The sequence below is a fragment of the Balaenoptera musculus genome, chromosome X, assembly GCF_009873245.2.
Source record: "Balaenoptera musculus isolate JJ_BM4_2016_0621 chromosome X, mBalMus1.pri.v3, whole genome shotgun sequence".
In the NCBI taxonomy this organism is placed as follows: Eukaryota; Metazoa; Chordata; class Mammalia; order Artiodactyla; family Balaenopteridae; genus Balaenoptera; species Balaenoptera musculus.
Window position 1 is genome coordinate 89,101,257 of NC_045806.1, and position 288,358 is coordinate 89,389,614.

The 288,358-nt window shown below is 37.0% G+C and overlaps 3 protein-coding genes across 4 annotated transcripts in view; 2 read left to right on the forward strand and 1 right to left on the reverse strand.

The window, feature by feature from the left end:
* Positions 1-6,180, forward strand: part of IL1RAPL2 (interleukin 1 receptor accessory protein like 2) — a 520,520-nt gene extending 514,340 nt beyond the window's left edge. Inside the window, exon 9 of the mRNA XM_036839304.1 lies at positions 5,483-6,180. Within this exon, the coding sequence (XP_036695199.1) occupies positions 5,483-6,180 (698 nt within the window). The remainder of the gene's footprint in view (positions 1-5,482) is intronic.
* Positions 6,181-76,449: 70,269 nt separating this feature from the next.
* Positions 76,450-219,513, forward strand: NRK (Nik related kinase). Of its 2 annotated transcripts, none has more exons than XM_036839057.1 (28): positions 76,450-76,758; positions 83,768-83,833; positions 138,667-138,723; positions 140,045-140,116; positions 148,603-148,728; positions 151,809-151,919; positions 153,419-153,509; positions 156,152-156,282; positions 158,278-158,332; positions 162,466-162,544; positions 163,616-163,791; positions 171,348-171,411; positions 171,826-172,993; positions 175,105-175,212; positions 187,355-187,422; positions 189,218-189,312; positions 191,762-191,859; positions 192,922-193,286; positions 194,828-195,164; positions 197,871-198,057; positions 198,503-198,658; positions 200,821-200,964; positions 202,868-203,026; positions 206,605-206,705; positions 208,775-208,924; positions 211,720-211,855; positions 214,567-214,706; positions 216,426-219,513. In XM_036839057.1, exons 1-28 carry the CDS (start codon positions 76,702-76,704, stop codon positions 216,519-216,521), a joined length of 4,593 nt encoding a protein of 1,530 aa, XP_036694952.1. In that variant the 5' UTR covers positions 76,450-76,701; the 3' UTR covers positions 216,522-219,513. The 2 variants fall into 2 exon arrangements, with proteins under 2 accessions (XP_036694952.1, XP_036694951.1); XM_036839056.1 differs by having other exon boundaries at positions 193,048-193,286.
* A 40,176-nt stretch (positions 219,514-259,689) lies between these two features.
* On the reverse strand, positions 259,690-264,944 carry SERPINA7 (serpin family A member 7). The gene is made up of 5 exons (XM_036839054.1): positions 264,901-264,944; positions 262,705-263,340; positions 261,363-261,636; positions 260,512-260,659; positions 259,690-259,966 (listed from the first exon to the last, which is right to left on the reverse strand). Exons 2-5 carry the CDS (start codon positions 263,321-263,323, stop codon positions 259,769-259,771), a joined length of 1,239 nt encoding a protein of 412 aa, XP_036694949.1. The 5' UTR covers positions 263,324-263,340; positions 264,901-264,944; the 3' UTR covers positions 259,690-259,768.
* Positions 264,945-288,358: the final 23,414 nt, after the last annotated feature.

Here is a 288,358-nt window from a genome sequence, read left to right on the forward strand (position 1 = left end):
TTGATCAACTTTTTAATCAGAATCAGTTAGAACATTTACACTAGTCAATAGAAAACAAAAATCCTGCCAAAAAATTTAGCCCAGTGAACTATGAATTATCAAGCCAAGGACTTGGAGGAGGGGCCAGGGAAGGTTTTTGTAGGGCAAGTAATATCACACACTGTTTAGAAAGCCCCCTACTCCCCTCACACACACCTGGCTAAATAAAAAATTTTGTACCCTCAATCTCTGTGGCAGACAACACAGATTCTTACATCTGCCAGAGACAGAAGCAAGGCCCAAAAGCTTTAGCAACATTGGCCAAGACAAAGAGTGAGGTTGTCAACCTGTATCTCTTTCAATAGGTTAGTATTAAGTGTCATTATTTTAAATGCAGGTAGTATTTTCAGTAAGACTACATTATAAAGTACCTCACTGTATGCCTCTATCTATACCAGAGGTCTAATAATTTTTTACCAAATATTTAGTGCAGAGTAATACACTTTTTTTGATACATGTGAAATCTGTATTATTTTTGCTGGTTTTTCCTCACCAGTCGTAGGAGTGGATCAATCTCAATCACTGTCAGAAATTGTCTTGATTTTAAGTATTGATATATTAATCCATAGGTTTAATAAATATCACCATTGATAGCTATCAATTAACTAATATTCACTAAAATTGGTGGGGTATTATCAGTTTTGATGCATCCTATCTCACCCTAATGATTTGTCTGTTTAACTGATATTGGTTGTACATAGCTGTGAATATAAGCCTACCAAGATTCTATTATTTGAACCTGGCAAAGTAATAAGTTACGCTTTTGTTTACAGACTATTTGTCTTTTAATTTTTAATATGCTATCTGCACCTGATAATGATCCTGACATAAGTGGAAGTGTCAACACAAAGATAATTTATAAGTAGCTAATTGATTAGTTTGATAAATCAGATGGTTAGTAGGCAGTAGCAAGACCACATAGAAATTCATGAATGAGAGTGTTCTCCCCTTGTCCTTCTGCCTACGTCTGCAGTAGATTCAAAGCCTGACATTTAAGAGTACTGAGTTCTTTGGGAAAGAACATACACCCCATTAGAAGCAATTTCTTGGGGCTGCCATTATATTCTTTCTGCTTCTATTTTGTCCTTTTATTTCTTCCTTCAGCTTACATTTTGCTTTGTTAATGTGTCCTGTTTTCAAGTCACTTTTGTAGATTGAATTCTATTTTTCTAAATACACTGGAATTTTGGTTTATACAACTGTCCGTTTTGTTTGTTTGTTTGTTTGTTTTACAAAATTGTGAAGATCACAAATAGGTTAAGTGTAATAGCTTTGTTTCATGGCTGATAATCTAGCGTGGTTTCATAGCCTTGTTTAGAGAAGCAGAATGCTGTCAGACACAACCCTCTTTAGTTTTTTCTGTCATCATAAGTTACTTCAAACCAAAATCTGCAAAGAAATAATGACCTTTCATTTAAGTGATACTTTATATTTTTATGTGGAAAAAAAGAGTCTTTTAAGGGATTCCTGCTACTCAGTTGCTAAATTTGCCTGAACAAGTCAGGGCAAGATTTAGCGAGTATTCTTATATGCTGTGGATTTAGGGATTTTTTTTTTTTTGAAAAACATTTCTTTATTATCTCTTCGTGGTAAGAAACCTTTTAAAACGGTTTCTGAAGTTTTCTAACATGTCTCCCACAAAACCACAGCCCTACCATGACAAACACCACTGCCTGTCATGGACTACACTAGCTATGGACCAGCAATGCCTTAACTTGATGCCTGTTTCTGCTTAGTTTATTTGGAACTTTTCCAAACCTAAACATCCTGATTGGTCTCTAATTCAGGGGTGGCAACCTTTCTCTGTAAAGGTCCAGAGAATAAATATTTTAGGCTTTGTAGGTTATATATGGTCTCTGTTGCATCATATTCTTTATTTCTTTTACAACCCTTTAAAAATGTTTTAAAAAATCATTCTTAGCTCACAGGCCATACAAAAACAGGACATGGTCCTAATGGATCAGGCTCCAATTCACAGTCATTGGATACAGACATGCAACCCCAGGGTAAGGGGAAAATTATTTTGGGCACTTGCTGTGTAGGAGCCAGCAACGACTGCCTGGCTAAAGATTAGCAAGTAAAAAATATTAACTCTACCTGTTGGGTCCCTTGCTAATTTATTTATACTTTTTAGGTCCTTGTTTTTTCCCAAAGATAAAGAGACAGAAAGAAAAGATTTAGGAAGGGAGGGAGAAAGGGGGCAAAGGGAGATAGGCAAAAGAGGAAGGGAGAGTAAAACAGGGGAAGGGAGAAAAAAGTGAGAAAGAAAGCAAAGAGGGAGGTAAAAGGACAAGAGAGACAGCACAGGAAAAGAAAAAAAAAAAGAAATGGAGAAAGAAAGAGGAGCAAAGAGGGTGAGAATGAGAAAAAAAGCATAGAAAAACAGAGAGAACAAGCCAGAATATGGAAGCTAGGGCACAGTCTCGCCTTCTTTTCCTTAGAGCCAGGCAGCTCTTAGCGGCACCTCCCCAGCTGCTTTCAAACATTGAGGTTGCTGCCCAGCCACTGATCACCATCCCAAGAAGTGAAATGTGGGCTTCACATCTGAAAACTTCCACTTGGTTTTTCACCAAGTGAAATGGAACACGAAATTCAGGGCCCAAGAAAATGGCTCATGTTTTCTTTGGGACACTTGGGCTGTGTCTACCCAGGGAAAATTTAGATGTACTGACTGACTGACTCCAGTGCATATGATTAATGTATATATAGGGCAAACCAGGATAATTCAGACCTTTTTTTCTTCCAGAGCAGGTTTTCAGCCGGAATTATCTGGATGGTTGCCTCAACTCTCCACTAGGCTTTGCCAGGATAAGCACAGCCAGCGTAGTATGCAGGAGACAGGGACCACTCCCTCTCTCCAAGGTTCCCTTCAACACCCACACCCTGTGCAGCTGAGTGTAGTGGGATCCGTCCTGACAGGCATTCCTTCTGGGGGCAAGTGAAAATTCTGTTTAATGAATCTCTAAGAAGCCCCCCAAACCCTAAATTTTGCATTCTGCTTAGCTGTCAAATGGCAAAGTGTAATAGACTGGTGAAGGCGGAGAACAATATTAATGGGGGAAAATGTTGTACCCTGTTCCCTTCCCCAATCGAGAAAGAGGATAATAAAGCCAAAGTGTATGACATCCCAGTCAAATTCATTAGTGTGTATGTGTATAGTTTCTCTTATGACTGAACACTTGAGTTGTAATTTTCTTGAGGTGGATAGAGATATGTATAGCTTATACCTTTTGTTTTTAAAAGTATAGTTTAAAAATAAACTACATCCCAACACATAGAAACAATGTTGTTCATAGAGGTATAGTTTCTGTGACAAATGTGCTCCTGCCAAGGTTTGTACAGATCAATTTTTAAAAATTAAATGTAAAGCTACAATTAATGAGGGAAGAATGCTACTTGGAATAATTCCTCGGTAAATCATTTGGTAAGGAATTCTTCTGTAAAAATAACAATTAACTCATACATAACCTGGTAAAATTGTGTTTTCATGGACTCCTGCACTTATACCATGTATAAGTTTGGGGTTTGGTTTTGTTTCGTTTTGTTTGGAGGAAAGGTGAAAAGAATAATGGGAAAGATGCATGATAGTTTATTTTACTGTATCTTACAGATCCAACTTCTAATGATGAAGCTTCCCACATAACTTCTTTCTTTTTGGGAGCAGAAAGAAAGGAAGAAAATGAAGAGTCAGAGCTGTTGATACATTGGGATAATATTTTTCCACTCTATTGAAACTTTCTACCTTTCCTTCCATTCTGTTTCACCAGTTCTCTAAATGACAATTACAGAGTGATAACTTCCCCATTGCTACTTGTGTGGTATTTTTGTTTGTTTTTTTTTGTTTTCATTTTTATTTTTTGCAGATTTCAATGCTGACTTTTTTTCCTTGAAAACGTGATCTCTAAAAGAAAATGCATAAAATTCTTAATGGGTTCCCTCCCCACTTAGAAGTTGCCTTATTCCCTCAGATACAGTCTCTGTAACTACTGCATGAGAAAGTCCTGAAATGTATTAAGTAAAAACCAAAACAGCAATAACAACAAATTGTTAAATGGGCAATTCTCTGTGTATCTCTCAAAAAGTTTTTTGTTTATCTGTAGGGTGTATAGAAAATTTGCTCTTTTTCACTTGTGAAAGTGTTCTTGCTGCCAAATGGTAGAAATAAAATCCTGGAAAAGAGAGATCATCTGTAAAATATGCATCTGTAAAATAAGTTTCTCTTTTCAAATGGCTTGTACTGGGCTGTTTGGTGGCCCCTCACTGTGTACTGGACGTGACTCCTTGAAAGCAGTCTGTAACCTTGGGCAGATTTGCAGTGACAAATGTTGCTATGCTTCTGTAAGCACTGCTTCTGCTAGAGGGCACTGTACATTAGACAAGGCCTTGTGCTCTGCTTAGTAAAGACAGCTCTCTGTTGCAGCACCTGTGTCCAAGTCTCCATTTGTTAACACATGTGTGTGTTTCCCTTTTTGGCGGATAAGACTTTGGGAAGCACGGTTGCAAAAGGATTATTCCATGGGATAAACAAATCTAGAGTTCGTTGAGTGTTTTTCTACTAGGAAAAGGACATAACTTATTCACCTCACTTTCAGAATTGTTCCACAAAGTAGAGCAAAGACTTCTCAGTTGATAGACTCCTCCCCCTTTACTGTTCACTCCACACCATCCCCCACCTCCGACTCCACCCCTCACTCCTCCTCTGAACAAAGAGCAGCTGGTTCAAATTAAAGTCATGGGCACACACACACCACTTCCCTATCTCCGGGTTTGAAGGGCAAAATGGAGAACGTAAGGTTGCAAAGAACAGAAGGTATTCTGAGAAACAAGCTAGGATTGTAGAAGAGATTTTCCACCATCTCTATCAATCACATTATCTTTGAAGTATTTATATATTTATATATATAATATAACTAATATATATATATTATATATATATAATATATATATATATAATATATATATTATATATATATATATTATATATACATAGACCCTCTACTTGTTTAGTAGTTGGAAACTGGGGGAAAAGCAAACCAAACCCATAAATACAGTGACCTTCATTAAAAGGTACCATTTCTCTTTTCATCAACCCGCTGATTGCTTGTTCACTTAGAGTACTAGCCTGGAAGCCTGCCTTGAATTAAATGATTAAGTAAATAAAAATAACTGAACTACACCTAAGCTCTGAAGAAGTTAGAGTTTATATAGCTAACAGAACACTGTAAGTAATGATGAGGGGAAAGAAAAGTATTAGAAGCTTGTTTTTTTTTTTTTTCATTTTTATTTTTAAGGCAATGAGCTTTCTGAGTGTGCAATACAAGAAAAGAAAATGTGATGTACCTTAGTGAAAGACTGGATCTTTGCTATACTAGGGTGCAAACCTAATGCTTTAAAGACTGGAAATGTCTTTGTTTTACTCTTTCTCTCTTTCTGTGATTTGTAGCCTACATTGAAGATCTCACAAGATGTGTTGAGCAAAGCAGAAGACTTATTATCGTGCTAACTCCAGACTATATTCTCAGACGAGGATGGAGTGTTTTCGAATTGGAAAGCAGACTCCATAACATGCTAGTCAGTGGAGAAATCAAAGTGATTTTGATTGAATGTACAGAATTAAAGGGGAAGGTGAATTGCCAGGAAGTGGAGTCACTAAAGCGCAGCATCAAACTTCTGTCCTTGATCAAGTGGAAGGGACCCAAGAGCAGCAAATTAAATTCTAAGTTTTGGAAGCACTTAGTATATGAAATGCCCATCAGGAAAAAAGAAATGCTTTCTCAGTGTCATGTTCTGGACTCCGCAGAACAAGGACTTTTTGGAGAACTCCAGCCTATACCATCTATTGCCATGACCAGTACCTCAGCCTCTCTGGTGTCATCTCAAGCTGATCTCCCAGATTTCCACCATTCAGATTCGATGCAAATGAGGCACTGTTGCAGAGGTTATAAACACGAGATGCCAACCACCACTTTGCCAGTACCTTCCTTAGGCAACCACCACACTTATTGTAACCTGCCTCCGACACTACTCAATGGACAGCTACCCCTTAATAATGCCCTGAAAGATACCCAGGAATTTCATAGGAACAGTTCCCTGCTACCTTTATCATCCAAAGAGCTTAGCTTCACCAGTGATATTTGGTAGCGGAAAATCTGAAGTCCTCTGAACAGCTATGTGAGCATACAAAATTTCTGCTATACCAAGCAAAAAGTACACCTAATAACACTGAGGTGCTGAAAAGGTGTTCAAAGAAAAAGGCACAGAAATCACTTTTGTATCTAATTTTTTTGTTTACATTTCCAGAATAGTGGGGGGATAGAAGGACCTGCTTTTGTAGTATAGTACCTTGTTCCAATGTACAGTTTTGATTTCTTCCTTAAAAGAAAACAATATTAAATTCTATTCTATAGAGTAGGTTTTATGATACCACTTAGACTGCAAGTTTGGTAGGTAAGTTAATATTTATGAATATTTCAGTACTTACATGTTATTTGAAAGCAGGAAATTTAAAGACTTTAACTGAATTTGAAATTTCTGAACTAAGTTTTAAGGGGAAAAGAGAACTTCTATAGAGTAACCGAAAATCAGGAATTATCAAGAAAGAAGTGTTGAGGCATCCCAAGTGGAAGATTGTTTGTAGAGGAAGATCAGTTAAGAAAAAATGTGATTGAAACGTTTAGAACTTCTTCAACATAATGGACAATTTCTGTGTACTAAATCAACAGCTCATAATGAGAGCCTTTAGTTTTATTAAGCAAGCACATCTGCTGTAGGCAAACTGGTAGGTAGATAAACAATGTGCATTTCTTAAGCAAATGAATAGATAGGCTGTTCTTTTAGGATGGTGTTAAACAAACCTTATGGCATTTTAGCCTATTAACAAAGTTTTACAAATTTGAAAACACATTTTAAGTTATGCATTTTATTGTTTGCTAACAATCAGATTTGGATTTTTTTCCAAATGATCTCTTGACCTGCTATAAGCTTTATATGAAGATGCTCACATCTTCCTACTTTTATTTCAACATCGTTGGAGTTTGAATTTAAATAAATATTGACTGCAAGCGTCAGCAGTAGAAAAGAAGTGAGACAACAATATTCACAGATGAAGTGCTAAATGATTCAAGTTTACTAGTGGTAGAGCAGCAATTGCAGTGATTCTCATCTGAAATGTAGTTGTGAAACAGACTATTCTGTACATACACAATATCTGCTTGGCCATGTGTGCAAGGCTCCTTCAGAAGTATCTCTATTCCTGGTGCTTCAATGAGTATATTTTATAGGCTAAACTTCTCTACCCTCACATTGTGACTGTGACTGTACCATATCAGAAAATCCCTGTGAATAATCTAAAATATTGTGAATTTGCTGTAAGGAATGTGCCCCTATTCTAGTATTTATTGTGAATTACTAATTTATGTTCTTCGAATTAATTTGGGTGTGCTCTCCACAAAGATTCCTGTGGGGGTCAATTGTTAATTGAGTTTCATTCTGGCATTTTGTATATGGTTCTTAAATCATGTTTTGGGGCAAATATAAACAAGTACAAATGTACACAGTGTGTAAAAATTAAGAATTTTCCCAGTCCTTGTAATTGTGAAACTCAAATGTGTAAGAGAACATTAGGTAACATGTTTTATTTCTTTCAACCTCTTTACATGAGTGATTCCCTATAATCCATGGGTTTTGTTCAAAGTACTTGTTTTTCTGCTGCTTTTCCATATCCAGCTGCTCAGAAAATGCATTATGCACCAACAGTATGTGAAACCTTAGCAGTGATACATGTTCATTTCACAGTGGGACAATTAGTTACTCCTTTAAAAAGTACTGTTCAACACATAGGTGTTTCATAGATGTATTTTTTTTTTCCACTGAAAAAAGTGATTTTGCTTCTGTAGAAACTTTAGGTATTTCAAAATGGAAATTTATCGATTCAGAACTGTTTTCCAAGTGTTACAAAGTTGTATTTACTCTCATTGTTCTTTAATGATATGTGTAATTACTAAGTTAATAACCTGCATGAAATGAGTAGTACATGTTTAAGTGACCAATTGTACTTTTTATTAGTTTGTTTTTCACAGAAGTCTAGATTAATTCAAATAGAATGTTCAGTGGTATTTTTAAACTAATAGTTCTGTATTGAGCATGCCAGTTCTGAAAATATAACATGGGTCTCTCTGCTTCCTTTATTTACAATGATTAAACGTGGGTAGCAATTTGAGTTGGCTGGCCACAATGTGTCCTTTCACTACTAGTAGGTAGTCAAAAACAGAGCATTCACACTTGTGTTGGGGAACTTGACAAGAAACCTTTTCTACCATTTTCAGGAACCAATGTGTACACTATCTATAAAAATTTATTTCTAGATGGCAATTCAAAATTCAATTTTCATCTGAGATTTTTTTAAAAGATATAGCCCATATGGGCATAATAAGTATTTAGTCTAGAACATGATGCATTCTTCCAGGTGCTTTCACAGTGGGAAAAATTTTTCTTCTCAGTTTTTCACTGAAATGGATTTTGGAAATTTAGAAAAATACTGATGCAACTAGTTCCCATACATTCATAACAACTTTATATAGCTCATCCACCAACAGTATGCTTACTTTTTAAAACTGAGGCTATTTTAAGGTGAAAAATTCTGAAAATGTCAGAAATAATTATGAGACAAGTGAGAAATGCACAAAAGCAATAGATACATAGGAAATGAAAACTGCATTAAAAATAATGCTCAGGGAGATGAACAACACATACATGGTTTTAATTCGACAAAGTGTGAAATCCAGCAGGTTTGGCAATCTATGGGCTCCAATCTAACTATGGAGACTCTGAAAGGTAGCTGGATGGTTCTTGAAAAGACGTAAGAAGGTATCTCTCCTCATCCCCTCTAAGTCTTAATTGAATTAGATCCAAATGTGTTCTGCTTTCAATCAATCACTCTCATTTAAAAATGGGTAAAATGACACTTGAGGGCTTCTGATAAGACGAACCCAACTTTTCATCATGTGAAAAGTTGATATTTTGTTGAAGATCTGTGGCTGTTTAAAAGTAGGAAATAGGCTTCAGTGAGAGGAGAAACAGTTCCGTTATGAAAGAAATTTATAGAAATTTATACAGGATTTTCAAGAGAACACGGAAATGAGTAGTACCCTGTGGATTACCTCTGTAACAAGTTGGAAAATGGCTGGTGTGAGAAAGAAGGAAATTATGGCAAGTAAAAGAAGGAGACTCCCTGACGCACTTGGTGGTTGAAGGGCTTACAAGTATATAGAACAACTGGTTTCAAGAATTTACTGCCCTTTGGCTTTTTATTTTTAAATAAATTAGTTGGTTTTCACCAAGCGTTTTCTAGAAAATTAAATAATGACCAAGGGAAATGTCCTGAAAATTGCACATATAAATCTTTACGCTCCTTGTATTCATTTCCCAAGGTGAGGTAGTGATCTGATAAAACCAGAGTGCAGTTAAGACAGAAAATAGTTCCATAGTGTCCAGTTAAGTTTGAACACTTGCAAACATTGTTGCTCTTTTCTGGGAGAGAATTTAATGTTGAAAATTGTCTGGCTCAAATTTCTCTATGACTCATGCATTTTTGTTATAAGATGTTTGATAGGAGGTCACAGTGTTGAACATCAAGGCACTCTGATGAATATATGGGGCTGTTTGATAAACAATAATTCACTTCAAACTCTTTCATATCAAATTTGTCTTTTTTAGAACTAAAATCAGCCATAGGCAATTTAAGAAGGTTATTCAGCACTCTAATTACTGTGAAATCAGAACTTGTAAAATCACCTACACCCATCAAAGCTTGTCTTCCCAAATGCTCACTGCTAGTTAATCAAACACATTTCTCCAGATATTACCAAAGTCAATTGTGAATATTAGATGCCCACTGTGTACTGTCCACTACAAAAAGTATGATAGAAATATGTTTAAAAAATTGAAGTCCCTGTTCTCAAGTATTTTACACATCAAATGCAAGAAGAAAGAGGTATTTGAAAAACACAGTCCAGTGTAGAAAAATTAATATTGTACACACAGAGCTGATAAGTGAGGTGGGGTGATTCAGTCCTGAATTGGGCAAGACTTAAGTTTGGAACAGAGGGAACAAGTAGTGAAAAAAAGGCAATTTCCCAAATGTGGAGAATAGCACATGTAAAAACTGAGGGGGAAATAAGTAAGTCCTATTTAGCTGATGAGCAAATTTGGCTAGCAAGGGCAGAAATCTGTGTGAGCACATAATAAAAACTAAGGCCAGGAGAATCTCTGGAACATGCACCTGGTAAGAAGAATTAGATGGAGGGAAACAATTGTGTCAGGGAGGCCAGTCAGGGGGCTGTTGTCATAGTCCACATGTGAGGTGATAAGAGATGGAGGGTGGTGGCCTGGATATTCTCAGAAAAAAGGCAAATTTGAGGATGAAGAGGAATAGGCAGGATGTGGGATGTGAAAAATGGAAAATGAAGAAAAAACACAGTCAATAAAGACTCCAAAGATCAGAAAACTTAGTTGTATCAAAGGAATTATTTTAGAGTATTTAACTTACCTTCTTAACTGAGCACCCTCACACTGTAAAGACAAGGATAGAGACAACATAACAATAGGTGTATTTGCTACTGGAGCAAACCTGAAGTGTTTGCAGGAGAATATTTGTCAGGAAAGGCAAAGTGCTTCAGCAAATCTGATTTAGAAACAAATAATTAATTTACTCCACTGAGTATAATCACAAAATCTTAAACAAGGAATTGATGGAATTTGATCATTTATATCTCATCTTCTGATTCTATTCAAATTCTTCACCTCACTCTGGAGTAAAGAATTATGATCTTAAAGACACTGAAATTATTCAATCAGAGGAAACTCTAGGAGGCAGAGATTGGGGGTGTTTGCCATGAGTTTTAAAACAGAAAAAGCAACAATATCTTTGATGAATATAGACACAAAATCCCCAACAAAATATTAGCAAACCAAACTCAACAACACATAAAAAGGATCATACACCATGATCAAGTTGGATCCATTCCAGGGTCACAAGAATGGTTCAACATATGCAAATCAATGTGATATTACACATCAATAAAAGCCAAAAACCACATAAATTCAGAAAAAGCATTTGATAAACTTCAACATCAGTTCATAATAAAAATTCTTGCCAAAGTTGGTATAGAGGGAACATATCTCAACATAATGAAAGCCATTTATGACAAACCCACAGCCAACATAATACTAAATGGTGAAAAACTGAAAGCCTTCTCACTAAATTCTGGAATAAGACAAGGATGCACACTCTCACCAGTTCTATTCAACATAGTATTGGAAGTTCCAGCCACAGCAATCAAACAAGAAAAAGAAATAAAAGGTAACCAAACAGGAAGGGAAGAGTAAACTTGTCATTATATGCTGCTGATGATATGATACTCTATATAGAAAACCCTAAAGACTCCACACAAAAACTATTAGAACTGATAAGTGAATTCAGCAAGGTAGCAGGATACAAGATTAATATACAGAAATCTGTTGCACTTCTTTACACTAACAGCGAAATATAAGGAGAAAGTTTTTAAAAAAATCCCACTTAAAATCACCTCAAAAAAATAAAATACCTAGGAATAAACCTAACCAAGGAGATGAAAGACTTATAGCCTGAGAACTATAAAACACTGGTAAAAGAAATTGAAGATGATTCAAGGAAATGAAAATGTATGCCATGCTCTTGTATTGGAAGAATTAATATAGTTAAAATGGCCATACTACCCAAAGCAACCTACAGATTTAATGCAATCCCTATCAAATTACCCATGACATATTTTTTTACAGAACTAGAATAATCCTAATGTTTATATGGAACTGCAAAAGACCCAGAATTGCCAAAGCAATCCTGAGGGAAATGAGCAAAGCTGGAGGCATAACCCTTCCAGACTTCAGACAATACTACAAAGCTATAGTAATCAAAACAGTGTGGTACTGGCACAAAAACAGAAAAACAGACATATAGATCAGAATAGAACAGAATAAGAGCCCAGAAATAAACTAAAAATGGCTTAAAGACTTAAATATGAGGCATGACACCATAAAACTCCTAGAAGAGAACATAGGCAAAACTTTCTCTGACATAAATCGTACCAATGTTTTCTTAGGTCAGTTTCCCAAGGCAATAGAAATAAAAGCAAAAATAAACAAATGGGACCCAGTCAAACTTATAAGCTTTTGCACAGCAAAGGAAACCATAAACAAAAAGACAACCTACAGACTGGGAGAAAGTATTTGCAAACATTGCAACTGACCAGGGCTTAATTTCCAAAATACACAAACTGCTCATACAACTCAATACAAAAAAACAAACAACCCGGTCGAAAAATGGGCAGAAGACCTAAATAGACATTTCTCCAAAGAAGACAGACGGCCAACAGGCACATGAAAAGATGCTCAACATTGCTAATTATTAGAGAAATGCAAATCAAAACTACAATGAGGTATCATCTCACATGGGTCAGAATGGCTGTCATCAAAATGTCTACAAATAATAAATGCTGGAGAGGATGTGGAGAAAAGGGACCCTTTTACACTGTTGGTGGGAATGTAAATTAGCATAGCCACTATGGAAAACAGTATGGAGGTTCCTTAAAAAACTAAAAATAGAATTACCACGTGATCTAGCATTCCCATTCCTGGGCATATATCCAGAAAAGTCAAAAGCACTAATCAGAAATGATACATGCACGCCAATGTTCATAGTGGCACTATTTACAACAGGCAAGACATGGAAGCAACCTAAATGCCCATCGACAGATGAATGGATAAAGAAACTGTGGTATGTATATATATATATATATATACACACACATACATACATACACACACACACATACATACACGCAATGGAATATTACTCAGCCATAAAAAAGAATGAAATAATGCCATTTGCAGCAACATGGATGGACCTAGAGATTATCATACTAAGCAAAGTAAGTCAGACAAAGACAAATATTATATGATACTTATATGTGGAATCTAAAAAATAGTACAAATGAACTTATTTACAAAACAGATTCACAGAAATACAAAACAAACTTATGGTCACCAAAGGAGAAGGTGGGGGGGGGAGAATAAATTGGGAGTATGGGACTGACAGATGCATGGTACCATGTATAAAATAGATAAACAAGAAGGATCTACTGTATAGCACAGGGAACTATATTCAGTATCCCATGATAAACCATATTGGAAAAGAATATGAAAAAGGATATATATATATATATATAATTGAGTCACTATGCTGTATACCTGAAACTAACACAATATTGTAAATCAACTACACTTAAATTAAAAAGGTAATAAAAGAAGAAAAACAGAGAAAGTGGACAATGTTCACAAAGATAAAAAAGGGACATGTTGAAGTGTGTTGGAGTGGTGGGAGGAGGTGCAGAGAGTGGACTGGTGACGAACAATAAAGAATGAATAACCACATAAGTATTGAACACAAGGAACCAAAGTTTCACCAAAATTGAAGGCAGAATGATTACCATCTTTTAAAGTATGAAGAAATTTTATAAGGGACATCGTATTAGTAAGAATAGATAACTGTTGTTAAGGTCAATAACCCAAATCCTGCAAGTACTGTTTTCTCAAATCAGTCCAGTGAAGATTAGATGGGGTTATGAGGAGAGGCTCTGCTTCAAAGTCAGAGATAGGGTTTTTCCATTTTGTTTCTCTGATATCCTCTAGGTCCAAGGAATACTCACCATTCAGCCAGTAGATTGGTAAAGAAAGAGGGCATGGAAGCTGGTACTAAATGGCGCATAAAAACCACTCATATACCAAGAGGGGGGAGAGGGGGAGAGAGTTTAGGGGGTAGGAAATGTAGTCTAGCATTGCCCAGAAGGAAAAGGAAATGTAGCTTAATGAACATAGTCTCCATTAGTAAGATGCTGAGCAATTCTTTTCCATAATGCTAGAAGATGAAACAAAAAATAGGCAGGAAAGGGACTTCCCTGGTGACACAGTGGTTAAGAATCTGCCTGCCAATGCAGGGGACACAGGTTCGAGCCCTGGTCCGGGAAGATCCCACATGCCACGGAACAACTAAGCCCGTGCGCCACAACTATTGAGCCTGCGTTCTAGAGCCTGTGAGCCACAACTACTGAGCCTGCGTGCCACAACTACTGAAGCCCGTGCGCCTAGAGCCTGTGCTCTGCAACAGGAGAAGCCACCGCAATGAGAAGCCCGTGCACCGCAATGAAGAGTCACCGCCGCTTGCCGCAACTAGAGAAAGCCGGCGCACAGCAACGAAGACCCAATGCAGCCAAAAATTAATTAATTAATTAATTAATTTTTAAAAAATAGGCAGGAAAGTTATAGGAAGGAGAGCCTTTACTTTCCAAAGCAGAAAACACCAGACTAGATGAAGAGTTTCTGAAGATCAATGGTCATGTTTTATTCCTTGTTATAATCGAAGCACACGTAACAGTGCTGGTCACAGAGTAGGCGCTCACATCACATTTCTTGATAAATGGACAAATAAATTTGAGAGCATCTGTGAACTTCTAATTCCTGGAGTCCTTAAAAATATAAGAGGAATTTTTTTTCTTTTGCTTCTTTCAACAAGTAATTTATTGTTTACAATTTTAAAAAAAGAAAAACAGATTATCTCTTTACGTCCTGTCTAGGTCTAGAATTTTAGGATTCTAAGTCAATTTGTGGTTGGAGATCAAAGGTTCTTAAGCATTTTGCCAGTCAAAGAAATCATTCTTCCTCAGAACATTCAGACAATTTAGTTCTATGAGGCCACCCAATGTAGTTCATTGCTCCTAGCCACATAGTCCTGTTTCTTAAATATATACTTTATATACTGACTTATTGCCAACAAAAACATTGTCTTTCTTTTTTGCAAAGGGTACTTTTATGCCGATAATTATCATATTGGGTGGAAGAATAGGAATTAGATTAACCTCCTTTACTGGGCAACTGGCGTGCCACAGTAGCAGGTCCACCAATTAATTCACTATGCAAAAATATCCAAGTTTCTCTCCTTTTTTGACATATTTTCTAGACAGTCATTACATTGTGACCTGACCTTCTTGACAGAGGGAATGTGGGAAAATGAACAGAAAAATGAGAATGCCATCCATTTTCATCTTGGGCAAATTACTTAACTTTCTGTGCCCCTATTTCCTCACCTGTAAAATGAGAATAATAATAATACAAACAGGGTTGCTGTGAACATTGTGATTTAATGTTCTTAGCACGTAAAGTGCTAAGAACAGTGTTTGACACAAAATAAACACTATATAAGAGTTAATATTATAATAATTATAATTGTTTTCATACAAAAATGGCACCACTGACCCACCATCCATAAGAAACGCATTTTTATTTTACTTTCCAATTGGTAGAGATCAGCTATTCAGTTTCTTGCATGACTGCCTGTAGGACCAAGGACACTCATTTTCCAGACAGCTGGCTGAGGCTAGAGGTGCATTCTGTGGTCATGGAACAAATCAGAGCTAACTGGCCCATACAAGGAACAAACCTACAGTAACTTTGACCTCATTAGTAATGTGTTCTGAGCTAGACAAAAAACAGGACTCTCAGAACATGGATTATTCAGATTTGCTGTCCATGTTAATCAAAGTCCCCAGATGATTGCTTGATATTCTCCTTCACTTTAGCTAGGTTTACATAAGACCAAAACATCTGGATGAGAAGTGAAAAAATGCAGATGCTTAAGCCACATGATGGGAAACATCCAGATGTCTCAGATTTTGGATTTGTCATTTTGTTCTTTGTTTTAAAAGAAAAAGAAGCCAGAAGAAAAAAAAATTCCACCATGGTTTGTCTATTTCCTTAACCTGGGCAAAATTGAACTACTTTCTTGTCATAGAAATTTAAAATGTACCAAAGCTTATTAGGAATCTTGTTGATAATATCACTAGATGAGCTGTTTTCAAGAGGAGTTTTTTTTTTTTAACTTAAAAAAGACATCTGATTCATGAGTAGCATTTGTGAGAAGTGATGCTTTTCAGAGTGAGACAATATTTTGGAAGAGTTGATCATAATGAACTATCTGGGAAAGTGTGGCTGGGATGATACCAACAGTAAAGGACAGTTTGCTAAAGAAACTTCAGAAATATTGTTTATTTCCCTAAGAGGATCTGAACTCAACTAAATAAGGAGTTAAGTCCAAAAGAATACATATAAATCTTTTCTTCTGGTTATGAAATGACTGGATATTTGCTACCTGAAAACCAACAAAAGGAGTTGACTATAAACAAAATAGGTAGCCATTTATGGAATGTGATTTTAAGGAAATCAAAAACCATGAGGAAGTCCCTGAAATGCCTATCACTGGTGTTCTAAAATAATTTTAACTAGATTAAATCATAACATTCCCAGGGAGTTGCCACAATCTGGCCTTTATGATTCTACCAAACTCTTCTATCAGGAAGTAAAGCACATTTATTAGATACCACATTAAACACAGGTATTGACTCATACAATTTTAGAGCTGAACAGGGGCCTTCAAGGTCATCTATTTCAACCCCTTTATTTTACTTATGGGAAAACTGAGGCCCAGAAACTAAGTGACTTGCTTAAGTGACATGGAATACAAAAGCCTATAATTATGAGGCAATTAATGTATACATTTTCATAAAGGTGGAAGGAGACAGAGACAGAAAATCGAAAGGATTCTGGAATTCGTGAAAACACTGGGTACACAGGAAATGCTGGGATTATGCTGAAGATAGGAGTAAGACTTGGGTGGATACCAAGCAGAGGACCCAACATGAATATGCTTCACCTATGAATAATTTTGTCAATATAAACAACACTACTTAACACAAATAGCAGCCTTTGCTCCATCTTCCACAGTGGTTAAAAACCATTGAGCATAATGTTGTTTGGGGCTTGGATCAGCTCATTTGACAGACGAAGATGTAAAGGTTTAAGCTTTCCCCCAAAGACTCAAATAAGGCATCAAAGGACTAAGCTCAAATTTAGGGAGTTGGTTTTGATTATCAGGTAGTGCTCAATTTCATAAGCACATGGCAAAAAAACATAAAAACAAAAATAAATCTTGCTTCAGATCAAAATGTATCTTTCCAAGGTCTCTAGCACTGTCTTTGGCAATATGTGTGGAGAAAATACAAATCAACTGTTCTCAAATGCTTTGAAAGTCACAGATAAAAAAAATGTACAAAAATATTCTGCACACCTGTGTTTCCCCAAGTAGAAAAAACAAAAAGGAATTTTCTCTTCAGTGTTCCCTGGTCTTCTTGAAAGTACTCCCATATAATGAAAAAAAAAAAAAAGCCTAAATTAGGATGTAACCTCAAGTATTAGGACCAAAATATATATAATTGTTCACTGATTACAATTATCACATGATGGCCATTTTGTCTAACACAGTTGAAACCTACCAGGGAATTAAAATGTATTCATTAAATAGAAATATAGAATATCAGTATAGAATTCAGAGTTCTACCATTGCACCATACCCGACCATTTATCATTTCAATTTAAAAACAGTAATGCTGCCAGTGGAAACAGAAAACAAGTTGTCAGCATTTTTCCTTGAGCACGATGGAACCACAAAGCCGTAGACTAGGCAGTAAAATTTGTTTAAAAAGCTCAACGTTTCAAGACAAGCCAGATTATTATGGGAGATATACTGTAAACTACTCATCTAATTTGTTTTGCACTGATGCCAATTCAAACGAAATTAGCTTTATTAGGGTGAAATATTTGTTTTTTCCTTCCCTTCCCTTTACTTTCTTTTAATGTGAGCAAACCCAGTTCTGAGCCACATTGTGGAGGATGAGGGTCATTGATCTCCTTTGTTTTTCAGTTCCAATTACAACCCAGGATGATTAAAACTGGTGAGGCCAAGGCTAGGTTTTATTTCTCCATTCATGGCAGTTCTTTAAACAGTTTTTCTACTTCTCTACCATTGGTTTCCTTTAATCTTTTAAAACATGGAATGTTAGGATTGGAAGAGTCCTGAGAGATCATCTAATGCTCTTATTTTAAAGAGGGGGAAACTGAGACTCAGAAAGGTTAAGTGACTTATCCAAGGCCAGAGAGCTAATTAGTGACAGAGGCAAAAGTAGAATCCAATATTTCTATTTGACCTCTTTTTCCACTATTCCAGTCATGCTCTCAGCAATTCATAAACTGGATCCTTAAGATATTTATCCATCCATCCACCTTTTCAGGTGGAGGGCAGCCAATGTCTTGCCAATTCATATAACTTTAAATCTTTTCAAACATCTTTATGTCATGTGGATTCATCTGTGAGATTTTTAAATGTTTAATCAAATATACTACATGCACAAAGGGACCAGAATCAATTGCGAAACTTCCTCCCCAACAACCACCACCACCACTTGCAGGAGAGAAGATATATTAGTCTGGAGTATAGAAACTTAACTTACTTAAATTTGGTCTTCTTAGCCCAAGCAAGTTGGGGACATTTTCTAGATACTGTAAATCATTATTTGGATTTTGCTATTCTGATTGAAACGAGTGATTGTATATGAGAAATACTATGAGCACCAACTCTGGACCCAGACTATCTGGATTCAAATTCCATATTTGAAATTACTGGCTTTGCAGAAGTTACTTAAATTCTCAGTACCTCAGTTTTCTCAGCTGTAAAATAGAGATGAGGAAGTGATTATAACAATAGTGCTCACATTATGGAATCACTGAGAAGTTCAAATGAACATGTAAAGTGCTTAGAAGACAGCCTCACATATAGTAGTTGCCATAAAAGTGTTAGCTATTACTTGTATTTTTCTCTCCGCTGTATAGGGAAAAAATGTTGGCTCATCAAATTAATGTCCAACATTGAGCATTACAGGGACTATTTTAAAGAATTTTAAACATGAAATATGTGTAAGGTAGGGTACTGTTAATTACTAGTCATGCCTGTTATTCAAAGATGACTAACACGTCCTTTCCTTGAAAATATCAAAGCCTTTATTCCAATTACTACTGTTATTTCAAACATCATTTTTTTCACATTAGAAAGTGATTCAGACTTTTCACTGATTCAGTAGATAGATCTTCCAACTACTCTTGAATTACTGAGTTGTAACTATACCTCAACACTCCCTTCTCCCCCCAAATAACAACAAACCTAGACATTTTTAAGAAAGAAGTAGTTTTTCAACCTGCTTAGTCCCCTGGATTTTCTACTCACAAGATATCAACAGGTTTGAAAGGCCAAAATAGTAAAGAGGAAGTTCACCAGGTCAACAAGCCATTACATAGTTGTGGCTTTTAGGCAATCAGAAGTTGAAATGAGTCAATAGTGTGATGTAGCTTCTTAGAAAGCAAATGCAGTGTTAGAAGACAACAATACAAAGAGAATGCCCAGTTCAAAGGAGGAACTCAGCACTAGTCAGACCACATCTGGTAGGCTGTGTTCATTTCTGGGCACCCACATTCTAATGGGAAGTCTATCAGTCTAAAGACATTTCAGAATAAGATAGTCCAGATGGTGAAGTTTCTAAAATCATGCCAAGGAGGGATGATTGAAGAAACTGGAAATGTTTTTTTCCTGAAAAAGGGAAAATTTAGCCAGAATATGATGTGGAAACAAAATTAGACATATTCAGTGCAGTCCCAAGGGGAGAACCAAGATAATGAGTAGAAGTCATGAGGAGGCAAATTTAGGCTTAGGATCAGAAAACTCTAAGGATACAAAATACCCATAAACGGAATGGGCTGCCTTGCAAAACAGTAAACTCTGTCGCTGCAAACTGTCAGAGACTGGGAGAATGCAGAAAGGATTTCTACCTTAAGTGTGAGGTTAAAGTACTCGATATCTAAGAATACTTTCAACTGGGATCTATGATTATAGTGCCATGGCTATATGCTCAGATAGTGAAACACCCATCTAGCTTATCTCTCTTCTAATCCACCTTGAACACTACTATTACTACACTCTTGTCAGACTAATCTTTTCACTCAATTTTTATTTACTACCTTCCACCCCCCCTTCTATTTCACACACATGCATGTAATTGTTTAGACATAGATGGAGTTCACTGTGTGCCAGGCACTGTTCTATGCACTATATGTACACACACAAACACACTTTATACATGACTGATTCTTATCTCCTGAATTGGGTCCAAGTCTCTTTTCTGACACTTTGCACCTCCTACTACATGAGCTTCTCCCTCTTGGCAACTTTATCCCTCCCTCTTCTCCAAAATATATTCTCAACTATTGAAGACATCCTACCTAAGTCAAACTCATATTTTATTCCATGCCTTTGTATGTACTGTATTTCTTCCTGAAATTCTTTTAATCCTTCCATCCACAAAATTAACTGACATTCATCTTTCACGGCCAAGTTCTAGTCCATATTTTGCCTGACACTTTCTTTGGATATTACAAGTCCACTGTGTCTCTTGTTTCTCTGAATTTGTAAATATAGCACTGTCTTATTTTCAATCTCTAATTTTATGTAATCCACAATTTTCCAAATAAGGAAATGATAATGCCCCCAAATAAAGTGACGTGTCCAAGGTATCCCAGCATATTAGTAGCAGAGCCATAAAGAGAACTTAAACATCTGTTTTTGGTCTGGGTGCTTTAGCATGTAATTGTTTTTCGGTGTTGGTTTTTTTTGTTTGTTTGTTTGTTTTTTAACATCTTTATTGGAGTATAAATGCATTACAATGGTGTGTTAGTTTCTGCTTTATAACAAAGTGAATCAGCTATACATATACATATGTCCCCATATCTCTTCCCTCTTGCGTCTCTGTAATTGTTTTTATATCTGCTTATTTAATCTTCTCAGGTGGATTCTAAATTTGTGGAGGATAAGGAGTGCTTCATATTTAAAATTTTCTTCGTATCTTCAAAGAAATTACTACTTTGTTAGGCATATAATTACTGCTCACTAAGCTCTTGTTAATTGAATCTACTTGGAAAGTTTTATTGAGCACTCTCTCTGCCAGGCACTGTTCTAGTCACTAGGTCACTAAAGTGAACAAAACAAATACAAATGCCTGTCCCCATAGCACTTACATTTTGATGGATGGCCAATAAGCTCCCAGAAAAGAAGGGTTTGTTGAAACAATAGTTCATCTGACTGGCCCTTCTGTAAAACTTCCTTGCTCATCGCCAAATTGACTTGAACTAAACAACACAGATCTTACCGTGTGGAACAATTTTGGAAACTGGATTCTTTTCCCTGTATTTTAATACACCTATTAGAAGGGTCATCTGTCATGCTTGTGTGAATGAAAGTAAGTCCTGGAAGCTTCCAGTCTTGTCCAGTCTAACTAGTTATATCCAATCTAACTAGATCCAAACCAAGTTGACCACCAGTAAGAAAAGAATGCCTGTATTTGGTGATCTCTGTTCTCTGGTTTTGTACCTTTAAATGAAAGTCCAACCACCATATCTCTAGTACTCAGAGATATCATTTTAAATCACTAAAGGTCAGAAATTACTAGTCAACATGAAAATTGAAATCAATCAGTAGATATTATTATATGCTGAACATTGTGCATGTAAAGTTTATATCATGGTCCCTGCTTTTATGATGCTAGACAAGAAATGTACCAAGTATGAAATATAAGCACTTCATATGTAACCTTCCCCCATCTCACCAAGGCAAGCATATGCATAGCGTATAGTATTGGGGAAGGGGATGATTTAAGGGCAGAAATTAGAGCTCCAAGTTGACAGAACCTGAAAGTGTCCTACATCTGATATTGTGCCTCAATGGATGAAACTGTTTCTGAGAGTGTAGCCTAAGAAGTTGAAGAAACTTTTTCTCCCCACTTTTTACTTCCCCCACAGACCAATGCAGACTATGGAATGTAAGTCCACAAACCGCCACATCTCCACTCTTTACCTTGTGAGGAGGCCAAAAATGTTTAGCTATGTCAGTGGGTCCAATAGCCAAACCTCATATTTTTATGCATAAATAATTGGGAGTATGTGTAACACTCTGTCCTCAGGGTATTCAGGGACTGGGAGGGTGTAAATCATCTTAGAGTGCTGAATAAATGCAGATTGATAAAGAAATGTACACAGGTTTACACATATAAATTCACAGATATTAATATGCTGGAACATTTTCCCCAGCAACCTACAAATAACAACTGGACCTCAAATATTTGAAAAAGATTTATAAGTCCAGCAACAGTTCCTTTGCTGTTTCTCCTTTAGGAGCTACAACTGGTGATTTTTATGTGATTTCTAACAGCTCAGCTAGTAGTCTGTAAGTTCCAGCAGCTTGAACAAGGAGACTCAATCTCTAGGTGTGAGGGTGTAATTCCAAAACCAGTTTTTTACAATCCAGAAAGTTCTAGTCTCATTTCATGAGAACTCCCCAAAGAAAAAGAAAGCTCCTCTTGAGAAGAAACTCCTTTTCAGGCCAGAGACACTTTATTTTCTGAAGAAGTCTCTTAAGGCAGATTTGTCTAGGTTTGTATACAGTGATAGTTCTGAACATATTTTTGGCTCATGGACCATGTTGAGAATCTGGCGAAATTTATGGATTCGATTCCTCAAAAAATGCACACATATACGAATATACATAAGTTTGCTCAGCTCACAAATCTGAGAGGCTTCATGTATTTCCAGAAGCCCATCTATGTGTGCCATTAAGGGCCAGTGGTCCCTTATTAAGAGTGCCTCCTCTAGAAGTTGAAAATTAAATATGGGAAGGATGGGATGCATAATAAGAGAAAACATAGGGAGTATAGCATAACACTTTCAAGTAAAACAAAAATGCAAACGATACAAGCAATCTAGAATTAGAGCTGTGATAGTCCCATCCCAGGAACAAAACAAAACAAAAAAGAATGCAAGGAGTTGTTACAAAAATGAGCTTTTTTACTTTACAAAAATAAAAGCAGAATATGCTTAAATATATTCTTACAGAATGTAGAAACTGTGACCCTTGGCTGCTATCATTTTTTTCTATTTTTCTTGCCAAACAAATGTTATGAAAGAATATCTCCAGGCATTCACTCTACCCTGAGGGTTAAAAACATGTACAGGATGGAAACTGGCAGAGTGCTGGGGTTGGCGGACTCATCTGCCTCGCTAAAGCTTCTAGAGACCTTCAAGGGCTCTAGGGATGAGGGAGTTGTCTTTTTTAGAGAAAATCAGGTCACAAAAGAAGTGTCCAAGTCTTCAGAACAATTGAGCCATGGCAGCAGATACAAGTAGAAAAAAAGTTCTTCGGTGTAGATCCCATGATCTCAGAATGCTGTATTTTACATTAAGAGCATCTACAGGAAATACTCTTGCCAGCACAAATAATCAGGAACCTTTCTGAACTGGAGAAGCTGGGAACAAAACAGCAGAGACATTATATCTTGGGAGGAGATAGATGATTAAGGCTTTGAGACAGGATTCCTTGAAGCTAAAATTCTCAAAAAGAATTCTATGGCAGCTGAGATCACTCTCAGATATTACTAGATTTCCAAGGGTGTTTTCATTATTTTCCTGCCTCCAAGAAAACCAACATCATAATGTCTTTTGCATAATTAAATGACTTAACATACATTTATGAATTCCTCTTATAGATCCTGCAATTTCCCAGGCAGAAAAAACATAGCAGAGAGCATAGTGGATAAGGTTCCTGTTCTTAAGGAACTCAGTCTAGTGCAGAAGTTAGAAATTCAAGCATGCAATTATAATTACCTGCCCTAAGTGGACTAATAGAAGTATGTACAAGATATTAGTTTTTCCTTCTGCTATTCTACCTAAGTCTTCTTGAGGAGGTGATACTTTGACTTAGGTCTCAAAAGAAGAGTAAAAGTGTGCTAGGTGACCAAGGAGAAGAAGAACATTCCAAAGAAAATGTACAGAAAATACAAAGAGAGCAAGAAATGAAATAAAATTCATATCTGGAGATGTGCAAACAGGATATTGTTGCTGGAGAATAACATGCGACAAGTTAAACAGAAGAAAGTTAGTGTTTCAGTTAGACTCATTGATTTTCAATAGCCATGATCTATGGCACCCAAGAGAGTTATAATTAGGGATTAGGTTGACCCAGATGACTTTAAGAGCCTTTTAACTGGACATTGGGGCTCTCAACTGGCTAATACTGTTTTTTAAAAATATATACCTTTACCTCAAAGAGGTCTTTTTCTGTATCTTCTGCCCTCTAAAACCCAATTCATTTCAGAGTGCAAAATGTGAACCTCACTGCTATAGCACACATTTCCACAAAAGCAACATGAATGTGACAGCCTACTGAAGAAGCCAGTAGAGTTCCTTGATAAACCAATAAGATAAAAATTTTTAAAACATTTTTGAGGTTAAATTCATGTAACATAAAATTAACCATTTAAAGTGTACAATTAAGTAGCATTTAGTACATTTAGAATGTTGTGTGTGTGACCAATACCTCTATCTAGTTCCAAAACATTTTCGTCACACCAAAAGAAAACTCCATATCCATTAAGCAATCACTACTACTTCCCTCCTCCCCCCAGCCCTTGGCAACCACCAATCTGCTTCCTGGCTCTATGTATTTGCCTATTCTGGATATTTAATATAAATGGAATCATTCAATATGTGACTTTTTGTGTCTGGCATAATTTAGTTAGCATCACATATTCGATGTTCATCAATATTGTAGCATGTATTAGTACTTCACCCCTTTTTATGGCTGAATAATATTCTGTTATATGGATATACCACATTTTGCTTATCTCCTCATAAGCTGATGGACACTTGAGTTGGGTTGTTTCCACCTTTTGGTTATTGTGAATAGTACTGCTATGTACATTCATGTATAGGCTTTTTTCTTAAACACCCATTTTCAATTATTTTGGGTATATACCTATGAGTGGAGTGGAATTGCTGGGTTCTATGTTAATTCTATGATTAACTTTTTGAGGAACCGCTAAACTGTTTTCCTGCAGCTGCATCACTTTATATTCCTACCAGCAATGTATGAGGGTTCCAATTTCACCACATCCTCACCAACGCTTACTGTTTTCAGTTTTTTTTTTTTTTTTAAGTTATGGCCATCCAAGTGGGTGTGAATAAGGTAGGATATATGCCACAATACAAGACAGGGAGAGAAAATAGACTCCAAGTACACTCTGGCGGGCAATCACATCAACTAGTGGAAAATTTCATTGGTCTCTGGCCTAGAGCATTAAAATCTGCGGACATTTAGCACCACTGGTTAAAAACTATGAATATCAATAAGTCACAAGTATCACGCTTTCTAAAAAAAAAAAGTCTGTTTACTTCATTCTGGAGATAAGGAGATGTATATATATATATATATATATATATATATATATATATATATATATATATATATATATATATATATATATATATACACACATACACACACACACACACACACACACACACACACACTCAACCCAAATCCTCAAAAGGAGAGTAAAGTGTATAACCATATCTAGCTACACAGCCAGAAAAAGAAAGAAAACCACACTGAAATCTCATGATGACAAGTTAGAACATCTTTATCTTCTATGAAGAATGTACTTCTTCATTAACATTAAAGCCTATAGATGCTATTTGCTCTGTCAAAAGCTCATTTTTATAAAATATCTGATCCTGTTAAACCCTGGGGCCAGCTCAGGATTTCTTTATCATCAATTAGAGCTACAATAATTTTCCAGTGATTTCAATTCTGAGCACACTCCTGAGGGAACTAAGCTGCTTGAGCGGGGTGGAGAGCACAGAGCTTTGTATGAAAATTTTAGTATTGAGGAGTCTCTGGCAAGCCAAAGCAGCTGGATGAGCAGCATAGAGAAATTCATAAGAACCTGGGACCAGATTAATGACAATCTCTTATTTCCAGAAAACCAGGCCAGCAAATATTTGCCAAAATTAATTATCCCACAGATGAGCCCCACAGCCAAAAGCACATAAAATCCAGAGAGACCAAAATTTGAGCTCCATTTTGTCCTTAAATATATACATTGTATAAGTTGTAAATGATATCAAAGGTCAGCTAGTGAAGAAACTTCTACGTATTTAGGTCTTTCTATGAGTCCAGGTATACAAATCAAGACCTAAGCAAGAGCTTCTTGAAGAGCTAAGGGACAGGAAAACATAATGGAATACTGAATAAAGGTGAGGTAGGGTGGATAAAGTTTCCACCTGTGAAGTTCTTCAAAAAAAAAAAAAAGGTAATCATCTGTTGTTATTGGGCCTGCCATAGACATAAGAATAGATGGTGCCTTCCTTCATGGAGAAGAATTTGATGGATGTTTGGGAAAGTTCACCCCCTGACCAAAAACAAAACAAAACAAAAAAATCCACCCTATTAGTCTGCCTTAGTACCTGAGTATTTCAACATCAGACTCATTCTTTCAGGTTTAAGCATTGTCTCCAGAGGACCTCAGAGTCGATATATTAATTTTAAAAAGTCCAAGATCAACTCAAAAATTTTGCCCTAGAGAAATGTATTTATAATAACACTTTAAATAACATGATACTTGAATTTATATAGTATTTACTTGTGTGGAGTACTATGATAAATATTTTAGGTGCATTATCTCATTTAGTCTACACTATGAGGAGGGTAATATTATTTTTGTCTTGCCAATGGGGAGTCTGAGGCTCCGAGATGGTAAGGAACTTGGGTAAATTAATACAATTTGCCAGTGATAAAACCAGAACTCATTATATATGTAAAGATTCTTAGTTAAGTAAGAAGAAAAATATAGAAAGCTCCATTTTTTTAACCAATGGATAGAATTAAGGGTGAATATTGCTATCACAAAATAAATTTTTCCCATTACAAAAAAGATTCAGCATTCTTTAGAGAATCTGGCATATTTAAATGTTAAGAGGGAAAGACTTCTGGGAATGGAGTATAGTGAGAAAAATTTAGCTAAACCATTAAAACAATTTTGAAGTTAGACTGTATGTTCCTGAAAGACAAGAACTTCACCACAATGTATATTGTATTCATTCTTCCATGACTCTTGGGGTAGAAAGAAAACTAGAATTTCTTTTTCTAAATTATTGAGGTATAATTGACATATAACATTTTATTAGCTTCAAGTGTACAACATGATTTGATATTTGTTTATGCTCCGAAATGATCACCACAATAAGTCTAGTAAACATCCATCACCATACATAGTTTCATTGTTTTTCTTATGATGAGAACTTTTAGAATCTACTCTCTTAACAACTTTAATATATGCAATACAGTGTTATTAACTATAGTCACCATGATGTACATTAAATTCACATGACTTACTTATTTTTAACTGGAAATTTGTACCTTTTGACCCCCTTTATCCATTTAACCCACGCCTCACACCAGGCCTCTGGCAACCACCAATATGTTCTCTGTATCTTTAAGTTTTTTTTCTTTTTAGGTTCCACATATAAGTGAGATTATATGGTATTTGTCTTTCTCTGACTTATTTTGCATAGCATAATGCCCTCAAGGTCCATCCATGTTGATACAAATGGCAAGACTTCATTCTTTTTATGGCTGAATAATATTCCATTGTGTATGTGTGTAACATTTTCATTATCTATTCATCTATCCATGACATTTAAGTTATTTTCATATCTTTATTATTGTAAATAATTCTGCAATGAACATGAGGGTGAAAATATCTTCTGAGTTAATGTTTTTATTTTCTCCTGATAAATACCCAGAAGTGGAATTTCTGGATCATATGATAGTTCTATTTTTAAATTTTTTGAGGAATATCCATACTGTTTTCCATAATGGCTGCACCAGTTTACGTTCCCATCTTCAGTGCACAAGAGTTGACTTTTCGGAACCCTCTTGCACTGTTGGTGGGAATGTAAATTGATACAGCCACTATGGAGAACAGTATGGAGGTTCCTAAAAAAAACTAAAAATAGAACTACCACATGACCCAGCAATCCCACTACTGGGCATATACCCTGAGAAAACTATAATTCAAAAAGAGTCATGGGCTTTCCTTGTGGCGCAGTGGTTGAGAATCTGCCTGCCAATGCAGGGGACACGGGTTCGAGCCCTGGTCTGGGCAGATCCCACATGCCACGGAGCAACTGGGCCCGTGAGCCACAATTACTGAGCCTGCGCGTCTGGAGCCTGTGCTCTACAACAAGAGAGGCCGTGATGGTGAGAGGCCCGCGCACCGCGATGAAGAGTGGTCCCCACTTGCCACAACTAGAGAAAGCCCTCGCACAGAAACGAAGACCCAATACAGTCATAAATAAATAAATAAATAAAAAGAACGTGAATTTCTTTAAAAAAAAAAGAGTCATGTAAAAAAAAAAAGAGTCATGTACCACAATGTTCATTGCAGCACTATTTACAATAGCCAGGACATGGAAGCAACCTAAGTGTCCATCAACAGATGAATGGATAAAGAAGATGTGGCACATATATACAGTGGAATATTACTCAGCCATAAAAAGAAATGAAATTGAGTTATTTGTAACTGAGTTATTTGTAGAGTCTCTCATACAGAATGAAGTCAGAAAGAGAAAAACAAATACCGTATGCTAACACATATATATGGAATCTAAAAAAAAATAAAAAATGGTTCTGAAGCACCTAGGGGCAGGACAGGAATAAAGACTCAGATGTAGAGAATGGACTTGAGGACACGGGGAGGGGGAAGGGTAAGCTGGGACGAAGTGAGAGAGTGGCATGGACATATATACCCTACCAAATGTAAAATCGATAGCTAGTGGGAAGTAGCCACATAGCACAGGGAGATCAGCTTGGTGCTTTGTGACCACCTAGAGGGGTGGGATAGGGAGGGTGGGAGGGAGATGCAAGAGGGAGGGCATATGGGGATATATGTATATATATATATAGCTGATTCATTTTGTTATACAGCAGAAACTAACACACCATTGTAAAGCAATTATACTCCAATAAAGATGTTTAAAAACATAAAAAATAAAAAAAGAGCTCCATTTTCTCCACATCATTGCCAACACTTGTTATTTGTTGTCTTTGTGATGATAGCCATTGTGACAGGTGTGAGGTGATATCTCGTGGTTTTGATTCAAATTTCTCTGATGAGTGATGTTGAGCATATTTTCATGTACCTGTTGACCATCTGAAAGTCTTCTTTGGTAAGATGTTTATTCAGATCCTCTGCCCATTTTAAAATCAGATTTTTTGAGTTTTTGCTATTGAGTTGTATGAGTTCTTTATATATTTTGGATATTAACCCCTTATCAGATTTATGAATTGCAAATATTTTCTCCCATTTAATAGGTTGCCTTTTTTGTTGATTATTCGTTTGCTGTGCAAAAGCTTTTTAGTTTGATGTAGTCCTACCCATTTATTTTTGCTTTTGTTCCCTTTGCTTTTGTTGTCAGTTCCAAAAAATCATCACCAAGGCTGATGTCAAGGAGCTTACTGCCTGTGTTTTCTTCTAGGAGTTTAATAGTGTAAGGTCTTACATTCAAGTCTTCAATCCATTTCGAGTTAACTTTTCTATATGGTGCTAGGTAGTTGTCCAGTTTTATTCTTTTGCATACAACTCTCCAGTTTTCCCAACTCCATTTGATTAAGAGACTGTCCTTTTCCCATTGTATATTCCTGGCTTCTTTATCATAAATTGACCATATATATGTGGGGTTTTTTTCTTAGCTCTCTATTCTGTCCCACGGATCTATGAGTCTGTTTTTATGCCAAACCCATACTGTTTTAATTACTATAGCTTTGTAGTATAGTTTGAAATCAGGGCGTGTGTGTCTCTAGCTCTGTTCTTCTTTCTTAAGATTGCTTTAGCTATTTGGGTCCTTCTGTGGTTCCATACAAATTTTAGAATTGTTTTTTTCCATTTCTGTGAAAAATGCCATTGGGATTTTGATAGGAATTGCACTGAATCGGTAGATCACTTTGGGTAGTATAGATATTTTAACATTATTAATTCTTCCAATCCATGAGCATGGAATATATTTCCATTTATTTGTGTCTTCTTAAACTTCGTTCATTAATGTCTTATAATTTTAAGTGGAGAAGTCTTTTGCCTCATTGGTTAAATATGTTCCTAGGTATTTTATTCTTTTTGATGCAAAGAAAGAAAACTAGTATTTATTAAATATTTATCAGGTGTTAAGAGTAGTATCAGACACCCCTATTAGTTAGGACTAGATTTGTCTTCAAGTGACAGGAGACCCAAGAATAAAATCAAAATAAACAAAATAAAATAAACAAAAAGTTGATATTTTTCTCTCTGTTGTTTAGATAGGTACAGATGATCTAGAGCAGTATTTTACATAATAATTTCAGGAATCCAGTTCCCTGTTTACTTGTTGCTCTGCTCTGTTCTCACTTCACTGTTCAAAATAGCTGCTATAGTTCCAGTCATTGTATACTTCTTCCAGCTATCAAGACAAAGGAGTTGAAGAAGGGCACACTCTCTCTCCTTAAGGACACTTTCTGGAATTCACATATTCCACTCATAATTTATCCCTGTCCCAATTTCCTACTGCTGCATTATACGTTATCCCAACATCTAGCAATTTAAAACGACTCAGTTCTGTGGGTCAAGAATCTGGGCATGGCTTAGTTGCAACTTCTGTCTCACATTCTCTCACAAGGTTACAATCGAGGTGTTGGCTGAGGCTGTGTTTCATGTGAAGGTTTGACTGGGGACAAATCTGATTCCAAGCTAACTCATAGTTGGCAGGATTCAGTTCTTTCCTGGCAGTTGGCTGGAGGTTGCTCCCTGTTCCTTGTCAGTTCCTTCTTCTCCAACCTAATTGCTTTGGTCAGAACTTAGTCACATGGCCACACCCAGATTCAAAAGAGACTGGGAGATGAAGTCTTTATTCTAGATGGGCATGTGGCAAAATAAAATTACCCATTCTGCTATTAAGAAAGAAGGATAGTGCAGAATTGGGGGAAACAATTCATGGTTTCTACCACAGACAATTTATGTATTTTTATCCCATCGATTCTCATAATTACCCTGTAAGGTAAATAATATTACTCCCATTATACAGATGAGGACTTTAACGCTCAGTCTCTGTTAAGTAACTTTTTTTTTAATTAATTAATTTATTTATTTATTTATGGCTGTGTTGGGTCTTCGTTTCTGTGCGAGGGCTTTCTCTAGTTGCGGCAAGCGGGGGCCACTCTTCATCGCGGTGCGCGGGCCTCTCACTGTCGTGGCCTCTCTCGTTGTGGAGCACAGGCTCCAGACGCGCAGGCTCAGCAATTGTGGCTCACGGGCCTAGTCGCTCTGCGGCATGTGGGATCTTCCCAGATCAGGGCTTGAACCCGTGTCCCCTGCATTGGCAGGCAGATTCTCAACCACTGCGGCACCAGGGAAGCCCTGTTAAGTAACTTTTGAAGAGTTACAAAACCACTTAGGTTGGGTGGAAAAAAGAAAAAAGACAGTAAATGGTACAACCCTGCTTGAAGAGTGTCAATCAACCTAATCTTTTGATCTGTATGAGGTCAAGTACCTCCTATTTTCCATATATTTCACAACCTCTTACTTAATAGGAATCAAGCTTCCATGCAGATGAGTGTGAAATCCTGCTCAAATGTCAGCCATTTTTTTTTTTTTTTTTGGTCCTAAGCTGTTTTTTTTTTATTTTTTTTTATTTTATTTTATTTTTTTTGGTTGTGTTGGGTCTTCGGTTCATGTGAGGGCTTTCTCTAGTTGAGGCAAGTGGGGGCCACTCTTCATCGCGGTGCGGGGACCGCTCTTCATCGCGGTGCGCGGGCCTTTCACTATCGCGGCCCCTCCCGTTGCGGGGCACAGGCTCCAGACGCGCAGGCTCAGTAGCTGTGGCTCACGGGCCCAGCTGCTCCGTGGCATGTGGGATCTTCCCAGACCAGGGCTCGAACCCGTGTCCCCTGCATTAGCAGGCAGACTCTCAACCACTGCACCACCAGGGAAGCCCTCAGCCATTTTTAAGCACTGTGATTTTGGCATATTATTATGGTATAATCTAGCCAATAAGAACTGAGATATCAAGGGGATTCTACAAGCTGCTAAACTACTGGGAGAAAACCAGCTGGATTGTAAATTTCTTGAGGGTAGCATATATGACTCTTTTTTCTTTCCAAAGGTACAGTAATGGTAACCACCCCAATTTTCTTTGAGTGCAATGGGGTTTATCCTCTTTAAGCTGATCAAGATGTTGTAATTGACACACTGATAATCTGCATAGCTAAGCACAATACAAAAGGAAATAAATGTCTAACAGTGAAAACTATGACCTTGATTATACAAATGGCTGCTTCAATAAACTCAGCTGAGTGGATACCAGAAATGTGAAAAGAAAATGATTTTAATGGGTGAGTCCAATCCTGTATAAAAATCTGAGCTCAGATTCCCAGAACCTTCCCTAAGCTAACTAACCTCTTGCCAGCTAGACCCTTAAGACCACTCTGGTATCTTGGAGTTTCTGGTTCCAACTTTCATTTTCTTTTGCTGCACAAAACCCAATGCAACACCCTGCTTAGTTTTATCTTGACATTTTCTCCATTTTTGCCTTCTTGGTTCCCCCCCACTTTCCCCTTGCTTTATCTCTCTCCCACTCTTTTTTTCCCTCTACATGACCCTCCTATGAGAGTGGGGAACAAACATGTCTGTGTGATAGAAGGAAAGGAAAATGAACAAAACCTGTTCACATTCCTTTTACCCCCATATCAATTCCAGTCTCAACCTAGAATATGTCCATGGTTGTATCCACTGAGCTGGGGTCCAAATAATTCCTTGGGTTTGGTTAAACTTGACAGGATCCTTTTTAGGGATTAAGAGTCTCTGAATTCCTTGGGATATTTAAGGGAAAATATTCAAAAGACCCCATAATCAATCTTTCTGTATACTTCTGCATGTTAAGTTTGCCACCTCCACTTAGTTGCTTTGCAGAAGCCCTTGGATCTATGTTTAAAAGGTGGATAGACATGTAAGTCACTAATGTTTATATGCATCACAGAAAAATGTTTATAACTGGGGCTGCAATGTAGGAAGGCTCAGCTTTGGCCATAACATCTATGATATGTTCTTTACCCTTGCCCTACATCAGTAATTAAACCATGCTTGTAATAGAACTTTGACAGCCTCTTAATTCTGGCAGAGCTTCCATGAGTGTCTTAAAAGACAAAGGAAATCTAGAGCATATGGGATACTTGGAATATAATGCCTAGTTTGAAAGTCAAGAATATCATTGAGACATGAAAGCCTCATTTTTTAATTATAATGACAGATGAGGTTGATATCAGTAAATTTATGTGCCTGTCAAGCATTCTGAAAGCAAATCTTGGAAGATAATTCATATATTAAGGTCCACATATGGAAACCACCAGGCTCTGTTGTAGCTAAGTCCTACTTTGCTAGGAAATGGCCTATCAACTTTGCCTAAACATATTAAAACATTAAGGACTATTCAAAGGCAACAGAAACATCAACACACAGAGAAAAGGTTATCAGAGGTGCCAATGCATATATTTGGAGCCTTTTCATAGGAGTGCAGCTGCTCCTGTAACCTTAACCAAAGAACATATTCTTCTCTCTGTGAAGGTTAGCTTCTTCCAACAAGTGTGGGTCTCTCATGGAACTGCACAAGGAGGACTGAGCAATGCTGTAGACTGATCATTCCAGATTTCACTGCAAACCTGCCTCGGTAATCATCATCTTAACCAAACCACAAATCCAGAAGAAGGTATTTAGGGGATCTTGCCATTTTGAAAAGGTGGGATTCAACAAGTAAGACAAAATAGAGGCTCTACTTTGACAAAGTTTTTCTTCATGCTTTTAATGGTTACCTACAATGGTACCAGTGGGATGGGACCTACAATGTATTAAGTACTTACTGTGTTCCAAGCACTGTGCATGCATTTTTCATATCATCATATTTAATCCTCTCAATACTTATGTTAGGTAGATATTATCTTTGTTTTATAGAAGAAGAAATCAAGGCCCATAGAAGTTAAGTGACTCGTCCAATGATAACACAGCTAGAAAGTGATGGAAAATAGAACAAAGATAGCCTGATTCTAGGACTAATGCTCATTCAGAGATTCTCAGCCAAAGGAAAGAGAACCATAAAGGGTTTTTCTGGCTTTTTTTGAGGCTGGCAGTTTGACTTTCAGAATTACATTTCTGTGATTACAAAATGCTTTCACATACATTATCTCCTTTAATTCCCACAATAACCCCACAAGGCAGGTATTAGTATTCCCAACAATAAACTCAAGTCTAAATATAAAATCCTTTATAAGATATTTCTGGAATGTATATATATATATATATATATATATATATATATATATACACAACTGATTCACTTTATTGTACACCTGAAACTAACACAACATTGTAAACCAACTCTATGTACTCCAATAAAAAAAATTTTTTTAAAGCACCACCCAAAAAGCTTTGGAAGCTAAAAGGTGAGAAATTGGAAACTACAATGTAAGCCTGATTATTGTGAGTTCTGTTGATTGGAGGAAAGATGTTAACCTTGGAGCAGAGATAGTTAATATCTCCTGTAGCTTTCACTTCAGTAAATTAAAAAGGATAGCAGACAGAATGTCCCTTGTTTGGAAGTAAAAGAGAAAATTAAGAAAATTCACTGTTAGTCCTTGAATGCTTTAAAAATTGCAAAAAAGGTGGTTTAAAAAAAAACAGAATAAAGTAATTTTATCAGTTTTTATCTGAATGCCTTAACCTATCAGTAAACAAGTTCCAACCTCATGTCTCTATTCAGTTAGAAATCATTTAGAAAGAAGATGAATTTAACAGATTTAAATGGCCTTCAAAAGAGAATTCAAATGAGTCTTTGAAAAGGAGAGAGACTAAAAAGGAAAGACAGACCTCCAACATGGTTTGCAAGGCGGGAAAAAGGGGGAAAAAGACGGTAAATAAGAACAAACAACAACAGCAACAATAACAATGTGGAAACCATTGAGATAGGCAATGTTAATGCAATATACTGCTATGCAGGTAGGGTTAGGCCACTTGATGTACCTTTAATTGGGATCAACAGGCAAAACTGTTGATTTAATCCAACCTGGCTACCCAATTTCCAGAAATATTCAAAATATTTTCTCCCCCATTTCTTCCTATTTAAACTTCCTTATCCTGTGTCGTATTCCTTTAGCAGCCTGTTTTCTGCTAGATATAATCTTGTAAATTCATATAAGCTAAGGAATTAAAGGCTCAGGGCGATTTATTAACTCCCATGTATCTATATATTTTAGCAGGAGACTTCGACAAAGACTTGGTCCAAGGGATGAAAGGATACTCTAAGTTGGGAACTTCAGGCACTGGCACAGGCTGACTACAGAGACAATGGGGAGCAAGGAGGGATTTCAACATCTTTCAACTTATACCATGGAATCTATACATAGTGAAATACAAATTGCTGAGAAACAGGGCCATTTTAAAGTTGATAAACTACATTAGACAACAAATACAACAATAATAATATGATTAAAAGTATTGCCTTAAGCAATAACATAAATTCAATACTAATCACATCTTGGGGGGCAATGTATCTCTCAATAACATACATTTCCCACCTGCCGTCCACAACACCATACATAAGCAACACATTTTTTTGGCACTTGCAGAGAAAGAAGAGCAAAAGGAGTGTCCAGGAGGGTGGAAGTATTAGTAGGTAGCTTCCAGGTCAAAGAGCAGACCTAATGTCACCAAACACAGGAATAATGTTCTTCCTGCTCTACTCTTGTCAACCTATACTCACTCCAACCTTTGCAAGTACTGAACTCCCTATCACTTAAAAAATACAGCATGAGTTTCTTGCTTAAAAATACAAAAAATAATGGCATTTCTTCATAATAGGGCAAGATATTGAATCAAGCATGAATCAATCAGGAAGACCTGAGAATTAAGGCAACTCTTTTGCTCAAAAGGAGAAGAGTGTTAAACAGAATGTAGCAAACACATAATAACCATTTACATAAAGCTACTCATCCTTAAATGGGTGTCCCCAGTGATACCAAATACAGAGCTAAGCCTCTCATTTCACCTTCTAAGGCCATCTAACTAACAACATGCCAGTACCCATATGGTGGGGGTTAGCAGGACCCTTCCTTTCCTCATAAAAATGCTGTCATCACACTGTTAACAGCCAAGTGATCCAATAGTTCATATAGAAATTGACACTGGCAGCAAAAAAAAAGTTAAATAAAATGAAGATGTTAAAAATCTCTCAATTCAAGTTGAAAATAAAAACAAAGCAGAATGACATTTTTTTCCCATCAGAATTTCTGTAAACATTTAGACACCAGGGTGATGTATTCCAACTACGTGTTTAGAGAAAAACAAAGACATAATTAGGGAGCATATTCCTTTCACTGCAACCTAGTTTATCCTGATCCTATAACAATACATACATCCTGTAACAGTACAAACAGTAATATGTCAGAGTGAAACTGCATTAAATGAACCAGAAAGTACTTTTTTGTCCTTTAGAAATCAATAAAATATAGTGTTTGTGTTGATGAGCTTGAAGATTTCTTCTCACATCAAAGTGGTTTGTTTTAAAGACACTTTAAAAAATAATTAATATTACTTAAATTTAATTTTAATCTATAAATTTAAAATACTTAATACTTGAAGAATATTCATCCCAAACAAAAAAAGCTCTCATTAGTTGGGGTCCTCATTTGCATAAATGAGATTACATTCCAAGCCGAGGGCATAGACCCAAGGAAGCCAAATCCTAGCCCAGTAAGCCAAAAAATTTAAAATGTAATTTGGTAGCCAGACAAACCTATGGAAATACTGTTGAAAATTTCCCCAAAGGAAAATTCACTGTGTGAGTGTGTGTTTGTAAATGTAAACAGAAAACCTCTAATAACCAGTGTTACTTGAGAAATCATGTCATGATATTGTAAGACAGATTTGAGCATAGAGGCTAATATTGTGAGAAAAAAATTATATATATATATATATATATATATATATATATATATATATATCCTGAGAAACCCAGAAACATTGCTGAAAGTGCTACTTTGCACAAATTTAATGGGTGGTATTTTAAAATAAAGTACCAAGGAGTACCTTTTCCAGTGACTAAAAGATGGTGTGAGTGAGACTTGGGGATCAAGTTTGGCTAAGGGGATTAAGGGTACAACATGATTAACATACTAAGATCCTCTTCCAACTTGCCTCCTTCAATAGGAAATACTTGGAGGAAGGGAGAAACAGAACTTGTGAAATTTGGGGTGGGGCAGAATCCATTGAAATAAACTCAGAAGTTTGAGAGAAATAAAAGTTGTTAAAAATTACCATCTACTAAAGTAAGGCTATTAAATAGCATGCATATTAGCAACCTTTTTTCTGTTAGTAGATCCATGAAGATAAAAAGCCAGTTGTCTTTTCCCATTACTAATGCAAGACCAATATAATTTAAGATCCCCAAATTAATGGCTATACCACCCAACTCAGAATTCAATATATTCTTCTGGGAATTGCGACTATTTCATTCACCTGCAAACTGATCATGGCACGATGGTCAAAGCAGGTAGAACCCACAAGTCAAGAAGAGTAAACTTTAGTACACTTTTGGATTCTGTTGTACCAACTGAGCAATGTTTATTCACTTTCAAAGGGTGCTAACAAATCAAAGGTTAGTATCAAGTAGTATACAGATTTAAACCCCTTGGGACATATGCTAACAATTCTCTAGAGAAAAATTTCCTTTTCCCTTTTCTCCAAAAGGGTATGATTTAGTATTAGAACCAGCTTGCATTGTTCATGCATAGGATACAACAATAATATTTTCACCCATTCAGTAATGATATAGACTGAGAGACACTGGGCTTGGAAGAGCCGTTCTTCATCGTTATGAGTAGTGAGTGCATGAGCAGTGAGTGGAATAGGCAGCCTAATTCATGGTGTGATTATAGGGATATCATGAAGACACTTTCTGTCTTCTTCCCTGTTCCTCACTACCCCACAAATACCTCCCTCATCCAGTTTGCTGATACCTAAATTGCAGTTAGTGCTTTGTCTTTTTGGTTTAAAGCCAAAATACTGTAGTATTGGTTAAGAACATACACTTAAGATTCAGTCAGACTTATATTCCAATCATATCTGTACTACTTATTAGCTTGGTGGGCTTGGGAAAATTATTCAATCTCTCTGAGCCCATTTTCCCAAATTTATAAAATGAGGGTGGTGCTAATAATAACAATGCCTACCTTATTGGATTATCCAGATTAAACTTAATTAAATTTATTAAATTTAACATTTAGTACAGTGTCAGGAAGTTTTTAATATACATTAAATTATTAAAATTCAACCACCCTCCTTAGGAAGAGAAAATGTTTAGCTTTATCCATCATTTTCTGATGAATTTAGCAGCTCCCTTCCTCAGAGCAGTACATGAGGAGGTAAAAATGCAGAGAGGATACCAGGTTATAGAGGAGGCTATGTGTGATGGCGAGAGCACCGTCACTCTAGGTGAGGGGAGGGGATGCGTGAACAGCAATGCAGAACCTAAAATATACCTTCAACCTCACAAGTTTTCTAGGCTCCAGCCCCTCTCCCTTCTGCTTTGGATATTTTCCAGCTGCTTAGACAAATCAGGTTTGTGAGCATTGGTTTTCTGAGTAGAACAACAAAACATCTGTCTTCATAATAAAAATGTTCAAAAACATCTTTAAAAAAAGTAGTACTGTTGGTGGGAATGTAAATTGATACAGCCACTGTGGAGAACAGTATGGAGGTTCCTTAAAAAACTAAAAATAGAACTACCATACGACCCAGCAATCCCAGTACTGGGCATATACTCTGAGAAAACCATAATTCAAAAAGAGTCATGTACCACAAGGTTCATTGCAGCACTATTTACAACAGCCAGGACGTGGAAGCAACCTAAGTGTCCATCGACAGATGAATGGATAAAGAAGATGTGGCACATATATACAGTGGAATATTACTCAGCCATAAAAAGAAATGAAATGGAGTTATTTGTAGTGAGGTGGATGGACTTAGAGTCTGTCATACAGAGTGAAGTAAGTCAGAAAGAGAAAAACAAATACTGTATGCTAACACGTATATATGGAATCTAAAAAGAAACAAAAAATGGTCCTGATGAACCTAGGGGCAGGACAGGAATAAAGACGCAGACATAGAAAATGGACTTGAGGACACGGGGAGGGGGAAGGGTAAGCCGGGACGAAGTGAAAGAGTGGCATGGACATGTATACTCTACCAAATGTAAAATAGATGTCTGTCATACAGAGTGAAGTAAGTCAGAAAGAGAAAAACAAATACATTATGCTAACACATATATATGGAATCTAAGGAAAAAAAAAATGGTCATGAAGAACCTAGTGGAAAGGGGGGAATAAAGACACAGACCTACTAGAGAATGGACTTGAGGATATGGGGAGGGGGAAGGGTAAGCTGGGACAAAGTGAGAGAGTGTCATGGACATATATACAGTACCAAACGTAAAATAGATAGCTAGTGGGAAGCAACTGCATAGCACAGGGAGATCAGCTCTGTGCTTTGTGACCACCTAGAGGGGTGGGGTAGGGAGGGTGGGAGGGAGGGAGATGCAAGAGGGAAGAGATATGGGAACATATGTATATGTATAACTGATTCACTTTGTTATAAAGCAGAAACTAACACACCATTGTAAAGCAATTATACTCCAATAAAGATGTTAAAAAAATACAAAAAAAAAATAGATAGCTAGTGGGAAGCAGCCACATAGCACAGGGAGATCAGCTCGGTGCTTTGTGACCACCTAGAGGGGTGGGAAAGGGAGGGTGGGAGGGAGATGCAAGAGGGAGGAAATATGGGGATATATGTATACATATAGCTGATTCACTTTGTTATACAGCAGCAACTAACACAACATTGTAAAGCAATTATACTCCAATAAAGGTGTTTTTAAAAAAGTAGTAATGTATTGAAAACTATATTTAAAAGGAAGGGATGCTCACAGGCAGGCATTTTACTTCTGGCAGTAGGCTGAATTCACTCTCTTGCTGAGCCTCCCTTGTGACTTCTGGCTTTTTTTTTATTTCCTAAGGGAAATGGCATTTCTTTGGCAAAGGAAAGTACCAACAGTATCCCCTGTCTTATTCCGTTTGCTTTGCATTTGAAGAGTGATCTTGTTTTACTGCCTCACTTTGGTCCCAGAGAATCTGGACCTGGATGGAAGAAATGTGAGGACCCAACTGAACAGTTAGCATTTCCTTCAACCTGACTTTGAGACAAAGCCACTTTGGGAACATCAAACTGGCCCAGTCATAAGTCTAAAGCTTGACAAGCAGAGCACCTCCTGAAAAATTATCAGGTGGTGAAAGTGGGTATCTGTAATTGACTAGCTATGTGACTTGAGCAAGTTGCTTAAGTCTCCTAGGCCATGCTTGATTTCTTCATATATAGAATGTTAGTAGTTCCTGCAGGAACTAACTGTGGGTCAAGTGAAAGAATGTCCCTAAAGCTGTTAATGCAGTACCTCTCCCAGTATTGTAGCAATGAGGATTCTTGGTGAATTAACTCACACTGCTGGGTAGCATCATGGTATAATGCCAAGAACATGGATTTCAGAGGAAAAGCAATCTTAATTTTGAATCCTGGACTCCGATGTTATTTTGGGCAAGTTATTTTACCTTATTGAGTCTCAGTCTGTTCATCCACAAAATGGAAATAATAATGCAGACTGCCTGGACCTCTTTTAGGAAATAAATATAATGAAATAGTATATGTGAGGAGTCTGGTTGAGGGCAAATGCTCAATAAATGTCAGTTCTCTTCCTTTCTGCACAGAACCTAAAAACTTGCTCTCTAATGTCTACAGATTATTTTAGTGGGAAAAGTTCTCATATAGAAAATATTCTCAGGAATTCCCTGCCAGTCCAGTGTTTAGGACTCTGTGCTTTCACTGCAGAGGGTGCAGGTTTGATCCCTGGTCAGGGAACTAAGATCCCACAAGCCGCACAGCATGGCCAGAAAAAAAAAAAAAAAAAGAGAGATAGAAAATGTTTTCCCCAACCCAATAAAACTGTTGGTCTTACGGCAAAATGAGGCAGAAAACATATATAGCAGGTAGCATTCTCAGCTAAATGTCACCTTTTCAATGAGGCTTTAATTTTACTACCTTATATAAGGACAGTCCCGTTATTATTCTCCTATCCTTTTTATTATTTTCCTAGCAATTGTTAAAAGACAGGGTTTTTGTCTATTTCACACATAATAGGTACCCCATAAATATTCCTTAAATGAATGAATCCTACTTATTTCCAAGAAAGTCTAGTCAGGGCCTAGAGATATGGCAGATAGTTTCCCTATTTTGCACATTGAAATAATAATCTTCCATCACTCCCCACTTACTTTTGTTTCCCTTTGGACATCTTTTCTAGGGTGACAGACACTTCTGACCCACCACCACTAGTAAGACATAGGCTATGAACTTATTTAAAGGTAGTGGAGGGAGGTTTTGTATTGAGCTATTCACATACACACTCTGCCCATCTTATGATGAAAGCCATAAGTTACACCGTAGAATTGACAATGGTTAGTGTTGGGGTCTACAGTTCTGGAACACAGCAAAAACTAAAATGCCCACATGAAAACTATACCCACAATTTTGATCTTGTTAACCTTTTTTTCCTCACATTTATTCAGATAACAGAGCATACAAATAATAAAGCCAAGCCTACAGACACCAAGAATTAACTTCGCAATTCCCCTCGCCAGACAGTAACTCTGGCCCAAATGATGATCTTCAAGGTATAGAATAGGGAGTTCCCTGGCGGTCCAGTGGGTAGGACTCGGCACTTTCACTGCCACTGCCCCGGGTTCAATCCCTGGTCAGGGAACTATGATCCCGCAAGCTGCACGGCGCAGCCAAACAAAAAAAAGGTATAGAATAACTTGGGGGATTCTCCATCCCATCAGTCACCAGAAGTTGTGGAAGAGGAGGCAATATCATTCTAACGTAGTTTTCTGGCCTACCAGCAAATCCTCTGACAAATAAAAAGCCTTGAAAACGTCTCCTATTTTTCTTCCTCCCAAAGCTTTAGAATATCTCTGACCTGCCAGCATTTTGGGGACCAGTAAATCCTTTTGGAGAGACTAAACCTTATGCTGTATCTCAACAAAGTCATCAAAGCCCATGATCTGAGTGGTGTGGGAATTTTCCAGCTAACCTGGGACGCTTAATAATTCAGTCATTTAACAAGTGAGCACCTACAATGTGACGGGCACTGTGCTAGGCACTGGTGAGCAAGACATTTGCTGTCATTGATCTCATTATCTCTTGGTATTGAGGGATAAAGTGCAAAAGAGTAATGTTTAAAGGAATGAGGAAAGAAAAAAAGGCATTTCTTGGAATGGACTGCAATGTCTAAGAGCTTTTTAGTAATGCTGTCTATGTTGAAATCACTGACAATGGTATAATCCTTCAATCACTCTTAATACTTAAAAAGTTACATATTTGTTATTTTTATCAGAGTCATTAATTGCTGTGTAGAAGATGCCCCTAAGCTGTTGGAGGATGAATATGTTATAGAACAAATGTTGGCACAGTGGGCAAACATTTAGAATGGTATGTAAAATAAAGAAGAGCCAGTTTTTAAAAAATAAAAGAATCCAATAAATACAGGATTGTTCAGTGAATGCTAGAATATTTGAATAGATCCTTAGAAGAGGATTACTTTGTACCAGATAAAATCAGTACATATATGGTACTGAATAGACAAACATCTCCAAAAAGGCTTAGATGTGGGCATGAATGACTGACCCATATTGAGCTATTAAGAGAAAGTTAATGTCTGAAGAAGTCTTTCAATTTATGTGCTTGATAAGCTCTGCAACCTTTGAGATGCCATAGATTAGGGATCAGCAAACTATGGCCCCACAAGACAAATCTGAACCACCACCTGTTTTTGGATGACCCATGATCTAAGAATGTTTTTTACATTTTTAAATGGTTGAAAGAAAAAGGAAAACGGTATTTCATGACAAGTGAAAATTATGTGGCATTCAAATTTCAGTATTTGTAAATAAAGATTCAGTGGAACACAGCCATTCTCATTTGTTTATGTATTATCTATGGCTGCTTTCATGCAACAATGGTGGAGTGAATTAGTTGCAGAGACTGTATTGTCTGCAAAGCCAGAAATATTTACTATATGACCATTTATAGAAAAAGTTTGCTGACCTGCCATGGACCATAGTAGCTCTAAAGTTTCACAGAATTGGCTTTAAGTTCTCACTCTGCCTTGAGCAAATTACTTCTGTGAGCCTCAATTGTCTTATGCAAAAGTGGAGCTATTAATGTCATCCTCATAGAACTCATATGAGATGATTAATGTAAAACATTAGCACAGTGATTTTCATGATTTAAGCATTCAATAAATTGAAGGTATTATAAATAATTTTCTCTGGGTCTGAGACAAAATGCTGGGCTGTATGGGTCATGAAAGAGCCCTAGGTGGCAGTTCTGATGTTCTTACTGAGATATCTGACCAAGAAGCTCTAGGCTGCAATCTGGAAAACCAATATTTGCTATTCTTTTTCTTACCCCAAATAAAGCATCGGAACCTTCTTTTTAGGAAGTTGCTAATCTGCTAGATAATCTCCATAAAAGCATACTACTACAATGATAACTTAATTCCTCAGTGAAATGATGATTATTATGCTAGTCTGGCAAGGAGGTGTGCAAAAATATTGACTCTAAATTTTAGTTGGCACATTGGCAGTGTTAGTTGAACGTCTTCTCATCTACCAGATAGGCCAGACACCAAAGAACGAGCTAAGAATTCTGCAGTTAGATAAAATGAAATGAATGATAGGCCTCAATGTAATAATACTTTCTGCTATATTTAAACACTTTCCCCCACCACTATCACCCCCAGCCACAAACCCATACCCCTGAAAGAAAAAAATCAGTAGATTCAAGACCCTGTTCTGTATGTAAGGTGTTTGGAAATCACCACTCTAGCAAACAAGTAAAAAGCTGAACAGAGTGAAAAAAATCAACAAACATAAGAGAGGGGAGGACACAGGTCAAACCACTGTCCCCAAAATTGGAGAGACAGACAGGGGAATACAGAGATTTGCAGCTTATAAGAATGGCAACTCATGAGCAGAAACTGCTGTGGGAACCAATGCCTGGGTAGAAAAACCTGAACTGTAAATGAGGAATTGCTGGAGGCTCAGTGTGGACAAGTATGAGAGTTAAAACTCCAGAGGGACCCAGTCAGAGGGGCCCCAATGATATTGTGAAACTTACCTCCAGGAGTTGAATAGGTTCTCACAGTAAATACTGGAGAAAAATCCTCTTGTGCTTCCAGCAGGGGAAAAGGTAAAGGAACCATTCTGAAATATCACTACATCAGAGTACTCGGTTCTTCTTAATGCCCACCCTCATGGGAAACTTGTTAACCAGAACCTAACCTTCCAGGGTATAATCAGAGCTAAACTGACCTGGGTGAAGTGAAATATCCAACTCCAGCCCACTCTAACCATTCTATCCCAACTAAGAGGGAAGGAAAAAAAAACAAGCAAGAGAAGAAAAATCACATGAAAATATTAATAGAAAAAACACTGTATCTAAAAAGTCATAATTGACAAAATCCAACACCCGTTTGTGATAAAAACTCTCAGAAAGTAGAAATAAATGGGAACTTTTTCAGCTTGATAAAGAATAGCTACAACAAACCCCTACAGCTAACATACTTCATAATGAGAAACTAGAAGCTTTTCCACTAAGATCAGGAACAAGGCAAGGATGTCCTCTCTTACCACTCTGTTGGGCTGCAAGCCTTGTAGTCGCCCAGCCTTGAGACTGAGGAAAGAACCCAGAGGCAGCAACAGAGACATCAGTGGCTTACTGGACAGGGCATTTTACACGTCCAAAACAAACGTCCTGGAGTAACTCCCCACCACAGATGGCAGACGGTAGGCAGGACCTGACAGCCACCTTCGCTACTCAGGGGAGAAGGAGGCTACCATTTACGGGGAGGAATTGATGTAAGGTTGGCTCATCAGTTACCAGGGAAATCAGCAGCTGGGGCAAGGGGCAAGTATTCAATACCTAGGCATTACTAATTAAGCCCTATAATTAGGAAGATTAGATAGTTATGTGAGAGAAGCAGGTACTGGTCGAGCACAGGGATGTACAGAGAGCAAGAGAACAGCCATCTTGAGTGGCCTGATCATACACTCAACCCCTACACACTCTGCATAACCCTTACAGTCTTGGTCTGCCCTTCTTCCACGATATCCCTAGGGTCAGGTATGTAGAAGTGCACTGCAGCCAAATACCACAAGTGCAATAAAGACGGCAACTAAAGAGTATCAAGAGTCCTGGAGGTAGGCAAACTTTGGAGCCAGGTGCTTGTTGGGTCAGTTTTTCATCGAAGTCCAGAGGAGGACAACAATGGCATCTCACTGCAGACCCAGCAATCAAACTCATTTCACAGTGAGGCCACCATTTTTGCCCAGTCCATGAAGAGATTCCCTCCACTGAGACTAGGGACGAAAGTGAGATGTTCAACAGGCACAATACAGAGAATATCATGATCATTAAACAAAATACAAGCAGTAACAACATTCTGAGATAATACCACCCCTGCCTTTGGTCTTTGTCCTGGCCTGCAGTACCATACTACCGGTCCACCCTCAGTCTCCACAGCTGGTGCCAAATACTGAAGAGGCAGTATAACAACAGACCACATGGTTAATAGAGTGGTGCCTTCTCCAGTAGGGGATCTGGATAAATTACTTTAGTAGTCTTAGGTGGGGCCGGGTAGAACACAGGTGAAATCTGTAAGTCCCTTTCTAATCCTATTCCCCATGGGGTGGCAAACCCAAACCACCAGGGACTTACCTGCCAGTCCTAGGGCCATTTTATAATGTGTTCCCCTGGGGGTAGATCCTGTAGCAAGGGCAAAAGTAAGTTATTGTCCTGATCAATAGCTAGCAAAGGTCCTTCGGTGGTCAACAGTTGAAATTGATGGTGTTGACTAGTTGCTTCTGGGTTAACATAGCATAGGCACTGGGACGATTGCTCCTGGGATGTTCAGTTATAGTTCATAGGGCTTGAGTTAGCCTCTGGTCCACATGTTGAGAGCGGGTTTCCAGTCTCAACTGCTGTTTAAGTAGCCCATTTATCCCTCCAGTTAGCACGGCAGCAATGGAGTCATAGGGCAGGTGGAAATACCAGTGTATGTCATTTTTATTGGCCCATTCCTGAACTGCATGGCTCGTAAAGTGGATTCCTTGGTCTCTATCGATGTCCATGGGGGTCCTCTATGTCATGCACAGCTGTTCTAGACCCCCAATAGCGTTTTTCTGCAGTGCTCAATGACTTGGGTAGGCCTTTTGTAATGTCTTCCACCTGTTGTAATGCACTGTAGGCTGCATATAGCTATTGTTCCACTACACTGTATTGTTGCTCTGCCCCCTTCCATAGCTGGGACTAGAAGCCAAAGGGTACTCTTTTATTATTTTGCCATTGCCACAGGCCCCAACCAAACCCCTCCGGGTAATTGGCCATGTCCAATTCACAAGTCTGTCCCTGAGTTAATATCCCTAAATCCTGTGTCTGTTATTGTTTATGGGTAGCGTGTTGGGAGTATGCTTGTATTTTGTAGGTAATCCAGGTCCTTGTGTTTTGTCTGTATTCACCAGCCATTCACACGCAGTCAGAGGAACTATGAGCACAGGGCTGCAACTTTTAAACTGGAAAGAGACCCTGAGGTCAACAGAATATCATCAGTATAATGGAAGAGGAAGACATCTCTCATGGTAGTCAGCTGTCACAGGGACCCACATGCTAGTGGACAGCCACCTCAGGATTTCCTCCACAACTTTCCATTCCCTGTCCTTAATTCCCAACATCTCAGTGTTCACAGGAGCTTCCTTGGCCTCCTGGCTGCCTTGTCAATTGTTAAGCTACACCCCGTGGGCCCGCAAGCCTTGTAGTTGCCCAACCTTGAGACTGAAGAAAGAGCCCAGAGACAGTGACAGAGATATCAAGGGTTTATTGCACAGGGGATCTTACATGTCTGAAACAAAGGTCCTGGAGTGACACCCCACCATGGCCAGCAGACGGCAAGCAGAACATGGTAGCCATCTTCACTACTAGGATAAGAAGGAAGTTACCATTAATAGGAGAGAGTGATGTCAGGTTGACTCATCAATTAGCAGGGAAACCAGCAGCTGGGGCAGGGGGCAACTTCAAAGGCAGTTACTAATTAAGCCCTATAATTAAGAGGATTTGATAGTCATGTGAGAGAAGCACGGCTGGTCGAGCAAGGCGATGTACAGAGAGCAAGAGAACAGCCATCTTGAATGGCCTAACCATACACACTCCTTTTCAACATCGTCCTGGAAGTCCTAATTAATGCAATAAGACAAAAAAAGGAAATAAAAAGTATACAGATTGAGAAAGAAAAATTAAAACTGTATTTGTTTGCAGAAGACATGATTGCCTAAGTAGAAAATCTGAAAGAATCAACAGAGAAACTCCTGGAGCTAATAAACATTTATAGCTAGGATGGAGGACACAAGGTTAATATACAAAGTCAATCACTTTCCTATATACCAGCAATGAACAAGTGGAATTTGAAATTGAAAACACAATATCATTTACATTAGGACCCCCCAAAATGAAATACTGAGGTATAAATCTAAAAAAAAAAATGTATAAGATCTACATGAGAAAAACTGCATAAATCTGATAAATGAAATCAAAGAAGAACTAAATAAATGGAGAGATGCTCCATGTTCACTGACAGGAAGAAAATACTGTCAAGATGTCAGTTCTTCCCAACTTGATCTATAGATTCCATGCAATCCCAATCAAAATCCCAGCAAGTCATTTCGTGAATATTGACAAACTAACTCTAAAGTTTATATGGAGTGGCAAAAGACCCAGAATAACCAACACAACATTGAAGGAGAGAACAAAGTTGGAAGACTGACACTACCAGACTTCAAGACTTAATATAAAGCTACACTAATCAAGACAGTATGATATTAGTAAAACAACATACAAATAAATCAAGGAAACAGAACACAAAGCTAAAAAACAAAACTCACATAAATATAGTCAATGGATCTTTGACAAAGGAGCAAAGGCAATACATGGAGCAAAAATAGTATTTTCAACAAACGGTGTTAGAATAGTTGGACCTTGATATGTAAAAATAAATAAATAAAACAAAAAAGAATCTAGATACAGACCTTACACCTGCTATAAAAATTAATCAAAATAAGTCAGACCTAATTGTAAAATACCAAAACTATAAAACTCCTAGGAGATAACATAGGAGAATGCCTAGAAAAGCTTGGGTATGGAGGAACCAAGATGGCGGAGTAGAAGGACGTGCTCTCACTCCCTCTGGTGAGAACACCAGAATCACAACTAGCTGCTGGACAAACATCGACAGGAAGACACTGGAACTCACCAAAAAAGATACCCCTCATCCAAAGACAAAAGAGAAGCCACAATGAGACAGTAGGAGGGGCAAAATCACAGTAAAATCAAATCCTGTAACTGCTTGGTGAGTGACTCACAGACTGGAGAACACTTATACCACAGAAGTCCACCCACTGCAGTGAAGGTTTTGAGCCCCACGTCCGGCTTCCCAACCTGGGGGTCCGGCAACGGGAGGAGGAATTCCTAGAGAATCAGACTTTGAAGCCTAGTGGGATTTGATTGCAGGACTTCGACAGGACTGGGCGAAACAGAGACTCCACTCTTGAAGGGCACACACAAAGTATCGGGACCCAGGGGAAGGAGGAGTGACCCCAGGGGAGACTGAACCAGACCTACCTGCTAGTGTTGGAGGGTCTCCTGCAGAGGTGGGGGGTGGCTCTGGCTCACCGTGGGGACAAGGACACTGGCAGCAGAAGTTCTGGGAAGTACTCCTTGGCGTGAGCCCTCCCAGAGTCTGCCATTAGCCTCACCAAAGAGCCCAGGTAGGCTCCAGTGTTGGGTTGCCTCAGGCCAAACAACCAACAGGGAGGGAACCCAGCCCCACCCATCAACAGTCAAGCAAATTAAAGTTTTACTGAGTTCTGCCCACCAGAGCAACAGTCAGCTCTACCCATCACCAGTCCCTCCCATCAGGAAACTTACACAAGCCTCTTAGATAGCCTCATCCACCAGAGGGCAGACAGCAGAAGCAAGACGAATTACAATCCTGCAGCCTGTGGAAGAAAAACCACATTCACAGAAAGATAGACAAGATGAAAAGGCAGAGAGCTATGTACCAGATGAAGGAACAAGATAAAATCCCAGAAAAACAACTAAATGAAGTGGAGATAAGCAACCTTCCAGAAAAAGAATTCAGAATAAAGATAGTGAAGATGATCAAGGACCTCGGAAAAAGAATGGAGGCAAAGATTGAGAAGATGCAAGAAATGTTTAACAAAGACCTAGAAGAATTAAAGAACAAAAAAACAAAGATAAGCAATACAATAACTGAAATGAAAACCACACTAGAAGGAATCAATAGCAGAATAACTGAGGCAGAAGAACGGATAAGTGACCGGGAAGACAGAATGGTGGAATTCACTGCTGTGGAACAGAATAAAGAAAAAAGAATAAAAAGAAATGAAGACAGCATAAGAGACCTCTGGGACAACATTAAACACAACAACATTCATATTATAGGGGTCCCAGAAGGAGAAGAGAGAGAGAAGGGACCAGAGAAAATATTTGAAGAGATTATAGTCGAAAACTTTCCTAACATGGGAAAGGAAATAGCCACCAAAGTCCAGGAAGTGCAGCAAGTCCCATACAGGATAAACCCAAGGAGAAACACGCTGAGACACATAGTACTCAAATTGGCAAAAATTAAAGACAAAGAATAATTATTGAAAGCAGCAAGGGAAAAATGACAAATAACATACAAGGGAACTCCCATAAGGTTAACAGCTGATTTCTCAGCAGAAACTCTACAAGCCACAAGGGAGTGGCATGATATACTTAAAGTGATGAAAGGGAAGAACCTTCAGCCAAGATTACTCTACCCGGCAAGGACCTCATTCAGATTCGATGGAGAAATCAAAAGCTTTAAAGACAAGCAAAAGCTAAGAGAATACAGCACCACCAAACCAGCTCTACAACAAATGCTAAAGGAAATTCTCTAAGTGTGAAACACAAGAGAAAAAAAGGACCTACAAAAACAAACCCAAAACAATTAAGAAAATGGTCATAGGAACATACATATCGATAATTAACTTAAACATTAATGGATTAAAGGCTCCAACCAAAAGACACAGGCTTGCTGAATGGAGACAAAAACAAGACCCATATATATGCTGTCTACAAGAGACCCACTTCAGACCTAGGGACACATACAGACTGAAAGTGAGGGGATGGAAAAAGTTATTCCATGCAAATGGAAATCAAAAGAAAGCTGGAGTAGCAATACTCATATCAGATAAAATAGACTTTAAAATAAAGAATGTTACAAGAGACAAGGAAGGACACTACATAATGATCAAGGGATCAATCCAAGAAGAAGATATAACAATTATAAATATATATGCACCCAACATAGGAGCACCTCAATACATAAGGCAACTGCTAACAGCTATAAAAGAGGATACCTACAGTAACACAATAATAGTGGGGGATTTTAACACCTCACTTACACCAATGGAAAGATCATCCAAAATGAAAATAAATGAGGAAACAGAAGCTTTAAATGACACAATAGACCAGATAGATTTATTTGATATTTATAGGACATTCCATCCAAAACCAGCAGATTACACTTTCTTCTAAAGTGCACACGGAACATTCTCCAGGATAGATCACATCTTCGGTCACAAATCAAGCCTCAGTAAATTTTAGAAAATTAAAATCATACCCAGCATCTTTTCTGACCACAACACTATGAGATTACAGATGAATAACAGGGAGAAAAATGTAAAAAACACAAACACATGGAGGTTAAACAATACGTTACTAAATAACCAAGAGATCACTGAAGAAATCAAAGGGGAAATCAAAAAATACCTAGAGAAAAATGACAATGAAAACACGACGATCCAAAACCTATGGGATGCAGCAAAAGCAGTTCTAAGAGGGAAGTTTATAGCTATACAAGCCTACCTCAAGAAACAGGAAAAATCTCAAGTAAACAATCTAACCTTACACCTAAAGGAACTAGAGAAAGAAGAACAAACGAAACCCAAAGTTAGCAGAAGGAAAGAAATCATAAAGATCAGAGCAGAAATAAATGAAATAGAAACAAAGAAAACAATAGCAAAGATCAATAAAACTAAAAGCTGGTTCTTTGAGAAGACAAACAAAATTGATAAACCATTATCCAGACTCATCAAGAAAAAGAGTGAGAGGACTCAAATCGATAAAATTAGAAATGAAAAAGGAGAAGTTACAACAGACACGGCAGAAATACAAAGCATCCTAAGAGACTACTACAAGCAACTCTATGCCAATAAAATGGACAACCTGGAAGAAATACACAAATCCTTAGAAAGGTATAACCTGCCAAGACTGAACCAGGAAGAAATAGAAAATATGAACAGACCAATCACAAGTAATGAAATTGAAACTGTGATTAAAAATCTTTCAACAAACAAAAGTCCAGGACCAGATGGCTTCACAGGTGAATTCTATCAAACATTTAGAGAAGAGCTAACACCCATCCTTCTCAAACTCTTCCAAAAAATTGTAGAGGAAGGAACACTCCCAAACTCATTCTATGAGGCCACCATCACCCTGATACCAAAACCAGACAAAGACAGCACAAAAAAAGAAAATTACAGACCAATGTCACTGATGAATATAGATGCAAAAATCCTCAACAAAATACTAGCAAACAGAATCCAACAACACATTAAAAGGATCATACACCATGATCAAGTGGGATTTATCCCAGGGATGCAAGGATTCTTCAACATATGCGTCAATCAATGTGATACACTATATTAACAAATTGAAGAATAAAAACCATATGATCATCTCAATAGATGCAGAAAAAGCTTGACAAAATTCAAGACCCATTTATGATAAAAACTCTCCAGAAAGTGGGCATAGAGGGAACCTACCTCAACATAATAAAGGCCATATACGAGAAACCCACAGCAAACATCATTCTCAATGGTGAAAACCTGAAAGCATTTCCTCTAAGATCAGGAAGAAGACAAGGATGTCCATTCTCACCCGTATTATTCAATATAGTTTTGGAGGTCCTAGCCATGGCAATCAGAGAAGAAAAAGAAATAAAAGGAATACAAATTGGAAAAGAAGTAAAACTGTCACTGTTTGCAGATGACATGATACTATACATAGAGAATCCTAAAAATGCCACCAGAAAACTACTAGAGCTAATCAATGAATTTGGTAAAGTTGCAGGATACAAAATTAATGCCCAGAAATCTCTTGCATTCCTATACACTAATGATGAAAAGTCTGAAAGAGAAATTAAGGAAACACCCCCATTTACCATTGCAACAAAAATAATAAAATACCTAGGAATAAACCTACCTAGGGAGACAAAAGACCTGTATGCAGAAAACTATAAGGCACTGATGAAAGAAATTACAGATGATACCAACAGATGGAGAGATATACCATGTTCTTGGATTGGAAGAATCAATATTGTGAAAATGACTACACTACCCAAAGCAATCTACAGATTCAATGCAATACCTATGAAATTACCAATGGCATATTTTACAGAACTAGAACAAAAAATCTTAAAATTTGTATGGAGACACAAAAGATGCTGAATAGCCAAAGCAGTCTTGAGGGAAAAAAACGGAGCTGGAGGAATCAGACTTCCTGACTTCAGACCATAATACAAAGCTACAGTAATCAAGACAATACGGTACTGGCACAAAAACAGAAACATAGATCAATGGAACAAGATAGAAAGCCCAGAGATAAACACACGCACCTATGGCCAAGTAATCTATGACAAAGGAGGCAAAGATATACAATGGAGAAAAGACAGTCTCATCAATAAGTGGTGCTGGGAATACTGGACAGCTACATGTAAAAGAATGAAATCTGAACACTCCCTAACACCATACACAAAAATAAACTGAAAATGGATTCGAGACCTAAATGTAAGACCGGACACTATAAAATTCTTGGAAGAAAACATAGGAAGAACATTCTTTGACATAAATCACAGCAAGATCTTTTTTGATCCACCTCCTAGAGTCATGGAAATAAAAACAAAAATAAACAAATGGGACCTAATGAAACTTCAAAGCTTTTGCACAGCAAAGGAAACCATAAACAAGATGAAAAGAAAACCCACAGAATGGGAGAAATTATTCGCAAATGAATCAACGGACAAAGCATTAATCTCCAAAATATATAAACAGCTCATGCAGCTCAATATTAAAGAAACAAACAACCCAATCCAAAAATGGGCAGAAGACCTAAATAGACATTTCTCCAAAGAAGAAATACAGATGGCCAAGAAGCATATGAAAAGCTGCTCAACATCACTAATCATTAGAGAAATGCAAATCAAAACTACAATGAGGTATCACCTCACACCCGTTAGAATGGGCATCATCAGAAAATCTACAAACAACAAATGCTGGAGAGGGTGTGGAGAAAAGGGAACCCTCTTGCACTGTTGGTGGGAATGTAAGTTGATACAGCCACTATGGAGAACAGTATGGAAGTTCCTTAAAAAACTAAAAATAGAATGACCATATGATTCAGCAATCCCACTACTGGGCATATACCAAGAGAAAACCATAATTGAAAAAGACACATGCACCCCAATGTTCATTGCAGCACTATTTACAATAGCCAGGTCATGGAAGCAACCTAAATGCCCATCGACAGACGAATGGATAAAGAAGCTGTGGTACATGTATACAATGGAATATTACTCAGCCATAAAAAGGAACGAAATTGAGTCATTTGTAGGGACGTGGATGGACCTAGAGATTGTCATACAGAGTGAAGTAAGTCAGAAAGACAAAAACAAATATCGTATATTAACGCATGTATGTGGAACCTAGAAAAATGGTACAGATGAACCAGTTTGCAGGGCAGAAGTTGACACACAGATGTAGAGAACAAACATATGGACACCAAGGAGGAAAGCCACGGGGGGGTGGGGATGGTGGTGTGATGAATTGGGCGATTGGGATTGACAAGTATACACTGATGTGTATAAAATTGATGACTAATAAAAACCTGCTGTATAAAAAAATAAATAAAATAAAATTTAAAAATTAAAAAAAAAAACCTTGTGTGTGCTGATGACTTTATAGATACAATACCAAAGGCACACCCTATGAAAGAAATAATTGATAAGCTGGACTTCGTTAAAATTAAGAACTTCTGCTCTGTGAAAGACAATGTCAAGAGAGTAAAACAAGGCATAGAATGGGAGAAAATATTTACAAAAGACACATCTGATAAAAGCCTGGTTATATAAATATACAAAGAACTCCTAAAACTCCACTACAAGGAATCAAATCCAATTTAAAAATTGTCCAAAAATTTTAATGGAACTCTCACCAACAAAGAGATACTGATGGCACGTAAGCTTATGAAAAGATGCTCCACATTATATGTCATCAGGGAAATGCATATTAAAACAATAATGAGATACCACCACACATTTATTAGAATAGCCAAAGTACAGAACACTGGAAACACAATGCTGGCAAGGATATGGAGCAACAGAAACTCTCATTCATTACTGGAGAGAATGCAAAATGTTATAAACATTTTGGAAGATAGTTTGGTGGTTTCTTACATAACTGAACATACTCTTACCAAATAATTCAACAATCATTCTCCTTGGTATTTACCCAAGGGAATTAAAATCTTATATCCACACAAAAACTTGCCCACAGATGTTTATAGCAACTTTATTCATAATTGCTAAAATATGAAAGCAACTGAGATTTCCTTCAGTAAGTGAATGTGCAAATAAACTGTGGTACATCCAGACAATGGAACATTATGCAACACTAAAAAAAATGAGATACCAAGCTGTGAAAAGACATAGAGGAAACTTAAGTGCATATTACTAAGTGAAAAAGCCAATCTCAAAAGACTATATACTGGGGCTTCCCTGGTGGCACAGTGGTTGAGAATCTGCCTGCCAATGCAGGGGACACGGGTTCGAACCCTGGTCTGGGAAGATCCCACATGCCACGGAGCAACTGGGCCCGTGAGCCACAACTACTGAGCCTGTGCGTCTGGAGCCTGTGCTCCTCAACAAGAGAGGCCGCGATAGTGAGAGGCCCGCGCACCGCGATGAAGAGTGGCCCCCGCTCACCGCAACTAGAGAAAGCCCTCGCAAAGAAACGAAGACCCAACACAGCCAAAAATAAATAAATAAATTTATAAAAAAAAAAAAAAAAAAAAAAAAAGACTATATACTGTATAATTCCAGCTATATGACTTTACCTTTACTAGAAAAGGTAAAATTTTATAGACAGCAAGATCAGTGGTTGCCAGCAGTTGGGGAGGGAGGAATAAATAGGCGGAGCACAGAGGATTTTTAGGACAGTGAAAATACTCTGTATGACACCATGATGATACATACAGGTCATTATACATTTGTCCAAATCCATAGAATGTACAACACCAAGAGTGAACCCTAATATTAAACTATCGACTTTGGTCATTATGATGTGTCAGTGTAGGTCCATCAATTGTAACAAATATCCCACTCTTATGGGAGATGTTGATAATGGGGGAGACTATGCATGTGTGGTGGCAGGGGTATCTGGAAAAACTCTGTACCTTCCCCTCAATTTTGCTGTGAACCTAAAACTGCTCAAAAAATATAAAGTCTTAATTTTAAAAAATCAAGGTCCCACAAAATAATTTAGGCACACAGAGTCGAATAGCATATACCTTTTATTTTATATGAGGTATATGTATATGCATTATATTTCCTTAAAAATCAGAATAATTATTGATATGCATGAACATTTGTAGGCTTATATTTTGTCATGAACCAAGCAGCATGGAAAAACAATTTTTATTTTAAAATACAAAGAAAACCTAGAGTCTGTCATACAGAGTGAAGTAAGTCAGAAAGAGAAAAACAAACACCGTATGCTAACACATATATCTGGAATCTAAAAAAAAAAAAAATAGTTCTGAAGAACCTAGTGGCAGGACAGGAATGGAGATGCAGACATAGAGAATGGACTTGAGGACACAGGGAGGGGGAGGTGTAAGCTGGGATGAAGTGAGAGAGTGGCATGGACATGTATACACGACCAAATGTAAAATAGATAGCTAGTGAGAAGAAGCTGCATAGCACAGGGAGATCAGCTCGGTGCTTTCTGACCACCTAGACGGGTGGGATAGGGAGGATGGAAGCAAGACGCAAGAGGGAGGGGATATGGGGGTATATGTATATGTATAGCTGATTCACTTTGTTGTACAGCATAAACTAACACAACATTGTAAACAATTATACTCCAATAAAGATGTTTAAATAAATTAATTAAATTAAATACAAAGAAAAAGAAAAAATATTGGAATCATCTATTGGAGCAAATGTGTAGAAATATGAGAACCTTTGTAAACTGCTGGTAAGAATGTGTTTACCACCAAACATTTGGAAAGCAATGTGACGATATTATTAAAAATTTAAAATGCACATAACCTTTGAGACAGAAATTTCAGTTCTGAAAATCTGTAATAGATAATATAAGCAACAGTACATAAGGTATAACTATAAGGATATTTATTGAAGGATTATTTATAAGGGAGTAAAATCTGGAAACTACTTGAAAGTCCACCAATAGGTTGAATAAATTGTGATAGATCTAACCTATGGAATACTATGTAGCTATTTAAAACAATGGGCTGAGTCTTTGCACATTGACCAGGGAGATATCCATGAAAATTGTTAAATGAAAAAAGCAGGTTTCAAGGTAATATACTTAGGAGGTCACAATTTTATTTAATATAGCTTTTGTTGGTCCAGATCAAGATGCGGTGGTAGGAAGATCGTGAGCTCATCTCCTCCCATGGATGCACCAAAACTACCACTACTTATAGAACAACTATCTCCAAGAATGACCTGAAGACAAGCAGAACAGATTTTCTACAACAAAGGATACAAACAAAAGGCCACATCAAGATAGGTAAGAGAGGCAGAGAGGTAGTCTAGTCAGAATCCACTCTCCTAGTGCAGCAACCCCCAAGCAGGAGGAATATCAAAACTACAAAGGTCTGCTCTAAGTAGCAAGGGCTCTGAGTGCTATGTCAGACTCCCCAGCCCAGAGGACTGCATTGGGAAGTTAAGTCCCCATATTGTGTGGCTTTGAAACCAGCCAGGTTTATGTCCAGAAGAGCCAGAGGGCTGTGGGAAACAGAGACTGTACTCTTGAAGGGTTCATGTACATATTCATTTACTCTAAGGCCCAATTGCAGAGGCAGCAGCTTACAGAGTCCCTGTGTCATATGAGAAAGAGATAAATTGACTAATTTCAGAGCATGTGATAGAAGGGAATCTGGTGGAACTTTCTCTGGGTATAGAAGCACCAATAGGTGCCATTTTTTTAAAAAAAATCTTCCACCTAGCTGGCCTGACAGTTATGGGTGCCATTTCTGTCACTCTCCACCAACCTAGCTAACACCATGACCCCACCCCACAGGCCTTTCCAAAGCAGCTCTTCCCTGCCCCACCAAGTGGGCCACCTTGGCCAGCACCAGTGCCCCTCCAAAAGTGCCCTCACTCCAGGGGGCCAGCCCCATACACCAGCATGCCAACAGCAGTCATAGCCAGTCCTCATAGTCAGCAGGGCCAGAGACAATTCCCACCCATCAGGGTGTCCATAGCAGTCATGACCAACCCACAGAGCCAGCAATGCCGGGAGCCAGCCCCATACACCAGCATACCCACAGAAGTATCAGCCAAGCCTAACAGCCAGCCAGTCTGGGGACCATCCCTGCCCACCAGTGTACCCACAGCAACCACAGCCCAACCACAGCACACCTGGAAAAGCTGGCTTTGGTGACTGGAGAGATTGTACCACTGGGCCCCACAGGACATCTTCCATATAATGCCACTCTTTCAAGATAGGGAAACATAGTTGATATACCTAACACATAGAAACAAACACAGAGAGTTAGGTAAAATAAAGGAGACAAAGGAATACCTTCCAAACAAAAGAACAAGACAAAACCTCACTAAAGGAAAGGCAGATAAGCAGTTTACCAGGAAAAGAGTTCAAAGCAATAGTCAAAAACATGTCCACCAAACTCAGGAGAAGAATGGATGAACTCAGTGAGAACTTCAACAAAGAGATAGAAAATACAAAAAAAGAACCAAATGGATCTCAAGAATACAATAACTGAAATGAAAAATACAATAGAGGGAATCAACAGCAGATTAGAGTATGCAGAAGAATGGACCAGTGATCTGGAAGACAAGGTAGTGGAAATCACCCAATCAGAGCAGCAAAAAGAAAAAAGACTTAAAAATGAAGACAGTTTAAGGGACCTCTGGAACAAAATCAAGCATACTAACATTCACATGGTAAGGGTCCAGGAAGGAAAAGAGAGAGAGAAAACTACAGAAAACCTATCTGAAGAAATAACAGCTGAAAACTTCCCTAACCTGGTGAAGGAAACAGACATCTAAGTCCAGGAAGCACAGAGAGTCCCAAACAAGATAAACCCAAAGAGACCTACACCAAGAAAAATTATAATTAAAATGTCAAAAGTTAAATATAAAGATAGAATCTTAAAGCAGCAACAGAAAAACAACTAGTTACATATGAGGGAACCAATAGAAGACTGCCAGCTGATTTTTCAGCAGAAACTTTAGAGGCCAGAAGGGACTGGGATGATATATTCAAAGTGCTGAAAGAAAAAAAAAAACTTACAAACAAAAATACTCTACTCAGCAAAATTGTTCAGAAATGGGGAGATCAGGGGTTTCCCAGACAAGCAAAAGCTAAAGGAGTTCATTACAGGGACTTCTTTAAACAGAACATAACAGAAAAGAAAAGGCCATATTTAGAAACAAGAAAATCATGAAAGAAAAACTCTCACTGGTAAAGGCAAACATATAGTAAAAGTAGTGGGTCAATCACCTATAAAGCTAGTATGAAGGTTAAAAGACAAAATTAGTAAAATAATCTATATCTAAAATAATTAAACAATACACAATATTAAAATATGTAAAGTATGATGCCAAAAACATAAAATGAGAAAAGGAGAGTAAAAATGTAGTGCTTTTAAAATATGCTAGAACATAAGCAACCATTAAATTAAAGTAGACTGCTATAGACATAGGTTTTTTTTTAACATCTTTATTGGAGTATAATTGCTCTACAATGGTGTGTTAGTTTCTGCTTTAAAACAAAGTGAATCAGCTATACATATCCATATATCCCCATATCTCCTCCCTCTTGTGTCTCCCTCCCACCCTCCCTGTCCCACCCCTCTAGGTGGTCACAAAGCACCGAGCTGATCTCCCTGTGCTATGTGGCTGCTCCCCACTAGATATCGATTCTACATTTGGTAGTGTATATATGTCCATGCCACTCTCTCACTTCGTCCCAGCTTACCCTTCCCTCTCCCCGTGTCCTCAAGTCCATTCTCTACGTCTGCATCTTTATTCCTGTCCTGCCCCTAGGTTCTTCAGGACCATCTTTTTTTTTAGATTCCATATATATGTGTTAGCATACAGTACTTGTTTTTCTCTTTCTGACTTACTTCACTCTGTATGACAGACTATAGGTCCATCCACCTCACTACAAATAACTCAATTTCATTTCTTTTTATGGCTAATATTCCATTGTATGTATGTGCCACATCTTCTTTATCAATTCATCTGTCGATGGACACTTAGGTTGCTTCCATGTCCTGGTTATTGTAAATAGTGCTGCAGTGAACATTGGGGTACATGTGTGCTTTTGAATTATGATTTTCTCAGGGTATATGCCCAGTAGTGGAATTGCTGGGTCATATGGAAGTTCTATTTTTAGTTTTTTAAGGAACTTCCATACTGTTCTCCATAGTGTCTGTATCAATTTACATTCCCACCAACAGTGCAAGAGGGTTCCCTTTACTCCACACCCTCTCCAGCATTCATAGTTTGTAGATTTTTTGATGATGGCCATTCTGACCAGTGTGAGGTGATACCTCATTGTAGTTTTGACTTGCATTTCTCTAATGATTAGTGATGTTGAGCATCTTTCCATGTGTTTGTTGGCAATCTGTATATCTTCTTTGGAGAAATGTCTATTTAGGTCTTCTGCCCATTTATGGATTGGGTTTTTTGTTTTGTTGATATTGAGCTGCATGAGCTGCTTGTAAATTTTGGATATTAATTCTTTGTCAGTTGCTTCATATGCAAATATTTTCTCCAATTCTGAGGGTTTTCTTTTCATCTTGTTTATGGTTTCCTTTGCTGTGCAAAAGCGTTTAAGTTTCATTAGGTCCCATTTGTTTATTTTTGTTTTTATTTCCATTTCTCTAGGAGGTAGGTCAAAAAGGATCTTGCTGTGATTTATGTCATAGAGTGTTCGGCCTCTATTTTCCTTTAAGAGTTTTAAAGTGTCTGGCCTTAATTTAGGTCTTTAATCTATTTTGAGTTTATTTTTGTGTATGGTATTAGGGAGTGTTCTAATTTCATTCTTTTACATGTAGCTGTCCAGTTTTCCCAGCACCACTTATTGAAGAGACTGTGTTTTCTCCATTGTATATCCTTGCCTCCTTTATCAAAAATAAGGTGACCATATGTGTGTGGGTTTATCTCTGGGTTTTCTATCTTGTTCCATTGATCTATATTTCTGTTTTTGTGACAGTACCATACTGTATTGATTACTGTAGCTTTGTAGTATAGTCTGAAGTCTGGGGGCCTGATTCCTCCAGCTCCATTTTTCTTTCTCAAGGTTGCTTTGGGTATTCAGGGTATTTTCTGTTTCCATAGAAATTGTGAAATTTTTTGTTCTAGTTCTGTGAAAAATGCCAGTGGTAGTTTGATAGGGATTGTATTGAATCTGTAGATTGCTTTGGGTAGTATGGTCATTTTCACAAGGTTAATTCTTCCAATTCAAGAACATGGCATATCTCTCCATCTGTTTGTATCATCTTTAATTTCTTTCATCAGTGTCGTATAGTTTTTTGCATACAGGTCTTTTGTCTCCTTGGGTAGGTTGATTCCTAGGTGTTTTGTTCTTTTTGTTGCAATGGTAAATGGGAGTGTTTCCTTAATTTCTCTTTCAGATTTTTCATCATTAGTGTATAGGAATGCAAGAGATTTCTGTGCATTAATTCTGTATCCTGCAACTTTACCAGATTCATTGATTAGCTCTAGTAGTTTTCTGGTAGCATCTTTAGGATTCTCTATGTATACTATCATGTCTTCTTCAAACAGTGACAGTTTTACTTCTTCTTTTCCAATTTGTATTCCTTTTATTTCTTTTTCTTCTCTGATTGCCATGGCTAGGACTTCCAAAACTATGGTGAATAATAGTGGTGAGAGTGGACATCCTTGTCTTCTTCCTGATCTTAGAGGAAATGGTTTCAGTTTTTCTCCACTGAGAACAATGTTGGCTGTGAGTTTGTCATTTATTATGTTGAGGAAAGTTCCCTCTATTCCTACTTTCTGGAGGATTTTTATCATAAATGGGTGTTTAATTTTGTCAACAGCTTTTTCTGCATCTATTGAGATGATCATATGGTTTCTCTCCTTCAATATGTTAATATGGTGCATCATATTGATTGATTTGCATATATTGAAAAATCCTTGCATTCCTGGGATAAACCCCACTTGATCATAGTGTATGATCCTTTTAATGTGCTGTTGGATTCTGTTTGCTAGTATTTTGTTGAGGATTTTTGCATCTATGTTCATCAGTGATGTTGGCCTGTAGTTTTCTTACTTTATGACATCTTTGTCTGGTTTTGGTATCAGGGTGATGGTGGCCTCATAGAATGAGTTTGGGAGTGTTCCTCCCTCTGCTATATTTTGGAAGAGTTTGAGAAGGATGGGTGTTAGCTCTTCTCTAAATGTTTGATAGAATTCACCTGTGAAGCCATCTGGTCCTGGACTTTTGTTTATTGGAAGATTTTTAATCACAGTCTCAATTTTAGTGCTTGTGATTGGTCTGTTTATATTTTCTATTTCTTCCTGGTTCAGTCTTGGAAGGTTGTGCTTTTCTAAGAATTTTTCCATTTCTTACATAGAACCTTTTATACATGAACCTCATGGTAACCACAAATCAAAAACCTATAACAGATACACAAGAAACAAAAAGAAAGGAATACAAACAAAACACTAAAGAAAGTCATCAAATCACAGGGGGAAAATGAGAGAAGAAAGAAACAGAGAAGAACTACAAAAACAAAAAGAAATATAAAAACCACCAAGAAACAGTTAACAAGATGGCAATAAGTACATAGCTATCAATGATTACTTTAAATGTAAATGAACTAAATGTTCCAATTAAAAGACATAGGGTGGCTGAATGGATAAAAAACAAGATCCATATATATGCTGCCAACAAGTGGCTCACTTTAAGAGCTAAAGACACACACAAACTGAAAATGAGGGGATGGAGAAAGATATCCCATGCAAATGGAAACCAAAAATAGCTGGGGTAGCAATATGTATATAAGACAAAATAATCTTTAAAACAAAGACTGCAACAAGAGACAAAGCCATTATATAACGATAAAGGTATCAATCCCAAAGGAGGATATAACAGTTGTAAATATCTATGCACCCAACATAGAAGCACTGAAATACATAAAGCAAATACATAAAGAGAGAAATTGACAGTAATACAATAATATTAGGGTATTTTAACACCCTACGTTAAAAAATCAGTGGATAAATCATCCAGACCAAAAAATAAAAATTAATAAGGAAACATTGGTCTTAAATTATACATTAGAGCAGATAAACTTAGTAGATATATATAACACATTCCACCCAAAAATAGAAGAATACACATTTTTCTCAAGTGTACATGGAACATTCTCCAGGATAGATCACATGTGAGTTCACAAAACGTCTCAAATTTAAAAAGATTGAAATCATATCAAGCATTTTTTTCCAACCACAGTGGTGTAAGACTAGAAATTAATTACAAGAGAAAACTGCAAAAAACACAAACACCTGGAGTCTAAACACCATGCTACTAAATGACCAATGTGTCACTGAAGAAATCAAAGAGGAAATCAATAAATACCTATAGACAAATGAAAATGGAAACACAATGTTCCAAAAGCTATGGGACACAGCAAAAGCAGTTCTAAGAGGGAAGTTTACAGTGATACAGGCCTACCTCAGGAAAAATCTCAAATAATCTAAGTTTACATTTAAAGGAACTAGGAAAAGAAGAACAAACAAAGCCCAAAGTTAGTAGAAGGAAGGAAATGACAAAGATCATAGTGGAAATAAAATAGAGATTTAAAAAAAAACAGCAATAGAAAAGATCAATGAAACTCATGGCTGCTTCTTTGAAAAGATAAGCAAAATTGATAAAACTTTAGCTAGATTCATCAAGAGAAAAAGAGACAGGGTCCAAATAAATGAAATCAAAAATGAAAAAGGAGAAGTTCCAACATATACCACAGAAAAACCAAGTATCATAAGAGATAACTATGAACAACTATGCACCAAAAAATTAGACAACCAAGAATAAATGGATAAAGTCCTATAAACATAAAATCTTCCAAGACTGAATCAGGAAGAAGTAGAAAATATGAACAGACTGATTACTAGTAATGCAATTGAATCAGTAATAAAAAAACTCCCAACAAACAAAAGTCCAGGGCATCACAGGTGAATTCTATTAAATATTTAAAGAGTTAATACCTATCCTCAAATTATTTCAAAAAAAATAAATGGGAAGAAATGTTTCCAAATTTATTTTATGAGGCTAGCATTACCCTGAAACAAAGGCCAGATAAAGCCATTACAAAGAAGAAATTACAGGCCAATATTCCTGATGAACATAGATGCAAAAGTCCTCAACAAATTATTAACAAGCCAAATTCAACAATACATTAAAAGGATCATACACCATGTTCAAGTGGGATTTATTCCAGTGATACAAGGATGTTTCAATATCCATAAATCAGCAAACATGATACACTATGTTAACAATGTATAAAAATAATATGATCATCTCAATAGATGCAGAAAAAGCATTTGACAAAATTCAACATCCATTTATGTTAAAAACTTTCAACAAAATGGGTATAGAGGGAACATCCCTCAGCACAGTAAAAGCCATATATGACCAATCCACAGCTAACATAATACTCAACAATGACAAGCTGAAAATTTTTCCTCTAAAATCAGCAACAAGTCAAGGATTCACACTTTTGCCACTTTTATTCAACATAGTATTGGAAGCCCTAGCCACAGTAATCAGACCAAAAAAGAGATATAAAGCCATCCAAATTGGAAAGGAAGAAGTAAAACTGTCACTACTTGCACACAACATGACACTATATAAGAAAACTCTAAAGACTCCACCAAAAACTGTTATATCCTATAAATAAATTGAGTAAAGTTGTAGTTACAAAGTCAATAAACAGAATCATTTGCATTTCTATACACTAATAGCAAACTATCAGAAAGAGAAAGTAAGAAAACAATCCTATTTACAATTGCATCAAAAAGAATAAAATACCTAGGAATAAATTAATCTAGGAGGTGAAAGACCTGTACTCTGGAAACTATAAGGCATTGATGAAAGAAATAGAAGATAACAAACAAATGGAAATATACACTGTGCTCATGGATTTTAAGAATTAATATTGTTAAAACGTTCATACTATGCAAAGCAATCTACAGATTCAATGCAATCACTATCAAAATCCCAATGGCATTTTTTACAGAACTGGAACAATCTTAAAATTTGTATGGAACCACAAAAACAACCCCGAATAGCCAATGCAATCTTAAGAAGAAGAACAAAGCTGGAGGTTTTATGTTCCCTGATTTCAAACTTTACTACAAAGGTATAGTGATCAAAACTGTATGGTACTGACACCAGAACAAAAACAAATACACAGATCACTGGAACAGAAAAGAGAGCCCAGAAACAAACCTATGCTTACAAGGTCAATTAATTTACAACAAAGGGGCTATGAATATACAGTGGGGAAAAGACAGTCTCTTCAATAAATGGTGCTGGGAGAACTGGACAGCTACATGCAAAAGAATGAAAGTGGACCACTTTTTTGGGGGACCACTTTTTTATTCCCTAAACAAACAAACAAACACCACCCCAAAATGGATTAAAGATGTAAATATAATACCTGAAACTATAAAACTCCTTGAATAAAGCATAGGAAATATGCTCTTTGACATCCATCTTAGCAATAATTTTTTGGATCTGTTTCCTCAGGCAAGGGGAACAAAAGCAAAACTAAACAAATGAGATTATATAAAACTAAAAAGCTTTTGCACAGCAAAGTAAACAAACAACAAAATTTAAAGGCAACCTATGGAATGGGAGGAAACATTTGCAAATAACATATCTGATAAGGTGATAATATCAAAACATATAACAAGCTCATACAACTCAATGTCAAAATAAAAAGCAGTCTGATTAAAAATGGGCAGAAGATCTATATTTTTCCAAAGAAAACATACAGATGGCTAACACATACATGAAAAGATGCTGAACATCACAAATCATCAGGGAAATGCAAATCAAAACCACCATGAGATATCACCTCACACCTGTCAGAATGGCTACTATAAAAAAGGCTAGAACTAACATGTGTTGGTGAGGATGGGGGAACCCATGTGCACTGTTGGTAGGAATGAAAATTGGTGCAACCACTATGGAAAAGAGCATGAAGGTTCCTCATAAAATTAAAAATAGAACTACCATATGATCCAGAAATTCCACTTCTGGGCATTTATCAGAAGAAAATGAAAACACTAATTAGAATATATATATATATATATATATATACACACCCTTATGTTCATTCCAGCATTATTTACAATAACCAAGATGTGGAAGCAACCTAAGTGTCTATCAACAGATGAATGGATAAAGAAGATGTGATATGTGTATGTATATGTATGTATATATATACATATATATGTGTGTGTGTATATATACATAATGGAATATCATTCAGCCATAAAGAAGAATGAAATTGTGCCGTTTGCAACAACACGGATAGACTAAGGGGGTGTTATGCTAAATCAAATAAGTCAGTCAGAGAAAGAAAAATACCATATTACTTCACTTATATGTGGAATCTAATAAACAAAACAAATTAACAAAACAGAAACAGACCCATAGAAACAGAGGAAAAAACTGATGGTCTTCAGAGAGAAGGAGTTTGAGGGGTTGGGTGAAATAGATGAAAAGGATTAAGAAGTACAAACTTCCAGTTATAAAATAAATAAGTCACTGGGATGTAATGTACAGCATAGAGAATAGTCAATAATATTGTAATAACTTTGTGTGGTGACAGTTACTATACATTGTGGTGATCAATTCGTATTGTATATAAATGTCTAATCACTATGTCATACACCTGAAACTAAAATAATATTTTAAGTCAGCTATACTTCAATAAAAAAGTTAAAAAGAAAAAATAATGTAAAAGAATAGCCTTTGTTATGGGTTTGTTTAGGTTTGTAAGAGAATGGAGAATTGTGTGGTAAACAATAAATACTGTTAACTCACGGAAAGTGAGACTGCAAAGGTGAAGATGAGACTATTATGCTTTACTTTATATACTTTTATTTCATAGTTTTACTGTTACCCTTTTTTTACAATAAAGTTTTATTAGTTTCATAATTTTAATGAAATATGCTTTTTCTCTGGATTTAATTTTCCCTGACTACTATGAAGTAGAGCAAGTTTTTATATATTTATTTGTTACTTGTATTTCTTCTTCTGTGAATTGCCTATTCATAGCTTTTGCCCGTTTTTCCATTGGGGATATTTTTTTCTCTATCAATTTTTAATAGCTCCTTGCCTATTAGTGAGATTAAGAATTTGTTGGTCATATATATTGCAAATATTTTTCCAGGTCCATTGAATTATTTTAGTTTTTATGTGATCAAAGCTAACAGTCAGGCTTCCCTGGTGGTGCAGTGGTGAGAAGGTGCAGTGGTTGAGAATCTGCCTGCTAATGCAGGGCACACGGGTTCGAGCCCTGGTCTAGGAAGATTCCACATGCCGCGGAGCAACTAGGCCCATGAGCCACAGCTACTGAGCCTGCGCATCTGGAGCCTGTGCTCCGCAACAAGAGAGGCTGTGATCGTGAGAGGCCCGCGCACTGCGATGAAGAGTGGCCCCCGCTCGCCGCAACTAGAGAAAGCCCTCGCACAGAAACGAAGATCCAACACAGCCATAAATAAATAAATAAATAAATAAATAAATAAATAAATAAATAAATAAATAAAAAGCTAACAGTCTTTTCCTGAAGCTCTTAAAACAGTAAGTTAGATCTATATGCTTTGCTGTGTATAAAATATTAAGTGAAATAAAACAAGTTGCTGAGTGATATGTATAGTACAATCTTATCTTCTCATTTAAAAAATAGAGGAAAATATATTATGCTTGCATATTTTTATGAGAAAAGATAAAAGTATGGAAAGATGAAACCCAGACAATTAACACTGATTATCTCAATGATGTGAAATGGGAGAAGAAGCGATTATTAACTTTTTCTTTACACATCCATATATGACTTGACTTGTTACAGCAAGTATGTATGGTTATTGTAAATGGAAAAATATTAAAGAATACTATCACTGTGCTTTCAGTATCCTCCTTGGATGAGAATGCATATCATGTAGGGCATGTACCACTCTCACAGATTCTTCTTGGAAGCACTATAAGAGGAATAATTGATTGGATTTGTTCCCTAAATTATGGTTGGGAGAGTAGCATAGTCACACATTCCCAGAAGTAACACACTACCCCCCCCAACACACACACACATACACATACAAAAACCTGACCTTAAAGACCCTCTAACGTTTGAATACTGCAAAGAGAAAAACAGAAGAAATGGAAGTACATACTTGCAGATTGTGATTGAGAGTGCACTTTGTGTGGTAACGCCTAGGATCAGGAGGAGGCTAAAGGGAGAGGGAAGGAGGGGTGGCAATGTTTGCATTGCTTGGCACTTGCTACACATATAAAAATAGCTAGTTATGTCTTTGAATTCTAACCAAGTGTAGCATTTGTTCTGTGACTTTATATAAAATGTAGTTTCATGGGTGTGACTTAAGGATAGTACATGTCCCTAAGTTGGAAACAGAATAGCAATGTCTTCTGAGTGAATAGCCAGAGACCACAATACATAGGGGAAAAGAACAGTAGTTGCAGTTTCTCAGAATTGGAAAGGATTTAGAGTTGCTTTAGTTCAATCTACCTTCTAATCCATGAGTTCTTTGTACAAATCCAGGGCAGATGATCCAAGGTAGTCTCCTCTTGAAATATTTCCAGTTAGAGAGAGTTCTTTCCTTCATAAAGCAGCTAATTCTTTATAGTGACAACTATTAGAATGTTCTTTATATTGCTATATGTTTTACCTTCTTGGAACATCTATCCATTGATCCTTCTTTATTATGACTTCCCATTAAAAATATGTGAAGATAGCTACTCCATCTCCCTAAGCCTTCTCCTCAAAAGGCTGTACATCACCAGTCCCTCAACATTTCCAAATGTCATAATTTCTAAATTATTCACCATTATTCACTTTCCCTAGTTTGGAGACTATTTAATTTGTTTAAATATAATATTCTGAAATAATCAGCCCTCTTCTGGTGTCTTTACCGGGGTACAATTAAGAAAATTGTCCTTGATTTGGTTATCTTACTGGTCTTTCTGGTATCACTACAATACTAGATTAATGTTACCTTTTAAAGTTGTTTCTCCCCTTCTTGTTCTTATGGAATTGATTATTTGTTTTTCAAACCAAGATGCAAAAATTCACACTTATATCTGTAAAATGTCACCTGGTTGGTCTGGGCCAATATTTCTAGGTTCTTGCACAGTCCGATTCTCTACAGGATACCCCTGCTACTTTAATGCTCTAGTCCATGCCCAGAGGGAATGCAAAATGCCATAAGCAAAAACAACCAGAGGAACAAGACAGCCAAAAGCCAGCAGAACGGGCCTTCATTTGTGCTTATTCTTTGCTCCACTTCAGTTTGCCCCCTGCCTCCCTTTCCTAACCCCCTGCTCATTCATCATTCTAGCTTCCTGGCAGCTCCAGTCTCATCTCTAGTTTTATCTTCTCAGCTTGTCTGCTTCACTGCCTCCCAAACCTATGGCCAATTTATTGCTTGTCTTCTCTACCCTATTCTGACCTTGGGACCCTTTCCTTTGAATTAACCCTAAAGACTACCTTATGTCTCAGCCCAATCACTTCCTTAGCTCTACTTCCTTCTTGCTCGGCCTTGGAGTGGTCAACCTATATATTAATAATTCTTCACAGTTTGGGTTCATCAACAAAAGTTATATGCATGTCTTTCATGTTGTCACCTAAAACACTGATAAGTAAGTTGAAAACCAAGACAAGGACAGAAAATCTGTATCACATTCCTTTTAGAGTTTCTCTCCTTAGGATTCTATTTATTTTTCCACTAATTTTAACAAACCGTATTTCTTAAATCATAGAGAGCTGCACTGTCCAGTATAGTGGCCTCTAGCCATTGTATAATTTTAAATTATACACTGTATAAATTATGCACTGTATAAATAAATTTAAAGTTACCTCAATTAAAATTAAATAAAATTTAAAATTCAGTTCCTAAGTTGTAATAGTCACATTTCAAGTAATCAGCCACATGTTTCTAGAGGCTATCATACTTAATTAACAGTGCAGATATTGAACATTTTTACCACCACAGAAGTTCTACTGAACAGTGCTACTCCAGAATATATATTTCATTATGCTCAGCATACCCTTATATCAGTATCACAAATTCTCTTCAATTTGCTATTGATTCGTTAGTCAACTGTTTTGTTCATCTAATCATGCCCTTCTGTGCTTTTTCCATCCCACATTTGCCTATCTAGACTAAGAGGATATTATAAGATTCTTTACTGAAATAAAAATACATTGACTATAGTAGCATCCTGGTCTACTTGGTGAGCAACTCATTTGACTAGTTATTTATTGCTTTGTAACAATTCATCCCAAAATTAGTGGTGTAAAAATATCATCTTTTCTTATTTCTCATGTTTTCTATGGGTTAGGAATTTAGGAGTGGCTTAGTTCAGGGTCTGTCATGAAGTTGCAGTCAGATGTTACCTGTGAGTGCTATCATCTTAAGGCTTGAATGGGGCTGGGAAATTCACATCCAATGTAACTCATTACATAATTGGCAAGATGGTATTGGATGTTGTCCACAGGCCTCAGTTCTTCTCCATGTAGGTCTCACCACAGGGCTGCTTCAATGTCTTCAAACCCTGGCAAATGGCTTTCACCAGATCAAGCAATCTGAGACACCTAGGTAGAAGCTTCAATGTCTTTTATGACCTAGCTTTATAAGTCATACATTAGCACTTCATCCATATTCTATTGGCCACACAGGTCAGCCCTCATTAATTGTGGGAGGATACCACACAAGGTCATGTCATGAATGACAAGATGCCTGGTTCACTGGGGGGTACCTTGAAGGTTGATGTCACATCATTCAAAATAAAATATGAGCTGGTTTGTCATGGTACCTTATTAATGTATCCCTGCTTGCTCCTGGGAAGTACCTCTTAGGAGCCATCTATATAATATTCTGTGAGAATTCCCTTAGAACCAACATCAAGGTTACTGGTCTATAGTCCCTGGAATCTATCTTTTTGTTCTGTTTTGAAAATTGGAATTTTGCCTGTTTTCAAATTTGCAGCACTTCTATTATATTCCGAAGATCACCACAATCACATATGCAGGTTTTTTTTTTTAATTTTAAGTCTGTCATTTTTATGAGCTTAGAGATTTGCCCCTCAGCACAACAGCTGAGTACTCTCTATCAATTTTCTCTCTTCTCCAACACTATTGTGTAGTGTATCACAATATTTTTTTGTTGAAGTAATGTTCTCTCAGGACATTCTTGATTCTGTGTGTATTTGTGCGTGTATGTGTTGCTCTCTACAAGACAGAACCATGAACAAGAATCCTACTTCTTGAGATATAAATTTAAAAATAAGGGAACAAAAGAATAAGGAGAGAATGCCATGTGTGTGTGTTTTCCTAAAGTTTATTGTCATAGAGAATGGTGTACACCAAATTGTTAACAACTTGGGGGAGGGGGTTGTGGTGGTAGTATGTGATTGGATGGAGAAGGTAGAGACTGTTACCTTTTTCTGCATTCAACTTTGAGTTGTTTGACATTACAATGAGTTGATATTTTCTAATACAATAATATAAGACATTAAAAATATGCTCTCTATCATTATTACTTCCTCCCCCAGTGGCAGCGCTGTGACCTAGATTTAGGAAAGCATTGCCCATATATTTCCTTTCATCAGTCTATAGCACACTCTCATAACAATACCACTTCCATTTTCTCTTTCCTTTTAATCCTCAATCAAAAGGATATCCATCCTACTTATGTAATGTATTCCTTTCTACGTAAATGTTTAATTTCTTAAACTTCCATGCTATTTCTCTTTTCCTTCTTTTATTTTTCTCTCTTTTCAAAATACACACACTCTAGTTGTGGATTGCTAGTTGCAACTCACTTTTTTAAGTCTCAGTAATATTATGGAGATTAAACACACACACACACATACTTCAACTTTACTATGTTCTTTATACATTATGCATTCAGGGCCAAATCCCAGTTCTGTTGGATCTGAAGCTTTTATAATTTTGGGAGCCCACTTCAAAACAGAATATAAAATTGCCAATGCAGAATTACTAGTACCACTCCCAGGCCCTTAGAAGTGCAAGTGAGTTATCTTGAAGCATAAGCTTCATTACCATCCTGGTAGATGTGTTCCTATATGTGTTTGTGCTAAGGGAGGGAGGCTGGCTAGCCTGAAGTTCCTGGGTTGGGAATTCCAGGACTAGGATGGTATGGCCTTCAAAGAGGGAAAAGAGTGAGAAAAAAGGAAGCCCCATGGCTATCTTCAGAAATTCATCTGACTTTTGGTTTTAATCTCCCTGTTTTAGGTCTCTTTATAAAACAATTGTCTTTTTTTAGAGTAGCATTCCAGTTTTCAATAGCGACAAGACCCATGTTCAGCCAGGATCAGATTTCCAGGGCCCCATTTTAGAAACAAGCATAGCTCAAATCATGCCGAGCTTAAGAGCATTCCATGACAAGTGACAGAAGCTTTGCAAACTATGGTCAGAAGGCACATTTCATGACCTTTAGCCTGAGAAACATCAGGTGGTTTTTTTTTTGCTTTGTCCCCAGAAGATTGACACATAGGAAAAATCCAAAGAATCAGTGGCAAGAGTGTTGGGGACTGCGGCAGAAATCCTACAGTTTCAAAGTTGTCTCCAAAAAGAAGAATGAAAACCATAAGAAGGTCCTTTAGCCCAATGGTTCCCAAAGGAGGTTCCTCCCTCAAAGAGGAATCCTGAGGCTCTTAAAGATAGGCCGCCCCAGCCACTCACATGTATACTGGGAGATATTGGACCTTGAGTATTTACAATCACAAATGTGCAAAGTATCTTGTCAAGAAGATTGCTATGTAACCTAATTCTGCTATTCCCACGCAGGATCAGTAATGTAGGCGGCAAACTTGTCCTAACAGAAGTTTACAAGACACTCATTTTCATACCCAAGGTGTCAGAATGGAGGAAAAACAATAAATGGCAGACCATTTTGTGTGTTTAAATGCTTAACAGATGTGTAATAAAGCATTTTATGAGATTCATTTTTAGTGTCGATTAAGATATATATTGCCAGTTATAAATGTATAAATGAAAAAAGAAGAAAAAGCATCCTAGAATCTTTTGAATCTGTATTTTTCATAACACACACATGCTCTTACAGTATAATTTCTCCAGATTATGGCAATTAGCAATTTACATGAAAAAACAAATATGCAATTCTTTGTATACAAAGATGAAAGCATCGCTGGCTGGCCAGAGGTGAGGTGCTATCAAGGGCCAAAGAGTAGAGAGATGCACACTGGCCCTCTGGAGGATCAAACCCATACCCTTGGCACCATGTCTGCAGTACTCTTACCAACTGAGCTAACTGGCTGTAACCTTGCCATTTAGCGTCTCAGGTCTGCTAAGCACGATTGCTCACAAACACAGCCTCCTTCAAGTCTCCACTGAATAAGGTTTATTTTCAGCCAAAAAACTCTCTAGAAGCAATAGGAATGGATTTTAATATTTTCTAAGCATTGAAAATTGCTGGGTTTTTCCTCTGGAAGTTTCTTAAGCTTGAAATCCATGATTTTTCCCTGTGAGGTGATCCACTTGGTAATCTCTGCGCAGGCAGGTCACAGGCTACTCTTGGGCTAGAGCTGGGTTCCATTACTTCTTATAAAGCCCTTGTTATTTCTCTTAGGAGGGCTTGCAGGCTGAAAGCAGGGAAAGGGGAACTGGATATTCAGGGGCCTAGCTAATGTCATCTGATCTCACTTACCCTGAAGCTTTTTTGAATTTGGCTCCTCTTCACACAGTCTCAAAATATGCACCGGCCCTTCAACAGTCATTGACAAGTGGGTTCTGGAGTCAGGCTGCCTGAATTGGAAGCCAGGCTCCTCCAATTACTAGCTGTGAGGCTTTAGGAAAGTTACTTCATCTCTCTGTGCCTCAACTTCCTTGCCTATAAAACAGAGATAATTTAAAAGCTGGAAGAATTTTTGACAAAATTAAATGAGATAATTATATTCAAAACACTTCGTCCAGAACATATAGCAAGTACTCAATAAATTTTAGCTATTAAAAAAATAACAACAATCAAAAGTTACAAAGTGCACAGGGCCTTAAGATAACAGAATGGATTGGAGGAGAAAGGGATGGAATAAATATGGGACATAAAGTGTTGGCAAAGAAATTATTTCTGGGTAAAATACAATCTGACAAGTTCCTAGACTCTGGATTGACTAGGGTTATTTTCACGCAGTTTGAGGTCAGGAAATAAAGAGAGAAAAAAGAACACTTTGGAAGGGAGAAGGGGAAGTGATGGTTGTGGGGTGAGGGGAAAAGAAGTCCTGAAGTTGGAAAACAAGTGCCCTACTTCAGGGTTTGTCTCAGCCTCATGCTTGGGGGCCATCTATTTGCCTTCTGGTCAGCTAGCCGGGCTGACCTTCCCCAAGCTGGCCACAAAAATCCCCATAATGGCAGCTTACAAGGCAAAGTTTCCACGCTCTTCCATGACTCCTTTTTCCTTGAAAATAATAATAACTTTAAAAATGTGTAGGTTCTCTGTCAAGTTCTGATCAAACACCTAGCTTCCCCTCCCCCTACCAGGGGGGTTCCACCCGGCGATGCGGCTAATCCCCATGGAGTCAAGAAGCTGCTAGCCTCCCACGGAGCCTTGCAACTAGAGAGCCCAACGATCTAGCCTGGATTCTTTTGCCTGGTCTGGACTTGTCCCCTTAGACAGGCTAAAACACTCTCTGCCATCGGGGGCCACGGGGCATTTCCCCACACCCTACCGTCAGCAAACTGCATTGTTAAAAAAAAAAAAAGTCTCAACACTTGTTCCCTTTAGCAAAGATTCTCTTCAGATTTCCTTTAAATGTTGTATTTCTTGACTCTCTTGATTTCTAAAAACTAGATATGTATTAAAAAGTGTAACTTTCTATTAATTAGCTCACCTGCCCAGCTGTAGTTATGAAATGTTATTTTCAGATTAATATTTAACAAGATCTAGAAGAGTTTTTCTGATCATTCAGGAATGCTTAAACTGTGTTTTAAAAAGGCAAGATTTTGTGCGGTGGAGTTGTCAAGATTTGAATTCTTGGAAAATAAAATTTGCTTGGTTTACATCATATTTGAATTAACACGAAAATTCGATCCAGAACATCCGAGTTTCTTTTTGGGGGGAGGCGGTAGTTGGTTTTCCCGCACCCGTTCACAGAGAATTTTCTTTATTTAGCGAGACCGGGTTCCTCAGACTGTGGCGATTACAGAACTCACTGAGGCTCGGAGGTTAAGGAATGTAAAGGGGTCAAACTCGGAAGTTGAAACAGACACGAAATAAAAAAAATCCACCAATATAGAAAGAAAATAATAACAAAGTTAGAAGCCTGGGTCAGAAATGGTGAGCTCCAGGTCTGTGGGAAGAATTATTCCTGTAAATCTTCCTAGTGGAGGTAGAAATTTTTTACTTAAAAAAGAAAGAAACCGGAAACAAACCCCCCACATCGCGTTCTGACTCCGGAGTGCGGGTGCGCGAATGCAGTCGATGAGCTCAAGGGAAAGTAAGCAGCCTTGGGACGTTTTCTAAAGTGTTCTTTGCAGTGCAAGAGCTTAGAATGCGGTTAGTTGTACACACCGACTCCCTTTCCCATAAACTCTTCGAGAGGTGCCTTACCTCTCAAGGTTAAATCGCCTCTGTCAGATTCTTTTAAACCGTGTATCGGACCTCCTGCGCCTTGTGGGGAAACGGAGGCGAACAGCCTGGGCACCCGGAAATGTTCTGCAACAAAGGAGCGAATGAATGAAACCCGGCCCAAGAGCTGGAGACTGGGAAGGACGCAGGAACTTTCTCTGAGCTTTGCGAATGCGGCGCACTGCAAACTTAGGACCCGGGGTAACCAGGGCTTCTGAGACTCAGTCTCTCTTAACTCCCAGCACCTGTGAACAGGTGCGGTTCCGACTGGGCAGCCTGGGCCTAGTACCAACCAGCCCGGGGCTAGAAGAGATGTAGACCCCCTCGAGGGGACTTCGCAGCGGCCCTGTCCACGCTGCGCTGCCCTAGGCTAGTGGCTTCGAAGACCAAGCTGTGGTAGCCCTGCGGCGCACTTGGTGTTTTCTCCCCGCCCCGCCCGCACAGGGGCTCGCCTAGGTCTGATCCCTAACCCAGTGGTAAGTCATTTCCTTATCTATCTTGATGGGTCTTTGCAATAAATGGAGCAATAAAATTAGAGGAGCAGAAAGAGAAAATAGACAACTAGAAAAGTCACAAGTGTTTCGTGGAGAGGTGAGGGCGCGGGCTGTTTGGACTGCGGCAGAGCTGTGGGGCCCAGACTGGGAGCGGCGCGGAGCGGGACCGGTTTTCCGGGGCTGGCAGCTGCCTCGAAAAAGTTTCCTGTGGAACACTCGCCAGCGGGGGCGGGGGCGGCGGGCTCAGCGGTGGACGTGGGAGGGGGCGGGCGCCGGGGGCCGGCTCGCAAACCGTTATAGTCCTTCAGCACCTCTCTCGGCCAGTGGCCCCCTCGCCCGCCTCCCCGCCGCGGGGCTGCCCACCTGGCGACGTGACGCTGCACCAATCCCCTTCGAGCTGCTCCCGGGCCCCCTCCTTGCACCGCCCCCCTCCCCACCCTGAAAGAGGCGCACCCTGCCGGGACAGACGCTGCGCTCTCGCCCTCGGAGCACCCTTCTCACTCCTTGGTCTCCGGGACGGACGCTCAGACTCTTCTCTCGCCTTAGCCAGACTCGTTTTCCCGCCTCTCAAACTCCGGCTTCCCTCCACTCCTCGCTCTTTTCCCTCCACTTTCCCCTCCTCTTTCTCCCACGCCGCAAACCCTGGTCCCCGTTGCTTTCCCCGGCCCTTCCCCTTCCCTTCTCCTCCTTCGACTTCTGCCCGCTTTCACCTCAGACTCCCCGAGCGTGCCTAACTCAGTCGCCCGCTCCGGTTCCGCTCGAAGCCATGGCGGGACCTGGGGGTTGGAGGGACAAGGAGGTCACGGATCTGGGCCACTTGCCGGTGAGTAGAGGACGCCCGTCACCCCCGAAGTGCTCTCTTCTGCGAGTTCTGAGCATCGATGGAGGGGACAGACGTCCGAAAGCCTGGCTAGGCCAGGACTTCGATGAGACCGCGACTGCAGGAGGGGACCCCGGGAGTGGGCTTGCGGGAAAGGCGCCCCCTGGGCCCCCGGGTTGCTCCAAACTCACGGAAAGGCAAAGGGCCGGGGGAAGAGGGATGGTGGGAAGAGGTGGCAGTAGGTTGGTGCGGGCTACAAACAGCGGGATCTTTTCTAAATGTGGCCCGTTGGGTCTGGCGGCGCTCGGGTACTTGTCCTAGCGGGGCCCAAGGAGAGGCCAAAGAGCGCGACGACGCGTGGCTTCCTGAAAGCACGCCTCTCTGTCACCCCGCCGCCCCGTCGTTTGCTTCTTCTTTTGCCAGAAGAGATGCCCACTCTCAGCGTGACCTTTCCTTCTAGGTGACAGCCAGAAAATTAAAGCGTTGAAGTCTCACTTTCTAATAGCACTTTCTAACAGCTTCTTACTCTGCCAGGGCACTGGTCCCGATTTAGTATTGCCGGAGCTAAAGAACTCGACGCCGCTTGGGGGAGAAGTGAATTCTGCACACCCCAATTTTTTTTAAAAAAATGTATTGCGCTCACTTGCTAACCAGATTTAGCTTTTTCTCGTGGTTTTCGTTTGCGGATCCTCCTTTTCCCAAATGCCCAGCTTTCCTCCAGAGTTGTAATTGATTGGTGAGTTATTATCGCCGTCGTTATTAGTAGACTTATTATTTTAGCAGCACCGTTTATTTCATTGGCATCTGGTTTCTGGCAGATATTGGATCCCACCCAAATCCGTTTTTCAAGTTCCCTTTTTAGATTGGCATTTCACTCGCACCCTGTCTTGAATGCAAAGGGCCCCTGGACTCTCTAAAGGGAATAAGCATGCACCGTGCTGGAATGATCACCAGGCAACTGTAGTACAGGGCAGTGGCCTGCTTGCTTTGGGAAAAGCTAAATATTAACCTTGAGGTTATGGAACTATTCAAAGTAGCAGTGCCTTAATTTTATACATATTTACATTTAAATATTGTCTTCCTGATGACGGCAGACACCTGTCCCCCTCAAAAATGGGGCATTCCCCAAGCCTCACCTATATAATTTTACACTAAAACAATGTGGAGGAGGAGGTGATGCACATGGGTAACATTTTAGCAAATTGTTCTCAGCCTTTTTTTTAAAGGAGCCTCAATGTAAACGTGTTGAATTACAGATAATCAGCACTGTGGTTATTGATGCAGCTTCATAAAATAAAGTCACAGAATTTTTAAAAGTTAAATATTTTTCCACTCAGTGTATACATGAGATTTCTGGAATATGGAGGCCTCAATTGGTGGTTTCCTTTCTGAACAGCACTTTCATATTCTGACTAGATTTGCTCCCAAGTGTAAAACCAATGAATGAAATGTTACCCTCCTCCAACATTCTCTGTGTACGGTGGGGGAAAGAGGAAAAAACAAAACAAAAACTAGGGCAAATATGGAAACCACACGTAGGCAAACTGAAATAAACTCTTTTTTAAATTGACTGAAGGGAGGAATGGGAAAGACCTCCTAGAAATGATAGAACAAGGAATTCCAAAAGCAAGGAGAAAAGGTTTGATTGCTGCAAAAAAAAAAAATGGGGGGAAATGGCCCAGACTAACTGACCCGGTCATGGCCCTGGACATGAGAACTTGGTGAGAGCCAAGAAGATAAGGGGAAAGGCTACAATCTTTACATTGCAGTTCACTGAAATAGTTTTCTGGGGGTTGGTGGGGGTGTGGAGGGGAGAAAGATGAGGTTAGTTTTTAATATAAGGATAGGAAGAAGACAAAATTTCAGGGCAATGATGTTTGGCCTCATTTTACAGACTTCATGAAAGTCTCGTAAAGTCCTCAACGTCTAACAATTTCTAAATTTCTATTACATAGGAGATATTTTACATCATGGAGAGCTTCACCATGTGAGCAAATTATGCATAAGTTTCCCCTCTTCCTGAACATCCATCAGGGTCTAAACCCTAAGAAATCAAGTGGAAGAAGAGCACCCCCCCTTTAGAATTTTTTTTTTTTTACATCAAATTTTTAGAGATTCAAAACATTCACTGTTGTTTTGGTCACTGAGGTATAGATTAGTGATTTTGGATTTCTTTGCATTTGACTTATTTCCTAAGTTGCTGAAGAAATAAGAGTAAATGAAAAGGTCAAGAGATATCTAAGTTATCTGTTTGGAAGTTTGCATTTTGATGCAAAGTAGAGATGATAAAGCAAGCAAAGAAACCTGCATATGGTGAGATCCCTTGTGATAATTATCCTCAATAGGATACATATGAGGTCAGAAAGTTGGCATCTGTCAACACCAAGTATACCAACTTGGCAACAGCCAGATAATGAGGGGGGATTCAGACTTTGGAGTTTCACATTGAGCAAAAAAAGAATCTTGAAGAGTATAGAATGATTAAATACGAGTATAGTTTAAGATTGGTATATTATGTCCGTTCTAGGGCTGGCCAGCTAAATGACCACAAGACAAGGACCTTTAAGAGAGGCCAAGCTGGCTGTGCAAATTGCGATTTAAAGAAAGTAGTAGAAGGTTATTTGGCATTTTTGTTATTAGATAGATATCTTTTAAGACCTAAAATATTAAGCAATAGTGAAAGCTGGGGAAGCAGGGAGAGGGGAGAGAGAATTGTACTTTCTTTTTTGCATAACTCCCTAAAGTTAAAGACATAAAATAAAAGAGTAAACATAATAACCGGAGACTGACAGGTGGGTAAGCTACATTTTCTTTGTTAATTAATGGGTTACTGTCATTTTTCCATTTTTCCTGACTTACTATTTAATAAACATTTCCTATAGGTGACAAAACAGAAAAGAAAGTACAGAGATTCATGGTTTGTGCTTCCTTTTTGAAAAAGAGAACAGCAAAACCATATATATATATATATATATATATATATATATACATATATATATATATATATGTATATGTGTATATATATATATATATATGTATATATATATAAAATCTGTGTGTGTTGCACATTGTCTGCCAGCAGCAATACCTGGGGAGATATATATATATATATGTAAGTTTTTTTCCCTACTATGCATATGTCACTCAATCCTTGGGACTGGAAACTATTTCTTCATCTCCAAATCTGGCATGTCTTTCACTATGATAGTCCCCTTTGCCTTCTGTGCCCAGTATGGTAATGACATTCCTCACAACTCTGGCCTTGGTATTTGACACTGCCGTGTGTAGTCCTAATCTATATTGGGGTCAGGATTAGACAGGCCTGGAGGACAGTAGTGGCAGAGGTGATCTGAAATAGTACATGATCCAAAAAACTATATTTGAATTACATTAGGTTTATATTTAAATATAACTGCCAGCTCTCCCAGTCTTCCACCACCCAGACCAAGCCTGCTTTCCACACTCAGTCATGAGAAACTTTCACTTTCTCAAGTCCCTTAGCCCCCTATTTTGAATCAGTTTTACCTTCTAGTCCACAAGGATTGAAATATTCAGCATATCCTCCATTAGGTATTCTAGAGCATCACCTCAAAATGACATTGTACTTCAATCAGTTTTCTCAGTCTTTTTCCCCTCAATATCTAGAGCAGTGGGTTTTATGTTAATGCACCAGAACAGTGCCCAAGAATGATCTTGGATCTTGAGATCCATCCACAGAAATTCTGGTTTCATAATTCCATGGTTGGGACAAGGAATCTGTATTTTAAACAAGATTCTCCAGATGAGTCTCATGTAAGGAGAGTCTATGCAGTCCACAGTTTGAGAAACACTAGTCTAAAGGAAGAGATTGTCCTTTTTAAATTTTCTACTTGAATTGTGAAGCCCATTCCTCCAAATATCTCTGAAACTTACTCTGACACTTATTTTGTTTCATCTGCCATTTTCAGTTTCTCTCTCCATAAACTATTTTCATAAAATCACATTTTCTAATATTTAAAACAAAAGAACAGTAGCCTCTGCTATTTCTTCTAGGTACTGTGCAACCTCTTTTCTTCCTTTAGCTGTCTAACTACTGGAATGTGTTCTATGATTCTCTTTTACTGCCCTAAATCTGAAATGTATTGCTACCTATGATGACCATTTATCATTTCCACTTTGTTCTTAATTTCTGCTGTATTTGGTCCTGTAGATCAGCCTTTGCTTTTGCATCTCTTCCATGGCCAGCAAACACTGCCTTCTAGTGGTTCTTTTTCTTCCTGTTACCCCCAACCCCCTGCCTTAAATAAAATTACCCATCAAGGTTCCCATTTTCCCCCCTCTTCTTGAATTCCGAAGACAGAAACAACTCCCCAAATTCAGGATTTCAGGGGGCAGACTAGGACTTTTAAATTGCAAGAGTTAATTTAGATACATAGAAAAATATAACGAAGTATAGAGTATTTGCCCAACATTTTATGGTTCAAAAATGTTTTAAAACTTAGACTTTTAGTAATATCTTTTGAAAAAACTTTCACAAATTAAGGTTTCTTGTTAACTGACCATTCTTTTAACCAAATGGAACACCGGAACATACTGAACCACCAAATATTCTCTAAATTGATATAGCAGTCATAAATATACAAATCTTTCCTCTTCTGGTTTTCTTATCTCCGAGTAGCAGGGCAGAGGAGAGGACCAAGTAATCATAGAGACCCCCTTGGTGAGGACTTTAATTTCACAGTGACCGAAAAAAGTTGACTTCTCAATACTTCCTTCTTTGGGAGCCCAGAATAAGCTTTCTCTGACTATAATTCAGTGGAAAATCTGATACAAGAAATTGAGTAATATTACCCTAGTAATTAGCATAGTTCCCTTCCTCTTTTTGCCGAGTTTGACAATCATTTAGTCTTGAAAGAGATTAGTGTGGAGATGGGAACAAAAAAATACTGCATAAAACTAATGAAAAAAATAGTCTTAGATGAATACCAAAATGAGCTGCCTTTAAGAACAGAAAAAAAGTTTTTAAAACCTTTTATTATTAAATGTGAGCATGAGGAGAATTAAGATGTTTTGGTCATTTGTGAGCAGGAAAAATTTTCCAAACAACATGAATATAGATAAAATAAGGCCTCCAAGAATTCCACCGGCATTTTATTGTCCCGTTCGTTTCCTTGGTGTCTTTTTTAAGTATGTAAATACCTGGGTTCAAATATGAGTAAGGTACTTACATTATTGAGGGCTAGAAAAAGGATTACAGAAATTAAAGACCGTGCTCAAAGATTTGGAAATAAACTTGTTCAGATAATACAGTAATTCTCTGATGTATGGTATCGGGTTTGTTTGTTTGTTTGTTTTTAGCTAAAATGCAGCCTCAACTATAACAAAGAATGGTTTACTGATAGGAATCAGCTAACATATTTGATTCTTTTGACAGATGACCAGAGACTGTTTCTCCAGAATTAATAATGTCTCATATAAATTCCTCAAAGATCTCCTTTAAAGAAATATGCTAAATTGATAAACGCTTCAAGCCAAACCTTAGGAACTTCTTTGTTGGCTTTTTCCCATAAAATTTTCAATGAATTATAACAGCAATGATATGCTTGTTATCAAAGTTCACTATAACAATCTATTTTTAGTTTTCTTGAATCCTCAAAATTATCATTTAAAAAAATTTTTGTATTTTCATTGGGAGTATGTTCCCTGAACTATTTTCCTACAGTAATACTGTGCATATTGTGACATTGATTTTAATGCTAATTTTAAGAAAGTAGGCTGCTAACAATTGTCATATCAATGCATTGGAAACATCTGGATTTTAGAATGTCAGAATCTGATTTTTTCTAAAGAATTTTAGAGCTAGGAAATCACTTAACACAGCACCTTTATTTTATATATGTGAAAACTGAGTCCCAGAGAGAGTAAATAACTTACACAAAGTCATATAGTTAATTAATGGCAGAACTGGGGCTATAACTTCAGTCTCCTGACTCTGTCCAGTTGAATACTTGTTGACTGAAGTAATCCCAGAGCTGTGTCATTTTCCTATGACACTTTTGCTAGATTACACAAGTATCACACCAGTTTAAAGGAATCTATAATTTCAGTCATATACATTGCATTTGCTCAATAGTTTTTCTGTTTAGCTCACATTTGTCACAGTGATAAAAATATTTTTAAACAAGGTTATACAAAGTTTGTATATATAAAATGTGCTTTCTATAAGGCATGTGAATTTCCAAGAATTTGCCAATGCTCCTATTACTTTGTGTATAAATTGGCATCTACTCATACTTCATATCTGTTTTGCTAAAATAGCAAAATAAGCTGCTAGAGTAAGAGTTTAAATAGTGATAAAATTCAAGAAACCATGTTTTGTGGTGAACAAGAAATGAATATCCATATTTTAAGGTAAGGAAACAATGTTTAAGGATAAACATGGAAGCCTTAAGAATCTGCTGATAAACATGTTATATTGTCTAGTGTTTTTTAAAAAATGATGCTCTTTTAATGCCATGATCTTATTTTGTTATTCATATTTAGAGGCAATATTCTTTCTTAAGAATTACTATTATATAAACAATCTAGACTTTGTAGCCAGTACCTACTCATCATTACATATCTACTCAATATTACCATTGCTATATGGTAAACTTTCTGCCTGTCTGGTTAGCACTCAAAAGATGGACATCAAAAGAGTATTTCAATTGCAAGTAAATTAATTTATTTCTACTTTTAATAGCCTTTCTAATTAACTTACGAATATGCCTCAACTAGACATAATTGTATGCATTTTACAGTTTTATGATAATTATACAACTACTTAATGTTCACACCATTGCTTCTTTTTTTATAAATGACTACACTCAGTCCAGGGAGATTGTGACAGTGCTATTCTTTTGGTAAATAACACTTAGGTTCTTCCCATGGAAATTCTAAGGGAACAAGGCAGAATAGAAATACCACTCTAGATAATTTAATGCTTGGCTGTTTTTCCAAGAAAATTGAAAAGTTTTATCCTACATTTTTGCAGGATCCCACTGGAATATTCTCACTGGATAAAACCATTGGCCTTGGTACTTATGGCAGAATCTATTTGGTAAGTGGAGTTACATTAGGTATTCATTCTGCATTTTCTAATAACAACAGTGATTGCTAAGTTGAAACCCTACACTGCAAATCAAATAATGCCAAAATACATTTCACTTTGAGAGAACAATCAAATTAAGATAGCTCAGTGACAATTGTGAGAATTATTACAAAAAATGGATTGGAAAGCTATAGTGAACCAACCAACAAAACATAAGATCTAAACATTATTAGCAGAAAATTAATAAAATCACTAAAGGAAAAGAGAGCTAATTCAAATAATATGTACCCAAATAAAAATATCACTTGTTTGATATTAGATGTCCATACCATTCTAATTACTGACATTCAACTTTTAAGCTGAATGTTACAAAAAGTTTCCATAGCATTCTATATCATACTATGTATATGAATGTGCACATGTATATGATAGCTTCCAAAATAATCTAACAAGAAAATCTCTGCATTTGTTTAATGATATTTATTAAGCACAAAATATATGCCAGGCACTGTGATAGTCTTAAGTGGTGAACAAAACAGATATTCCCTACTCTTCCAGGGTTTATGGTCTAGAAATATGTAAGTGATTAAATGTGTGTATTTGTGTGTGGGTGCGTGGGGGCTTGGAGGAGGCAAATATATAAGTAAGCACATGAATAACTATATAATTGCAATTGTAATATATTTCTGTAAGAAAATTCCTAGTGATGTAAAAGTAAAGGACAGGGGGGCTTAATTTAGATTGAAAGGTCAGGCTCCCTGGGGGAATCACTGTTAAAATGACATCAGGAGGACAAATATGAGATAACCAAGCAAAGGTATGGTTGTAGAGGATGATGTTGATTCATTCTAGGTAGAGCAGGGGCAGTGGTAAGGGCTGGATTGGAGATGGGGTGGTGCTTTAGTGGCCCTATCACCTTGATAAGGTGCCCTTCCCCCGCTCTCTAATATGGTGAATAGACATATTCTCAATCTTGTATAATGTTATGTACAAATGCAGGGTTCCTCTTCCCCAGGAATGTCCCTCAAAAACCAGATCACTGTCCCTAGGCTGATCCTTACTGTCGACTGAGCACAGGTCCTCTACGTATGGGTTGTGTAGAAGTGTCTTGAAATGGGTCCAGTGGAAGGGGCTTCTTTCTAGTTCAGACAAAGGTGCCCTCTGCCTGCCAAGCCTTGTAACCTTAAGGCTGCATCTGCCCAGAAGTAGCTTCTTTTTAAAATTCATCTACCCAGGTAGGGTGGGGAGATCTTTAAAAGTTGTGCAAATGTGCCTAAAGCACAGACATTGAGTAGTAGAAATAGCATTGTGGAAGGATCCTAAAAGCAGAAAGAACCTTGGTGAGTATAAGGAACAGAGAGAGTGTCAATATTCATGACAAAAGTTTTTTCAAGCCATTTTGACCTGACCTATTAACAGAAACAATAAGCTATAGATGGAAAAGTGATACAGACACAAATATATTGTTTCTGTTACTTCAATTGCATTCCAGACTAAATGATTAGTTAACATTTGTGTGATCTAAGCAAATTTTGCCACTTTGTGCATAGATACCTACATCTTATACATAGAAGTTTCTCTTCTTTATGGCACATTTATAATCTCCATGGCTCCACGTACATTTTAATTCCTGAGGGGTGTGTATTTAAGTGTGTGTGTGCATGTGTGTGTGTGTGTGTGTGTGTGTGTATACTTGGCTTGATTTGAAGGTATAGAGCTCTCTCCACCATCAGATATTAGGAATAAAAACCTCAGTTATATAAGGCAAAAAGCAAAGGTAAGGCTAGATAACACAAAAAGATGGTTTCTCATCAGCAGTCATCAGAATTGTGATGCCATAAGAAGAAGAAAAGTCAAGAGGGTAAAAAGGTGAGTTGTGCATGATAATTCTCTTTTTTAAAAAACTAGGGCTTAGGGGACTTCCCTGGCAGTCCAGTGGTTAGGATTTCGCCTTCCAATGCAGGGGGTGTGGATTCGATCCCTGTTTGGGGAGCTAAGATCCCACATGCCTCGTGGCCAAAAACAACCAAAACAGAAAACAGAAGCAATATTGTAACAAATTCAATAAAGACTTTTAAAATGGTCCACATCAAAAAATTCTTTAAAAAAATAAATAAACTAGGGCTTATTTAGGTATAGTTTACACTTGGTAAATTCATCCTTTTAAGTGTAGAATTTTATGAGTTTGGACAAACATGTCCAGTCATGTAACTACCACCACAATCAAGATTTTTCAATATACATCTTAAATTACACAGTATACCTTCAAGTAATATTCTACCACTTCACTGTGTGGTGTCCTAGTTTGTGTACTATGCTTATGGTTGTTATACATTTTGCTCTTACGTATGATAGGAACCTACACTACTACTACTTTTTTCCCTCTACTCAATACTACTACTTTTTCTTTAGTCAGTTATCTTTTAGAGCAATTTAAAAAGAAGAAAAATTTATATTTATACTCATTTAAGCTATTTCTGGAATCTTCATTTTGTTGGGTAAATCCAAGTTTCTATCTGGGTATGATACTCTTTAAGCCTGAAGAACTTCCTCTAACATTTCTTATAGTGCAGGGCTTCTGGTAATGAAGTCTCTGCTTTTGTGTGAGAAGTCCTTATTTCTCCTTCATTTTTAAAAGATATTTACACTGGATATAGAATTTGGGGTTGACAGTTACTGTATTTTCTTTCAGCACTTTAAAGATAACACTCTATTGTCTTCTGGCTTGCATAGTTTCTGAAGTCTGCTGTCATCTTCGTTCCTCCTATCTTCTGGCTGCCTTTAAGATTTTTCTCCTTATCTTTGTTTTTCAGCAGTTTAAATATGAAATGTCTAGGGGTTTTGTTTTTATTGTGTGTGTGTGTGTGTGTGTGTGTGTGTGTGTGTGTGTGTGTGTGTGTGGTGGGGTATTTACCATCCTTGGGTTTCTCTGAGCTTCTGGGATATGAGCTTTAGTTCTTCCTTGTGCTTCTGTGCTTCAAAGATTCTCGCTCAATGCTCTCCTGCCTCCCCTAGTGGTATACTGCTATCGCTTCTTTAAGTGCTTGTTAGCCTGATGGTGTGGGGCAGGGAGGAGTTCTCTGTTTTCCTGATTCAACCCCGGTCTTAGGCAGATACTGTGCTTCTAGGTCATGAAAGTGAGACTTTCTTACTTACCCTGCCCCTCTATTAGTGGTAAGACATCCTAAATGTTTTGGACCCAGGACTAATTCCTGCGCTACCCCCAGAAATAGAGGAGTGAATTATTTTTTTTTTACATTTCCCCCAGCTATATCAGGTCTTCCTCTGCAACCTGCGGGGAATAGGGTTTGATGCCCTTCCCCTAAGGCTTAGGGCTTTTATTCCATGGGGGGTGGGGAGAGAAATTGCATATGGTTTCACGCTTTTCCTACTGCAAGGTCTTCTTCTCTCCATCAGGTCAGTACCATAAATCTGTGGAGAAAAGCTTATGACTGTGTATATATTCCTCTTGTATCTGTGGCTCATGAGAGTACTGTACTCTTATGCTAGCCCATACTTGGCCTTTAGCAGTTCATTAAAACTTCAGCAGAATTCTTTTTTTTAAATTTTTATTTTTTATTGAAACATAGTTGATCAACAATGTTGTGTTAGTCTCAGGTGTACAGCAAAGTGATTCAGTTATACATATACACGTAGCTATTCTTTTTAAAATTATTTTCCCATTTAGGTTACTTCAGAATATTGAACAGTGTTCCCTGTGCTATACAGTAGGTCCTTGTTGGTTATCTATTTTAAATATAGCAGTGTGTACATGTCAATCCCAAACTCCCAATCTGTCCCTCCCCTCCACACTTCCCCCACTGGTAACCATAAGTTCGTTCTCTATGTCTGTGAGTCTGTTTCTGTTTTGTAAATAAGTTCATTTGTATCATTTTCATAGATAAGTTCATTTGTATCATTTTTTTTAGATTCTGCATATAAGTGATATCATGTGATATTTGTCTTTCTCTGTCTGACTTACTTCACTTAGTATGATAATCTCCAGGTCCAACCATGTTCAGCAGAATTCTTTATACCAGCTTCTATGTGATCCTGTCTTCCCTCTGTAGCCACAGGTGAGCCAGTGCTCATGTCCCATCTCTCCCTGCAAGTGCTTGTCTTTTTTCAGACTTCAGGCTAGCTGGTTGCCTTGAGACTTCTCTCTGGGCTCAAGAAAATTAATGATTTCATAGGTTATTCACGTTTTGATTGTTGTTAGGGTGGAGGTGGCACTCCTTCCAGCTTTCCACATCTTCATCAGGAGCCAGAAGTCCATGTCAAACTGAATCTTCATGAAGCATCTACTATATGCTAGGTCCTGTACACATTTATAATTCCTAAGACTTTTATATGTACCTATTCACATCCAGAGATAGAGGACACTTTCTACCATCAGATCTTCAAACTAGAAACCTCTGTGTTACAGAAGGTGAATGATTACAGATGCTTTATTTACATTAGACAGATTTTCCTTTGTCACTCATTGATGTGACCTCTTTTTTCTACCTCAAATTTATTTCCTTCTGTAAAAATTTTGGGATGGTGGCACTTTATATAAATACCTCCTTCATGGAAAACAACCTTGAGTATGTAGTAAATGCTTTTAAAATGTTCATACTCTTTACACCAATAATTCTGCTTCTGGAAATCTATGATAAACACAAAAATGTAGAAAAAGCATAAAGATATTCATTTTAGCAGAAAGGTGGCATTTTGTGGTGAAAAGTGGACCTGCTTTGGAATGAGACAGACCTAATTCAGTGCTTACCTGGCCATTAATTAGCTATGACCTTGAGCAAGTCACTTAACCTCTGAGTATAAATTTCCTTATTATACCTACCTTGCAAGATTTTATAAAATTTAGAAACAATGCCTATAAAGCACTTGGCACATGATAGCTATCTTTAAAAGATAGCTACTGATATCATTATTACTGTTCCTATTACTTGTAGGAAGACAAATTCAGCAAAATACTAAATAGTAAAAAATAAGATGAAGTGAATTATCTTAACTCAGTTAATATATTATTTCTCTGAAAAGCAATGTTTATGAAGATATCTAGCAGCATAGAACTATATTTATGATGTTTAGTAAAGTATTGCATATTATTTGTATACTCTATTACAGTTCTGTTAAAACTTGCACGTGAAAAATGGTGAATTAAATGGTTAGAATAGTGAGATACTGGATGTACTTTTCTACTCTATATTTTTAATTGTATATTTCTAATGACTGTAATGTTATATGTTCTTTACCTAAATAATATATATGTATGTGTGTATGTATATTTTATATATATATGTATATATATATATATATATATATACATATATATATATACACATATATAATGCTGTATAGATACCCTGTACAACAAAATGGAAGCATGATACCATTCAAAATTAATGTCGGAGTGACTCATAGAGTCCTTTGCTTTTTCAGCTCTGCCAACCACATCCCCTGCTGGTGTTTGTTTTGGTTAAAGTCTCTCCAATGTCTTCCAGCTTGTTTCCAAGGCCTCGTTCTCTGGCAGGTTTCCAGCTATCTACTGAGGTCTGTGCACGTTGAAATGAAGGCTGAGTTGCACATTCCACATTGAAACCCTTTTCCTTTACTTCTTTTTCTTCTAATTAAATGCCTGTCTTTCTACCCTCTCCCACCTCCTGCCAGTACAAACCTCACTTAAAATTGTGGGTTTTATTTTTCTCTCTCTTTTTAGGAGAAAGTACTGCTCTTTCTTTTTTTTCCTCTAGTAGAGTTATAAAACGTAGTTTCCTCTTCACCTTTAGATGCTAGTCTCATAGCTTAAGAATTGTCATTTGAATTAGAATTTGCCCATGTGAGACCAAATAAACAAAAAGAAAATAGTTTGAAACTTGTTTTTTAATGTTACTATTAAAAAAATTAACAATTTCCCGAAGAGCGATATACACGGAGAGACCACAGTTATTTTATGAAATATTAAGAAAGAGACCAAGGCCCTTTAGGTTGGCTCAGTGGGTGGCAACCTGACTCTCCCATTAACTGACACAATACTTATAAATTGACTTTTCTGGGCCTGTTTCCTCAAGTATAAAATAAATGTGTTTCGCTAGATAATCTCCAGCGTTCTTCTGGCTCTTCAACTATACACCTAGCACAGTGCCTGGAACTCAGTAAAATGTAAACTATTCTTATTCTTACTGTCACCAGCATAATAATAACTAGCTTATAGTTCTTTCACCACCTTGCAAAACAGAAGTTGATTGTTGGCTATTAGGTGAAGTAGTTCCTCATTTCACCAAATAAAATGATTCTCATCATGTTTTTCCATTCTTTCCTCCACTTTACTACCTGATAGCAAGACCTAATATTTATCTCAGTAACTACTATGATGCCCAATGCAAAGGTAAAACTGTGTTACTGTTATCTAACAGCATTTTCTTATGCGGAATACTATTGGGGTAAGACAATGAACTGAATCGCCAGAGTGAACCAGTTTGCCTTGCCCTTCATGACGTCTTGACTGTACTTCTAACTTTAATCACCTATTCCCACGTTGCCATTTGCAGGTGGTGAAGGCAGAAAAAGAAGTGGGAAAAGGTTCAAGGCAACTGTTTCAAGCAAAGGAAAAATTCACCTGAAATAGGGTAAAACTTTACAGTTGGGTCTAGAGCTTAATTTTCACACGTCCCTGATGCCTAGTTGGAACTCAATTAGTGCTGGTGGAAGGAAGGGACTGGGCCAAATATATTATTGTTCTAAAACTTAAAAACATACCCTGGAAAAAACAAACAAACAAACAAACAAAAAACAAAAAACATACCCTGGGCATAAGTAACCATCTGTCCTTGAGATATATTAGAGATGTCATCTGCCCCTTGGCACTCAGCAGATTAAGTCAGATATAGAAGGTGTGTCATTACAATGATGAGCAAATTCCTGAATCTCTTGCTCTCTGGAAGTGTACTGTTGAATATGGTAATTTCTTTTTAAAACACTGTCCAATGCGTCCCTGTTAAATTTGATTTTTTTTTTAAATCACTGCTTGACACACTGCTTTTACTTGGAAATCTCACCAGACAGGTGAGATTTAGGTTTACTAGTTACGTTTTCTGGATTTGCTGTTAGGACAGGGAACGGGAACAGAAAGGCACGAAAGAAACGTCCTCAAACTTGATGACATACAATTTATGATATTTTAAATTAAGTTTCAGAAACATGGTGCTGACATTTGGATTGCCTAGCCACTAGGCCTATTGGATAGGGGTTTGAATATTTTTCCTTTTAGGCTGAAATTATACTGTTTATTTGCCTACCAAATGTCTAGCACTGTGAATGCTTTCTTTTTAGGTAGGAAAGTTTCCTCACATCCTTGCCATTTTGCAAATATATCTCAATTAAGTCAGCCAACAAATATTGCTTAAGCACCCATAAAGTGCATAACACTGTGCATTTCATTATACATTGCAAGCCTCAGAAGCAGGAACTGAAGCTGTAGCTGAGTTGAGGCCACAGGCTTACGAGGCTGTTGTGCCTTCCTGGTGCAGTACCATAAGACCAGATCCCTCTCTTGGTTCCTCCTTCTTCCTATGACATCACCCCCTTGTGATTATATGCCTCAAAAGTAGAGGTTGGTCTTTCTTAAGTAACCCTCTGGCTTCTCTAACATAGGAAACATCAATTTATCCATTAAATAAAAACATTGCTTTGAATGTTTAATTTTCCATAATACAATTAAAAAATATTTATTGAATGTTCACTGTGTCCCAAGCAATATGTTAAGTACTAGGTGCTAGTTAGAATTACCAGAAACCATTTCTTTGGGGGGGATGGTCATTTTTATTGATTTAGTTTTAGTAGACATAAAGAAGGAGGTTATTTTCCCTATGACTGTAGCTCTATATTGAGGAGGGAATGATGAGTAACAGAAAGGAAAGGGAGTGCTAGAGTGAGATTGGGCAAAAGGAGGGAGAAAATAGGGATGTCCTTTTTTTTTTTTTTTTTGGATGTGGAAAGTCTAATGACCCTTCTAACTCACCCTCCAGGAACAAGTTTTTCCTCAACAAGAGAACTGAGTTTGAATATTTGCAATGGGGGTGAAAGAACCAACATGCACTAAATAAATTGAGACTCAGGGGACCAAATTAGTGGAAAGTGCTGAGGCTTAGCAGCCTTGGAGAAAATGGAATATTTCTATCTTAGCCATGACATCTCTCCAACTGTGGAATATAACCCAGTCTCTGAGTTGTAGGCTTGTCTTTTTCTTTTTGTGTTATACCAAAATTTACTTCTGCCTCCTGATAAAACTTGAGGGAGGAAGAAGCAATAGCATGATAGAAATGAAAGGTGAAAGTAAAAGTCATATGTAGAATTTGTGCTCTCTAGAGGCCACAATTAAAAATTTTCACAACTACTCATCTATTTGATAAGTTCACAGATATATATGGGGAGAAATTGAAATTCTATATTTGGTGTGTTGGGGTAATACAAAAATCATGGTCTCCTGTCTTCATATACTTAATCCAGTTGATTTTACAAATGGGTTTTATGAGCAGAAAAGACAAATTTAAATGAATGGAGACAAATACATATTTCTAAACAAAAGCCAAGACTAATAAACTATAGCATGGTGGCTTTGTTCAATCAGAGAAAAGCATCCCAATTATAGATTTTTAATAAAATATAAATCTCTGTGTGTAAGAGGAAATAATACAGTTACTTAAAAATTGATGTACAATTAGGAGATTGGGATTGACATATATACACTATTGATACTATGCATAAAATTGATAATTAATGAGAACCTAGTGTATAGCACAGGGAACTCTACTCAGTGCTCTGTGGTGACCTAAATGGGAAGGAAATCCAGAAAAGAGGGGATATATGTATACGTATAGCTGATTCACTGTGCTGTACAGTAGAAACTAACACAATATTGTAAAGCAACTATACTCCAATAAAATTTTTTTTAAATAAATTTTTTAAAATTGATATACAAAATTGCAAAATTGATGCTTCGATTTTACACTTAAAGATGTTTTAAATATGTCAGTCCTAGGAAAATTTATGTGAAAAAGCCCATTTTAAAGAGTAGTGGGAGTACTGCTAAAAATACTAATGTGCTCTTTGTCTAATATATTGAAAATCAAGTTTTGTTTTATTTTGCATATATATGCATATATATTTATATATACTATATATGTACATTTATGTATAGGAATATACATATAAATGTATATATGTTTGTATATACATATATACACAAAATGCAAGTATATACATACTATATATTTATACTACATAGAATATTATATACGCATGTGTGTGTGTGTGTGTGTGTGTGTATATATATACATATATATATATATATATATATATGTATATATATGACACTGTGGTCAGATTCTCAGTAAATTCGGTGAAGGTGGTTGAAGTATCAAAAGTTCTTTCTTTCCTTGATCCTCTAATAGTTGACCACTAAAAATTTGTTGGCCAGGTCCTCACCACATTTCATGAAACAGACACTTTGGAAAATAGCATTTAGGCATTTCTAACTCTTGAAAATAACAATGAGCCCTAACTTGGTTTTAGGACTTTTCAACATTATACCATACTTGTGTATCTGTGTCTAAGGTAGTTTTGTGGATGATGCCAAAATAGCATTTAGAAATTAATGTGCCACTGTAGCTCTCTGGAGGTGCCAAAGCAAAAGTAGAAGCTCTTAAACTTTTATGTTGCTGGGGCTACATTAAAGGCAGGCTCTTATAAAGAGGCTATGAGTAAAATAATGCTAAAATATCAAAGAATGTCAGAATATTAAGCAGTTATTTAACCAGTACTCTTATTTTTCTCTGCTCAGCTACACTCAGTAATTTGTATTCCTCCTCTAGCAGAGCATGGAGAAAGAGAGGAACAATAAGGCATAAATTATGTGTCTTTTCAATTGGAGAAATAATAATATGGAGGTGGTTTATGTGTAATTCGTGCTGGAAAAATAATAAAGCTCCTTTTAGGTATGTCATTTATAGGCAGAGTTCCTTTATGACTAGGAAAAGGAGGTTGGATTATTCAGGTTCCCCTGAGGGAAAAGAAGATTGATTATATTCTAAGCACTGCCAGTAACATTTTGTATAAATCATTAACTCTGAAGAGAAACAAAACAAAACAAAAACACCACCATGATCAAAAAGGACAAGTCTGAGAGTCCTCAGAGAAGGACAGCTTTTCCTAACTCTGAGAAAAAAATTAAAATTAAATAAAATTATTTGGTACACAAATTGAGTGAGAAAAAAAGATGGAGAATGAAATGTTTGTCACTTTAGAAATAGTGAGCTCAGTGTCCTCAGAATTGGTAACATTAAAGAAAAAATGGGTAACATTCACTGAGTGCTTACATTGCGCCTAGTGCTTAATTTACACTGTATCATTTATATCTCATAAGAGTGTTTTGAGGTAGGTACCATTGTTATCATCTCCCCCATCTCATAAAAGAAGAAATTAAGGATCCAAAATTTGAGTTACTAAACAAAGCTATTAAGTTGCAAAGTCCGGAGTCAAACCAAAATTTGCCTGGCCACTAGGTCTGTGTTCTTAACTCTACTACATTATATTCAGATCAACAGATACAAGCCAGAGTCAAAAACCACTAAACTACATCAGCCAGTTGAAAAATATATCTGCCCAAATACAAAAATTTACAGGAAACTGGTGAGCTGAGGTCAGTGATGAAGATTATGATTTGTCCCTCTGGCATATTTGTTTCCTTCATGATGGGCACTAAGGCACACTCTAGTCTGAGGGACTTAGTAGAATTCCAGAAGTGGACTGGAGCAAGCAGATGGGCTTTATAGGACACTTGAAGCTCATGACTAAATCCCTACTCAAACCCTTAGAAGCCCTAGGAAGGCAAAGAAGTGCTTGCTAATGCTTTACTCTCTTCTAGTGAGCAGGGCCAGAGGTATTTTGCCTCACTTACTGCTCCTACTGGGAGCCCTAGGGAAGAGGGAGGCAACAAATGATCATTGAAAATTAGTGTCTCTCAAAGATGAAACAGAACCTCAGGATTTCCTTTGTGGATGATTGGTTTCTGATTGGTGGGTATTTTTAAAATTAACAAATTAAAAATAATCTGTGTATTATCTAAGAGATGCATTTCTAGGGATAATTGTTTGTTTCCTGCTTAAGAGCACAACTTCTCCCACAGTCTAGGCTGGGAATAAATTACATGTAGGGGCTAAGTGGCTATAGCTTGGAAGGTTAGAGGCTGGCAGACGAAGAGTTGAACAGGTAGATGGAGGCAGGTTTGGCATTGAGATGAGGAGGTGTATACCAGGTGTGCTGCTTAAGTAAAATTCTTCTTATAGTATTGCTTCAGATGGAGATGCAGGTTTTAGCAGAACTTGAGGCTTTCCTGGTGGTTAACCTCTACAAGAATTTTGCAGGCAGCCAAGTTCCTCCCACCTTGTCACAAAATAATGTGTTGCAATGACAGTAGAAAACCAGTTCCGGAGCTTGCAGTTGATGCCTAAGAATTCATTAGTCTTTAAAACTAGTTCACAATAAATAAATATATAAATAAAACTAGTTCACAAATTTCTTCAGAGGCAGAGACCAGGACATTTTCATTTTGGCTGTACTTCCAGAGCACCTCATAAAGTGCCTTGCACGTACTAGGCACAAAGAGCATCAGGAATGTATGCCAAGCAAAAAATTCAATGTAAATGTCTTAGTATGTTTTTTATTGCCTACATTCATTTTCTCATTTTATTATCACCGTTGTCATTCTACAAGTACGTGCGATGAAAAAATTAGGTGTGTCCAGAAAAATCTATCTGAATCACTTTTATAATCTCTTTGGGACTAGCAGAATACCTTCTACATGTGGGTGCTTAGCACAATTTCTTGTGGGACTAAAAAGATGTGTACAAAAATGACCCCCTCCCAAATGACATATTTTAATAGGGGCTGTCTGCAGATGTGCCTTGATGGAAAGGATTGACTAATGACACCCTGTTAAGCCAGTGCTGGAGACAGGTTGGCCTTTAAAAATTATGCCACCTAAGTAAATTTCTACTCTGACTATTAGAAAAAGGTGGCACTGTGTAGAGATAAATATTTCCAAAGGATGGAAATATTAGCCTTACTTTTTTTTTTATTACTTTCTGCTGAATGAGTCATTTAGGAAGCTTGAAAGAGTATATTTTTTCTTGGGGTACTGTAGTTTGCTGTAGTGTCTTTGGCACAGCCAAGTGTAAGGATGGTTTCAAGAGAGCCTCATACCTTCAGGAAGATGTCTAGAACATGTGCAAATATTTCCTGACTTGGAAGATTGGCAGCCATTAGAAAGAAAAACACATAAATAAGAGCCTTCAAATGCCTTTGCTTCTCTCAGCCTTCTACCCACGCTTGCCAGTTGCGGTAATGGGTTTTTAAACTACCTTAAATTTTAGTGAGTTTCAAAAAATTAAATGCCCCAAAATGTTAAACTCTAAAAGTTTTAGTAATGTGGATTTTGCAAGGCCCTACACTGATATATATATATATGTGTGTGTGTATATATGTACATATCTATGTATATATATATGTGTGTGTATATATATATATATATTTATATATATATATATATATATATACATATATATATACACCTTGGTTGTTGGGTTACATTTCTAGTCCCATGTCTTGGGAAACTCCCATCAGTTAGGGACACCATACATATATGCTTGATTTATGCCTTTTCATACTTGAGCAACATATTGTACTGAGTAAGAGGTAGTTGTATCCTCCCCCAACAGTACTCAGGGCAGAACTAACAGATGGGAGTAGAAAGGTGCAAAGTAGTTTAAGAGAAGTGAAAAACAGAGTGGTGATATTTGTAGGGAGCAGAGTCTATGTTTACCCCAGCCAGCACAATGTGAAAATTGGTTTGACTGATTTCTTCACCACCACCACCATCCCCTCCAAAAATAAACTGACAGAATTAATTGACTGATTATTTGACAGAAATTACCAAAATGTTTGTTGACATCTAGTACCCATAGCCTTACTAAAATGGAAAATGGATGTTTTACATTGTGTCCAAAATGGTTTTTAGGACGGACATGGATGTTTTACATTGTGTCCAAAATAGTTTTTAGAAGGGGCTTCTCAGACAGATCTTAATGCTTGGACATCAAGGGAGGGAGATTAGAGAAGCATAACGCACTGTCAACTTACCTCCCTGACGCCCTTCAGATGGGATGCTCCGGTATGAGGCCAGCACTTTTCAGATTAACCTCCCCCCATTCCCTTCACCTTTTTGGATCTGGCAGTGGCATGAGTGATAGGTGAGTTGGGTTGGGAGAGGGTTTACATAAATCAATTAGAATATGGCCAGTTAATTTATAAGGATAATTCATTTAAAGAAATAAATATCAAAGTAACTATTTACATGGCTCCATTGAAATTGAGTTGTAAAGCCTTCCTAACTCTCTACAAATCAGCAGAGTTTGTATTTTTTTAAAAAATAGGCAAATGATTGGCCTTTCTACAGTATTGGTAAATATAGTAATGTGGTATCAACTCCTTTATAAATACTTATCTCTTCTGAGTTCTGTTGGTGCTGCGAATTATCTTGCCATTTATTTGCATTTAATATATCATTATGTACTTGGTAGAGAATTGCAATGCAGTTTGAATGAGTTACAGCAACAGAGATTTAATGCCTATGGTTGTATCTCAGGTTTATATAGAAGCAAAAGTCACTTGAGCCTTTAAGGATGCAACTTGCCCTTTATTTGCATTAAAATCTGCAGAATGAAATGTGGCCCCAAGTAACTTCACTTGGCCCCAATCAAACTTTTCATTGTAAAAAGGCTATGAGGTCAGGGACTAGATACTATACATTGCTTCTTTAATATCCCCTGAAGTAGCACTGTGATGAATGAAATTTCATTGGTTAATTCTATATTTTGTGGTTTTCTTTATTCAAATCTTATATTCCAGGGCCCTGATGATCAGATGGGGGAGTGGGGGAAATGGAGAGGAAAAAATTAACATATACACACTACTATATATAAAATATACAATCAACAAGGACCTACTCCATAGTACAGGGAGCTCTACTCGATACTCTGTAATAACCTATGTGGGGAAAAGAATCTGAAAAAGAATAGATAAATGTATATGTATAACTGATTCACTTTGCTGTACACCTGAAACTAACACAACATTGTACATCAACTATACTCCAATATAAAATAAAAATTAAAAAAAAATAGAAGGGTAAGAGAGAACTTACAATAAAGGCTGCCAGATTTTACAAATAAAAATACAGGATGCCCAGTTAAATTTTAATTTTGATAAAGAACAAATTTTTTTTTTAGTGTCAGTGTGTCCCAATAGTATATACTTATGCTAAAAAATGTTTGTTTATTTGAAATTCAAATTTAACTGGGCCTGTCCTATAGTTTATCTGCCAGCCTTATCTAGAACAGCTTTCCCCAGGTCACAGATTTGCCATCCACCAACCCTGTGTTAAGAAGTAAGAGGGAGATTATCTCACCCACCTGCTGTGGTATGGTAGAGAATGCCAGTTCAGCCTACTAAGAAGCTGCCAATGTCTAGATAGGAGTGGTCTTCTGGTCCTAGAACAGCTGCTACTCCTCCCTGCTTCTTCTGGCAAATGTTTGGTGTGCTTTCAGGCTCCATAGCAAGGCTGCTTTGCTGGTAGCTGTAGGGCCCACCTAGTACAAGTGTGTAATTTTCTCTTTGCTGAGAGGCTGAGTAGAGGAAAGGAGAGTTTTCTCTTTGACATGCCAAGGAGAACATTTTGACTGCTCAGTCCCCTGGGCCGAAAAAGAGAATCAATATCACTTTTTTTTTCCTTCTCTAAAAGCGGAAGGGCACCGAGCTGATGACTTGATTAGTCACTCTCCAGTTTTATTGTACCTAATATGGACCCAAGCACCTAATGTGATTTCAGCCAATATCAGTCAGTGATGTTTGTTTGTTTGTTTTGTTTTTCGGTAAACAGTCTTCGTTATTCTGTTTCACAGGCCAAGATATCACTGGCTTCAATTTACAGAGTTGTTTCTTCATAGGAAGACCATTTGTGTTGTTTAGAGCCCCGCTGCATGTGGTTCATTTCTTTTTAAGAGTTGTGAGTTAAATCATTTTGCCTGTGATACTGGGAGTTTACCTTAAAGAAGGATACATAGGGCATGACTGATCTACAGTGCAGAATAGAGACATTGCCAGCAGAACTGTTTAAATCCAACCATCATCTCGCTCTGCTCCTAATTCCCTCAGGATGGCCCAGAGAATGTCCTCAAGGACAACTGATAATCACACAGGAAGAATGCTTCTGTAGATTTTAAGAAGATTCCAAAAGGGGCAGTGGTATACTGGAGGTCTCTACTTGTTGTGACATTGTTAGTTATGCCCTCTCTGGATTTGCTAAGAGTCCCCAGTAGAGAGAGAAATAGAGCCTGAAACAATGTCACCATCTCCCAGCTTTCTCAGTGACTTCACTTATTGGACCTTCTGCCATCATCAACTCTTTCTAGTGCTTCAGGAAAAAGTAGTTCCTAAATAATAAGTGGGGAAGGCCATGCACTGTAATGTATAGATACAAAGTAAATCAGTCTTGAACCCTAGCCCAAAACAATTCGTTACCATTAATTGCTTACTATATACCAGACACTATTCTATATTCTTTATAGACATTAACTGACTTGAGCCTCATAGAAATCCCATGAGGTAGATTTTATAAATCTTATTCTCATTTTGTATATGAAACTGAGGCATGGAGAAGTTAAATAACCCGTCTAAAGTCAGGCAGTAAGTGGCCAAGCCAGGTTTGAAACCAGATCTCTCTGGCCTTCAAAGCCCTCACTTTAACTATGCTATATAAAACCACAAGAGGATTGGTAAGTACAAAAAGTAACACCTTTGTATTGATACATGATATAGTTGGATCAATGAGAACCTAGAAGGTGGTTCCACCAAGCCCCAAAGGAGTGTTTAGGATAAGGCTCCAGTGTATATAATTCTCCCAGTTTCAAGCATTATTGTTTTCTTCCACTCAGTATCAGAGAGCCTTTCTAATGAAGACAGAGAGAATTAGAGAATTATCTTTTCAGTCAATTGACAAAGCCAAATTACATGGTATATTTTATGGGGAACATTAGAAGCTACATGAGAAATTAATTAGCCATTCATGAAGTGCCTATTCTGAATAGTAAATATTTAAGAAGGATTCAATTAAATTTTCTCACTGAGAACTGGCTTTTATTTTTAAAAATAAATTTTATGTAAAATCTTTCAACAGCAAAGTGTCTGGTGCACAATATAGGTTTTGGAACCAACCAGAACAGAAATAAATTAGACATGCTATCGATATTGTGCTATACAATTTCAAGAGGAAAAACTCTTCTCTCAAAAAACTAGACAGTAGACACATACTGTTTAAAAAACTAATCCCTTTGATGAGAGCCCTGGCCAGGAAGGTTTCAGTTTAGGTTCATAGTATAGATTCTAACTAGTCAGCTAAAAATTCATGTAGGGACTTATTTTGACACAAGTTTGAAGTATGCAGCTTCCATCCTTGGATAATCAAGTCTGTCTAGTCCCCTGCCATGCCACAGTGGGAGCATGTGTTTTGGTGTCACACAGATCTTAATTTAATCCATGAGGTGAGTGACCAGGAGGTGGGTCACTTAACATCTCTAAGCAGCAGTTTCACAAAAATAATGGGGATAATAAACCCATTATTCAGTGCATCTGTTATTATCCCCAGGAGAGAACATGCAAAAAGCCTTTCATCAAGACTGAAAGCATTATAAAAATGTTATTACCACTGAGTGCAGGAATTGATGGAGGGATGCCTTTCTTTAATATAAAAGTTATTTTAATATTCGCTAGTCAGAAAGCTGAGACAAGTGAGGAAGAATCAAACTTGACTGCAAGATAGAGCTGGAAGGACTCCCTAGAGGTCAGATTTTTTACAGATGATGAAACTCAAACCCTGAGAGGAGATGTGACTTGCTTAAGGTCAAATATCTAAAGGTGTAAAGCCTCACTTTGTTTTAGAAGGACCATGTTCCGATCCCTTGTTAACTCATACTCAGTTGTTCAAGGCTTCTTAGATATTAGCTAATGCTCTAATATCCAGATAGTCATCCCCTAAGTATGCTACTTCATCATAGGGAGCTGAGATGAAATATCTCATTTTCCCTCTCATACCAGATTATGACTAATTAAAACTGTAATAATTCAAGTTTATAGTTATAATTATTGTCTTATTATACCAGTGAAACTATAATTTTTGAAATCAGAATGATGATTCAAATGTACCTTCAGACTCTTCTGAGTGACGGCTAGGAATAAAGGATATTATTCAATTTACATTAAGGAGGCTTATTAGTATTTATCAAAAATACAAGGAGAAAAAGAAATTTCATAAATCAGGCTTCAGTTACTCCAGCCTCTGAAAAATGAATCCTCTATCTTCAACTCACATCAGCCCCACTTTACATCTCTTTGCCTTGACAAGTTCTTTTATTTTCGTTTTATATACCCCCTCATTTTTTTCTTTAGATACTGACAATTCTAAGTGTGGTAAGTGACCTTGACTGCTATAAGTCTCTTTAATTTTTTTGGACAAAATCTAGACAAATGTAAAAGTGACTTATTAGTTGACCTTCCAGAGTCACTTTGCACCATGCTTATCTCCATTTGCTTTGTATTATTATGTAAATTTTTGAGTAATTTGTCCCAGATACATTAGATGGCGATGAACACTTGAAAGCACTGAAATTAAGTGAAGTCCTGGCCTGCCTAATCTTAAAATGTCTCTCTGTATTGTTCCTTACGGCCCCGTAGCAGGTCAAATAACCACTGATAATCGATATGCAGGGGTGGGGTGAGAGGCAGTAAGGGAGAGAGAATGAATGAAAGAATATATACTCATGGATTTCAATGTTGCATTTTTTCCAGAGCAATTCATAATTTGACATGAACTGAGAAACTGTGTTTAAGCAGCATTTTGAGCAAAGGCAGTATCAGGCCTGGACTTGATGCCTTCTGATGGAGCAGAATGCCCTTACTTCTGTATTTCCATGGTTCTCAAGCAGGAGTGCATATCAAAATCCTCTGGAGGAATCATTTAAAAATGCAAATGTTCAAGACCCACAAAAAGAGATTCTGACTGGGAACCACTGCCTAGGTGAACTTGAGATTCTACGTGTAACCTAGAAATCTCAGAGAGGGTATATTACTTTTTTCATAAGTGGAAAAAATTAAGCATATGTGCTGGGAGGGCAGAGATTTGACTCAGTATGGTATGAGTTTCAGGAAAGATATCCCAGACCGAATATATATCCCAAAGACAAACCTACTGCATTCCTGAAAATTCCCATTATTAAAGAGTCATTTCTTTGGACTTCTCACCAGAAATCACCTATTTACATGCATATTATAAATTAAGTAATACATTAAACTACTAATTAACACTTTAGCACAGATGAGATTAGTTCTCACCCTAATCCCAAGGGAAATGAGGCACAAGGCAGGTAAATTATTTTTGGTGGCTATGAGAGAGGGGAGAGGGAGAGTTTTGTAACATGGGAGTTGTTCCCAAGGAAAGCAAAGCCAGATGTAGCACCTCTGTAAGAGAGAGCCTTAAGGGCGACATGGGAGGAGCCAGTGAAAGCGGGGCAGGAGATGAAGGCAAAATACACTTTGCCAGAGGTTATCCATTTGCCCTTGATGGAGGGAGCCTGTTTCTCTTACTCTCACAGGCTCAAGTCACTTTTGCTTAGAATGACCCTCCATTGACCCTGGTTCATTTAAATGCAAAACAACAAAAGGAGAAAGGCTGGAGGGACTTAACCCTACCATTTAGGTTACACAGTATTTAACAGCTGATTGATGTGGCCTATTCAGTGAAGAGAAACACACAGACACACACACGCATGCACACACGCAGGCACAAACACATATTCAAAGCAACTTTAAATTTATTTGTCAATTCAGGGAAATTAATTAAACTATGTCATATCATTTTGAAATGCCATTTTCTGTTTGCTCACGTGAACCTCAGCCAGAGTTGTGCATCCTACTACGTCCTCTGGCAGATAGGGGAACTGACTCTTAGGTGAAAGAAACCTTTCAGAAGACCTGTCAGAACCTTTCAATATGCTGAAAATGCAAGCACAGGGATCTTGGCTGAAGGCTGGTTAGAGGGGATGGGGAAAATGGTCATGTAGATTAGGCTGTTTTAAGTTAAATGAAAAATAGTGAAATATTGAAAGTTCTGGTTTGGTTAAAAAGAAGTTTGGGGACATTGGTAATCATGAATTCTACCATGACTTTTATCTTTCTTTCCAGATATCAATAAAGCCCATTTGTCCAGACGTCCTGAGCAGCATATAGTTAAGAGACTACGTTCCCTTAAAAAATGTGGTTTTAATTCATCTGCTCTTGGATTTTTTCGTTGCTCTTTGGTCAGATGACTTGAGTCTTGGACTTTTTATTATTTTTTTTCCTTTTTAGTATTTGGCCATGTAAAACAGGGATTAAAGCACATATCAAATCTAAGCAGCAGGATTTAAACCAAGCCAAGCACATGAACTCTTTTTTACTCCCCTGGCTCCCAAGTTAGCATCTATTCCCTAAAGCAGCACCAATGTTTTTAATTAAGGAAGCCAGCTGAAGTGGCATGAGTGGGGACCACTTTCTTTATGGGGAGCCCAGAAGCTGGTACTGACGTCTTGGCAGATCATACAGTAGAATTAAAATCTAGTCAATATGGACTTACTGGAAATATGCTCAACTGCCCAAAACCCATAAGACCTTAACAGCCTTGGTGGCAAAGGAAGGTGGGATATAATGACTTAAAAATCCTTTTGAATACCCTATTACACCCTTGTGAACTTCACATCTGTCAATTGAGTAATGAAATTAGTTTTTTTCCTCCTCTGGTTTACCAGGTTCTTCCTGTAAAGTTCAGTGCAGTGTCCCAGTGGTCCTTGGAATTACTCTTTAGTTTTTATTTTTATGACCTTTTGGAGCGGTTGATTCACAGATTCTACTTTCACATGTTAATACCCTTATACAGTGGTTCCCAAAGTTTGGCATCTGGACCAGCAGCATCAGTATCACTCAGGAACTTGTTAGAAGTACAAATTCTTGGTTGCCACCTCAGAACTACTAAATCAGAAACTCAAACTCTGTGGAAGGAGTGCTGGCTGTGCGGGCAGGCAGTTTGTTTTAACAGATTAAATAATTCTGATGCATGCACCAACCTGGAGAGCCACTGCCTTAGTACATTCCTTAGTTATATACCATCCTTGTAGGTGCTCTTTTGTCCCTCTATTGCACATACTCTATGTCCCCATGTCAAGCACATGCATTTATATAGGTTATCCTTCAGATTAAGTTCTTAGAGGATATAGACTTGAGGAAGGTATTTAAGACTCTCTTTCACAGTAAAAATAAACTATAAACTATGCAAGCATGTCCTTGGGCATTGATAAAAGCAAATCTCCTCACTCCTCTACTCCCACACCGCAAATCCCTAAAAGTTTAGAAATACATGTAGCCCTGGTTTTGATTATAGAATTAGTTACTTTTCCTTGCTTTGCATATGTATCCTGTTAGTGAATTGGAAACTTAAGCAATTTGTTCCTTATATCTTAATACACAGTCGAGTAGCATTTTGGGGCTGTCTTCGCAAAGTTCTTTCTTGGCAAGTTAGTGGTGGCAGCTTAGTGCCATGGTTTGGAGTACTGTAACAGCATTCTGCAGTAAATTTCCCCGTGATGATGGGCTAGAATTCACTAAATGTTTCTGCAGAACTTTCAGATCTGTAAACCAGTGCAAGATTTCTCAGAAAGGACAGAAGTTGAGGATGGTAATGGAGAGAGATGTATGATCCCCTCTCCTGGTAAGATTTACAGAGTGAAATACTTTACAAATGATTTTAGAACTTTTGTTGTTTTGCCGCCAAACAGATTGGTCTATTCCCGTCAACTTAGTCAATCAATTTAATAATGAAAAAGAAACATTGTCAAACCAGTTGTTTGGCTAAATTAACTCCTGATTAACTATATGGCTGGCTATTTCATTCAAGACACAATAGCCTCAAGACACAGCCTACGTTTGATATATTCCCAGAAAGAAACTGAGGAAACACTAACATCTGCAAGCCACATGAATATAGTTTTATATTTGGTTGATGGGCTTCAGATGAAACTTAATCATTTGAGTCGCAGGAAGCACCAAACCTTTTATAGTAAAGTACACTTCACCTGTGTTTCTTTTAACCTGCACCCAAGTTGACTAAACCCAGGTTCACTATGGTCTGGTACATGACATCGTTAAGTGCACATGTCAGATGATAAATGTTCTGCTCTCTCTGAGGCTGAGTTTCAGTATTTGCAAGGGAATCCTCAGTTGTACTAGCTCTCCTGGATTGCCTTAGGGAGCTGCATAGTGTATTGCAGAAAGCATGAGCTTTGGAGTCACTCAGACCTGGGTTTTAATCCTAACTCTGCCACTTTCTGTGTGACCTTAGGCAAATTCCTTAACCAGTCTGAGCCTCAGGTTTCCTCATCTGCAAAATTAATGATAATAATACTTACCTCACAAGATACAGTACCTGATACTTAAGAAGTACTCAGTAAATGTTAGTTACCACCTTTCAGGACACAGGAATCTACACTTGAGAAACTAATCTTAATTAAGAGGCATAAACACTGAGTTGTCCTAGTGACCTGAAGGGAGTATACTGTTTGTCTTCCTGACAGAATCAATCATGAACTGTGCACATGGTAATACATAAGCTGTTGAACAGAGGGAAAGAGAAGGTGAAAGGGCCTGAGGTTGGCATCTCTGTGCTTTGATTCAATAACAAGGATAAAAAAGAGTTTTGATTCAATGAAAGAAACAATATTGAATGGTAAAATGGAAGTACGGATCTCAGGGAAGAAGCAAAAACTAGAATTGGGAGAAGGGGAAATGTATCTTCATAATTCAACCAGGAGAGAATTCAGAAATAATTGTAATACAGTGCATATTGTAATAAGTACTATAAAAGGAGCTGTGAATGACAGTGGGGGTTTGTGGGAGAGAAGGAGGGAAAGACATTGAAATTATTCTGATTGAGAAGATTGAAAGTGGGGGAGTTTCTGGAAGCTTTCTCCTCACGCCCTCTCACCTCCCCTAGCTGGGAGACAAGTCTGCATTTGCAGCATACATAATTGATTATCTCCTCAGGTGACTACCTCCTAAATGATGATCTTTATCTTATAAAACAAAAGAATGAAGGAAAATTATTGTCAGTAGAGACCCATAGATAGTCATGCCTCACTTTTTATTGAGACAGTAATATTTTTTTAACATCTTTATTGGAGTATGATTGCTTTACAATGGTGTGTTAGTTTCTGCTTTATAATAAAGTGAATCAGTAATATTTTTTTAAACATCTTTATTGAAGTATAATTGCTTTACAATGGTGTGTTAGTTTCTGCTTTATAACAAAGTGAATCAGTTATACATATACATATGTTCCCATATCTCTTCCCTCTTGCATCTCCCTCCCTCCCACCCTCCCCATCCCACCCCTCCAGGTGGTCACAAAGCACCGAGCTGATCTCCCTGTGCTATGCGGCTGCTTCCCACTAGCTATCTATTTTACATTTGGTAGTGTATATATGTCCATGACACTCTCTTACCCTGTCACATCTCACCGCACCCCCTCCCCATATCCTCAAGGCCATTCTCTAGTAGGTCTGTATCTTTATTCCTGTCTTGCCACTAGGTTCTTCATGACCGTTTTTTTTTTTCCGTAGATTCCATATATATGTGTTAGCATACTGTATTTGTTTTTCTCTTTCTGACTTACTTCACTCTGTATGACAGACTCTAACTCCATCCACCTCATTACAAATACCTCCATTTCATTACTTTTTATGGCTGAGTAATATTCCATTGTATATATGTGCCACATCTTCTTTATCTATTCATCCGATGATGGACACTTAGGTTGCTTCCATGTCCTGGCTATTGTAAATAGAGCTGCAATGAACATTTTGGTACATGACTCTTTTTGAACTATGGTTTTCTCAGGGTATATGCCCAGTAGTGGGATTGCTGGGTCGTAGGGTAGTTCTATTCAGTAATATTTTTTAATTGTGGTCTGACTCTGACAGAAAGAAGATAACGTGAAATCGACTAAACCACTGTAGATACTATATTTTTGTGGAAGATAAAATATGTAATTAAGGTATTAACTTAGGCCTCACTTCTTTGTTCATGCCTCACTTTTAAACACCACTCTAATGTACCTAACATTAACAGAACAACAAATTTAATAAATAAACTAAGGGTCATTAGGATGCGTAGTCACTCTATAGCTATTAGTCAATCAACAGTCATTATATTGATAGTTTTCCTCTGAGCCATTTGATCCATGAAAATACTTTTCACCTAATTTTTACCATTTTTCTTCAAGTTTTATGTTTATCAACCACACTCAAAAGAAAAATTTGGGGTAGTAACTTTTTTGTTGCTTCTATTGATCTATGTCCTGTAATCATTCCTTCTTTAATTAAAAAGAAATCTTTTGGGACAGTTTGTCAAAGCTTTGAATTGATACCTTATGAAAATATATCTAATCATTTTATTTAGATACATTAATAGTTGCTTACAAAAAATTTGAAAATCAAGAAATTTATGAGAAACCTTTGCTGAGAAAATACCTAGGTATCTAACAACTCTCACTAGAATCCTTGTTCTTAAAGGAATTCCAAATTCTGGGAGTGTGCTTATTTTCCACTTTTGCCACTTCATCTTCAATGGTATGTAAACAGTCTGTAATAAAGTAACACTAATGCTCCTGGGATGCCATGAGAAGTCTCATTGTAGTCCACTATGTCATAGGGTTAGTGCTTATGTACATAAGATGCTAAACATCTAGATGTTTGATTGCAGCGTCACATCAATATTGCCAATGTGCGTGATCCTTATTTAAGGCTCTTCATGGATACAATAGCAGTAGAAAACAACATCAATGTTTATTACGCTTGTAGGCAATTCCAAGTAGAAAAAAACAATATACCAAGCTAAGGATACCACCACCACAGGATCACTGATTACTTAGGGACAGAAACAGGTACCTCAGGACCACTTATAGAGATAAAAGGGCCTGGTTTTCTTACATACAATAGTATCTAAACTTAACTATCCATGTATATGAGGCTGTTTCAAATAGATGCTAAATCAAATAGGTTTGATCAGTAAGTGGGTTGTTGGGTTCAGTTAAGAAAATTATTTGACTCAACAAATAGTGAAAGGCAATGTTGTATAATCATTCAAAACATAGGATCTGGAGTTTTGAATTTGTATCCTGGCTCTGCCACTTAAGTACCTATGTGATCTTGGGCATGTGACCTCTTAATTTTCTCATCTGCACAGTGGGTGTAATAATACTACTTACCCAATAAGGTAGTAGTGAGGATTAACTGGGCTTATATATGGTAACAGTTGTTAGAACAAAACCCGGTGCATAGAAAGCCATATAAAATTTTAATTTTTATCGTTGTCATTAGTTATTTGAGTCTAATGGCTCTTTGTCCTGCAATAATAGTGAAACAATAACCAGCATGTAGAAGAAATTGAGATTGATTTATTTCCTTTTTAAAGCAATCATTATTTTTATTGCTCTAATCTACTATTAACAAAATAGTATTGCTCTATAATCTTTGATTAGAATCACACTCCTCATAAAATATGGGCTGTCAGTTAAGAAGCAAAAGGTTGGTACAGATTTAGATTCCACATGACTCTTTTTAGCCAGTTTCCAAGCAACCGGGTGTAAATAATATGTAAATTAAACCTCACCTTTTTCAGAGAAAAAGGTAATTTATAATATTAGGTAATTTATAATGTTGAGGTAATTTATAATGTTAATATACATTTGTTAAGATCAAGGTGAGAGATCAGAAACCAATTAGGAGAAGAATAAAGATAATTATACCAGTAATCTAACATCAGAAAATGAGTTAGTTGAATAATAAAGATCTGGATTTCTCGGCATCTGAGGCCAAGAAAAGGAAAAATTTTTTTTTAAAAATCCTGATGGCATTTATATCAATTTGTAGAAAACTATATTAAAAAAAAAGAAAACTAATTTTTTTTTACAATCCTATCTTGATTGGTTAATCCCAACCTAAGGGAGCCTTAATTTACTGGGGTTTTGTTACATAAATAACTTGTAGGACAAGGAGGAAAATAACAAAATAAGCATAAAAAGCTATTTCCAGGCATTTGCTGGCAGGCAAGCACACATTCCCCATGGTTTTACAGATCTTCTGTCTATATCAACCTTTAAGACTGTCTGCAAAATATATGAATAAGCAAAATTTCCTTTGCCATCTCCCCTTCCTCTTTTGTTCTTCCTTCCTTCCTTCCTTAACTTGGTAGAATCCCTCCCAGACTTGTCACCTGAGGAACCCTACTTGATCAAGTAAATTGGTCTGTATCTCCTGCCTTTCTCTTTTCTACATAATAAGGCAGCAAATGTACTCTGGCATTTTAGAAAGCTTTTCAGCAAAAGTGGAACCAAAAGTGTTTATGGTTACCTCACAGTTAAGCTAAACATTTAGTCAAACAGAACTTTCCATTGACTGCTAAGTTCATTACCAGCACTGTCAATAGAGTAAGAATAAAGTGCCACCCAAGGGAATTTTCCAGGATAATGAAACTACTCTATATCTTGATTGTGGTGGTAGTTACATGACTGTGTTTGTCAAAACACATAGAAATATACACTAAAACAAGTAAATTTTACTAATGTAAATTTTACTTCAGTAAGCCCGGCCCCGAAAAATGTGCTCCATCTCCAAATTTTTTCTCCTTGGATTTTTGAAAGGGAGAGATTTAAAAGATATCTGGATGGATGAATGGATAGATATCCAAAATGCTATAGAGATAAAATTATGTAGTTATAGAAAAGCACTGAGACTGAAACCCCAGAGGCATAATTTCAGGCTCAGCCACACCACTGGCTACACCCCTCCTCCAAGTGACACCGCTAAGTTTACTTACACTTTCTGGAGGTTGTTTCTGCCTCTTATAAGCTTAAGGGGTTGGACTAGAACCTCATTAAGGTCACCTCATTCTCTGTTGAGGTGACCTGATTTGGGGGGTGGGTGGGAGGAGGGGGGATTTGTTTAAGTGTCAGAAAGTAAATCATCTGTCACAAAAACAGGTGGAATGGATAATGTCATGTGAAATTTGAGAAACATCTGTTAGCCTATAGCAGTGTCTGGGTCAAGATGGAGTCACCTGGGTCAAAGTGATGTATCAGATTGCCGAAATCAGAATCTAATTGACCCAAGACATTTTGGCCAGTGTAAAAAAGACTATTATCAGTTTTATAGTTTTTAGGATTATTTTCACTTTCATTAGGAATTGTTGTCGGGGTTTTTTTTTAAGCTATGGGGGAAGAGGGAAAGAATTAATGAACAGTTATTCTCAGTGTAAGAGAATTATACTCATCTTAGAAGAGTAAAGATTGCCTCTAAGAGGAGTGGGTATTATTTTATGAACATTTTACTGTCTTGCTTTCCTGTAATTGCTTGCTCAAAAATATCTCTTTCAGTTAGAGAAATGAGGAAAACCTGTATCATTGATTGTATCAGTATTGAACGTGAAAGAATAATTCATTGAGCAATATTGAGCAATATATGCTGTAATATAACCTAATTATGTTTGGGAGACCTGACTTCCATTTCCAAGCACAAATAGACCTATTAAAATAGTAAACTTGATAAGATGATGATTTTGAAAAAGAAATAAGAGGAGCCAAGGCAAACTATGCTCTCTGGTTGAACTTGGTTGTCTTCAACCTATAAAGAGCATCTATAAATGAAACCTATGAGACAAGAATCCCCAGTGATAAATTAGAGTACTTTTATGTCAGTGACTTGTCAAACAATTATATATAGCCAGTATCAGCATTATTTTAGTTACTCATAACCCAACAAGGGTGTGGTTAAGATAAAATGTGGCTTGAACCTAGAGAACAGCAGCAACTGAGAAGTCTTCATATATCTCAGAAACACACTGGAATGTGTTTCTCAACAGAGTGCATGGAAACCAAGCTTCTATTGTAAACTACTTTTTAAAAATATACTATAGATATCCCCAGTGAAAAATAACTGCTTTATAGTGTTCATTTAACAACAACATACACAAGTAGAATTCTTTGCACTAACTTACTTGATGTTTCCATAATCATGTGTGACAGTGGGGGTAGGAGGGTACAGAAATCTTCTGAGGGGGTAAATGGGCAGTTGAGTAGCCCTTGCTACACAGAAAGCTTGGAAAGAATAATAAACCTGGTTTATGGTAATTTTTAATAGCCTAGTTGACCCTGAACTTCTTGAAGGTGAAGTCCTTAACTTAATTTGTTTTTAAAGCTCAAGCCCAGCACCTTGCATTGAATGAATTAGTTCTGTTTGGTTTCTTTTTCTTTTTTTTTTTTTTTTTTGTGGCTTACTTTGTGTCAGGCACTGTGTTACTTCTTTCATGTATGTTATTTTTTTGACCTCCAAAACATTCCTGTGAGAAAGGTATCATCATTCCTATTTTACAGATGAGGAAACTGAGATTCAGAAAGGTCAAGTATCTTGCCTAATAGCTGGTCACATAATTATGTAATGGTAAACATCTGAAATTCAAAGACCAACATACTCTTTTTACCATACCAGAGCTTGCTTCACTGTCCAAAGAGATTAAACATATATTTCTGTGCCATTCTAATATATTAGCAATTATTATTAAGCTGTTTCTTTTGCTACATTGTTCTGTTAAGACTAGAGGAGATTCATACTTAATGTTCCTACAGTCATTGTTTAACTTATTTTCATTTTTCAATACAGCTTTATTGAGATAAAATTAACATAAATTTCACCTTTTAAAAGTGTGTAATTCAGTATTTTTTAGTATTGATATATTCACAAATTGGTGCAACCATGACTACTATCTGATTCCACAACCTTTTCATTACCCACAAAAGAAATCCTGTACCCATTAGCAATCATTCCCCATTCCCCCTTCCCCTAGCCACTGACAATCACTAATATACCATTTCAAAATATTTGCATATTCTAGAAATTTTACATAAATATAATAGAATCATACAATATGTGACCTTTTTGTGACCAGGTACTTTCACTTAGCATACTATTTTCAGGGTTCATCATGTTGTAGTGTGAATCAGTGCATCATTCTTTTTTAATGGCTGAATAATACTTCATTGTATGGATATACCACACTTTGTTTACCCATTCTTCAGTTTTGATAGAGATTTAGGTTATTTCAACATTTCTGATTATTATGAATAATGTTGCTATGATGATTCATGTACAAGTTTTTGCATGGATGTATGTCTTCTATCCTATTGTGTATACACCTTGGGATGGAATTGCTGGATCACATGATAAGTATATAACTGAGGAACTACAAGACTGTTTTCCACAATGGCTGCACCATTTTACATTCTTGTTAAAAGTATATAAAATTTCTGCTTTCTTTCCATCCTCACCAACACTCTTTTTCATTAAAAAAATATATTATAGCCATCCTTGTGGATACAGTGTAGTGTCTCATTGTGGCTTTGATTTGCATTACCCTAATGACCAATGTTGTTGAGTATATTTTAATGTACTTATTGACCACTTGTGCATCTTCCTAGGGTAAATGTCTACTCAAATCCTTTGCTGATATAAGTCCCTGATCAGACACATGATTTGCAAATATTTTCTCCCATTCTTCTTTTCATTTAATTTTGATGAACTCCAATTTATCTATATTTTCTTTAGTTGTTCTAAGAAACCATTACCTGATCCAATGTCACAAAGATTTACTCCTATGTTTTTTTCTAAGAGTTTTATAGTTTTGGCTCTTATGTTTAGGTAGCTGATCCATTTCAGGTTAATTTTTGTATATGGTATGAGGGAGGGGTACAACTTAATTCTTTTGCAGGTTATTCCAACACCGTTTGTTAAAAAAATTTATTACTTCTCCACGATTGTCTTGACACTCTTGTCAACAACCATTTGAACATAAATATAGACATATAGACATAATTTAAAATAATTTAAATTATTTTCATATCAGCTCAGTGCTTTGTGACCAGCTAGAAGGGTGGGATAGGGAGGGTGGGAGGGAGGGAGACGCAAGAGGGAAGAGATATGGGGATATATGTATATGTATAACTGATTCACTTTGTTATAAAGCAGAAACTAACACACCATTGTAAAGCAATTATACTCCAATAAAAATGTTAAAAAAATTATTTTCATATATTATCAAATTTTTATGATGTCTGCCATGAATTTAATTTAGATATTTGAGCTTTGCACAAAATGAAACAGTGATAAGATACAAACTTACTTGCTCTAAAATAGTTATTGAAAGAATTTTGTCATCAAGGAAGAAAAAGTGAGTGGCTTCTAATTTTGAAAATAATTATACTTTGGTCTTTGTTACAGTAAATTATTCTCTACTGTAGTTTCACCTTAACTGTGAAATGGATTACTCAAGAGCTAGTTTTGAATACAGTAATATATAAATATCATTGACTGCCTTCTATTAAATGCAAGAAGAATTTTTTACTGGTTAACCACTAAAATTACAAAGGGGAAAAGAAAAACACAGCCAGGTAATTATCCTATACAAATGAAATATAATCATAAGACACTAAAATATCAGAATAAAAGGAAAGTTGTCACACATCTCCAAAATGAAGAAGAAATATATTTTATAGTCTCCAAAGTGCTTTCCTTAGAACTTTCCTTTGGCTAAGAAGATTATTCATAGATTTGTTTAAAAAAATAGCAATGGAGGACAGAATATTTTGGTATTATGATATGGATCATTTGTTGTACAAAGTATACAGAGAAAAAGTTGGTTTTAAAATGCGTGTGTTTGTACTAAAGCAGCCATTGACAATATGTAAATGGCTGTAATCCAATAAAACTTTATTTATAAAAACAGGTGGTAAAATCCCTATGTTGTGTAACAGGAACTAACAGTGCTGTAGGTCAATTATACTTCAAAAACAAACTCATACAAAAAAGAGATCAGATTTGTGGGTACCAGAGGTGGGGGTGGGAGAAGGGGAAATTGGATGAAGGTGGTCAAAAGCTACAAACTTCCAGTTGTAAGATAAGTAAGTACTAGGGATGTAATGTACAACATGATAAATATAATTAATTCTGCTGTATGTTATATATGAAAGTTGTTAAGAGAGTAAATCCTGAGAGTTCTCATCACAAGAAAAATATTTTTGCTATTTAATTTTGTATCTATGAGATAATGTTCATTAAACGTATTGTGGTAAACATTTCATGATGTACGTAGTTCAAGTCACTGTGCTGTACACCTTAAATGTATACAGTGCTATATGTCAGTTATATCTCAGTAAAACTGGAAGAAAAAATTTTAAAATATAAAATGCATGTGTTTGTAGCTTTAACTTTCCTAACTCAACGTTTATGATGGATACAATTAATGGCAGATGTTAAAACCAGGGTGGAGGGGCTTGTGCTTATTATGCTGTTGATGCATTGCAGCATCAAGAGTTGACTGAATTTGTTTCCAGTGGGCAATACATTTGGGCGAAAGATGCCCTGCATAGTACTTAGCAAATTCATACTTTAACTGTCCTTAAATCTTCTGAATGGTGAGTGACTGATTTGAGAATTAGGAATTGTATTCACCAAAAAATTAGGAACTAGCAGGGGAGTTTATATTCTATTTATCCTGCATGATAGGCCTGGGAAAAACAAAAGCAATATTGTGTAAATGGTGGACAAGGAATAATAGTTAAGCTATGGGATGGTATGATATATGATTTTTATGAAACCTTAGCCCAGTCTTTTCTACTACATTGATTACATTTCCTGAAAGGCAAGAAGGAAAACCACTATGAAAACACTAGGGATGATTCTAAGGATGCTAAAGTCGCAAAAGGTAAGAAGGCAGTTGTATTATTGAATACTACTAATATCAGAGAATAGAGAGTTTTGTTCCAACACCAAAACCTATATTTAGACTGGCCAAACTTCAAACTTTCAAGTTAGTTACACACACACACACACACACACACACACACACAGTTTTTAAAAGTCTCTGTGAAAAGAAGGTAACCCATTCCCATGTGTTATCATTCTAATTGTCAAAGAATTCTTGCTGCCATTTAGTCAAAATCTTTCCTGCTTTATGATGAATTGGGAGATTGGGATTGACATGTATACACTGATGTGTATAAAATGGATGACTAATAAGAACCTGCTGTATAAAAAAATAAATAAAATTAAATTCAAAAAAAAATCTTTCCTGCTTTAATTAAAGCCTATTTCCTTTTAATCACTTTCCTGTAGTCACACCATATGTATATATAGATGTGTGTGTGTGTGTGTGTGTGTGTGTGTGTGTGTATGTATATATATGTATATTTGAAGACAGTCTTCCAGGTTACCATTGAACCTTCTCTCAGCTTTAAAACTTTAATACCTCTAAACTTTCCTGGAAAGATTCACTTACCATCACTTCAGTGATTTCTGTTATTCTTTGTAAAAGAATATTCTTCTCTTTAAAAAATGATAATGCTCAAATTGGCTTAAGCAGAGTCTCTTCAGGAGCATCTGTACTTTTTGTACTTTTCAAATGAAAGAGGGAACCTAACAATCTCAGAATTCTATTTAGGAGACTTTCATTTATCACCTTGACATCTCTCAAACTGTTGTTTCTCACCATGTGTGGTCATATCTGAAAACTATATAAGAAAACCTTATGCCAAAGCATCTCTCAAATGCTCTGCCTTTGGAGTCAATTTGGTCATTAATGCAGGAGAACAATGTGTTTAAACCAAACTGAGTCACTTTTTGCAAGAGGATGATCTTCTAAGTTCTTCTTTATCCATGGTCATTCAGTGTCATGCATAACAATATAAAGTTGTAATTTGAATGGAAACTTTTAAAAAAGGATTAAAAAGGTTTTTCTCTATTGTTATAAGTATATTTAGAATGTATACTGCAAGGACATGCTGAGTTTAATTTATATATCCGAAGGGGCAGAGCATAGAGTTACAAATCCCCAAAGAAAGGATCCCGCAGTTCTCGGTGCTGCTTAATTTCAAAAATCTAAATGGGACACAGACAAAAGACAGATATTTAGTCTGTAATGTGGTGTAGTACATCTCATTACCTTGTAAGTATAAGGGAGATCTTAACATATCTATAGGCCACTGCCCAGTTATATCCGGCCAATTTTGCAAATTTATTCACCCTATTGATTAGAAAAATCTCTCCCTATTGTTTGAGCTAGAAGTTTTGAAATCCTTTTAAATTAAAAGGAATAAAATATATATTAGTGGGAAAACTGAAACCATCAAATGTACCAAGTAGAGGAAGAAATCTGATCTTTATAGAAAATTGTCATTTATTTTAGCTGGTGGCAAACGTACCAAACCATCCAAAGTTTAATGAATATATACCTAATAAGTGAAACACACATATGCTCGTGCACACACATATATGGTTCTCAATACCTGAATAATCTTATTGATGTAATTTGGTAGTTAAACATGTCAAGGTAGAAAACTAGTTTCCATTTGGCTTTCTGTGAGGCAAGAGTTGGTTAGGCCAGAGTTAATTTGAAAGAGTAAACCTAGGTCATTTAAGGTGTCTGCATTTTGCTGCGAGACTAGTAAACTTCACAGATACTAAGCAGAAAGGACTTGTAAAATGAATTGCTTTGGCTGCACACTTTGCCTACTCTCAAAGAGAGTCAGTCTTTCTCATCGCCTCCCCTCCCCTCCTTCCCCTCCCCTCCTCTTTCTCCTTCTTCTCCACCTTCTCCTGCTCCTCCTGCACCTCTTTCTCTTCCTGCCTTCATCATCTTCCTCCCCACTCCCTCTTCTACCTTCCTCCTCCCTTCCCCCTCCCTCCTCCTCTTCTTCTCCTTCTTCTCCTTCTCCTTCTCTCTCTCTCTCCCTCCCCCTCCCTCTCTCTTTCCTTCCTTCCCTCCCTCCCCTTCCCTGCTTCCCCCAGTTTCCCACCTTCACCCAGTCAAAGTGGATGGGTCTACTCCATTCTTCTACACAGCTCCTCTTCAGGGTCCTCTTCAGAAATATTTTTCCCCTTCATGATTGCCCCAGATGTTTATTTTAATTTGTGAATCTCCCCTGAACTTAAATGTTGTTGCACTCCTTAACAGCTGCTGAAACATATTACAGGGGTCCATTTCAGCAAGACAATTATAAAACAACTTCACTATTTCTCTAAGCTTATGCCTGGAGTGGTAGTTTGGGGAAGACAGGAGGAGAGATAATGGAGGATACCAGATAGCATTTTATTCCTTGGAGGGAAGGCTCAATTTTCATAGGTACAGTGTCCTCCCAGAGGAGGCCCCTGAGTTCACACCCTTTCAGGTACTGCCCCACAAAGACAAGGAATTTTCTGACTTCTCATAATTCACAGTGGAATAAAGGTACACTATATGATAAATAAGAGCAACTTCTGTATTACCTCACTGACGGTGACTCATGACCATATCACCAGCAAAGACCCTTGGAACCAGAGTATTTTGGTTTTGTGAAATCCCACTTGTGGACTTAGAGAGATAGTGGAATCTTTTTTTAAATAATTGTCTTGCTGAAGTGGAAACCCTGAAATATGTTGCAGCCTCTGTTAAGGGGTGCAACAAACATTTAAACCCACACAAGTGGTGAAGGCTGCTGAGCTACTGTTTATGTAAATATTGTAATTTGGGCCTGAAAGGAATTGAACTTTGTGTATTAATAAATAAAATTGGAATAAAAGAAAAAATCTGCCTTTGCTACCTTTCTTTGCAGGTCTCTAGCTCTATTTCCCTATCTGTTGAACACTTATTTAGGAAAAAGATATTGGTCTTACAGCCTCGTAGGCATTACTGTGGCAAGATAATCTTTTCTTCTTTTAGATTCTGCCAACACAGCCATTTGTCAGTCAATTCAGGGATAAACCAGTTCAGTCAGTTGTTTTGTTTTCAAAGTTTGGCCCAAGGGACACTCCTTAGCCTGGGAAGTACTCTAGGTGGCATAACTCTCAAAAAGTGTAAGTCAGGTGCTTAAAACAAACCAAAACAAAAAGTAAGTAATAAAAGTGGGATTTTTTCATGATAGATTTTAATTTGAGTTATGAACTCAAATGGATTTTTTTCCTGACTTAAGTGTATTTTTATTAAAAGAAGTTTATTGTATAATGATGAAATTTAAAATGTATCGGTAAAATATTAAAATATCAGAAGTAAGTGAAGCTAAATTGATAGAATTACAAGGAGAAATTGGTCTATCACCAATCACAGTGGAAGATTTTGACCCCTGTCTCAGAATTTTACAGACCAAGTTGACAAAAATAAAATTAATGAAAATATAATTAGCAAGCTTGATTTCTTAGAAATAAGTAGAATTCTGCAACCAACTATTAGGGAACAAACATTCTTTCCCAGAACATAAGAGGCATTTGGAAAATTTGGTTATATGCTTGGCTATAAAGAAAATCTTAAATATTAAAAAATCTGTATCCTAAAGAACATACTATCTGACCAAAATTCAATACAATTTAGAAAGCAACAACAAAATGGTAACAAAATTCCTCATGTATTTAGGAATCAAAAGCTTGTATATAAAAATAATTCATAGAGAAATTAATATTTTAATATATACTCAAAAATACTTTTTTACTCAGATATTTATCCAATCCAGCAATACTTTTGATTAAATAGGAAAGGGCTATTTTGAACCTCCCATGGATATCAAATAATAGTAGTAAACACATAACATAATAATTCATAACACTTGTTGGTTGATTGGAAAAAAAGTGTTAAGCAAATTAATATAATAGACAATCCTAAGAAGATTATTTAATCCGTTAAGAATAACAATTTTTTTCAAGTCCTTTGGCAGCACTAGATTTTCTATCACACACTTCCTAGCAAAATGGTTTGCAAACAGGCATTCAATTAATTTTTGTTGGATTGTATGCAGTAAAAATTAATGAAAAACTATCCTTGGTATAGTCTTGATGAGTTAATTGAAAATCATTCTTACCCAGTCATTAAAGTAGATTCCCTAATGTTGTCTATTTGGCAACCTGGATAAATATACTGAAGTTATTTCAATTTAGATTTTGAAATAATTCAGAATGTCTTTTCTGAAAATTTGTCTAAATTATTGAAGCATAATCTACTTATTTAATCTTCTGAAAAGGCAAAATGACAACCAAAGCTACATCTTACAGATGCTCTTTTGACCAAGTGAGGTATGGGTGAAGTGTCTTCTCTGGACTCTGTACTCTGATCCTAAGCCAGTTGTGATATATGTTTGTTTTTGTTTTTGTTTTTTTGGAGGTTCTGGGCAATGCTATGACTATACTACCCAAAGCAATCCACAGATTCAATGTAATCCCTATCAAACTACCAATGGCATTTTTCACAGAACTAGAACAAAAAATTTCACAATTTGTATGGAAACACAAAAGACCCCTAATAGCCAAAGCAATCTTGAGAAAGAAAAAGGGAGCTGGAAGAATCAGGCTTCCTGACTTTAGACTATACAACAAAGCTACAGTAATCAAGACAGTATGGTACCAGCACAAAAGCAGAAATGTAGATCAATGGAACAGGATAGAAAGCCCAGAGATAAACCCATGCACATATGGTCACCTTATCTTTGATAAAGGAGGCAAGAGTATACAATGGAGAAAAGACAGCCTCTTCAATAAGTGGTGCTGGGAAAACTGATACATGTTTTTGAAAGGTCTGATGATTAGCCAAAATGAGCCTGCTAAGGTTATAGATAGGCCACCTAAACGTAGTGGCCTAATGCCAGACTAAGAATTAGGCCACAGTCCCTGACTTACACAAACCCATCCTGAAAATAAATCTCATCAAACATATTTCTATTATTTAATGTCTCAGCATTGTCAAAGAAACACTTATCTGGTTAAAATAATATTTAAACAGCACATTTGTGTCTGCATTTGAATTCACAGGGATCTTTACAGATGAAACTCTTCCTTCCATTACAAATAAAAATTAAAACAAAAAATTCAAATAGCCTATTATATCAGTTCTTTTCCTTATATCCTCTAAATATTAGCAGTTTGCTCCATTGGATTTCATCAAGAATCCACCCTGAAGCTTATAATTATAACAATAATATGTGCCATTGCACTCAATATGAGACCATATAGAACCTATGGCCTAAGAAAATGTAGCTGTTATGTATGATTTCAGTTATACACTAGGAATTTGAAAATAGTCAAATATATAGGATCTCACTGATTTATAGGAATGCTGGTCTGGATTTGTGAAATACTTTCAATAGGAAAATCTTAAATATAATTCTGATACTTTCAAGAACCTCATAAGTTTTCATGTGCACCCTTATAAAAGTTGCCACTTTTTCTCCTTCATTTTGGTAGTTTGTGTACCTTTATTACTATCTAGAAAATTCTTTAAAAGTAGAAACTATAACTAATTTTTATAATATATTGCCTGGTGTCTAGCATATAGGTGGGATTTAATAAATATTCCTTAAATATGGAGGTTGTGTGAAGGAGTGAAAGGAGCATCAGATTGGGAAGGAAGTCTTGGGCTTAATTGTGCCTCTGCTGCTAACCTGGGGGACTAGTAGTAGAGAATACAGCAGGAAAAAATGGCAAAACTATTTGAAAGAGGAAAGGAAAAAGTCAAAATTGTGTAAAAGTCAAAGTTTATTTCTATACTCCCCCATGATCCTTTAGATCTCTTTTGTTCCTTTCCTGCAAATCTGGGAGTCATCATTGCTACACACACACACACACACACACACTGTTCCCCACTAATGCTCCTCCCACATGTGTGTGAACACACACACACACACACACAGATTTTATTGAAATAATGAGGTATTTGGCATAAATATATGTTTTCAGCCTTATTATTGCCTTAGTCTCTTAGTCTTCCATATTGCATTGCTAGATTTGACTTGCCTCGGTAACTTTCCTCTTTTGGTTAGCCTTATCTAAGATCTTCCTGTACTTTTATTTCCCTGTGTACTAGCACCATTCTCCTTTTATCCTGTTACAATTTTCAACTCAGCATTTTTTGGGAGGCTATATCCCGCTATCCTTTCTCCCCACCCACTTCTGTCTGCCACACAACTGTGAGAGATACACTGAGGGGTTTAACTTTGAGCCTTTTAGTTGATTTCACACTCTTCAGATTTCATTTCTGCAGACTTGATGTAAACAGCCTGTTATCGGCAAATCCAGCACTATAGTTGCCAAAATGTGTTGAAATTCCCTTTGCCTAGATAATTCCTTTGAGTTAAAAAGGCCCTCCAAAAAGCAGACAGTTCTAGTTAAAATGCACGTGTAGTTCCTTGGTGAGAAGGAAGGTCATTAGACGAGACTTTCCCAATACATCAGTAAGAGAAGGTTAGCTAATGCTTTGAGTTTGAAAAGGTCAGAGCAGGATTCTGAAGGAATGGGGTAGTAGAGTAGAGTAATAAGGGAATAAACATATAAGGCATGGAGTACTGCCCACAAAGGTCAATTCAAGGTCAGTTCAATGAGATGTATGTTTAAGTCATCTTAGGGGCTAGAATGAGGACTCACAAACTTTTTGAGGCTGGCAGAGATGGGGAGTTAGTGGTAAATTACCAAATTAATATTGGTGGAAAATGTCCTTTAATTTCTTCACATCTATGCTTTAGAGCATTGATTAGACCCTGAAGGCTGTTGGTGTTTCTTGGCCTATCTTCTGTGGAAGCCATTTTTCTCTCTTCATCTCCTTTCTCAATCTTTTCTATGCCCTGCCTGTTCTCTCACTTCCCCCACTACTCCTTCTTTTTCCATTTTCCCTTCTCCTTGGCATTTCCCTAAGTCTTAGTGTCCATCCCTGTCAAATATAGGTGCTCCAAAGGTGCCTTTGAGAACTGCTAATCACTGCTGTAGATTATGGAGACAATTAGGTTTTTAAGTACTTTTTTTCTTTAAGGCATCAGCATCCTCTCCACCTTAGCTTCATATTGAGGGTGTTGTGTTTGTACCTCTGTAGACAGACCTGGGAGAGTTGAGGGTCCTGTTTTGATTGGGTAGATTTTGAGGCAAAGCTGCTTCTTTTGGTTGAGTCTCTTTCCTTACCCATCTGTCTTTTTCTTTCAGCTAGCTGTGCTATTTGATGGAATTGAAAACACTGCAGCTTTCATCTGTCTGAGCAGATGGAATGCATTTTGCATGAGTGTTAACTGATTCATGCATTGCATAAAGAAAGCAATCTGTGTTAAAACATTGTGACATTGCAAAGAAGCATTATCTAGTGTATGCTGATGCCTGTTTGCTTATAGAGGGTTTCATCCTTTGCCCTTGCCCATGCCCTCCCCAACTACCCCATGGTCAAGCCCAGACAAACCTTAAAGAAAAAAAAGGATACTATCTATGGCAATGGAAGAAAATGGAAACTGAGAGGAAAAAAATCTGAATACAAAAGTGGCTTCTAGTAGCTGAGTTCCTTCTTTATTTTTGTAGTGTATGGGCCTTCAGAGGGGGAAGATATCACTGTGGGGAAGCTTCACACATGGAGAACTAAATCATCATCTCTCACTTGATCATTATTTCACTATATATTATAGACAAAGCTGTTTGGAAGTGTTTTCAGAGCATTTGACATAGTGTGGTCTCTAGTCTCACAGAGTTCCTACACAGTTTACTCAGCATGAGCATAGTTACAGACTGACTTTAAACCTGAGTTTGTGACCAGCATCAGAGTTTTCATGATGTCACCCCTTTGTAGCACAAATACTCAATGGCTTTATACTTTTGTCCCCCGTGGACACTGATGTGCTTGCCACATATCAGTGCATTGAGAGCTTCCCTTAGTTGCCTACTAGTAGCTATTCATTTATTTCCAGCAAATGTTGTGTGTATCCTGCAGCCAAGAACATTGAACTTTATTGTCCATTTTGAGCAATTTGCTGTTTGAATGCTGTAGCACAATAGAGAGCAGCTCCATTTGCAAATGATGTTACTACATATTTTGACCTATTTTTCCTGCAGGAGTAATAACAAGGGTAATAAAACTCATTTGAAGCTGCTGTATAAGCATACATAACTGCCTCAAATTACAGGGCAGTTTCTAAGCTACATAGCCACCTAAACCATGAAGGCCCTCTTCCGACTCCTTTCACAGTTCTAATAAGCATGGTTATGACTGTCCCAGATTTCTGGATGAGGAAAAACATTATTCCGTTGGATTATGCTGATGGTTAGTAGCTTTTCAGCTACAAAATTTCTGTTTCAGTACATATTCTTTGGCTCCATTTAGCCAGGGTTTGGGTAATTTGGGGGTTTGCTAACAAAAAAAAAAAAAAGAAGTGAGGAACTTGGAACTCTCACCGTCTCATGTAGTTGTAGTAGATATAGCCACAAGGGGTATAAACAGCAGATCTTTACTGAAGAAGCTTTGGGAATAGTAGCCATGGGTTAAGGGAAGCATGGATAAGAATTAGGTAATTTCACCGGACAAACCAAACTTGTACCAATTTGGCAAGAGCCTTGGTACTTCTATTATTTATATAAGATCATGCCCTCTGACTAGCACATATCATCTCCCTTGAGGATCTCTGACCAAAAAGATTTGTGAGGAACTTTGAGTGGCCTCAGAGTGGAACCACAAAGGTGATTATAGGGTCAAAAAATGAAATTCATCTATGGACAAGTAACAATCTTTGAGTTCCTAGAGCAGCCTGCTGCAGTTCAGCATTTCATTCTTTGTCAGAAAACCCAGTGTATCATAGGGCACATTGGACTCTGGCTTCTCTCCAAATCTTCACCCACATAACTTGGCATATCTCTGCACACTCCCCCACCATCACACACACACATACATACACACCTTTGCCCATGCGTTGTCCTCCCCTATTTAGAGCTCCATATGGAGACTGACTTGATTTAGTTTAACACATATTTGCTGTGTGATGGTGATATGCCAGGCTTTGTGCTAGACTATAAAGATATACAGAGAGGAAATGTGTCCTTAGAGAGCTGCCAGTCTAATAGTGGAGATGGATAGGTAAATAGACTAATTAGGTAAAAGGAATTTATGAAGCCTCAGAAATATAAAGTACCAACCTATAATGTAAGTTTCATTTATGTTGCTGAAACAACACGAATGCAGATTAAATCTCATGATATATTTATACGGATATGACACTTCTTCATAGGGACCTAAAAGTGACAACTGTGTCATAAAAAATATAAAGTCCAGCAACAATCTGTTTGTTACTTTTCTTGAAGGAAGTGTAGCTCCTGTTTCCCCCCAAATTGCAAGTTCTGCAAGTTGTAGCAACTTGATTATGGAAGACTTCTACCCTAAGGTGTCAAGGTTAAAATAGTATTTATTCATCTCCAGGCTCCATCTGCTCAAAGCCAGAAATATCTGCTCCTGCTTATTCTGAATTCTCTCCAAAAGGAGAAAGTCACATCCAAAAAGAATTTTCCAACTTTGATACATTTGGTTGTATCAAGACTTTTGTGATGATGGGGTGCTCATGCAAATATCAAATCAAAGGGTCTTTTTAGTGCCCCTTGTCAGTTAAATAACTATTTCCCCTCAATCAAATTTAATGAACACAGTTGTTGTGTCCTAGCACTGTACTAGGCTTTGTGGGAGTTATAAAAATTGTGAGTCTTAATAATCTTGTCAATTATCAAATTGTGCTTTTCAAACATCTACACATCTGTGAGTTCCTTACAACATTTTAAAGCAAATCTAAAGTTAAAGTCTATGGAATTCCTTTAAGGAGCTCCCCGAACAGGCTGCATCTCTTCCTTTGGCAATCTTTAGAATAAATAAATCTTCCTGATGGATAAGCGGTGAGGTGTAGGGTGATTAACATGTTCCCTTATACGTTCCCCAACTCTACCCACTCACCACTACTACCAGTCTGTGCTAGATCCTCTCCAATCTTGGCCACACCTCCAAACCCTGACTGCTCCAAATTCTCTGTTCCTTTGGCATCGTTGAGCTTGTTGGTAGTGATGAAGACTAAAAAGGGAAGCAAAGGAAAAGACTTTCGAACAAGGACCAAACCACCATTACTTCCCATCTCAAACATTGGTTAAGGAAAGTCCCTGCTTGGAGGCAGGGTTATGGGCTTGCTAACCTTTGAAAGTTCTCTTGAGACCCATGTCTTTGTTTTTCTGCATAGACACGATGCTGACAAAAACTATCCTGTTAGCCACATTGTCTTATCCCTCCACAGCACAGCATGAAGTACTAGGTCAATGCTGTTTAGGGCTGCTCTCTTGGTGGCCTTGAAGCCTCACTTGGTTTGTTTGCTAGGAGAAAGCTGGCACACAAACAAATGACTAGAAGGACAAAACTGTGTGAATGAAAAACAAGGTTACCAAATGGACATGAGTGCAGTGAGTGCCTTGTGGCCTTTTGCCACCACAAAACCAATTGAAAAGAAAGAAAGAATGCCCTGGGGATTATGTGGTTTAGATTTGCCAACAGAAGGCAAAGTAAATAACTAGAAGGACTATGTAGGAACTGCCGAATAGTTGGCAGTCTTTCCACAACAGTTTCCTTAACTGCATTATTAAAAATAAAGTTTTTAGCCTAATCAAAATTACAAGGCCATCGAGGACTGTCTTGTGTTCTTTCTGGGGGAAAAAACGTGGTAATTAACTGCTGCAGAATGATGGATTTTTCCAACACAGCTGTCACAACTGCTATTTTAAATCATTTGTTATGGTTTAAAATGTGTGATCCCCAAGAAATTGATCACTACTGCAATTCAGTGCTGGTTTTTCATTTCCTTAACCACCCTGAGCTTTGCATTAGACCATTAACTAACAAAAGCCAGTCATAAAGTACTATACTACTAATGGCTAATTTCTCAGTGATCACTTCTGTCCTCTTTTAAACAAGATTTTATTTTTTAAAAATTTACACTGAAATTTCTGGCATGACAAAAACAGGTGCACTCTTGTATTCTCTCCTTTTCATCTCTCTTCTATTTATGGCCACTCCCACTTTTTCCTTTTCTTTTCTACTTCAGTGGCTGTGTCTTCATAATCTGTATTACCTCATAGTCTTTGTTCATGGTGTGTCACTCACTGGTCCATCCTGCCCTTCAGAATCTGTTCAAATGCCATGCCATCTTCATGGTCCAAATGATATTCTACCTCTTCCAGGAAGCCTTCCCAGTTACTCTATTCATCATTCACTTAACTAGTATTCGTTAAAAGGGTCTTATATACTAGCCATTGTGCTAGGCACTAGAGATACCAAAATATAAGACGTATATTCCCAGATTTCAGGAACTTTTATTTTTTACCTGAGTTTATTGATGGAGTGACTAAATCCTTGATATGATTATGTGCTTGAGAACTAGACTTTATTGCCTTAATTTATTCTTCCATTGTAATTGTCTGCATGTAATTAATTTACCCATATATCTTATTTATCATTGTCAATGTGGTTCTGTGTAATAAAGGATTTGAGAAGATTGGGCCCTGCCTGGGGCAGTCACCTGTTCCCTGCTCTACTACTGTCCTTCTCCCTACTCTTCCTTCTTCTCCCTACTCTTCCTTCCATATCTACATCTATCTTCTAGATTTCCTAACAGAAATCATAATGAATAAGTGGAATAGCTATTTATCACCATCTGAATAGGTCCAAAGGCAGAAGATAAGCCAATCAAACAAAAATGGAAATCTTGAGATGCTGTGAGCCAATAGGAAGTATGATGGACTGGTTGGTCCGCTAGAAGTCAATAAGGCTAAGTTTCAAGTGACCAGGATACTGAAAATTTGTAATTTTCTTCTGTAATCATTAGGTAGTCTATAGTTTGATTCTGGATTCCCAATCTACAAGTTGACCTTGCTTTATTACTTTTGATATATTCCCTCAAATTGGAAATAATCTGAAATGTGGTAATTTGACTTTCCAAAAATAAATTTGAGGAGTTTGGTGTTTAATGAAAGCTAGTATAAGTCCATTTGTAAACCAGAGAGTTCTTTTATGGCCATTACTTCATTTATTTTGTTATGTATGTAAAGATTTTCCTGTAATGTTTTTTGTTTAAAGCAGACACATATACCTTTTAACAATGTTTTATATGTAACTAGTGCCCTAAATTCAGGGACATGTCACATTATATGTTCATAGGACAGATTCACAATGCTTATATTCAGCTTGGAGCCATGGAAGAGCAACAGCACAGTAATAAACTCTGTTTTTCCTGGGGGAAGCAGATGAAATAATGCTGCTTATTTGATTATCTAAATTAATTAATTAATAAGAACACAAATCACTGCCAAATTGAAATCAACACATTGAGGAATTTATGTTCTTTCCTGGATAACTTCAAATGGTCCTGGAAAAAGAATACAAGTTTGTCCTAATTACTATATTTTGGAGTACAATCCTAGAAAATAGTACAATCATAAATTAGTAAGGGACGTTTCTTAGGACTTTATTTAAAACCTTCTTGTTTTATCATATATTTAGTCTCTTGAACCCTTTAAACTGTACTTAGACTATATTTGGGACCAACGAGTTCATGTTGTTAACTAGTCTTTGTATTTGGTTTCATTCTGTAATTGTTTCAGGTAATACATCTTAAATACTGTAAATATCTCCAGTAAAATTGTGACTTGGTGCATTTTGTCTCTTCACCTCTCCACCTCGCCCCCATTTTTTTTTTACTCCCTCACACTTTGAGAATGCCTTCTCAGCCACCTTTACCCATTCTAGGCACCTCCTACCTTCATTATGGCTGAGGAGCAACCTCTCCTGGAACTCCTCAGACTCTAGCCCTTTCCTTCCTCCATCAACACTTAACTGTTCATTATCATTCTTGCAGTTATTTAATCTGATCCTATAACTCATGCTAAAGTGTTAATGACAAATGATAAATCAATGTGTCTTTTTCTCAGCTAACATTTGAATAATCAGAGAGTATCATTCCTTTAATAAAATTGAGGCCATAATAGTGATTTTATACTTTGTAGTGGGTTGTAAGGTATATTGGAGGGGGAGATTTTTTGAGTAGTTGACCTTCTGTTGCCCTTAAAAATCATATCATATGAGCTTCATCTATTAATAACTAAACTTAAATAAATTAAATGAGCTTATTGACAAGACAGACAGTTGCCTGAGGTGAAAATATAGGTGATTTGGTGCCAAATGTCAATAGGCTTGAGCCTAGAGTCAGGAATGGCTACAAAAAATTGTTACTACATATCTTCTGTTACTCAAATATGAGAGGGTGAAACTCAGATCTGAGACATAAACTGGACCCCAGGCACCAGCTGAGCCTGCTAACACTACACTCTGGAGCTGAGATGGAGCCCACCAGACCCGAGCACCCAGCGCCCCACATGCCTCAGACCTGGTGCCTGGCCCTCAGATGACTGCACCTGGAGGAGGAGCCAATGACAGGATGGCCACCCCTCAGGTGTCTCTGTGACAAGACGGCCACCCAGATGGCTCCCGTGCTGGAAGCCTCATGCCAAACAACCAGCAAGACAGGAACACAGCCCCACCCATCTGCAGACAGGCTGCTTAAATTTTTACTAAGCTCACAGACCCCCCCAAAGCACACCACCTGAAGCTGCCCTGCCCATCAGAGGGACAAGACTCAGTTCCACCCACCAGAGCACAGGCACCAGTCCCTCCCACCAGGAAGCCTACGCAAGCCCCTGGATCAACCTCACCCACCTGGGGGCAGACACCAGAAGCAAAAGGAACTATGACCCTGTGGCCTGCAGAAAGGAGACCACAAACACAGTAAGTTAGACAAAATGAGAAGACATAAAAATATGTTGCAGACGAAGGAGCAAGATAAAAAAACCCACAAGACTAAATAAATGAAGAGGAAATAGGCAAGCTACCTGAAAAAGAATTCACAGTAATGATAGTAAAGATGATCCAAGATCTCAGAAATAGAATGGAGGCACAGATCAAGAAGATACAAGAAATGTTTAACAAGGACCTAGAAGAACTAAAGAACAAACAAACAGTGATAAACGACACAATAACTGAAATGAAAAATACAATAGAAGGAACCAATAGCAGAATAACTGAGTCAGAAGAATGGATTAGTAAGCTGGAAGGTAGAATGGTGGAAATAATGGCTGCGGAGCAGAAAAAAGAAAAAAGAAAACAAAGAATTGAGCACAGTCTCAGAGACCTCTGGGACAACATTAAATGCACCAACATTTGAATTATATGGGTCCCAGAAGAAGAGAAAGAGAAAGGGTCTGAAGAGATTATACTTGAAAACTTCCCTAACATGGGAAAGGAAATAGTCACCCAAGTCCAGGAAGTGCAGAGATTCCCATACAGGATAAATCCAAGGAGAAACATACTGAGACATATTAATCAAACTAACAAAAATTAAATACAACGAAAAACTATTAAAAGCAGCAAGGGAAAATCAACAAATAATATACAAGGGAATCACTATAAGGTTATCAGCAGAAACTCTGCAGGACAGAAGGGAGTGGCAAGATATATTTAAAGTGATGAAAGGGAAAAACCCACAACCAAGATTACTCTACCCAGCAAGGATCTCATTCAAATTCGACAGAGAAATCAAAAGCATTACAGGCAAGCAAAAGCTAAGAGAATTCAGCACCACCAAACCAGCTCCACAACAAATGCTAAAGGAACTTCTCTAGGTGGGAAACACAAGAGAAGAAAAAGACCTACAAAAACAAACCCAAAACAATTAAGAAAATGGTAATAGGAACATACATATCGATAATTACCTTAAATGTAAGTGGATTAAATACTCCAACCAAAAGGCACAGAGTGGCTGAATGGATACAAAAGCAAGACTCATATATATGCTATCTACAAGAGACCCACTTCAGACCTAGGGACACATACAGACTGAAAGTGAGAGGATGGAAAAAGATATTGCATGCAAATGGAAATCAAATGAAAGCTGAAGTAGCAATACTCATATCAGAAAAATAGACTTTAAGATAAAGACTATTACAAGAGACAAGGAAGGACACTACATAATGATCAAGGGATAAATCCAAGAAGAATATATAACAATTGTAAATATTTAAGCACCCAACATAGGAGCACCTCAATACATAAGGCAAATGCTAACAGCCATAAAAGGGGAAATCGACAGTAACACGATAATAGTGGGGGACTTTAACTCTCCACTTATGCCAATGGACAGACCATCCAGACAGAAAATTAATAAGGAAACACAAGCCTTAAATGACACATTAGACCAGATAGACTTAATTAATATTAATAGGACATTCCATCCAGAAGCAGCAGAATACACTTTCTTCTCAAGTGCACATAGAACAGTCTCCAGGATAGATCACATCTTGCATCACAAATCAAGCCTCAGTAAATTTAAGAAAATTGAAATCGTATCAAGCATCTTTTCTGACCACAACACTATGATATTAGAAATCAATTACAGAAAAAAAACTGTAAAAAACATAAACACATGGAGGCTAAACAATATACTACTAAATAACCAGTGGATCAGTGAGGAAATCAAAGAGGAAATAAAAAAATACTTAGAAACAAATGACAATAAAAACACGACAACACAAAACCTATGGGATGCAACAAAAACAGTTCTAAGAAGGAAGTTTATAGCAATACAATCCTACCTCAAGAAACAAGAAAAATCTCAAATAAACAACCTAACCTTACACCAAAAGCAATTAGAGAAAGAAAAACAAACAAAACCCAAAGTTAGTAGAAGGAAAGAAATTATAAATATCAGAGCAGAAATAAATGAAATAGAAATGAAAAGAACAATAGCAAATTTCAATGAAACTAAAAACTAGTTCTTTGAGAAGATAAACAAAATTGATAAACCATTAGCCAGACTCAACAAGAAAAAAAGGAGAGGACTCAAATCAACAAAATTAGAAATGAAAAAGAAGAAGTTACAACTGACACTGCAAAAATACAAAGGATCATAAGAGACAACTAGAAGTAACTATATGCAAAAAAAAATGGACAACCTGAAAGAAATGGACAAATTCTTAGAAAGGTACAACCTTCCAAGCCTGAACCAGGAAGAAATAGAAAATATGAATAGACCAATCACAAGTAATGAAATTGAAACTGTGATTAAAAATCTTCCAAGAAACAAAAGTCTGGGACCAGATGGCTTCACAGGTGAATTCTATCAAACATTTAGAGAAGAGCTAACACATATCCTTCTCAAACTCTTCCAAAAATTTGCAGAGGGAGGAACACTCCTGAGCTCATTCTACAAAACCACCATCACCATGATAATGAAACCAGAAAAAGGTATCACCAAAAAAGAAAATTACAGGCCAATATCACTGATGTACATAGATGCAAAAATCCTCAACAAAATACTAGCAAACAGAATCAAACAACACATTAAAAGGAGCTTACACCATGATCAAGTGGGATTTATCCCAGGGATGCAAGGATTCTTCAATATACACAAATCAATCAATGTGATACACCATATTAACAAATTGAAGAAGAAAAACCATATGATCATCTGAGTAGATGCAGAAAAAGCTTTCAACAAAATTCAACACCCATTTATGATAAAAACACTCCAGAAAGTGGACATAGAGGGAACCTACCTCAACATAATAAAGGCCATATATGACAAACCCACAGGAAACATCATTTTCAATGGTGAAAAACTGAAAGCATTTCCTCTAAGATCAGGAACAAGACAAGGATGTCCACTCTCACCACTTTTATTCAACATAGTTTTGGAAGTCCTAGCCATGGCAATCAGAGAAGAAAAAGAAAAAAAGGAGTCCAAATTGGAAAAGAAGGAGTAAAACTGTCACTGTTTGCATCCTAAAGATCCCACCAGAAAGCTACTAGAGCTCATCAATGAATTTGGTAAAATAACAGGATATATAATTAATGCACAGAAGTCTCTTGCATTCCTATATACTAACGACGAAAGATGAGAAACAGATATTAAAGAAACAATCCCATTTACCATCGCAACAAAAAGAATAAAATACCCTGGAATAAACCTACATAAGGAGGCAAAAGACTTGTACTCAGAAAACTATAAAATACTGATAAAAGAAATCAAAGACAACACAAACAGATGGAGAGATATACCATGTTCTTGGATTGGAAGAATCAATATTATGAAAATGACTATACTACACAAAGCAATCTACAGATTCAATTCAATCCCTATCAAATTACCAAGGGCATGTTTCACAGAATTAGAACAAAAATGTTTACAATTTTTATGGAAACCCAAAAGACCCCAAATAGCCAAAGCAATCTTGAGAAAGAAAAATGGAGCTGGAGGAATCAGGCTCCCTGACTTCAGACTATCCTACAAAGTTACAGTAATCAAGACAGTATGGTACTGGAACAAAAACAGAAATATAGATCAATGGAACAGGATAGAAAGCCCAGAGATAAACCCACACACATATGGTCACCTTATCTTTGACAAAGGAGGCATGAATATACAATGGAGAAAAGACAACCTCTTCAATAAATGGTGCTGGGAACACTGAACAGCTACACATAAAAGAATAAAATTAGAACACTCCCTAACACCATACACAAAAATAAACTCAAAATGGATTAAAGACCTAAATGTAAGGCCAGACACTATAAAACTCTTAGAGGAAAACATAGGCAGAACACTTTGACATAAATCACAGCAAGATCTTTTTGGACCCACCACCTAGAGTAATGAATATAAAAACAAAAATAAACAAATGGGACCTAATGAAACTTAAAAACTTTTGCACAGCAAAGGAAACTATAAACAAGATGAAAAGACAACCCTCAGAATTGGAGAAAATATTTGCAAACAAACCAACTGACAAGGGATTAATCTCCAAAGTATACAAATAGCTCATGCAGCTCAATATCAAAAAACAACCCAATCAAAAAATGGGTGGAAGACCTAAATAGATATTTCTCCAAAGAAGACATACAGGTGGCCAAAAAACACATGAAAATATGCTCAACATCACTAATTTTTATAGAAATGAAAATCAAAACTACAATGAAGTATCACCTGACACTGGTCAGAATGGCCACCATCAAAATATCTACAAACAATAAATGCTGGAAAGGGTGTGGAGAAAAGGGAACCCTCCTGCACTGTTGATGGGAATGTAAATTGATACAGCCACTATGGATAACAGCATGGAGGTTCCTTAAAAAACTAAAAATAGAACTACCATATGACCCAGCAATCCAACTCCTGGGCATTTACCCAGAGAAAACCATAATTCAAAAAGACACATCCACCCCAATGTTCATTGCAGCACTATTTACAATAGCCAGGACATGAAGGCAACCTAAATGTACGTCAACAGAAGAATGGAAAAAAGAAGATGTGGTACATATATACAGTGGAATATTACTCAGCCATAAAAAGGAACAAAAGTGTGCAATTTGTAGAGATGTGTATCGACCTAGAGACTGTCATATAGAGTGAAGTAAGTCAGAGAAAGAAAAAGAAATATTGTATAATATCGCTTATATATGGAATCTAGAAAAATGATACCAATGAACTTATTTGCAAAGCAGAAATAGAGACACAGACATAGAATGGATGTATGGATACTGGGGGGAAGGGGGGATGGGATGAATTGGGAGATTGGGATTGACGTATATACACTACTATGTATAAAATAGATAACTAATGAGCACCTACTGTATAGCACAGGGAACTCTATTCAATGCTGTGTGGTGACCTAAATGGGAAGGAAATCCAGAAAAGAGGGAATAAATGTATACATATAGCTGATTCACTTTGCTGTACAGCAGAAACTAACACAACAATGTAAAGCAACTATACTCCAATAAAAATTAATTAAAAAATATGAGAAGGCTTCTTTTCTTATGGTAGGAATGAGAGCTAGGAAAATATTCTTCTTGCTCTGTGATGCTTGAGAATTAAAAGGTCATTCTTTGCACACAAACTCTATTTAAGGGAGCACTGCTAATCCAGTGCAGTTAGTAGCTCCTGCATGATATTATTGGAATTACTGATGGTAGGAAAATCAGACCCAAAAAACCCACATTTATAGTTTAAGGTTTTCCTTGTGATTTTCCTGTATAATAGTCACTAAGACCAGTGGGAAATGTGAGATTATTTAACATTCAATCTAGAATTCAAAGCCAAACTCCTTTCTTAGCATTCTCTATGTGTGTTTTCAACAAATGGTGTTTAAATTTTCATAAAACATACATTGTAATTGATAAAAGGCACATTCTAGAAATTGAATTTGCTGGTGCTGATTCAACATCTCATTTGGGAGACAATCTGTTTATGACAACATGACCTTCAGCTAAGATCACAAAACAGCTTCTATGTAGTCAGTGAACCACAAGATGGCACCACTGAACAAATATTGTTTATCTCAAGATGACTTCTAGGTTCTTTAGATAAATGCTCAAGAATAGTGTTATCCCTCTTCAAAAGCAACATCAATCACTTCTGATTGATAGAGTGAATAGAGTATGAAAGGGGCAAATAGTAACTTTACAGTAAAGAAACCTGGCAGACATCACTTAAACCAAGTGATCTAGGTTAACTTCACCAGTGATCAGTCATGGTTATACCATGTACTCCTGACATGATGTAATGAGAAGGGCACTTCACCTCTGTGGTGTTCTTTCCTCAAACCCATGACCTCAGTCTAATCATGAGAAAACATCAGACAAACCCAAAGTGAGGGACATTCTATAGAATACTTGACCAGTATTCCTGAAAAGTCTCAAGTTCATGAAAAATAGAAAAGTAGACTAAGGAACTGTCACAGATTGCAAGAGCCTAAGGAGATATGACAGCTAAATGGAATGCAGGTTCCCAATGCAAGTCCTACAAAAAGGACTTTAGTGTAAAAACTGAGGAAATCCTAATAAATACTATAATGCAGTTAAGAGTATTAGACCAATATTAATTTCTTAGTTTTGACAATTGTGCCATGGTCATATAAGATGTTAACATTAAAAGAAGCTGGGTGAAGGATATACAGGAACACTCTTGTACTGTCTTTGAAACTGTTCTCTAAGTCTGAAATTATTATTTAAAATAAAAATAGTTTAAAAGTCAAGATACAGAAGATAGTCTCTGAAATACTAAGTTAACAGGAAGCAGTTTTCCATTTATCTATTATCTGGATATTCTAGACTTCTATGGAAGCTTGCATAATGGTTAGGCATATTAACGCCATATATGGTTCCAAGATCTGGGGTTTAATTCCTCTATAGACACAGTGAGCATGTTTTTAAAACCCCACATTAGGATTCCTTGTCTGTCAAAATAATTTTGTGCAGTTTTCAAGTGAGAGAATAAATCCCAGACAATGAGGATGGAACCAAGTGGATTTTCTCTGTTCTATGGCAATTGGTGGCACCTTTTAAAGATATTCAGTTATCTCACTAATATGTGTCATGAGTATGATGGCCGTGTATTCCAGACTTTAAAAACTTTTGTGGTTTACTAACCATAGATCAAATAATGCAATTTATGGCTAATACCTTTGCTAACAAGCCGAATATTTGTGTTGCACAGGATAGTATTTTGGCCCACAAAAACCTCTTAGAATCAAGGAAGTAAACATTTTAACTCCTCTAAAGGGTGTGTGAGAACCAGTTTCCAACATGTTGTATTTGTGCACACAGATGTGAGTAAATTTTGACTAAAAAGTGTTTATGGGAATAATTAGAAAAACAATACTTTCTACGTCATGATATGGGCTAAATAGATAAAAATGTTAATATATATTTTCTCCCAGAGTTGTAAATAAATGTGGGACTCTCCAACATATTTAAATTTCCACATGCAAGAGAATGAAATTGGACCCCTATCTTACACCACTTACAAAAATTAACACAAAATGGGTTAAGGACTTAACTTGGAGTTGTAAAGCTCCTAAGAAGAGAACATAGGGGGAAAAATTTCTTGACGTTGATCTTGGAAAGGATTTTTTGGATATGACACCAAAAGCACAAGCAACAAAATCAAAAACTTAAGTGGGACTACATCAAACAAAAAACCTTCTGCACAGCAAAAGAAACAATCAGCAAAATGAAATGGCAACCTACAGAATGAGAGAAAATATTTGCAAATCATCTATCTGATGAGGGGTTAATATCTAGAATATTAATTACTTTTCTCTGATCAGTCAGTAACCTACAACATTTTCCTTTCCTTTAAAAATTCTAGTCTGTGGTAGCTGTCACGCTCCACCCAAAACTGCTCGCCTGATCCTAGACATTTCCTTATACCTTGATCATTAGTTTCTGAACTGTATCCCAAGTCCAGCCCTATTCCCTTGCTTAGTTTCTATCCTTCTAGACTTGTGTACTAGTTTCCTAGGTCTGCTGTAACAAATTACCACAAACTGGATGGCTTAAAAGAAAAGAAATTTATTCCCTCACAATTCTGGAGGCTAGAATTCCAAAATCAAAGTGTCTGTAGGGCCATTCTCCCTCTGAAGGCACTAGGGAGGAAGCCTTCCTTGCCTCTTCTAGCTTTGGGCGATTGCCAGCAATCCTTGGTTTTCCTTGACTTGTAGACACACTGGTCCAATCTCTGCCTCTGTCATCACATGGCATTCTCCCTGGGTATCTGTGTCTAAATTTTCCTCTTCTTATAAGGTCACTAGTTATTGGCTTTAGGGCCATCCCTAACTGAGTATGACTTCATCTTAACTTGATTACATCTACAAAGACCCTATTTTCAGAAAAGGTCACACCCACAGGTACCAATGGTTAGAACTTCAGCATATTTTTTGGAGGACACAACTGAACACAAAACACCTTGACGTGGCTCTCACAGGCCTGACTCCATAAACTGAAACCAACAATCCATGCCATTCTCCATCAGTGCTACAACAATCTAACCAGTATAGCTGTTTAATGCTAGTTCTTAGGCATGAACTGCAGTTAAATCAAAGTGCTGGTGTTTCTAGAGTTACTGTGTTTCCTTGAAAGTCTTCTGATCCATTTCTGACACACGGCTTCATTTACAAACAGTGGCTTGCTCAATAGGATTGAAGTAACCTTAAATGTACGGGATTAAATCCTATCAAACATATCAGTGAAGAAAATGGAGTTTTGACACTCATGTAGCATGTAACATTGATAGTAATGGTAGAGTGGGATTCTTTTTCTTTTGAGCTTCTTTGATCAGTTGGCTTTATTTTGATGAGAAAACTTGTAGGAATCATCTAAAAACAGTATTCATATACTTCAAAGCATATGCTTTATAAGAGAGGTTTAACAACAAACTAACAATATATTTAAGTATCACTGTCCTGAAATCAAGGAATCTAGATCTTTTGCATAGTTACTCACTTGACAGGTTACCCAAGATATTTAAAATATTATACAGAAATACCACCCCTCATTTGATCATTCTATAAGTTAAAAAGTGTGGCTGTTTTTCACATGAGATCTGTGACTAGTGACAGTCCTTTGTTTAGCCCCTATATTAGTTTACTACAGTTGCAGTAACAAATCCACAAATTAGGTGGCTTTAAACAGAAATTTATTCTCTCATAGTTCTCAAGGCTATAAGTCTGCAGATTCATTCTCCCTCTGAAGGCTCTAGGGAAGAATACTTCCTTCCCTCTTCCTAGCTTCTAGTGGTTGCCAACAATCCTTGGCATCTCTTGACTCATAGCTGCATCACTCCACTTTCTTCCTGTCTTCATATGACCATCTTCCCTTTGTGTGTGTGTGTGTGTGTGTGTGTGTGTGTGTGTGTGTGTCCAAATATCCCTCCCTTTTCTCTTATAAACATACTAGTCATTGACCATTGTAATCCAGTATGACCTCATTTAACTTGATAACAACTGCAAAGACCCTATTTTCGAGGAAGGTCACAATATGAGGGTTATGGGTGAACCTGAATTCTGTGGAGATACTGTCTAACCCAGTACAGCTGAAGAATCAAATCTGCTGGAGAACTATCAGAAAAGACATTCTGTTTCAAGTTCAAGCCTTACTCATATCAATATCAGACTGATTTTTTTCTATGACTACAGCTTGAAATATTTTAAAAGGCACCAGCCACAAAATAAGAACTGTTGTTCCAAACCTCTGTGTTCATTTTTGAAAATTATAAACCTGTAACTTGTACTCACATTTTCTAAGTCCAAGTTCTTAGAACTCAGAGTGTTTTCAATAAGAAAGAATCTTTCAGAACTCCTGTTCATAAATATTTTTGGTTCATATGATTGAGGGCACACTAAATGGTTTAAAGGCCATTGAATTAATTATGTATCACTCTTATCTGTGATCATTATGGAAAAAACTTTTTTAGTATGTGAAGAGGGGGTCAATAGAAATATCTGTCTGCATAATACCACATAATCAGTTGGAAAAATGCTCAATAAAGCATTTCCTTTTTCCCTATCTCCAGTCTGAAATTTTTACTTTTTATCTGGGTGCTTCAGTGCCATGTAAACCTAGATTAAAGATACTAAGAAAGCAATGCCTTCAAATGGCCAATCATGTCCACTACTCAAATCAAACATAAAAAACAAAACTGCATAAATTTGCTTGATTTTTTGAGTGACATGGTTGGGGTTTCTTTAAAATGTTCATAAATTAATATTTCTGTCCTCTATGTAATACCTTATAGTTAATCTCTATATAATATTTTATATTTCATAATAGGCTACAATGTTTAACCTTATTTAATTTTAATATTTTTTACTTTATTTACTTCTTGATTGCTAGATTATATAGCCAGCATTTGATGTTTATTACTATCCTGTTTTCAGGGACTCCATGAAAAGACTGGTGCACTTACAGCTGTTAAAGTGATGAATGCTCGTAAGGTAATATTACCTCCTATCTGTATTCTGTTCCCTTAGTGGACTATGGTCTTGTGCTAAAAAGCTCAGAAAATATCGTATTTGTTTTTTCATCATTGTTATATATAATTATCTTAATCTGCATTTATTATATTTATAATTTAATATTATTTCTATCATTAGTATATTATTTTTATTATTTATTACATTTACACATTAAAAACTTTTACTCACAACAAAAGTGCTATATATTTTAGTATTCTGTAAAAATGAAAAAATATCTGTACTCATGTCTATTTCTAGTTGATTATCTGTTTCCAGGGATAGTAAAAAGTAGATTTCCTCTAATGTTGTGTTAATCCTCTGTTTCATCATATTTCTTTCCCTCCCCAGCCATTCCTTTTGAGAGTTGAGGCCACTAGATTTTCAATGACAAGTAGAAGGAAAATAACTTGTCTGAGATGCACATTTTTCATGTATTTTCTGACAGATGCGCGAGAGAGACAGTTTAATTGGCACTGTTCCTGCTAACATTCATAAAGCTGTGTCGTGGTTCATAACGTATTGTCATAGAATTTGTTAAGCCCTGATTTCTGTCCTCTTTCTTTAGAATGAGTACCTCACTTTCTCAAGATAATATTAGCATGAGCATAGCAAAGGTCAAAACATTTTCACTTCACTACACCCTAAAGGAAACTTCTCAAATATTATATTTGAAAAATTGTACATGTTCACTGAGTTGTTATCAATGCCATAAACTGTTCTTTTCCAATTTGTGCAGGAAGTGAATTGCTGAAACTATTTAAAGAGTTGCATGCTTTTTGTTTTGCCAGTAAATGTCAAATGTTGCAAACCAACGTGAGTTTCAATGAATTTTGAGGTTTTGTGGATTTATTTTGCCCTATAAACCATGACTTCCAAATAATCAGCCTGGTGCTTTCTGAGTGAGACTCTCTAAAATACTTATTTCCTTTTTTTAACTTGAGAGACTTTGACCCACACTTAATCTACATTTTAGATACTCTAACTTGAAATAGTTAAAAATCATGTTCAGCCCATAGATAGTGTCAATTACCTTGTTTATTTTTTAGGGGAAATAGCACTTTACTAACATCAAATTGTAATATCCCATTAATGGCAGTTAAATTTGTTACTATGAATTTCGTGCCAAGTTTCTGTATATATAAGAATCTGATTTTTTATTAAAACTATTAGTGAAAATTGAGAGAGGAATAATATTATGTTACTCTTCCATTTAGTACTAGAAGAGCACAAAGCACATAAGAATAAATCATTTTCAGAGTGTACCAGTGGGTTTAATAACATTTTGTTCTTGGCTTTGCAGACCCCTTTACCTGAAATAGGGAGGCGAGTGAGAGTGAATAAATATCAAAAGTCTGTCGGGTGGAGATACAGTGTAAGTACTGAAAGTCTTCATTAGCCCCCAAGCTGTCTTTGCTTTAATATTCAAGTTAAACTAGTCCCTTTTTGTTATATCATTATCTTTAGAAGGCCACCACTAAAATGTTCTTGCCTAAAAGTGATAACATATTTATGTTTTTAACATATTCACATAGTTTCATTCATTATATGTGAACACTAGCATCTATCAGAAAGCAGGGCCTAGAAGAAATGGTTCCCTGAACAGGTAAGTGTTGACTGCAGATGAAGGACTGAGTAAATTCACAGTGCTCTATGCTCTTTAGCTGAGTAATAACAAAAGAGATGATGGAAACAAGAGTGAATTTTGCCTAAAATTGGCCTTGGCAAGGTCCTTTTTACACCTTTTACATGGTATTCCGGACTGACTGGCTTTTCCCCCATTATGATTCTAAGAAACATTGCCATCATATATGAGCACAATGATGAATACTTTTTTGTATGTGTGAGACCAGTAGCAGACAGAAAACCAACAGGCTACCCAGCCTAAGAGTGCTCAGACATCTGGCACAGTACCTGAATACATGAAGGAGTGTGAAAGTGCTTTCTACTTGAAGCTTTTTAACTGCTTTACAAAGCAGTCTCTATTACTCTGATACTTTGCTGGCTCTAGAATAAGTGCTAGCAAAGGAAATTCTTTTTCAGTAGATGTTGATGATCGATGTTAAGGATCTATCAAAATATTCTCTGGGCCTAAATGTAGAATTTTGCTCTTACAATATAATTGATATATTTTTTTCTTAATTGTCTCCCCTGCAGTTAACTATCTAGTAGTCAAATATTTTCAACCTTTTGTATCTTAATAAATATACTCTCAGGCTCATTTAAAATAACCTTTTCCATTAACAATCACATCCAGAAGAACTTTCTAGTTATACTAGGAAGGTATTGGTAAAGAGTTTCATGATTGGTTTAGTAAGTAATGGGCTCCTGTTTTGTTTACAGTGTATCTTGGCAGACAAAGCATATCCAAAAGTAACAGGTAGTACTGATTAATAACATGCTTTGGTTGATCAAGAATCTGTGAAAGGGACTTACCTGGTGGCGCAGTGGTTAAGAGTCCACCTGCCAATGCAGGGGACACAGGTTCGATCCCTGGTCCAGGAGGATCCCACATCCTGGGATCCTTAGTTGCCCCACGAGCAACTAAGCCCGTGTGCCACAACTACTGAGCCTGCGCTCTAGAGCCCTCAGGCCACAACTACTGAGCCCACATGCCATAACTACTGAAGCTCGCGTTCCTAGAGCCCGTGCTCCACAACAAAAGAAGCCACCACAGTGAGAAGCCCACGTACCACAACAAAGAGTAGCCCCCACTCACCACAACTAGAGAAAGCCTGTGCACAGCAACGAAGACCCAATGCAGCCAAAAAAATAAATAAAATAATAGTAATAATAAATGATCACATTCTTTAAAAAAAAAAGAAGCTATGAAAGGTAAGATATGAAAATTATAATTGTTTCACCAATTTTGGTTTCATCAAACATTTGTGTTAATAAATTCATTTAAAGTTCATCTCCAAACCCTCTCTGATATTCTTTTATAAGGAAAAACATTTTGATTCTAGAACTGGGTGAAATTTCAAAGCAAGTTTTGGCATCCTTGAGCTGCCTCTTCTTGACAAAAAGCAGGATATTCAGGCCACTCTGGGATCAACTGGCCCTGAGCCAGGAAATGCTATAGCATCATATTACTGGGATATATGTGACAGTTTTAAATTACCCACTTGGCCTGATGGATATAATGTACTTATGTGTTTCTCACAAGCTCAACTTCCTGTTAATTGAGAATGACAAACATACTAATGCTTTCCAAACATATCTGATCTTGGTCTATTGGTTTTGGGGGAGTTTACATTTATATGGGAAACCCACTCTTAAAAGTTTTTCTAGTTGGGAACTTTGTATCCTCTGATTATATATTTTAGTAAGAAAAATAAGTGATCGGCCAGTTAGCGTCTCTAAATCACCCTGAATCCTTTGGGGTAAAGAGTTTGTGACTTGCACACACATCTCATTAAGTCAGGAGTTTATGGAAAGAGCAATAATGTGGAAGTCCAAAAACATGAGTTCAAATGCCAAGTCTACCACTAAATAGCCAAGAAGTACTTGGAAAAGTAGTCTTACCTCTCTAGGCTTCAGGTTTCTCATAGGTAGAATGGCACCAGAATATTTGACCTGCCTATAACAAGGTTAAAAGTATGGTTAAATGTAACTACAGAGCTGCCTAGAGCCCAGCCATTCTCCTCTTCCTGCCTGAGGACATGAGATTTCTTACCCAGAAAGAAAAGGAAGCTCTTTGATATCAAACTACCAAACAAGTTAAATGACTCAATCTAGCCTGTGCTTCTTTTTAACCTGTTCTTTGTGTTCTTATCCTCACACCATCATCTCATTCTTACTTATTGCACTCTTTATGAGTTCATATTTCTCTCAGCAGAACCTTGGTGCCTTGCTAGGAACTGAGAGTGCCCCTGTACATACAGAATTGCTAGTTTCTGAGATTTATTCCTATATGATTGCAGATATTGTTACAATTTCAAAGAAGGGCAACATCACAAGGGAGGCAGAAAGTTTAAGGGTCCTACATGGCAAGAATGAAAGCCAGAAGTATCAATCTTTAGCTTTGTAGAAAACAGGTTAAGGGGATTTGAAGGAAACTTATTAACCAAGCTTCCTTGGGAGGCTGGGATGAAACTGGATCCTGAACTTCCATATAATTCTCATGCTACAAGTGATTGTTTTATTCATTCATGACTTTATTACACAATAAGTACAAATAGAGCCTGTCATTGGGGTTTCCAACTGGAGAAATATGGCTCCATCACCTCCCCCAAAGACATACAGGTGTCTAGATTTGTTTTATAGTAATTGAATGTTTATGGATAAATCCACCGGAAAATCCTAGGGAAATGCTATAAAATGTTCTACAGATGTATTTTCCCCTACCTCCAGGTCTTCAAGTCAAGGTAATTGAGGGAAATGCTGAGGAGAACTAAAGATAGTTAGAGGTCCACCCATTAATTGCTTTTAATGCCAGTTGGCCCTGTTCTAATTCATCGCCCCAAATAAGCCAAAGGTATCCTTTTTCACTGGATTTAAGAACAGGAGTTTAACTGTATCTTTAATTTAAAAGTCTTCACTTAATAACCAAGAGATCACTGAAGAAATCAAAGAGGAAATCAAAAAATACCTAGAAACAAATCACAATGAAAACACGAGGACCCAAAACCTATGGGATGCAGCAAAAGCAGTTCTAAGAGGGAAGTTTATAGCAATACAATCCTACCTTAAGAAACAAGAAACATCTCAAATAAACAACCTAACCTTACACCTAAAGCAATTAGAGAAAGAAGAACAAAAAATCCCCAAAGTTAGCAGAAGGAAAGAAATCATAAAGATCAGATCAGAAATAAATGAAAAAGAAATGAAGGAAACAATAGCAAAGATCAATAAAACTAAAAGATGGTTCTTTGAGAAGATAAACAAAATTGATAAACCATTAGCCAGACTCATCAGGAAAAAAAAGGGAGGACTCAAATCAATAGAATTAGAAATGAAAAAGGAGAAGTAACAACTGACCCTGCAGAAATACAAAAGATCATGAGAGATTACTACAAGCAACTATATTCCAATAAAATAGACAACCTGGAAGAAATGGACAAATTCTTAGAAATGCACAACCTTCTGAGACTGAACCAGAGAGAAATAGAAAATATGAAGAGACCAATCACAAGCACTGAAATGGAAACTGTGATTAAAAATCTTCCAACAAACAAAAGCCCAGGACCAGATGGCTTCACAGGCGAATTCTATCAAACATTTAGAGAAGAGCTAACACATATCCCTCTCAAACTCTTCCAAAATATAGCAGAGGGAGGAACACTCCCAAACTCATTCTACGAGGCCACCATCACCCTGATACCAAAACCAGACAAAGATGTCACAAAGAAAGAAAACTACAGGCCAATATCACTGATGAACATAGATGCAAAAATCCTCAACAAAATACTAGCAAACAGAATCCAACAGCACATTAAAAGGATCATACACCATGATCAAGTGGGGTTTATCCCAGGAATGCAAGGATTCTTCAATATATGCAAATCAATCAATGTGATACACCATATTAAAAAATTGAAGGAGAAAAACCATATTATCATCTCAATAGATGCAGAGAAAGCTTTTGACAAAATTCAACACCCATTTCTGATAAAAACTCTCCAGAAAGTAGGCATAAGGGAACCTACCTCAACATAATAAAGGCCATATATGACAAAGCCACAGCCAACATCGCTCTCAAAGGTGAAAAACTGAAACCATTTCCACTAAGATCAGGAACAAGACAAGGTTGCCCACTCTCACCACTATTATTCAACATAGTTTTGGAAGTTTTAGCCACAGCAATCAGAGAAGAAAAAGAAATAAAAGGAATTCAAATCAGAAAAGAAGAAATAAAGCTGTCACTGTTTGCAGATGACATGATACTATACATAGAGAATCCTAAAGATGCTACCAGAAAGCTACGAGAGCTAATCAAGGAATTTGGTAAGCTAGCAGGATACAAAATTAATGCACAGAAATCTCTTGCATTCCTATACACTAATGATGAAAAATCTGAAAGTGAAATTAAGAAAACACTCTCATTTACCATTGCAACAAAAAGAATAAAATATCTAGGAATAAACCTACCTAAGGAGACAAAAGACCTGTATGCAGAAAATAATAAGACACTGATGAAAGAAATTAAAGATGATACAAACAGATGGAGAGATATACCATGTTCTTGGATTGGAAGAATCAACATTGTGAAAATGACTATACTACCTAAAGCAATCTACAGATTCAGTGCAATCCTTTTCAAACTACCAATGGCATTTTTCATAGAACTAGAACAAAAATTTTCACAATTTGTATGGAAACAAAAAAGAGCCCAAATAGCCAAAGCAATCTTGAGAAAGAAAAACGGAGCTGGAGGAATCAGGCTCCCTGAATTCAGACTATACTACAAAGCTACAGTAATCAAGACAGTATGGTACTGGCACAAAAAGAGAAATATAGATCAATGGAACAGGATAGAAAGCCCAGAGATAAACCCACGCATATATGGTCACCTTATCTTTGATAAAGGAGGCAAGCATATACAGTGGAGAAAAGGCAGCCTCTTGAAAAAGTGGTGCTGGGAAAACTGGACAGCTACGTGTAAAAGAATGAAATTAGAACACTACGTAACATTATACACAAAAATAAACTCACAATGGAATAAAGACCTAAATGTAAGGCCAGACACTATCAAACTCTTACAGGAAAACATAGGCAGAACGCTCTATGACATAAATCACAGCAAGATCCTTTTTGACCCACCTCCTAGCGAAATGGAAATAAAAACAAAAATAAACAAATGGGACCTAATGAAACTTAAAAGCTTTTGCACAACAAAGGAAACCATAAACAAGACGAAAAGACAACACTCAGAATGGGAGAAAATATTTGCAAATGAAGCAACTGACAAAGGATTAATCTCCAAAATATACAGACAGCTCATGCAGCTCAATATCAAAAAAACAAACCCAATCCAAAAATGGGCCGAAGACCTAAATAGTCATTTCTCCAAAGAAGATATACAGATTGCCAACAAACACATGAAAGGATGCTCAGCATCACTAATCATTAGAGAAATGCAAATCAAAACTACAATGAAGTATCACCTCACACCGGTCAGAATGGCCATCATCAAAATATCTACAAACAATAAATGCTGGAGAGGGTGTGGAGAAAAGGGAACCCTCTTGCACTGTTGGTGGGAATGTAAATTGATACAGCCACTATGGAGAACAGTATGGAGGTTCCTTAAAAAACTAAAAATAGAACTACCATATGACCCAGCAATCCCTCTACTGGGCATATACCCTGAGAAAACCATAATTCAAAAAGAGTCATGTTCCACAATGTTCATTGCAGCTCTATTTACAATAGCCAGGACATGGAAGCAACCTAAGTGTCCATCAACAGATGATTGGATAAAGAAGATGTGGCACATATATACAGTGGAATATTACTCAGCCATAAAAAGAAACGAAATTGAGTTATTTGTAGTGAGGTGGATGGACCTAGAGTCTGTCTTACAGAGTGAAGCAAATCAGAAACAGAGAAGCAAATACCGTATGCTAACACATATATATAGAATCTAAAAAACAAACAAAAAAATGGTCATGAAGAACCTAGGGGCAAGACGGGAATAAAGACACATACCTACTAGAGAATGAACTTGAAGGTACGGCGAGGGGGAAGGGTAAGCTGGCACAAAGTGAGAGAGTGGCATGGACATATATACACTACCAAATGTAAAATAGATAGCTAGTGGGAAGCAGCCGTATAGCACAAAGAGATCAGCTAGGTGCTCTGTGACTACCTAGAGGGGTGGGATAGGGAGGGTGGGATAGGGAGGGAGACGCAAGAGGGAAGAGATATGGGGATATATGTATATGTATAACTGATTCACTTTGTTATGAAGCAGAAACTAATACACCATTGTAAAGCAATTATACTCCAATAAAGATGTTAAAAATAAAAAATAAAAGTCTTCTTTTTTTTACGTACTACAAATATATTTCACTTTGTACAATAAGAGTATTCCTGAAAAGGTTATATAAATTGAACTTTTATAGATGCTGTAGGAGAGCTTTGTTTATTTACAATGAAATGAAATTTATAGCTAGTAGGAATTCAGACCACTTATCTCTCTAGATAGATAGATAGATAGATAGATAGATAGATAGATAGATAGATAGATAGATAGATAGATAGACAGTATTTTTTACATATTTACCACTGTAGTGATTAGGAAAATAATGAATTTAAGCATTTAAAAAGATAGGGCAAATCAAACCAATACCTATAAAATTCAGTTAATCACAAATTAATCAAGGCAGTGTGGTACAAGCATAAGGATAGATACATAGATCAGTGAAATAGAACTATTTCCATATATCTGTGGTCAACTAATTTTTGACATGGGTGAAAAGACAATTCATAGGGAAAGACTAGTCTTTTCAACAAATGATGCTGAGACAACTGGATATCCACGTGTAAAAGAATGAAGTTAGTCCCCTACTTTATATGAAAATTAACTCAAAATGGATAAAAATCCTAAATGTAAGAGCTAAAACTATAAAATGGTTTGAAGAAAAATTGGAGTTCATCTTCATGACCTTGGATTTGGCAATGGATCCTTACATATGACACCAAAAGTACAATCAACAAAACAAGAAATTGATAAATTGGACTTCATCAAAATTAAAAATTTTGTTCCTCAGAAGACACTATCAAGAAAGTAAAACGAGCACCTGCAGAATGGGAGAAAATATTTGCAAATGATACACCTATAAAGTACTTATATATAGAATATATAAATAAATCTTACTTTTCAATAATAAAAAGACTATTAACCCAATTTAAAAATAGGGGCAAAGATACTCTATTAGACATGCCTCTGCCCATAAAAAGATCCTTAACACCATCAGTCTTTAGGGAATTGCAAATCAAAACCACAATGAGACACCACTTTACACCCACTCTGATGGTTATAATAAAACAGAAAATAATAAGTGTTGGTGAGGGTATAGAGAAATGAGAACCATCATTGATCTGGGAATGTAAAATGGTGTAGCCACTGTGGAAAAGTTTGGCATTTCAACAAAATGTTAAATATAGCATTACCATTTGACCTAACAATTTCACTCCTAGGTATATACCAAAGAGAAATGAAAACATATCCACACAAAAAATTGATATGAATGCTCATAGCAGCATTATTCATAAGAGCCAAAGGGTAGAAATAACTCCTTCAGTTGATGAATGGTAGATGAAAAGGAATGAAATACTGATATGTATTACAAATGGATGAATCCTGGGGGAAAAAAGCTAGTCATAAAAGTTCACATACTGTATGATTTTCATTTATATAAGGTGTTAAGTATAGATAAATCTACAGAGATAAAAAATATATTTGTGGTTGCCTAAAGCTGGGATGTGTGTGCAGAATTTGGGGGTGATAGCTAAAGGGTATGGGGTTTCCTCTTGGGGTGATAAAAATGTTCTAAAATTGATTGTGGTGATGGTTGAATAATTTTGTAAATATACTAAAAACCATTGAATTTTACACTTTAATTGGGTGATTCCAGTTAGTGAAAACTTTATACAGTGGCCATTGCTGCTGGTCCAGGGATCACACTTTAAGAACCATTTAATTAAAAGATATTTAATTAACCTTTATTTTCTCCCAAATTCCCAGTTAACCCCAGATCTCCATTCTGACAATTCTAGTTGAGATCTTATTATAAATTGCTGTGGGATATAATGGGTTGCCATAGGATTCTCCTTCTTTGATCTACTATAGTTTAGGGTCCCGTAGTCATTGAGTGGCATAGCTTCGGCATTTTATTGTCTATTCTTATTCTACAGGATGAAGAAGAAGATCTCAGGACTGAACTCAACCTTTTGAAGAAGTACTCTTTCCACAAGAACATTGTGTCCTTCTATGGTGCATTTTTCAAACTGAGTCCCCCTGGCCAGAGACATCAACTTTGGGTGTGTATTCAGTTACCTTGATCTTATTGCATAAGACTAAGTCTCACTTAGCATAAACTTTCATAAGCTGAGATGTCATTTTTGTGCACCTACAGGAAAACTTAAGCATTCAACTGATCAAAGTAGTATGGAAAAAAAAGTGCTCTGATTCCTGGATATGGGAGTGATAAAATATGGAAAAATAAATTAAGTGCCTGTCAAGGGGCTCAGGGGTAGGATGGGAGAAGACTCAAATGAATACTGGGAATATCTAACATTTTTTTTTAAATAGAGTTTTGTTGCTTTTAACTTTATGTAGTTACTACATTTACTTGTAAATTAAAGGTATAGCTAAGGAGACTACCTGATGGACTTGGGAATAATGACTGGATAAATATCGATTCTAATTCACATTTGGGAAGAGCATATGAATGCAATTTAAGTGTTTGCTAAGTATATGCACTTATGTTTAAACATAATTCCTAGAAACTGTTTTCTAAACAGTTAGTTGACATCCTTTTCTTAGGCTTCATGCCTATAGTATCATGAATTACAAATCAGTGAAGATATAAATTTTAGAGGCTAAGTGAGACCCATGCTACAGTTAACAGAATTGTTGCTGCCTCCCCCTATAGGAGACGTAATCAAATCACAAGAAAATGAGCTTTGATCAAGGATATCTTTATTTAAAAAGGAATATTTAGAACATAATCTGGGGTCGGTGTACACTTGCTTGCATTTCAATTTCTAGTCCAAGTCAAGAGTAGTATTTTTTTTAAAAATAATGGCTGAGACTTTTCAGGATCTTCAAGAGTCAAAGAAAAATTCTGTTACATTTTATGTGTGAACTTTAGGAAGCAGGATAGTGGACATAGAAAGGTTTTCAACAAGGGACTGAATTGAAACAGTGGTTCTCAAACTTTAGCCTGCATCAGAATTTCATGGGGATCCTGATAAAACACATATTGCTGGGCCCCACCCACAGAGTTACTGATTCAATTGGTCTGGGGTGTGGCTCCACAAATTTGGACTTTTTAACAAGTTTACAGGTGATGTTGATGCTATTCATCTGGGTACCACACTTCGAGAACCCTCAAATTTAGAGATCTTCGATTTAACCCTATTTTCTCCCAAATGTCCAGTTAACTAAATCCTCTATTCTCTGACAATTCCAGTTCAGATTTTATTAAATATCACTGCACATTTTTCATGGCTGCTGTTTTTCTTTTTCTTTTGGGGAGGCATACAACATTTGTCTTTTAATATATTTTTACTTACAAGTTTTTTTCCTCCTGACAGTATGGCGGTCTACTTATTAGATATGTTTCTTAGTGCTCAATTTGTTCAGTCATTCAACATCTATTCATTCAAAAACCATCTACTTGCCAGGCTTTGCTAGATGCTGGGAATACCATGATAAGCCGGATTGACATGACCCTGGCCCACTGGCACTTAAAGTTTATTTGCAAAGACAAATATCAATCAAATAATCACACAAATAAATGTATAATTTGTCAGAAGGGAAATAACATGCTTCTGAGTGGGCAAATAACAAAGGAATCTAAGTTAGGGAATGGGAAGCTCTTCCTTGAGAAACTTGTTCTTGCACTGAGATCTGAAGGATGAATAGGCACTGCATGCAAAAGTTATTTGTTGAGGTAAGAATTTTCATGGGACCATTCACACTTTCTTTCCCATGTTAATCAGAACACAGAGGAAGTAAATGACTAAATAATTACCATTTATAAAATGTATGTGCCAGGCACTGTGCTTACAAAGCCAGGAAAATGAGAATGCCTTGCATTCCTTTCATAGTAGAGCTCTTCTGACTCTGGTAATACTAGCAAGATTTTCCAATGTTCATCTTAGTGAATGGCTTTAATTCATGTTTGTCGTGATTCAAAATGAGCCCCTTTTCTTCCATTACCACAGTGTATATGTTGTGCCTGTTTGATATAGTTGACATGCAAATTAACCTTTTGGGTTTATCTGTATTACTGGTTTCGTTAGGCTGTTTTTCTTTTCTTCTTTTTTGGGAGAGTGTACTCAGGTAAAAGACACATGATATATCAGTTGTGGACAAATATAAAATAAGGGAGTAATTTTCTGAAAAGAAAATCTTAGTATTCCAAAAGGAAATAAGGTAGACTTTTTGAATATTCATGATTTGGGGTTTATCCTTTTGCTTCCCTTCATCTATGGCAATAATTAACTTACCTACACTTTTTTTTTTTTATGGCATGTCTTGTTCTACTGGCAAGGTAGTATTGACATGGGCACTAATGCATAAACCTGTGCTTAAAGTTTGTGAAGTTGATTATAATAGTTACATTCTCCTTCACATTGGTCAGTCCTCTAATTAGCTAATATAGGGAAGCAAATTTACTAGTTGGACACCTGATTCATTAGTGGCAAAAATAAATTTCCTGAGAAATTACATTTATTAATAAAGTAAAATCTGAATGAGACACTGTCAAAGTATTAACCTTAAAATAGATTTTCCTTAGCAATAAAGTTATTTGGAAAAAAATGCCCTAAGGTAATGGAACTGACAGTTTCCCCCTTGGAGTTGTATTTTGCCAGTTTCTTGGGGAAAATATTCTAGAATTTGAAAATAAAAATAAAACAACAATAAAAAACAAATCTAGTCTTAATGTTGAAGTGTAAATTGTTTTGAGATCTTCCACATCTTGCTTCTCCACCTGCAAACTAGTCCCTCAACTGTTTTTTTTGTTCTACTCCAATCATCACTCAGGCTTGCCCCTGTACAAGCTTCTTTCTAAAGGCAAGTCTCATTCGGTTTTCAATAAACTGCACGTTCTTCTTTCTCAGCATATACAAACACTACCTATCCTTCAAGGCTTAGCTCAAATCCCAGGTCCTGGTTAAAAATCCCTGGTGTGGTACCTGCCTTCTCTCCCTCCACAGATCTTTGGATGTTTTCCCAGTTCTTTTTCATTCTACCAGACAACTGAGCCAGTCTTTGCAGTGTCTTAGTGTCTAAACATTGCATATAAATACAAGCCATATGAACTAAAACTCTCCAGATATTTTCAGAGAATTACTTTCTAAACCTTGATACTCTGCTGGCTTCCCTGCAGATGGTGATGGAGTTATGTGCAGCAGGCTCAGTCACTGATGTAGTGAGAATGACCAGAAATCAGAGTTTGAAAGAAGATTGGATTGCTTATATCTGCCGAGAAATCCTCCAGGTGAGCATTCATATAGTCATTCTCCCCTGGTCTTGAAAAAACCTGGTGGTAATATATACAATGTACCTTATACCTGCTCATATAGGATGATTTTAGAATTCTAAACATAACTTCTGGATCAGGATACTGAAAAAGGCTTTAGAGAAAGCAGATTTTCAGATGATGTCCTTAAACTTTAAGGTACACCAGCAGATGGCTAACCAGGTCCTTCCAAATCATGGCCTTTAATGGCTCTGTCAAAGTCAGACTGTAGTGTTCAGTGGATCAGGGATATGACAACTTGGAGTATTTATTATGTTGTTATGATTTTTAGAGTTCTTTTTTTTAAAAAAGCATAGCACTATCATTAGAGATTAAGATAAGTTGAGAAGTCAGTGTTTTACTCAATGGCTCCAAACCATCTACAAACTGTTTTGCAGACAGATATTCTCTCTGAATAATGGCTTACTTTTTAAACATTCCTTATTTTGAACACCAAATTGGATGAAAGTGCCAATCTTCTTGATCTACCAAACTCAAATTTTTCTTTGTGTCTTAAGTGCTTAGGGTCACCCAAGAAGGATATTAACAGAACTGAACAGCACCACTGATAAAATATTAGAATGTCTTTCTTGTCATCTTAATTGGATTCACTTGTGGTAATAGTGTAAATATTAAGAGTGCAAACTCTGGACTGAGTTTAAATTCTGGTTCATCATGTGTTAGTTGTGTGTCCTTGAGCCAATTACTTAATTTCTCCAAATCTCATTTTCCTCATCTGTAATTTGGGGTGGTATTAGCACCTTCCTTAAAGGGTTGCTATAAGGATTTAGTAATTTACTCCATGTAAAGCACTTAGCAAAGTGCTTGGCAAAGAATAAGGACCCAATAAATATTAGCTGTTTTTACTGTTACTTCTGTTATTAATCCCCAGTTCATATCTAGAGCAATCTCACTGAAGCCAGGGCATGGGTTAGCCAGGTCATGGGTTAGTTTTAGTGGTGAATGGTCTGGAGACAACATGGTAAGCCAATACAAATGGCAAATGCTTTAAAATGAATTTCCATATTCCCCCAAATTCTCAGCCTACAAGGTTGACTAGAAAATATTTTGGACTAAACAAATGGTTGGATGAAGAATAGAGTAAAACAATGCGAGCTATGATATTTAAGATATCCAGGTCTTTACTCATATGGTTCGTTGGAAAAATGGAGGCTAGAAAGGACGGTAAATGGCCCAATGTATACAAACATTAATTTTTGGTGTTTTTTTTCTTTCATGGGTGTCCTGATTTATTTTCCTTTCCTTATAGCCAAAAGTAGTATTTCTGGGAACTGGTTGTAGTAATTCCAGCCTAAAGAAAGAATTTTGTCTGAAAAATGCAAATCTGGGCCATTTTTCTTACCAAAAGTTTTTCCAAAAATACTAAGAAGAGTACCAGAAAAAGAGAAAAATATATACTGATGTTGCTTTTTAATATAAATGTGTATATATATATATATATATGTATATATATGCAGGGCTTAGCTCATCTTCATGCACACCGTGTAATTCACCGGGACATCAAAGGTCAGAATGTGCTACTGACTCATAATGCTGAAGTAAAACTAGGTAAGTTTATTCTTGTAATACTTTAAGTGAGGCCCAAAATATCTTAATAGAGAAAAATCCTTTAAGATTACTGTGTTTTCTATCATGTCACTAACAATCCCCTCTACTTATTTAGGCCGTGTCTTCCCTGCCTGCAAAACAAGTCAAAATTTGAAAATTTGTTTGGGAAGGGAGGTTGGGACAAGAGAAAGATGCACTTAACTGCTTCTCTGAAATCATGTAGATAAAAACAACTTTTCAAGTATAATGGGAGTTTTACATTTTGATCATTGCTTAACCCTCTAATAGATTCAGCTATTACATTTATTTTAACAACTGAATTGAGAATTTACCATGTGCAAATTTCTGCGCCATGGACAAGGATTAAACAAAAAGACAATTCTTCCACATCACAGAGCCATATTTTCCAAAGAAAATCAAAGAACTTTTAAATGACTTAAGCACAAATTGCTTCATTGGAATTTCCCCTCAAATATTTAAAGAACTGATATCAGTTAGAAATAATGCTCCAGTAATATCCAAATCAAATTGAGAATTAGAAATCAAAATACCAAAAAGTTCCTGGCTTTCTATTCCAGGGTTCAGAATGGCATAATTTATTTGAAAAACTACACATAATGTCTCACAGGCACACAGGGGACAATATATTGCACCTTTTAATGTTTAAAATAAATATTGTTGATTTGTTTTTAAATAATGCCATATGAATAATGTCAGTACTTTGTAATGGCAGATGACCTCATTGATACATACAATAGAACATAAAATCACTGGTATCAAATCCTGCATTACTTTTTAATTATATCAATTCTTGCCTACCATGTCTCTAGCATGACCTTAAGATCATTCCCATTTTTCTGCTAAATAAATATAACCAAAGTAGAAATTTTGTTCATTCACTGAGAATGCTTTTCACTGAATATTTCTGGAAGAAGCATGAGGCAATAATTGTTCTTGAAATAAGTGAAAAGTAATTTCAAGAAAATGTACTGTGTCTTTTGTGTCTACAAGCTACAAAGCTAGAAACAGAATTTTAAGACACTGTGTTAAAATTCATGAGAGTCCTTTGGATCTCACATTCAAGTGTGCAGGGTAGATAGTATGTCACACAGCTACACTCTGTTCACATGTGGCAGCACTACCATATATCTGGGTCAAGTTGCTGGCCAGCCCTACCATTTGCAACACAGAAGAGAAATTGTAAATATGTGAAAAGCCACTGAAAAACCTGTCACAAAGTCCATGCACTAAAGATCATGTACTTGACTCTGTAGGAGAGACCTTTTAGCACTAGATTAAAATTGAATCAGGCTTATTATATACATAATCCTTATACATTTGGTTTTAGAGTTCTTAGATCTCAGCATATTTTTAAACAACATATGATAAGGAAAAGGTTGCAGAAACCAAACTCAATGACAGCCAAAGGGAGTAACAGAAAGGAAAGAGACTGGACAGTGATTCTGTTGCAATTGCAATTGATCAATAATCCTCATATTCTGGTACCTAGGTCTTTAAAGAAAAGGTGAATGATGCCACTGCTGGGGTCTCATCTCTACTTTTAACTTCAGCTTTTCTTTTTTCCCTTTTCTTCCATTCATCACTGTTTCTTCCAGTCTTTTCTCCTTTCATTTTCTTCTCTGAATGTCATATATCAGTTTATGGCCTTCATGGGTATTTCTTGGCCCTTAATGTTGGCCCTCAGGGGTAGTGAGAATGCTGAGCTCTGATGTAACCTATTCTCAAAAAAATATCTAGCTAATGAGATTGTGCAACACCCAATGATGATTTTCATATATTATGGACATTTTGTTGTTATTGTTCTTCTTAGTCCTTCCTTTAACACTGCCTTAAACTCTTAACTTTTTAATTTTTCTTTTCCTTTCCTAAGTTCTTTAAACTACTTTTCAGTCAAGGTTGTTAGCCATCCTCTAGATTCCTGGAAACCATTCTAAATTAGAAAATCTACTTCATTTTTCATCCCTGTCTTATTTTTCTGGACTAAATAACCCCAGTCTACTTTAGCCTTTTTTCTGTCTGTTTCTGAGGATACCATACTAAATATTTTCATATAATATATCCCACAGATGAATAGAAGACTGACCTTTTATAGTCTAAGCTAAGATATGGATACTGCAGTAAATATTTGCATCTGATTCAGAAGATCTGTAGAAGAACTTAAACTAAATTTTAGCATAAATTCCTTTTTCTTTATCAGTGTGGTAAGGCTTTCTAATATCATAAATGAGACTTCCTAATAAAGTACTAATAAGATTTAGATTTCTTAGATGTTGCTTATAGTGCTGGTCTTCCTCCAGCTTGGTGGCAGGTCCAAACACTACATATGTTATCACTTCAGAGGTTCAGGGTGTACTGATGGAACTTTATTTTTAATATTCATGGTAAACATTCAGCCAAACCTACTGTAGATTTATAATAGCACTGCTGATTCTCTTTCCAACATAAATACCAGCAAAAGCCTATTTCCCAGTGTTCCTGGAGTAGACTTCATGGTAAAGTTTGCTGGGCTGGAATGAAAATCTGTTATCCATTGTGGCTTTTGTATTGGCTTTCCAAGTTAAAGCAATAATTTATTGACCTTTTTGTTACTGATTAATTATTTTGACAAATGAATTTTGCAGTGGATTTTGGAGTGAGTGCCCAGGTGAGCAGAACTAATGGGAGGAGAAATAGCTTCATTGGGACACCATACTGGATGGCACCTGAGGTGATTGACTGTGACGAGGACCCCAGACGCTCCTATGATTACAGAGTAAGTGTAAGGATTCAGATAGTAGGAATCAAATTTTGGAAGGGACTTTTGACTTTTTATTTTAAATTATGAAATAAAAGAATAAAAAGCAGGCAGCTCCTTTTTTATGATTCTTTTAATGTATTCTTTTTTATATCTTTATTGGAGTATAATTGCTTACAATGTTGTGTTAGTTTCTGCTGTACAACAAAGTGAATCAGCTATGTGTATACATATATCCCCATATCCCCTCCCTCTTGAGCCTCCCTCCCACCCTCCCTATCCCACCCCTCTAGGTCATCACAAAGCATCGAGCTGATTTCCCTGCAAAAAGCAGGCAGCTCCTTCTGTCACATAGACTCTAATAAGAAATGCTAGCCACTATTCCTATATGTGGTTTAATGATGTGCATAAAAATAATATTTTCTAAGAATGTAGACAAAGTAGACCATTGGGAGTTATCCATATTTGAGGAAGAATGTCTAGTTCATATTGCTTGCAACTTCTTGGTAAAAATATTATATTATGTGGCTTTATATGGAAATTTAACTTCCAGGGACAGAGTGCTTTGTAAACTTAAAAATGAATAAATGTAAAGCCAATTATTAATCCTCACAGTAACTTAGCTCCAGAGAGAAAAAAATAATAATTTGATTACTCAGAGTAATGGAGAAAATCCTTGGCATGGTTCACCTCCAAACCACAGAAAATCAGTGGAATAGACAAATTAAGTAACAATTCATGCTATTTATTAAAATTTCCACTGAAGCTGCAATTTGGACAATATACATCTATGTACACATTTCAAAAAGCTGATGTGGAAAGAAAACTCTCCATTTGCTATAGACTGGAAAAACCACACTCACTCTCCACATCATAAGTCATCCAAACAATTCATTGTGGTTTCGTTGTGTGCAACCTAGGACTCGATACTTGAAGTTGATTAATTCAAGTTTCATCTCTTTTCCCTTTCCCTTAAATGCCCCCTGCTTGATCTGCAAGCAGACCTGCTGAGAGCTTATTATAGCCCAGTACTATTAGGAGCTATGGAGACAATGGAAGCGTAATGTTCTTTAAGTGGCTTGCTGTAAAAAATAATGTTTTATAGCTGTACAATTTCTGGCAATCTAACAAGGACTTTCACCCGTTTTAATTATATATTTTAAATTTTTAGTCCCATGTAACTTAAAGAAAACTTAAACCATCACAACAACCCTTTGAAGCTAAGACATCTATAAACAGGTGTTTTAATTCAGTTAACTTGCTTAGGAGTCATTAAGCCAAACAGTGCACCTCTAGCCCTGTGCCCTTTCCACATTCTAAAAAACAAAGTACAAGAGGGAAGAGATATGGGAACATGTGTATATGTATAACTGATTCACTTCGTTTTAAAGCAGAAACTAACACACCATTGTAAAGCAATTATACTTCAATAAAGATGTTAAAAAAAAAAGTACAGTTAATAGTAGTGGGGGTCATTTCCTAGAGCCTCCTAGAATATAATTTCCTAGAATTATAATAATTCTATCCTCAATATACTATATTCAAGGAACTGCTGAAAGTGCTTATATATAGTATTTCATTTAATACTTATACTAGTTCTATGACGTGTATACCATTATCATCTCTACATAGGGTGAAATTGAGGTACAAAGAGTTAAATCATTTACCTAAGATGCGACTTCTTTACAGCTAGTAGTATGTGATAGGACTTCTTTACAACAAATTCCTTCTGTTATTTCAGTTAAGGTAACAATAGCAATACATCCAAGATGAATTTTCCTTACATTGAATCCCATCCCATGTCAACTGGTTGTGTAGTGCAGTACTGGCTGGTCACAAGGTCAAATAAGATCTTCCTATAACATCAGTCTATAATGAAGCCCCATTATAGAAAACCCATAAAATGGCTGTAACATTGACATCTCCCCTCAGCCAAAGATTGTTTTGAGATTCTAAATACTATCAGTTTCCCATTTTTAAGTGACATTTTTTTGGTCATCTTTTCTTTTGCAGAGTGATGTGTGGTCCGTGGGAATCACTGCTATTGAAATGGCTGAAGGGGCTCCTCGTGAGTAAAAATATTTGTTGTTTGTTCAAAGTTAGGGAAACATGCTGTACAAATCTGCCACTTGTACTAGCTAGCTTGTACTGGCCACAAAGGTGCCACACGATGTGCCAAACTATAAATGGTGGCCTTTTCCTTATTACCAAATGCTGCAGTCAGGATGGTCAGATATGTCTATAAGAAGAGTTTGTATTTTTCTCTCTTAAGATATCTTATTTTAGGATGATTGAGTGTTGTTTCAATTTAGCCTCAATAACATTTGATCCTGATAGTCCTGACCAAACAGAATATAAAGGCATTCAGTACATATTCACTGGTGGAATATTTAGGTTCCCAAACATTTACAGTTATACACTGCTACTACTTCAGACTGCGACAGTTGAGAAAATCCCCCAGTAGTTCCTTTTAATTGAGCCAATCCTCAACAACATTGAGAAGTAAGTTTTTTGTTTTCCTTTGGAGTCAGTCTAGCTCATCATTGGTGCCTTCCTTGCTCCTATCAGCCACTTCATTGCCCCTAATTGTTCAGAACGCTCAATTTCCTCTTGTTTCCCCCTCCCTCCCATCATTTAAATGACCTGTCAGCATTCTGTTCTCTCAGGACACTGCTTTCTGATAGGAAAGTGAAAATAGAATGTGAACTTGGGTATAAATGATTAATAACCATCTAATGTATGACCCCATAAGCAGAGCATATTTGTTGTCCTCAATACCTAAATCCAAGGATATAAATAATAAATACATTCCTAGTATTGATGAGAAGTGAGAGAAATGCCTGGAGTGTATGTGTCAGGGGGCAGGGGTTGGAATTGCTTTGCTTCTCCCTCTCCAAGCAGATCTTGTAGGTTCCCATGTTCCTACATGCTTCATCTGCACAGTATCTACTATCTTAGCACTGTGTTTCAAGGCTAATGGGAGTAGAAATAGTGGTAACATAATTGTTAAGAATTCCTGGTGTCCCTTGGAATATCACATATCATAGAACGGGCTTGGATTAAAGCTGAGCCAGATGTGGAGATCAGGTCACTGCTGCGTCTCTGCTAGTGCCCAAAAAACTACAAAGTACCTATATTGGGTGAGTTTTTAAATGATGGAAAAATTGTTTACTCCACATATATATAATTGAGATGAGACTGGGAAGGTGCATATTATTACTCATTATCTCATGATTATTTCTCTTTATGAAACATGCTTAAATTATATTGAGCTCCTCCTCTCTTCCTCTTCCTCCTCCTCCTCTCTTGCACTCTTTAAATACACATATTGCATTTCATGAGTATTGATGTATGTATTTGGTTAGGATGAATGACTGCATCAAGTAGTATATTATTTCTAGTGTCTTTCCAAAAAGACTAGCTTTCTACATTTTGCAGATTTGTACTTTTTGATTCACCTTTTTTGGTTTCACTTTTTTATTCTAAAATATTAAATCATTGGAGAAAAGAGGGGTAATGAGCAACTCACAGAAGAAGTACAGAGAGGGAGTTTTTCACAGAATACACAAATGGCAACTTTTTGCAAAAGATAGATGAGGACCAGGAGATTCTTAACTCACAGTAGAAAATAGGACCAGCATGCCTGGATAAGTAGTCATTGGAATGGTGCAACTTTGGTCATGAACAACTTGAAATAGCCATACTGCTAAAACATTTGTCTTTCACCAGTCTCCTTTATTGCCTGGATTATTAATTTTGGATGGGAATGACTGTCATCAATTTAAATACAGAAATCCTCCAGGTTGTGATATTTATCATCTCAGAAAGGATGGCCTTCCAAAATGACAGTTATATGATAATTACCTCTGAGGTCCAAATAACAAAATCCCCTTCTGCCTTTGGTGAGTCTCTCCCAGGGAAGTAAAAAGAAAGAGAGAATTCCTTCTCACTAAAAGGGTGCTGTAGGGACTCTCGGAGGAGAGAGAATCAGGACCCTTGCACATCAGGACTTTAAGTCCTTGGCTTCTGGATAGAAATTCAAACTTGATGTGCAGACCTTTAAACCAAGGCCAGAACATTGCTAGTAGTTATTCAAACACCAGAATATCATAGGTCAATTAATATTGAATATGTGTAGTTCTTAGTTTCTTTGTTTTTTATAGAAAAGTGAATCGTCGCCTGGAGAAGCAGTACTGGATTGACAGTTTACTCCAACTCTCCTTCCTTGTCAAGGATCTACACCAGCCAATTTACCTTAATCAGAACTGTATCTTTCCCTATGTTAGCATTCTCCTTGGTGTTGTAGAGATTGTTTTTAATACTATCAGACATGCTTGTTTATAGTCCTACTTCTATTCCTTGTAGTGTCCTTCCCTTACACTCCAGATCAATCTTTACCTGAGTGTCTTTACCCCTGTCCCATCAGGAGACCCATTTCTTCAGTATTCAGAAGATTCCTTTGGATCTCAACGTATTGTAGGAGTTAAACCACGTTATTTAAAATAATTCAAACTACACCCAGTTTAATGTTTCTAATCTATCAAGATATGTATTTTTAAAGTAGATTTACTACTTCAAAGGAATGAGCCTCTAATGGTGAAAATTTAGGCAACATTAGGATATATGGGGTGAAGGGGACATTAACTGGAATTCCTAAAATTAGACAATATAGGAAACCTCCACAATTGCTGTTTGACATGGTTCTTGTACCCACCCTATGCTTCATTCTTTTGTGGACTTCTCCTTTCCTTTAATGAAAACTTACCCAGCCTATGCCCTAACTCTTGACACTGAAGATGTTGTTAGTTAACTGAGATGCTCAGATGTTAATAAATGACAACTGCTTAATATTGTAAAAATTTACTTACGATATGTTTAAAGGACAGATTCTGGTGATTGATTGGACACAGTAAAGGAATGAAGAGAATCAAATATTATCTGGATGTTTTGAGCTGGGGGCTAATTTTGCCCTCAATTATATACCTGCACCTTCTATTAATTTATACCCATGTAATTGAAACAAAATTTTGACCTTTGAACAATTGCCTTTATATTACTCTAATGAAATTACCCTGGGGAGTTTATTTCTACTACTATGAGAGGCCAGTTTGACATTGTAGTTTCTCTGGAGATGTATTTTGGGAGAGGAAGGATGCCTCTAAAGAGTCATTAATATCAAAATGTCCTCAGATGAATGGCACACTTGTAGTGTTAGATGAAATTTACACTATGGCTTTCCTTTGGGGAATTATTGCACTGCCCGTTTTCTTTAATCAAAACACAAGAGGAAATAAGTGAAGTGAGACACATATTTAAACACTTACAGAAAATCCCAGAATTCCCAAGCCAATGAGGTAATGAATTTATATACCACATATTGGAATAGGTGTTTCTTTGTATGGCTGTGTGTCTAAAGAAAGAGAATGAAAGTCTAGTAATTTGGCACAGAATTGAGGTGCCAGATAGTTAAAATCTTATAATATCAATAGCTAATATTTATTAAGTGCTTACTCTGTGCCAGACACTTTTATATGTAGGTTGCCATTTAATCCTCATAGCAACTCTTTGAAGGAATTCTTGATATATTTCCTGTTTTTAAGATGAAGAAACCAAGGCACAGAGAGGTTAAGTAATTTGACCAAGGTCACAAAGGTAGAATTAGGATTTGAACACAGGTGATCTTACTCTAGAGGGTGTGTTCTTAATAGTTACTCTATCTACCTCTTTTCCTAGAACTGTCAGCTTCCAAAACAGATTATTCTCCTCTTTTTAGACTACTAAATAATTGTTTATGTATTATTGCACATAGTCATTAGTCTGGTTGACTTTTTCAGCCTATAATTACATATTCCAATTTTACAACTGTAGATACCTGCAGTACAAAAACACAGAAGAGTGCTTGTCTCCACCTGTATTGTTTACTTCTCTAGATATAAATTATCAATCACACATTTCAAAATTTGTATCTAGTGTAATTTATTATTATTTGTCACACCTGGCAAAAGTGAAGCTTTAGGATCTTATATAATGGACTGTTTGTGTTAAAATCAGCTTTCCTATAACTACATTCTTTTGTATCTATTCCTTAGTATCTATTCAACATGATATGTGAAAGAACACTGAGAATCCCCTCTGGAATAAGAAGTGTGTTCTGTAGTTACCCTTCTTACTCATTCGAAGCTTGTCTATTTTCCTTTGCAGCCCTGTGTAACCTTCAGCCTTTGGAAGCCCTATTCGTTATTTTGCGAGAATCTGCTCCCAAAGTCAAATCCAGCGGATGGTAAAGATGAATGACTTAATCTCTTAAACACATTAACCTGACATTTTTATGTAGCAAAGAATTCATTTGGTCAGCCCTGCTTCAACATCCTTATTGGACAAAATTTCCTAAAAACCAATACCTTAAGTAAGGGGGTCTAAATGACTAGTGTTCATTAAGAGCTAGCTAGCCAATCAGAAATAATACTCTCCGTAGTATATTGTGATGACATTACTGTCCTGGCATTAATGACATATTCAGTTATTTCTTCAGTAATGGGATGGACTAATGGAAGCCATTTGAGAAGTTTCTCACTGAGCCTAGATAGGCAGTCAGTGATTGTGATATATAGCCCAGTCGTTTGACCCATTGAACTAAACATCCACAGAACTAGGAAAGAGGACTTGTTCTCTCAGCGTGCTACAGCACAACTAAACTTGGGAATCTTTCTTCCTGAAGCTTTTTGATCTAGTACCTGAAGCTCTTGCTTGTTCTTAGTATTTATTGCTTTCCCTGGTAGAAGTGGTTACTATGATTTGATTGCAGACATTCTTCCTTGTGATTAAATTTAATCCTTCCCACAGATTCAGGCTTTCTGGTCACATCTGTTTCTATGGGCCATTTTATAAGATTAATTAGTCATGGTACTATTAACACCCTTTTCTGGATCATTACATTGGCACCTTTGTAACTTAAAGTGCATATAGTCAAGTGAAACACTCAGGCTTCAAAGTATGAATACTAGATTGGATGACCAATCTAGTCTCATGGTCTACATAAACCACATCAACCACTTAATTGACTTCACACCACTTGACTTTTTATCATGTACATACTTCCAAACTCATTGAAGTTTCTACTATTATTTGGGTAGAAAATGCCATTGACTCTGGCCTCTTCAGAGGTTTGAATGGCATTGCTGTGTAATGTATATTGTCAAGCTGCAGAATATTTGGCTACTGAAAAGACTATTAATAGCTAGAGACAACTCTCTTCAAAAATACAACCTTCAGAGTGGCATGTGGGTGGAGGTGGGAGGAGGTGTGGCAGGCCTGAGAATGCTCTTTTATCTCTTTGACTCATTTCTTTTAGGTCCCGCAAGTTCCATAATTTCATGGAAAAGTGCATGATAAAAAATTTCTTATTTCGTCCTACTTCTGCAAACATGCTTCATCACCCATTTGTTCGGAATATAAAAAATGAAGGACATGTTGTTGAGTCATTAAAGAAGCACCTTACTGGAATCATTAAAAAGAGACAGAAAAAAGGTAGAAATGTGAATCTTCATTTTACTGGACTATATATTCAAATGAGAGCAAAATTTATTAATTTATTTTTTTCAGGAAAAAATATTTAAGAATTAGGTTGAAAGTAAAAATTCTGAGGCCTCTGATATTTAGTTTTTCCACTAATATGCCATATGCATTTAATTCATTATCTCTTACCTGATCACATATATATATATAAGATTATAAATTTTTGTCAGTTACAACTGGCACGTGTTCATATTTACAAAGACTTTGAAGGTCTCCAGAAGAATTTTGTGATATGCCAATTTTATTTTAAGAAAACTCCTAACTGAAGAAATAAAATAAACAAAAAGATAACAAAATCTATATCTTATTGTTCTTTTTTGGCTAATATGTTAATTAACTCCAATGAGATAAATGGATTTGTAATTAACCATTTACTGACTACTAATTTTGAAGTAATATCAGTGTACCATACAAAGTTGATTTTATGTACGAATCTCCAACTTTAAGATGAAATTAAAGGAACACATTTATGCAAATAAAAGTAAGCTTCTAGATTTTAATGTCAAAAATGACAGGATGAATGTTCATCAAACCCAGAGGAAATTACTTAGGAAGTTCTAACTTTATAGGTTGTATACCATATTCCGCATTTAACGTAGGGCACCATAGGCAGGGTTGAGTGGTAATGGAATGGCAAAGGGGGAGCCTGAAAAAGATAGCAGCCATTCTCAGATTCACTCTAAGATTCATTGCAGCGAGCTCCTTCCATCTACATAAATATACATATCTTATTTTGGAGTGAGAAGCAGAAGGAATTAATTTATTTACCCATGGTGGAGAATTTATTGGACCAGCATCACAGAAGCCGACCAATCACAAATGGATACAGGAAGACCACACATCTAGTTGAGAATTCGCTAATTACCAGAGCTGCAAGATTTTCAAAATGTAACCTGCAGGAAAAGACACGATTATATGGAGATTACATGGAAGATGTAAATATAGTTGTCCTAAACTCTTTTTTTTTTTTTAATGTCTTTATTGGAGTATCATTGCTTTACAATGTTCTGGTAGTTTCTTCTATATAACAAAGTGAATCAGCTATATGTATACTTATATCCCCATATTCCCTCCCTCTTGCATCTCCCTCCAACCCTCCCTATCCCACCCCTCTAGGTGGTCACAAAGCACCGAGCTGATCTCCCTGTGCTATGCGGCTGCTTCCCACTAGCTATCTAATTGACATTTGGTAGTGTATATATGTCAATGCCACTCTCTCACTTCGTCCCAGCTTACCCTTCCCCCTCCCTGTGTCCTCCAGTCCATTCTCTATGTCTGCATCTTTATTCCTGTCCTGACCGTAGGTTCTTCAGACCCTTTTTTTTTCTTTTTTAGATTCCATATATATGTGTTAGCATACAGTATTTGTTTTTCTCTTTCTGACTTACTTCACTCTGTATGACAGTCTCTAGGTCCCTCCACCTCACTACAAGTAACTCAATTTTGTATCTTTTTATGGCTCAGTAATATTGCATTGTATATATGTGCCACATATTCTTTATCCATTCATCTGTCGATGGACACTTAGGTTGCTTCCATGTCCTGGCTATTGTAAATAGAGCTGCAATGAACATTGTGGTCCATGACTCTTTTTGAATTACGGTTTTCTCAGGGTATATGCCCAGTAGTGGAATTGCTGGGTCGTATAGTAGTTTTATTTTTAGATTTTTAAGGAACCTCCATACTGTTCTCCATAGTGGCTGTATCAATTTACATTCCCACCAACAGTGCAAGAGGGTTCCTTGCTGGTTTCCTCTCCAGCATTTATTGTTTGTAGATTTGTTCATGATGGCCATTCTGACCGGTGTGAGGTGATACTTCACTGTAGTATTGATTTGGATTTCTCTAATGATTAGTGATGTTGAGCATCCTTTCATGTGTTTGTTGGCAATCTGTATATCTTCTTTGGAGAAATGACTATTTAGGTCTTCGGCCCATTTTTGGATTGTTTTTTTTTTGTTTTTTTGATATTGAGCTGCATGAGCTGTCTGTATATTTTGGAGATTAATCCTTTGTCAGTTGCTTCATTTGCAAATATATTCTCCCATTCTGAGGGTTGTCTTTTCATCTTATTTATGGTTTCCTTTGTTGTGCAAAAGCTTTTACATTTCATTAGGTCCCATTTGTTTATTTTTGTTTTTCTTTCCATTTCTCTAGGAAGTGGGGCAAAAAGGATCTTGCTATGATTTATGTCACAGAGTGTTCTGTCTATGTTTTCCTCAAAGAGTTTTATAGTGTCTGGCCTTACATTTAGGTCTTTAATCCATTTTGATTTTATTTTTGTGCATGGTGTTAGGGAGTGTTCTAATTTCATTCTTTTACATGTAGCTGTCCAGTTTTCCCAGCACCACTTATTGAAGAGGCTGTCTTTTCTCCATTGTATATTCTTACCTCCTTTATCAAACATAAGGTGACCATATGTGTGTGGGTTTATCTCTGGGCTTTCTATCCTGTTCCATTGATCTATATTTCTGTTTTTGTGCCAGTACCATACTGTCTTGATTACTGTAGCTTTGTAGTATAGTCTGAATTCAGGGAGCCTGATTCCTCCAGCTCCGTTTTTCTTTCTCAAGATTGCTTTGGCTATTTGGGCTCTTTTTTGTTTCCATACAAATTGTGAAAATTTTTGTTCTAGTTCTATGAAAAATGCCATTGGTAGTTTGAAAAGGATTGCACTGAATCTGTAGATTGCTTTAGGTAGTATAGTCATTTTCACAATGTTGATTCTTCCAATCCAAGAACATGGTATATCTCTCCATCTGTTTGTATCATCTTTAATTTCTTTCATCAGTGTCTTATAGTTTTCTGCATACAGGTCTTTTGTCTCCTTAGGTAGGTTTATTCCTAGGTATTTTATTCTTTTTGTTGCAAAGGTAAATGGGAGTGTTTCCTTAATTTCTCTTTCAGATTTTTCATCATTAGTGTATAGGAATGCAAGAGATTTCTGTGCATTAATTCTGTATCCTGCTACTTTACCAATTCATTGATTAGCTCTAGTAGTTTTCTGGTAGAGTCTTTAGGACTCTGTATGTATAGTATCATGTCATCTGCAAACAGTAACAGCTTTACTTCTTCTTTTCCAATTTGAATTCCTTTTATTTCTTTTCTTCTCTGATTTCTGTGGCTAAAACTTCCAAAACTATGTTGAATAATAGTGGTGAGAGTGGGCAACCTTGTCTTGTTCCTGATCTTAGTGGAAACGGTTTCAGTTTTTCACCATTGAGAACAATGTTGGCTGTGGGTTTGTCATATATGACTTTATTATGTTGAGGTAAGTTCCCTCTATGACTACTTTCTGGAGGATTTTTATCCTAAATCGGTGTTGAATTTTGTCGAAATCTTTTCTGCATCTTTTGAGATATATATGGTTTTTATCCTTCAATTTTTTAATATGGTGTTTCACATTGATTGATTTGCATATATTGAAGAATCCTTGCATCCCTGCATAAACCCTACTTGATCATGGTATATGATCCTTTTAATGTACTGTTGGATTCTGTTTGCTAGTATTTTGTTGAGGATTTTTACATCTATGTTCATCAGTGATATTGGCCTATAGTTTTCTTTCTTTGTGACATCTTTGTCTGGTTTTGGTATCAGGGTGATGGTGGCCTCATAGAATGAGTTTGAGAGTGTTCCTCCCTCTTCTATATTTTAGAAGAGTTTGAGAAAGATAGGTGTTAGCTCTTCTCTAAATGTTTGATAGAATTCGCCTGTGAAGCCATCTGGTCCTTGGCTTTTGTTTGTTGGAAGATATTTAATCACAGTTTCAATTTCAGTGCTTGTGATTGGTCTGTTTATATTTTCTATTCCTTCCTGGTTCAGTCTCAGAAGGTTGTGTTTTTCTAAGAATTTGTCCATTTCTTCCAGGTTGTCCATTTTATTGGCATATAGTTGCTTGTAGTAATCTCTCATGATCGTTTGTATTTCTGCAGTGTCAGTTGTTACTTCTCCATTTTCATTTCTAATTCTGTTAATTTGAGTCTTCTCCCTTTTTTTCTTGATAAGTCAGGCTAGTGGTTTATCAATTTTGTTTATCTTCTCAAAGAACCAGCTTTTAGTTTTATTGATCTTTGCTCTCGTTTTCTTCATGTCTTTTTCATTTATTTCTGATCTGATCTTTATGGTTTCTTTCCTTCTGCTAACTTTGGGTTGTTTTTTGTTGTTGTTGTTCTTTCTATAATTGCTTTTGGTGTAAGGTTAGGTTGTTTCTTTGAGATTTTTCTCTTTTCTTGAGGTAGGTTTTTATTGCTATAAACTTCCCTGTTAGAACTGCTTTTGCTGCATCCCATAGCTTTTGGGTCACTGTGTTTTCATTGTCACCTGTTTCTAGGTATTTTTTGATTTCCTCTTTGATATCTTCAGTGATCTCTTGGTTATTTAGTAGCATATTGTTTAGCCTCCATGTGTTTGTATTTTTTACGGTTTCTTTCCTGTAATAGATATCTAGTTTCATAACGTTGTGGTGGGAGAAGATACTTGATACAATTTCAAGTTTCTTAAATGTACCAAGGTTTCATTTGTGACCCAAGATATGATCTATCCTGGAGGATGTTCCATGAGCACTTGAGAAGAAAGTGTATTCTGTTGTTTTTGGATGGAATGTCCTATAAAATCAATTAAGTCCACCTTGTCTAATGTATCATTTAAAGCTTTTGTTTCCTTATTTAGTTTCATTTTGGATGATCTGTCCATTGGTGAAAGTGGGGTGTTAATGTTCCCTACTATGATTGTGTTACTGTCGATTTCACCTTTTATGGCTGTTAGCATTTGCCTTATGCATTGAGGTGCTCCTATGTTGGGTGCATAAATATTTACAATTGTTATATCTTCTTCTTGGATTGATCCCTTGATCATTACGTAGTGTCCTTCTTTGTCTCTTGTAATAGTCTTTATTTTAAAGTCTATTTCGTCTGATATGAGAATTGATACTCCAGCTTCCTTTTGATTTCTATTTGCATGGAATATCTTTTTCCATCCCCTCATTTTCAGTCTATATGTGTCCCTAGGTCTAAAGTGGGTCTCTTGTACACAGCATATGCACAGGTCTTGTTTTTGTATCCATTCAGCCAGTCTGTGTCTTTTGGTTGGATCATTTAACCCATTTACATTTAAAGTAATTATCGATATATATGTTTCTATTAACATTTCCTTAATTGTTTTGGGTTTGTTTTTGTAGGTCTTTTCCTTCTCTTGTGTTTCCTGCCTAGAGAAGTTCCTTTAGCATTTGTTGTAAAGCTGGTTTGGTGGTTCTGAATTCTCTTAACTTTTGCTTGTCTGTAAAGGTTTTAATTTCCCGTTGAATCTGAATGAGATCCTTGCTGGGTAGAGTAATCTTGGTTGTCGGTTTTTCCCTTTCATCACTTTAAATATGTCCTGCCACTCCCTTTGGGCTTGTAGAGTTTCTGCTGAAAGATCAGATGTTAACCATATAAGGGTTCCCTTGTATGTTATTTGTTGCTTTTCCCTTGCTGCTATTAATTTTTTTTTTGTATTTAATTTTTGATATTTTGATTAATATGTGTCTTGATGTGTTTTGCCTTGGATTTATCCTGTATGGGACTCTCTGTGCTGGTGGACTTGATTGACTATTTCCTTTCCCATATTAGGGAGGTTTTCAAGTATAATCTCTTCAAATATTTTCTCAGTGCCTTTTTCTCTCTCTTCTTCTTTTGGGACCCCTATAATTCGAATGTTGGTGCGTTTAATGTTGTCCCAGAAGTCTCTGAGACTGTCTTCAATTCTCTTCATTCTTTTTTCTTTATCCTGCTCTGCAGTAGTTATTTCCACTATTTTATCTTCCAGGTCACTTATCCGTTCTTCTGCCTCAGTCTTTCTGCTATTGATTCCTTCTAGAGAATTTTAAATTTCATTTATTGTGTTGTTCATCATTGTTTGTTTGCTCTTTAGTTCTTCTAGGTCCTTCTTAAATGTTTCTTGTATATTCTATTTCCAAGATTTTGGATCATCTTTACTATCATATTCTGAATTGTTTTTCAGGTTGGCTGCCTATTTCCTCTTCGTTTGTTTGGTATGGTGGGTTTTTATCTTGCTCCTTCATCTGCTGTGTATTTCTCTGTCTTCTCATTTCGCTTAACTTACTGTGTTTGGGGTCTCCTTTTCACAGGCTAGAGGTTCATAGTTCCCGTTGTTTTTGGTGTCTGCCCCCAGTGGGTGAGGTTGGTTCAGTGGGTTGTGTATGCTTCCTCGTGGAGGGGACTGGTGCCTGTGTTCTAGTGGATGAGGCTAGATCTTGTCTTTCAGGTGGGCAGGGCTACATCTGGTGGTGTGTTTGGGGATGTCTGTGAACTTATTGTGATTTTAGGCAGCCTCTCTGCTAATGGGTGGGGTTGTGTTCCTGTCTTGCTAGTTGTTTGGCATGGGGCGTCCAGCACTGGGGCTTGCTGGCTGTTGGGTGGAGCTGGGTCTTAGCATTGAGATGGTGATCTCTGGGAGAGCTTTTGCTGATTGATATTACGTAGGGCCAGGAGGTCTCTGGTGGACCAGTGTCCTGAACTGAGTCCTCCCACCTCAGAGCCTCAGGCCTGACACCAGGCTGGAGCACCAAGACCCTGTCAGACACACGAAATTATCAAGATAGTGGTCCTTGGCAAGTGAAACCACAAGATAGGAGGCTCGTGCTATGCCTGGTCCTGCTGAGCAATTTTCAGACTTCAGCTCATTTAGGCAACAGGGCGACTCTTGGGTGACGTGAGGCAGGACAGGTCCATGGGGCGTGTGGTGCTCAGCCGGTGCACGGCCTGAGGGGCCCAGTTGAAGCCCTCAGGGAAGGCCAACAGTGACCAGGACTCCCGCCTCCTGCAGCTGCGGCCTCTTTGGGATCTCCCTCCTGGTGTCAAGTATCTCTCACTCCTGCTTTGGCAGCTGTGCCTTTACCCTGAGCTTTTTCATGAGGCTAGCGCTCCCTGAGGCGATGCATGAAAAGTGGAGGCCGCATTCCTAAACTCTTTAATATAGGAAATTCAAAAGAAAACTCTTTTATTTTTAAGCTTCTATATTTCAGTACTGCACAGCTGACAGGAAAGATGCCAAACATTTTCAGTGTGTCAAGTGTAAAACCCAGAATTTAGATTTTTACCTTCTCATTGAAAGGACCAAAGATAAGTGTGGGCCCAAGCCATAAAGTCCTTAAATCCAGAGTACACACCTGTAAGCCATGCTCACCAACCATCTAGTTTCTCTTGGCCCTTTCTCTTTTTACCTTTCTCAATTTTTCCTCTTTAGAATTGCAGCAATCAGATTGCTAAATATTTTTTCCTATGCTGAGAGAAATTAGTCTCTATGGAATAGCTGCACCGTGCTGCAGAAGTAGGCCTAGGAACAAGGATATTGTCTCCATCACCAACTAGGCATTATGTGAAGGGTTACAGTCCTCTTGTCCTTATAAATTCACTCAGCTTCCTGAGTAGTAAAGGGTGCACATTGACTAAGGTGGATTATCTTAATCTCTGTTGTTTGTTATGCATTTTTTTCTCTTTCATAAAAAGGAATACCTCTGATCTTTGAAAAAGAAGAAGCTATTAAGGAGCAGTATACCATGAGAAGATTCAGGTGCGTTAGACAAATTACATATATAATTTGATGTTAGCAATTCATGTAAGACAGTTGATTCCATACTGTTGTATGTGACTCAGAAAACTTAATCCTTTCTGATAAAATAAAAACAGATCTGTATTTGCAAGAGATATTTGAGTAGAAATATTGAGGAAAAGTTTTTATTACTACCCAAAGAGTCCTTAATTTCTGGTAATAGAATGATCAAGTATATTATAAGACCATTAGTACTGAATATATTAGTAATGCAAAGACTTTCAGACATTACAGGAATGATTCAAGAAAGATTTACCAAAAATACCTTTATTGCAGAAAATGTTCATCTTTTAAAATAAAAGCATTTCCCCTGAATGACTTCAACTCTACTGACAACTCTAATTGTGCAGCAGTCATTTGTATGTTTATTTCTAGGGGACCTTCTTGTACTCACGAGCTTCTGAGATTGCCTACCAGCAGTAGATGCAGACCACTTAGAGTCCTGCATGGAGAACCCTCTCAGCCAAGGTGGTTACCTGATCGAGAAGAGCCACAGGTTCAGGCCCTTCAGCATCTCCAGGGAGCAGCCAGGGTGTTCATGCCACTACAGGCTCATGACAGTGCACCTAGGCCTCTACAGGGGCAAGCCCAGGCACCTCAGCGACTACAGGGGGCAGCTCGGGTGTTCATGCCACTACAGGCTCAGGTTAAGGCTAAGGCATCTAGGCCACTACAGATGCAGATGAAGGCACCTCCACGACTACGGAGGACAGCCTGGATGCTTATGCCACTACAGACTCAGGTTAAGGCCCCTAGGCCTCTACAGGTAGAGGCCCAGGTACCCAAAGAGCAGCAGGATCAGGCCCAGCCCCAGGCCTCAGGAGAGCCGCAGGATCTGGACCAGGTACCAGAGGAATTTCAAGGGCAAGATCAGGTACCTGAACAACAGCAAAGGCAGGGCCAGGTCCCTGAACAACAGCAGAGACAGAACCAGGTACCTGAACAGCAGCTGGAGCAGAACAGGGCACCCGAGCAGCCAGAGGTACAGGAACAGGCTGCTGAGCCTACACAGGCAGAGACAGAGGCAGAGGAACCTGAGTCATTACGAGTACATGCCCAGGTATTCCTGCCCCTACTGTCACAGAACCACCACGTGCTGTTGCCACTACATTTGGATACTCAGGTGCTCATTCCAGTAGAGGGGCAAAATGAAAGGTCACCTCAAGCACAGGCCTGGGCACTAGAGCCCACGCAGGCAGTTGGCTCTGTTCAAGCACTGATAGAGGGACTATCAAGAGACTTACTTCGAGCACCAAACTCACATAACTCAAAGCCGCTTGGTCTACTGCAAACCCTGATGGAAAACCTGTCATCAGACGTGTTTTACTCTCAACCAGAACAAGCACGGAAGAAAAAATCAAAAGTTTCTAGTCTAAGGCAGGCATTGGCAAAAAGACTATCACCAAAGAGGTTCCGAGCAAAGTTGTCACGCAGACCTGAAGAGTATGAGCTATCAGATTTAGAAGCCCATAGGCAAAGGCGCCAACGCAGATGGGAGGATATCTTTAATCAGCATGAGGAAGAATTGAGACAAGTTGCAAATGTAAGAGTTTCTGATATTTTTCCTAAGTCAAATATGCAGAGAAAATATGCTAGTTCATACTCAACTGTTCCCTCTGTAAAAACCAAATGAAATAAATATTCCTTGTGTCCCAGAGAAGATTAACTAAATAATTTGTGCTTCAAATAAATTATCCTGAAATTTCCAGATAATTGTGACTAAATTTGAGAAGGAAAAATTTGCTTGAATGACCCAGGTAATTGCTTAATATCTCTGTAGAGATATGGCTTTAATTATTAGTTAAATTTCTACCTATTATTCCCTTAACCAATAAAGGGACATCATATGCACATTTAAAGTTACTATACTGGATCTTTAAAAATTACTTTCATAGGTCAAAATTTCAAATATAATTCATTAAAAATAAACACAAAAACAAATTTGGTTTTGTTCCTCCAACCTCTAAGTTTATCTTGCTCTTCCTTCCCATAGAATGCTGAATGTATTATTTAAGAGAATTGCACTAGCTTTTGTACATCAGGATATTAAAGGTCAAACTGAGAAGGAAAAGCATTTTCTAAAACATTTTGTACATGGTTACCATAAGTATGACTTGTCTCACTTATGTTTCACTCATTTTACATAATTGATGAAGTACCTGCATAGAACATGACACAAGTTACAAATTCATCTCTGCACTCTTCTGAAATGTGGGGTGCAATATGTTAATCTCTTTATCTTATTTTGGTTTAGTCAACAAAACTTCATTCTTTCAAAATTCTCTAATATAAATGGATATAATTGGGCTGGAGTTGATGGATACAATCTGGCTAATCTAATCTGATCCTGAAGGGTTTGTGGGCTTCGTAAGCAAATTATAGAGGTCAAAAAGACCAGGAGAGCAGTTGTTTCCTAATACTTCATAGCATCAATTTACATAAAAGGAATCATTGTGAGGATCCTAAATTAAACCCTGGTATCAATATCCATTTACCTAATAATAATTAATGTAGTTATTACAAATGAACCTTGTCTGAACGTCTGAATAAGGGAGACTTTTGGTTTTTGTCCATTGAGTTAATTGAGCAAATACTATTTCCCTGACATGTTTAACATGAGAAAAGGTAAAAGCAACAAGAAAAGAAAGGCCCAAAAGGGGAAATGAATGTCTAGTCCCCCAGAAAACAGGAAGATAAGAAGCAAAAGAAACCAAATAGAGAAAGGGTGGCATGAGTCTAGAATGCTGATATTTGCCTGACATTAAGGCATCTAAAATGCTAATGACTATTCCAAAATGAGCCTTAGTAACAATTGGATCTAATGGGCTTTGCATTTTTTAAAAAGACTTTTATGCATTTCTGCAAGACTCATAGTATTAGTAGCATGACCCATACTTATTGGCATTCAGTGTTTTAAATATTTATGTGAGAAGCCATTCTAAAATGGAAGAAAAAGTTACTAAATAATAGTTACTAATCCCATGACCCTAGGATCTTGTATAGACATTCCTGCCTTTATGTGTAACTCTTAAAGAAAACATAAAGAAAAAGAAAATTATTGATATTCTAGTCAAAGTCATAGGTCTTTTGAAATACCTGAAAATTTATTAGAGTTTAAAGACATATGTGAGTGCTTCAACTCACTAGAAGGAAAGAAAACACATTCCCATTATTCTCTTTGAGTTGGAGAAATATCAGTTGGCTTAAATGGGAAAACAGAAACTTTCCTAAACTGCTAGGAGTCAATCAAGAAGAAATATTTGCACTGCTGTGTTGCAGATCTTCCACTGCACAGGAGGGCCAAACTTTGTAGTTATAACCGCTTATTAAATGTGACAGTTTGGGGCTATGAGTTAAGCTTTAGACCAGAGACTTTTAACCTGGGTCTAATAGGTGAGTTGCAGGTGGCCAGTGATCCCCCTGAAAATACTTGCAGAGACATGTGTCTGTCTGTATGCAGTTTTCTACAGAGAATCTGTAGCATTACTCCGAGTCTGAAAGGGATCCAGGACCAAAAACTATTAGAAACTACAGGCTTAAATCAATTTGAATATTTGAAAATTTTTTTTAATTGAACATTAAGATGATGGGAATTGCTCGTATTATTTACAGTTTAACAACAAGTAAAATACTTATTTTCCTTTTTGTTTCAAGGAAAAGGAAGATGAATCATCAGATAATGATGAAGTATTTCATTCGATTCAGGCTGAAGTCCAAATAGAACCATTGCAGCCATACATTCCAAATCCTAAAGAAAATGAGGTAAGTTTCTCTATATGAGTTGCTGTGACACTGATAAGTGCCTGGAACAGTGGTTCTTAAACATTTTGGTCTCAGGATGTCTTTATACTCTTAAACATTGAAGACCCCAAAAAGCTTTTGCTTAGTTGGATTGTGTCATTCAATATATGATGTATTAGAAATTAAACCCCCAAAATTTAAAATATTTATTACTTCATTTAAAAAGTAAGAAAACTATTAGATGTTAATATAAGAAACAAATTTTAATGAAAATAGCCATTTTCCATCTTGCTTAATGGAAAACAGCTGGATTCTCATATCTGCTTCTGCATTCAATCTGTTGCCATATGTTGTTTAGGTTGAAGTATATGAGTAAAAGCTGACATCTCACATACAGGTGGTTGGAAAAAGAGAATTTCCATAGATTTTTCAGATAATTGTCGATATTCTTTGAAATATACCACAACTAGAGAAGTGGAGTCCAAAACCATATCAGTGAAATTTTGAATACTCAGTAATATTAAAATCCACAAGTCTGTTGTGTGCTGTGAATAGATGTTTTGCTCATACACAATTTTGTATCTTCGTGCATTGGTCAGTCGGAAAATATTGGTTCACTGTGTATGTAGATCTTTCCAAATATTTACGCGTTTTATTTTACAACACCAAAAAATGACATTTGTTAATATCATCAATTTCATCATAAAAATTATTGAGTGTTGATAAGCTGTCAAATGCACAGTGATAGATGAGTTTAAAATTCTAACATTCAATTGAAAGCTCAATTTTATCATTGCTAACAACTAACATCGTTGCTTTTTCCTTGAATTGATAGGCTTACTTTGTTGATTTTAAATAAAATGCCTGCCAGATACCCAAGTTGAATAACTACAGTTTGTCTCATCAGTCATTCTTTTAAGTAAAAATATTGCCCATGAAAAATTCAGTAGTTCAGCTTGTAACACAATCACACATACTTTTTCCCTTGATCATTTCTGTTCTGAGATGTAGTTTATGACAGGGTCTGGGTCATTTAATCTGTCACTTATTTTCTTAGATTTATGGGAATAATCAAGTCAGTCCTGGTGTCCAGGTTGACATTTGTTTTCACGAGTTTATTAATAGATATTTAGCACATGGTATTGGTGAGGACCGAGTAGCAGTTTCAATTCCTGTGTGGATAAGGTAGTGTTATTATAGACAGCATTCCTTACAGCTAGCTATCTAAAAAATTTTTGGTCACTAAGGACAGATAGGTGGATGGGTGAAGAACTCAGAAATTCTTGCCTTACTCATAGTGAGTCATGAGTCTCATTCCTGTTCTTAATTAGGACAAGGGCCCAAGATCACTATACTTCCTCTTTCAAGATGCTTCACAGTAGTCCATTATGATGTATGTCATGGACAATCATCCTTCTTATTTTTATTTTTTTAAATTTCATTTTATTTATTTATTTTTTATACAGCAGGTTCTTACTAGTTATCTATTTTATACATATTAGTGTATATATGTCAATCCCAATTTCCGAATTCATCCCACCACCACCCCACCCCCCTTGCTTTTTCCGCTTGGTGTCCATATGTTTGTTCTCTACATCTCTGTCTCTATTTCTACCTTGCAATCCGGTGCATCTGTACCATTTTAATAGATTACACATAAATGCATTAATATACGATATTTGTTTTTCTCTTTCTGACTTACTTCACTCTGTATGACAGTCTCTAGGTCCATCCACGTCTGTACAAATGACCCAGTTTCGTTCCTTTTTATGACTGAGTAATATTCCATTGTATATATGTACCACTTCTTCTTTAACCATTTGTCTGTCGATGGGCATTTAGGTTGCTTCCATGACCTGGCTATTGTAAATAGTGCTGCAATGAACATTGGGGTGCATGTGACCTATTTTTTATGTATTCTTATGTGTTTAATTCCATATCTGTACATATACACACACAGAATGGCATGATAGATTTTTAAAAACATCCTTTACATGCAGCTGTACATATTTTTTTTAACATCTTTATTGGAGTATAATTGCTTCACAATGGTGTGTTAGTTTCTGCTGTATAACAAAGTGAATCAGCTATACATAAACATATATCCACATATCCCCTCCCTCTTGCGTCTCCCTCCCACCCTCCCTATCCCACCCCTCTAGGTGGACACAAAACACCAAGCTGATCTCCATGTGCTATGCGGCTGCTTCCCATTAGCTATCTATTTTACATTTGGTAGTGTATATATGTCCATGCCACTCACTCACATCTTCCCAGCTTACCATTCCCTCTCCCCGTGTCCTCAAGTCCATTCTCTACATCTGCCTCTTATTCCTGTCCTGCCCCTAGGTTCTTCAGAAACATTTTTTTTTTAGATTCCATATATATGTGTTAGCATACAGTATTTATTTTTCTCTTTCTGACTTACTTCACTCTGTATGACAGTCTCTAGGTCCATCCACCTCACTACATATAACTCAATTTCATTTCTTTTAATAGCTGTGTAATAATCCATTGTATACATATGCCACGTCTTCTTTATCTATTCATCTGTCGATGGACACTTAGGTTGCTTCCATGTCCTGGCTATTGTAAATAGAGCTGCAATGAAGATTGTGGTCCATGACTCTTTTTGAATTATGGTTTTCTCAGGGTATATCCCCAGTAGTGGGATGGCTGGGTCGTATGCTAGTTCTATTTTTAGTTTTTTAAGGAACATCCATACTGTTCTCCATAGTGGCTGTATCAATTTACATTCCCACCAACAATGCAAGAGGGTTCCCTTTTCTCCACACCCTCTCCAGCATTTATTGTTTGTAGATTTTTTGATGATGGCCATTCTGACCGGTGTGAGGTGATACTTCATTGTAGTTTTGATTTGCATTTCTCTAATGATTAGTGATGTTGAGCATCCTTTCATGTGTTTGTTGGCAATCTGTATATCTTCTTTGAAGAAATGTCTATTTAGGTCTTCTGCCCATTTTTGGATTGGGTTTTTTCTTTTTTTGATATTGAACTGCATGAGCTGTCTGTATATTTTGGAGATTAATCCTTTGTCAGTTGCTTCATTTGCAAATATATTCTCCCATTCTGAGGGGCGTCTTTTCGTCTTGTTTATGGTTTCCTTTGTTGTGCAAAAGCTTTTAAGTTTCATTAGGTCCCATTTGTTTATTTTAGTTTTTATTTCCATTTCTCTAGGCGGGGGGTCAAAAAAGGATCTTGCTGTGATTTATGTCATGCAGTGTTCTGCCTATGTTTTCCTCTAAGAGTTTTATAGTGTCTGGCCTTACATTTAGATCTTTAATCCATTTTGAGTTTATTTTTGTGTATAGTGTTAGGGAGTGTTCCAATTTCATTCTTTTACATGTAGCTGTCCAGTTTTCCCAGCACCACTTACGGAAGAGGCTGTCTTTCCCCCATTGTATATTCTTTCCTCCTTTATCAAAGATAAGGTGATATGTGCATGGGTTTATCTCTGGGCTTTCTATCCTGTTCCATTGATCTATATTTCTGTTTTTGTGCCAGTATCATACTGTCTTGATTACTGTAGCCTTGTAGTATATTCTGAAGTCAGGGAGCCTAATTCCTCCAGCTCCGTTTTTCTTTCTCAAGATTGCCTTGGCTATTCGGGGTCTTTTGCGTTTCCATACAAATTGTCAACTTTTTTGTTCTAGTTCTGTGAAAAATGCTATTGGTAGTTTGATAGGGATTGCATTGAATCTGTAGATTGCTTTGGGTAGTATAGTCATTTTCACAATGTTGAATCTTCCCAATCAAGAACATGGTATATCTCTCCATCTGTTTGTATCATCTTTAATTTCTTTCATCAGTGTCTTATAGTTTTCTGCATATAGGTCTTTTGTCTCCTTAAGTAGCTTTATTCCTAGGTATTTTATTCTTTTTGTTGCAAAGGTAAATGGGAGTGTTTCCTTAATTTCTCTTTCAGATTTTTCATCATTAGTGTATAGGAATGCAAGAGATTTCTGTGCATTAATTTTATATCCTGCTACTTCACCAAATTCACTGATTAGCTCCAGTAGTTTTCTGGTAGCATCTTTGGGATTCTCTATGTATAGTATCATGTCATCTGCAAACAGTAACAACTTTACTTCTTCTTTTCCAATTTGAATTCCTTTTATTTCTTTTCTTCTCTGATTTCTGTGGCTAAAACTTCCAAAACTATGTTGAATAATAGTGGTGAGAGTGGGCAACCTTGTCTTGTTCCTGATCTTAGTGGAAATGGTTTCAGTTTTTCACCTTTGAGAATGATGTTGGCTGTGGGTTTGTCATATATGGCCTTTATTATGTTGAGGTAGGTTCCCTCTATGCCTACTTTCTGGAGAGTTTTTATCATAAATGGGTGTTGAATTTTTTTGAAAGCTTTTTCTGCATCTACTGACATGATCATATGATTTTTCTCCTTCAATTTGTTAATATGGTTTATCACATTGATTGATTTGCATATATTAAAGAATCCTTGCATTCCTGGGATAAACCTCGCTTGATCATGGTGTATGAATCTTTTAATGTGCTGTTGGATTCTGTTTGCTAGTATTTTGTTAGTGATTTTTGCATCTATGTTCATCAGTGATATTGGTCTATATTTATCTTTTTTGTGACATCTTTGTGTGGTTTTGGTATCAGGGTGGTGGTGGCCTCGTAGAATGAGTTTGAGAGTGTTCCTCACTCTGCTATATTTTGGAAGAGTTTGAGAAGGATAGGTGTTAGCTCTTCTCTAAATGTTTGATAGAATTTGCCTGTGAAGCCATCTGGTCCTGGGCTTTTGTTTGTTGGAAGATTTTTAATCACAGTTTCAATTTCAGTGGTTGGTCTGTTTATATTTTCTATTTCTTCCTGGTTCAGGCTCAGGAGGTTGTGCTTTTCTAAGAATTTGTCCATTTCTTCCAGGTTGTCCATTTTATTGGCATACAGTTGCTTATAGTAATCTCTCATGATCCTTTGTATTTCTGCAGTGTCAGTTGTTACTTCTCCTTCTTCTTTGCTAATTCTATTGATTTGAGCCTTCTCCCGTTTTTCTTTATGAGTATGGCTAGTGATTTATCAATTTTGTTTATCTTCTCAAAGAACCAGCTTTTCCTTTTACTGATCTCAGCTACTGTTTCCTTCATTTCTTTTTCATTTATTTCTGATCTGATCTTTATGATTTCTTTCTTTCTGCTAACTTTGGGGTTTTTTTGTTCTTCTTTCTCTAATTGCATTAGGTGTAAGGTTAGGTTGTTTATTTGAGATGTTTCTTCTTTCTTGAGGTAGGATTGTATTGCTATCAACTTCCCTCTTAGAACTACTTTTGCTGCATCCCATAGGTTTGAGGTCATCCTGTTTTCATTGTCATTTGTTTCTAGGTATTTTTTGATTTCCTCTTTGATATCTTCAGTGATCTCTTGGTTATTTAGTAGTGTATTGTTTAGCCTCCATGTGTTTGTATGTTTCACAGGTTTTTTCCTGTAATGGATATCTAGTCTCATAGCGTTGTCGATGGAAAAGATACTTGATAAGATTTCAATTTTCTTAAATTTACCAAGGCTTCATTTGTGACCCAAGATATGATCTATCCTGGAGAATGTTCCATGAGCACTTGAGAAGAAAGTGTATTCTGTTGCTTTTGGATGGAATATCCTATAAATATCAATTAAGTCCATCTTGTTTAATGTATCATTTAGAGCTTGTGTTTCCTTTTATATTTTTATTTTGGATGATCTGTCCATTGGTGAAAGTGGGGTGTTAAAGTCCCCTACTATGATTGTGTTACTGTCGATTTCCCCTTTTATGGCTGTTAGCATTTGCCTTATGTATTGAGGTGCTCCTATCTTGGATGCATAAATATTTACAATTGTTATATCTTCTTCTTGGATTGATCCCTTGATCATTATGTAGTGTCCTTCTTTGTCTCTTGTAATAGTCTTTATTTTAAAGTCTATTTCGTCTGATATGAGAATTGCTACTCCAGCTTTCTTTTGATTTCTTTTCTTTTTCCATCCCCTCACTTTCAGTCTGCATGTGTCCCTGGGTCTGAAGTGGGTCTCTTGTAGACAGCATATATACAGGTCTTGTGTTTGTATCCGTTCAGCCAGTCTATGTCTTTTGTTGGAGCATTTAATCCATTTACCTTTAAGGTAGTTATCGATATTTTCTTAATTGTTTTGGGTTTGTTATTGTAGGTGTTTTCCTTTCTCTTGTGTTTCCCACTTAGAGAAGTTCCTTTAGCATTTGTTGTAAAGCTGGTTTGGTGGTGCTGAATTCTCTTAACTTTTGCTTGTCTGTAAAGGTTTTAATTTCCTGTTGATTCTGAATGAGATCCTTGCTGGGTAGAGTAATCTTGGTTGTCGGTTTTTCCCTTTCATCACTTTAAATATGTCCTGCCACTCCCTTTGGGCTTGTAGAGTTTCTGCTGAAAGATCAGATGTTAACCATATGGGGATTCCCTTGTATGTTATTTGTTGCTTTTCCCTTGCTGCTATTAATATTTTTTCTTTGTATTTAATTTTTGATACTTTGATTAATATGTGTCTTGATGTGTTTCACCTTGGATTTATCCTGTATGGCACTCTCTGTGCTTGTGGACTTGACTGACTATTTCCTTTCCCATGTTAGGGAAGTTTTCAAGTATAATCTCTTCAAATATTTTCTCAGTGCCTTTTTCTCTCTCTTCTTCTTTTGGGACCCCTATAATTCGAATGTTGATGCGTTTAATGTTGTCCCAGAAGTCTCTGAGACTGTCCTCAATTCTCTTCATTCTTTTTTCTTTATCCTGCTCTGCAGTAGTTATTTCCACTATTTTATCTTCCAGGTCACTTATCCGTTCTTCTGCCTCAGTCTTTCTGCTATTGATTCCTTCTAGAGAATTTTAAATTTCATTTATTGTGTTGTTCATCATTGTTTGTTTGCTCTTTAGTTCTTCTAGGTCCTTCTTAAATGTTTCTTGTATATCCTATTTCCAAGATTTTGGGCCATCTTTACTATCATATTCTGAATTCTTTTTCAGATTGACTGCCTATTTCCTCTTCGTTTGTTTGGTATGGTGGGTTTTTATCTTGCTCCTTCATCTGCTGTGTATTTCTCTGTCTTCTCATTTCACTTAACTTACTGTGTTTGGGGTCTCCTTTTCACAGGCTAGAGGTTCATAGTTCCCGTTGTTTTTGGTGTCTGCCCCCAGTGGGTGAGGTTGGTTCAGTGGGTTGTGTAGGCTTCCTGGTGGAGGGGACTGGTGCCTGTGTTCTTGTGGATGAGGCTAGATCTTGTCTTTCTGGTGGGCAGTACCGCATCCGGTGGTGTGTTTTGAGGTCTCTGTGAACTTATTGTAATTTTAGGCAGCCTCTCTGCTAATGGGTGGGGTTGTGTTCCTGTCTTGCTAGTTGTTTGGCATAGGGTGTCCAGCACTGTAGCTTGCTGGTCGTTGAGTGGAGCTGGGTCTTCACATTGAGCTGGAGATCTCTGAGAGAGCTCTCACCATTTGATATTACATGGCTCTGGGAGGTCTCTGTGGTCTAATGGCCTGAATTCAGCTCTCCCACCTCAGAAGCTTAGGCCTGACACCCGGCCAGAGCACCTAGACCCTGTCAGCCACATGGCTCAGAAGAAAAGGAAGGAAGAAAAAGAAAGAAAGAAAAATAAAATAAAGTTATTAAAATAAAAAATAAAATATATATTATTAAAAATAAAAAAGCAGTAAAAAAAAGAAAGAAAGAAGAGAGCAACCAAACCAAAAAACAAACCCACCAATGATAACAAGTGCTAAAAACTATACTAAAAAAAACCCCAAAAAACCAACAGAAAGAACCCTAGGACAAATGGTAAAAACAAAGCTATACAGACAAAATCACACATAGAAGCATACACATACACACTCACAAAGGGAGAAAAAGGAAAAAAATATATATATATATATAAAAGGGAGAGAGCAACCCAATCAATAAACAAATCTAACAATGATAATAACCTCTAAATACTAAAGTAAGATAAACATAAAACCAGATACAAATTAGATGCAGAAAACAAACCCCACGTCTATAGTTGCTCCCAAAGTCCATCACCTCAATTTTGGGATGATTCATTCTCTATTCTGGTATTCCACAGATGCAGGGTACATTAATTTGATTGTAGAGATTTAATCCACTGCTCCTGGGGCTGCATGGAGAGATTTCCCTTTCTCTTCTTTGTTCACACAGCTCCTGGGGTTCAGCTTTGGATTTGGCCCCGCCTCTGCATGTAGGTTGCCTGAGGGCGTCTGTTCTTCGCTCAGACAGGACAGGGTTAAAGGAACAGCTGATTTGGGGACTCTGGCTCACTCAGGCCAGGGGGAGGGAGGGGTACAGAATGCGGGGCGAGCCTGCGGTGGCGGAGGCTGGCGTGATGTTGCAACAGCCTGAGGCGTGCCGTGTGTTCTCCTGGGGTAGTTGTCCCTGGATGACGGGACCCTGGCAGCGGCGGGCTATACAGGCTTCCAGGAGGGCAGGTGTGGATAGTGACCTGTGCTTGCACACAGTCTTCTTGGTGGCTGCAGTAGCAGCCTTAGTATGTCATGCCCGTCTCTGGGTTCTGTGCTGGTAGCCATGGCTCGTGCCCATCTCTGGAGCTTGTTTAGGTGGTACTCTGAATCCCCTCTCCTCGTGCACCCTGAAACAATGGTCTTTTGCCTATTAGGCAGTTCCAGACTTTTTCCCAGACTCCCTCCTGGCTAGCTGTGGTGCACTAGCCCCCTTCAGGCTGTGTTCATGCAGCCAACCCCTGTCCTCTCCCTGGGTTCTGACTTCCGAAGCCCGAGCCTCAGCCTCCAGCCCCCACCTGCCCCCGCACGTGAGCCGACAAGCCTCTAAGGCTGGTGAGTGCTGGTCGGCAGTGATCCTCTGTGCGGGAATCTCTCCGCTTTGCCCTCAGCACCCCTGTTGCTGTGCTCTCCTCCATAGCTCTGAAGATTCCCCCCCGCCCACCCCCCATCTCCACCAGTGAAGGGGCTTCCTAGTGTGTGGAAACTATTCCTCCTTCACAGCTCCCTCCCAGAGGTGCAGGTCCCATCCCTATTCTTTTGTCTCTGTTTTTTCTTTTTTCTTTTGCCCTACCCAGGTATGTGGGGAGTTTCTTGCCTTTGGGGAAGTCTGAGGACTTCTGCCAGCGTTCAGTAGGTGTTCTGTAGGAGCTGTTCCTCATGTAGATGTATTTTTGATGTACTTGTGGGGAGGAAGGTGATCTCCACGTCTTACTCCTCTGCCGTCTTGAAGCTATCCGCATGTGTCTTTTGGAACTGTGGTTTTCTCTGGGTATATGCCCAGTAGAGGGATTGCTGGGTCCATCCTTCTTAAATATGTTCTTTCTGATACTAACAGTCCTCTGAAATGAATAACAGAGTACTGCTTTATAAATACTAATTACTGGCAGAAGGAAAATATGCTGGATTGTATTATTTAATTACAAGAGGCAATGTGTCCCCCTCTCTGCCTTATTAAATGATGACTTTACTCTTACTCCCAGATAAGAATTATTACTATAAGCATGATACGTTAAGCCCAAAATATAATGAGCTGTGTCTGGTTGATTTGGAATACATCATTTGCCATAACATATGCTATTCTTACTATCATTTTCTTCTCCCCATTTTTCAGAACAAATACAGTCAATTCATATTAGGCATTAGCCTTTCTTATTTTTGCCCTTTATCTCTTCTGAGTAATTTTGGCCTCTGGTAAACTAGTTTCAATAAACTTTCTGAGATCAGCTTCATGAACCAGGAGGCCTAGACTGGGTCAATATGATTCCAGTTATCTGAATCAAAAGTGGAAAAAGTCAGTCAGATGCTTATCCTGCATACTGCCAAACATCTGGTTGTATTTGGAAACATTCATTAACAAAACATGTGAACGATTGACAACATTTTTCACTTCTTATGTATCTGTCTGTTGGAGTATAAAGACAACCTTGATAAGTTACTACATAAGAGAAAAAAAAAAGTGTAGTAAGGTTATTATAGTTTCTAGAAACTATAGCGTGATTTTATCAGCATGAAAATGCTAAATTTATTTTTTGTTGTAACATGTTGAATTTTCCTTTCTAAAGAATCTAATATGACTGCCTTGTTGAATGTCAGAATGATCTATTTTGGGGGGTAGCTAAAAACTATTTTGAGTAGAAACCTAGAGATATAAAATTAAATTAAGCCGACAAGGCAACACTCCATGGCCCTATATATTAATGTTGGCAGAAGGTAAATCTGCACCACTGATGGAAGCTGGCTCATTATATGTGCTCTTTCTTGAGTCTTTTGCTGTATTAGATGAATGAATAGTTAATAAAATAAAAATTAATTTATTTAGAATTGAAAAGTATTTGGAACTCTGATTATGATATTACAGTCAAGTTGTAAAGTGAAAAAATACATACTTTCTTAAAGATGAGTAAGGCCAGACACTATAAAACTCTTGGAGGAAAACATAGGCAGAACACTCTTTGACATAAATCTTAGCAAGATCTTTTTTGACCCACCTCCTAGAGTAATAAGAATAAAAACAAAGATAAACAAATGGGACATAGTTAAACTTAAAAGCTTTTGCACAACAAAGGAAACCATAAACAAGACGAAAAGACAGCCCACAGAATGAGAGAAAATATTTCTGAATGAAGCAACTGACAAAGGATTAATCTCCAAAATATACAAACAGCTCATGAAGCTCAGTATCAATAAAAACAAACAACCCAATCCAAAAATGGGCAGGAGACCTAAATAGACATTTCTCCAAAGAAGACATACAGATGGCCGATGAACACACGAAAAGATGCTCAACATCACTAATTATTAGAGAAATGCAAATCAAAACTACAATGAGGTACCACCTGACACCTGTCAGAATGTCCATCATGAAAAAATCTACAAACAATAAATGCTGGAGAGGGTGTGGAGAAAAGGGAACCTTCATGCATTGTTGGTGGGAATGTAAATTGATACAGCCACTATGGAGAACAGTATGGAGATTCCTTAAAAAACTAAATATAGAATTACCATATGACCCAGCAATCCCACTGCTGGGCATATACCCAGAGAAAACCGTAATTCAAAAAGACACATGCACCCCATTGTTCATTGCAGCACTATTTACAATAGCCAGGACATGGAAGCAACCTAAATGTCCATCAACAGAGGAATGGATAAAGAAGATGTGGTACATATATACAACAGAATATTACTCAGCCATAAAAAGGAGCGAAATTGGGTCATTTGTACAGACGTGGATGGACCTAGAGTCTGTCATACAGAGTGAAGTAAGTCAGAAAGAGAAAAACAAATATTGTATATTAACACACATATGTGGAATCTGAAAAAATTGGTACAGACGATCTTATTTACAAAGCAGAACTAGAGACACAGACATAGAGAACAAACATATAGACACCAAGGGCGAAAGGGGGGGTGGGATGAATTGGGAGATTGGGATTGACATATATACACTATTGATGCTATGTATAAAATAACTAGTGAGAACCTACTGTGTAGCACAGGGAACTCTACTCAGTGCTCTGTGGTGACCTAAATGAGAAGGAAATCCAAAAAAGAGGGGATATATGTATACATATAGCTGATTCACTTTGCTGTACAGTATAAACTAACACAATATTGCAACTATACTCCAATAAAAATAAAGAAGGAACACTTTAGACTCTTGAGAGGTTTTTAGTGATGTGTATGTGTGTTACAACTTTTGAAAATCTAGTATTAGCTTGAAAGGGTGAGTGAGTGGGAAGTTTGAACTTGGTATAAAAAGTAATATGAAAACATAGAAAGAACATTAAATTAGCAGGTGGGAGACCTACAGTCTGATTAAAGATATCCTTTGACTTGATGTAAAGTTCTTAGAAAAGTCATTTTCCATCTCTGGGATACAGATTCCTCAATAATAAATGAGGGTATTTGATTATATGATCTCCAGAATCTGTTGTTATACTAAAATTCAAGGATATATTCAAAAATTATGGTTAAGTAGTTCTAATGTTATACTATAAGTAATAATGAAATACAATCTATTTATGAAAATCAGATTTTATAAGCTGGATTTTTAAGAAAACATCTCTTTGTGAAGAATGACATTTTCCCATGAATTAATAACTCAAAAAATGTATGATTCAGAATTCTACCAAAGTATTGCATTGTATCTTTAAGATCCAAGAGAGATCTATTTCTATTCCTTACAACCAGGATCGTGTACATCGTGTCAAGTTCTCTTCAAGGTATGTGTCTCTGATTTCTATATTCAGATTACTCTGATTTACTGTCATATGGGAAATTAAAGCTTATCTATTTGATACTAAGTTCTGTGTGAATTCAAAACTAAAATATTAATGACAACATAGTCATCAGTGATATCACCGGCCCATATTTAAAACCTTAAAACTGCAACAATCCATTAACTAGATCTTTCACCTTTGGACATACTGCAATCTCAGTGTTATTTAGTTTGATGATTAGCTGGTAACATTCACAATTTAATAACAGAAACAACAGTGAATTCTTGGACAGCGTTCAATTAGTAATTTACAATAAAAAGATGTGAAGTTTCATGTGTATCATGTACACTTCAATTACACGATATTCGTGATGTACTACATGATAAAACACACACACAATCGCTAACCTCAGAAGCTAATGCCACAGAATGGGCAAACCTAAAATAACCTATAGGGAAAATCAAATCTAAAACTCAATATTATAGCAATATTTTATACCAGTCACTGTAATTTTTAACTCTGTAATATTGATAATCTTCAGTAATTTTCAAAAATCATGTTTCATATTTTAGATGTATGCAATGTGTTATATTTGAATGCTAAATTTTAATTTAGATGTTCCTTGAAAATCATACCCCTTCCAACTCCAACTCATAGTGGAGAGAACTTAACCTATATTCATTCACTCAGTCATTCAGTAAATACTTATTGAGCACTTACTGTATTCAAGATTCTGAACAGTATGGTCAGATGGCATAGAGCTGATAGTATTTAGTATGTACATTCTTATCTTATTATTCTTTAAAACCCCCATGTATTTGTGTCCTTAGATTTAACTGGTGTGCAGAAATCTTGAAAAATTTTAAAGCAAGATTGGGAACTTTCTCTTACCACGCGTTCAGTGAATGAGTTGTCATGATCCTTCTGACAACAAAGGGGGAGAAATCAGTTTAGTTTTGTGTATCTGTTTTGGTATCATGGGGTATGATATAAAATCAATATAACTGATAAACATGGGGTATATAAAAATCAATATTGCTGTTAAACTGGAATTGGTTGTTCTTCTTACAAAAAAGGGTTTTGAATTTATGAATTGCAAATATATTTACTTTAAATATGGTTATATTTATGAAATCAATTTAACGGAAACTTAAGTCTTTCCTGAAATTTGGGGTCATAGAAAAGACTCTTGTCTGTTCTAGGCCTAAATCAATAACCAAAGTCCTTCCTATATAGAAATTCCAAAGCAGCTATAAAATTTAACAGCACTGGTCCAAAGAAACTTTCTAAATATTCCCTGATTTTGAATAGTGAAAACTAAAGTGTCCTATCTATTTATCCATATATCTAAATTAGGAACAGGACATTAAAAAACACAAATTCCAAACATTTGAAATCAGGATTATAATAGTGGAATATTTAACATAAAAATAACTTAGTTTTTATCATGTTAAAATACTCACATATACTATAAATTTATGTTTCTTGCTGTTTTACCCAGGTAGTAATAATGTCTGAATATTAGCTTAAAGAAAGTTCATAGGAATTTTTAGAAATAAATATGATATGTGAAGGAAACATGCTTGTATAGAGACAATTTTTTATATTTTGGAAATTGTTTCTCTCTTCTAGATAAAATAGCAGGTTTGGGGAAATTGGAAAATATTACTTAAGCTCTACTTCTTTTTAGTTTGATATATACCCATATGCTTAAAACTTTTGTTGGTCTTGATGTGGAGTTGTACATTCCCTTTATGAATGTTAGGATGTGGCACATGCTTTTCTGTCTTTTCATTAGTGTTCCTCAGCGGTCTCTTTTGGAACAAGCTCAGAAGCCCATTGACATCAGACAAAGAAGTTCGCAAAATCCTCAAAATTGCCCAGCAGCATCAGGTGATTCAAAGCACAAAGTTTAAACAGTCAAAACGGAGTTAATGTTTAATAGTTTATTTTGCAAAAGTTAAGAAAGAATTTCAAGAAGGAATGAATCAATAGTGTCAGGGAGGCCAAGTAGGATTAAGACCAGGAGGCCATTGGATTTGGCAACTAGGTGATCAGTGATGACCTTTGAGAAATGGAAAGTAATTTTTCTGAAGTTTCTTCTTTCAGTTGGGTAGTAGTTAAAAATGTGTCTAGGGAGGCGGGAGAGGGGGTTCAGCTTTAGTTTCTATACCATGTGTGAAAAATCTGGGAAAGGAATTTGAGAGAGGCTTCTACAACAGGCTAAAATTTATAGGTAATCTTTAGAATATTGAAATATTAAATGGAGTAGTTGCGGGCATGTGTTTTATTTATCAGTTTGTTATTTCACCTCCCCAAAGTAAGATATATACAGTATCTCTTAAATGTTAAAAATTAATGTAGTTACTCAAAATGAAAAATTAATCAATAAAATCATAGAAAATAACTTTACAAACTGTGATATGAATTTCAAATAAGTATTTTATTTTATGATGTACTTTTGAGAGAGTTTAAATGAATTATAGATTTGTGAAATATCAGATAAACAAAGTGAAAAGTTATGCCTTGGGTCATAAAATCTGGCACTATCTACTTTTAAGCAATTCAAGTAAGTTAAGTAAGGGAAAAATGCCTGACTGAGTCCCCAAGTCGTCTGTAAAATATAGCATATAGATTTTATTAAAATGTCAATAATTAAAGGGATATATAGGTACACTGTATGAAAATCAGATAGTCGAAGACCTGAATTTTAAAATCCCATTCTTCTTCTTAGGAGACTCAGATAATGGCCTAATTCTTTTAAATGGTAGTGTCCCCTTGTGCAGAAATATTATCTTGTGAGAAATAAGATAAGCCTGTGTGAAGAGAAACTTTAGGACTTTTTTCCCCAGAATCTTTCTGGTTTGACTAGGGTTAATTTTGCTAATACTGAAGAAACAACTAAAACTTTAAGGTTTATTCATATTGTATATTTTGAAATAAGGAAACTCTGGACTAAGCCCCAAAGCATTTAGGAACAGTGGTGGGAGGGAGAAAGGGAGAGTATCTGTGTAGATAATAGCTAAAGTTCTTTTTAGCTCTAAAATTCTATTATTTTATTGTGTGTGCTACATAGATGATTTGAAGTTCCCATGAGACTGCATACTTCATGATGCAGGAAATCAGAACACCTTACTACAAATTTGCCTCAAAATCTCAGACATTCACCCAAACTTCTTACTTAGCCTAATGACACACCAAAAGACCTGAGAGAAAATGGTTTCCTACGGAAAGATATTAAATTGCAAAAGTACAACAGTGTCAGAAGATGTGAACACAAATTGTAAGATGTGTTCAGTACAAAGGCTGCAAATAAAAGAGGGATAGTACTATTTATCTTCAAATTCCAAGCACACAAGAACAATAAAAAGGGACTTGAGAGTCCCCTTAGTGAAGCTTTTTCTAAGTACACTCACCCAGATCTACTGATCTTTGAGCCTAAATATTCTCACTCTATTTTAACCACAGATGTTACTTACTATACCACAAGTCTTAATATCAAAAATCCAGACTTCTAATCCAGGCAAATTTGCATTTTAAATGGAAGTGTTTACACTATAGAAATGAGCTGTGCATTGTGATACAACTAGCAAATGTGGCTATTAAAATTAAAACTAAAATGAAAATGAAGTTAGATTTTAAATTCAACCTCTCAGACACACTGGCCATATTTCAAATGCTCAATAGCCATGTGTGGATAGTGGCTACTGTATTGGACAATGCAGATACAGAACATTTCTATTACTGCAGAAAGTTCTATTGCAGAGAGCTTCTATAGAAAGGTTCCTGGCTTTATAAAAAGGGCTAAGATTTGCCACTTTTCAGTTGTTCACTTCTCAACTGTACTGAAATACTTGAAGATATATCATTGATTAGAAATTGGGGGATTAAGATTCAAGAGTCAACTCTCCTCTTGAAAGTTTTGTCTAATCTATCACCTTCTAATATACTGTTGGGCTCTTTTTCTACTGATTAGTATGGGAGGCCAGAAATACCACCCAGCCCTTCCTATTCTTGATACATTCTCTTTTTTTCATGGGACTATCTGTATACCAGTCTTATTGTGTACCTTGTTACACAGGTAGAGAAAAATACCTAGCAAATGTACACTTAATACTGAAAACAGAAAAACCATGCAGGTCTAACAGAACAAACCGTGAGCCTGTCACTACCTGTGAAAACAGAACATAGGATCTTAGCCCCATAAGAATTTATCAAGTGATATCTCCAGAATGGAAAGAGGCTACAAGAAAAATACCAAGGGATTGAACTGGTACACTATAAAAATGAAGTCAATGGCTGTGATCACAACTGTTACTAATGTCTTTTTGGCATTCCACAGAATCTTCTTCTGAGGAAGAGAGCCCTGTGACCAGGAGGAGGTCCCAGTCATCACCACCTTATTCTACTATTGATCAGAGGTTGCTGGTTGACATCCATGTAGGTTTCCATCTTAACTCTTAACGCATTTATATCTGTTCTTTTTAATTTTCAATTTCTTTTAACTTACATATTTTCATCTTCATTCGAGGGAAAGGCTAAAGTGTTCAGTTTTTAAATTAATCTTTCAAATATATATTTCTATTGGTATGTCAGTATGCAGAATATGAAATCTAGAAATTAAATTTAATCGATGTAAAAACATTTAATGTAAAATATTTTGTGATGTAAAATATAAAAACATTTAATCGATCATAAAATATTTTACTTTCACATTCTTGTGTCAGATCATATTCAGGAGAGGAGTGATAAAAAGCTATTTGTAGAAACTAATCTCAAATTAAGGAGTAAGGTTTAGATGCTCAGTTTTTGTCTAATATCATTTCGTGGATGATAAGGCAATGCATAAAGATAAAACATTTAGCGAAAAATAAAATGCTTTCTAATTTCATAAATAAAAAGGCCTTCTAATTATTTTTGCAGTGTGCTTTCAGATCATTCTGTTTTACTTTTGTAATTACCTCTACCCTACTACACATACACCCCTTTCAGATTGCTCAGAGGTTGCTTATAGGACACATACCATACTTAAAGGTGAATTTATATTAATTTACTTCTTAGAAGTGTTTACATTACTTTAATACAGCCTATGTTGTATAAAACTAGAGCTGGGAAATTAACATATCAATTTTAAGAGCTAATCCCAATATCAAAGCATAAAACAAAAGGAAAAAAGTGACTGTCTTCTCTAGAATGTTAAATTATCTGTTCTCTTCTCCAGCACCAAAACCAAATGTCTAGTTCTCAGCAGATAAGTAGGACTAATAAAAAACAAAGTGAGTAAATTTTGCCCTGTGTGATCCAGAAAGGCCATTAATGATCATAGCCTGAGGTTTGGGTTTTGGCAGCTCATCCTCACAAAAATGTTGGCTCTATATAGTGAGTGAACATCTTCATTTCAATTGAAAATACATTTTAAAATATTATCAGCCTGGAAGCTTTCCAATCTAGAAGAAAATGAAAGGCTACTAGAGACTACATTAACCTTTCTTGTGCACACAGGTTCCAGATGGATTTAAAGTAGGAAAAATATCACCCCCCGTTTACTTGACAAATGAATGGGTAGGCTATAATGCACTCTCTGAAATCTTCCGGAATGATTGGTTAACTCCTGCACCTGTCATTCAGCCACCTGAAGAGGATGGTGATTATGTTGAACTCTATGATGCTGGTGCTGATACTGATGGTGATGATGATGATTCTAATGATGCTTATGAAGATACTTATGACCATGACAATGGCTGTGATGAGTTGGATAACCAGGTTGATCAGGCTAATGATGCTGGTGAAGACCAAGACGATGACGACAATGATGAGGTTGTTGATGACAAAGGCAATAATCGTGATGATGCTCCTAGTTGGCCAAGGTTGGTTTTTCTGGATTACTTGCATTATCCATATTTTATAATTTCAAAACTGTTTGCATCTTTGGTTTACTTTCAAAATTTATTACCAAGAGGGCAAATGAATTGCACTTGCATGTTGGTAAATGGTTGATTTTCAACAATACATTTTAAATTATTTTAATGCAAAGCACTTAATTTTGCATTTCTTGTAATACTATATTTTATTAGCATTCAACTATTTATTAGGTTCTTTATAACTGTAATTGTCTGGGTGTTTCTGTTAAAATTAATGCTACTGAATCATTCTACCCTGTAAGACACAATGAGTGTGAGAAATGGGCTGACAAATTAAGTAGTGTGCCTCTTAATAATTGTAAGTTGAAGCCCTGATGTTTGTGAACAAAATCTCTAAATTTGCTGAGAAAAATGAAGTGCAAATATGATACTCACTTGATAGTTTTAAGCTCCAACTTACTAACATAGCATAATCCTTGGGATTCTGAAAACTGCTGTAACTAAATTCAGTGCTCGTTCAATTTTATCTTCTTATAGAGTAGCTGCTCAAAGTGGTAATATTTAGTGAAGTAGTGTTTTTGGCATACCACCAGTATGCTATATATATATAGTTACTTGTTCCTGCTCTATAAGCAGCCAGTGTGTTCTTATTTACATGTGCTTATGGTTTGTATTTAAACTGCTCTCAAAGGTGATTCATTAATATAGTATATTTTTAGAAAAGTAATTAACAGTGGGAGAATTGTTTGCTTTATAATATTGAAATCCATATTTTGTTTTGTTAATTTTCAAATGTTACTGGGGATATACATGACAGAACAGACTACAATTCATGCAACATTTTTTCTTTTTTGCCAACTAAAAAACTACCAGGAATTCTGTTCTCAAATCCATTTGCTTTTAGAATTATCATAGGTACATGTTTATGTTGTCCCTTATGCAAAAGATCATTGAGACATTTTGCTAAGCTTGGTGTTCTTAACAAATAATTAAGTGACTATCTTAACCTAATGAGATCTATATTACTGAACTTCCTGGTGATAATAGTAGAACAATCAATGGAAATCTGTTGCAAAGCAGACAATACACATGTTAGAAAATAAAGGCACGTGTTTAAATTAACATAAATTACATATATTATAAGAATTATTTAAATATGTTGTGGTTGAACCAAAAATATGGGCTTGATCATTCATGTGGCTGTGAAGTTGCTAATGCATGAAGTAGTCTACGGTTTAAGAAAATAAAACATATTATTGCTACTAACCTAACACATGTTCCTAATAAAGGATGCAAGTTCTCTTCCATCTGCCATCCAAATGCAGCCAGGGAATTGACAGTGGCTATGGTGTTAATTCAATATTTAAGATTGACAGGACATAGGGACATTTTTCATATCTATATCATACCAGTAGTGTTCACATAGAACAAAAACATGCCTGGAGATAGTACATATGTGTAAGGCATCCTAATTTTGTTTCATTTGTTGACTTTCAAATATGTTTTTGTTGGGTGGTTTTCTATCATTAATCGGATCTTGTTATCAGGCCAAGCTGTGGCAGAGGTGGAAGCTACAAGCAAGATGGTAAAGATGGAAGTGATGGAGGGGAAGGAACTTTCGGCAGCAATGGAAGACAGAGAGCTAGTAGAAGCCACGGAGGAAGTACAGCCATTGGGGGCAGTGCAGCCATTGGAGACCATGAAGGACACAGAGCCAATACAGACAGTGGAAGAAGACGCAAAGAGGGTAATGGAAATGAGGGAGTCAGTGGAACCAATGAAGAGAGTGAAGCCCTTGAACTCAATGGAGAAGAAAATTGCTCAGAGATAGATGATCCAGTATTGGAGAGACCAGTATCCCAGGAATTTGAACATATACCAGAGGTAATGCACCATTTGAAAAGGAGAATGAATTCTTCTCCTTGTGAATGCGTTTCTTCATGTGGTATGTCATATTTCCAGCCATTACAAATATATTTTAAACTTCTATCCCAAAGCCTTAAAGATTTTTAATTATAGCTCTAGATAGATCTTTATTTCTTCTAATTTGGATGGTTCCTATTTTCTTCCAGGGACAAAAATATCTTATTTGTTTACCTTTATTACTCAGATCACATGCTTGGGATAGTGTCTCTTAACACATACATTTTTCTGGGAGGTTTTACTGTGATAAAATACACATAACATAAAATTTTATGTTTTAACCATTTTTTAAGTGTACAATTCAGTGGAATTAAGTACATTCACAATGTTTTACAACCATTACTACTATTCATTTCTGGAAAATTTTTATCATCTCAAACAAACAATTAACTCCCCATTATCCCTCCCCCGAGTCCCTAATAACCTCTATTCTACTTTCTGTGTAGGTACCTTATATAGGCAGAATCATACAATATTTGTCCTTTTGTGTCTGTCTATTTCACTTAGCATAATATTTTCAAGGTTCATCCATTTTGTAGCATGTATCAGAATTTCCTTCCTTTTTAAGGCTGAATAATATTCTGTAGTACGAATATATCACATTTTGTTTATCCATTCATATGTTGATAGACACTTGGGTCATTTTCACCTTTGGCTGTTGTGAACATTGGTGTACAAGTGTCAGTTGTTGGAGTCCCTCTTTTTAATTCTTTGAGCTATATACCTAGGAGTGGAATTGCTATCTTCTATTTTAACTTTTTGAGGAAGTGTTAACACATACAATTTAAAACAGAAGTAGTGTACTGTGTTTAGACAATTATTTTGTCATTCACAAAATATTTACAGACTTTATAGATATGTTTTAAAATACTCAAGTAGCTTCACATATGCTAGATAAATAGGAATTATCACAGAGATTTCCTGGAACACGTGGTTTTTGAACTAATTCTTGACAAATGAGGAGTATTGGATATCTGAAAACAGAGATGAGATTCCAGACAAAGGAAAAATCATGCCAATTTACTTTCCCAGCCTATTGTCCTATCATAACTAGCTTAGAAGATGCCACACTTTTTCATGAATTAGTGACCTTGTTCAAGCACTTCCCTTTGTCTATAAGCCTTCCCCTTACCTCTTCTCTGCTTGTGAACTAGTCATCCTTCATGGTTCAACTCATATATCATCTTTGACTTCCCAAGGCAGAATTACACACCTCTTCATCTGCACTTGCAAGCATTTTGCCCATCGTTTTATTTTAGTACTTATGACTTTGTAATTTATTTATTTGTTTACTTGCTCTTCTGTCACGATAGATTGTAAACTCTTAAAAGGCAGGAACTATTTTTAATCCATCCTTGATTACTTTTTGTTACCTACTCACACAATCCCAGGGTCCAACTTAGGGCTTCGTCTATGGCAGTCATACAGTAATTACGGAAGAAATCAATGAAGGAAGGAAACAAAGAAGACAAGGAAGGAGGAAACTCCCTAGATGGTTTCCAATGGGAAAGCAACATCAGTGAGAAAGTATCTATGTCTGCCTCTCTATCTATCTATCTACCTATCTACCTATCTATCTATCTATCTATCTATCTATCTATCTATCTATCTATCTATCTATCTATCTATCTATCTTTCAATCCATCCATCTATCCATCCATCCATCCTACCTACCTACTACCTACCTACCTAACTGCCTACCTACTTATCTTAATTAAAGACATTAAAACAGGATGTCCCAGCACAGTTTTCATAGCACCCCTGGGTATCTCCAGTTATCTTAAGAAATGTTTTTGACATTTACAGAGTGAATGGATCTTCTTTTTATTTTAATTTTAAAAGGACATGTTGCCATACAACACTTTTGTGGCAGGAAAGGTCATAAAAACAAGTCTTTGACAGGGCAGCACAACTGTCTCAATCACTGTTTAGAAACAAAGAAATGCTTATCAGCAAACAGGCTTACCAAAAACTGTTGGTATGTTTTTCCACAGGATATGGCATCCCACATAAATTCTGTCACATTTTGTGACTTTTATCCTTGAATTTCTTCTCTGTAAGTTAATGGAATCTGGCTAAATTTTCACTGAAGCATGTTCACACTCTTGAATTTGTGTTAGTTGATTTTCCATCATTAGCTTTGTCATTTGACAAAATGGAAATGAATCTACCATAGCATAGCTGAATGTAAGCTTTGGAATCAAACAGACTTTGGCTTCAAACTCTGATCCTCTTAATTATCTCTATGACCTTGAATAAATTATATAACTTCGCTAAGCTTTAGTTTCCTTGTAAGTAAAATGGAGATAATCTTACTTACTTTTTGGGTTGTTGCAAGGATTCACAACAATATGTAAATAAGATGCCTAGCAGGATATCTAATGCATAGTAAAAACTCCACAAATTTTAGGTCCGTAAATTATACAGCTAAGGAGTTCATGCTCCTTGAATTCCTACTTTGGCATCAGTTGTCTCAATATAGGTTAGTTATTTCTTTTCTGATAACATTGTTGAGTTCTACTGGTAAATGTGGATTTTATAAGGATAAAGAATTATAAGATGTTACAAATTTTGTATTCTCTTTTTCAAATAACCCCTAGGCATATCATATTTCTCTCACTGTTAATTTCCTAATAAAGTCAAAATAAAGTTTTAATCATCTTTTAGGAGTCAGGTGGTAGAAGTGAAGCCTCAAATGCCGTTGCCTCAGGCGCTGCACCTGCAGCACCTGGTGATGAGAATGACACTATGGACATATCAGAAGTATCAACAGAATCAGGTTTTTCTGCCAGCCACTCATCTCCTTCCAACGGTTCTGAAGGGGCCGCAAATGCTGACTTTGCCAGTGCCATCTGTAAGTGTACTTAATATAATCTCCAAATGCTGCAGTCTATTCACATATTAAATACAGTGTTTGGCCACTGGTTCATTATCAGAAAAGAATCAAATCATTCTGATACTCAGTTGACATAAATTCAGATGGATGTGTATATATTTTTAAATCTACTCTTCACTTAGTCTTTATGGCACCTAAATTTGAACTACAATTGAGAAATTGGGTCCCTCATCTGGATTGTACTTGCAATCTAATCACAGTAACTTGAAGTATATTCATATTCAGAAATGTATTCTGACCATCTTGATTTGTGTTACCTGATGGTTTAGTATTTATAGAAATTATAGCTCCAATAAAAAAATAAAATACAATAAAGGAAAAGGAATTTTTCTAAGCTATGTCTCATTTGTGGAAACACTCAAGCACATATGGTGTAAGTTCTCTCAATATCTTCTCTTCACAGTATATGCTGGATTAGTGGAAGTACCTGAGAAATCATCTAAGCAACCCTCTGAAGTCAATGTTAACCCACTCTATGTCTCTCCTGAATGTAAAAAACCACTAATCCACATGTATGAAAAGGAATTCACTTCTGAGATCTGCTGTGGTTCTTTGTGGGGTGAGTTTGGTTTCTTAAAACTGAGTTGTTATATTTTAAAGAATATATTTTTATCCATATAGCAAACTTGTGAAAAATCATAGATGTAAACATGTGTTTGCTATTGAAAAACCATTTCCAAGTGTATACATATATACACATACATATACACACACACACAGTTGTTAACTTGCTTATTTATTTATTTGCTGATTTATTTTTACTCAATGCAGTTTGCTGTTTGAATTACTCCCTATCCTTTTTATTCTGTTTTTCTTTACGGCCCGAATTAACTTGGCTAAAATATAAAATCGGACTAGGTTATGATTATTTGAAAATTCAAGCTTAGTATTTTTAATTTGGGCAGAATGCAACATATAATACCTAATGAGATATTACAAGAAATTTCTTCAGGTTCTTGTTTTTAAAATATCTTGTGGATTTGTAGAGAAAGTTCCTTGTGTAATATCTTAACTTTGATAGACTTTTTCAACCCTTTGTTCCAGAAGAATTATAACCACATTGGTAATGCTGAGACAGTATTTTACCTCAAGCGGGTCTGAATCATAAATTAAACAGAATAAATGAATGCAAGGAAGGGAAAAATCCAAAATAAATGCCAACCTCCTACCTTCAGTTTCATAGACTTTGCTTAATGTATGATTGAACAGGAGACAGAATTTTAAATTAAAAATAGAGCAGTGTAGCAAACATTATAGTTATGTGGATTAAACAACTTGGGAAAAAATAAGCCATCCTCAAAGTTCTACTAATATAATGTATCAGATAACAAGAAAGCAAAGTTTACTTCATTATCATTTCAGTCAGGAAACTACCCAGAGATGAACTTAATGTCTAGTAACTCATTTTTATCATTTGTCATTTTATATTTTGAAAAATAAAAGATTATAATATGTGTCAATGTGGTAGACCGAGATCCCCAAAATGGCTGCTGCCAGTGTCTCAGTCCTCAGGGGGGTCCCAGCTGCCTCATGCCTCTCCAAGGGGATTCTCTAAGAACAACAAGTGGTTCTGACCCAGGCATCTTTCACACTACTGCATCTGCCCTGCGTCATGCCACTTGGAGCATGTGAGATTTTGTGCATGCTCTGTAAGAATGAAATTTCCTTTTCCTATAGCCCTCCAGCTCTCCTGAACATAAGCCCCACTTGATTTTCAAAGGCAGATGTTCTAGGAACTCATCTTCCCAGTGCCAGACCCCCAGGCTGGGGAACCCAATGTGGGTTTCAGACCCCTTGCTCCTTGAGGAGAACCCCTGTGGTTATGATATCCCTTTTGTTTATGAGTCATCGACCCTGGGGTGTGGGTCTTTACTAAACCACATCTCTGCCACTCCTTTCCATATTGTTGTGGCTCCTTCTTTATGTCTTTAGTTGTGGAAAATCTTTTCTGGTAGTCTTCAGGTCATTCTGATAGACAGTTGCTCTGTAAATAGTTGTAATTTTTGTATGCCCATAGAAAGAGGTGTGTTCAGGGTCTTTCTACTCCACCATCTTGATCCTGACCCCCATTTGAAGTATATTCTAACTTTACTTCAATCTATTTTAGTCTTTTCATTCAGTCTATAAACAGTGCTTCTATTAGAATGAATAGAGCCAGCACACAAATAACAGAGCGTAGGAGTGTAAATACATGAAAGTAGAAACTAATTTTATAGGCATTTAGCAATATAAGTTTTTTTAATATATGTGTGAACACAGAATCACTCAATTTAAAAACAATTTACATGCAATTATTCTAAAAGCATTAAAACCATGTTACAGTTAGCAATGAGAAATCAACTGAATTGAAGACTTGATATATACTAGGCATCTTTTATATTTAATGGTAACTTTCAAAAAGGTTGATTGATTTTTATAAAGTTTGGGACACTACTAAAAGGTGCTGAGATATACATAAAGTTCTATTTGTGTGATGGCAAACAAGACACCAGCCAGTAGAATATTGCCAGAGGGTATTATCTTCAATATTTTAATGAAAATAAATTTGTTCTGTTGGCAGAGAGTTCATTTTTACACAGAATGAAGTTAACATTAGCCTAAGATGATAAACGTCACCTTTACATAGATCAGCACACTGGAGTAGCAAAAATACTAGTATAAATTCAATTATAAAAATGTAATCTGAGCTAATATAGCACTTTTCTTTTTATATACGAACAGGAGTGAATTTGCTGTTGGGAACTCGATCAAATCTGTATCTGATGGACAGAAGCGGAAAGGCAGACATTACTAAACTTATAAAGCGAAGACCATTCCGTCAAATTCAAGTTGTAGAGCCACTCAATTTGCTGATTACCATCTCCGGTTTGTTTAAGAACTAAAATTAACTGAGTAATTATGCAGATAAATTAGGTTGCAAACTGGGCTAAAGACTTTCTCAAGTGAAAGTATTCATAGGAAAGCACTTTAAATATAAACTTTAATTGGGACACCAGGCTTTCCTACTTGTATTTTCTTACCTATTTACAATTTAAACTTCTGACTCTCCTTTGGTGTCTGGATATTTGATTGTAATGTACCTGTCCTAGGTCAGTGACAAGAAAAACCATGCCATTTGCATCCTTTCACGTCTTTTCTGAGGAGCCACCTACATCTTCACAACTCACAGCTTCACCCACCCATGCACACACGACCACACTAACCTCCACTATATACCTTTCTTGTGTTAGAAGCAACAAAGAACAAAAAGGACAATAATTGGATAAAAATGAGACTCTGTTGTCTCTGCCACAGCCGTATAATAAGGGCCTACAGATAGGACTAGTAACAAGAATGGATCCCCTAAGATCTCTCCATTCTTCCCACATAGTAGTTGAACTTCTTAGTTTTGGTCAGTCAGATCCTGAACCTTGACATATGAGAGAACAAGTATATGGATGTTAATAATTATTGTGATTACTAAACAGTACTTGGTATCAGGAAAGCACTAACATTAATGCTGACTTTAGGCAAAAAAATGACTGTTGAAAGATTAGGAAAAATTTTTTAAATGGTTTGACTGTAGAATAAAATTATGCTAATCACAGTAATTTTATGTGTTTATATACTTCCTGTCTGTACCTAATAACGATATTGCACATTAATTAATGATTATGTATAGTCCTAAATATGATTAACTTTGCTTTAAGTTTTGGTTAGAGGAATCCTCTACAGATATACTAAAGTGTCATGATTTTTTGGTCATTCATTTATAGTTGCTTGAGGCACACAGAAGCAACATTTAGTTTTTGAAAACATCTGGGTGGCTTACAGACTGCACATCTGGATAACAGATTTCTTTACTTTTTATCCAGCTTTCTCTAACCCAAATGTTCTCTTTTTAATTCTTAAGTTTCTCTTAAATGTGGATTATTTTTGCATCAAATAGTACTGAGAACATCAGTATAGAAAGATATCTAATAGTTTGGAGTTCAATTTTATTTTACCATTTGAGAATAGAATGGCAATAGATATAGATGCTTGAATTCTAACACTGCTCAAAAATGTGTAAAAATATATTTAAGATTAATTACATAAATGAGAATCTTATTGTTGGGCCCAGAAATCTTACAGTCATAAACCCTAAAAATGAATGTAAAGTCACTATATATGAAAAGAAATGTGTAATTTTAATGGCTTGTTTTTCTGAAGGAATTGTAGGAATTTGATGGGACTTACAGTTAGAAAATTAACATTAAAGATAGATTGGGCTGAGAAAAAATAATGAAACTGTTCAGTTACTTCATAAGTATACTGGAATGAAAGAGTACAAGTACCCATCTCACTGGCCCAGAATGCCTAACAAGCAATACATAAGACACCCTTCTCATATATACACACTACCAGAGATAGCTTCTGGGTCTCTGAATCCCAGAAAGGTCATGACTTAGAAAAGAAGCTAAGGTACAAATGAATGGATGGTGATTCTGTTGCCTGCACAGTGGCAGTCTTAACCTGTCCCAAAGAAGTATTTTACATTTACTTCTACATAGGTAGCTGGTAGACACTTCAGCTATCTCTTGGAAGTGAGAGACTAAGAGAGACTTTGCTATCATATTTCCAAACTCTAAAGGGAAGACTCTGATGCAGCATAGATTTTTAAAAGTGCTTTTTTACTTTAATGAAAACATTTGGTTAAAAAGACAAAAATAGTTTTACCTTTTTTGTTCTTCTAATATATAAAAAAAATAGACTGAATTGGAACATTGTATCTTTTCTTATCTATCAGGCCATAAGAACAGACTTCGGGTGTATCATTTGACCTGGCTGAGAAACAAGATTTTGAATGATGATCCAGAAAGTAAAAGAAGACAAGAGGAAATGCTCAAGACAGAGGAAGCCTGCAAAGCTATTGATAAGTTGACAGGCTGTGAACACTTCAGTGTCTGTAAGTCTCATTTCATGTTTACTATAGCTATATAAATTTTGCTTCCCTTCGTTTGGTGAAGAACATTATTGTGAAAGGCAAAGTAGAGAAAGAAAAGAATTTGCAACTTCAAATACAAAAATGAGTGAATTTCACTGAGAAACCTTTCAGGTCTTTTATGTCACAATCATGGCTGTTATTGAGAAAATATAGATTGACTGCAATAACCATTGGAGTTAAGTTTGGTTCACTTTCTCACCTTTCTTCCCTTCCCAGTCACTCTAATTAGTTCATATGAACTGATATTTCTTCCTGCTTCTATCTAACTTCAATTATATAAATGGTGTTGATGTATCTTCAATAACCTACAAGGAGATTTATATGACATTATCTTTCCTTGGAACAGCAATAAAATAGGATCACATAATAATTCCTTTTTTTCAAAATCAGAAAAATCCCTCTTAATACTGACCAGGAAACTTTACCATGAGTCAAAAAGAAAATTCATCAATTGTCTGCTGGCTCTCATTCCCACTGTCGATACTCATGAGTATAATTGCTAAATATTTCTTGTCTGATTACTGTGTTTTCATATCCCCTGTCTCTTCACAACCATCCACTGTGAAATGGAGTAATAAATCCAAGGTCTTAGAGTCCTGCTCTAATCTGTCAACAACTTGGAAGTAATGTTATCCAATTCTTTCTGTTTCTGAAGCAAATCCCCTCTACTCTCAGCCTTTGTTTTCTTCTTTCCTCTTTACTAATTGCCTGTGAGGCAGAACTAGTGGCATAGGTAAGAGATAGCTGGAATCACATAATATGAGTTGAGGCAGGATATTTCTATACTGACTGACTGTTTCTGTTCTGCATGCAAAGAGCCTTTCCGAGGATAGGTTTCCATATGTGTGTACATATGTACACAAACACCAATAAAGGTAGGAATGAGCACCTAGACAACTTAGGCATCAAATAAATATACTACTTTCTTCTAGTTTTATGTATCACTAATTTCCTCCAAATCATATTACATAAATGTGGTAGCCAGAGGTGAAAGATATTCCCAGATGTTAACCCAAAAGTTTATATAGCAGAACTGCCTCTTACTAACTTATCGAGTTTTTAGTTCAATAAGAGAGAGTTTACAAAGATAGTCATCTTGCAAATCTGTGCTTTTGGTAAACAGATGGACTAGTTTAGTCTAGTTTTCCTGGCTGACCGCATTCCAACCCATCCCAGCTCTCATAATAACCAATAACATTTGTCCTACTGACAGGTGGAACAGTAGCACCTTTACATAGGAGGACAACAACATAACCATACTTGCACGGTATTTTCATAGCCTTCCAAGGTCAACAAAATAATGGACCGACATCAGTTACCGTCGTATATTAAAATTATTGGAACTATTTGCTTAACAAAGAATTCCTTTGCTTCTTGGGGATTTATTAATCATGCTTCTTTGACCTACTTCTGAACAGTTTAAAGAAAAAGAAAGCAAAGCTAGACTCAGGGAGACAGAGACACAGAATGAGAAAGAGAGAAGGAGAGAGGAGGGGAGGGGAGAGGAGAGAGAGAATTCGTATATATTAGTCTCAGATGAAGTCTGGCTAGCGAATACAGAAGCAGTGTCTCTGCCAAAGAAGCGGGGCTTTAGTGCAAATATAAATCTAGAAGTAGGACAACATATTTCATGAGAGCCAGAAGGTCTAGCCAAGAGCAAGCATATATTTTTTATATATTTTTCTCTTTTTTAGTAAAAAAAAAGCTCTATTGAAATAATTTACATATCATAAAATATACCCCATTAAAGTGTACAATTAAAGGGTTTAGGGTATGTTTATAGAGTTGTGTAACCATCACCATGATCTAATTTTCATCATTCCAAAAAGAAACCTCATGGCCATTAGCAGTCACTCCACATTTTATTCCTCTTACCTTATTCCCCTCATAGTCCTAAGTAGCTACTGATCTACTTTCTTTGCTGTGGATTTGTCTTTTCTCCACGATTTATTTAAATGGAATTATACATTATGTGGTCTTTTGTGACAAGCTTCTGTCACTTAGCATAATGTTTTCAAGGTTCATCCATGCTGTAACCTGTTCAACATGTATCAGTATTCCTTTTTATTGCTGAATAGTATTGCATTGTATAGATATATCACCTTTTGTTTATTCAGTTTTTTATACATCCATTGTTTTATACGTTTGCACTTTTTCCACTTTTTGGCTATTAGGAATAATTCTGCTATGAACATTTTCATACATGTCTTTGTACATTGGAGTGAATATTTTCTTTTCTCTTAGAGAGTACTGCCAGAATATTTTTAAAAGTGACTGACAGAACTGTTTTACATTGCCATAAGTATGAAAGCTCCATTTTTCTCTTCATTCTTACCAACACCTGTAAATGTCAGTCTTTTGATCCTAGCCATCCAAGTGGGTGTAACATGGCATCACATTATAGTTTTGATTTGCACTTCCCTGATGAATAATGTTGTTGAGCATTTTTTCAAGTGTTTATTGACCATTTGTATATCTTCCTTGGCTTATTTATCTTTTTGTTGTAGAGTTGTAAGTATTCTTTATATATTCTGGACATTAGACCTTTATCAGATATATGATTTGCAGATATTTATTCCCGTTCCATACTTTGTCTGTTCACTTTCTTGATAGTGTCCTTTGATATATAGAAGTATTAATTTTAATGAAACCCAAATTATCTGTTTCTTTCTTTTGTCGCTTATGCTTTTGGTGTCAAATATAAGAATCTATTGCCATGAAGGTTTATTCCTATATTTACTTCTAAGAATTTCATAGTTTTAGCTCTTACATTTAGGTCTTTGATCCATTTCAAGTTAATTTTTGTATATGGATTGAGGTAAGAGGTCCAATTCATTTTTTTGTACTTGGATATTCAGTTGTCGCAGTACCATTTGATGAAGAGATTATTCTTTCCCTATTGAATAGTCCTGGCACCACTGACCATAAATGTATGGCTTTATTTGTAGACTTTCAATTCTACTCCATTGATGTATATGCCTGTCCTTAGGTCAGTACTACACTCTTTTGATTACTGTAGCTTGTAGTAAGTTTAGAAATTGGAAGCTGTGAGTCCTCCAACTTTGTTTTTCATTTTCAAGATTGTTTTGGCTATTTGGAGCCTCTTCCAATTCCAAGTGAATTTTAATCAGCATTTCCATTTATGCATAGGGGGCCATTGGGACTTTAATAGAGATTGCAATGAATCTGTAGATCACTTTGGATAGTATTGACCTCTTAACAATGTTAAGTCTACCCGTCCATGAACAGAGGAAGTATTTCCATTTATTTAGGTCTTCTTTAGTTTCTTTCAGCAATGTTCTGTAGTTTTCAGTGTACAATTTAGAGTGTTCTTAAAGGCTAATGCATACACTCCATAAAACTATACAGTATTTTTGTCATCTTCTTTTGGGCATCAAATTGTAACCAAATAACTTTTCTAAAATAAATGATCTATGGTCTTACATTGTTATTATGACATTTTCAACAACAAACACAAATACTTGAGTGTTCTTGTTAACTCTGTGGCATCGTTACTTCTTTGTATTTTATCATTGTAGTGCAACATGAAGAAACAACATATATTGCAATTGCTTTGAAATCATCAATTCACCTGTATGCATGGGCACCAAAGTCCTTTGATGAAAGCACTGCCATTAAAGTGAGTGGTCTCCTTTTCCTTTGGTTTTTCTTTTGAGAAATTGTAAACAGGACAGTATTTGGAATAGAGTAGCAGAAATATATACCATTCTTCTACAATTAATGTAATTTAAATATACCATGTCAATAATTATCATTTAACCCTTTTTAGATAATTCACAGGCACCACACCAAGGGAGAGTGTGAGGGAAATCCCTGACCCCTCCCCTTAAAGGACCTCCCCACCAGCTCCTCAATCCCAATTCCTGTAGTCAACATGAAGACCTTCTCTTCTAAAGCCACAAACACAAGCTTTGGGTGCCACCCCAATGACTTGAAGCTGAGAAAGTCCCTGTTCTCTCTTAGTGGGGGGTGGAGAGCAGAGGGAAGGTAAGGAAAGGTGTGACAATGGTAAAGGGGGAAACCTCTACCATTGTAGAGGAATGGTAGAGGAATGAACCTGGAAGAGGAATGAAGGAAGAGAAAGCCTTTGCTCTAATTACCAGGGCTACAGTAGATGGGGGTGGGGAGGAAAGGATGGCTCTATATTCCTTCCAAGCTGGATCTCTAAACACATTTTTCTCTAGAACTATTATAAGGAATGGTGGTTAGGCTTATTTGGATTATGAGTACTATTTCCACCCTTATTATGGTTTAATTGAACTTCTATGGATCAGCCTCTTAAGGTAACCATTTAGTGTCCCAAACAATTAAGTTGCTGATGATTTTTAATCACATCTCATAAACTGGGGACTATTTTTATCTTCATTATCTTTTTATAATGCTCCAGAATTCAACATAAATAAGATTATTTTGTATTTATTCTATAGTAATAAGGACTGATTAATGAACTGGCAATATTACATAGAGTCCAGTAGCCCCTAATCTGGGATATACATAAGAATCATCTGGAGCATTTGTTAAAAGTTTAGATCTCAGACCCAACTCCAGGCCAAATTAGTAGGTCTGAAGTGGAGCCTGGGAATCTATATTTTTAGCAAACATCCCAGGAGATTTTGAACTGGTTGGTCCCTGGACAAGTTTTTACAAAGCACTGATAGGGACACATCATGATAGACCCCAACAACATGTTCATGAAATACTATTGTATCTTAGGTCAGGATCTGATTACATGGTATATTTTATAGACCAAAACATCACATGTATACAATAAAGATGGGTTAATACTTATGACTGCTCCTCAATGTCTATTTGCACAATAAATATGTTCGTTTATAAATAGCACAGACTACTATATAGATAGTCTGGGTCTGTCCTGACACAAATCACATCCCTGATCTGATCTCCCTAAATTGGGCCTTGGGTCAGCTGTCAGTATTTGGATATGGGTTTGTTCTTGGGTGTCTGCTGATTGGTCAGAGCTGCCTGGTATGGAGCTGGAGAGCAAAGAAGGTAAGTACCAACAGTCTGTGTAGCCTGATACACAGTTCCTGGTCCAAGTCCTCACTCTAGTTCTTGAATCCCACCTCATGACTACAGTGTGGTGAAACCTGTGATGCCCAGTCCTCTACTGTGACCTGAACTTGGCAATGAATCCTGTTTGGCTTTTTGTTTCCTTGGACTAGGAACCATAAGAGCCTAGAGTACACCAGTCTATGGTAGGTTAACATGTCTGGCCTTTCTCATTCCCTACCAAGTGTGCATTGATCAATCAGCAGACTCCGAAGGAGACTACATGTCCTATGAAGCCTATATACGAATACTGGCAAAAATACAGGCAGCTGATCCAGCAAACCGGTTTAAGAGACCAGATGAGCTCCTTCATTTGCTGAAGCTCAAGGCAAGGAATTTAAAGACAGCAAACAGAGTACAGGGCCATACAAGGCTCTTATGATTTTTGGAGATTTGGCCTTCGAAGGAAAACTCAATATTTAGAACCTGAATATAATCATTCTTATTGTAATAACAGACCTAAGAAAAGTTATAATACATAGGTCTCTAAATATATTATGTAATTTTAAAAATCATTCTGGGTTTTATAAACCTGTTAAACAAAAGGGCAGGGGAATTTTCGCCTTAGACAGAGTGTCATTTTTGGCCTTTTGGCCATATTTGGTTTTATATCTACAGGTGTTTCCAACACTTGGTCATAAGCCAGTGACAGTTGACCTGGCTATTGGTTCTGAAAAAAGACTAAAGATTTTCTTCAGCTCAGCAGATGGATATCACATCATTGATGCAGAATCTGAGGTTATGTCTGATGTGACCCTGCCAAATAACGTAAGATCCCTAGAAATTACTGTATAACACAATTTGAGTATTTCCAACTGTCAAAACTCTTAAAGGTTTAAAAATATGAGTATCAATATCTATATTAGAACTGAGACGTAAAAGGTAAGTATAAAGTGCCAGAAAGTAGTAACGGATAAACAAAAATCACTGATGGTTTCTTCGTCCAGACAGCTAAGTCTGTTCCGCAGATAGATTTTGTCTGCAACAGTGATTTTTGTTTGTTTTTAAGTGAATATCGTTTACACTTAAAATCTGGATTTCTATTGAAAAACCAACGATCTGACAATATCAGGCCAACATTACTATCTGGCCATAATCAACTGGAACCAATTTGTGCCTGCCCACTTTTAGATGGAACATACGCTATACATTCTCTATCCATCCACCATTATGTATTTATAATAACTGGCCCTCGTAGCCATATGAGTTTGCAACCCTTGCTTTAGTCTTCTGTACCTCATAATGCATTAACAGATTTTTTTTAATTACACCAGTATTACAACATTATTATGTGTATGTCCTTTCTTTATCCAGATTGTAGTACTTTAACTGTGATATATAGCAAGTTATCATAAAGTATTCTCTTACAATATAAGTTATACTTAGAATTTCTGATCAAAGGATTCAGCATTTTAAAAGCTAATGCACATCAACTCTTAACTCTTAAGTAATTATAAATATGAAAATATGGCACAGCATCTAAAATATGGATAGTTGTAAAAATACTATACACATCATTTGTCTAAAGAGCTTAAACATAATACCCCTCACACACATGTACCATACATAATATAATTCTCCTATATCTCAAATTTGAAGGTAGAAATTATATTTGTCCTATTGAAAATTATATTAAAAAGGAAGGGCTGAACCAACAAATCTCTGCTTCACCCTTTTTGAATTCCCCATTTTGTCAATCACTAAAGTTTTAGCAGTTTAACATTATACAAAATTCCAGGAGAAAACTTTTATGTACTGCTAAGCCACTGTACTAATGTGATATTTTGCACAGCTTTCAGAATTATCTATATATCTCTGACAGATTACATGGAGCAATTGTCAGATCATTAGTGGAGACTTTTTTTAAAGCTTTGGTCATATTTAACAATCTAATTAGCTGATCATTCTGTTGTCACCTATAACTATATAGAAATCACTGTTTATAAGGCACAAAATACTGAACCAAGCCCAGCCAAAGCCATTTAAATGAGTTCAGGTTAATTTTAGTGTAAATATTATAGTACTTTTCACTTGGAGTGTCTTCCATCACTTCCTGCATCTTATTTTTTATGTCATGTCAGATAGCCTTTATTTTGAAGGTAGTGCCTTATTGAACACCACAGTATTGGTCCAAGTTTATACTTATTTGAAAAGTCATTTAGGAAGATTGAATTCTGTGTTCCACTTGACTACTAAGCAAGAAGAATTATTTTCTTTTGAAATGATCAGTTAATTATTATGGAAACAAGAATGAGAGAAGATGAGGTTTTTAAAAAATCATTTTCTGACCTAATTAGGATACCTTAAGTGTATTAAAAAATAGAATTTTTAGCTAAATGCCCTAGTGTCCTGACCCATTAAAAGATAAAGGACTCTAATATAAGGGAAGAGAGAATGTCTTCTGAAACAGAATGTACTAAAAATAATACTTTTCCAAAAGTGCTAGATTACAAAAGCTGTAAAGCTACAGAATATCTGGTTACTTCAGGAATCATCTGAGAAGCAAGAGAATTACCTTTGAGGCTTTCTGGATTTACAACAGCCCAGATCTATTCTAAACAAATTTTTTGAGACAATCTTTTTTCTTGAATTTCTTTTTCTCTCTTCCTTCATCTCTTTTCTGATTCAACTGCTCATGAGAGTGCCCAGGGAACGCATTAAAATTGCTTTTCGCCTCTGGATCCCCATTTTAGTTTTAAGAATTGTTGTTGCTGAGACTGAGACATGGCCTCAAGCACTTGGCCTGAGTACGCTGGGTTTGGCAAGTATAGTTTCTGACATTTTTTCCTTTAACTTGCTAAATTCAAAAAATGATAGAGGAATTAATTGTTCGGTTTTTAGGGAAATATGATTAATGTGACAATATCTGTAGTTTAGGCAAGTTTTGTCACATTGTTTTATGCATCATGAAATTTAGAAATTCTTAGATATGTCTTGGTATTTCATCTTCTGTCACCTAATACATCTCTGAAGATATTTTAAGATTATATAAATTAGATAAGAAATTCTATATTTTTGTGAAGGGAGGATACATTTCAAGCAGTGAAGGATATTATAAAGCTGTCCCTTGTAAATATTTAAACTCAAGCTATTTTAAAGTTAACTTTCTATTTCTGATTTGAATGAATTGGTTGATAAGCAGTGATTTTGTATTTGTTACTTGGTTCACACATTCCTTACTAAAGTATTCATTAGTGTGCTGAAATGAATCTGAAATCAAACAAGTAATGTTTCTTCTATCATTATACATAATAGTTTGTGAAATTTCAACGAATTTCTCTGTGTTGGAAGTATATCTCTGTTTTTTACAAAGTTTTCTCCTAAATATAAAGGAGAATATTAAACAGTGACAGATTTATGACATAGGGAAGGCTCTTTTCAAGTGTTGGATAGCATGCTGTTTAGTACTGAAATAGAAATTTCTCTCCTCCCTGCATTTTGAACCCCTTTTTGGTCTTTATTGCTCAACTAAGCTGCTTCAATGAAAGTAGTAGTGATAAAATGTTGGACATGTAAATCCTTATGAAACATAATTCCAGCCCCTGGAAATCATTATACCACAGAATATCATCATTTTACCTGATTCCTTGGGAATTGGCATGATGCTCACCTTCAATGCTGAAGCCCTTTCCATGGAAGCAAATGAACAACTCTTCAAGAAGATCCTTGAAGTGTGGAAAGACATACCATCTTCAGTAGGTATGTATAAAATTTTTCTCCTTTCAGATGATCCCAGAAAAGCTTCTATTTCCTGAAGTATCACTTTTTCTCAAGGCATATAGTGTTAATTTGGGATATGGCATACTTATTCCCTTGTAAGGTAATGTGTATGTTTGTCTTATGCTTAATGAATTCACAAGGCTACCACAAAGAGACTGATTTTGGCTGTCTTAGTTGTTCATTTTCAATAATCATGTAATTAAAATAGGAAAGTAATTCTTTTCCACAATAATCTGTAATTTTATTTTAAATCCCTTTGCTTGCAGCTTTTACACAGATGTTGAAACTGTTTCATTCCATCACATTGATTTTTGGGGTTTACCTTTATCTTAGGAGACTGCCCAATAGTCATAAGAGAAGAGCAAAATACTTCCATTTTATACAGTCAATAGTGTTCTGTTCAGCAAGTAATATTTCTGTGAAGAATCAAATACAAACTGAATATGTGACATATTGGTTGTCACTAAGATTTCATCAAACTTCATTTACAAAAGAGATAAATATGACTGACTGGAATGCCTATTAGGTACTACTCAGATGGCAACATAAAAAAAACTGCCTTTTCATCTTTATTAGACCAGGACATTTTTTTTTCTTCCTGACCATTGCAGGACTGCTGATCTGGGCAATCTGAATAACTTGAAACTCGTGTTTCTCTGAGTCTTGGTGACTACAGAGGTGATTCTAGATAGGGAACAGAATAATGCATATGAACAGTAAAAATATTAGAGAGAGAGTAAAATGATTTGCTTGAAGGTAAATGTTCCTGGAAGGAAGATAAGGTTAATGAAGCAAATAAAGGAGAAGGAGAGGGAGAGGGAGAAGGACAAGGAGAGGGTGAGGGAGGGAGGGGGAGTGGAGAGAGGGAGAGAGAGAAGGAAGGAAGGGGAGGAAGGGAGGGAGGGAAGGAGGACAAGAGAGACAGAGAGAAAATAGTTTATCAATAAAGAAGCCAGAAGCTTCTGAAATCCCTATAAAATGGCTAAATGTGATCCACATGTGGCTTTAAAGACCAGTTTGAAAGAACTTCTTTTTAATGGACATTTTTTCCATTATGGGATGATGGCACTTTGCATTGCATCTGCAGAATCCTTTCTTTTTGCATACATAGTGTTAAGGATTATCCTGAAAACCTCCTCCAATTTCTTCAAAAGGTAAGAACTCACAGAGGGTTTAAAACCATTTTGTGACAAGGCGTAAACGCTTACAATATAATTGACAGATCTGGGGCAAAAAATCCCTGAAATAATGAATCTTGTTCTAACCTTTACAGTGGTTGTGATCAATATATTAATCAGAAATTGGAATAAGGAAATTCAGTTCAAATGGGAAACAGAACCCCTATATTTATGCCATATTTATGCCACATGTAGACAATGATAGAACTCAAAGAGGTCTTAAAAAGTCATCTGGTACAGTTCTTGTCCTTAGGCAGGACAACTTCTGACCTAAAACAAAGAGCTATTTTAAGTCACTAAAATTGAAAAGCATCCCTCTATGTGTAAAATAAATTATAGCACTATAAAAACATGATATTTTGGTCTGTGTATTAAGGGTATTTTGAGAGTATATAAAGATTGCATTATAACACTAATATTAAGGAAATCAATTACTCTCTTTTTCTGTCTAAAAACAACTGCTTTGTTATTTAAAACTAACCTAGATCCAGATTTTCCCAATCTACATTCCTTTAGATATAATGAATGTTTTTACTAATAAGATCTTTGCTTTGGATTTTCAAACAAATATATAGAGACTTAGCAATCACAGCAAGTATCATTAAGCATTCCAAACTAAATCATTGGATTTCATCCCATACACAAGCTAGCTCAGTAGCTAGGTTAAGTGGCTGATTAATGTGTTTTAGAATTAAGGTAGAAATTATGTAATGCCATGTGAACTGTGTACTTGGGCTCAGCAAGTACATTGTGCATTAAGTTTAGAAAATTTTGCTGTATGCAGTTGTTGGAAAAAATACTGCTCCCCATGTCAGAAAATACCTTACAGTGTCAGCTGACTATATGGCTATTTACATAATTAGGTTTTCTGCTTTAAAGCAATTGTCATAGTCTTTATTGTCACTGAGTAATATAAAAACAGCGTCCAATAGTTTAAATCTTAATAAAAATTTCCTGAGCAAGAGATAAGGCTTAGCAGTATCAAATTAGCTTTAGTTCTATGTATAACATGGTAGTTAATTGAATTACATTAGAGTTGCTAAAGTCATTATTTGAGCGAGTCATTTTTTAGCAGTTTTAATTTTGATAAGTTAGTCAGGTTTCCATGTATGTCACTTAAGCACAAGTACAAACCCTTACAGGATGTTGTACCTCAACTAGATTATAAAATAAAGAATCACTGTAGCTAGATTTGACTTTCTACAAACAGGGTAAGATTAACCCTTAGCTTTTTCTGTGGTATTGGAGAATATGAATACAAAACTTAACTGAGATCTAGTTATTCACAATGTTGAATACTTGGTCACAATGGTGATAGTACATAGCTGGTTTGAACACCACTGTTGAGCAGCATAGTGGCCAAACAACAGTCTTATAAGCAGGAAAAAAAGAATGTATTTACCTGAACTGTAATAATGTCCCTCTTAATAATCAAATGTTGACTGTGTTTATAATTTTCTATCACTGACAGAAAGATATTATGTTTTTCTGATTTTTAAATTTTTATTGTAGCTTATGAGTGTTCACAGCGAGCCACAGGATGGGGCCAAAAAGCCATTGAAGTCCGCTCTTTGCAGTCAAGGGTTCTGGAAAGTGAACTGAAGCGCAGGTCAATTAAGAAGCTGAGATTTCTGTGTACCCGAGGTGACAAGGTATAGTTTACATCCCCCAGTTAAAGCAAAAATAAAGCAAGTGATGAAAATTAACTAAGGAAATTTATATCCTTTTCTTTCTGGCTATAAATATATTTATGCTATATTTCCCAAATTGGCATACTCTTAATAATATAATAAATTAATAAAAATAATTTTGCAATTTGCATTAGAAACATTGATTTAGTAAATCATGAAATTTGATTTCAAAAGAAATCATTTTCAAAAATGTAAAAATTCTAATTGTGTCCAAAGCAAAGCTTAGCCTTTATTTTATTTCTTACAAATTCCATTATTATCTTTGATGCATAGTTCTTTTCATGTTCCTATTAATATGATATTTTGAAAAAGAATGCTTGAGTAAATCTTCCTTTTATAGTTTTCAACGTAATCCAATAACAGAAGAAGGAAAAAGTTACTTATGTTTGCTGAACACCTAATTATATGGTAGAGTTTGTGCTAAATACTTTAGAAGCTATCATAGTTAATCTTCACAAGTGGACATTATTATGTCCATTTCACAGGAAAGAAAAATAAAATCAAGATTTGGCAATTATTTGTGTAATGTGATCAATTTTAACCAATTCAGATAGTTTAGATGGAAAAATGAATTGCATGACATCATTACAGTCCCAACATGTTATGAGAAATAATAGCGTGAAGAAATAATTCTAATAAGACCAGGAAACATTCACATTTGGAAGAAATTGCAAAGGATTTGAATTAATATCAGAACAAACAGGGTAAAGCACTGGGCATCAAGAAAAGGTACTTTTTTGTAATATAAAGGGATATAATGGCAAGAACCAGTGACTGAGATTGGATAGATCTAGGATGCAGTCCCAGCTTTGCCACCTAACTACGTGTAAAAACCTGGAAGTTTGACTAGTCCTTCTGAACCTTAGCTTTTTCATCTCAGAAATGGGAATATTAATAACTACTTTGGGAACAATTCTGAAAATTATTAATAAAATGTATATAGTAAGCATCTCACAGATTGCCTGGCACATAAAAGTGTTAAATCAAGGGTAGCTAGTGTTATTGTCATCATCATCATCATTACATCACACACCCTCCTAAGTATATCCATTGTGGGTGTTGAAAACCTTAGTCCTAACAAGGATACCTCTGTTTGCTATTTATATTATTGTACTGTCCTAATTTTCTTTATGGCACAGACCATATTTACACAACATGTTCCTCTCTAAGCTGATTGGTTTAGCTCATAATCTCAGTCTATTGATGTCAGTCTGTTCCACTGAAATAGAAGCTTGCACCAAGTAGAAAATTTCAGTGGCCACTTAAACACCAGCAACAATGTGAACATCTAAATAAGGTAATATTTTCCGTATATTAAAAGAAAAAGGAAAGCCAACTTGAATAAAAATAGATTTTAAACAAATAGCAAAGGAGAATTGTTAACCAAACCAATCAAGAAGTTTAGCAGATGAATGCCACCTACAAAAATCTAATTTTATTTAAACTATATGAAGTACAATTATAGAGTATGGTAAAATGTTATTTTTTAATTGTAATTTAGACTCCATACTAATTTAAATTCGTATTCTTTAATCTGAGGAAATCCCTTTCTGAAAAACAGTATGGCTTAATATTTTATTGGTTGGTGCAGATAAATTGAAGTTATAATTGTATCTATGAAATATCAGTTTGCAATGTATTAAATATTTACTGATGGTGTCTCTTTCTCTCTTTTTAAAGCTGTTCTTTACCTCTATCCTGCGCAATCGCCACAGCCGGGTTTACTTCATGACCCTTGGAAAACTTGAAGAGCTCCAAAGCAATTATGGTGTTTAAAAGGTTCCAATGATTTATTATAACAATTACAAACATCATAAATATGCAATTTGCATTTTAAATTTCTGAGATTAAATGAGCATTCAGTTTTACTGGTAGGGAAAGTTAAATCAGATACTTTTAATGTAGCACAGAATAGTTTTAATGAGAAATGCAGCTTTATATATAAAATTAACTATAGCAAGCTCTATGTACTCCAATGGTGTACAATATCTTTTGCACAAACCTTGTAACTTTTGTTACTGTGAATTCAAACATTATTCTTTGGACAGTTTGGACAGTATCTATATTCAGATTTTACAACATGGAGTTAAGAAACCTGTAATAAGTTAGATTCCAAACAGCTTTCAAAAGAGTTGGCCCTGAATGAGGGGTTTTTTTTGGAAAAAAATAAAAATAGCAACAAACCATATGCAAATTTGCCAAGTCCTATAAAGAACCAAAGGTTAGATTATGAAATGAAAATAATAAGGACTAAGCATAAACCAGACTAAGGCTGAACAACCTGCATGCCTGGAGAAAACTACAGTGATAAAGGGGAAAAGGCCACCCATTTCCTCATTGCTCCATGACAGTTAAGCCCACAGATAGAGAACAGTTGTGTTCTTTTCACCCCATGTTAAGCTGGTTTTCTCCTGATAAGAAGAAAGGAAGAAAGCCTCGGATGCTTGATTTTCCTCAGAAACTCCAAAGATGTGCAATAGCTGTTTTTAAAAACCACCGAATAATACACTTGCAAGCCTGAATACAGGACTGAACTCCTATACACATGTACTGTAGAATAAGTTGTATTTTTTAATACTTTAAAGTAGGCGTCAAATTCTATCCCCCAAGACAGATTGGTTGATTTATCAAAATTCTTATCTGGCCAACAGTGTGACCATCAGACAGCATTAAATATTTTCCTGATTCCAGATTAAACTATATAAAAATTTCACTCCAGTTATTAAACAAAAATTACAAAATGTAACAACAAAAAGTTTTGGCTGCTAATACTTGTGTTTTTCATGTTTCTATTTCTGTAATATCAGAAATTAATCTAAAAGTGATAAGTCCACATGTAGGGACTTAATGTAATAGGTTAAATAAAGATTTTGAAAGAAAATACAACTTTCATCAAATACCTAGGTCTACAAATTTATAGTCGTGAAAAAATCATTCTAGTCCATCACCCCAATAAGTTATAGACGCCATAGATAGGTGGCGTTTGGTCACCTATGGTAATTGCTACCTGGTGAAAAGCATCATTTCTGCATATCCATCCTCAATACCATGGTTAGTTCTGGAGCAGTAGAGAAGCAACAGAACTACCACAAAGTATACCTCATTATAATTCCTCTAGTTCTGCTTCTAAAATCTGAAGACAGTGCTAGTGGGATAATAATTTTCAAACTACCTGGTTAACCAAAATACAAAAGCAGACTATGTGTGATTTCAAGATAGCACGTTATTTCTTGGCACCTTGGCGCCAGGAATGATGATTTGGATTTTCCTAACAACTTATATCAAGAATGTAGTAGCTCAATAATGAGAATTTAGGAGAACCTGAATCCATGAATTAAAGGTAAATGTGATTCACATTTCTGTTACTGTGACACAATAATGTGATCTTAAAACTGGCTTATCCTTGAGTGTTTACAACTCGAATGACTTTTTAAATGCAGTAGTTTAAAGAGAAAAAAAAGTTTTATGTCAAATTATTTCCTTAGAAGTAGTCTTCATTATTATAAATTTGTACACCAAAAAGGCCATGGGGAACTTTGTGCAAGTACCTCATCGCTGAGCAAATGGAGCTTGCTATGTTTGAATTTCAGAAAATTTTCTCATTTAAGTAGCGTGTAGAATCAAGTCTTTTAAGAATTCATTTTTTCTTCATATTTACTCAGTTAAGGTTCAAAAATAAGTTTTATCTTAAAATCGTATTTTTAACACAGTAAGACAGTAAACTATTTTAGGAAGTCAACTCCCATTGTGCTCTGTGGCTGTTATTCTAATAAACATACACAATAGTGAACTGCATCTACAGAGGTGTCCCAAAGTAAACAAGCAAGAGACATTGCAAATGTGTAATTGAGCGTTAAATGATAAGGTGCTAATGAGGAAAGGAAGCTTGGCACATATTAAGAAAGGAGATTGAGATGTTGGATAGTCAACTTAGGAAGGACTGAAAATAGTTAAAGTGGTTTGTAGGTAATGAATATTTCCAATTTAGATGTTAATCCATCTGGAAGTTTTACATCCTTTGCCAGCCAAAACAAGAAAGTGAAGGGACGATTAAATTTCACAGTCAGTGAACAGTGACAGAAAAAATTATAACTACACCTCACCTTGTAGCAGCAGTACCTGGAAGCCCTGGCCCACCACAGAAGCATTGAGGAGGATTTCTGAAAAGCCAGATTCCTGAGTCCTGTGAGTTGAAGCATGAAAGTTCTGGCAAGTTGTGAGTAGCATTGGGACAGAGTACAGTGTTATTTTAGTGTACTTTAGTTCTTTCACCAAAGCCCTTGTCCAAAATAGAAGGAATTATTGAAAATGTTCAAAAGCTAGAAAATGATGTATGCAAAGGGCTGACAAGAAAAGTTCAGTGTGATTAGGTCTCTTGAAGTAAGGTAAGAGCCTCAGAGGAAACAGTAAGAAAGGATAATCATTAAGATAGTAAAATAGGCAAAGCAGAAATCACACATGTGTACATAGAAGCACACACACGCAAACCATTGGAATGCATAAATTTTAATATTTTCAGTGCTACCAGTTTCTAGATAAATTAATCACTAAGTGTTTTCTGCCAGGACATTTAATTGAGACACTATCGATAAAACTAGGAATAGTGCCACATGAATTCAATGGGATCTTTTAAGTACTCTTCAGTTCTTTTCAAAACTGTGCCTATTTAAATCGATTTATATTCAATCTGTGCTCTAACTTTAAAATTTATTGAAATAATCTTTGAGACTGCTAATTGTTTCATCAGAAAGTCTGCAATGAATCATTGTTCAACCTCTAAAAATAAAAATTTTTTAAATGTATTGATTGATGTCATTATTTGAAATACACTCGTTTAATACCTCAGAGTTAAGACTCATTCAAGGAATATTCATTTCTTTAAAGTATATAATAATGCACTGATTGGGAGGTGTTACGGGTTCTGCCTATTGTTCCATTAGGAATTCTAGCCAAGGAGGGGTATATTAACCTGACTAAAATCTTTCTGTGTACAGTGGTGGAATTAGAAAGTAAAATCTTTCTGGGTACAGTGGTGGGATTAGTTTTCCTCTAAATGTGTGGAACTTTAAACAGACACACAGACTCACAGGGTATGGGTAAAACCCGAGCAAGTTTTAATGTTGACTTCCTTCCCATCCCATCCCAGTGTCTGTCCTGAAGTCCAGTGGAGAAAAAAGAGGAGAAACTTTATCCAAAGAGTGGAGTAAAGATTTATAGTTTATTAACATTCAAGAAAGGGTTTAGTGCAGAGTGATGGTGGAAAATGGAAGATAAACATGGAAGATTGTCAAGGAAGCCAAGTTCTTCAGTTAGGGTCAGGAGAGGAATAGCACTTCTCTCAGCAGGTCACAAAAGCGTTAGAGGACTGGTCCCATGAAGATCCTATTGTCTCAGAACATTCTGGAGAGATGTTCATCAGACTTTCCTCTTAGAGCCAATTGGTGTGGTCCTAATTTGTCAAGTATGGCCAGACATTCAGGAGTTGGGTTAGCTGGACATGACATGCTTGCTCAGGCTTTTAGAGGCTAAATTCAAAATACTTCATTACGATCAAATTGACTCATTCAGCTTGATACATAGGACCCACCGACTTCAACTACTTTAAGGGACAGTGTTATGAGCCAAGGAATGAAAATATCAACACAGATTGGAATTAGAATGGGCAGGGTGATGCCCCAAGGCTGAAAGATGGCATTATCCTGGGGATCCTTTACCAAAGGATGGGATAGTGTAGGTCATGAGTAGAAATCGCTATTGGTAACTTTATCATTCTCAAAGGGAGCAGTGGGTTTACAGACTCCAACACTGCAAGTCTATTAACAATCTTTTTCCAGTATAATAACACTTTTTCCTTAATAGGTCCTTTAACCCTCACCTAAGGATAGTCAGGTTGAGTGTGCCTGCTCTTTAATAGACAGCTAATGTAATAACGGCCAACATGTTTCAAAAAACATTGTCAATATTACATTTTATATTGTTTACAACCATGTCAACTGATTAAAGAAGAATAGTTCCTAAGGGAATAAAATTGATTCTATATGGATTTATATTTTCAGCAGCTAGTGCACAGCCTACTTTGTAGAGAAATACAAAATCAGGTTCGGGATTAACTTTTTCTTATAACGTTGCCATCCCATACGTCAAAGTGCCTCATTTGGTGCTTATACAGCAAAGACCCAATAAAAACATGAGTTTAAAGGGGAAACTGAGTCTTTTTTGATTTGATTGTCCTTAGTGCTATTTAATTTACAGCAGCCTGAAATGGAAACTCACAAATCCAATTGTTTCATGAAAGTACCATCTGGGTTCCAGTGACCAAAGGGTAATGACCTATTTTGGGTAACTTCAAATTACTTTACCCTACAAACCTGAAATGTAACAAAGGGTAGGTCAAAATAAAATTAAAATAGTGTCTTTTAAAGTTTTGTTTACCTTTAAAAGCAACACATAAGGGACCACTATGCCCCTTTAGTAATTACCCAAGGATCATGAGAAATGACAAAGGTTATTTAATAACATAAAAACAGCACAAAAACAAGCTATATAACTGTCTGTTTTGTACAAACATTTGGTTTGAATCTGATTCTTTTTCACAAGAATGACTCAACGTTGCAGCATCCTGAGACATATTTAAGGGTCATCAAAGTTTGTCAATATACTATTGATCCCATAATTTTAAATTATGTTCCCATAAACCGATATATCAAATTCCAGGCATCCCTTGAAGGTACTTTTTTAGCTGATGAAAGAGTGTGTCTGACTTGCAGGTAGCCATTAAAATGCATGTCAAATGGAACAATCTTTCCAAAATTCTAAAAGCAAACTTTTAACACCATGAAGTTGAGTCTCACAAGTCCAGATAGAAATGAATATAATGAAGTTCAAAGTAAATTGGACTACACAAAAATGAAAATCTTCTCTCTAAAAGGAAAATTAATATTACATGACAGGCTGGGAAAATAGGCACTTCATTTGACAATGTAGAGAGTATTTATGAATTTTATTCCACAAACCTGTATGTGCAAAAATCAATCCAAAACAAACAAAAAATGGTTATTTGAACTCCAACTCTTATCCCACCAGTCTGAGAGGAAATTTAAACTTAATCATTATTTGTTCTTTCCTTATTTATCTACTAGGGTTGTACGAAGGTCTGAGGGATCAGAAAAAATAGGGGTACCCCACCGATCTATAGTCTACACTGGTCAAGATTGTTACACTCATTGCTCACTTAGTCTCTTGTGGTGACTCTGCAACTTCTGTGTCTTGTGTAGCTATGGAAATCTTTGTCAAAACAGGGAGCCCCGATACCTAGGTTCATATCCACGGTGGTCACAGTACCTCCCTGGGTGCTGGGTGGGCATAGGTCCCTGCTGCTTTAAGTAACCACAGTTCCTCATATCCTTTCCTATTCCTGGTGAATCTCTCTCTCTCTCTCTCTCTCTCTCTCTCTCTCTCTCTCTCTCTCTCCTTTTAAGCTCTTATACTTCTGTCCTCACCTCATCCCATATAAAATGTAATTACCTCTTTCCTTTCCCTTTATGAAAATTGTGTCAAAGAGCTTAAGCAAAAAACAAACAAAAATCCAGCATGAGATTTTGAGACAATTTTTGCCTTGAGTTCCACTGTATAACCTCTGTACCTGCCCAAGGAAAAGGACCCATCCATAAACTTGGGGAGAGTAGATTCAGTTAGAACAAATTAAACCACAATTACTTATCCTGTCACCTACATATGAAAAAATAATTCAACTTAATGTAATCAAAGAAATGAAAATTTTGAAGAGTGAAACATTATCATTGCAATGATAAGGAAGTCCAGAAATGTCTAATCACTTCTCATTATTCTCTCTACAGTCCCCTCCCTAGTACCCTGACACTTTCCTTTGTGCCCTGTTGCAGCTTCCAAACAATTGTCCCTTCTAAGTCATTGTCTCTCTTTCCTTGATAGTCTCCACTGTTGAATCTCTTGCTATCAGACCATACTATCCATTACTCATCCTTGTTGCAGTCATGTATAGACTTCCACATCATTCCTCTTCATTCCTTAAAAATTTTAACGCTGGCTTGCTGTCATTTCCTCCAACACTATTTCTAATTCTTTTTATTTTTCAGTTTATTTATTTATTTATTTTTGGCTATGTTGGGTCTTCGTTTCTGTGCCAGGGCTTTCTCTAGTTGTGGCAAGCAGGGGCCACTCTTCATCGCGGTGCGCGGGCCTCTCACTATCACGGCCTCTCTTGTTGAGGAGCACAGGCTCCAGACGTGCAGGCTCAGTAGTTGTGGCTCACGGGCCTAGTAGCTCTGGGGCATGTGGGATCTTCCCAGACCAGGGCTCGAACCCGTGTCCCCTACATTGGCAGGTGGATTCTCAACCACTGCACCACCAGGGAAGCCCTCTAATTCTTGATAAAGTTAATATCTACTTAGATGATTCTGTCAATATCCTTCGGCCTGTAATCCATGACTTACTATCCAATTAAACTTGACCACATTATCTCAGCCACCCACTCCCAGAGTAATACACTCTAGACTGTATCATTACCATTAATTATACTTTTACAAGCTTAGATTCAATTGTTCCAGTCTCAGACCACCACCTTCATTTTCCAACTGACTCCCTCTATCACTGGACTCCAAAAATTCTTTGACTTCATATGGACCCACAATTCAATGATCCTAACATCTTTTTACTGCCCTTCACCCTCACTCAGAGAAGTTCTCAATTCCTTATTGGCTCAGCTAACATTTCGTGGTATATCAACATAATCAGTCCTATGCATGGGCCCTTAACGTCATTGCCTTTCTTTAGCTTAGCAAAATTATAAATTTCCTTGAATCAAATTCTTTGTCTCCTTCACATCCACATCAGTGCAGCTGATTGTGGCTATAGAAAACACACAACTGGGCTTCCCTGGTGGTGCAGTTGTTGAGAATCTGCCTGCCAATGCAGGAGACACGGGTTCGAGCCCTGGTCTGGGAAGCTCCCACATGCCCCGGAGCAACTAGGCCCGTGAGCCACAAATACTGAGCCTGCGTGTCTGCAGCCTGTGCTCCACAACAAGAGAGACTGCGATAGCGAGAGGCCCACGCACCGCAATGAAGAGTGGCCCCCACTTGCCCCAACTAGAGAAAGCCCTCGCACAGAAACTAAGACCCAACACAGCCAAAAATAAATAAATAAATTTTAAAAAATAAAATAAAATAAACTGCAGGTTTTAAAAAAAAGAAAACACACAATTGTGCTAACTGGTCTCATTTTGAATTCATTCCTGAAAGCCACCAGTGGGCTGGCAATGCAACTCAGTAATTTATACAACATTTCCCTATTCCACTCACTCTTCCCACTTACATATGGGAAGATGAAAAATTCATATTTTCTCTTCTGTCCTTAATCTTCTAAAACCTGCCTCCACTGATTCTCCTTCTCACCTAATGACCTGCATTCTTACTTCACTGAGAAAATAAAAGCAATCAGTAGCTCCCACCATCTTATCCACCCATGTATCAAGTTGATTCTCTGCAAGTCCTCTTCTACAAATCATTTTTATATTAATTCCAGTCAGATTTTCATTCCCACCATTCCACAGAAAGAGCTGATGAGCTCTTTGCAAGGTCATCAATGACCTCTACATTGTTAAATACAGTGCCAGTTTTTCCCAGTCCTCTTTCATTTAACATATCAGCAATGTTTGGCAAAATTGATCAGTCCCTCCTCCTTGAAATAATTTCTTCTCTGGCCACTGGGATACCACTCTCTCCTGATTTGTCTCCTACATCACTTGTGCAGTTGATTGTGGCTCTACAGTCATGAACAATTCTGCTAACTGGTCTCATTTTTTCCTGTCTCCTCTTCTGATTTCTTTTCATCTCTGTGATCTCTAAACGTTGTAGCACCTCAGGGTTCAGTTCTAGTATATTATATCTCTTCTATCTACAATTTCTCCTTAGGTGATAACATCTATTCTAGTGCATTTTAATGTCATCTATACATAGACAACACCCAAATAATTACCTCAAGTCTGAACCACTCTTCAGAGCTCCAAACTCATGTAATTTACAGCTTATATGATATATTCATTTTGGGCAGAATTCTCCAACAAAACCACTTGTGCCTGAAGATTTCTTTTTGGAGGGTAGCTGTGAAACTATGAATTACATTTTTTAATGGTTATAGGGCTATTAAGATTGTTTAATTCATCTTGGTTGAGTTTTAGTAGTGTATTGTTTTTGAGGATTGGTCCAATTCTTTTAAGTTGCTGGATCCTTAGTGATATTCCCTGCCTCAGTCTTGGTAGTGGTGATTTATGTCTTCTATCTCTTTATTTTTGTATGTCCTGCCAGAGGCTTATCAATTTTATTGATTTTTTGAAAACCTTGTCTTTGTTTTGCTGATTTTCTATATAGTTTTCCAATTTTCACTTTCATTGATTCTTGCTCTTATTTTTGTTATTCTCTTCCTTCTGCTTTTTATAGATGCATTTTGCTCTTCTTTTTCTATTTCCTTGAGGTAGGAACTTAGATTATTGGTTTGAGACATTTCCTTGTTTACAGTGCAAGTATCTAGTGCTATAAGTAATTTAAAACCTAATTCTGTCATTGTATTATTTTTTTTCCTCTAGTTCTTTCTTCTAGTTCTCTCTTCTTGACTTCCTGTGGGCTACTTGGCCATTTCAGTTTATTTATAATGATTTTTAGTATATTGCTTTGTATAATTTTGTGGTGGTTACACTGGGTATTAAAATACACTTATTGGTTCTTTACACTAATAATGAAATATCAGAAAGGGAATGTAAACAATCACTTTTTAAATTATATCAAAAATATAAAATACTTAGGAATAAACCTTACCAAGGAGGTGAAAGACTTATATGCTGAGAACTACAAAACATTAATAAAGGAAATTGAAGATGGAAAGATATCCCATGCTCTTGGATTGGCAGAATTAATATTGTTAAAGTGGCCATACTATCCAAAGCAATCTACAGATTTAATGCGATCCCTATCAAATTACCCATTACATTTTTTACAGAGCTAGAACAAATAATCCTAAAATTTATATGGAACTATAAAAGACCCAGAATTGCCAATGCAGTCCTGAGGAAAACAAAAAACAAAGCAGGACACATAACCCTTCCAGACTTCAGACAATACTACAAAGCTACAGTAATCAAAACAGCATGGCATTGGCACAAAAACAGACATACGGATCAATGCAACAGAATAGAGAGCCCAGAAATAAACCCACACACTTATGGACAATTAATCTTTGGCAAAAGAGGCAAGAATATACAATGGGGAAAAGACAGTCTCTTCAGCAGGTGGTGCTGGGAAAGTCAGACAGCCACATGTAAATCAATGAAGTTAGAACACACCCTCACACCATACGCAAAAGTAAACTCAAAATGGCTTAAACACTTACATAAGACAAGGCACCATAAAACTCCTAGAAGAGAACATAGACAAAACATTGTCTGACATAAATTGTACCAATGTTTTCTTAGGTCAGTCTCCCAAGGCAATAGAAATAAAAACAAAAATAAACAAATGGGACCTAATCAAACTTATAAGCTTTTGCACAGCAAAGGAAACCATAAACAAAATGAAAAGACATTCTACAGACTGGGAGAAAATATTTGCAAACAATGCGACTGACAAGGGCTTAATTTCCAAAATATACAAACAGGTCATACAGTTCAATAACAAAAACAAACAAACAACCCAATCGAAAAATGGGCAGAAGACCTAACTAGACATCTCCCCAAAGAAGACATACATATAGCCAATAGGCACATGAAAACATGCTCATAATCACTAATTATTAGAGAAATGCAAATCAAAACTACAATGAGGTACCACCTCACACTGGTCAGAATGGCCATCATTAAAAAGTCTACAAATAATAAATGCTAAAGAGGGTGTGGAGAAAAGGGAACCCTCTTACACTGTTGGTGGTCATGTAAATTTGTGCAGCCACTTGGAGAACAGTATGGACCCTCCCAAAAAAATAAAGATAGAGTTACCATATGATCCAACAATTCCACTACTGGGCATATACCCAGAAAAACCAAACTTCAAAAAGATACATGCACCCCTATGTCCATAGCAGCACTATTTACAATAACCAAGGCATGGAAAAAACCTAAATGTCCATCTCCAAAGAAATGGATAAAAATGTGGTAAATATATACAACGGAATATTACTCAGCCATCAAAAAGAACGAAAGAAAGAATGCCATTTGCAGCAACATGGATGGACCTAGAGATTAGCATACTAAACAAAGTAAGTCATAAAGAGAAAGACAAATGCCATATGTTATCACTTATATATGGAATCTAAAATATGGCACAAATGAACCTATCCACGAAACAGAAACAGGCTCACAGACGTAGAGAACAGACTTGTAGACTTGTGGTTGCCAAGGGGAAGGGCGGTGGGGGAAGGAAGTACTGGGAGTTTGGGATTAGCAGATGCAAACTATTATATATAAGATGGATAAACAACAAGGTCCTACTATATAGCACAAAGAACTATATTCATATCCTGTGATAAACCATAATGGAAAAGAATATGAAAAATATATGTGTATAACCGAGTCACTTTGCTGTACAGCAGAAATTAACACAACATTGTATATCAACTATACTTCAAAAAAATTTAAATTATATATATACTTATGGGATTCATCACAGCCTAATGATATCAACATTTGACCACTTGAAGTAAAACATGAAAACCTTACTTCCATTTAGGTCCCTTTACCTTCTCCATTTTAAAATATCTTTAACTTGAGTATCAGATTGTGCTTTAGTCTTTTCAACTATCATTTTTAGATAATGGAATGTAAATATCATTATAATTTATACAACTCATGAGGAAAGGGATAGTTTATTGTATTATATTTCTGGCTCTTTCCTTTTTTCTTTCTTCTTTCTGAGTCTCCAGATTGCTTCTCGTATCATTTCCTTTCTGTTTGAAAAACACTCCTTCACCAATCTTTCAGTGTAGTTCTTCTAGAGACCAATCCTTTTAGTTTTCTTTAATCCTAGAATGAATTTATGTATTTCTACCTTTATTCCTGAAGACTATTTTCACATGATATAGAATCCAAAATTGACAGTTCTCTTTCAGCACTTGAAAAATATGTGCCAGTTCCTTTTGACCTCCATGGTGTTAGATGAAAAATCTGCTCTCATTCTAGTTGATGACCCTCTATAGGTAATACATTTTTTCTTTCTGGCTCCTTTCAAGATTTTTCCTTTGCCTTTTGTTTTCAGAAGATTATTCTGTGCCTTGGAGTGGATGTCTTTGGATTAATTACTTTTGAGTACCATCAAGGTCCCAGATGGAAAGAAGAGAAAGAGAGGGTAGTATGGAAAATAATATAAAGAAATAATGACAGAAAATGTCCAAATATGGTGAAAGACATAAGCCTGACAATTCAAGAATCTGATTAAACTCTTAGAACTGTTTTTACAGCATCCCATGTGTTTTGGTATGTTGTTTTTACATTTTAATTTCTTTAATATATTTTAAATTTCCCTTTTGATTTCTTCTTTGATTCGTTGGTTGTTCAGGACAATGTTGTTTAATTCCATATATTTGTAAATTTTCCAGTTTCTTGGTTTGGATTTCTAGTTGCATACCATTGTGGTCAGAAGTGATATTTGGTATGATTTTAGTCTTCTTAAATTTGCTAAGACTTGTTTTGTGGCCTATTATATGATGTATCCTGGAGAATGTTCCATTCATGCTTGATAATAATGTGTATTCTGCTGTTGGTAGATGGTAGAATGTCCTGTATTTGTTTGTTAGATTCATTTGTTCTAAAGTGTGGTTCAAGTCCAGTGATTCCTTGCTTATTTTCTGTCTGGATGATCTATCCATTTCTAGAAGTGGGGTATTAAAGTTCCATACTATTATTTTATATTGTCTATTTCTCCCTTCAGATCTGTTAGTATTTGCTTAATATATTTAGGTGCTCTGATGTTGAGTGTGTATATATTTATAATTGTTATCTCTTCTTGTTTAGTTGACCTCTTTATCATTATATAGCGACCTTCTTTGTCTCATTATTGTTCTTGGCTTAAAGTCTATTTTACCTGATATAAGGACAACTACCCCTTTTCTTTTTTGGTTTTCACTTGCATGGAATATCTTTTCCTATTCCTTTACTTTGAGCTTAAGTGTGTCCTTAAAGCTGAAGCAATTCTCTTGTAAGCAGCATATACTTGGATCTTTTTTTTCAATCCATCCAGCCATTCTGTGCCTTTTTATTGGAGAATTCAATCTATTTATATTTAGAATAATTATTGATATATAAGGATGTACTAATATCATCTTATTAATTGATTTCTGGCTGTTTTGTAGTTCCTTTGTTCCTTGCTATCTTTCTTACTGCCTTCCTTTTTGAATTGGTGATTTTCCACTGTGGTATGCTCTGATTCCCTTCTCTTTATTTTTGTGAGTCTACTATAGAGTTTAGCTTGTGGTTACCATGAGACTTACATAAAATATCTTATAGTTAAATACTCTATGTTATGCTGGTAAAAACTTAACTTCAATCACATACAAAAACTGTACCCTTTTACTTCCCCCTTTATGTTTTTAATGTCACAATTTACCACTTTTTATACTAGGTATTCATTAACAAATTATAGTGGCTATAGTTATTTTTAATACTCTTGTCCTGTAACCTTTATACTATAGTTAAGTAGTTAACACATCATCATATTACAGAATTAAAGTGGTCTTAATCTAACTGTGTATTTACCTTTACCACTGAATTTTATATTTTCACATGTTTTTGTCACTAAATAGTGGCCTTTCATTTCTTTTTGAAGAACTCCTTGCAGCATTTCTTGTAAGGCGTGTCTAGTGGGGATAAATTCCCCAAGCTTTTGTTTGTCTGGGAAAGTCTTTATTCTCTTTCATTGAAGGATAACTTTGCCAGATAGAGCGTTCTTGGTTAGCAAATTTTTTTTTCCTTTCATCACTTTGAATACATCATCCTACTCTCTCTTGGCCTGTAAGTGTTCTGCTGAGAAATCCACTGATAGTCTAATGAGAGTTCTTTTGTAGATTACAAACTTCTTTTCACTTGCTGCCTTTAAAATTCTTTCTTTGTCTGTCATTTTGGCAGTTCTATTATAATGTGTCTTGGAGAAGATTGTTTTGGATTGAAATAATGGTGTGACCTATTAGTTTCATGAATTTGGGTGTCTAAATCTCTCCCCAGTTTTGGGAAGTTCTCAGCCTCTATGTATTTAATAAGCTTTCTGACCCCTTCTCTCTCTCTTTGCCTTCTGTAATTCCAATGATTTGTATATTGGTTTCTTTTATGGTCTCTGATAGATCACATAGGATTTTTTCACTCTTTTTGTTGTTCTCTGACTGGGTTATTTCAAAGTCCCTATCCTCTATCTTGCTGATTCCACTGATTCTTTCTTATGTTTGACCTATTCTGCTGTTTATGTTCTTTACTGCAGTTTTTTTTCATTTTATTCATTGAATTCTTCAGCTCTGACTGTATGTTTGGTTCTTTTTTATGATTTCTCTTTGTTAAATTTCTCATTTTGATTGTGTATTGTTTTCTTGATTTCATTGAATTGTCTGTGGGATTTTTGTAGCTCACTGAGTTTCCTTAAAACAGCTATTTTGAATTCTTTATTGTATAAATCATAGATCTCCATATCTTTGTGTTTGGTTATTGGAAGATTATTGTGATCTTTTAGTGCTGTCATGCTTCCTTGATTTTTCATGTTCCTTGGAGTTTTGTGTTGTTGTTTTCACATTTGAAATAACAGTTACCACCTCCAATCTTTACTAACTGCATTCAGGGTAGAAATACCTTTAATCAGTCCTGCTGTAAATTCTGAGAGTCTCTCAGACCTTGTATGGGTACAGCTGCTCCCTGCTTCGTGTTCCTTCTTGTGGCAGAATTCTTAAGCTTGTATGGCTTCTCTTGATCCTACAGTGCATCAGGCCAGTTGCTGATAGTCTCTCTTTTGCTTTCTTGAAGGAGATACTACAGCTCAAGTTTGTGCTTTCTCCCTTGCCCACAGACCCTGGCCTGCTTTCTGTGAATGTTCCCTAGTCTTCTTCCAAATCACACTCCCATGGTCACCACAGGGAGCCAGCTGCAGAGTTGGAGGAGGTGTGGATTTGGTATGCAATACACTGTGGGTGTCTGTGGGCCAGTCCAGGGGATCTGTGGTTGAGATTTTCCCTACAGCTTCTGGGTAGATTTCCTAATGGAGTCCAGAATGCTGTCAGTAGGAATCATGTCCTTTTAATACCCTCCAGGAATCTTTTATGCCACTCCCCTGATCTGTTTCTTCCTCCCAGTAGTGGAGCTCACAAGCTAATACTCTAGATGCTATGAGGGAGAAATGAGTCTCTTTGGCAGTGTCCCACACAGCTGGGAAAGCCAGGTGTTTACCCACCCACTCTCCCATTCTCCCCTGGGAGAGATCACAGGCTTATTTATTTAGCCCTAAGCTGTCCTGCCTTGGGGGAAGGGTGATGCTAGTGAAGTGAAGTTTTTTCTTTTGCCCATTCCAATGTGTAGAAACTTGTAATTTTTTTGCTCCAAGGGAGTGCTGAAATGACTCTCATCCATAGTTGTCTGCCCAAGTCAGCGTTCTCCAGTTGTTTGCAGACCATAGCTGATAGGGACTAGAACCAGTTCATTGTCTCCTGCAAATTCCAAACCAGTACCAAGGTCTGTCTGACTGCTCTCCAATGCACAGGTGGGTGAGACGCCTCCCAGGTCCTTCAGCATATGGTGCTGGATCTCAGAACTCTCAGAGAGGCGATTTTGTTCATGGATGGTTGTCAAAGTGTTGTTGTTGAAGTGGGAGGACAAATACAAAGGACGACTTATGGTACCATGATAGCGATGCCCAGATGACTCCAACATTTGATTCATCTTACTTTTGGCATCTGTTACTTATCTTTTCTTATTCAAGTTATGGTTTCCCTGATTCTTGGTATGACAGATTTATATTTCCTCTACATTTTATTGATTATGTTAGGAGACTCGCATTTAAATCTTTTATCTAAGCAGGAAGCCACCATGCTTAGATTTAACACCAAAGTCCTGGTCTACTTTTGTGATCTGTGGTTACAATGAGAGTTTATTTATTTTCAGAGTCTTTGCAGTATTATTTTGGTCTGTTTGGTTTATCTGGTGCTGCTGTAGCTCCCACTAGTACCTGCTGCTGGGGTGGAAGATGTTTCCCTAGTCCTAGGTACCTGGTTCTCTGGGTAGGAGAGGGGAGTCTCAAGCCATGGGCCAAAGAGGCTTCCCTGGCAGTGAGGTTGTTTTGGCATGGTTTCCTCTGTCTGTGGATGATGGAGTATATATCTCTGGCTGGTCAGTTGTTGTAGGATCTCATCTACTGGTGAACTAATGTCTCTGGGCTGGGAAGGGGAGTCTTATGCTAGTGGAGACAAAGGAGCTTTCCAGGCTGGGCTGATTATTGTGGTGGAACCCCTCTTGCTGATGTTACCAGGCTACCCCCAGTATTTTCCAGTGTGGGATTGGAGTCTCTGGCCCAGCGGGGTGCAAGAGTGCCTCCTTTGGCCACTTATTCCTCATGAGGTTACTGATAAATTTCCTTTTCTAGTAGTGTTGGGCTTTCTTGATGTTGTCAGAGGGACTCTCATTAAATCTGGGGGAGAAATGGTCCTATTTGGGCTACCTCTTTTTACTCAGCTGAGGATTGGGAATACTTATGATAACTTGCCACTGTGTTGTTTCTCCAGTCTTGGGAGTCCCAACAACCTTGCCTTCCTATTACCACCTTTTAGAATTCTTTGGTTGCCAAATGCACTGTAAAATCAGAATTTATAGCTGTACCTGGTGGGAAGGGGCAGGGAGAAATGAGTCTGTTCCATCTTGTCCCTAAAACTTGCAGTGGCCTAAATAATGCATCCATACATCATTTTATTGTCTTTCCTTCCTCTTTTTCTCACTCTACCAACTCTCCAACTCCTGCTTTCTGAGATCATCTCTCAAATAAACTATCTGAATCCATATCCTTGTATAAAGTTCTCCTTTCAGTGCCAAACTAAGACAAACCCAATAGACTAAAATAGGCTAAAAACATGAACCATAAGGTCATCAAAAGAAATATGAATAACTTATAAACTTATTAAAATATGTTTGGCCCACTCATAATGAAAAAAAAACAGGAATGAGAACAAAGAAAACCATTTTTTATCTGTCAGATTAGCAAAGGTTAAAGATTTTGATATTATGCCACTTTTATGTTCTATTGTTACAATCTCTTTGCAAGGCAATTTGACAATAGCATTCAGCACACACATTCCCTTTGAACCAGCAATTTTACTTGTAGAAATATATACTACAGATATACTCAGACACAGTTATATATACAAGAATATTTGTTGCAGGATTGGTTGTAATAAAGTACTGGACTGGGGAAAAAATACTGAATTTCCATCAGCAGGTGATTGGTTTAAAAAGTATAGTAAACCTATACAGCAGAAAATATGCCATTAACAAAAATGGAGCTTATCTATGTGGGCCAATATGGAAAATCAGATTCATTAAAGGGATTACACAAGGTGCAAAAATGTACATAGTATAATTAAGAATCATATTATTTATATTACCTACTATATTACATAATAACTTTTAACATTAACATACAATGTCTCTGAGAAAGGAAAAATAGTTTCTGATTAGGTAAAACATCTATTTTTCTATCCTGTTGTACTCTTAGAATTTTTACTCATGCCTGTATATTACTTTTTCAATTACAAAAAAATTAACCAAATAATGGATGCTGTGTTCCTCAATTGTAATTGAAATTAATCTTCAGTTTAATTTAGTGTATCAGTTTCAGAGAGAAAAACAATTTGTTCTATAGCTCTTGTGCATAGAAAATACACATACACACACACAAATGCACACACACACACCAAAATGTTAAAAGTAATTATCTACATAGAGGTAGGACTATATATTACCTTATTTATTCTTCATACTTTTCTGAATTGTTTGTATTACTTTAATAATAAAGTAACAAAGTCCTCTCCCCTCAAAAAAATATTTTCATAAGCTCTGCATGGCGTGTTTGGGCGGCACCATCACCCTCTTCACTGGAAAACTCCTTTATGCTATTACCAGATATTCCTTTTCCCTTTATTCCTCTACCTTGCTCTAATTGCTGCTTTTGGAGCAAAATCAGGCAGCACAAGAGAGAAAAGGAGTTCCTTCACCTGGAGTTGAGCTTAGGCCTCTAATGCAATATCAAGGGGGAATATAATTTTTCCCTGAGATTAGATGAAATTACAGCTGTTTGATATTTGTATTATAGTTCTGCTGCACTTGGTTATTTTAAATAAGCGTTGTAACAAAATCAGAAAATAGGAATAGCACCTGTTTTCCTGTTAGACTTTAGGAAGAAAACTACTCTTAAACTTGCTTTTCCTGTGAACCATACTAGCCACTAAGTGGCGCTATAGGCTCAAGTATGAGAAATAAGGGACAAGTTCAATTATTTTATGAAAATAGATATAGTGATGTTTTTGGAATCTTCCAAGAAAACTGACAAACATTCAGGCCGATTTTCCTCCCAAAATTTTACTCCTTTGCTCAAAATGAGTATTCAGAAGCTGAGATGTTGAAGGACTGGATGAGTTCACTAGAAGGCCTAGGGGTGGGTTATACAGGTGACACTTGTTTCATTATTCTACTTCATACCAGATTATTAAAAACAATTGCAGTATTATAGAACGTACAACAATTTTAGTGTCATATAATTTTGTCTTTTTCTTTTAAAATTCCAGCTTCCTGCATGCCATTCCACTATGAACCTGTGATTACGGAAAGACTTAATAACTTTACACACCAGGAGACTATAAAAGAAAAATGCTTTAAGTTTATTTCGTATTTAATACAGTTTTTATTAAATGATTCTATTCTAAACTGATAACACTTAGCATTACTTTCTCAATATCTTATTGCCTACAGTAGTGGTTCTTAACTGGGGGCAAATTTGTTCTCCAGAGGTCATTTGGCAATGCCTGAAGACAATTTGCATTGTCACAAATGAGTGAGGTTGGTGCTACTAGCATGTAGTGTGTAGAGACCAGGGATGCTAAAGAGGATGTACTTTATATTTTCGCTAATTCATTTCCATTACCTTTTGTGATCCTTGATACTACAATGCAAAGAAGAAAAAAAAGTTAGAAGACAACCCTCAAAATGGGAGAAAATATTTGCAAACGAAGCAACTGACAAACGATTAATCTCCAAATTATACAAGCAGCTCAACATCAAAAAACAAACAACCCAATCTGAAAATGGGCAGAAGACCTAAATAGACATTTCTCCAAATAAGATATACAGATTGCCAACAAACACATGAAAGGATGCTCAACATCACTAATCATTAGAGAAATGCAAATCAAAACTACGATGAGGTATCACCTCATACCAGTCAGAATAGCCATCGTCAAAAATTCTACAAACAATAAACGCTGGAGAGGATGTGGAGAAAAGGGAACCTTCTTGCACTGTTGGTGGGAGTGTAAATTGATACAGCCACTATGTAGATCAGTATGGAAGTTCCTCAAGAAACTAAAAATAGAACTACCATACAACCCAGCAATCCCACTACTGGGCATATACCCTGAGAAAACCATAATTCAAAAAGAGTCATGTACCACAATGTTCGTTGCAGCACTATTTACAATAGCCAGGACATGGAAGCAACCTAAGTGTCCATCAACAGGTGAATGGATAAAGAAGATGTGGCAAATAGATACAATGGAATATTACTCAGCCATAAAAAGAAACGAAATTGAGTTATTTGTAGTGAGGTGGATGGACCTAGAGTCTGCCCTACAGAGTGAAGTAAGTCAGAAAGAGAAAAATAAATACCATATGCTAACACATATATATATATGGAATCTAAAAAAAAATGGTTCTGAAGAACCTAGGGGCAGGACAGGAATAAAGACGCAGACATGGAGAATGGACTTGAGGACACGGGGAGGGGGGAAGGGTAAGCTGGGACGAAGTGAGACAGCGACATAGACATATATACACTATCAAATGTAAAATAGATAGCTAGTGGGAAGCAGCTGCATAGCACAAGGGAGATCAGCTCCGTGCTTTGTGACCACCTAGAGGGGTGGGATAGAGTGGGTGGGAGGGAGACGCAAGAGGGAGGAGATATGGGGATATATGTATATGTATAGCTGATTCACTTTGTTATAAAGCAGAAACTAACACACCACTGTAAAGCAATTATACTCCAATAAAGATGTTAAAAGAAAAAGTGAGAGAGACAGAAGGGAGGGAGGGAGAGAGGGAAGGAGGGAGGGAGAGAGGGAGGAAGGAAGGAAGGAAGGAAGGAAGGAAGGAAGGAAGGAAGGAAGGAAGGAAGGAAGGAAGGGAGGGAGGAAGGAAATGAAAAAAAATAGTAAGTGAATTGCCTAAGGCCATCTGAGTTAAAAGCTCTTCTGACTTTAGGGCCCTTTCAGAAAACCACACTATCTCTTTGAAAATCAATATGCAATGCTACAACAATTTTGAAATTGTTGTTTGAATGGCTTCCACATGGATATATAGGTAAGTTTTTATGTAAGTAATCATACATATATATAAATAATATGAGCTGCTATTTGTTGAACTTACTATGTGTCAAATTCTGTGCTTAAGCAAGTTATATATATTACTGATATTAAAATTGCAATAGCCCCAAAAGTTGATATATTTTCTGCTTTACAGATGACAAATTGAGGTTCAGGATGGTGAAATAAGTTGTCCAAGTTCATAGGGCTTATAAGTAGAAGAATCAGGGTTTAAATCTAAGGTCTGCTGACCCAAGATCATGGGTTATTTTTCCTATTTTTAATATACTTTATTTTTAGAGAAGTTTTAAGTTTACAGCAAAATTAAATGGAATCAAGTCCATGTTTTTAACCACTATCTCATCTCATACCACCTCTCACATAAAGACTACTCCCATTACACACATGAGCAGCCGCATACACACACATATACCTATAGATGCTAACTGCACTACATATATATGTAATTGAGAAGTGTGGTAGCAGAGATTGCTCCTAATATGCATTTTTCTCAAGCCTGCTACAAACCCTGCGATTCAATCAGCCAAATAATAGTATTTTTAGTTGGAAATGTAGCTCCCTAGAATAAAGAATAAATTTCTGAGCCTCCCTACATATGACATGTGATTAAGTTCTGGCCAATGAGATGAAAGCAGAAGTGTCACATGACATCTTCCAACAACCTTCTTTATAAAAGTGCTGAAGGTTGCATGTTGCACGTTTTTCTTCATCTTTTCCTCTGTCCTGCTGCCTGGAATGTGGTTGACGCTTTAGACCTAAGGGTAAGGGCCCCGCTCAGCAAGGTAGAAAATGAACTGGAGGAGCTTAAGTTCTCTAAGATTTCATTGGTCAGAGCTGCCATGTCACCCCTGACATATGAAACTCCAGATTTTACATGAGAGAAATACATTTCTAAAATATTTAAGCAATGGAAATTTTGAATTTTTTAGTCACTGGCCGCAGATTCTAATCCTAAACATCATAACGATAAAGTATTTTTCAAAACGAGAACTAAAGGCCAGGAATGCAGTCAGGCCTTAGGCCCTATCGACTATATCAGAGCACTGCTTTCCCAGACAGGATCACCCAGTCTTCAAATCTATGGTGTCTTCTCCCCAACAATATTGCCCCAGATACAGCTGAAGAGATACACAGTCTCAGTAAAAGAATCTTGACTCCATAAAACTAAATCTGATTTCATTTTGTCATATAAACACCCTTCTAAACACATCTGACAGATATGTGGAGGAGATTGAGTCTGTGTTGACTAGACCATAGCAGTGCCATCTTTGATCAAGGCCCTTATTAGATGCAATTCATCTCCTAGGAAAGAACTTAACCTTGAACACTAAAGGTTTATGTGCCCTGTATAGAAGTATATCTGACAAACTATATGCAGAGAGTATGACAGAAGAGACTTCAGGGCCCGGCAAATGAACCCAGTCTAGCAACATGAGTCACCCACGTAACAGAGACAGAAGTTAGAGAACAGTAAGTATCAGTACAGTATGTGGCCTTCTGAAAACATTAAGGCATACTCAGTCCAAGACGATTGAACTCACCTTGACCCCACTCCCAAGAAGCACCCTTGTGTCCTAGGAGAAAAAATAGTTGTGAGCATAAAACAAAATGTGTTATAGCACAAGAGTTATTGCATATTTACTGTTAGACCTTTCTAAACCAGCACAGAGATGTGATAAAAAGGCATTTCCTTATAGTTCCAAGAAGTTTAAGTCCAAGAGATGATTATAACAAATGATTATATCAAAAGCACATTGTGATGGTGAAGATAATGACTCAGGCAAACTCTAAGTTGTAGTTTGGAGTACTGAGGTTTCATAAATGACCAGTGGCATTTGGACAGGAGATCCATGAAGCTGGACATTGGTCAAGTTTGCCCCAAATGGTAGCAGCAGTAACTAGCACTTATAGGTGGAGCGTGTCAATCAGCAATAGGAATCACCTGCATCTGTGCAGTGGCAGCAAGATAACAATGGTGAGAATGGATGAATTCAAGATATGACACATGTCAAGTTAAGAATAGCCTTAAAAGCAGTCCAGGTGGAGCTTGATTCAAAATTTACCAGCTTTTCTGGAGTATCTAGTATTTTTTTAGTATCTCTTCTAGATGCTGGTGACATAGCAGTGAACAAAAGAGACAAAATCCTTGTCTTCATGGAACTTATTTTCTAGGAGAGTGAGACACTAAATAAGGAAAATTAATAAGTAAAGTATAGAGTATTTTAGAAGATGAAATATTACAGAAAAATAAAACATGCTGAAGGGGAGGAGTGCTGGAATTGTTGGCTGCAATTTTAAAGAGGGTGGTCAGGGTAAATCTCACTGAGTTAATATTTGAGCAAAGATTTGAAATAGGTGAGGGAACAAGTCATGTGTCTATTTCAACAAAGAGCATTACAGGGAGAGGAAATAGCAAGTACAAAGGCTCTGAGGTTGGAACATGCCTAGTATGTTCAAGGAGCAAGGAGGTTAGAGTTGCTGTAGTTGATGGAGATAACAAATAGTAGAAGAAGAATACATAAAGTTAAAGTCTAAACCACTTAAAGGACTTTGGATTTTATTCTGAGAGGATGTCATTAGATGGTTTTATGCAGAAGAAACATGAACTGACTTAAATATTAAAAGGATTACTCTGACTTTTTGAAAATAGACTGTAGGAGAGCAAGAACTGTTTTATATTTTAGATTCCACATATAAGTAAAAACATACAGTATTTGTCTTTCTCTGTCTGACTTCACTAAGCATAATACCATCCAGGCCACCCATGTTGTCACAATGGCAAATTTTCATTCTTTTTATGGCTGAGTAATATTCCATTGTGTGTATATATATGTGTGTGTATGTGTGTGTGTGTGTGTGTGTGTCTGTGTGTATCTCCTTTATACATTCGTCTATTGATGGACACTTAGGTTGCTTCTATATCTCGGCTATTGTGCATAGTGCTTCTATGAGCATTGGGGTGCATGTATCTTTTTGTATTAGAGATTTCTCCAGGTATATGCCCAGGAGTGGGATTGCTGGATTATATGGCAGTTCTATTTTTACTTTTTTTGAGGAATCGCCATACTGTTTTCCAAAGTGGCTATACCAATTTACATTCCCACCAACAGTGTACTAGGGTTCCCTTTTCTCCACATCCTTACCAACATTTATTATTTGCTGTCTTTCTGATAATAGCCATTCTGACAGGTGTGAGGTGATATCTCATTGTGGTTTTGATTTGCATTTCCCTTATGATTAGTGATGTTGAGCATCTTTTCATGTGCCTATTGGCCATCTGTATATCTTCTTTGCAAAAATGTCTATTCAGATCTTCTGCCAACTTTTAATCAGGTTGTTGTTTTTTTTTATATTGAGTTGGATGAACTCTTTATATTTTTTGGCTGTTAACCCCTTATCAGGCATATCATTTACAAATATCTTCTCTCATTCAGTAGTTTGTCTTTTTGTTTTATTGATGGCTTCCTTAGCTACACAAAAGCTTTTCAGTTTAATTAGATCTCATTTGTTTATTTTTGCTCTTGTTTCCCTTGGTGGAGGAGATAGGTCCAAAAAAATATTGCTAAGATTTATGTCAAAGAGTGTACTTTGTGCACTTTATGTTTTATTTTAGGGATTTTATGATTTCTACTCTTACATTTAGGTCTTAAATCTATTTTGAGTTTATTTTTGTACGTGGTGTGAAAAATGTTCTAATTTCATTCTTTTACATGTAGCTATCCAGTTTTCCCAGCACCACATATTGAAGAGACTATCTTCTCCATTGTATATTTTTGCCTCCTTTGTCATAGATTAATTGACCATATTGTGTGGGTTCATTTCTGGGCTCTCTATTCTGTTCCATTGATCTATGTATCTGTTTTTGTGCCAGTACCATACTGTTTTGATTACTATAGTTTTGTAGTATAGTCTGAAGTCAGGGAGCATGATACCTCCAGCTTTCTTCTTTTTTCTCAAGATTGCTTTGCCTATTTGGGATCTTTTGAGGTTCCATACAAATTTTAGGATTATTTGTTTTAGTTCTATGAAAATTTTCATGGTTTTTTGATAGGGGTTGCATTAAATCTGTAGATTGCTTTGGGTAGTATGGACATTTTAACTATATTAATTCTTCCAATTCATGAACACGGGATATATTTCTATTTATCTTATCACCTTCAGCTTCCTCCATCAATATCTTATAGTTTTCAGAGCATGGCTCTTTTACCTCCTTGATTAAATTTATTACTAGGTATTTCATTCTTTTTTATGTTACTGTAAATGGGATTGTTCTCTTTCTGATAGTTTGGTATTAGTGTATAGAAATTCAACAGATTTCTGTATATTAATCTTGCATCTTGCAACTTCACTGAATTAATTTATTAGTTCTAATATTTTTGGTGGAGATTTTATGGGTTTCTATATATAGTATGTCATATGCAAATAGTGATAGTATTACTTCTTCCCTTCCAATTTGGATGCTTTTTATGTATTATTCTTGTCTAATTGCTGTGGCTAGTACTTCCAATACTATGTAAAATAGATATGATGAAAGTGGTCATCATTGTCTTATTCTTCATCTTAGAGGAAAGCTTTCAGCTTTTTAACATTGAGTATGATGTTAACTGTTGATTTGTCATTTATGACTTTTATTATGTGGAGGTACATTTCCTCTATACTCACTTTGTTGAGAGTTTCTATCATAAATTGATGTTGCCTGTTGTCAAATGCTTTTTCTGCATCTATTGAGATGATCGTGTGATTTTTACACTTCATTTTGTTAATATGTGTCACACATAGATTTGCAGATACTGATCTTGCATTCCTGCATCCCTAGAATAAATCCCACTTGATCACAGTGTATGATCCTTTGTATATATTGTTGAATTCAGTTTGCTAATATTTTGTTGAAGATATTTTGCATATATATTCATCAGGTATATTAGCCTATAATTTTGGGTTTTTGTAGTGTCTTTCTCTGGTTTCCATATCAGGGTAATGGTGTCCCCATAGAATGAATTTGGGAGTGTTCCCTTCTGTTAATTTTTTGGAATAGTTTGAGAAGGATAGGTATTACCTCTTCTTTATATGTTTGGTAGAATCCCCCTGCGAAGTTATCTCATCCTGGACTTTTGTTTGTTGGGAATTTTTTGATTACTGATTCAATTTCAGTGTTAGTCATCTGTCTGTTCAGATTATCTATTTCTTCCTGATTCAGTTTTGGAAAATTGTATGTTTCTATGAATTTATCTATTTCTTCTAGATTGTCCAATTTGTTTGCTTATAACTGTTCATAGTATTTTCTTATGATTATTAGTATTTCTGTGATATCAGTTGTAACTTCTCCTCTTTCATTTTTTATTTTGTTTATTTGGGTCCTCTCTCTTTTTTTCTAATGAACCTGGCTAAAGGCTAATCAATTTTGTTTATCTTTTTAAAAAACCAGCTCTTGGTTTCAATGATCTTTCTATTTGGGCAGGGGTCCCTATTTTATTTCCCCTCTGATCTTCATTGTTTCCTTCCTTCTGCTAACTTTGGATTTTGTTTGTTCTTCTTTTTCTAATTTTGTTAGATGGTACATTAGGTTGTTTATTTGAGGTTTTTTTGTTTCTTGAGGTATGCCTTTATCACTATAAACTTCCCTCTTAGAACTGCTTTTGCTGAGTCAGATAGAATTTGGAAAGTTGTGTTTTTATTTTTATCTCGAAGTATTTTCTGATTTCCTTTGATTTCTTCATTGACCTATTGGTTGTTTAGTAGCAAGTTGTTTAGTATTTACATTTATGTGTTTTTCCCATTTTTCTTCCTGTAACTGATTTCTATTTTCATATCCTTGTAGTCAGAAAAGATGCTTGGTATAATTTCTGTCCTCTTAAATTTGTTGAGACTTGTTTTGTGGCCTAGCATGTAATTTATCTTGGAGGACATTCCATGTACATGTGAAAAGAATGTGTATTCTGCTGTTTTTGGATGGAATGCCCTGTAGATATCTATTAAGTCCAACTGCTATAATGTGTGTGTCATTTAAAGCCACTGTTTCCCTACTGATTTTCTGTCTGGATGATCTGTTCATTGATGTAAGTGGGGTGTTAAAGTCCTCTACTATTATTGTATTCTTGTCAGTTTCTCATTTTATGTCTATTAATATTTGCCTTATATGTGTAAGTTCTACTATATTAGGTGCATATATGTTTACTAAAGTTATATCCTCTTGTACTGATCCCTTTATCACCATATAATGCCCTTTTTTGTCTTTCATTATAGACTTCTTTGTTTTAAATTCTACTTTGTCTCATATGAGTATTGCTACCCCAGATTTCTTTTCAGTTCCATTTGCGTGGAATATCTGTTTCCATCCCTTCACTTTCAGTCTGTCTGTGGCCTTAGCTCTGAAGTGAGTCTCTTGTAAACAGCATATAGATGGTTTGTTGTTTTATCCATTCAGCCACCCTGTGTCTTTTGATGGGAGCATTTCGTCCATTGACACTTAAAGTGATTATTGACAAGTAAGTACTTATTGCCATTGTGTTATTTGTTTTCTGGTTGTTTTTGTAGTTCTTTTCTGTTCTTTTCTTCTTTTAGTCTCTTCCCTTGTGGTTTGATGATTTTTTTTAGTGTTATGTTTTGGTTTCTTTCTCTCTAGTTTCTGTTTATCTACTGTTGGGTTTTGATTTGTGGTTACCACGGAGTTCATATGTGTTGACCTATAACCATATCTACCTGTTTTAAACTAATAGTCATTTAAGTTCAAACACATTCTAAAAGCTCTACATTTTTTACTCCCCCCTCCATGTTTTGTGTTTTTGATGTCATATTTTACATCTTACTGTCTATCTATTAACTATTTATTGTAGTTATATTTGATTTTACAATTTTGTCTTTTAATCTTTGTACCAGCTTATTTAAGTGGCTGATTCACAGCCTTTACTATACATTTGCCTTTACCAATAGAATTTTTCCCTTCCTATAATTCTTTTTTCTTGTTGTAGCCTTATCTTTTTCACTTAAAACAGACCCTTTAACACTTCTTATAAGTTCAGTTTAGTATTGATGAACTCTTAGGTTTTTGCTTGTCTGAGAAGCTCTTTATCTCACCTTCAATTCTGAATGATAACCTTGCTAGGCAGAGTATCCTAGGTTGTAAGCTTTTCCCTTTCAGCACTTTAAATATATTATGCCACTCCCCTCTGGCCTGCAAAATTTCCACTAAAAACTCAGCAGATAGACTTATGGGGGTTCCCTTGTATGTGACTCTTGTTTGTTTTTCTCTTGCTGCCTTCAGAATTGTCTTTTTATCTTTAACTTTTGCCATCTTAATTATGATATGTCTTGTTGTGGGTCCCTTGGGTTCATCTTGTTTAGAACTCTGTATTTCCTGTACCTGGATATATATGTTTCTTTCTTCAGGGTCAGGAAATTTTCAGCCATAATTCCATCAAATAAATTTTCTACCCCTTTCTCTCTCTCTTCTCCCACCAGGACCCCTATAATGTGAATGTTAATATGTTTAATGGGGCTTCCCTTGTGGCACAGTGGTTAAGAATCCACCTGCCAATGCAGGGGACATGGGTTTGAGCCCTGGTCCAGGAAGACCCCACATGCCATGGAGCAACTAAGCCCATACACTACAACTACTGAGCCTGTGCTCTAGAGCCCATGAGCCACAACTACTGAAGCCTTCATGCCTAGAGCCCATGCTACACAACAAGACAAGCCACCGCAATGAGAAGCCTGCACACCGCAATGAAGAGTAGCCCCCCCCCTTGCCACAACTAGAGAAAGCCCACTCACAGCAGCAAAGACCCAACACAGCCAAAAATAAATAAATAAAATTTTTAAAAATATGTTTGATGTTGTTCCAGAAGTCCGTTAAACTGTTCTCATTTTTAAAATTTGTTTTTCTTTTTACTGTTCTAATTGGGTGATTTCCATTATTCTATCTTGCAGATCACTTATGCACTCTTCTGTATCACCTAATCTGCTATTAATTCCCTCTAAAGTATTTTTCATTTCAGTTATTGTATTCTTCAGCTCTGGCTGTTTCTTTTATATATTTTCTAGTTATTTGTTAAAATTCTCACTATGTTCATCTAGTCTTTTCCTCACTTCAGTTAGCATTCTTATTACTATTGTTTTGAACTCTTTATCAGGTAATTATCTCTGTTTCATTAGGGGTTTTTTTCAGTGATTTTTCCCCCCCGTTCTTTAATTTGAAACATGTCCCTGTGTCTTTTCATTTTGTTTAACTTTCTCTGTCTCTGTGAAATTAGGTGAAACATTTACCCATCCCAGTCTTCAAGGTGTGCCCTTGTGTGGGAGTATCTCTATGCAATCTGCTTGTGCACAGTGGCTTTGGTGGAAGAGCTGGACCTGAAATGAGCATGGGCTGCATCTTTCCCTGGGGTGTGCTGGCAGCCACCACCTTGGTGGGAGGTAGGGCTGGAGTCAGAGGGACTAGAGCCAAAGCCAGGTGTAAGTCAGGACTTTTCCTAAGCTTAGTGGCCATCACCCCCTTATCATGGGTGAGGAGCTGGAGCAGGAGCCCTCAGGGAACTGGGTTTCTCCTTGGTATAAAGGCAGTCTCCATCTTGGTCTGGGACATGACTGGGGCTTGAGGACTTGGTGCTGGTTTCACTTTTCCCCTGGTATGCATACCTTAGTTAGAGGCTGGGTCCTGGCCAGAGGGGTGGGTACTACACCACTGAGCAGCCCCCACCCTCTCCCAAGTGTGTAGAGGAATGCATGCTCCTGCAGTGGCTGTCTCTGCCCTGGAGCTAGCTTCACTTTCTCTGGAGTGTGTACAGGGACATGCAAGCTGGTAATTGCTGCCCAGCTCTGGTCAGAGGCAGGGCCAGGTCTGAGCTGCCTCTATTCCCTTCAAGTGTGTGCATTCTCATTGGCAATGGTAGGCTCCGTCTCAGTGGGGAGCAACACCGGAGCAAGAGGGGCTGGAGCAGGAGCCTGGTGTGGGCTGGGTGTGTGCTGGAGCAGTCCTGGCAAACTGGCCAGAGCTCTAGGCAGTTTTCAATCTGCTGCCTCTGAGCTGTGACTGTGAGTGTGCAAGTCTATGCACATGCTCTTCAAGAAGAGTCTTGGCTTCTTACAGCCATTTACTAAGTCCCACTGTTTTTCAAGCAGCTAAGGAGGCTTGTGTTCCCAGTGTTAGACCCCAGGGCTGAGGTGCATCATATGTGGCTCAGACTTCATATTAATTGACCTAGCAACAGCATTTGACACAGTTGATTACACCTTCTCTTTGATAAACCTTTTTTCCTTGATTTCCAGAAATGGCATTCTTATGTTTTTTTCTCCAACCTCATTGACAGCTTCTTCTCACTGCCCTTTCTAGTTTCTCCTATTCTAGCTAACCCCTTAACACTGGCATTCCCCAGGGTTCAGTCCTTATTTCCCTTCTCTGTCTATACTCATTCCCTTGTTTATATCCAGTCTTGAGGCCTGGTGGTACAAAGTAAACAAGATATTCTCATCCATTACAGAAATTTATAATTCTGCCCAAATCCCAAATCATTACTATAAAATTATATAAATATTATAATGAAGCATATAAAAAATACAGAAGTGTGAAAAACAGTACCTTTAAAGAAACCTGTAATTTGTTTGAATAGTTTCACGGGTTGCCATGGAAGTAAAACACCTTAGGTTCAGGACCAGATTGGGTGCCGCTGAACCCACTGATAAAGAGACTAACTAGGTAGGAAGGTTTCCCTGCTGGATGTGGAGCATACATGGTGAGAGCAGGAGAACTCACAGCTAACCACTTGGGGCTATGTGAGTCTCAAAGATGTCAAGGCAGTGCATGGAATTTCAATCCTTACAATACAGAGGTAAAAATGCTAGACATAAAAGCATCTGTCTATGGACTGTTAAGTACATTTATATTTAAGAACAGATTAAACTAGCCTATAGCAATAGAAATGGAAACTATAAATGATGTGGAGACATTGCAAAGGGACATGAGGAAACTTTCTGGATTGATGCAAATATTTTATATCTCCATTCGAGGATGGATTTTGAGGGTGTATACATTTGTGAAAACTCATTGAATGGTACACTTTCAATATAATTATTTCACTACATGTGAATTATATTAAAGATGAGTGTGTATGCACATGTGTGAGAGAGAGGGGGCAGAGAGAGAGAGAGAACAGAGAATGGGATGAGAGAAATTGTATATGTCAAGTATTAGTAAAAATTTTTGTTTTACTGTGCAAGTGAGTAAAAGAATTTGGTGCCAGATAACAGGAAAGTGATATCAGGGAACTTTTCTTTTATGATGGAAGAAGTAATAGGAAATTTATATGTTTATTGGAATGATCCACTAGAGAGCAAAAAATAAGAATTTATAGGAGAGTGAAGAAAGAATCTCTGGGGCTTAAGCAAAAGTGGTTAAAAGAATATGCAATCTAGTGCAAAAAAGATTGATTTTAGAGAAAAGTAAGGAAAGATCATCTTTGTACAAGCAGGAAGTTAGCGTATATGGGTGCAGATGCTGCTAAGTGGATAGAAGTAGTGATAAGAGTATGTGGAAGTTCCCCTTTGTTTCAATTTATCTCCAACGTAGGAAGCAAAGAAATCAGCTGAGATAGAAGATGGGGGAGATGGTATTAGAGGTTTGAAGAGAGAGAAGAAGCTGTGAAATAGTCACCTTTGTGGATGGGAGATTTAATGGATTTAAAACAAATAACAAGGTATCTGGCAGCATTAAAAACGTAGTTTAGGTATGTGGTCATTAATTTATTGTTGTGCAATTTTTTCTCCAGTCATGGTCAGCTTTTCAGGTGCAAGTATGAGAGAAAGGTGGATTTAATCAAGGTTCCAGTTTCCCAAGTAAGTGTGCCAAAATGAAAGAAGAGCAAGAGAGTCAAGGGCATATGCAAGAAAATAATTTTCATGATTGAGCATGAATTTGAGCTGGATAAAATACCCAGATATAGAGACTATTATTATAATAGATTTCCTTAGAAAATGGCTTCATAAGGAAGGATCTATAGTTTAGGAAAATGTGTAATTATAAAAGCATCACATGATCCTTTTTGTTTAAAAAAAGAAATGTATAAAATAAAAATTTAAATACCCAAAATCCACACCTCCACCCCCCACTACTAAGGGCCAACTACTATTAAATGTTTTGTATATATGCCTGAACATCAAAAATGTAGTTGATTTTCAAAGCCTCTCCCTACAAATGCAGCATTGTTGGGGAGTAAAAGGGCTACATTCCCATAAAGAGGAAGATTCACGGCTGAATGAATGAATGAATAAATAAACAAATAAATAAATCCAAGCTCCCACAGAATTAGCAAATTCTGGGAACATAATTTAGGATAAGCAATAGGAAAAGATGTTCCTCTCATAGTTAAAGTCACTTTTATTAAAAGCAGAGATTTTTCTCAAGTAGTCCTGCTCTAGCACCAGGGAAAGAGACATTTGAACCCTGTCTTTAGCAAAACTTGTTGCTGCCAGATGGAAAAGGTAAAGTACTTAATGGGGAGAGTTTAAAGGTCCTCAGTGTTTTCAAAGTAAACACTAGTTAAATAATATTGACAAAGTGCTTTAGAACTCTGAGGCAGGCCAATGGGAATATTATGAACCATAGGGAATATTCAGGTCAAAAACTTAACTATATGCATGTTGGTGATGAAGACTTAATTATAGAAGACAATCGGAAAACGAGCACAGATAGAGGAAGTATTGATCGACATTGCCTAAAAAGAAATTATGTGGCAGAGGGGGCAAGACAGAATGCTTCAGCTGAAACTCCCAGGAACATATCAGGAGAAGAACCTCCCCCATAACATCGCACACACACCTAATTTATTTTAATTAATACAAAGTAAAGCTTGTTGTCTCTGATTAGTTACATCACAATGTTATATTCAAAAGACTCCAGTCTTTTGAATAGTCACCTCTTCCTAAGAATTAGCTCAGTTTACCTTTCCCTTTCAAAGGTAAACTGAGCTAATCTTTTTAGGGTCCTTCAGTTCTGCAGCTCTATTCATTATTCCAATCAGCACAATAAAATCCCATGTCTGGGAGCTGCCCACGCAACAGGGCATTCCTCCTTATAACATGGCAATGAAGGACAAAAGGGTAGGAATACTTAATTTAAGAAAATTTAGTCAGTTACATGATAGTAAAAGCTAACATTTATTGGGCACATCACACAATAACTATGATGTAGGTGCCATTTTTATCATCTCCTTTCTACAAATACTAAAGAAACTGAGGCCCAGAGAGTTTAAATAAGTTGTGGGACCAGAATTTAAACCCATGCTCTAATGATAGTACCCATGTACATCATTGGTTTATCATATTGAAATTCTTTAAATTTTTTAAAGTTAGAAAAAATAGAAAATAACTCAGGCAAACTTAAAAAGTGAATTTGCTATAATGATATTAAGAGCTCAGAGAACCAACAGGAAACTGGACAACTGGGCTAGGAATAACCAAAAGTGGTGATGTAGCATGATTGGTCTGATGAGGATACTGACACATGGTTTGCTTAGACCTCAGACATTTTCATTCTTGTGTCCCTGTTATTAAGATCCAAAATCTAGCCACAGAGCATTAGATTATTCTAACTTAGGTCAAGATATGCCTGCCTCTTCATTAGAGGAGAGAAGTGCCATTGATTTAAGTAGATTTAATATAAAAGGCAAGGGTACTTCTTTAAAAGGAAACTGGAGTACAATAAGGACTGGGAAGGTTGATGCTGGGTTGCTAAAAAGTAATACATGTCTATTAGAATCCATGCTTAGGGCTACCCAACATCTACATCCCCTTCTTCCCAAATACCTTCTTCCAAAAATGTTCTTACCCAAAAAGATACAATTATCTTATATATAATCCAAAATAAATTCTGTCACTTTCCAACATTTCTTCAGTCACTTCACTGAGCTCCAATTCCAGGATCTATGGGTAATGCTCATACTTCCTCTAGATTTATTGTGATTATGCTTCAATATTCCTCAACTTGTGGACTAAATTTCACCATCATAAACACAGTTTACGTACAGTTTTGGAAGAAAGGGACTATATTAATTAAAATATATACATATAAATCCATGACCAGGAAGAAAGAACCTATTTGTAAAGACCTATTTGCAAAGCCCATGTTTCTTTAGCTGGTATTGAGATCATATTTAACATTTATGACTTCCTTCCTCCACTCACCATTTAATATACCCTTTTCTTTTTACCAGCACCTTAGCAGTTGGGCTTCATTGTTCAGTGGTATACTCAAACTTTAATTCTTGCCTGATCTGAGCCTTCGGATGCGCTGCCAGAGAAGAGTTGCATTAATTTACATTCTGGTGCCAACTTTTCAATCTAAATAACAAGTTTAGATTGCTTTCCTAGCATTATATTCATTTCATGCTCTTCAGGCATTAAGTGATTTGCCAAAGTTCCCATACCCAGTAAGTGATAGAACCAAGGTTTAAATTCAGGTTCCTCTGATTCCAAAACTCACACTTGTGGTGCTAGTCTGGCTCCTTGAATGAATAAGAAAAGACTGAGATAAGAAGCAGGAAATAAGTGGAACAACATCAGGAGTCATAGGCCCACAATCAGCAAAGGACAGGCCTGTTGGATGGGCAGTAGAGAGATGGAAAGTAGATAAGACAATTGCCACGACAGGATAGGGGAAGGGAGGTGCAGACTGAGACAAACCCTTGCAAAATCGTACCTTGCAAAGTTAATAATTAGCAAGGAAATAAAACAAATAGGTGATGGGGGGAGCAAAAATCAACTTAGACCTTGTGAGGGTGTTTCATCTCAGGTTCTGGGAAGTGTGGTATATCAAACAGAAAGAGTAACCCTTGTTTCTCCAACCTGCAGAAAGGGACCATTATATCTGAACTGTTGTACTTTCCTTCTTCCTTGCTTTATTGTTCTCCATGATACTCAACTATGTAAGACCTAGTATATTTTACTTATTTAGTTTACTGTCAGTCTTTCCACACTTGGATTGTAATCTCCATGAATATTTTTGTTTTGTTTTGTTGGAACAGATCCTGGCACATGATAGGCCCATTTTGTCTGTTGAATGAATGAATGAATGCATCAAGAAGGTTTGTGGGTCCCCCTCTGCTTCTGGGCCTTTAATTCCAAGCTCCAACTTTCCAACTAACTTCTTGGAAATGTTGAAAAATGATGAAGCTTTCTGACTGCTTTTGCTTATTGCTTTCTATTTACCTGTGGGTGGCCTCCTGCTGTAGCAGGAAGTAACTGTACAAATACCAGTACTACTGGCAATGCCCTTATTTCTACTATTTTTCCAGGAGACAAGTAATGTCCTAGCCAAGAGCAAAGGCTCCAGAGTGAGATGGCAGTAAGAATCCTGTCTCAACACTAAAAAAGCCATTTAAGTTTGGGAAAGTTCCTTAAGCCCCTGAGCCTTTATTCCCTCATATATAGTGTTTCCTTAGCTATATATATCTGTATGCATCTTCCTTCTCACATCTAGAATATACTGACTCCCTCTCCAAAGAAGATAAGCCAATGTTCTAAACAGTTACTACATTCAGTTCAAAATCCAGGATCTCTGGGTGATGTGCAGTCCTCTCCATCAGGTCCACATGTAGATCCTTTTGAACTAAAAGTTAAATTATCAGTCTCTCCCACGTCCCCAATAGACAATGGTAGAATAGGGACAGAGTAAGCCGAATAAAAGCTTCCATTATAAAAATGGAGGAATGAAAGATATACTGTGATCACTTGTTCATAGCAATGATGGAATCTTACTGATCAGGTCTGAAGACACTCTGCCCTGGTAGTGAGGGAGGTTCCCTGATTAGATAGTGAATCTTCTCTCTGTGAGAAACTCCCTTGTCCATTGCTATCCATAGTAATATCTCAAGTGGGTTTGGGGGATATTTCCTTCCTTGGTGGATACACAATTTTCCACACCCCTCTTCCTGATGGTACAGGTTTGGGGACCAGACTATACAGTCATAAACTCTTTTACAACAAGTTTGTGGTTTCTCTGTCAATGCAATTGCCTCAAAACTCAATAAGCTTTCAGTCTATTTGCATTCATTCAGTCCCACATGACAGCAACAATATCCAACTTTTTTCCTAGACACAATTAAGTCTACCTTATTTCTTTGCTTCCTCACTCTCTGCCAACCTCTTTTCTTAATTGAGGCCATCTAAATCTGTTGGGTTGGGTGAGAAGGAAACAGCTATAATCTGATCTTTGCTGAAAGACTGAGTATATCAGTTTAAATGAAGTCTTAATAAGCCTTTCAAAGACCTTTATCTACTTGAGTTAATTAGAACCTTTTCTATTTGAAGTTAATTTTTGTATATGGTGTGATATAACGGTCCAACTTCATTCTTTTTCATGTTGATATCCAGTTGTCACAACATCATGTGTCAAACAGACTATAATTTCTCATTGAATGGTCTTGGGACCCTTGCCAAAAATCAACTCACCATAGATGTATGGGTTTATTTCTAGAATTAAATTTTATTCCATTGATCCACATGTCTATCAATACCAGTACCACACTGCTTTGATTACTATAGGTTGGCATAGGTTTATAAATCAGTAAGTGTAATTTCTACATCTTTGTTCTTTTTCAAGATTTTTTGGCTACTCAAGGTTCCTTGTACTTCCTTATGAATTTTAGGATCGGCTTTTCCATTTCTGCAAGAAAAAGTGGTTGGAATTTTGACTAGGATTACATTTAATCTGTGGATCCATATTGGGTGAGTAATGCCAGTTTAACAATATTAATTCTTCTAATCCATGAACCCCGGATGACTTTCCATTAATTTATGTATTTTTTAATTTCTTTCAACAATATTGTATAGTTTCAATGTGCAAGTCTTGCATTTCTTTAGTTAAATTTATTCCTAAATATTTAAATCTCTATGATGCTTTTGTAAATGAATTGTTTTCTTAATTTCCTTTAAGATTATCTATTGCTAGTATATAGATATAGACCTGATTTTTGTATGTTGCTTTATATCCTACAATATGGCCGAACTTCTTTATTAGTTTCAGTAGTATCCTATGGATTCTTAAGTGTTTTCATCTACAAATAGAAATAATTTTTCCTCCTTTCCAGTCTGTAGTATATTTATTATTTTTCTTGCCTAATTTCTTTGGATATAAATGTCAGTAAAATATTGAATATAAGTGGTGATATTGGGCATCCTTGTCTTTTTCCTGATTTGGGGAGAAATGCTGCCAGTTTCTCACTATTGAGTATGGCATTGGCTTTGGGTTCTTAACAAATGTCCTTTATTATGTTGAGGAAGTTCCCTTTTATTCCTACCTGGATGATTGTTGATATCATGAAAGTGTGTTTAATTTTTCAAACACTTTCTCTTCAATTATGGAAATGATATTGTGCTTTTTTTATTAATTCTATTAATATACTGTATTATATTGATTGAGTTTTGTATGTTGAACCACCATTGCTTTCCTGGGATAAATCTCCCATGGGCATGGTGTATAACACTTTTTATATGTTGCTGGGGGGCTTCCCTGGTGGCACAGTGGTTGAGAATCTGCCTGCCGATGCAAGGGACACGGGTTCGAGCCCTGGTCTGGGAAGATCCCACATGCCGCGGAGCAACTAGGCCCGTGAGCCACAACTACTGAGCCTGCGTGTCTGGAGCCTGTGCTACGCAACAAGAGAGGCCGCGACAGTGAGAGGCCCGCGCACCGCGATGAAGAGTGGCCCCCGCTCGCTGCAACTAGAGAAAGCCCTCGCACAGAAATGAAGACCCAACACAGCCAAAAATAAATAAATAAATATATGTTGCCGGGTTCAGCCTACTAGTATTTTGTTGAGGATATTTGCATCTGTATCTATAAATGATATTGGTATTTGTTGTTTTGCGTGTGTGTGTGTGAAGTCTTTGTCTGGCCTTGGTATCAAGGTAATACTGGCCTAATAGAATAAGTTAGGAAGTGTTCTTTCTTCTTCTATATTTTTGCAAGAGTTTGAGAATAATTCATTTTAATTCTTTTGTAAAAATTTGGTAGAATTTGACAGTGAAGCCATCTGGGCCTGAGCATTTTGGAATTTTCTGTATATATCTATTAGCCCATCTGCTCTAGTATTTCATTTAAGGCTGAAGTTTTTTTGTTGACTTTCTGTCTGGATGATCTATCCATTGATGTAAGTGGCATGTTAAAGTCTGTTACTATTATTGTGTTGCTGTCAATATCTCCCTTTAGGTCTGCTGATAACTGTCTTATATATTTGGTGCTCCTATGTTAGGTGTGTATATATTAATAACTTTCCAGAGTTTAGTAAAGTTGATTCTGACAGGTTTTGCCAGTTTACTATTTTTGTGGAAGAATGGGCTTTTAAGGTTTTCTATTCTACCATTTTCTCTCTAACTGAAGAGACTTAATGAGACTTTTTAAAAAATGTTATTGGAGTATAGCTGATTTAAAATGTTGTGTTAGTTTCAGGTGTACAGCAAAGTAAATCAGTTACACATATACATATATCCACTCTTTTTTAGATTCTTTTCCCATATAGGTCATTACAGAGTGTTGAGAAGAGTTCCCTGTGCTATACAGTAGGTCCTTACTAGTTATCTATTTTATATATAGTAATGTGTATATGTCAATCCCAATCTCCCAATTTATCCTTCCCCCCTTCTCCTAGTAATCATAAGTTTGTTTTCTACATCTGTGACTCTATTTCTGTTTTGTAAATAAGTTCATTTATACCATTTTTTTTAGATTCCACTTATAAGTGATGTCATATGATATTTGTCTTTCTCTGTCTGACTTACTTCACTCAGTATGACGATCTCTAGGTCCAAGCATTTTGCTGCAAATGGCATTATTTCGTTCTTTTTTATGGCTGAGTAATATTCCATCGTATATCTGTACCACATATTCTTTATCCCTTCCTCTGTTGATGGACATTTAGTTTGCTTCCATGTCCTGGCTATTGTAAATAGTAATGAGCCTTTTTTCTTGAAGACTTTTTCAGCCCGAAGTCTTTCTATTTAGAGTCCAGAAGTATACTGTTGGCATTTTAAATGCTGCAGGACCACTCCTATGGACTGAATGTGTCCCTCCAAATTTTATGTGCTGAAACCCTAATCCACAATGTGACGGTATATGGAGATAGAGCTTTTAGACTGTAATTAAGCTAAAAATGAAGCCATAAGGGTGAGGTCCTAATCTGATAACACTGGGGGCCTTACAAGAAGAAGAAGAGAGAGAGATCTATCTACACACACACACACACACACACACACTGAGAAAGTCTATGTCAGGATAGAGTGAGAAGGTGGTTATCTATAAGGCAGGAGGCTAATACTTGTTAGAAATAATTCCTACTGCACCTTGATCTTGGAATCCTAGCCTCTAAAACTATGATAAGATAAATTTCTGTCATGTAAGCCACCCAATTGATGACATTTTGTTATGGCAGCCCAAGCAGACTAAGACATGTTTTGTTAGTGAGAAATAGGGTGCTGCTATAGCAAATACCTAAAAATGTGGAAATGGCTTTGGAACTGGGTAATAGGTAGAGGCTGGAAGAGTTTTACAGTGAAATCTAGAAATATGGACATTAAGGTGACTTTAGTGAGGCCTCAGCTGGAAATGAGCAACACATATAATGTATATGAGATTCATTGATTGATTTTATGGAATTGGATCACATGATTGTGGAAGCTGGCAAGTCCAAAATCTGCAGGGCGTGCTAACAGAGCAGAGATCCAGGGAAGAGTTGATGTTGTAGTCTTGTATCTAAAGGCAGTCCAGAGATGAAATTTTTCTTTCTGTTCCTACAACTCTGGGCTCTTTAGGGTTGCAGGTCATGATCCCCAAAAGACAAACACTTCTCCCATGAAAACCAGCAAGAGTCCCATTGTACTATAAGCTACGGATGTTGCATGGACACTTCAGGATTCTTTTGTTCAGGGAATAGCAAACAACAAGAGGAGTCACCATCTGTTGTGGCCATCCTTACAGACACAGAATGGACCCCTGCTCAAAATTTGTTTCAGACGTCAAGACTGGTAAACACACACACACACACACACACGTGTTAAAGTCTTATTACTTACATAGTAAGGATTTTTCAAAAGAGCTGGTTTCTTATGCTGGTCCAAAAATGACTTCAGAGATCAGGGAAATGAAACTGGCTTGGGGTTTTATGGTGAGTAGGGTATGGAGATTCTTTTGTGCATGCTTGTGTGATTTGAACCTCCCATCAGCACCAAAGAAGGGAACACCTTAGTTTCTTATAAGCTTGCCCAGATGTGGTACACAAGGGGAATAGGGAGGGGTGAGGCTTAGAAGGTGTTAGCAATCAAGCATTAAAAAATGGATTCAGACTATTACACCATCTGAGGCAAAGGCAATTGACCCTCTCTATCAGGAGGAGGAAGAAATGTTGTTACACAGTGGGAGCAAGCTGAATATGCTTGGCACCAAAGCAATCCACATGGTGCCTTTTGATACTCCTTTGACCAGTTTTTATGGGAAATAGACATATTTAGCAACCTTGGCCAGAGAAGTGTTCAAGACTTGTCAGGGATGAGGGTCTCAGTCATGTCACGAAGTGAGGTACAGAGGCCAGCTGAGAAAAATAGGAATCTAGAACAGATAGTGGAGGACTCTGGAGGATCTGCTTCTTGGACTTATATGAAGAAGTAGATTTAAGCAGCATAAGAAATAGATTGTGTTGGACATGGAGATGTACCATACATATTCCTCTTCAGGGAAAGAACTTGTTTTTCCAGATTCTTGGTGTCCTGTCAATAGAAAGTCTTCAGCTTTAGACCTTTATAGGATAGCCTCAGCTGTAGAGAGATGTCTGGCCCATATCCAATGACTGATTGAGGTGGGTGTGTGAAGACCCATCCATTTCATTGCATCAGTCACAAAGAAACTCCCTGTAAACATCCTGTATGATGAACTCTGTCTGCTTCCTGGAGAATATAACCGGCAACATCTCCACAAGTGCTACCAATTTCTGTATGACTTGGAATAAGGCTAGTGTTATGGACTGAATGTAGTTGCTCCCCCCATTCATACATTGAAGCCCTACCCCCCCCCAGTGTGGCTATATACGGACTAAGGAAGTAATTAAGGTTAAATGACGTGACCAGAGTGGGACCGTGATCTGATAAGATTAGTATCCTTATAAGAAGAGATACCTGAGAGCTCACTTGCTCTTTCCACACACATGTATGCATGGGAGGAAAAGCCATGAGAGGGCATAGCACAAAGGCTTCAGCTAGGAAGAAAGATTTCAACAGAAATGAAATTTGCCATCACCTTGATCACAGACTTCTAGCCTCCAGAACAGTGACAAAATAAATTTCTTTTTTAAGCCAATCAGTTTGTAGTATAGTTATGACAGCCTGATTAGTAAATAGACTCAGCAATAAGTCTAATTCTGAAAGAAGACAGAAAATTATTTCTGGTCACCTAATCATCTGGGATAAGAATTTTAGGTCAGTGGCCACCTCTCTTCCATGTGGGTATTTAGATATCAGGTCTTTTCCATCCTGTTTTTCTGCAAAGGCAGAATTTTTAACCTGGAGTCCAAAGAAACTTCAAGGATGTCTAAGGACAAAATTCTGAGAATCTATAAATTTGTTTATGAAAAAAATTCATCTTTAATTTTGCCAGCCTCCAACCAATATTTAGCATTTTGTTCATTTATAACTGTGGGCCACAAACCACAGTAGTGACAACTATACCTGTGATTTTGTCACAAACAAAGTTCACATAATTTCAAAGCACTTATACTTCCTATTACTTTGGAAAGAATGTATTTATTATACCAGTTATAAAATCTTATTAATTAATATGTTGTGGTGGAAGCATACATATTACTATATCAGTCATTTCAATTGTATTATTTTTATAATTATATTTCAATGTTACTGATGGCCTTTGCAATCCTAAATTTTTTGGCATTTAAAATATTCTGAAAAGAGGCACATACATTACACCACACTGCCAAAAAGCTCTTCATCTGCTTGGTGGTCAAACTAGATCATAAGTAAGTCCACAATCCAGTTCAAAGGAGATGGAAAAAGAGTGAAGGAGGTACCCAACTATTGTAATGCCCTGACCAGTAAATGTCACACCACACCTACACCTTATCATATTCCATTAATGAGAACTTAGTCTCATGGTCACACTTAGTTGTAAGGGAGGCTAGGAAATGCAGTATATCAGGGAAGCCTTGTGGCTATGATTCTATTATAATGGAGAAAGGAAAACAGAGCTGATGAACTTCGTACAATGTATGCCACTACTCTTTTGTACCCTGTCCCCCAACAAGTTTTCTCCCTTTTGTTCTAAGAGTTTACCTATAGATTTTTCTTGGTTTTTCTGTGTAGAGAGATTTGTTTCCTCCTTTCCACTACATTTTTTATAATGTGTACTTCTTTTTCTTATCTTGCTGTATTCACTAGGACCTCCAGTATAATGTTTAATAGAAACAATGATAGAGAAAATACTCGTCTTTTTCCCAATTTAGTAAAAATTCTGCTGTGAACTTTTGCTACTGAAATATTGGTATAGGTATTTTATGGTTAACATTTATGAAATTAAGGAAGTTATCTTCTAGTCCTAGTTTGCTAGAATAAGCTGAGATTTATATGGTTAATAGTGGTAGTTCTTCGTGATCTGGCTACAGGAATGACTGATTGAATGAGATTTAGTCTCTGCTTGAAAGACAGTGTCTTGGTAATTCCCGACTTCCCCCTGGAGAAACTGATATTCCTCTGAGAACAACCTCTGATCCAATTCATTTGGGGAGGTTTAGGAAGGTGCCTGTATAACATTAACTCTGGCCTCTGGATGTAGGGTCTGTGCCAGAGAACATAAATCTGCAAACCAGGAGACCCACACTACAACCTTGGCTCTGACACTAGGCTCCTGGCTGATGTTGACCAACAGGAAAAACAATTAATATTTACAAGGCTTTTTATCAGATGTCTGACTCTGTGATGAGAACATTACATATTCTGTAGCAAGGAATATTCACAAAATCCTGCTGACACGAATATTATTAGTGTTCCCATTTTACAGATGAGGAAAACAAGGTGCAAGGTTTAAGTACCTTGTCCAAGATGACAAAACAGTATAAGTAGCAGAGCCAGGATTGTATTGTAACTTCAGTGAAACCAAACTGCATGTTAGTGATGACTTTTCTGTGCTATAAATCACTTTCCCTCCCTGGGCTTCCAGTTTCTTATCCATAAAGCCAAAATGCAAACTATACCAGGAGTAAGCAAACCTCCGTGCAAATTGTCTAATAAAACACTAGAATGTTTGTGGCTACATACTTTTCTAAACATATATATTTATTTCAATCTGGAAGCACAATATCTGCAAAAGCACTTATGCATTTGTTATTATTTCCCTATCACTGAAGAGTTTCGCCTTAGGGCTGGAATTTCAGACAGTACATCATTAACAGTCATTGTACTATTTATGTGTACTGAATTTTAATATTGGAGATTTGAATATGTATTGTCTGAGATGAAGTCTAGTTTGGTGGATGGGGGTAGAAGGGCATGAACAGACAAGGGAAAATTGCTGAAGGATCTGAGGATAGGGAGGCATCAAACTTCAGTGAAACTAACCAAGAGATTTATACTTGAGCAAGTGAGACCGAGGTACAACATTTGGAAAGGAGTCTGATTAGAATACAGAAAAGGAAGGGCCATGAGATATAATATGAATGAATCACTTTCCTTCTCCACTGCCAGCTTATAGCTTATCAATAAGGAAACATTTTTAGGGGCAAGGTGGGCTTGTACAGTGAAGTTCATCTCTGTCTTTCTTGCTTTTTTGTCCCATGCTTGTTAGGTCACAAAAGCGACATCCCTAGCAGTAGCTCTCAGTCTGTGACTCAGCCCTGTAGTGAAAATATCTTTTTACAACCCACCAATGGCAGTTCTGGCAAGAACACAGAGAACAATTCTGATGGGGTGGGAGGAAGGAGGTTGAGAAGTTCATATATAATCTACTGCATTTATGTTGCTTAATATTCATTGTACTTATTATGAAAATAATGGGTTAGGAGGACCTGACCTGCATTTCAACTATTCTCCAAGAGGGCAGAAGACAAGACATTTGTCAGCCCAGTAAAATTCGTTGGAGCTAACTAACTGGGAGCTAACTAAATGGGGTTCTGACAAAGAAGAATGCATTGACATGGGGCCTTCTTGTGCTTTGGGTAATGAGTCACTCATTGACTATCTGAACATAAGAGTGGCCTCTTTCACACCCAATGCAGTTCGGCTAGGGTCCAGTCTCCACCCCTGTACAAAGGAAAGCACATCCAAGCCCACATCGATCACATCAGGCTATACTATTTATTTATTTCTCATTTCAATAAGCACATGCAATTAGCCAACAACCTCTTTCCCAACTACACTTCTGTTGGGTCCACAATTTTCCCTAGAAAGAGAATACTCCTGGTGTTTTTCTCCAATATCAACAACAGGAAGGATCTATCAAACTGGATGATAGGATGAAGAAGAGCTATTTCAGGCTGATTCAGAAATCTGACTTCAGGGACAGCTTCAGTTCCCTTTTCACCAATGTGCAGCACAGCCTTGTGGGCAGCCTGTGGAGGGGGGGGGAGAATAAACACTGCTGATCCCCTGAAGAAACAGGAAACATCTTTGGAACAGTTTAGAAGCAGGGAAGAAGAAGGAAAGATGGGGCCACCCCTTTACTGTATTGTGTTGATGGTGCTTGAATATGAAGGACACTTGTCTAAGTGTAGTTAATGACTCTCTGGTGATTTTAGAGCTAGCTGTCAAGGAACCACCACTCTTTCCATGGCTTTCTGCCTCTAGAAGTCACTTATTAAGCTGTCCCCTGCCCCCGCCACCTCCTCAAGAACTGTATCACATCAGAGTCAATTCTGATGATTAAGTTCTTCTAACAGAATCATTTAGGACATGAAGGTCAAGGATGGAAGTAACTGTTACAATGACTTGTTTGGGGGTAATGAGAATGGCCCTGGAGTAAACCTGGCTTAGGAGAAGTCATTCTGCCTCCACAGGCTTCAGAATCATCACTGATAAAATGAGAGAGTTGAATTAACTGACTCTCAATGGCCCTTACATCTAAAGGATATTAAAGGACTCTAATTTACCAACTTACGTTGGAAAGTTTAAGACCATTGTCCTTTGTGAGTCCAGAAAAATCAGCAGTGTCAGCAAAGGCATCCTGGATGCCCATCTTCAAAAGGATGGCTCCAAGGTCATATGTGGCAGAAATGGAAAACTTTGGAACAAACAAGTCAATCCACCTGTGGAGAAAGGGGAAGGGGACATATGGCTATCAGCACACCAAGCTCATGATTCCCTCCCTCTCTGTCTCCATGTTATTGTATTGGGTGCTGCTCCTCTCCTAGGTATTGACAACCACTACTATGCAGGTCAACACGTGGCACCAAAACCTCAGAAGTTATCCTGGAAGGAATGCTCTCTGGTTCAGCCCATTTGGGACTGCAACAATGGAAGTTGGAAGATGTGACCCACTTATAATCTCTGGGGGTGTTCATGAAGGTTGGGAAGCCAGTGGCATGAATGTCAATGGGTAGTACCAGGGGGAATTTCATGGTTTTCCATCTAGCACTTCCAGCTCAGTATGAAATATCTATCAATATCCTACCCATTCCCCAAGCTCCACTTGGACTCTGGGAAGGAACCAATTTACTAGCTGGCTGACTTTGGATAGTTCATTTTATTTTTCTAGTCCTGATTTCTTCATTTGAAAAATGCCTGTAATACTATCTCCTTTGCAGGTTTGTTGATGTGCTTGGATGAAATAAAGTATGTAATATGCCCAACAAAGGGATTGGCAAAGAGTATGTCCTCACTATACTGTAGTGATCAACACACAGCTCTTAAGTGGTTCAGAGTGATTCTCCTGCCTCTGGATTTCTGCTGAATTCGGTCTCTGTGCCATTATGCCCACCCTCCACTTCTCACATCATCTAAGATGTTTACCCCTTCCGCAGTAAGCGGTTCCACTTCTTCAGTGTTTTAGATGACATGGCCCCTTCCACCCACTCAATCTGGCCCTCCTTGGGAAGGACAAAGAGTGCCAGAGCATTCTTGCTGTAGTCCATTTGCAGCACTGTGCAGTTCAGCTCTGTATCCACCAGGTGATAGTATTGTTCAATCTGGTGCATCATGGGCACTTGCACTGTTGTGGTCTTGTCCACTAAGAAACTGGAACCCTCTTCTGTCTTGGATGGATCAAAAGGATTTGCCCACTGGGCTTAAAATACAAAGAGAAGAGAGTTGTTTGTTTAAAACCAGTATTTGTGCCAATATGAACTTCTCTATCAGTCATCTAATCTAGTAATTAATACCACCACAGAGGTAGGTACCTTCTGTCAACCAGTTTTACAAATGAGTAACTGAGGATCAGGGAGAGAAAGTGACTTTACATGTTCTCCCAGGTAGCTGGTGGCAGAGCCAGGAGTCACACCCAGGGTTGTTAGACTCCATGTTCAACAGATGTTCCATCTGTGTTCAGAACCACTATACTTACACTAAACCCATCAGAGCCACAGTTTCCTCTTCCGTAAAAAGGCATAAGCACATCCAACACACAGGGTGAAATGAGACAACAGATCTGTTCTGCCGTTTTATCCGTCTACAAGTGTGTGATTTGTGGCCAAGAATCGTTCACTCCTCCACCAAACGTGGCTGACATGTGCTGTAGAACCAGCAGAAATCATTTGGGCACAGCACCTTCAGGAAAGAGTCACATGATTCTTGTTGTTACAAGCACCAGCTTTAGAATCAGACAAACCTGGGTGGGAATACCAGCTCTGAAACTTATTAACTGTGTGAACCTGGGCACTTGTGAAGATTAGATGAGACAATGTGTGTAAACCACACATGTAGCATGGTGCTTAGTATATAGTGGGTACATAATACATGAGAGAGGTCTTTATGTAACATGCCCAAGAATGAACAGCAAGTGAGGGTCACTTTAAGATTTAAAACTAATTCTGTTTACCTGCCAAGTGCAAGCTTGTCTCACCTCACCAAATCCTTTGGAAACCATGATTCTGTAGCTAGATGTGAGCAAGGTGTTCATACCATTGTAACTAACCTCTCTGAAAGTTCCCTCTCCCTAGAAATTTCCTGGGCTCATCCACGAGCTGTGTGTCCCTCCTGGAAGATCCAAAACTACACACAGCTATGTCCAGTGAAGCAGGTCACTGTAGTATGAGGGACACCTACTGATGCCAGTGAGAAGACACCACGAGCTTCCCCAAGTGCCCCATTAAATTATTGGAACACTGAACTAGAAATGGACATCTTAGAACCTTACCTTTAAAGCAAATATAGTTCACCAGAACCATAATGGTGTTTGGTTTGAGGTCTTGGATGAGGCCCACAATTTTCCCTTTGGTTTTCCTCTCCACGTGACTATTGATCTCCTGCTGGGCTGCAGAAACATTGGAGAAGTCTGTAGAAAAGACTTCAGTCTCATAGAGGTTGTTGACATCATCCAAGAACTTTGCCAGTGGTTTCAGCTGCTTCCCAATGAAAAGGGCATTTCCCATCTGTAATTCCAGCTCCTTCTTTGGAAAATTCAGTGAACAGATCAGGTACTGGAAGCCCTGCTGGATCTCTGCCACTGGGGTGTCTGTAAGGTTGAACCCCAAGCTTTCCAGGATTTGAGTTTGGGTGCTGGAGCAGGCCCCAATAGAGAGCATGGCCAAAGCTGCAGAGATGCTCACAGGGGAAAAGAAGATGTTCTGATCTGGAGTCTCCATGGTGAACCTCCGGTACAGGTTGAATGCAAAGTCAGCATTGATAGATGACATCTTATAGAGAGTGGCATTTTGTTGGGGGGAAAGGCAGGAGGTTATTTTGCCTTCACAGCTGTTAGGTGGTGCACAATGAAACCCAAGTACCAAGAGAACCAGATAGAAGAACAGTGGCATTTTGGAAGGAGGGTAATCTATAAGAGATGAGGTGAGAAAACCATTGGGGATCTTAGCTGGATGAAAACTCTGAACCAGAAACATATAATATTCACCCATCGTGATTAGTAAAACTGTAGAAAATATTTACTGGTGTGCTCACCAGGGCCTGTGGGGAGGCCTTTCTCCCCTGAAAAACTGATGGCACATCTAATAGGAACAGGAAATAAGTGGCCTCCTGGGGCCACAGAAATAATGGCAAGGACTGTCATTCAGATGTAATAGTGACATATGAAAACTCTGGGAATAAATCAAATTTATGGAAATTGAATTACTTTTTATTTGAACCAGAGGCAACCTTTTGGAGAAGGAAGACTCTTTAGATAAAATTAGCACTCTCTCTGCTTACATTATTGTTTATAGATAAGAATTTTAAAATTTTTTAATTTGGTGTTTTTCTTAAGGTAAAATCTATGAGAGATGGGATGAGAGAATACTTGTACTTTTCTTTGGATAAAAGACAAAAGGAGAATAATTTTCACAAGATATGTTTAATTGGAATGGAAGGGTGGTAGTTTATGGAGCCATGTACAAGGTCATGATCTGAAATTAATGCATTCATGCAACATATGGAAGTCACAGGAATATTTCTAAACAACAGGAAGATGAAAGTATAGTTTTTGCATTTCAGATCTCTTTCACCATCAGTATCATCTAAAGAGTCATATTTAAGTTGCAAGACATCTTATCACTATTATTCTTAAACTCATTCAGGTTTTTTTTAATTATTAGAGCAGAAGCCAGAAAATATGATGTAAGATTCTCCGAGCCTGTAAGAGTACGAGGCAGCAGAGAAAGGGAGTCAGCTGTGGAATCCAGTGACAATGGACATGAGTGATAGGAAGGAAGAGATAGCCCTCCATTCTCTTCCTGAGTGATCTCATCCACTTCCAGGAACTAAACTGCCACTGCACAAAACTACATACTGTATTGCAGAGTGTACTCCTGTGTTCCCAGCCATTTGTCCAGCTGCCTACTGCATATAGCCACCAGAATGTTCCACACATACCTCAGTTTCAATTTGGAAATCTCAGTTTCCTAAAGTAAATGTATCATCTTTTTCACCCTCAAGGCTGCTCCTTCATCTTCATTCCACATCACTGTCTATTGAGGCTCCCATGCCAGAAACCCGGGAGTCATCCTAGGGGCTTCTTCATTCTCATTCCCCACATCTAATGAGTCATGATGCCTTATGAGCACTACCTTCTAAATACCTCTCAAAACTGTTCCTTTCTCTCCCTTTCTACTGTCACTGCCTCCGTTCATGGACTGAACTACTTCACCAGCTCCTAGCAGGTCACACGACCTTCAATCTCTCCCACTCCAATCCCCCTGCTTCTACCCCTCTATCAAATCTCCACATTGTCACCAAAGTCCTTTTTCTGAAAAAGTCACGGAGGCTGGTAGGAGGTCAATTATAAGATGATCACACTTAGACCTTGGCCTCTAGAGTTAAGAATTTGGAGCTCATGGTTATTTGGGATTCTGTCTTGCTGATAGAGATGCTCAAGGTTCCAAAAGAGAAAAAAAGTACTTACAGTGTATGCCCAAGAAGCCACTTGTATCTCTCAGAAAGCAAAATCTTTCCATTTTTATAACATGCCCTGTATTGCAAAAGTAGAGTGTTCTTAGTTACTCATTAACCCCAGGCATTAGCCCTGGGGTGATAGTTTCAAAGCTGGTGTACAAAACCAAGGCCAAAAAGAACAAAGTGAAAAATGATAAGGATGGAACTTTGAATGATTGCTTTGCTGCCACATCCTTCATCTATAACAAGAGAGGAAGAAGATTGTCAGAGCAGGCAGTGCCCATGTTCATGCTAGGAAATGTGTCTTTTCACCAGGCAGGATGAGAACCAAGGGCAAACGTGCCAAAAGGCAGCAGGGCAAAGATTAGTTTCCCCATCACAGCCAAACAGTGCTGGGATCAGCAGCCTTTTGAGGGAAAAATATACACAGGCAGAGGCTGGGTGAATCTCTTTTAATGGGTGCTGTAGAAATTATTTATGCATTGGCTTGGAGGAGATGATGTCAAAGGTAGCTTCCAACTCTAGACTTCTGATGCTGTACACATCTACGTCTGCTCAGGGGGAAAGCAGTCCTGTCCTCTGGTCACTAAAATAACCTGTGCCATTGCCTGTGCCACAGGACCCCAAAAGAGAACATAGAAGGAGCCAAGGAGAGTGGAATCAAAGATTTCATTGTTCGGCATTCACTATATACTGAACTGTGTGCTGCAAAGCGCAGTGGGAGCAAAGAGCACTGGACTCAGTCAGGAGACCTGAGTGCGACCTTGCCTCTGCCAATTTCTAGGTCTAGTAGTAGTAGTAGTAGAAACTCCTGCTTCTTGAGTATTTACCATGTGCAGCGCGTGATGTGAAGCATCTAATTCCAGACACTCACTGCTTCAGGACTACGTTAAGGATGTGTGTATGTTAAGATTGGGGTGAGTGTTGAGGAAATGGGAGCTAGTTTGAGATAAGCTTAGATCACAGTCTATGGTAGGACTTGGAAACCAGGTTAAATAGTGCAAACTTTACCTTGAGGGCACTAGAAAGCCACTGGGGGATTTTGGCAAAGCAGTGACTAGATAGAGGATGATTGTACTGTGACATTGTTTCTTCTCAAGCAAACATAGACAGAGCTCCTACTGTGTGGAAATGACCACACTTAACAATGGGATTTCAAAATCCTACTGCTGCTATCAGTCCTGAACCCAAAGGATCTTTCCAACTACCTGACACCCACTGCCCAAACCGAACAGGAGAGGGCACACCTCACATATAGGATGGTCATGGGTGTATTTGTCCTGCAGCAAGGCAATGGAGAGTTCAGATCTCCCAACACTGAGGTCAGTCCATACTGACTCTTGGTATACAACACACAGTCTGCTCTTTCAGTTATAAGTATTTGCTTCAGACGAAACAGGCAGACAGTCTAGAAAGAAAACTTCCAAAGTTGTGCCCTCTGGCGGCATAGTCAGACAATGGCACAGCTTATTTTCTGCTATATCTGATTCAGCTGAGCTTTGCTAGCAGGTAGCAACTGCAAGATCTGTTGCTGACAAATAAGAAGGGCAGCCCTCCACCCCCCCACCAAGACTCCCCTGTTCTGTGCTCTGGAGTCCTGTGCTCCTGTCATGCCTTTGCTATGTAAGAACTGTGTAATTTGGGGCAAGTTACTTAACATCCCTGAACTTAAGTTTCCTCTCTTCTAGAGTAGAATGATAACAATCCCCACATCATGTGGTTATCAGGAGTATCAAGTAAAATTTAGAGGTGGTATATATATAGCTCCTATATAGTACCTGGCACATAGCAGGGATCCAGAAACTGTTAATTCTCTTCCCCTTCATCTACTATCTTGATTCTCTTCCCCCACTCCAAGTCTCCACAGTCTCTGTACTCCACCTCCCTCCCATTCCAGACTACTGTTCAGTTCTCCTTTCTGCAAAAACATTCTCCCTAAGATGAAATTGATGGATTGACTGTTAATGTGTAAGATCTTCTCTAAAACATATTTTTAAAAAAAAAATCTTTATTAGAGTATAATTGCTTTACAATGGTGTGTTAGTTTCTGCTTTATAACAAAGTGAATCAGCTATACATATACATATGTCCCCATATCTCTTCCCTCTTGCATCTCCCTCCCTCCCACCCTCCCTATCCCACCCTTCTAGGTGGTCACAAAGCACCGAGCTGATCTCTCTGTGCTATGCGGCTGCTTCCCACTAGCTATCGGTTTTACATTTGGTAGTGTATATATGTCCATGCCACTCTCTCACTTTGTCCCAGCTTACCCTTCCCCCTCCCCGTATCCTCAAGTCCAGTCTCTAGTAGGTCTGCATCTTTATTTCCCGTCTTGCCCCTAGGTTCTTTGGACCATTTTCTTTTTTTTTTTTTTTTTTTGAGATTCCATATATATGTGTTAGCATACGGTATTTGTTTTTCTCTTTCTGACTTACTTCACTCTGTATGACAGTCTCTAGGTCCATCCACCTCACTACAAATAACTCAGTTTCGTTCCTTTTTGTGGCTGAGTAATATTCCATTGTATATATGTGCCACATCTTCTTTATCCATTCATCTGTTGATGGACACTTAGGTTGCTTCCATGTCCTGGCTATTGTAAATAGAGCTGCAATGAACATTTTGGTACATGCCTCTTTTTGAATTATGGTTTTCTCAAGGTATATGTCCAGTAGTGGGATTGCTGGGTCGTATGGTAGTTCTTATATTTAAAATAATTATTTCGGTCCCGTGTAAAGCTGCTGGAGCTAGCCAACCAAATCTAAAAATACGTATCTCCCTTATAATTCAGAGGATTACTTAATTACTTTGTCATTTCATTGGATATTCCCCTTATAGGGTTTTCAACTGCCTTTACCCCTACTAGACTAGATAATCAATTTCAAAGTTTCATAATTTCATCAAAATTTTTTTCACAGAACTGGAACAAATAATCTTAACATTTGTACAAAGCACAAAAGACCCCGAATAGCCAAAGCAATCTTGAGAAAGAAGAACAAAGCTGGAGGTATCACACTCCATGATTTCAAACTACACTACAAAGTTATAGTAATCAAAACTGTATGACCGGGTTTCCCTGGTGGTGCAGTGGTTGAGAATCTGCCTGCCAATGCAGGGGACACAGGTTTGAGCCCTGGTCTGGGAAGATCCCACATGCCACAGAGCAACTGGGCCCGTGAGTCACAATTACTGAGCCTGCGCTCCACAACAAGAGAGGTCACAATAGTGAGAGGCACGCGCACCGCGATGAAGAGTGGCCCACGCTTGCCACAACTAGAGAAAGCCCTCACACAGAAATGAAGACCCAACACAGCCATAAATTAATTAATTAATTAATTTTTTAAAAAACTATATGACATTGGCACAAAAACAGACACATAGATATCAATGGAACAGAATAGAATGCCCAGAAAGAAACCTATCCTTATATGATTGATTAATTTATAACAGAGGAACCAAGAATATATATACAGTGGGAAAAAGACAGTGTCTTCAATAAACAGTGTTGGGAAAACTGAACAGCCACATGCAAAAGAATGAAACTGGACCACTTTCTTATAGTATCTACACAAATAACCTCAAAGTGGTTTAAAAACATAAATGTAAGACCTGAAACCATAAAACTCCTAGAAGAAAACATAGGCAGTACACCCTTTGACATCAGTCATAGTGACATTTTTTGGATCAGTCTCCTCAGGAAAAAGAAACAAAAGCAAAAATAACTAAATGGTACTACATCAAACTAAAAAGATTTTGCACAGTAAAGGAAACCATCAACAAAAGCAAAAGGCAACCTACTGAATTGGAGAAGATATTTGCAAATAGTATATCCAGTGAGGGGTTAACATCTAAAATATATAATAAACTCACACAACTCAATATATATTAAAAAATCTGAATAAAATTGGGCAGAGAATTTGAATAGACATTTTTCCAAGGAAGACATACAGATGGGCAACAGATACATGAAAGCTGCTCAATACCCTTAATCATCAGGGAAATGCAACTCAAAACTATAATGAAATATTACCACACACCTATCAGAATATCTATTATCAAAAAGACAACAAAAAACAAAAGAATCTTAAAGAGAGTGGATATATGTATGTGCATAACTGATTCAATTTGCTGTACACCTGAAACTAACACAACATTGTAAATCAACTATACTCCAATAAAATTTTTTAAAAAGACAACAAAAAACAAGTGTTGGTGAGGATATGGAGAAAAGGAACCTTCGTGCACTGTTGGTGGGAATGTAAATTGGTGCAGCCCCTGTGGAAAACAGTATGGAGATTCCTCAAAAAACTAAAAATAGAACTACCATACAATCCAGGAATTCCACCTCTGGGTATTTATAAAAAAAGAAAAGAAAAAGAAAAAACCCACTAATTTGAATGATACATGCACACCAGTGTTCCTTGCAGCATTATTTACAATAGGCAAGATATGGAAGCAACCTAAGTATCCATCGATAGATGAATGGATAAATATGTGGTATATATGTGTATATATATATATATATATATATACACAATGGCATATTACTCAGCCATAAAAAAAGAATGAAATCTTGCCATTTGCAACAACATGGATGGACGCTGAGGATATTATGTTAAGTGAAATAAGTCAGAAAAGACAAATACTGTATGATCTCACCTATATGTGGAATATTTTATAAATAAATAAACAAACAAACAAACAAACAGACTCATAGATACAGAGAAAAAACTGGTGGTCACCAGAGGGGAGAGTGGTGGGGGACTGAGCAAAATAGGTGAAGGAGATTCAGAGGTACAATCTTCCAGTTATAAAATAAATGTCTCAGATATATAATATACAGCATAGGGAATATTGTCAATAATATTGCAATAACATTATTACAAGTTATTGTAACAATAATTGTCAATAATATTGCAATGACAGATGTTTGCTACACTTGTGGTTTTTAATTTGTAATGTATATAAATGTTGAATCACTATGTCATACATCTGAAACATATAATTTTGTATGTCAACTATACTTCAATTTAAAAAAAAAAAAAGAGAGAGAGAGACAATGGAGGCCAAAATACAGTGTTCAAAGAAAAAAACTGTCAACTAATAATCCTATATCAAGCAAAGTGATCTTTCAAGAATGAAGGTGACACAAGGACTCAGAGGCAAAGAATATACAAATCAATTTTCACTGCAAAGTAAAGGAGCTGTTACAGTGGAGGATTACTGGACTGAATGTCAATATTATGACATAGTATGAGTGTGTTTCATGTTTGGTAATTGCAATCAGTGTTGCTTTTGTTGTGGTCATCCATGTACAATGCTTGGTGTCAGTCTACTTATGTCTTGTAAAAATAAAATACAGTGTGTGTGTGTGTGAATAAAAAAAAAAAAAAAGAATGGAGGTGAAATAAACACATTCCAGACAAACAAAAGCTTAAAGAATTTGTTGCTAGCACAACTGCTGTAGAGGGAACTTTCCTCAACATAATAAAGGCCATATATGACAAACCCACAGCCAACATCATTCTCAAAGGTGAAAAACTGAAACCATTTCCACTAAGATCAGGAACAAGACAAGGTTGCCCACTCTCACCACTATTATTCAACATAGTCTTGGAAGTTTTAGCCATAGCAATCAGAGAAGAAAAAGAAATAAAAGGAATCCAAACTGGAAAAGAGGAAGTAAAGCTGTCACTGTTTGCAGATGACATGATACTATACATAGAGAATCCTAAAGATGCTACCAGAAAACTACTAGAGCTAATCAATTAATTTGGTAAAGTAGCAGGATACAAAATTAATGCACCGAAATCTCTTGCATTCCTATACACTAATGATGAAAAATCTGAAAGTGAAATTAAGAAGACACTCCCATTTACCATTGCAACAAAAAGAATAAAATATCTAGGAATAAACCTACCTAAGGAGACAAAAGACCTGTATGCAGAAAACTATAAGACACTGATGAAAGAAATTAAAGATGATACAAATAGATGGAGAGATATACCATGTTCTTGGATTGGAAGAATCAACATTGTGAAAATGACTCTACTACCCAAAGCAATCTACAGATTCAATGTACAATAAATACTAAAGGAAGTTCTTCAGGCTGACAATGGGTGACCCCAGATTGTAATTTGAATACACACACATACACAGAGAGAAAGAGCAACAGTAGCTATGTAATTATAAAAAGACTGTATACAAGCGTATTTACTCTCCTTTCCTTTCTTAACGGATTTAAAAGGCAATTGTATTAAAAATATGTACATAATATATTGTAGAGCTTATAACATATAGAAATGTAATATATTTAGCAAAAACAGCACAATGGAGGAAGGTAGGAGCAAAGCTGTATTGGACTAAGGAAATGACTCCAGATGGTAACTTGAATTCACAGGAACAAATGAAGAGAACCAGCTATGATAAATAAGAAGGTTAATGTAACAAAAGCTATAAACATGTACTTGTTCTCCTCTCAGATTCTTCAAGAAACATAAAATTATATAAAGTAATAGTTATAACAATGTATTCTTGGGTTTGTAACATTTATTAGTTAACATGTATAACAATAATACCACAAAATAGGGTAAAGTGAATACAGCTATATAAAAGTAGTATTTGTATATCTAACTGGAATTAAGTTAGTATAAATCTGAAGCTGATATTAAAAAGTTAAGATGTATATGTTGAGCCCTAGAGCATCCACTTAAAAACAACCCACTAAAAAATATAATGAAAATGAAGAGTCTGGCTCGTGGGTAAAAACTTATGTGTGATTTTCAGGCCTGACCATAGGCAATTACAAAGGCTTTAACTGGCAGACGTCACAAGAGAACATTGCTCTCCCTACACCAGATGTCTTGTTCAACCAATGCACTGAAGTCTCTGGAGGGCGTTGCTGTCAAGGAATCAGCCTCCCCTGGCTGGCCATGCTCTTACACATAGCTGCGTTCCTAGCCTGGGTGCCTCCACTTGAGGGCCTTTTTAACAGGTGCCTTGGGCAGAGGCCTTCCTCAAGTGCCTCTGCTGAAATCTCCTTGGGTGGGGGATGGAGAGGGAAGGAACCTTGAAGACACTTTTTCTCCTCTCTGAATCAGTACTCATTACACTCTTAGCTCTTCTCCCTCTCCTATTCTCCAGCTCCTCGGACCGTAAAACCACAGGAGCATTTTGTTCAAGGCTCCTTCCACAGTGAGACAATCTCCATGTCTGTGTTCATCCATCTGACCCTGTGCTGGTACTGGTCCATGGGCAAAATGGAAAAGAGTGGACTCAGCAATTTCCCCAGTTTAGCTTTTTGCTTATCTTATTGCAGTAAGTGATTTAAGTAAGGCTTGAGTGTTACTTTCACTTTGGTTTGTTGTCTTAAGCAGCTACTCTGACATCTGGCAGATCAGCTTTCTTTCCAGCTCAACTGAGCTCCTGACAAATTGGTGCAGAGGGCCAAGCGGTCAATTAACCACAATGCTATCCTGGAAAATCACAAAGCCTGAAGATCCCCCGCAGTACCTTTGGGAGGTATTAGCAGAGTCTGCAGGGCATATTAAAAGGTTGCTAGTGGATTATTTGCAAGAGTCTAAAAGTCCCATGGGGCACTTTGCCAGCCATGCGTATGCGTTTTGGGGAATGCTAGAGGGAGCCATGGGGCATTCTTAGAGGGTGTTAGCGTATTTTTATATAAAGTTTTCAGCTCTGAGGGCAATTTCTAGTCCTCCTTAGTGCTTGACTCCCTGGCAGATCTCACCCAGCTAGTCAGACAAGTGATCCAACAGAGGGGTTCAAAGAAAGCTAGGGAAGCAATATCCTAGCCACTGTTTAGGGGTCTCCAACAATGAGATGGGGGGGTGCTGTCACGCAAGCTGAGTACCTTGTACTCTATGTCCCTGGTGCCAATAAACACCCTGCTGTCAGCAAGTTGTTGAAACTTCAAGAGAGAAAAAAAGTGTAGTACCCCTCAAGATTACTTTGTCCAGCAGCCCCAAAGAGACCTTAGAAACTTAATTAGATCCCACCAGAGGTAATCTAGCTAAAGTTAATAAAGGGAGAGTGGCACAGTGTGGGGTGCATTACTACAAACTCTGTCATTCAGAGTGCCCTTACGGCAGCCGTTGCCAGGATAACAGAATGCAAACAGCAGCAGCAACAGCAGCTGCAGCCGTCTGGTTGCCATCCCCTTCCAGGGAAGCCTGGGCTCTGCTTGAACAGGCCCACCCTGCACGCCCCCAGGAGTCCTAGCCAGGAAACAGCTGTCCACCCTAGTCTGTTGCTTCACCCACTCTCTGCTCCTTCTCCCTCTCCTGCTCCAGAGAAACTGTGGCCAAATCCAGGGAGGTTGCCTTGCTGGGGTCTTTATGCTGTCAGCCCCTGTGACTGATGCAGGTCCACCCCTCCCTGTGGACCTGGAAATATATCAAAAGGCCCAGAAGCTTTGTCTAGACCTCTCAGCATTTTTTTTTCTTCTTTAAAAGAAATATTTTTTAAATTGAGGTCTAAGTGACATATAACATTATATTAGTTTCACGTGTACAACATAATGATTCAGCATATACATTGTGAAATGATCACCACAATGTCTAGCTAACATCTGTTACCTTACATAGTTACAAAAATTGTTTTTCCTTGTGATGAGACATACTTTCTTAGCATCTTTAAAATGTGAAATAGAGTATTAACTGTAGTCACCATGCTGTACATTACATCCCCATGATTTATTTATTTTATAACTGAAGTTTATATTTTTTGATCCCCTTTACCCGTTTTTCCCACTCTTCACCCACCACTGTTGGCAACCACCAATCCGTTCTCTGTATCTATGAATTTGGGTTTCTGGTTTTGTTTTATTTTAAGTTTTGTTTTTGTTTTTATGTTCCACATATAAGTGATATCATACAGTATTTGTCTTTCTCTTCTTAAATTTAATTTTTATTTTATACTGAGGTATAGTTGATTTACAATGTTGTGTTAGCTTCAGGTGTACAGCACAGTGATTCAGTTATACATATACATATATCCATTCTTTTTCAGATTATTTTCTCATATAGGTTATTACAGAATATTGAGTAGAGTCCCCTATGTTACACGGTAGGTCCTTGTTGATGATCTGTTTTATATATACTAGTGTGTATATGTTAATCCCAAACTCCTAATTTATTGCTCTCTCCCACCTTTCCTCTCTGGTAACCATAAATTTGTTTTCTAAGTCTGTTTCTGTTTTTTAAATAAGTTCATTTGTATCATTTTTTTTAATTCCACATATAAATGATATCATATGATATTTGTCTCTCTCTGAGTTACTTCACTTATTATGACAATCTCTAGGTCCAACATGTTGCTGTAAATAGTATTATTTCATCCTTTTTTATGGCTGAGTAATATTCCATTTTATATATGTACCACATCTTCTTTATCCATTCCTCTGTCAATGGACATTTAGGTTGCTTCCATGTTTTGGCTATTGTAAATAAATAGTGCTGCAATGAACATTGGGGTGCATACATCTTTCCAAATTATGGCTTTCTCTGGATATATGCCCAGGAGTGGGATTGCTGGATCATATGGTAGTTCTATTTTTAGTTTTTTAAGGAACCTCCATACTGTTCTCCATAGTGATTGTACCAATTTACATTCCCACCAATGGTGTAAAAGGGTTCCCTTTTCTCCACACCCTCTGCAGCATTTATTGTTTGTAGACTTTTTAATGATGGTCATTCTGTTTGTCTTTTTCTATCTGACATTTTTCACTTAGCTTAATGCCCTCAAGGGTCATCCATGTTGTCATAAATGGTAAGATTTCATTCTTTTCTATTGCTGAATTATAATATATATGTGTATACATATATACATATGTATATATATATGTGTGTGTGTATATATATATATACACATATGTACGTATGTCACATTTTTTTATCCATTCATCCATCGATGGACATGTAAGCTGTTTCCATACTTTGGCTAATGTATGTTGTAAATAATGCTGCTATGAACATGGGTTCATGTATCTTTTTGAGTTAATGTTTTTGTTTTCTTCAGATAAATATCCAGAAGTAGAATTGCTAGATCACATGGTAGTTTTATTTTTAATTTTTTGAGGAAACTCCATATTCTTTTACATAGTGGCTACACGAATTTAGATTCCCAGCAACAAGTCACAAGTATTCCCTTTTCTCCACATACTCACCAACACTTATTTGTTTTCTTTTTGATAATAGACATTCTAACAAGTGTGAGGTGACATCTCATTATGATTTTGATTTTCATTTCTCTGATGATTAGTGATGTTGAGCACTTTTTCATGTACCTGTTGGCTATCTGTATGTCTTCTTCGGAAAAAATATGTATTCAGATCTTCTGCCTATTCTTAATTGCATTTTTCTTTTGCTCTTGAGTTGCAGGAGTTCTTTATATATTTTAGATATTAACCCCTTGTCAGATATATGATTCACAAATATTTTCTCTCATTCAGTAGGTTGCCTTTTCATTTTGTTAATGGTTTCCTTTGCTGTGCAGGAGCTTTTCAGTTTTATGTAGTCCCACTTGGTTTTGTTTGTTTGTTTGCTTTTGTTGCTTTTGCTTTTGATGTCAGATTCAAAAATTATCACCAAGACCTATGTGAAGTAGCTTACCATCTATGTTTCTTCTAGTTTATGGTTGCCAGTCTTAAATTTAAGTCTTTAATACGGTTTGAGTTAATTTTTGTGTATGGTGTGAGATAATGGTCCAGTTTCATTCTTTTGCATGTGACTATACAGTTTTCACAACACTATTTATTGAAGAGACTGTCTTCTCCCCATTGTATAGTCTTGGCTCCTTTGTTGTAGATTAATTGACCATTTATATGTGGGTTTATTTCTGAGTGCTCTATTCTGTTCCACTGATATTTATGTGTCTGTTTTTCTGCCAGTACCATACAGTTTTGATTTCTATAGCCTTATAATATACTTTGAAATCTGGGTGCATGATGCCTCCACCTCTCTTCTTCTTTCTCAAGATTGATTTGACTATTTGAGGTCTTTTACAGTTCCATACAAATTTTAGGATGGTTTGTTCTATTTCTATGAAAAATGCCATTGGAATTTTGATAGGGATTGCATTAAATCTGTAGATTGCTTTGGGTAGTATGAACATGTTAACAATGTTAATTTTTCTAATCCATGTGCATGGCATAGACTTTCATTTATTTGTGTTTTCTGCAATTTCTTTGATTAAGTTCTTGTAGCTTTCATTATATAGGTCTTTCACCTCTTTGGTTAAATTTATTCCTAGGTATTTTATTCTTTTTGGTGCAATTGTAAGTGGGATTGTTTTCTTAGTTTCTCTTTCTGATAGTTTGTTATTAGTGAATAGAAACACAACATATTTTTGTATATTGATTTTTTATCCTGCAAATTTACTAAATTCTTGTATTAGTTCTAGCAGTTTTTTAATGGCGTCTTTAGGTTTTTCTATATATAACATCTTATCATGTGCAAATAGTGACAGTTTTACTTCTTTCTTTCCAATTTTGATGTCTATTTCTTTTTCTTGCTTAATTGCTCTTGCTAGGACTTCCACTACTATGTTGAATAAAAGTGGTGAGAGGGGGCATCCTTGTCTTGTTTCTGCTCTTGGAGGAAAAGCTTTCAGCTCTTTACCATTGAGTATGATGTTAGCTGTGGGATTGTCATATGTGGCCCTTTACTATGTTGAGGTACATTCCCTCTATACCCGATTTGTTGAGATTTTTATCATAAATGGGTGTTTAATTTTGTCAAATGCTTTTTCTGCATTTATTGAGATGATCTTCTATTGAGAGGATCACCTATTGAGATGATGTTTATGCTTCATTTTGTTAATGTGATGTACTGCATTGATTGATTTACAGATGTTGAACCATTCTTGTATCCCTGGAATAAATCCCACTTGATTATGGTGTATTATCCTTTTAATATCTTTATTGTTGATTTTGGATTGCTACTATTTTGTTGAGGATTTTTGCCTCTATGCTCATCAGAGATTTGGGCCTATAATTTTCTTTACTTGTGATGTCCTTGCCTAGTTATGTCAGAGTAATGCTGACTTTGTAAAATGAGTTTGGAAGAGTTCCCTCTTCTTCTGTATTTTAGGAGTTTGAGAAGAATTGCTCTTAATTCTTTTTTTAAATGTTTGATAGAATTTATCAGTGCAGACTGGAATTCTGTTTCTTGGGAAGTTTTTGATTATTGATTCAATCCCCTTACTAGTAATATGTCCAGATTTTCTATTTCTTCATGATTCAGTCTTTGGTAGGTTGTATGTTTCTAAGAATTTATTCATTTCTTCTAGGTTGTCAGATTTGTTGATGTATAGTAAGCTCTTACGATCCTTTGTATTTCTGTAGTATCAGTTGTAACATCCCCTCTTCCTTTTCTGATTTTATTTATCTGAGTTTTTTCTCTTTTTTTCTCAGTGAGTCTAGATAAAAGTTTGTCAATTTTGTTTATTTCTCCAAAGAACCAGCTCTTAGTTTCATTGATCTTCTCTATTGTCTTTTTAGTCTCTATTTCATTTATTTCTGCTTGATTTTTGTTATTCTCCTCCCTCTACTAAGTTTGGGCTTATTTGTTCTTCTTTTTATAGTTCCTTTAGGTTTAAAGTTAGGTTGTTTATTTGACATTTTTCTTGTTTCCTGAGATAGGCATTTATTGCTATGAACTTCCCTCTTAGAACTGCTGTTGCTGCATCCCCTAAATTTCAATTCATTGTATTTCCATTTTTGTTTGTGTTGATGTATTTTTAAATTTTTTCTTTGATTTCTTCTTTTACTTGATACTTCTTATATTTTCCATCTCTTTGTGGAAGTTCACACTCTGTTCATCCATTCTTCTGAGTTTGGTGAACATCTTTATTTTTACTTTACCCTTACCTTTAACTCTTTATCAGGTTTAAATTACTTATCTTCATTTCATTAAGATTTTTTTTCTGAGATTTCATCTTTTTTCATTCGGAACATATTCCTCTGTTTCTTCATTCTGCTTGACCCTCTGTGTTGGTTTGAATGCATTAGATGAACCAGGCACCTCTCCCAGCCTTGAAGTAGTGGTTTTAGGTAGGAGATGAACCTTGTCATTCAACCCTTCCATAGCTCTTGGTTATCTCTCAAACCTTTGTGATTGTCCAAGCAGCCTATTATAATTTTAATAGCTCCAAGTAGTTGAGGGTGTGCTAAGACCTGTTAACATCCCAAAGGGGAGGGTCTCATTCAGCTCCTAGATTCAGGCTGATTGAAGTCCAGACCTTCAGGCAGCAGCTTTTAAAGTATGCAAGTATACACAGTCTGGTGGGATCACAAGCGTGTGCCCTTCTAGCCACCAAATCCAGGCCATTTACAGGTGTCCCCTGGGCAGCAGTTTCAGAAGCTGGGTCTCCAGATAAGTATATAAGCTCTTTTATGGGAGATACTGGCAAGCTTTAGTAAGACAGAGGGAGAGCACAAAGATGGCATCCACTGTCCTACATTCCCTGAGAGCAGTTCCATAGGCTCCTTGGTATGAGCCAAACCTGAAGCCTGCCCCTCAGGCCAATGCTCCAGGACAAGCAAATAAGCCTCTTTCACAGAAAAACTGGGGGTGCATTTCAGTCCATTGTTTCTGCAGTGTTATCGGGGTGTTAGCTTGTGAAGAAATATCTCTCTGATTGTTACAGTCCCATGGGACCCAGGAAAACAAACTTCTCTGGCCACCAAACCCAGGCAGTCAAGGAGCATCCCCTCGGCAGCAGCCACAAAAATCAGGGCCCCAGACATGTATAAGAGTGCCCCTCTGGGAGATACTGTTGCTCCTGTGCACAGCAGAGGGAGAGTGTAAAGATAGCACCCACCCTCTGAGGTCTGTGGAAAGGATTACAGTCATGCCTTAGATGTGCGCTTAATTAGAAGCTTGCCCCTCAGTCTGCATCTATGATGATTAGCTAATAGGCTTCTTTCATAGAGACTGAGCTCCTGGATCTGCTGTCTCTTGCTGTGCCCTTGGGATGGTAACTACTTAAGAACTATTTTTCTGTTGGTTAAAATCCTGTGGGACCCACAAGCATAAGCCCCACTGGTCACCAGAGCCAGGCCATGTAGAGGTGTCCCCTGGTGGCAGTTGCAAGAATCTGGGCACCAGGCAAGGGTATAAGCTCCTTCCTGGGAGATAACAATGAGCTGTAGTGAGGCAGAGAGAGAGTGCAAAGATTGCATCCATTGGTCCCTGTTCCCGGAAATCACTTCTTAGGGCACCAGATGTGTGTTAAACCAGAAGCCTGCCCCTGAGGCCAAAGTTCCTGGACAAGCAAATAGGACTCTTTCATATAAATATCAGGGTGTGTTTCAGTCTACAGTCTGTGCAATGCCTTGGGGGTGGTAGACTGCCAAGAACTGTCTCTTTGATTGATACAGTTCCATGGTACCCAGGAATACAATTTCTCTTGGCCTCCAGAACCAGGAAATCAAGGGGCATACCCTGGGTGGTAGCTGCAAAAATCAGGGCACCAGATTTGTGTAAAAGCTCCCCTCCCTGAGATACTGGTGCTTCAGAGCATGGCAGAGGGAGAGTGTGAAAATGGTGCCCACCAGCAGTAATGAAGCAGAAGGGGAGCATAAAGATGGTTCCCACCAGAAATAAAATAAATAAATAAAAGGATGGTACCTCCTGGCTAGAGTAAGGCAGAGGGAGAGTACAAAGATGGCGCCCAATAGTCTGCTCCCAGAGAGTGTTCCAGCAGGCTCTTAGATATGTGTGTTAAATTAGATGCCTGCCCCTAAAGCCAATACTTTAATACACACAAACCTCTTTCACTTAGCCTCTGAGTGCAATTGGCTACCTCTGAGCTAGGCCCTAGGGGGTGGTGAGCCCAAGCACACAAGCCCTTTTAGAGCCACTTCTCATATCGCTACAGTCTTGTAGATCTCATGGCTGTGAGCTCAGTTGGTTTTCAAAGCTAGATGTTTTGGGGGTTCACCCCTCAGGTGCAGGTCTTAAAAGTTTGGGTGCCCAATGTGGTGTTCAAATCCTTTGCTACTCAGGGAGAAGCTCTAGGTTTTGAGTTCCATCCCAATTGTGGGTCACCATGCTAGGGGTGGGTTTTATGGGAAGATTGTGTCCCAGTCTCTTCTACCCACTTCTATGAGGTTTTTTTTTTTTCTTGTTTGCTTGATGTGTAGTCATTGCTCAGCCAGCCTTTAGGTTTCCTTCAGAGGAAATTGTTCCATATAGCTATAGACTCAGTGTGTCCATGTGAGAGGGTGAGTTCAGGATCTTCCTATATAGCCATCTTGTACCAGAATCTGACCTCTCAGCTTTCAAATACAAATAAGACTGGGATCAAGCCAATGTCCCTATGTTACCAGGGGACCAGAGTTCCTATGCAAAGATTAAAATTCAATAGAGAGGTGAAAAAATTAAACTCCTTGGCTTTCTAAGTATCATTTCATAGGTTACTGTGCTCCACACAACCACTGGCACCAAGATGAGAGAAAAGTAGATAATAACCTCTGATTTGGAGTCTAAATCCACAACCACTAATACCCTTACCTAAGCTTGACTATGGCAGGGTCCCTTAGAGCTCCTACAAATCTCTATTTTTATGACTGCCACAACTTAATGTGTTATTGGTATTGACATATTGTCTACATACATCTCTGCTAGCTTTTGCCCTCAGGCCCTGATGAGAATTGCTACAATTAGGGCCATTTTAGTGGGACATATGGAAAACCGTAAAAACCTATGTGACTCATAGGTTATAGCTAATGGCTTGTAAATTTGATCTGGCCACTTGCAAGCCTCAGACTGGCCTATAAAACAAGGCCCCTTGTAGGGCAGAAACATTTAAATAAAAATCAGTTTTGCTCCTAATAAACTTTTTGTTACCCATACAGATGCTCACTAGAAAGCCTCTAATAATGGTGAAGGAAAACATAATCAATGAGTATACTGTGATTGTCTGCTAAATGCTGAGACTGAAGTGTCTTCTACCCTAAAGCAGGTAGATTTGTGATACCTTGCCCCTGGGATCCACCAGAGATAGCCCATAGAAATTCAGACACAATCCTAGACTTGGTCTACACACATGCACTGCCAGTGCCATTAGAAAATACTGAAACAACACAGAAAACCTACTACACCTGCCAAACCCTGGTCAAAGCTTAAAACACTGCCCAATATTCCCCAAGCCATGGGCCAGGACATTCTTAACAGGTTAATCACATTGAGCCTCTGGTCACATCTGGAGGGGTTCACTGGATCCTAACTAGTACAGACATTTTCTCTGGGGTTTGGCCTAGTCACTTATATGTATTTCACTGACTTGGTCACATTATCCTGGACCTACAAAACAACACTTTTTTTCCTGTTCAGGTTTCCTGAACACATTGCATCTAATAATGGCTTCAGATTTGTGGTCCAAAGTACACATCAGTGGACCCAATAATGGGATATATGACACAATCTCCAAGCTTCATATCATGCCCAAGCCACAGAGGTAATTGGAAAATTTAAAGGATAATTAAAGGACAAGCTTAAGCAGCTGACAAGATGGGACAAAATAATCCCAGCTTGGACTACATATCTTGAGTGAGTAGTCTGGGGTATCAACACAATAATTCCCCCAAAAAAGCCCTTATGCCATATGTTTGATCACACTGTCTACTTCCTTCCTTCAACTGTGTACCCTTCTTTTATAGTATTGACACTTTGGTCTCCGTAGTAGACCCTGCAAGGGCCTTCCATATCCTTTTACCTTTTTCTAAAGACCCAGATAGATGGGAAATCGAAATAACAATTAAACATTTACTGGTTTATTATAAAGGATACAACTCAGGAATAGTGAATTGGAAGAAATGCATAAGCCAAGGTATGGGGTAGTTGCATGGAGTTTCCATGCCCTCTCCAGGCATGCCACTTTCCCAGCACTTTGATGTGTTTACCAACCTAGAGGCTTCCTACATCCTGTTGTTTAGGGATTTTTAATGGGGATTTAATTATGTGGGCATGATTGATCAAATCATTTGCCATTGGTGATTGAAATCAATCTCCAACAGTTCTCCCCTCCCTAGAGATTAGTACATGGGGCTGAAAGTTCTAAACCTCTAATAATGGCTTGGTCTTTCTGGCAACCAACCCCAATCCTGAAGCTATCTAGGGTCCAGCCAAGAGTCACCTCATTAGCATAAACTCAGGTATGGTTTAAAGGTTAAAGAGGCTTGTTATAAATAACAAAAGAAGTTTCTATCACCCCTATGACTCAGAAAATTCCAAGGGTTTTAGGAACTCTGTGTTAGGAACTGGGGACAAAGACCAAATATATATTTCCCATTATACCACACTTGTGCAAATTGCTTGTCCCTTCAGGACTTGCTCAAGCCAAATCTTCCACTTCCCAGCTATACCACTATCATGTGTTGATGAAATGCTATTGTTCACACCCAACTTTATGGTTTAATGGGTTAAGCAACATTCAGTTCATCAATGGGCATTTCAGGTTACATGAGTGTTTGGTGGCCCACCATCAAACATTAGTTTGTTCTAGAGTTCAAGATAAAAAAATAGGCTGCTCTTAAAAGGACAGTGATGAAGGAAAATCTTCTCAGTGGCCAAGACTTCAAGCAGTGCACCAGATTGCTCATTTTCCCTGAAAGCAAACATGAACAGAATTATGCATCTACCCTAATTCATGGACGATGGTTAATGGTTGGCCTGAATGATTGGGAACATGAAAAGGACATGAATAGAAAGCAAGTGATAGGAGGTCTGGGGAAGCGGTATGTGTGTAACTCTCTGCAAATGACCATGGAGCATGAAGATATTTCTGTCCCATGCAAATCTTCAGCGAAGAGCAATATTAGCAGAGTAGAAATTTTAATAATCAGGTGGAAAAGATGATGCAATCTGTGGATGTCAATCAGCGACTTTTCCCAGATATTCCTGTCCTTGCCAGATGAGATCATGAAGAAAGTGGCTATGCCAAATGAGATAAAGTTTATGCATGGGCTCAGAAATGAGGACCTCCACCCAACAAGTTCAATGCGACCACAACAACAGCAGATACCAACACTGAGTTTCAAGTAAGGCACTATACCTCAGGGGAACTAGCAAGCTATTTGGTTTTACCTTGATTACATTGGACCACATACATTCTAGAAAGGGCATTGCTTTGTTCTCACAGGAATAGACATTGACTCTAAATGTGGCTTTGCCTTCCTTTCCCACAATGCTTTTGCCAAAACTACTATCCATGGACGTACAAACTTCCCTATCTACCATCATGATACCCTACATAGCATCACTTCTGACAAAAAAATCTCGTTCCACACCAAATTAAATGTGGCAATGGGTTGATATTCATGAAACTCACTGGTCTGACCATGTTTCCCATCACCTTGAAACAGCTGGCCTAATAGAGAGTGAAAAGGCCTTTTGAACTCAGTTACAGTGCCAGCTAGATGACAACACCTTGTAGGGTAGGACAATGTCCTTTGTGATGTGGTATATGCTCTAAATCAGCATCCAAGATGTGGTGCTGTTTCTCCCATAGCCTGGATTCACAGGTTGGGGAATCAAGGAGTGAAAATGAGTGTGGATCCTCTCATTACTCCCCTACTAATCCACTAGCACAATTCTGGCTTCCTGTCCCTATGAACTAGGCTCTCCGGATTCAAATGGATGAGTGCTTCCACTGAGGGGTACAACAATGGGTCCACTGAACTTGTAGTTGAGATTGCCACCTGGCCACCTTGGGTTACTCATGCCACTGAATGAACAGGAAAAGAGAGGGGTTAGAGTACTGGTTGGGGTGGTAGATCCTGACTATCAAGAAGAAATGGCATTGTCACACAAAATGGGGGGTTGTAATGCAGGAGTTTCCCAGGGATGCCTCTTACTACTCCTGTACCTGAGCAGGACCCTGTGGGGCCTTCCCAGGACAGATTTCCCCCCATGTCCTTTGCCTGCCTCTTGTCTGTTGAAAACTTTAGCCTCCTAGGCCTTCCCTGAGTTCCAGTCAAGCAAGACAAAGTAACAATACTTTAGCCATTAAACGAAGTCAAGGACCTTTAGTTCCTCCTCAAGGTCTATAGATATTATTCTGATCCAAGTCCTTTGAGCTGTTTTGAAGATACTGAAAGCCCCCCACTAGGTGGAAGAAGTTAACTGCATGCTGCCCACAAGTACATATACCTCAGACTGGTTGGAACCAGAATGTTGATAATGTGGACTCCCAATTACCTCACCACCAACCAATCAGAAGAATGTCCACAAGCTGATCACACACCCCACAACCCCCCCACCCCAATCACTCACCCTACCTTTAGAAACCTTTCCCTGAAAGCCGTAGGGAAGTTCACACTTTTTGAGCACTAGCTACCTGGACTCCTTGCTTGGTGCCTGGCAATAAACGCCACACTGTCCTTCACCACAACCTCGGGTCAGTAGATTGGCTTTATTGCATGCAGGCAAGCGGACTCAAGTTTGGTTCATTAACACTCGCATGTCCTGTGAACAAAATCAATGGAAAACTATAGCAGCCCATACAAACAGAACTGCTAATGGTCCAGACCCTCCAGAAAGGAAAAATTGGGTCATTCCACCAAGCAAGGAAACTCACCCAGCTAAGGGACTTGCTGACAGCAATGAGACTACGGAATGGGTAGTAGAAGAAGATAGGTGAAAGCCTCAGTTATGATCACCAGACCAGTTGCAAACCCCAGGGCTGTAATAGTTATGAATATTTCTTTCTTATCTTGATATCAATATATCTGTCTTTATATTAACCATTTTTCGTCTACCTTCCTTTTCCCTTATTCCTTCCTATTTATATAACATGTGCTACTTATGGTTAATTTTTGTTTTGGTGTACAAGTTACCAGATGTCAAAGTGGTCTGAGAGGAAAAGTGAACATCACCCAAGATCCCAAGATGGATAAAGGGGATTGTATCTTCTTTCATGAAGAGAGTTAGCATGTTCTGCTTTTTACATGGGAGAGTTGCATCATGATAGGCTGAAGCATGGCTTTGCTCTTTCCTTTGGTTGAATTGTGTATGGATGCCAAGTTGACAAGGGCTGGACTGTGAAAGCACTGTTCTGTGTCAACTTGGCTAAGCCAAACTACATTTCCCAGAATTGTTTACTTTGCATGTTACAAGTTAGGGTTTGTCACCATAAAATTGTGCCTAAAATCTGGAAAGCTGAAATGAAACAGTAGCCATGTTTTATTGTTGGAAGGATGATGCAGGTCAGGTACCATGTTGTAGATCACAAAATTTCTTGTACATCTGCTGGTTCCACTTGTTGACAATGGCAGTAGCCAGGCTCACAACTCCAGCCTCCAGGATCATATTCCTCTAGCTTCTATCACTTCTGGGCCAAGTTCAAGACGGACTTTGTGGCAGGAGTTGCATTTCTCTTGCAGGTCATACATGGCAGCAAATTTTTAGGCTTGATGTTAGACAAATTCTGACATGGGGGCCAATGAAAGAAAGGAATGATACAGGTTCCATCTTGTTTGCATGTTTCAATTTTTCCGTGCATTTCCCCAGTTCATATTTATTCTTCCTTCCCAGCCATGTGTCTTGTGAGTTGAGGATCAGCACCAGATGTGAAGGTAACAGCTGAACCAAAATTGTTTTGCCAGTTCCTACAGTAACGTAAAGTCAAATCTCCATTATATTTTCCTTCCTCCAGAGAGAAAAAGTCAAGGACACTCTGAGAGGACTAGGGCACTGTGAAGGGGCAAAGCAAAAACTGTCCTACCAAGTCAGGTGTCTGATGCCTTACTTTTGGTGCCCATCTTAAGTCCTTCCTCCTCCTTTCTTGAGAAAAGCCCACCCAATGTGACCCCTCCTGATTCTTTCGGCTACACAGTTAGTAGTAAATGTATTATGTGTAATGATACTTTATAGATCCAATTCACATTCAGTCTTTTCTCCAAGCCAGACTTTGAGCCTCTCATTCTGGGGGACTGTGGCACCTCTTTCTCAGTCCCTGGCAATGTTTTTGGTCAAAGGTGGAGGGAGAGTGGTGGAGATAACTTAGTCTGGTCCTTTCAGATTCCCTTAATTGGGGTCACTGACTTTCTCTGTGGCTGGCTAATTAACCTTCAGATGTCATGTTGCCCCCCAAGCTGGATAGAAAAAGCAATCTTGTTTAAATGCAGATTAGACATCAGGAAATTTTGGATGGAGACTTGACTCTGCCATTAATTTGCGTGACCTTCGACAAGCCAATTAGGTGCTCTGGGACATTGATTTTCTCTGTGTCTGGTTAGTTACTTTGCTACATTCCCTTCAAATTTAAATCAGTGTTTTTTGGCAATGACATGTTCCATTCTTGAGGTGAGACCAGAGACAAAATTAACTGCCATATGATCCAGCTATCTCTCTTCTGGGTACTTATCCAAAGAATATGAAAACACTAATTTGAAAAGATATATGTACCCCCTTGTTCATGGCAGCATTATTTACAATAGCCAAGATATGGTAACAAACTTAGTGACAATCAATAGATGAATGGATAAAGATGATGTGATATATATCTTCTTTATATATAATATATATATATATTACTCAGCCATTTAAAAAATGAAATTTTGCCATTTGCAACAACATGGATTCACCTTGTGGGTATGCTAAGTGAAATTATGCTAAGTGAAATAAGTCAGACAGAGAAAGACATATATCATATGATTTCGCTCATTACTGGAATGTAAAAAACAAACAAACAAACAAACATAATAAATGAACAAACCAAAGCAATCCAAACAAACACCTAGATACAGAAAACAGAGTAGTGGTCACCAGAGGGTAACCACTGAGGAGGAGGGCAAAATGGGTAACAAAACTCAGGTCCAGCTGCTCACTGCTCAAAAGCCAATACTCAAGAGGCAAGATTGGCAGAAGGGAAAGTTTGCTTTATTCCAGAGGCTGGCAGTTGGGGGAGAAGCAGACTCATGTTCAAAGGCCAACTCTCTCCTGACAATCAGTGGGGAATAGCTTTTAAGGGGGAGTTTCCGGGTTTATAGGCAGAGAGAGGGGGGCATGCAGAAACAGCACAGTCAGCTCTGACAATCATCCTGAAATTGGTCATGCAGTGGTCTAATCAGTGTCATCTTGATTGTTTTAAATACAGTTAATCTTCAGTTCCAGGGTGGGTTTGTCCCATTTCCTTGAGGCCATTTCTCAGAATTATGGTAGCTTATGTCATGGCTACAGTCTGGTCATCATGTAGTTAACTTCTTCCACCTGGTGGGGGATTCAGTATCTATAAAACAGTTCAAAGGATATGGCTCAGAATATTATCTATAGCCCTTGAGAAGGAACTAAAGGTCCTTGACTATGCTTAATGACTAAACTATTATTATTTAGTCTTGTTGGACCATTTTCTTTTGTTTCTGCATTTTCTCACTTTTCAGATTAAACTTATTTTTTGGCTAAAGTTTTTTTCACCAACAAAAGGCAGGCAGAGGACATGGTTGGGACGGGGGCGGGGGTGGGTCTGTTCTGGGAAGGCCCCATAGGGTCCTGCTCTGTTTCAATATAGTGATGGATGGAAAGTAAATTTTTGGTGCCGAGCATGCTGTTGTGTATTCAGAAGTAAAAATACAATGTTGCACACATGAAACTTACATAATATTATAAACTAATATTACTTCAATAAAAATCATTAAAATTTTTAATTTAAAATTTATTGAAATTTTGTTGGAGTGATGAAAGGGATTTATCAGTGTTATTTTTCTGATATATGATATTTCATAATTCATTTCCTATGTTTCTTTTTTCTAAAATATTTTTCAGTTACAAAATATTTTAATTTTCAGAATAAATACCAAAAACGTGATCTATCCATTTTTTTAAGAATTTTTTTACACTTGATTTCTTGGTTTAGTGGGTCAGAATGCAACAGAAAGCCTTAGTTTAACTCAGATCATCCTAAGAAGGCTGCCCTTTTAAAGCCTTTTACGGTTGCCTTAAATAAGTGTCCTCCTTTCTATATTTATTCTTTAGAGGACTGATGTGTTTTTGGCAGCATTTATTAAACTCCTTCCAGCTCCTGTTTCTAACATTTCTTCAACCCTTTGTTCTGACTGATTTCATTTTAACTTTATATGTTCTTTTTAAGGAGTTTTAATAACATTAGTAAATCCAAAATCTTTTCTCTCTCTCTTCTTGGAGACTTTTGCCACTGCTGAGATCTGAGCTATACAATTTTTTATGACTTTGTCCCTACTGACATGAGCTGTCCTTAGATGAAAATGGGGGGAGGGGATTACAGTTCCTGTGCTGCAGGGTGCAGCCATGTTGGAATACTATAGTTTTGCTGACAACGGTGAAATTAACAGGACTTACGAAGTCGTGTGGGCCTAAAGGGCGAACAAGGACTCTAAGGTTCAAAGGGAGATTCTAAGCAATCCAGAACCAAGGGGTCTTGATCACTCATTGGACCACAGGCATGTCAATCCTCACTTCTCAGCAAATGAG

Bases quoted from the DNA above. Each gene is read 5' to 3' on its own strand.
- NRK (XM_036839057.1), top strand. From the start codon at position 76,702: ATGGCGGGACCTGGGGGTTGGAGGGACAAGGAGGTCACGGATCTGGGC. The intron at 191,860-192,921 runs GTAGGTTTCCAT...TTGTGCACACAG, and splicing joins GGTTGCTGGTTGACATCCAT to GTTCCAGATGGATTTAAAGT. The intron at 200,965-202,867 runs GTTTGTTTAAGA...CTTATCTATCAG, and splicing joins TTTGCTGATTACCATCTCCG to GCCATAAGAACAGACTTCGG.
- SERPINA7 (XM_036839054.1), bottom strand. From the start codon at position 263,323: ATGCCACTGTTCTTCTATCTGGTTCTCTTGGTACTTGGGTTTCATTGT. The intron at 261,637-262,704 runs GTAAGGTTCTAA...TTGTATTTTAAG, and splicing joins GAACTATATTTGCTTTAAAG to CCCAGTGGGCAAATCCTTTT. The intron at 259,967-260,511 runs GTAAGTTGGTAA...CCCCCTCCACAG, and splicing joins ATGGTCTTAAACTTTCCAAC to GCTGCCCACAAGGCTGTGCT.